At 44.5% G+C, this 273,956-nt stretch overlaps 7 protein-coding genes and 1 pseudogene across 16 annotated transcripts; 3 read left to right on the top strand and 5 right to left on the bottom strand.

Moving 5' to 3' along the window:
- Window positions 1-3,158: 3,158 nt before the first annotated feature.
- Window positions 3,159-14,994, bottom strand: LOC118936243 (CKLF-like MARVEL transmembrane domain-containing protein 7). The gene is made up of 5 exons (XM_021617848.2): window positions 14,591-14,994; window positions 9,937-10,113; window positions 9,649-9,747; window positions 4,242-4,323; window positions 3,159-3,914 (listed from the first exon to the last, which is right to left on the bottom strand). The coding sequence occupies exons 1-5, from the start codon at window positions 14,702-14,704 to the stop codon at window positions 3,901-3,903; spliced, it is 486 nt and encodes a 161-aa protein (XP_021473523.2). The 5' UTR covers window positions 14,705-14,994; the 3' UTR covers window positions 3,159-3,900.
- Window positions 14,995-16,667: 1,673 nt separating this feature from the next.
- Window positions 16,668-20,395, bottom strand: LOC110490457 (sialic acid-binding Ig-like lectin 15). The gene is made up of 8 exons (XM_036962071.1): window positions 20,292-20,395; window positions 19,342-19,737; window positions 18,885-19,238; window positions 18,723-18,791; window positions 18,119-18,163; window positions 17,931-18,029; window positions 17,785-17,823; window positions 16,668-17,621 (listed from the first exon to the last, which is right to left on the bottom strand). The coding sequence occupies exons 1-8, from the start codon at window positions 20,332-20,334 to the stop codon at window positions 17,590-17,592; spliced, it is 1,077 nt and encodes a 358-aa protein (XP_036817966.1). The 5' UTR covers window positions 20,335-20,395; the 3' UTR covers window positions 16,668-17,589.
- A 4,475-nt stretch (window positions 20,396-24,870) lies between these two features.
- On the top strand, window positions 24,871-27,134 carry LOC110533643 (sialic acid-binding Ig-like lectin 15). Its single transcript, XM_021618058.2, has 3 exons — window positions 24,871-25,167; window positions 25,582-25,977; window positions 26,169-27,134. The coding sequence occupies exons 1-3, from the start codon at window positions 25,113-25,115 to the stop codon at window positions 26,588-26,590; spliced, it is 873 nt and encodes a 290-aa protein (XP_021473733.2). The 5' UTR covers window positions 24,871-25,112; the 3' UTR covers window positions 26,591-27,134.
- A 16,531-nt stretch (window positions 27,135-43,665) lies between these two features.
- On the bottom strand, window positions 43,666-119,653 carry LOC110535510 (sodium bicarbonate cotransporter 3). Of its 3 annotated transcripts, none has more exons than XM_036961838.1 (25): window positions 119,464-119,653; window positions 95,168-95,249; window positions 88,619-88,765; window positions 88,290-88,428; window positions 88,044-88,204; window positions 87,735-87,923; window positions 82,593-82,702; window positions 78,369-78,526; window positions 78,118-78,205; window positions 77,840-77,986; window positions 77,567-77,667; window positions 76,431-76,605; window positions 76,168-76,301; window positions 67,885-68,130; window positions 59,807-59,912; window positions 59,454-59,615; window positions 59,181-59,294; window positions 52,743-52,904; window positions 48,576-48,827; window positions 48,240-48,308; window positions 47,712-47,885; window positions 47,385-47,516; window positions 47,221-47,303; window positions 46,317-46,424; window positions 43,666-45,455 (listed from the first exon to the last, which is right to left on the bottom strand). In XM_036961838.1, exons 1-25 carry the CDS (start codon window positions 119,608-119,610, stop codon window positions 45,374-45,376), a joined length of 3,468 nt encoding a protein of 1,155 aa, XP_036817733.1. In that variant the 5' UTR covers window positions 119,611-119,653; the 3' UTR covers window positions 43,666-45,373. The 3 variants fall into 3 exon arrangements, with proteins under 3 accessions (XP_036817733.1, XP_036817746.1, XP_036817738.1); XM_036961851.1 differs by lacking the exon at window positions 119,464-119,653 and adding an exon at window positions 114,415-114,567 and having other exon boundaries at window positions 45,254-45,455; XM_036961843.1 differs by lacking the exon at window positions 119,464-119,653 and adding an exon at window positions 97,614-97,835 and having other exon boundaries at window positions 45,254-45,455.
- LOC110513641 lies at window positions 68,610-69,669 on the top strand (annotated as a pseudogene).
- A 10,029-nt stretch (window positions 119,654-129,682) lies between the features above and the next one.
- LOC110513267 (collagen alpha-1(VI) chain-like) lies at window positions 129,683-250,341 on the bottom strand. 3 transcript variants are annotated; one of them, XM_036962053.1, is made up of 10 exons: window positions 147,412-147,471; window positions 146,723-146,763; window positions 146,536-146,571; window positions 139,625-139,687; window positions 139,424-139,489; window positions 139,207-139,242; window positions 131,704-131,890; window positions 131,344-131,515; window positions 131,037-131,066; window positions 129,683-130,868 (listed from the first exon to the last, which is right to left on the bottom strand). In XM_036962053.1, the coding sequence occupies exons 4-10, from the start codon at window positions 139,654-139,656 to the stop codon at window positions 130,264-130,266; spliced, it is 1,128 nt and encodes a 375-aa protein (XP_036817948.1). In that variant the 5' UTR covers window positions 139,657-139,687; window positions 146,536-146,571; window positions 146,723-146,763; window positions 147,412-147,471; the 3' UTR covers window positions 129,683-130,263. The 3 variants fall into 3 exon arrangements, with proteins under 3 accessions (XP_036817948.1, XP_036817952.1, XP_036817956.1); XM_036962057.1 differs by lacking the exons at window positions 146,723-146,763; window positions 147,412-147,471 and adding an exon at window positions 250,278-250,341; XM_036962061.1 differs by lacking the exons at window positions 139,625-139,687; window positions 146,536-146,571; window positions 146,723-146,763; window positions 147,412-147,471 and adding an exon at window positions 137,192-137,228 and having other exon boundaries at window positions 139,424-139,459.
- On the top strand, window positions 172,624-204,219 carry LOC110535417 (collagen alpha-6(VI) chain). 3 transcript variants are annotated; one of them, XM_036961795.1, is made up of 39 exons: window positions 172,624-172,768; window positions 182,853-182,980; window positions 183,290-183,898; window positions 183,982-184,569; window positions 184,831-185,394; window positions 185,516-186,133; window positions 186,253-186,813; window positions 186,960-187,517; window positions 187,625-188,200; window positions 188,316-188,900; window positions 189,111-189,460; window positions 189,584-189,662; window positions 189,784-189,929; window positions 190,576-190,668; window positions 190,841-190,894; window positions 191,070-191,141; window positions 191,883-191,909; window positions 192,116-192,214; window positions 193,174-193,236; window positions 193,538-193,603; window positions 193,826-193,879; window positions 193,991-194,026; window positions 194,165-194,227; window positions 194,360-194,422; window positions 194,545-194,607; window positions 195,260-195,322; window positions 195,456-195,506; window positions 195,901-195,936; window positions 196,067-196,129; window positions 197,905-197,967; window positions 198,165-198,200; window positions 198,303-198,339; window positions 198,492-198,503; window positions 198,838-199,331; window positions 199,441-199,540; window positions 200,923-201,588; window positions 201,766-202,023; window positions 202,747-202,794; window positions 203,219-204,219. In XM_036961795.1, the coding sequence occupies exons 2-39, from the start codon at window positions 182,905-182,907 to the stop codon at window positions 203,407-203,409; spliced, it is 8,181 nt and encodes a 2,726-aa protein (XP_036817690.1). In that variant the 5' UTR covers window positions 172,624-172,768; window positions 182,853-182,904; the 3' UTR covers window positions 203,410-204,219. The 3 variants fall into 3 exon arrangements, with proteins under 3 accessions (XP_036817690.1, XP_036817695.1, XP_036817697.1); XM_036961800.1 differs by having other exon boundaries at window positions 172,625-172,768; window positions 182,879-182,980; XM_036961802.1 differs by lacking the exon at window positions 172,624-172,768 and adding an exon at window positions 175,941-176,111 and having other exon boundaries at window positions 182,879-182,980.
- On the bottom strand, window positions 224,839-272,866 carry LOC110535435 (collagen alpha-1(VI) chain). Of its 4 annotated transcripts, XM_036961858.1 has the most exons (35): window positions 272,736-272,866; window positions 270,525-270,668; window positions 266,297-266,426; window positions 263,492-263,698; window positions 262,435-262,591; window positions 261,023-261,136; window positions 260,857-260,877; window positions 260,649-260,669; window positions 260,450-260,494; window positions 258,578-258,631; window positions 258,376-258,420; window positions 258,042-258,068; window positions 257,852-257,878; window positions 257,663-257,707; window positions 256,599-256,652; window positions 252,607-252,669; window positions 252,452-252,514; window positions 252,244-252,297; window positions 252,072-252,107; window positions 251,031-251,156; window positions 250,791-250,853; window positions 250,624-250,686; window positions 250,492-250,542; window positions 250,306-250,341; window positions 242,076-242,138; window positions 241,875-241,940; window positions 241,658-241,693; window positions 240,918-240,954; window positions 227,740-227,748; window positions 227,070-227,203; window positions 226,878-226,984; window positions 226,589-226,775; window positions 226,224-226,395; window positions 226,037-226,066; window positions 224,839-225,868 (listed from the first exon to the last, which is right to left on the bottom strand). In XM_036961858.1, the coding sequence occupies exons 2-35, from the start codon at window positions 270,619-270,621 to the stop codon at window positions 225,261-225,263; spliced, it is 3,048 nt and encodes a 1,015-aa protein (XP_036817753.1). In that variant the 5' UTR covers window positions 270,622-270,668; window positions 272,736-272,866; the 3' UTR covers window positions 224,839-225,260. The 4 variants fall into 4 exon arrangements, with proteins under 4 accessions (XP_036817753.1, XP_036817762.1, XP_036817766.1 ...); XM_036961867.1 differs by lacking the exon at window positions 227,740-227,748; XM_036961871.1 differs by lacking the exon at window positions 270,525-270,668 and having other exon boundaries at window positions 272,736-272,838.
- Between the last annotated feature and the right edge of the window lie 1,090 nt (window positions 272,867-273,956).

Below are 273,956 nucleotides of genomic sequence, written 5' to 3'. Positions count from 1 at the left end.
TGTGAGGCAGATGGAGCTATAGAACAGCATGTCAGAATAAATGCAGTTGGTGAACATGAATCTGCTACTTTGGGCTGCTGAAAGTAAACAAATGGGGACCCAGGGAGAGCAGGGCTGCTGGAGGCAGCACAGTGTGAGTAATGTTCTCCCTACTAGCCTCCCATTGCAAACCCAAACAACGTTTCCACAGACATCTCACTTCTTCCACTGCTCCCTCCCTCCCATCCGCCTTTCCTTCTCCCTTCTCAGACTGGACTAGGCTGCCTTCTCCTGACGTGTATGTAGCTGAAACCAAACAGAGCTTTCATGGAGGGTTTGATCAACAGGCCAACAATGGACACCATATTGCATGGGGGTAGTGGTACTGATATCTCTGATTCTCATACATAATGTCTCTGCTGCCATATTCCTGGCAGGTCTCTCTGTAACAGGCCTCTCTGCGCCAATAGAGTAGGTTGATATCAGATCGTCACGAGACCAAAAAAGTTTGGGCAGCAGTTTTTTTTAAATATCAAGAATATCTCCTCCATTTACATTAACACATACATAAGCCTGAAACACGGGAAGACAACATGATTTTGCCAACAACATAACTGTAATAATACCATCCAGCCTCTTTTTAAAAAAGTGTACAACCCTTTCCACAGAGGGTTCTACATGTAACCCAAAAGAGTTCTACCTGGAACCAAAAGGGGTCCTCCTATGGGGACAGCTGCAGAACCCCTTTTCTAAGAGTGTGTACTTTAAAGTGAATTCCCTTGCATCCACCAGGAATAGTGAGGAGGAGGTACTAATCAGTATTTCCCTGTGTTTAGGCCATGTCCCACCCGGCAACACAGGAATGTCTTGGACCTTTCCCAGGTCATTAATGGAAGTGTATGGACATTTTCAGATGGGGATTTTGTACACTTGAATAGGGGAAGGGGCATTGGTTATAGATACACTACTGTTCAAAAGTTTGTGGTCACTTAGAAATGCCCTTGTTTTTGAAAGAAAAGCCCCTTTTATTGTCCATTAAAATCTCATCACATTGATCAGAAATACAGTGCAGACATTGTTAATGTTGTAAATGACTATTGTAGCTGGAAACGGCTGATTTTTAATGGAATATAGGCTTACAGTGACCCATTATGAGCAACCATCACTTTATGTTCCATTGGCACATTGTGTTAGCTAATCCAAGGTTATCATTTTAAAAGGCTAATTGATCATTAGAAAACCCTTTTGCGATTATGTTAGCAGAGCTGAAAACTGTTGTTCTGATTAAAGAAGCAATAAAACTGGCCTTTAGATTATTTGAATATCTAGAGAATCAGCATTTGTGGGTTCGATTACAGGCTCAAAATGTCCAGAAACAAAGACCTTTCTTCTGAAACTCGTCAGTCTATTCTTGTTCTGAGAAATGAAGGCTATTCCATGCGAGATATTGCCAAGAAACTGAAGATCTCGTACAACACTGTCTACTACTCCCTTCACAGAACAGAGCCATCTTTACTACTCCCTTCACAGAAAAGCTCTAACCAGAATAGAAAGAGGAGTGGGAGGCCCCGGTGCATAACTGAGCAAGAGGACAAGTACATTAGATTGTCTAGTTTGAGAAACAGACGCCTCACAAGTCCTCAACTGGCAAGCTTCATTAAATAGTACCTGCAAAACACCAGTCTCAACGTCAACAGTGAAGAGGCGACTCCGGGATGCTGGCCTTCTAGGCAGAGTTGCAAAGAAAAAGCACTGCATTTTCACTGGCTGTTGTCAAATTGATCCCGTTAATGTGATTTGATCCCTAAGATTATTAAGTATCAAAAGTAAAAGTATAAATAATTTCAAATACCTTAAAGCAAACCAGACTGCATTATTTTTCATGTTTGTTTAATTTACTGATAACCAGGGGCATGCTCTAACACTCAGACATCATTTATAAATGAGGCTTGTCCGCCAGATCAGAGGCAGTAGGGATGACCAGGGATGTTCTCTTGATAAGTGTGTGAATTGGGCAGTTTTCCTGTCCTGCTAAGCATTCAAAATGTAACGAGTACTTTAGGGTGTCAGGGAAAATGTATAGAGTAAAAAGTTCAAACTTGTCTTTAGGTATGTAGTGAAGTAAAAGTTGTCAAAAATATAAATATTAAAGCACAGATACCCCCAAAAAACACTTATTAGTATTTTTACTTAAGTACTTTACACAACTGCTAGAACTAACACATTAGTAAATCTGCTACAATCATGCAGAACAGTGTACAGTTAGCAAGCAGTTTAGCAGTTACACCTGCGGGCCACAGTGGCAATAAATTAATAAAACCAAAAGCTTACCTTGACTTGGAAGAGTTCCAGTGTTGGATAGCCAGCTAGGTAACATAGCACCTCTCTCTGTTTGAGCCAGGTGTTTGAGTAGGATAAACTAGCTAGCTGCATTCGCTAGCTAAGTAAGTGAAGAAAATATGAAATATAGCTAGCTCGCTCTTGCGTCTCCTTTATTTAAGAATTGAATTTTTCAAAACTGCTCAACCATTGTCTTTCTCTTTGAGTCAACTACTCACAGCAGTGCTAGATCGCTGTAGTTTATGCTTGCAGTACTAGATTCATACTCTTATCCTTTGATTGGGTGGTCAACATGTCAGTTCATGCTGCAAGAGCTCTGATAGATTGGAGGTCTTCCTCCAGAAATTGAAATAATTTATATGTAATTCTATGGAAGGGGGTGAGAACCACGAGCCTCCTATGTTTTGTATTAAAGTCAATGTACCCAGAGGAGGATGGAAACTAGCTGTCCTCCGGCTATATCATGGTGCTACCCTACAGAATGCTGTTGAGACTACTGTAGACCTTCATTGCAAAACAGTGCGTTTTAATCCATTTTTGGGATTTATTTATTTTACCTTTATTTAACCAGGTAGGCAAGTTGAGAACAAGTTCTCATTTACAATTGCGACCTGGCCAAGATAAAGCAAAGCAGTTCGACAGATACAACGACACAGAGTTACACATGGAGTAAAACATGGATGACGTGAATATATTTATAGTTTTTATCTAAAAAGGATAACTTGATGTTTCACTATTTTTATGAAATTCACTGAGGATGGTCCTCCCCTTCCTCCTCTAAGGAGCCTCCACTGGTCTCAATATCTTATTTTCAACAAACAAGGATTCAGAGACATGGATGCTGTTGGGTTTCCCTTTTACTTCAGTCAACCAAAAGCATGTTTGAAATATAAACCCATATACAAACTCAAACACATCAGATAAAGAAGAGCTGTTTAAATACATGTGATAGTGTGAGGGCTGTATGACGGTTGACCTTTTTATGATGAGATTCTTCTCATAAGCAGCCTATAATACTGTGACAGACATACGTGAACATAAAAGCACAAAACTATCATCATAAACATTTGCTCTCGAATAAATAATGTAAACAGGGGTGGCATTGACATATCTAACTCTAAAAAGCTTCAGGGCAACACTGAAAAACAGCTTATGTCCTCTTGATTTCAAAGTATTCAAATAGCCACCATTCAAGATGGAGGGGTGGTTTGGTCTGGCTCTCAGCCTAGCCCTTAGTTTAAACACTCTGGAGGCACTTATATGAAACAACAGCTGCCTGCTCTTCAAAGCACACACAGGTGACTTCTTATCCCTAACAACTGACCGGTCATCAGGATGGTGTATCTCAAAGAAGGAGAAATTACTTTAAGCATTCTTTGTAAACTGTACAAAATAGAGTGTTTAACAAAGTTAACTGGCTAACTTGTAACTATCCTGAAGTGAAACCAGTCTCGGGCTAAGCTGAAGTTCTGATTGTTTAATGGGCCCCGGGCCAGTTGTTGGGGTAAGAAGTTACTGTCGCACAGCACACTGACAATGAAGTCATCTTGGTACTTGAGGGGAAGAAATGATAGATCCGTTTTACACAGAAGCACCTACAGTTCGAGATAGAGGAAGAGTGAAGGGGAAAGAGGAAACACTAGTTAACCAAAGTTTAGTCAACTCAGAACAAAAAGCACTTCCTAGCCCTTGTAACAGCACTACGTAATAGCCGGCAGCACAGGAAATGGAACGGAATTAACTCCTGATCTGCGCTGCAAAAGAAAGCTCCACTGTAGCAAATATGCATCTATTTCATGATATGATTACAGGTTATAATTTAATTCCTTTTCAGTTGAGCGTCTGTCTTTCAGAGGCTCGGTATATGTCGCTAGGCAATTGAAGGAAAACCCAATAAGGATTTCAAAGAATTTCAGACTTACTGGTTGGCTGGGAACCACATGTGACCTTATAGGATGTCCATATGCTGACAGCCAGTAGGAATGTGGCGATGAAGCCAAATGCCTGTAAAGGTCAACAAGAAAGATGCCTCATTATAAAAACGCTACACGTTGGTCATCTGTCAAGCATTGAGGGGACAGCTGTAAGTCCCCAAGCTGGTTACTGGGTACAAGTGTAAGAGGAAAAGACCATTTTAGGAGAATGATTATTAACTGACTTTTTAGATCTCAAAACTGTACTTGACAGAATGGGATGAACTCCTTAAAGGTGAATGGAAACACTAGGAAGTAAAGTTGAGAGATCTATTCCATCAACGAATACTAAACATGTTTAACATTCAATTGGGATTTTGATATTGAACAATGTTTATTCGAGTAGCACCATCTTGAATTGCTATAGTAACGACTGACGCCAATGCTGACACCAGGAAACGCCTTGTCTCCACTGGACCTGAAAAGTTTCTCACAACTTTGATAACTTTGTCATTGAGAGGACAAAAATATTAAGGCAAGAAACTGTATAGAATGCATTTTTATGTTGGTATTTATAACATTTACATTTTAGAGTATTTTTTTAGATTGATAAGATGAGGCTGTGAAATGACATTTATTTGATAACAAGCCGACTAGACAGTCAGCCAAGCTGAGGCAACTAGCAAGCTATTTTGTTGATTTAGCTAGCTCTTCTCTTGTCCTTTTCCGTGTTAATGTTGTGTTCACTAACTGTAAAAAATAAAATGCTCATATTGGCAATTTGAAGAACATTTGTCATTGGCATTAGCTAAGAGCTCAAATCAACTGGCTAGTGTCTGACTGAATTTGCAGCTAGCTAGCTAGACAGTGTCAAGGAAGATAGGGGCTGTAGAGACTGGACAACATGCTGCTTAGTCTATAGACAGGGCCAAGGGAGATAGGGGCTGTAGAGACTGGACAACATGCTGCTTAGTCTATAGACAGGGCCAAGGGAGATAGGGGCTGTAGAGACTGGACAACATGCTGCTTAGGCTGCAGACAGGGCCAAGGGAGATAGGGGCTGTAGAGACTGGACAACATGCTGCAGACAGGGACAAGGGAGATAGGGGCTGTAGAGACTGGACAACATGCTGCTTAGGCTGCAGACAGGGCCAAGGGAGATAGGGGCTGTAGGGACTGGACAACATGCTGCAGACAGGGACAAGGGAGATAGGGGCTGTAGAGACTGGACAACATGCTGCTTAGGCTGCAGACAGGGCCAAGGGAGATAGGGGCTGTAGAGACTGGACAACATGCTGCAGACAGGGCCAAGGGAGATAGGGGCTGTAGAGACTGGACAACATGCTGCTTAGTCTATAGACAGGGCCAAGGGAGATAGGGGCTGTAGAGACTTGACAACATGCTGCTTAGGCTGCAGACAGGGCCACGGGAGATAGGGGCTGTAGAGACTGGACAACATGCTGCAGACAGGGCCAAGGGAGATAGGGGCTGTAGAGACTGGACAACATGCTGCTTAGGCTGCAGACAGGGCCAAGGGAGATAGGGGCTGTAGAGACTGGACAACATGCTGCTTAGGCTGCAGACAGGGACAAGGGTGATAGGGGCTGTAGAGACTGGACAACATGCTGCAGACAGGGCCAAGGGAGATAGGGGCTGTAGAGACTTAACAACATGCTGCTTAGGCTGCAGACAGGGCCAAGGGAGATAGGGGCTGTAGAGACTGGACAACATGCTACAGACAGGGCCAAGGGAGATAGGGGCTGTAGAGACTGGACAACATGCTGCAGACAGGGCCAAGGGAGATAGGGGCTGTAGAGACTGGACAACATGCTGCTTAGGCTGCAGACAGGGACAAGGGAGATAGGGGCTGTAGAGACTGGACAACATGCTGCTTAGGCTGCAGACAGGGACAAGGGAGATAGGGGCTGTAGAGACTGGACAACATGCTGCAGACAGGGCCACGGGAGATAGGGGCTGTAGAGACTGGACAACATGCTGCAGACAGGGCCAAGGGAGATAGGGGCTGTAGAGACTGGACAACATGCTGCTTAGGCTGCAGACAGGGCCAAGGGAGATAGGGGCTGTAGAGACTGGACAACATGCTACAGACAGGGCCAAGGGAGATAGGGGCTGTAGAGACTGGACAACATGCTGCAGACAGGGCCAAGGGAGATAGGGGCTGTAGAGACTGGACAACATGCTGCTTAGGCTGCAGACAGGGACAAGGGAGATAGGGGCTGTAGAGACTGGACAACATGCTGCTTAGGCTGCAGACAGGGACAAGGGAGATAGGGGCTGTAGAGACTGGACAACATGCTGCAGACAGGGCCACGGGAGATAGGGGCTGTAGAGACTGGACAACATGCTGCAGACAGGGCCAAGGGAGATAGGGGCTGTAGAGACTGGACAACATGCTGCTTAGGCTGCAGACAGGGCCAAGGGAGATAGGGGCTGTAGAGACTGGACAACATGCTACAGACAGGGCCAAGGGAGATAGGGGCTGTAGAGACTGGACAACATGCTGCAGACAGGGCCAAGGGAGATAGGGGCTGTAGAGACTGGACAACATGCTGCTTAGGCTGCAGACAGGGACAAGGGAGATAGGGGCTGTAGAGACTGGACAACATGCTGCTTAGGCTGCAGACAGGGACAAGGGAGATAGGGGCTGTAGAGACTGGACAACATGCTGCAGACAGGGCCACGGGAGATAGGGGCTGTAGAGACTGGACAACATGCTGCAGACAGGGCCAAGGGAGATAGGGGCTGTAGAGACTGGACAACATGCTGCTTAGGCTGCAGACAGGGCCAAGGGAGATAGGGGCTGTAGAGACTGGACAACATGCTGCAGACAGGGCCACGGGAGATAGGGGCTGTAGAGACTGGACAACATGCTGCTTAGGCTGCAGACAGGGCCAAGGGAGATAGGGGCTGTAGAGACTGGACAACATGCTGCTTAGTCTATAGACAGGGCCAAGGGAGATAGGGGCTGTAGGGACTGGACAACATGCTGCAGACAGGGACAAGGGAGATAGGGGCTGTAGAGACTGGACAACATGCTGCTTAGGCTGCAGACAGGGCCAAGGGAGATAGGGGCTGTAGAGACTGGACAACATGCTGCAGACAGGGACAAGGGAGATAGGGGCTGTAGAGACTGGACAACATGCTGCTTAGGCTGCAGACAGGGCCAAGGGAGATAGGGGCTGTAGGGACTGGACAACATGCTGCAGACAGGGACAAGGGAGATAGGGGCTGTAGAGACTGGACAACATGCTGCTTAGGCTGCAGACAGGGCCAAGGGAGATAGGGGCTGTAGAGACTGGACAACATGCTGCAGACAGGGCCAAGGGAGATAGGGGCTGTAGAGACTGGACAACATGCTGCTTAGTCTATAGACAGGGCCAAGGGAGATAGGGGCTGTAGAGACTTGACAACATGCTGCTTAGGCTGCAGACAGGGCCACGGGAGATAGGGGCTGTAGAGACTGGACAACATGCTGCAGACAGGGCCAAGGGAGATAGGGGCTGTAGAGACTGGACAACATGCTGCTTAGGCTGCAGACAGGGCCAAGGGAGATAGGGGCTGTAGAGACTGGACAACATGCTGCTTAGGCTGCAGACAGGGACAAGGGTGATAGGGGCTGTAGAGACTGGACAACATGCTGCAGACAGGGCCAAGGGAGATAGGGGCTGTAGAGACTTAACAACATGCTGCTTAGGCTGCAGACAGGGCCAAGGGAGATAGGGGCTGTAGAGACTGGACAACATGCTGCTTAGGCTGCAGACAGGGACAAGGGAGATAGGGGCTGTAGAGACTGGACAACATGCTGCAGACAGGGCCAAGGGAGATAGGGGCTGTAGAGACTGGACAACATGCTGCTTAGGCTACAGACAGGGCCAAGGGAGATAGGGGCTGTAGAGACTGGACAACATGCTGCAGACAGGGCCAAGGGACAACCACACCCTCACAGCCTAGGTGGACTTCATTGTACTGGAGGACAACTCTAGAAATTGTTGGATTTTTTTTACAGGTAAGATAGAAAGGAGATTATGACGTGGTTTGTTTGTGTTGCACCAGAATGCAAGGGCAAGTAGTTATGCATTGTAGGGGGATCCATTATTTTAGGTTGTGGTACTCCAGTGAGTGTGACTCATTGCAGACATAGGCACTAACTAGTAAAGGGACTCCTAGTCTTCAGTGACAATCTGAACTACTGGCTGGTCATTCCACCTCTCTTGCATGTTTTTAATTTGTTCCCATTCTGACTCTTCCTGTATAAGGCTATAAGCCCAGTGGAATGTATGTGCAGAAGAAATTGAAGTTGTCAAAGCCAATTATTGTTATTATATTACTTATTCTTATCATATTTTGTAATTCCATTCGATGTGGACTTGCACTTTGTTTTCAGGCTTGAGTGAGACGATGTATTCCCCTCAGTTTTTTCAATAAAGTTCTTGATTTATTCATATTATATTACTTGTGTATGTCTTTCCTTATCATATGTAAGACTAAATGCCATTTGTAATATGTTTTGGTTCACATTTGTGTTTAATATACAATCCATATAAGAAAGTGTCTGATAACAGAACATTCCATAGAATTCTAGAAAAATACCACCATTCACTAAAACGTCTGGAACTCAATCATAGTAGAACATATTACTATTCTGATTAGCAGTTGTTTGGGGGGGAAAAAAACTGATTTTCGTATCAGATTGTTCTTAACTGATTACCATTCGATTGATGTGGTGCTAATGTATGTAATATAATTTAAGGGCTGTTTCTCAGCTTTCAAAATATGTATAAAACTTTTGGATATGGTTTGAAACCAGCACATTTTCAGACAGTTTTCAAATTCTGCCTTTTTTGGGAAATCCTGCCAGTGATGCAACAATGCCAATATGGTGATATACAGTTCCAGTTAGCTGCTGTTCTAAAGCCTAGTGTTTCCACTCCCCTTTAATAGCCATTTGGCCTGCTTTAAAGGGAAATCCTGCCAGTGATGCAACAATGCCAATATGGTGATTTACAGTTCCAGTTAGCTGCTGTTCTAAAGCCTAGTGTTTCCACTCCCCTTTAATAGCCATTTGGCCTGCTTTAAAGGGAAATCCTGCCAGTGATGCAACAATGCCAATATGGTGATTTACAGTTCCAGTTAGCTGCTGTTCTAAAGCCTAGTGTTTCCACTCCCCTTTAATAGCCATTTGGCCTGCTTTAAAGTGAAATCCCACACACTCACCACATAACAAACAGAAATAAACTATGGAGAGCTTAGATATAAGGTTTCATTTTTGCAAACAGGGCCTCTCAATTATCTTCAGCTAAATGCTGAGATACTAGGATAGATAAAAAATAATTAACATTCTTCAGCTTTGGAATGGAGCACCAGAAAACAGGAAAGCATCTGCTATGTTACTCACCGAACCAGCTTCTAGTTCAGACACACCTCCACTCTTAACAGCTGCAACAATAGAGGCAATGAAGACCAGGATGGTCCCAACGCCATAATGCAGTAACTCCTGAAACAATGAATGGTATAGATAAGTGCTGGAACGCGTGTCTGTGGAAAAAGTACAGAGAAAGTTTAAAAGATTATGCACACTACTGTAAGTCTCTCTGGATAAGAAAGTCTGCTAAATAACTAACATGTAAACAATGTAAATGTGTGTGTGTGTGTATAGGCGTGTGTCATTTGCAGGGCCACTCACCGTCATTGTCCAGTTGATACAGGGGATCTTACTCTGCAGTCTGAACACATACATGAGGTAGAAGATGAGGAAGGCTATGAGGAACCATAGCGTCACCACCTCAAAGTACCGAAAGGCTGAGTAATCAGTCCAACCTCGTGCACAGTGTACACACAGGAACGCAATCAAGAGTGCTACCTGCAAACACACAGACAAATACCAATGTGTTTCCATGTCCCAGTATGATTCCAATCATTGAGCATATTGGCACCATATCAACTCCTATGTTAAAAATGTATCTTAGTCTGCAATAGCAGACTGCAATAGCATTGAATAGTCTCCGTGATATGCAACTGTTCAGGGAAGTCAGGAACCAATACACACAGTCAGTCAGGAAAGCAAAGGCCAGCTTTTTCAAACAGAAATTTGCATCCTGTAGCTCTAACTCCAAGAGTTTTTGGGACATTGTAAAGTCCATGGAGAATAAGAGCACCTCCCCCCAGTTGCCCACTGCACTGAGGCTAGGTAACACGGTCACCACCGATAAATCCATGATAATCAAAAATTTCAATAAGCATTTCTATACTGCTGGCCATGCTTTCCTCCTGGCTATCCCAACCCCGGCCAACAGCTCCACAACCCCACAGCTACTTGCCCAAGCCTCCTCAGCTTCTCCTTCACCCAAATCCAGATAGCAGATGTTCTGAAAGAGCTGCAAAACCTGGACCCGTACAAATCAGCTGGGCTAGACAATCTGAACCCTCTCTTTCTAAAATTGACCACCGCCATTGTTGCAACCCATATTACCAGTCTGTTCAACCTCTCTTCCGTATCGTCCGTGATTCCTAAAGATTGGAAAGCTGCCGCGGTCACCCCCCTCTTCAAAGAGGGTGACACACTAGACCCAAACTGTTATAGACCTATATCCATCCTGCCCTGCCTCTCTAAAGTCTTCGAAAGCCAAGTTAATAAACAGATCACTGACCATTTCGAATCCCACTGTACCTTCTCCGCTGTGCAATCTGGTTTCCGAGCCGGTCACGGGTGCACCTCAGCCACGCTCAAGGTACTAAACGATATCATAACCGCCATCGATAAAAGACAGTACTGTGCAGCTGTCTTCATCAACCTGGCCAAGGCTTTCGACTCTGTCATTCACTGTATTCTTATCAGCAGACTCAATAGCCTTGGTTTCTCAAATGACTGCCTTGCCTGGTTCACCAACTACTTCGCAGACAGAGTTCAGTGTGTCAAATCGGAGGGCCTGTTGTCCGGACCTCTGGCAGTCTCTATGGGGGTACCACAGGGTTCAATTCTCGGGCTGACTCTTTTCTCTGTATATATCAATGATGTCGCTCTTGCTTCGGGTGATTCCCTGATCCACCTGTACGCAGACGCTGCCATTCTGAATACTTCTGGCCCTTCTTTGGACACTGTGTTAACTAACCTCTAAACAAGCTTCAATGCCATACAACACTCCTTCCATGGCCTCCAACTGCTCTTAAACGCTAGTAAAACCAAATGCATGCTTTTCAACCTTTCGCTGCCCACACCCGCCCGCCCGACTAGCATCACTACCCTGGACGGTTCTGACCTAGAATATGTGGACTACAACTACAAATACCTAGGTGTCTGGCTAGACTGTAAACTCTCATTCCAGACTCATATTAAACTTCTCCAATCCAAAATCGGCTTTCTATTTCGCAACAAAGCCTCCTTCACTAACCACCAAACGTACCCTAATAAAACTGACTACCCTACCGATCCTCAACTTCGTCGATGTCATCTACAAAATAGCTTCCAATAATCTACTCAGCAAACTGGATGTAGTCTATCACAGTGCCATCCTTGTTATTACCAAAGCCCCTTATACCTCCCACCACTACGACCTGTATGCTTTAGTTGGCTGGCCCTCGCTACATATTCGTCGCCAGACCCACTGGCTCCAGGTCATCTATAAGTGAAGCTGGAGACTTATATTTCCCTCACTAACTTTTAACATCAGCTATCTGAGTAGCTATCCGATCGCTGCAGCTGTACATAGTCCATCTGTAAATAGCCCACCCAATCTACCTACCTCATCCCCATATTGTTTTATTTATTTTTCTGCTCTTTTGCACACCAGTATCTCTACTTGCACATCATCATCTGCTCATTTATCACTCCAGTGTTAATCTGCTAAATTGTAATTACTTTGCTACCATGGCCTATTTATTGCCTACCTCCTCACACTGTATATAGACTTTCTTTTGTCTACTGTGTTATTGACTGTACGCTTTTTATTCTATGTGTAACTCTGTGTTGTTGTTTCTGTCGCACTGTTTTGCTTTATCTTGGCCAGGTTGCAGTTGTAAATGAGAACTTGTTATCATCTGGCCTACCTGGTTAAATAGAGGTGAAATAAAATAAATACAAATTCTGGTAACAGGAGGTTGGTCCAGATCCAGAATCTAGTTTTCAGCACAACCCAGCTCTCACATGGCTAATGTTCAAGGTTCACCATTTTCCCGTTCACATGCCGTTAAACATGCTTTATTGCTTCATATTGTAGGGCAGTTGCAGGTATATGGAACAACATTGACATTATTAAACCACAAGGGAGAGGCTGAAAGCCATTAGCCACTAAACACTTCTGTAAACAGGAAATAACACCCAAAACCAGCTTCCTCCATTTTTCCTCTGAAACACCACCTTCATTCCTATGATGACTATAAATAAGCAAGAATGTAACAGAAATGTAGTGAAGATTAAGATGCAAACCCACTGTATTCTACTGTGCCAAACACAGATATAAAGAGGGGAGAACAGACAACTTGTAGTTTTTATAAAGGCTATTGGTTCCCACTGGTATAGGCCTAATTCAGGTTATAAAGGCTATTGTTTCCACTGGTATAGGCCTAATTCCTGTTATAAAGGCTATTGTTTCCACTGGTATAGGCCTAATTCAGGTTATAAAGGCTATTGTTTCCACTGGTATAGGCCTAATTCCTATTATAAAGGCTATTGGTTCCCACTGGTATAGGCCTAATTCCTGTTATAAAGGCTATTGGTTCCCACTGGTATAGGCCTAATTCAGGTTGTGAAGGCTATTGGTTCCCACTGGTATAGGCCTAATTCAGGTTATAAAGGCTATTGGTTTCCACTGGTATAGGCCTAATTCAGGTTATAAAGGCTATTTGTTTCCACTAGTATAGGCCTAATTCAGGTTATAAAGGCTATTGTTTCCACTGGTATAGGCCTACTTCCTGTTATAAAGGCTATTGGTTCCCACTGGTATAGGCCTAATTCAGGTTGTGAAGGCTATTGGTTCCCACTAGTATAGGCCTAATTCAGGTTATAAAGGCTATTTGTTTCCACTGGTATAGACCTAATTCCTGTTATAAAGGCTATTGGTTCCGTCTGGTATAGGCCTAATTCCTGTTATAAAGGCTATTGGTTTCCATTGGTATAGGCCTAATTCCTGTTATAACGGCTATTGGTTTCCACTGGTATAGGCCTAATTCCTGTTATAAAGGCTATTGGTTCCGTCTGGTATAGGCCTAATTCCTGTTATAAAGGCTATTGGTTTCCACTAGTATAGGCCTAATTCCTGTTATAACGGCTATTGGTTTCCACTGGTATAGGCCTAATTCCTGTTATAAAGGCTATTGGTTTCCATTGGTATAGGCCTAATTCCTGTTATAAAGGCTATTGGTTTCCATTGGTATAGGCCTAATTCCTGTTATAACGGCTATTGGTTTCCACTGGTATAGGCCTAATTCCTGTTATAAAGGCTATTGGTTTCCACTGGTATAGGCCTAATTCATGTTTGCATGTTAATGTTTTGTAAAGTAGCCTAGTCGTAGCCTAACAGTCAGAGAAAGCCACCAAGCAGACAGTGGTGTAAAGTACTTAAGTAAAAATACTTTAAAGTAGTTTTTTGGGGTATCTGTGCTTTACTATTTATATTTTTGACAGCTTTTACTTTTACTTCACTACATTCCGAAAGAAAATAATGTACTTTTCACTCCATTCATTTTCCCTGACACCCAAAAGTACTCGTTACATTTTGAATGCTTAGCACGGCAGGAAAATGGTCTAATTCACACACTTATCAAGAGAACATCCCTGGTCATCCCCATGGCCTCTGATCTGGCGGACTTGACTCAACACATGCCTCGTTTATAGTGTTAGAGCATGCCCCTGGCTATCAGTAAATAAAGAAAACATGAAAATTATGCCGTGTGGATTGCTTAATATAAGGAATTTGAAATGATTTAGACTTTTACTTTTGATTCTTAAGTATATTTTAGCAGTTACATTTAGTTTTGATACTTAAGTATACTTTAAACCAAATACTTTTAGACTTTTACTCAAATAATATATTACTGGGTAAATTTCACTTTTTCTTGAGTCATTTTCTATTAAGGTATCTTTACTTTCACAACAATTGGGTACTTTTTCCACTACTGCTAGTAGTATACGAATGAATCAGAGTTTCTGTTACACACCTCGCTCCCCTTTATCCTACATTTTTGAGTGCATTCTCCACATTTTGGATTAAAGATCACGAAGACAGCAGACAGTAAGCAATATAAAATACAACCCAACCCCAACATTAAAAATAAAAACGTTTAAAAAATATGTATAATTCTGTGCAGAACATCAGTATAAATATCTGATCAAAAACCCTTACCACTTGGGCGATTTTCAGTAATCCTTGTACAGAGCGAGTATAGCCTAAATTCAAGAATCCTTCGCCCGAAGACGATCTCGTCGTGGTGGTGGTAGTAACAACAGTATGAGACATTTTGATATGTATAAATAAATAAAATACAGTGTAAATAGTCTAGACTACAGTGTATCGTGGCCCAAGAAACACAGTCAGCTGCTACTACTGTGCTTCGTCTACTTCATGGTCGTTACTAGTTACCACCGCCACAAAGTCATAAACCCCGCCTGTTTCTACAAATCTTCTTAAAATGTGATTTTAAACCTAATCCTAACCTTATGCCTAACCGTAACCTTAAAATAAGACCAAAAAGCACAATTGCAGGTTATTTTACGATACATTTTTTTACGATAGCCAAGTTAGACTTTGCGGCTGTGGTAACTGGTGGAAACTCTACTTCATTGAGGGTGAGATTCAGTTGGGGTGGGGTTTCCAGGAAACAGTAGCATTTTTCAACTTCAACAGTTACAATGTTGCTTTTACTCAACGGGCCAGTTCGTTTTGCATGGCCCCAGGCGAGTGGTGAATTTATTTAAGGACCAATGGAATGGACTAAAATGTGTAAGACACCGGGTAAAGAAAAACGAACTCGCCCATGGACATAAAATGACTGTCTGGAAGAGAAAGCGCCATCAAAACACGTATAGTCCGCAAATCACTCACGATTGAGTCTCATTTCTAGCCGCATGCTACTGGCAGCATTACCGCGTGTGTTATGGATGTAAATGATGAAGCATTTACAGTCTCCACCTAAATAGTGTTCACGTGATGGTTGAAGTTGATCTGTAGAAGATGATTAAGCATGTTATCAATCTGAATATGTTTGAAGTTCATCAAACGTATTCCTACTATTGTTAAAGACACTATATCAATGTAGCCGGCACCATAGACCCATACCTATTCGACCTCCGTACTATATCGACAGCTGAATTGTATTTGTCCCAGGTTAATTTAAGCATTTTTCCACCCACATTGCAAGCAAGCAAGAAGCTCACATTACTTTAAGGTCAGACCTAATGTAGGTTTTTGCATTGAATTGGTAACCATGTGGTGTCAACAGGTGTCAAACTATAGGCCCACCATCCTATCCCAATCGGACTGCACTAATGGGACTACCCCAGGCCATGCTAAAATAGTTTCAGTGTAGTGTATTATTTACATCTACATGCTTTAAACATCATCATTATGTCATTCTGCCACTGAACAAGGCAGTTAACCCACTGTTCCTAGGCACCCACAGACACTTACAAAAAATAACAAACTAAGCACAGATGTTAGGCCCATGTCAATCAAGCTACATAACAAAATGGATAGCGATGAAATAAGACTGAACCCCATCAGGAAGGAGTTTTTCATATTTTGATGCTTTGCAGCAGTAGGGTTTTGTTTCTGTCACCCCCATCCATAAACAGCTGTTACCATGGAGACGAGGGCAGGATGCTCTTCTCTGTCACCACTTCCCGGGACTGCTACAGAGCAGAATGGGAAAGAGTGCTTAGAAAACCTTACCACATAAAGGCGCGCGCACACACACACTCTGGCTGTGCATACCAGTAGGCCTAGTCTCTATATAAGCAAGTGAAGCCAGATATGGGAACCAAACCACACCCTAAAAGGACATTACCATGGCGAGCCAAACAGTCTTATGCATCAGCTGTACAAACTTAAGAACTAGATCCCCCGTGACACTTTGAGAACACCAGAAACACTGCAGCCAAAGGAAACCAATACATTTACATATACAAATGCACCACACTCTTTCTGCTTCGTGGTTCTACAGGGACGTTTAGTTTCGTTTAGTGATGCACCACATGGTAAGAACATGGACATGGACCCAAGCGACTTTGCGTCCTTGAAAAATGCTATATAAATACTATGTATTATTATGATTATTATACACCAATATTGTCACGACTTCCGCTGAAGTTGGTCCCTCTCCTTGTTCGGGCGGCGTTCTGCGGTCGAAGTCACCGACCTTCTAGCCATCGATGATCCTCTTTTCATTTTCCTTTCCATCACACCTGGTTCCAATCCCATCAATTACATGTTGTGTATTTAACCCTCTGTTCCCCCTCATGTCCTTGTCAGATTGTGTATTGTAAGTGCTTGTGCACGGCTGTCCTGGTGTGATTCGGGTTATGTACCCATTATTTGATTGTTCTGTTTTCCGGTCGTTTAATTTTTTTTTAACTGCGCCGTTTGGAAACACAGTTCTTGCTCTCCTGCGTCTGACTTCTCTGCCGCTAGTACACACCCCTTACAAATATGAGAAAACCCTTCAGTAGTTCGCTGACAGAGTTCCTTGCAGAGCTGGTGGATGACCACACTCAACCAGAGATACACTGAAGTTTTGCCCAGATAGCATCAGCTGGTTCTGTGGTGGTTGAGGCGAATGACCGCGCTGGAATTCTTCTTTGGGTTCATGTGACGTGTGTTTAAAAGGAACGCTTCACTTCTTTGAAAGGAAACCCAGAAGTATAATGATGTAATGGCGCTCAGGAACAATAACAATAGTTATTGAGTAACATTTTTGACAATTACAATAACACTACAGTTACAATAACACTATAGTTACAATAACACTACAGTTACAATAACACTACAGTTACAATAACACTACAGTTACAATAACACTACAGTTACAATAAAACTACAGTTACAATAACACTACAGTTACAATAACACTACAGTTACAATAAAACTACAGTTACAATAACACTACAGTTACAATAACACTACAGTTACAATAACACTTGTAGGGCAATTATGTAATTGCACCTCCATAAGAATAACAATATAAAAACGGAATCTACCAAGTTGCCCCAATGTTGTGAACAATTTCAATAAGATTGACTGCTAAACTCTCGTTGATTACTTTTGAAAAATGTCTGTCAGAATGAGGGAGGTCAGTTTCATTATGACAGACCTCCAGAGTTACATTCTCTCTGCTGTGCCTCGGCAGTTCACCCTAGCTTCACAATAGCATAGTGGACACCTGAAATGACAATGGACAGCATAATCAGAATAATGGAATGACAATGAAAAGGGTTGGCGTTATGTCATGTTATGTCATGTTAAGGACAGTGCTGTCTCAGCTGTATTATACAATCTTAAGACTTTCTTGTGTCACTTCAAGAAAAACACTAAAAATAATTCACCTTCATCTGGTATGGGGATACGAGAGCTTCTTTGGGGTGCTTAAAAGAAAAGAGGGCAATTTCATAAGCTTATCTGAGCTGGTTCTGGTACTTGGTGGTATACCTATGTAATTCATGGCCCAAAATTGCAATAATTGAATACTTACATTGAGTGGTGGTGTTCAGTTGAACGTCTGAGTATACCAGATTTAGCTCCATGTCGCCATCTTCTGGTGAATTATGTTTATACAATGACTGTGGGCTTTCTGTTTGTGTAGAGAACAACAGTAAGAAACTGTGTGACACATTACAGATCTGAACCATCAGCAAATCCTTCACGGTCTTGTCCACTCACCCATTTCTGAGACATTGGCGTAGATAGAGGATTCACTGACCATAGCTTTAGAAACAGGGAAGTAAAATGTACAAATGTAAACTGCTGTGACGCACAAAGTTTATGACTGAATGAGAGGACATGAAGAGCTGTGCTCAGACTCTACACTGGAGCCGATCTTTTTGCCCACTTCTACAGAGGTGTAGTTGGGACACCAGGCAGGGATTGAAGGATACGGGAGAAGAGGGTGTAGAACACAGACAATGAGTGGGCCGTAGACAAGAGAAGGTGATGGACTGGTACATAGGGAAGCATATGTGTGGAGATAGTGAATAACAGGGCAGCAGGTAGTCCAGCGGGTTAAGAGTGTTGGGCCAGTTCGAATCCCTGAGCAAACTAGGTGAAACATCTGCCGATGTGCCCTTGAGCGAGGCACTTAACCCTAATTGCTCCTGTAAGTCGCTCTGGATAGAGCGTCTGCTAAATGACAAAAATGTACTGAATAGCCTACCACTTAAACTGGCTTTCAACTCACACTCTGCCCTTTCATCTGAGGAAAAATTATTACTGATCAGAAATACTATTCAAAGACTCAGATTGTCTAGAAAAGAGTAAGACCCCTTACCTATAGCAGGATCTGTGCACAACACAGATTGCTGCTTAATCTTTTCTGAATTGCAGAATCTCAGGTATCCTTTTGGAAAAGACCAGAGATAGTATATGAATCTGTAAATACGCCAAAAATATAATAACTTAACTAGTATTTATTTTCTTAGAGATCACCTACCTCTTTTTCTCAGGTAAAATAAAGCCACGCCAAGGAGCAGCAGCAGAAGCAGGACCCCACACACAGAGAGGGCTACGGTCAGCGCAGTGGGTCCAGGGGGGAACAGTCTCTCTGCCCTCCCCAGGCTGTTCTCTGCCCTGCAGGTGTACACTTCCTGGGTGAAGTAGGGGATTGAACTGATCCACTGAAATGGGTGGGTTCCTATGGTGCTGACACCTGGGTCTATGTTGCCCTTAGAGGAGGAGAACCAGGTGATGGTGGATGGGGGGTTCCCCTCAACTACACACCTGAGGCTCCCGTTGCCTGGTCCGAGGGACGCCTCTACCCAAGACAGGCTGAGAATCTGGGCCTTAGCTAGGGACAAAGCACAAACCTTGCATAAGTATCATTGTGGTAAAGAGTTTCATATTCCTAGACCACCAGACCCTTATTGCTGACAACGTAGTGAGACCTTTACCAATGATATTGAGCTGTGTGCCGCTGGCAGTCTGCCACTTCCCATCACCCCAGTAAGGGTCCAGCTCTACTCTGCAGAAGTATACTCCATTGTCTGTGACCACCAGATCTCTGATGAGGAGAGAGAGATCCCTCTGCTTAGGGTCTCCTTTGACTGAGAAGCGTTGGTATGACTCTGGAACTGAGCATTCATTCATTCCACCCGTAGTAACATTTTTCACCTTGCATTGGAAGAAGGGCGTATCATGGAATTGTCTGGTAATCCACTGAACTGTGATGCCTTTGGAGTAGTCTTGTTGCTTGGGGTGGGTGAAGGAGCAGGGTAGGACCACATCTCCTCCTATGGTGCTGTTCACTACAGGGGGAACTGTCATGGACCATGGTTGTGAGAAGGTGCCTAGTGGGAGGAATATTAGTTCACAATTAGAGAAATTAGAGAAATCAATCATATTAAGGATATTTCATGTTTGTTTTTTCTGATGGTCTCAAGTATTTTTTAAAACTTGTATTCTAGTTGGTTCAACTGGCAATCTATAGTACTTTATCTATTGTACTCTATTGTACTTTATTTAAACACACACGTCACTACCCAAAGGATGGGGTGGCAGGGTAGCCTAGTGGTTAGAGCGTTGGACTAGTAACCGCAAGTTCATATCCCTGAGCTGACAAGGTACAAATCTGTCGTTCTGCCCCTAAACAGGCAGTTAACCCACTGTTCCTAGGCCGTCATTGAAAATAAGAATTTGTTCTTAACTGACTTGCCTAGGTAAAAAAGGATCAACAAATCATCTCTTATGATACTGTATAAACACATACTCATGAATATTACAACACTAAAAATAGGGATAATTCCTTTATTCCCAAATTATTCAAGAATGATAAAGCTTAAATAGGAATGTTTCACCAAAACTGAATCTGAATAGAAAAAGCTAAAACTGGAGTTTGGCCTACCTGTAATGACAGAGAAGAGAGAGAAGAGTTGAGCCTGCACCATCCTAAAGGTAATCAAATATATATGTATCCCTTTAGCACTGAGGAGAAAGAAAGTCAGGGAGTGGAAGTTCTACCAACACAATGCCTCAAATCAGGAAACAGTTGTGAAATGTACCACATGAGAATAGCCATTTCCTGTTTAGTGCTTACTGTGAAACAAGTGAGGGCTTGGCTGAGCATAAGTGCATTAACAATGGAAGTGTATTATTTCTTTAGGCCTATTATGTGCATTTAAGATGTGTTTCCTGAGCCTCTTTACTTGGTATCTATTATAGAAAGCATGAAGACTGGAACAATAGAGGACCTCCGTTTAGTCTAGTGAGATTTGAGCAATATAACAGTCCTACAGACCCTTCAGACAGTATTCTCACCATTTCACCTGTTCCACATTGTGTTACAGCCTGAATTTAAAATGGATTACATTGAATACACAATACTCCATGATGTCCAAGTGTTGTTTTTAGATTTTAACAAATTACACTGAACAACAAAATAAAACGCAATATATAATGTGTTGTTCCCATGTTTCATGAGACGCAATCAAAGATCCCAGAAATGTTCCATACGCACACATTTGTTTACATCCCTGTTAGTGAACAGAGTGCCCCATGGTGGTGGTGGGGTTATGGTATGGGCAGGCATAAGCTATGGACGGAGAATACAATTGTATTTTATTGATGACAATTTGAATGCACAGAGATACCGTGATGAGATCCTGAGGCTCATTGTTGTGCCATTCATAATCTGCCATCACCTCATGTTCCAGCATGATAATGCACTGCCCCATGTTGCAAGGATCTGTACACAATTCCTGGAAGCTGAACATTTCCCAGTTCTTCCATACTCACCTGACATGTCATCCATTGACCATGTTTGAGATGCTCTGGATCGACGTGTACGACAGCATGTTCCAGTTCCCGCCAATATCCAGTAACTTCTCACAGCCATGGAAGAGGAGTGGGACATCATTCCACAGGCCACAATCAACCACCTGAACAACTCTACGTGAAGGAGATGTGTCGTGCTGCATGAGGCAAGTGGTGGTCACGCCAGATACTGACTGGTTTTCTGATCCACTCCCCTACTTTTTGTTTAAGGTATCTGTGACCAACAGATGCATACAGTATCTGTATTCCCAGTCATGTGAAATCCATACATTAGGGCTTAATGAATTTATTTCAATTGACCAATTCCCTTATATGAACTGTAACTCTGTAAACTCTTTGACATTTCAGCATGTTGCATTTATATTTTTGTTCAGTATTTTTTTAAATGAAAAGCTGAAATATCTCGAGTCAATAAGTGTTCAATCCCTTTGTTATGACAAGCCTAAATCAATTCAGGAGTAAAAATGTGATTTCTGAATGACTACCTGATCTCTGTACCCCACACATACTCTGTAAGGTCACTCAGTTGAGCAGTGAATTTCAAACATAGATCCAACCACAATGACCAGGGTGGTTTTCCAATGCCTTGCAAAGAAGGGCACCTATTGGTAGATGGGTATAAATAAAAAGCATGGTGAAGTTATTAATTACACTTTGGATGGTGTACCAATACACCCAGTCACTACAAAGATACAGACGTCGTTCCTAACTCAGTCGCCAGAGAGGAAGGAAACCGCTCATGGATTTCACCATGAGGCCAATGGGGATTTTAAAACAGAGTTTACATCAAATAAAATAAAATTGTATTGGTCACATGCACATATTTAGCCAATGTTATTGTTGGTGTAGCGAAATGCTTGTGCTCCAACAGTGCAGTAGTATCTAAGAATTCACAACAATACACACAAACTGTTTTATTTTTATTTCACCAGGTAGACCAGTTGAGAACAAGTTCTCATTTACAACTACAAATCTAAAAGTAACATAATGGAATTAAGAAATATATAGATAAGATATATTAAGACGAGCAATGTCAGAGTGGCAAAGACTAAAATAGAGTAGAATAGAATACAGTATATACATGTGAAATTAGTAAAGCAGTATGTATACATTATTAAAGTGACTAGTGTTCCATTATTAAAGTGGCCCATAATTGGGAGTCTCATAGGGCGGCACAGAATTGTCCCAGCATCGTCCAGGTTTGGCCGGTGTAGGCCGTCATTGTAAATAAGAATTTGTTCTTAACGGACTTGCCTAGTTAAATAAAGGTAAACAAATAGATAATAATAAAATAGGAGAAAACTATTTGATAGGAGAAAACTGAGGATGGATCAACAACATTGTAGTTACTCCTCAATACTAACCCAATTGACAGAGTGAAAAGGAAGCCTGTACACATTAAAACTATTTCAAAAACATGCATCCTGTTTGCAGTAAGGCACTAAAGTAAAACAGCAAAAAAATGTGCCAAAGAAATTGACTTTGTCCTGAATACAAAGTATTATGTTTGGGGAAAATACAACAGAACACATTACGGAGTACCACTCCTCATATTTTCAATCATGGTGGTGGCTGCATCATGTTATGAGGACAAGGAAGTTTTTATGATAAAAAAAAAAAACGAAGAGAGTTAAACACAGGCAAAATCATTTCTAAACTCCTTTCCACCAGACACTGGGAGACAAATTCACCTTTCAGCAGGACAATAAACTCAAACAAGACTAAGTATACACTGGAGTTGCTTACCAAGACGACATTGAATGTTCCTGAGTGGCCTAGTTAAAGTTTGGACTGAAATCGGCTTGAAAATGTATGGCGACTTGAAAATGGCTGTCTAGCAATGATCAACAACCAACTTGACAGAACTTAAAGATTTTTTAAAAAATACAAAAATGTGCACATATTGTTCAATCCTGGGGTGCAAAGCTCTTAGAAAGACTCAAACCCAGAAAAACTCACAGCTGTAATAGCTTCCAAAGGTGATTCTAACATGTATTAACTCAGAGGCTTGAATACTTATCAAATCAAGATATATTAGTGTTTATTTATTTTTATGAATACATTTTTTTTCATACATTATTCTTCCACTTTGACAGAGTATGTCGTGTCTTTGGCTATGTCGGATTAAGTGATATGACATGCTATTCTATGAAATAATTTCTCCGTAATTAATATTACCTGATTGAGCTAATCATGTAAATGTAATTAACTAGAGAGTCGGAGCACCACAAAATAATATTTATAGAGCTGTTATCTTCCGAATAAACTGTTAAAGACCTAGTAATATTTTACATCAATAGCATTCAATATTAAGCGTCACCTTAATTCAGTCTCATCTGAAAGTTGTAAATTCTTGGTTATCTGCACGAACCCTGGCTAACAAGTTGAATCAGCAATACAAAATTGGGTTTAATTATTTATTTACTAAATACCTAACTAATCACACAGAATTACATATACACATAATTAATCATAACTTGATTACAAATTACGTCATAAAGGAAAACGTCCCTAGCGGGCGGAACAGATATGACAGCTGGTTACACAAAAGAAAAGGGGCTGGGTTTGAGTGAAAGAGCGGGAAGACTGAGGGACACAGGGAGAAGCTGTGCTATCGTAAATACAGTATCTTATGCATTCTAAATTACCACCCATTTGGAAAAGGAAAATGCAATAAATATTTACTCTGAGCTGAGCTTCGGTAGGTTGGTGGTAGATGGAAGGCGGCAGGGTAGCCTAGTGGTTAGAGCGTTGGACTAGTAACCGGAATGTTGCAAGTTCAAACCCCCGAGCTGACAAGGTTGTTCTGCCCCTGAACAGGCAGGCACTGTTCCTAGGCAGTCATTGAAAATAAGAATTTGTTCTTAATTGACATGCCTAGTTAAATAAAGAAAATAAAAAAGGCTGTAATAATGTCGTTGTGTGGTAGACGGGATACTCTGTCTGTTCCTTCCTTGTTTGCAGTGGCTGTTGCTAATCATTTACATGGCTTGCTGTGCAATTTCACTTCTGTAGTGAATAAGAGTTCAAAGTTCTCAACCAAGTTGGCTTCGTTCTGTAGTTATTATCTGAACAATTCTGACATCGGATCGTCATCCTCGGAACAGGAGATTACATTTTCATCAAGGTTTTATATGGGAAGGGAGAGGAGGGCGTGTTTGAAAAGTTTTATAGCCCATGTCCCTTCACAGGGGCGGGCCACTGATTGAGCCTTATGAAAACCTTACCTTATGAAAACCCAAATCTCACATTTTAGAAGCTACAATCACATTTCATCCCATCACGAATAATTTCATATTCAAACATTTAAATTGAACAACAATTCCATGTGAATCCGATAACTCTGATGTGTAGACTTTCCACGGTAGAGTTTATGTCATCTTATCATTGATGAGAATGTCTCAGATGACAACAGAACTGACATCATATTCATTAAAGTACCACCGCATATGTTCAATTGGTCGGATTACCAGAATATAGTTCATTTCCTTCCAACTTCTGATGTTCCCTCTATGTTAACCAAGGTGTTTGCAAATGTAACATCAGCAGGGTAGAGAGGAAAAGGGGGAGGGGGGGAGAGGTATTTATGACTGTCATAAACCTACCCCCAAGCCAACGTTATGACAAATATTTTGTGTCGATCGTTGACCAACAATTAAATCCATTTCAATCCCACTTTGTAACACAACAAAATTGTGAAAAAGTCAAGTGTTGTGAATACTTTGTGTGTAGGACAGTGTGTTAGATGAGGGAAATACGCTTTAGAATCTCATATGATCTGTACTGGAATGACTGGCAGACACGGGACAGTGTCTGAGAAACAGTGAGTCAGGTGAGGAGACAAACATAGAATCCTCCCTGCATACTCTATCCTTAACACAGCAGTCTCAGCATGGACACCCGGTCACTCTGCAGAATGGTGAATCTCCTATTGTGTTTCATGGAAGGTAAGTAAGCTACAGATGGACTCACGACTACACCATATGTGGATCAAATATTTGTCAGACAAACTGTGGGGTCACACTATTCAGAGATATCATTTTGCACTGCTTTTTTCAGAAGCAAATGGAAAACAGAAAGCAAAGTTAGATCAAAGTGAACTTTTTCTAAAGTCTTAATCCTTCCTCATTTTCAAAGCATGACTGATTTGGACACCACTACCAGATTGACATTTTGCTTACAGGATTACGGAACGATTCCTGTTTTCAAAATGTGTTTATATACCATAGTTGAAGTTTGATTAAACATACTTTAAATTGCAGTGATAAAGTTTGTATCACTGTGCAATTTAAAGTATCATATATCAGCTCCAGTTCTCCATCTGTCCTGAGCATTAATAGCATATATTATGACACATCCAGCCCTGGGCGCTGCTTCGAACGATGACGGCTGGTCTATGAAGGTTCAGGCGGAGGTGCGTGCCATGGAGGGCTATCCAGTGGTGCTGCCTTGCTCCTTCACCCACCCCCACCACACGCTGCACTCCTCCCTGCAGGTGGTGTGGCGGATGGGCCACGGCCAGGGCTCTACGGTGCTCTACCACTGCTCCTCTCCCACTGGGGCCAGGACCTGCCAGCCAGGCCCTCAGCAGGACCAGCGTTATCGCCTGGAAGGGAATCCCCGAGAGCACGACCTCTCCTTGCGCATCAACAGCGCCGCCCTGCAGGACAACGGACGCTACTACTGCCGTGTGGAGGTCCCCGGACACGCACATGCCAGCTACGAGGATAAGATGGGCACACGGCTTAGAGTGGAGGGTAGGGGGATTCTGTATATGATGAGTACACTGTAGAATGTAGTACTACACAGTTTGTTTTAGACCTTGAAAGCGATCTAATGTCAACTCTGTATGGGTTTGTCTCTTTGTCTAATTGTAGATGGATTTATGCGTATTTCATGGACATGATTGTAATGATTTGGGGTGTCTGTGTTTGCCTTTCATGGTTAGCTGCCCCACGAATCCTGGGCCTGTCAGTGGAGGGCAGTGAGGAAGCTGGCTACAGGGCTCAGTGTCGTGTCCAGGGCTCTCCCCTACCTGACATCCAGTGGCTGGGGCCTGACCAGCTCATGGAAGGCTCCGACATCTCTCCCCTCTCCCAGGAGTCCCTCGAGCAACATCACACCACCAGTCAGCTCCGGGATGTCCTCCCTGGGCAGCAGTACACATGTAGTGCCTCCAACCCCCTGGGGAAGGACCAGGCCACCCTGTACATGCTGCCCCCCAGGCAGGTGCAGGTCTCTGGGGAGGCCCCTCCGCTGCTGCTCCTGCTCTCCCTCTCCCTGGGGTTCAAGGTGCTCCTGCTGCTGGGGATGGTAGTCTGGCTGCCGCAGGGAGGAGGCCCAGCATGGCTCAGATGCTGGTTCAAATGATACACTGTTTGCATACGCATACACACTAATCCAAATGTTTTAACTTCTCATACATTTTTCCATTTGTCTTCAATAAATAATACATTATGGACCTATTTGCATATAATTCAATCCCACCTCATTCCCTACCAAGGGTTTATATGTAATGAATAGAGTGTAAATCATTCGTTTATTGTTTATGAATCTAACTCATTGGTTGAAATGTTGTGATGATCTAACTATTTGTCAAGCCTCAAAATGGGGGCTACACACAAAACCTCTGTCCATTTAAAGGAGAGGATGGTATATTTATTGTGGTGGTTTAAAGAATACAGCACAAGCATAGCTTGTTTTACAAATATGCCACATTTAATGTCATTTAAAGGTAATATAACGAGACGCAGCCATGTGGGGAATAGTGCTCCAGGTGTCTCGTTTCAGCAGGTTTTTATCTTGTTCTTGATACCTTGTCTTGTTGAGGCGTTTTGACTGATTTCACATCTATGCTAATATGGCTAAAATTAGCTATCTAGCTAACTAATAACTGTAACAATGTATTTGAGAGACAAGTGCTCATTGTGCAAATGTATTCATTTTTATACAAACATTGAGATTAAATATAGTTTACATGTCGTCAATAATCTAAGCCAACCAGGTGTTTCGCCCCATAATTGCGCAAGTGTCGGTTTTGCAGCTAAACAACCAACCAGTCTATAGCATTTGCAAAAGGAAAACATTTATCTAGTTAACTCCTCAGTATTTCAATTCATATGTTACACCTTATCAAAGACTTTACACAAGACTACAGTAGATAATATTTCATTGATTTGATACAATCAGGTTTGGACCTGTAATATGAATAACAAGTAAAAACAGTCTTATTTGTCAAGAAGTCCTAGATCAGAGTCATCAGAATGACTTTATCCAGATATGCCTCAACTCCAAATATGGAAAAGAAACACCAGACAGTCAATCATTCTGGATTGAGACATACAGTACAGCTGTTTAGAGAATATATCTTATGAAATGCCCTTCACAAAGGGGCTTGAATCTAGTGAGTATAATGTATGAAGGGTACTACAGAAAGGGACATGGTCATGTATAGAGCTCTACTGAAGGGGGAAGTGTAGTGGCTCTCTGTAGCAGACGGCTGGGAGAGCTTCACAGCAGCTCTGGTCGCTCCAGGTATAGTTTCCCTGGGGGTCCAGTGTCATCATGGCACACTGGCCCTGTATGGGGGTCCCTGGCTCACCCTGGGCCCAGTGACTGAAGGACACAGCAGCCTTGCTCAGCCAGTACCACTGCCCTGTCAGTGAGCTCCGACGGAGGCCTATCCACACCTGACCCTGCGTCTCCCTCAGTTTATTGGTCACTTGAAGTAGAAACTCTTCTGTGTTCAGGCTGACCAGACTGTAGCCCTGATCTTGGCAGTACTTCAGAGACTCGGGCCAGCCACCCTGCTCATCCCCAAGTGTCACAACCTCTGGCCTCAGCAAACAGCCCTTAGAATCTGTGCATACAAACGAGCATGCACACACAAGCACAAACACACACACACACACACACACACACACACACAAGCACACACACACAAGCACACACGAGAGAGCAATCAATATATTCCTATAAAAAACTGGCATACAACAGACATGAATGATATGCATAATATGCATAATTCACAGCAATACAACACTATGAAACCTCTACAACACCATACCTGGATCTGTGCTGATGCTGGCAGCCGGATTCCCAAAAACCATGCCGTTTGTCTCTCCCAAGTAGTAAGCAGCCATTTTGGAGGAACTATGCCAGATGACCTGCCTCCTGTATTCTGTTCCAAAGTCAATGAGTGCCCAGGAGTACTCGGTCCCCATCATGGGAGTCCATGTGACATCCAGGGCTGTGTTCCCCTGATGCACCCCCTCTGTCTGGGCTGTGGGGGCTACTAACAAGGCCTGGTTCCTCATGGCGTTGAGGGAGTGGAGGAGGTAGCAGGTGGAAAAGCTATGCGTTGGGATGAGGCTGAGGAGTAGGCCTGGCCTGTGGAGGGTCAGGGAGACAAGACTGGAGGTCTTGACCAGGGAGGAGCCACCAGGGAGGAAGGGATAGAACGACAGCTCGTGGGAAGACTGCAGTTGGAGGGGCTCTGTGGGGGGTTCGCTGAGTAAACTCACACTTTGGTTGGTCGTCAGCAGGAAGGTAGTTTCATTCAAAGCTCCATTCTCCAAAGAGGGGGGCACGAGGTATTCTGACCCCCAAGCTGTGACGGGGTACAAAGGGCTGAACAGAAAACTACAGGTGCAGTTAGTTGTGGCAGCACATGGGTGGCTGTACAGAACCGCCACGGGGTGGTCGGCCAACACGTGTGGCTCTGGCAGCGATCTATTGAGCCCGAGTTGAACCAGTTGGAACGGCTGGAGTGAGACAGTCTCGTTCTCACCTGCTGGCCCTGAGATGGTGACCTTGTTAGTTTCTTTATTGTTTATGATGATGAGCCTAAACAAATGGTTCCCTGGGTCTATTTGAGGTTGATCATGCTTCATCTCAGGTATAGGGGGGACATGGTACTCTGTACCCAAGCTCTCCACCGGTGGGACTACCGTGGCCTGGATGCTTTCACCTCTTTGGCTGATGGCAAGGACACTGATGTCTTTGTTGCTGGTCACATAGATTGTGTTGTTAGAGAACTTTGACCTCTTGAGTTCTGCACTTATCCAACTCGTCTGAATCACAACTTCCTGTGCTGCATTCAGGTTCCTGGTATCTGTGGAACCCAGTTCCCTCATTTTCACAATTACCGTGGTGTCACTGTGTAGTGCTGTGATTACAATTCTGTTGTAAGGCTGAGTGGGATGGTAAAAGGCGATGTTCTCCGGGAATGCAGTGATGAACTCTTTGCCAAAGCTATTAGGAAAAGAGTGTGCTGTGGACACTAAAGAGGGGTAGAAACTGCTAAAACATCCATTTTCATATGCAAACAAAACTATTCTGCTCCAGGATAAGATTATTTAATCAACAAAAATACCCAAACATGTCGACAGACTTAAGAGTCTGTGTTCCATATTGGTTAACTAATAAAGGAAATTGTATTTTAGGTGACTATGTGCTGTTGATGTTAGAGGTGGAGAACGCTCCAATACTACTAGTGTCAGACCAGCAGGGGGGGACATACTACAGGCCTGAACAGCCTGTTTTCCTTTCATTCAACACAACAGGCTCATCTCAAGAGTGTAAAGTGGCTTCCTTTCCTATTCTCCTTTCCTTCATCTTCAGTAATCTGAAAGGACAGGATAGGTGAAAGCTACAGCACCAGTCAAAGTTTGGACACACCTACTGTACTCATTCAAGGGTTTATTTTCTAATAGTGAAGACATCAAAACTATGAACTAACACATATGGAATAATGTAATAACCCCAAAAAATGTTAAAATCAAAATATATTTCATATTATTTGAGATTCTTCAAAGTAGCCACCATTTGCCTTGATGACAGCTTTGCACACTCTTGGCATTCTCTCAACCAGCTTCATGAGGCAGTCACCTGGAATGCATTTCAATTAACAGGTGTGCTTCATGGAATTTCTTTCCTTCTTAATGCGTTTTAGCCAATCAGTTGTGTTGTGACAAGGTAGGGGTGGGTATACAGACGATAGCCCTATTTGGTAAAATACCAAGTCCATATTATGGCAAGAACAGCTCAAATAAGCAAAGAGAAACAACAGTCCATCATTACTTTAAGACATGAAGGTCAGTCAATATGGAAAATGTCAATAACTTTGATAGTTTCTTCAAGTGCAGTCGCAAAAACCATCAACCGCTATGATGAAACTGGCTCTCGTGAGGACCGGCACAGGAAAGTAAGACCCAGAGTTACCTCTGCTCCAGAGGATAAGTTTATTAGAGTTTACCAGCCTCAGAAATTGCAGCCCAAATAAGCTTCACAGAGTTTGAGTAACAGACACATCTCAACATCAACTGTTCAGAGGAGACTGGAGGCCTTCACGATCGAATTGCTGCAAAGAAACCACTACTAAAGGACACCAAAAATAAGAAGAGACTTGCTTGGGGCAAGAACATGAACAATGGACATTAGACCGGTGGAAAATAAACTATATTTTGTCATATGTACCGAATACAACAGGAACTGTGAAATACTTACTTACAAGCCCTTAACCAACAATGCAGTTCAAGAAATAGTTAAGAAGATAAAAACCAAATAACCTAAAGTAAAAAATAACAAAGAAATAACAATAATGAGGCTATTTACAGGGGGTACCGGTACCAAGGGGAGTGTCAATGTAAATAGTCCGGGCGGCCATTTGATTAATTGTTCAGCAGTCTTATGGCTTGAGGGGTAGAAGCTGTTAAGGAGCCTTTTGGTCCTAGACTTGGCGCTCCGGTACCGCTTGCCGTGCGAACAGTCTGTGACTTGGGTGACTGGAGTCTGACATTTTTGGGGTCTTTCCTCTGACACCGCCTAGTATATATGTCCTGGATGGAAGGAAGCTTGGCCCCAGTGATGTACTGGGCCGTACGCAATACCCTCTGTAGCGCCTTATGGTCAAATGCCGAGCAGTTGCCATACCAGGCGGTGATGCAACTGGTCAGGATGCTCTCGATGGTGCAGCTGTAGAACGTTTTGAGGATCTGGGGACCCATGGCAAATATTTTCAGTCTCCTGAGGGGGAAAAGGTGTTGTTGTGCCCTCTTCACAACTGTCTTGGTGTGTTTGGACCATGTTAGTTTGTTGGTGATGTGGACACCAAGGAACTTAACTCTCGACCCGCTCCACTTCAGCCCCATCAATGTTAATTGGGGCCTGTTCGGCCCGCCTATTCCTGTAGTCCACGACCAGCTCCTTTGTCTTACTCACATTGAGGGAGAGGTTGTTGTCCTGGCACAACACTGCCACGTCTCTGACCTCCTCCCTATAGGCTGTCTCATTCTGTTGGTAATCAGGCCTACCACTGTTGTGTCATCAGCAAAAGTAATGGTGTTGGAGTCGTGTTTGGCCATGCAGTTGTGGGTGAACAGGGACTACAGGAGGGGACTAAGCGCGCACCCCTGAGGGGCTCCAGTGTTGAGGATCAGTGTGGCAGACGTGTTGTTGCTTACCCTTACCATCTGGGGGCGGCCCATCAGGATGTCCAGGATCCAGTTGCATAGGGAGGTGTTTAGTCCCAGGGTCCTTTGATCTGATGAGTCCAAATGTGAGATTTTTGGTTCCAACCGCTGTGTCTTTGTGAGATGCAGAGTAGGTGAACAGATGATCTCTGCATGTGTAGTTCCCACCGTGAAGCATTGAGAAGGAGGTGTGATGGTGTGGGGGTGCTTTGCTGCTGACACGGTCAGTGATTAATTTAGAATTCAAGGCACACTTAACGAGCATGGCCCTTTACTTTCAGTGCAGCAAACTCTCTCCAGAAGTTCAGTGAGGATCTCTGAATGATCCAATGTTGACCTAAATGACTAATGATGATAAATACAATCCACCTGTGTGTAATCAAGTCTCCGTATAAATGCACCTGCACTGTGATAGTCTCAGAGGTCCGTTAAAAGCGCAGAGAGCATCATGAAGAACAAGGAACACACCAGGCAGGTCCGAGATACTGTTGTGAAGAAGTTTAAAGCCGGATTTGGATACAAAAAGATTTCCCAAGCTTTAAACATCCCAAGGAGCACTGTGCAAGCGATAATATTGAAATGGAAGGAGTATCAGACCACTGCAAATCTACCAAGACCTGGCCGTCCCTCTAAACTTTCAGCTCATACAAGGAGAAGACTGATCAGAGATGCAGCCAAGAGGCCCATGATCACTCTGGATGAACTGCAGAGATCTACAGCTGAGGTGGGAGACTCTGTCCATAGGACAACAATCAGTCGTATATTGCACAAATCTGGCCTTTATGGAAGAGTGGCAAGAAGAAAGCCATTTCTTAAAGATATCCATAAAAAGTGTTGTTTAATGTTTGCCACAAGCAACCTGGGAGACACACCAAACATGTGGAAGAAGGTGCTCTGGTCAGATGAAACCAAAATTGAACTTTTTGGCAACAATGCAAAACGTTATGTTTGGCGTAAAAGCAACACAGCTGAACACACCATCCCCACTGTCAAACATGGTGGTGGCAGCATCATGGTTTGGGCCTGCTTTTCTTCAGCAGGGACAGGGAAGATGGTTAAAATTGATGGGAAGATGGATGGAGCCAAATACAGGACCATTCTGGAAGAAAACCTGATGGAGTCTGCAAAAGACCTGAGACTGGGACGGAGATTTGTCTTCCAACAAGACAATGATCCAAAACATAAAGCAAAATCTACAATGGAATGGTTCAAAAATAAACATATCCAGGTGTTAGAATGGCCAAGTCAAAGTCCAGACCTGAATCCAATCGAGAATCTGTGGAAAGAACTGAAAACTGCTGTTCACAAATGCTCTCCATCCAACCTCACTGAGCTCGAGCTGTTTTGCAAGGAGGAATGGGAAAAAAATTCAGTCTCTCGATGTGCAAAACTGATAGACACATACCCAAGCGACTTACAGCTGTAATCGCAGCAAAAGGTGGCGCTACAAAGTATTAACTTAAGGGGGCTGAATAATTTTGCACGCCCAATTTTTCAGTTTTTGATTTGTTAAAAAAGTTTGAAATATCCAATAAATGTTGTTCCACTTCATGATTGTGTCCCACTTGTTGTTGATTCTTCACCAAAAAATACAGTTTTATATCTTTATGTTTGAAGCCTGAAATGTGGCAAAAGGTCGCAAAGTTCAAGGGGGCCGAATACTTTCGCAAGGCACTGTACGTCTAAACTTTGGACTGGTACTGTATATTGACAGGATAGCTGAAAGCTATATGGTGGATGAATTTGCTTCCACCCTGTTCAGTCAGTTTTTCAAAGGAGATGATGAGATGTATTTATTGAGATGAACCCAGTTTGTATTTTCTTCAGCATTTACAGCATCTCTAATGACAGAGTAACTTTGTAAAAAGTCCTAAAACAGGTCACAGTCATGTAGAGAGATACTGTATGGGATTGGTTCACCTGAGTCAAAGGCTGCCAGGACCAGGAGAATGACTGGCACCACTCCCATGGTTGTGACGAGGGCCATGGCCGCTAAAGCCAGAAGGGAGCAGGGGTGGTGTCAGATGGGTCGTCGAGGTTTGCAGGTAACTGGGCTGTGAAGGCAAATATTAGTTAAACTTGTTACAATTTCAGAAACATAGCAAAACAGTCCTGTCATCTAATATTTATGTGGCCGTTGGTTGTGGTTGTTTAGGTAGCAGCTTTGGTTAGGCACACTGTGGGTTGTTTACATATCAACCAATTTCCCTTAGCCCAAATTTGACCATATGCTTTGGCAAAGAAAACATTGGAAACAGGAGGCCTACAGGCCAACTCCTGTTGTTGCCATGGCAGGTCTTTGAGGACATGAAGTCATTTGCATCTCTGACAGGTCCTGTCATTTGAGAAAGGTGTGTAGCCAAAGTTGATGAATAAGGCTAGGTTCAACATACAGTGGGGCAAAAAAGTATTTAGTCAGCCACCAATTGTGCAAGTTTTCCCACTTAAAAAGATGAGGCCTGTAATGTTCATCATAGGTACACTTCAACTATGACAGACAAAATGAGAAAAAAAAATCCAGAAAATCACATTGTAGGATTTTTTATGAATTTATTTGCAAATTATGGTGGAAAATAAGTATTTGGTCAATAACAAAAGTTATTTGTTGGCAATGACAGAGGTCAAACGTTTTCTGTAAGTCTTCACAAGGTTTTCACACACTGTTGCTGGTATTTTGGCCCATTCCTCCATGCAGATCTCCTCTATAGCAGTGTTTTTTGGGGGCTGTTGCTGGGCAACATGGACTTTCAACTCCCTCCAAAGATTTTCTATGGGGTTGAGATCTGGAGACTGGCTAGGCCACTCCAGGACCTTGAAATGCTTCTTACGAAGCCACTCCTTCGTTGCCCGGCGGTGTGTTTGGGATCATTGTCATGCTGAAAGACCCAGCCACGTTTCATCTTCAATGCCCTTGCTGATGGATACATGGCCCCATTCATTCTTTCCTTTACACGGATCAGTCGTCCTGGTCCCTTTGCAGAAAAACAGCCCCAAAGCATGATGTTTCCACCCCCATGCTTCACAGTAGGTATGGTGTTCTTTGGATGCAACTCAGCTATCTTTGTCCTCCAAACACGACGAGTTGAGTTTTTAACCAAAAAGTTATATTTTGGTTTCATCTGACCATATGACATTCTCCCAATCTTCTTCTGGATCATCCAAATGCTCTCTAGCAAACTTCAGACGGGCCTGGACATGTACTGGCTTAAGCAGGGGGACACGTCTGGCACTGCAGGATTTGAGTACCTGGCGGCGTAGTGTGTTACCGATGGTAGGCTTTGTTACTTTAGTCCCAGCTCTCTGCAGGTCATTCACTAGGTCCCCCCGTGTGGTTCTGGGATTTTTGCTCACCGTTCTTGTGATCATTTTGACCCCACGGGGTGAGATCTTGCGTGGAGCCCCAGATCAAGGGAGATTATCAGTGGTCTTGTATGTCTTCCATTTCCTAATAATTGCTCCCACAGTTGATTTCTTCAAACCAAGCTGCTTACCTATTGCAGATTCAGTCTTCCCAGGCTGGTGCAGGTCTACAATTTTGTTTCTGGTGTCCTTGACAGCTCTTTGGTCTTGAAAAGCATAAATACTTTGAGTGAAAACGATTGAGCCTAAATCTGTGACAAGTGAATTCCAGCCTTACTCTTTTTACTAAAGTTAATACAGTAAATACACTGTGTACAAAACATTAGGAACACCTTCCTTATATTGAGTTGCACCCCCTTTGCCCTCAGAACAGCCTCACTTCGACGGGCATGGACTCTACAAGATGTCAAAAGCATTCCACAGGGATGCTGGACTATGTTGATTACAACGCTTCCCACAGTTGTCAATTTGGCTGCATGTCCTAATACTTTTACACTGTGTATATTTGGGTGTCTCCAATTGAGCAAAATAGTTTTAGTGGCCCCCCTTTTGATGGCGGAGAGAAACATGTACGCTTTAAAGCACATTTCCTGCAATTCTTCCCATTTTACCATGGGGTGGAGATAAAATTGTTTTCAATTTTAAAGCTAATTTCATGCAATTCTACACATTTTTCCATGACTTATGCCATTTTAATGAAATCTGAGTGAGAGTGACTAACAAAATCAATGGTGGTCAGGACCCCTGAGAATGTGCCCTGCGTGCCCGGTTGGTATTCGGCCATGATTACTACAAGTTTAGATAACTGGCTAGACCAACTTTCCAATCTAAAATTGTTACCTGACACGGCTAATTGAGTGACTGTCAGTGAATGACAAAACAAGTGAAAAACTGCTGATGCACAACCAAGTTTCAAAATGTCACCTTGTGTATTCTACTATTCTAACTCTCAACAGTGAGTTGAGACCCCGACTGAGTTCGGGGCCCTTAAGCACCCGCTTATGTTGCTTATGCCTAGAGCCGGCCCTGGGGATCTCTTCAGAAATACATTTTTTCATAAACACCACTCTTGTTCATTACTTTCCATGAATTACCTTTAATTGTTTCTTTTTATTTAAGCATTATTACAGATTTATACAGAATAATTATTTAATAAGATTTGAGTTATTTAAAAAAAGCTATCAAACATTGGTATGCTACATTTGTAGAAGCTTAAAGACAGTCCGTATCCTCTTACCTTGGGTCAGAAACACTCTTCACCTTCCCTCAGTTAACTGACTCTAGTTAGACTCTGTCTTGCTTTTTCCTCCTTGGAAACACTGACACATTTGACAGTCAAACTCTTGACATTTGACAACTCTTTGCATAGAAGCAGACAGAGGCCTGGAAGACTGGGATGCGAGGGTGAAAGGTGACAAAGGAAAGTAAATGGTAAATAGCACCTGCACTATGACACATCCAATTCCATTTAATAGCTTGTTGCCATTACTACATGTCAGCACTCTGATGTTGAATTGTATATTTTTGAAAGTAATGTTGAAATTCAGTTTTAAATTATTTTAAATGACTGAGAATGAAAAGGAGTCGACCTCAGTTCTTTAAAATGTTTGTAAAACACTGTCTGCATCGTGCATGGCACAACTGTCTTTTTGGCCTCTAGTCTACCAGGTTGAAGTATATTAAAACAATGAGGCGTGAGGTGTGGTACATGGCCATTGGTTGTAATATGAAATAGAGGTCAACCGATTAATCTGCATTTTTGGATGCCGATTATGGCCGATTACATTGCATTCCACGAGGAAACTGCGTGGCAGGCTGAGCACCTGTTACGCGAGTGCAGCAAGGAGCCAAGGTAAATTGCTAGCTAGCATTAAACATACCTTATAAAAAAACAAGCAATCTTCACAATCACTAGTTAACTACACATGGTTGATGATATTACTAGGTTAACTAGTTTACTAGCTTATAATCAATACGACGCCTGTTAATTGATCATGGAATCACAGCCTACTTTACCAAACAGGTGATGTTTTAACAAAAGCGCATTCGCAAAAAAAACACAATCATTGCAGGAATGTACTTAACCATTAACATCAATGCCTTTCTTAAAATCAATACACAGAAGTATATTTTTTTAAACCTGGATATTTAGTTAACATAAATGAATGTTAGCAGGCAATATTAACTAGGGAAATTGTGTCACTTCTCTTGTGTTTATTGCATGCAGAGTCAGGATATATGCAACAGTTTGGGCTGCCTGGGTCGTTGAACTAATTTGCCATAATTCGACATAATTATGACATAACATTGAAGGTTGTGTAATGTAACAGCAATATTTAGATTTAGGGCTGCAACCCGTTCGATAAAATACGGAACAGTTCCGTATTTCACTGAAATAATAAACGTTTTGTTTTCTAAATGATAGTTTCCGGATTTGACCATATTAATGCCCAAAGGCTTGTATTTCTGTGTTTATTGTATTATAATTAAGTCTATTATTTGATAGAGCAGTCTGACTGAGCGGTGGTAGGCTGCAGCAGGCTCGTAAACGTTCATTCAAACTCACTGCGTTTGTCAGCAGCTCTTAGCAATGCTTGACAGCGCGGTGTATGACTTCAAGCCTATCAACTCCTGAGATTAGGCTGGTAATACTCAAGTGCCTATTAGAACATCCAATAGTCAAAGATATATGAAATACAAATGGACAAGAGAGAAATAGTCGACGCGTCATAATTCCTATATTAACTACAACCTAAAAAACGTCTTTACTGGGAATATTGAATATTTAAACCAAATTGAGCATGTTTTATTATTTATTTGAGACTAAATATATTTTATTTACGTGTTATATTAAGTTAAAATAAGTGTTCATACAGTATTGTTGTAATTGTCATTATTACAAATATATATATAAAAATCAGCATCGGGTTTTTTTGGTCCTCCAATAAATCGGTATCGGCGTTGAAAAATCATAATCAGTCGACCCCTAATATAAATGCTACATGGCCACGCAGAGTGCCTGGATACGGCCCTTAGCCGTGGTATATTGGATATGTACCACAAACCCCCGAGGTGCCTTATTGCTATTATTAACTGGCTACCAACGTAATTAGATGTAAAAATAAAATTGGTGTCATACCTGTGGTATACCATGGCTTTCAGACAAATCAGCATTCAGGGCTCAAACCAACCAGTTTATAATATAGGGGTTGGGGGTGATTGGGCTTTATTTTAAAGGGTTTCTTATCATCAACACCAAACGTGTGTGTGTGTGTGTACTGTGTACCAAAAACAATCACTTTGAATAGTAAATGAGCTTTCAAATCATTGTGCACACGATTTCCATAGAAGAAGCACAAACCAAACTGAATAGTCATCTGAAATATCTGAACACTTAAATCTGAGTTTGTGCAGAGAAGCCTATTTGGTATTGATAAGGGGAACCAGATGTAGTCACTAGAATAGAGGGACTCGACACCGACTGCTGCTTCCTTTTAAAGTGGCAATCTGCAGCTCCAACAATCACAAAGTGGACACCTGCCACTGAGGGGGTGGGGCTGGATAAATGTTACCACTCAAATGGAGAGAGCAATGATACCAGTACTGACCATCCTTGACATCAAAATAATACTTTTACCACGTTTTGAGGCTATAACATGGTTACATTTAAATAGTTTACTATGGAATAAAACAAGCTTTTGGGTTCTGATGGGGAACGTCAGGTTAACTAAGCTCAAAGTATTTATAAGTTACATTCTTCAAGACTCAATGGATATATTTAAAAGTAAAACATTTAAAATAATAAAATGATGAATGCCACATTCACAACAACAGGGAACTCTGGGGGTAAAAAATGGGCTCCGTCGGGGAAATATCGATTTGAAAGGTCATCCAACTCGGAAAGTAGGTCCTCTTTCTAGAGCGCCAACTTCCCGACCTGAAGATCACGGACGTCATGATTTGACCTCTTATTTTTCTGAGGCATTTATAAGTTATAGTGCATTCAGGTCTCTTAACCTTTTCCACATTTTGTTAGACTTATTCTAAAATTGGTTCAATGTTTTAATCCATAATGACAAAAGCGATAACAGTTTTGTAGACATTTTTGCAAATGTAATAAAAAATAAAAAACAAATACCTTAATTACGTAAGTATTCAAACCCTTTGCTTGGAGACTCAAAATTGAGCTGCATCCTGTTTCCATTAATCATCCTTTAGATGTTTCTACAACTTGGGAGTCCACCTGTGGTACTGTAAATTCAATGAAATGGACATGATTTGGAAAGGCACACACACCTGTCTATATAAATGTCCCACAGATGACAGTGCATGTCAGAACAAACACCAAGCCATGAGGTTGAAGAAATTGTCCCTAGAGCTTCCGAGACAGGATTGTGTCGATGCACAGATCTGGGGAAGGGTACCAAAAGATTTCTGCAGCATTGAAGGTCCCCCAATTCACAGTGGCATCTCTCATTCTTAAATGGAAGAAGTTTGGAGCCACCAAGACTCTTTCTAGAGCCAGCCGCCAGACCGAACTGAGCAATCAGGGGAGAAGGGCCTTGTTCAGGGAGGTGACCAAGAACCCAATGGTGACTCTGATAGAGCTCCAGAGTTCCTCTGTGGAGATGGGAGAACCTTCCAGAAGGACAACCATTTCTGCAGCACTCCACCAATCAGGCCCTTAAGCTAGAGTGGCCAGACAGAAGACACTTCTCAGTAAAAGGCATGACAGTCCCCTTGGAGTTTGCCAAAAGGCACCTAAAGGAGTCCGACTACGAGAAACAAGATTCTCTGGTCTAATGAGGGGTCACGTCTTAGGAAACTAGGCACCGCTCATCACCTGGCCAATACCAATCCTTACAGTGAAGCATGGTGGTGGCAGCATCATGCTGTGGGGATGCTTTTCAGCAGGAGGGACAGAGACTAGTCACAATTGAGGGAAATATGAACAGAACAAAGTACAGAGAGATCCTTGATGAAAACCTGCTCTAGAGCGCTCAGGACCTCAGAATGGGGTGAAGGTTCACCTTCCAACAAGACAACGACCCTAGGCACACAGCCAAGACAATGCAAATCAAAGTTTGTCACGTGCGCCTTACAGTGAAATGCTTACTTACAGGCTCTAACCAATAGTGCAAAAAAGGTGTTAGGTAAGTAAAGAAATAAAACAACAGTCAAAAGACAGGCTATATACAGTAGCGAGGCTATAAAAGTAGCGAGGCTACATAGACACCGGTTAGTCAGGCTGATTGAGGTAGCATGTACATGTAGATATGGTTAAAGTGACTATGCATATTTGATGAACAGAGAGTAGCAGTAGCGTAAAAGAGGGGTTGGCAGGTGGTGGGACACAATGCAGATAGCCCGGTTAGCCAATTGAGGTAGTATGTACATGAATGTATAATTAAAGTGACTATGCATATATGATAAACAGAGTAGCAGCATCGTAAAAAGAGGGTTTGGGGTGGGGGGGGCACACAATGCATAGTCCATGTAACCATTTGGTTACCTGTTCAGGAGTCTTATGGCTTGGGGGTAAAAACTGTTGAAAAGCCTTTTTGTCCTAGACTTGGCACTCTGGTACCGCTTGCCATGCGGTAGTAGAGAGAACAGTCTATGACTGGGGTCTTAGAATGTTTTTAGGGCCTTCCTCTGACACCGCCTGGCGTAGAGGTCCTAGGTGGCAGGCAGCTTTTCCCCAGTGATGCACTGGGCAGTACGCACTACCCTCTGTAGTGCCTTGCGGTCAGAGGCCGAGCAATTGCCATACCAGGCAGTGATGCAACCATGCTCTTGATGTTGCAGCTGTAGAACCTTTTGAGGATCTCAGGACCCATGCCAAATCTCTTTAGTTTCCTGAGGGTGAATAGGCTTTGTTGTGCCCTCTTCACAACTGTCTTGGTGTGCTAGGACCATTCTAGTTTGTTGTTGATGTGGACACCAAGGAACTTGAAGCTCTCAACCTGCTCCACTACAGCACTATCGATGAGAATGGGGCGTGCTCGGTCCTCCTTTTCCTGTAGTGAAGTGGCTTCAGGACAAGTCTCAAGGTCCTTGAGTGGCCCAGCCAGTGTCTGGATTTGAACCCGATCGAACATCTCTGGAGACCTGAAAATAGCTGTGCAGCAACGCTCCTCATCCAACTTGACAGAGCTTGAGAAGAATGGGAGAAACTCCCCAAATACAGGTGTGCGAAGCTTGTAGCGGCATACCCAAGAAGACTCGAGGCTGTAATCGCTGCCAAAGGTGCTTCAACAAAGTACTGAGTCAAGGGTCTAAATACTGAACTTTTGTAAAATGTGGTTAGTTTAAAAAAAATTGGTAATACATTTGCAAACGTTTCTAAACCTGTTTTTGCATTGTCATTATGGGGCATTGTGTGTAGATTGAGGGGAAAAAACATTTCATCCATTTTAGAATAAGGCTGTAATGTAACAAAATGTGGAAAAAGTCAAGGGTTCTGAATACTTTCTGAACGCACTGTATATTCTTCAAGACTCAAAGGAAATGAATTTAAAAAGTCAAAAAATGGATAAAGCAACGGCAGATTGCCCCTTTAAAATCAAAATAGTGACTTTCAGTCTGTAGTGTGAGCTGTATGTTTTGTATGTATTTTAGTGTACTAGCAGATCAGTGATACAATACTACTTCTGTTCATCACCAAGCAATGTAGCTACAACAACTTGTCAAAGATTGAGGCCAACCAACACAGCTACAATGTAGTAACCTTTATTGCTTTCCTTCAACAACTTAATTTCCATTACAAAAAAATTCAATGGTTCATCTGCGTTATCCCCGGTTCCCGCCCTCCCAACCCCATAAGAATAGTACAGATACCATTCATTGTACAGTTTAAGAACAATTCATTAAAAACTTCACTGATATCAAACCGAATGGCAACATGAGGCCAATCCAAGCCACTTTATAGGGGACTGTCTAGTCACACGGTGCTGAAAGATCGCCTGTCCTCAGTGATCGTCACCGGTTTAGGAGTTTCACATAGCAGTACTATGACAGTTTATTCTGTGTTCTATTGTTGTACAGCGTAGGTTAGATACAGAGAAAAATGCACCTTGGACTGCTCTTAATAACAAGCTCCCCAGTAGGCCACGTTTCCTAGTCCCAGCCTGCTTAAGTACTCAACTACCAAGAGTTAATGCACACCAAGGCAACGCCAATGATGGGAAAAAGTACCCAAATGTCATACTTGAGTAAAAGTAAAGTTACCTTAATAGAAAATGACTCAAGTAAAAGTCACCCAGTAAAATACTACTTGAGTAAAAGTTTACATTTTGGTTTTAAAATATACTTAAGTATCAAAAGTAAATGTAATTGCTAAAATATCCTTAAGTATCAAAGCAAAAGTAAGACTAATTTAAAATTCCTTATATTAAGTAAACCAGACGGTACAATTCTTGTTTTTTTAATTTACGGATAGCCAGGCCACACGCCAACACTCAGACATCATTTACAAATTAAGAATTTGTGTTTAGTGAGTCTGCCAGATCAGAGGCAGTAGGGATGTTCTCTTGATAAGCGTGTGAATTTAACCCTTTTCTGTTCTGCTAAGCATTCAAAATGTAGCAAGTACTTTTGGGTGTCAGGGAAAATTGTATGGAGTAAAAAGTACATTATTTTCTTTAGGAATGTAGTGAAGTAAAAGTTGTCAAAAATATAACTAGTAAAGAAAAGTACAGATACCCCAAAAAATGACTTAAGTAATATTTAAAAGTATTTTTACACCACTGGTAAGCACAAAGTCAGAAGGAACGAGAACGTAGGTCAATTTCCAACATTCATAGTATGGGGCCCATAATTGACCCAGAGGGCAAAACAGCTGCTAAAACAGATGACTGTTTGTTTTCATCAAGGTGTTCAGATGGAAGCGGTCAGTCAGTTATTGAACTTGAGGAGTCTCCTCTTTATTGAAGTCAAAACAAATTCTTGCCCCCCGTACGACTTACACCCAATGTTTCATAACCTTCATTCCATATTTGTATAACACTATAGATTTAAATAAAACTAATTCAATCACATAATTCAAACTCATGAATTAAACTCATTCACAGAGCCATGAACAGCAGACTGATGCCCTTCCCAGTAGGACTCCTGTAACAGTATACATATTGGATAATCAACCAAAAGCATTGCTATTCATTAACACTAAATCCACGGGACAAAATTAATTAAGATCTTTTTTTCTATACAAAACTGCCTACAACAGAATAGCCAATAAAAGAAGAGCACAGAGAAACCCACCTATCACAGTGTTGTCCAGTGTCAAATAGGTAAAAAGGGTTTACAGCTGAAAGGGAGGGGCAGAGAAACACACAGCAACATCTTCTAGCAACACAAGTGGATTGACAATGAGGGAGTCAGTCAGTGAGCAACAGAGTGAACGTGAGACAACACACAGAGACAACAGAGAGAGACAACACAGATGGAGAGAGAGACAACACAGATGGAGAGAGAGCGACAACACAGAGAGAGAGAACACAGAGAGAGAAAGGGAGAGAGACAACACAGAGAGAGAGAGAGAGACAACACAGAGAGAGAGAGAACACAGAGAGAGAGAGAGAAAACACAGAGAGAGAGAGAGCGAACACAGAGAAGGGGAGAGAGAGAGACAACACAGAGAGAGAGGCCGAGAGAAAGACAAAAGACACAGAAAGAGAGTGACAGGGAGAAAGGGAGAGAAAGAAAGACTGACAGAGACGGTGAGAGAGAGAGAAGGGCCTCATTGAGCCCATTGGTTCCTGAGACTGATCTAAATAGATACATGTATATAAAAAGGTACATATAGCCTGCCCACCCCTCTCGTTGTGCGGCAGGCGTATCTAAAGTGCACAGATATAAAGACAGGAAATAAAGAACATTAATTACCGGCCAGCAACAAACAACGACACTGCTCCCTCCTCCTGCCCCCCCCCCCCCCCCCCCAAACTCTGCAACGTTGACCCACTCAAAATAAATTAAATGCATTACATTTTGTAATGATAAAAAAAATATATATAGACAATTTAAAATATATACCCCATAACAGAAAATATTCCATTGGATGTAAACCGTTTAAATGGATAAAAATGGGTTTCCCCTCGTCATCATAACCAAGGGGAGGCTACAGCTCTGGTAAGACTTCCTTGGTGCAGGTGCACTACACTAGATTAAACCCAGGCTACCACAGCCATGTATAGTAACACTATTGAACAGCTTTAAACCTGCCCTAAAGAAGGCATCAGTTTTAGAACCCTCCATAGACTTACTCTATACATATTTTCTTCCTTCCATGTATGGACATGGACACTGCAGGCAATACCCTCACCATTACACCAAAATAACAAGACCGCTCAATCGAGAAATGTGAGAACATTTTGTTTTTGAAACGTTATCTTATTATAGTCCGTTTCCAATTTGGGATTGTTTAAGATTAGTAAGAGATGTTTGCCAATTAATTCACGAAATATTCTGCACACTATGGGCTATGCTGTGGTCTGTCATGTTCACTTTGACAGAACATCTTCAGTCTTTCAACCTACTGTGACTGATCATCTGAATCAACAGCACATCGTACACATGACTCTGATATTGTGAAAAGACATCTTAAGCTGCTCTTAAGTTTCTCACACACACACACAAATCTAATATGTGCTCCAAATGTATTTGGACCTTTTGTTGAGCGTCACCTGCTTTCTCAAACAGAAAGTGTCTATTGTTCAGAGTGAGCCAGATAGAGTGCTGTGAGTAGTAGCCGTCGTTGTGGTCAAGCCACCCGGGGTGCTTGGACTGCTGTTAGGCCTACTGCTTCCTATAAACCACCTGGGGACAGTCTTGACAAGTTTGAAATGCTTACAGCAACTCCTCTAATATAATGCACTAAGGGCGATAAAGGCCACTACATGCATTCATAATGCATTGCCCTCGAAGTAAGTGTTACGAGGACAGACTGTACACCATATCACAGAGACTATGGATATGTTGGTAAAAAGCCTGATGAAAGTCATTCCAAGAAGACCAAGTGGTTCCTTAAAAAAGGCACACCTGAATCTAAAGTTAATGTTTTTTCACCTTAAAACGATGATAAAATTAAAAAACAAATTTCCTTCCGACTAATTTCACAATAAGAACTAAAGAAACATGGCTAAGTAGAAGTGGTTGTGTCTTTGTGTGCCCCCTTGGCATTGGTATGGTAGCAGCTGTTAGGGCAACGGACAGGGCCATGAAGGACACTGCCCCCTGCTGTGTGGGAGGACAGGAGGACAACGCCACCTGGTGGGCTAGAGGCTGAAGTGGCACTCTCCCTGCTCCTCCCGTCCCTCCTTCATAAGGAGGTCTCAGCATCCCCATACTTCTCCCCCTGGTCATTCTCCAAGTTTATCTTCACACAGGACACCTTCGCCTGGCTGGGAACACAGAATAACACCATCATCATCACCACCAAAATTCAGTTCATTCATTCAAATGTTTTAATTATATCTAACTATAGCTGTTTAAAATTAATGAATTAAACTTGAATTTTAGTAAGTTAAATCCTCCAAACTCATTCAAAAAATGACAACCCAATACAGTGAGTATGAACCCACTCACCACCCCTTTGCCACACAACGTGCAATGTTGCAAAATGTTTAAATGCAACATTGCAAGACTGAATGTACCCCAGGTGGACCCAAATGCTCTTATCTTTGGTTTATTTGAAAATATTGGCAGTTCTAAGACATTTGCCACACATCCAGTACAATTGATTTGCAAGTTGGTGCATCATAGTATCGCGATTGTGGGTGGGAGTGTTATAATTAGCCTTTATGCTCTTAGTTCATTGAAAGGTTATTCAAAGGTTAATATACTGTCAAGCACAAAAAGGTTCAACTTCTGGACTATATAGGACAATAAGGTGGAGACAGAAACACCAGGCTGGATTCCAAAAGGGAACACTTGCTCCCTTCTCTGGCCCTCAATCTTGAGAGTAAGCCATAATAGCCTTATACAAGGTTTCATCAACATTCCCCCACACGTAAAAGCATGTGATTGAGACACATATTGACATGCATGAAATTAACGTACATTTTTAAATAGTTTCAGAATTCATTCTCGAAATATTTAAATAGAAAAGTATTTATTTATTGGTTGAAATATTTAGTCAAAATGATTATCAGGGTGTGATTTTCTGAGAGGGATGGGAGTATGCTTCTGGGTTTGGCCCCAGCAGCCAGACAGGAAGAGGAAGGATGAGCACCTGAACCATACCGAGGAGGAGTTATAGCTACCTGCCACTATGCTTCAGAGCTTTGGCACTGTCAGAGTTCATGGAGACAGACTTCCAATTGGCAGTTTTGGCCATTTCATCAGAAATGTTTACCATAGAGGGGTCCAAACTGCAGGGGAACAAACACACACCACAACACCCTAAGCTGGCGTACACAAACACACATTTTCAAGGACACCACCCCCCCCCCCCCCCAGTGTGGTTCTCATTTCTGAAACAAACTCATGAATGATCTTTGCATTGCTGCAGTCAACATACATTATTACAGAGGACCCTTAGAGAACTATCATAACCATTATAAATTGCAATACTAAGGGAAATTAGCTATTTAGTATTACTTCAAAATATAATAGCTGGAAATAGTCGCTTGTTTGCAAGGACAGTCTGTGATTGGTCGTTTTTCTGGTGGTTGTTATGGGGCTGAGGTTTCGGGGGGGTCATGTTCAACAACAAATCAAACACGAGGGCTGTATTTCATTCCACAAGGCTGTCCACTTCCATAGGCCCTTCAGAGGGGAGGAAACTGCGGTGTGGAATGAAACCGGTCCGAGGTGGTCATGGGCAGTTAATCAACCAGGTGGAAGAGCAGCTGTATGAGGAGTGCATAGTGAGACTAGAGCAGGCCTGAGACGGAGACCAACCCCTGCTCTCTCCTCTGCGTCGTGTGGCATGTCCAACTCAACACTGCTGTCACACCTGCTTTGGGAGAGATGGGTCAGTGCTTCAAAAGGGGTTACTCTTCCCTGTTACATGAATATACTAGTCCATAGTTCTCCAAAGTGCTTCCCAATGCATTACAGAACCCATGAGGAACATCACTGATGGGCTATGGTGAATGGGCCGTGACTTCCTCCAAGCATAATGGACATTGATATACTGCATCAAAATTGTCCCCAACCACTAACCTGACTTTGAGGGTCTTGAGGATGCCCGGCCCGTCGCAGGGGTGTGCTATGCCCTCTTCCACGTCCAGCATGCGCTGGGCCTCCTGTAACCATGGAAACAGAGGGAAAGTGTCAGTGGGACCGTCACAGCTCTCTGCAGTAGTCTGTGAGAAGTTGGACCACACCTCCTTGGCTTTCTTCTTCTTGTCGTCCTCCTTCTTCTTCTTGCTCTCAGGCATCAGGTCGTCCAACCAGCTCAGCTCCCTGTTGGTGAAACATAGGTCCAGCAGCTTCCGTATAAACACCAGGGCCAACACCTAGAGACACCAAAACAAAATCAGTGACTTGTACTTTTAACTCTTCATTGAAATGGCATCATCCTGACAATCCAATTCTGTGCCATCTCTTTGCTTGACGTATTCTCTGTCTTCAGTTCAGACTTCTGTTTCTGGAAGACATGGCCTGTGAAATGTCTTTCTAGCGCCATACTAACAGCATATCCATATTCTTACCATCATGGGGAAGACGACGGCGGCGGCAGACGCCTTGATGACCCACAGCAGCACCAGGCAGGTGAGCTGCACCAGGGTGAACACATGGACCTTCCACAGGGGAACGTAGCGCAGGTAGATCAGGTCCGGCTGGTGCTTAGCTGGCATGCAGAACAGCTTGATACGGTCAAAGAACTACAGGAGAGGACAACCACAACACAACCATGTTGAGACCACAGGAGGCTGCTGAGGGGAGGACGGCTCATAATAATGTCCCAAACGGAGCAAATGGAATGGCATCAAACACCTGGAAACCATGGAAACCATGTGTTTGATACCATTCCACTCCAGCCATTACCACTAGTCTGTTCTCTTTTACCCTTTATTTAACTAGGCAAGTCAGTTAAGAACAAATTCTTATATCTTTAATTAGGTGCCACCAACCTCCTGTGGTTCAGATGTACCATTGTGCAAGTGTGGGGGGGGGGCAACACTGCAGTGTAAACCTACCGCACTGACCACATGACATAACACACCACACAGACTGACCTGGATGCCTTTGAGTGAGGACACACCCATGTAGAGAAACACCCCGTAGAGGACTGGCATAGGGATGAACTAGAAAGACAACACAGGGGACAGAAGGTACTTTTTAGTCATTTAATCATAGTCCTCACCCTTTTCTAATTTATTTACCCACAAACCACTGGGGTGTGCCAAATAATACCTCCCTTTCCTCATCACGCTGGTATCAAAAATAAATTATGTTCCAAAACAGTGAAAGGATGTTGAGGATCTGATCAAGAAACCAGCCTGCAATCCTATAAGAGCGTCTCTTCTTGATTTGGAACATCATTCCAGTCTATAAAAAGAGTCTCATCTCACCTTGAGCACCGAGGTCATGAAGACAGAGCAGCCCATGAGGATGAAGATCATGAAGCTGGTGACCCTCTGCTCTCTGATCCCCAGGAACTTGGGCTGTTCCCCAGGGGCCGAGCACTCTGACTCCAGCTTCAGACTGTTGACGTGGGAGATGGAGAGCACGGTGGCCGCTACAAACCAGGGCAGGCCCATGATGGAGCACACCCCCAGCATCACAGACACCACCAGAAGATCCAGGTGGTAGCCACAGCCTTTCTGATGGGGGGGGGGGGGGGGGGGGGGAGAAAGACAGTCCATCAGGAGAGAGGCCAACCAGGGAGGGGGTGAGAGTCAGTTCAGGAGCGAGGCCAACTAGGGAGGGGGTGGGAGTCAGTCAGGAGAGAGGTCAACCAGGGAGGGGGTGGGAGTCAGTCAGGAGAGAGGCCAACCAGGGAAGGGGTGAGAGTCAGATGAGAGGCCAACCAGGGAAGGGGTGAGAGTCAGATGAGAGGCCAACCAGGGAAGGGGTGAGAGTCAGATGAGGCCAACCAGGGAAGGGGTGAGAGTCAGATGAGAGGCCAACCAGGGAAGGGGTGAGAGTCAGATGAGAGGCCAACCAGGGAAGGGGTGAGAGTCAGATGAGAGGCCAACCAGGGAAGGGGTGAGAGTCAGATGAGAGGCCAACCAGGGAAGGGGTGAGAGTCAGATGAGAGGCCAACCAGGGAAGGGGTGAGAGTCAGATGAGAGGCCAACCAGGGAAGGAGTGAGAGTCAGTCAGTAGAGAGGCCAACCAGGGAGGGGGTGGGAGTCAGTCAGGAGAGAGGCCAACCAGGGAAGGGGTGAGAGTCAGATGAGAGGCCAACCAGGGAAGGGGTGAGAGTCAGATGAGAGGCCAACCAGGGAAGGAGTGAGAGTCAGTCAGTAGAGAGGCCAACCAGGGAGGGGGTGGGAGTCAGTCAGGAGAAAGGCCAACCAGGGAAGGGGTGAGAGTCAGATGAGAGGCCAACCAGGGAAGGGGTGAGAGTCAGATGAGGCCAACCAGGGAAGGAGTGAGAGTCAGTCAGTAGAGAGGCCAACCAGGGAAGGGGTGAGAGTCAGATGAGAGGCCAACCAGGGAAGGGGTGAGAGTCAGATGAGAGGCCAACCAGGGAAGGAGTGAGAGTCAGTCAGTAGAGAGGCCAACCAGGGAGGGGGTGGGAGTCAGTCAGGAGAAAGGCCAACCAGGGAAGGGGTGAGAGTCAGATGAGAGGCCAACCAGGGAAGGGGTGAGAGTCAGATGAGGCCAACCAGGGAAGGAGTGAGAGTCAGTCAGTAGAGAGGCCAACCAGGGAGGGGGTGGGAGTCAGTCAGGAGAGAGGCCAACCAGGGAAGGGGTGAGAGTCAGATGAGAGGCCAACCAGGGAAGGGGTGAGAGTCAGATGAGAGGCCAACCAGGGAAGGAGTGAGAGTCAGTCAGTAGAGAGGCCAACCAGGGAGGGGGTGGGAGTCAGTCAGGAGAGAGGCCAACCAGGGAAGGGGTGAGAGTCAGATGAGAGGCCAACCAGGGAAGGGGTGAGAGTCAGATGAGAGGCCAACCAGGGAAGGGGTGAGAGTCAGATGAGAGGCCAACCAGGGAAGGGGTGAGAGTCAGATGAGAGGCCAACCAGGGAAGGGGTGAGAGTCAGATGAGAGACCAACCAGGGAAGGGGTGAGAGTCAGATGAGAGGCCAACCAGGGAAGGAGTGAGAGTCAGTCAGTAGAGAGGCCAACCAGGGAGGGGGTGGGAGTCAGTCAGGAGAGAGGCCAACCAGGGAAGGGGTGAGAGTCAGATGAGAGGCCAACCAGGGAAGGGGTGAGAGTCAGATGAGAGACCAACCAGGGAAGGGGTGAGAGTCAGATGAGAGGCCAACCAGGGAAGGGGTGAGTGTCAGATGAGAGGCCAACCAGGGAAGGGGTGAGAGTCAGATGAGAGGCCAACCAGGGAAGGAGTGAGAGTCAGATGAGAGGCCAACCAGGGAAGGAGTGAGAGTCAGTCAGGAGAGAGGCCAACCAGGGAAGGGTGAGAGTCAGTCAGTAGAGAGGCCAACCAGGGAGGGGGTGGGAGTCAGTCAGGAGAGAGGTCAACCAGGGAAGGAGTGAGAGTCAGTCAGTAGAGAGACCAACCAGGGAGGGGGTGAGAGTCAGATGAGAGGCCAACCAGGAAAGGGGTGAGAGTCAGTCAGGAGAGAGGCCAACCAGGGAGGTGGTGAGAGTCAGATGAGGCCAACCAGGGAAGTGGTGAGAGTCAGTCAGGAGAGAGGCCAACCAGGGAGGGGTGAGAGTCAGGTGAGAGGCCAACCAGGGAAGTGGTGAGAGTCAGGTGAGAGGCCAACCAGGGAAGTGGTGAGAGTCAGTCAGGAGAGAGGCCAACCAGGGAGGGGTGAGAGTCAGTCAGTAGAGAGGCCAACCAGGGAGGGGGTGGGAGTCAGTCAGGAGAGAGGCCAACCAGGGAAGGAGTGAGAGTCAGTCAGTAGAGAGGCCAACCAGGGAGGGGGTGAGAGTCAGATGAGAGGCCAACCAGGAAAGGGGTGAGAGTCAGTCAGGAGAGAGGTCAACCAGGGAGGTGGTGAGACTCAGATGAGGCCAACCAGGGAAGTGGTGAGAGTCAGTCAGGAGAGAGGCCAACCAGGGAGGGGTGAGAGTCAGATGAGAGGCCAACCAGGGAAGGAGTGAGAGTCAGTCAGGAGAGAGGCCAACCAGGGAAGGGTGAGAGTCAGTCAGTAGAGAGGCCAACCAGGGAGGGGGTGGGAGTCAGTCAGGAGAGAGGTCAACCAGGGAAGGAGTGAGAGTCAGTCAGTAGAGAGACCAACCAGGGAGGGGGTGAGAGTCAGATGAGAGGCCAACCAGGAAAGGGGTGAGAGTCAGTCAGGAGAGAGGCCAACCAGGGAGGTGGTGAGAGTCAGATGAGGCCAACCAGGGAAGTGGTGAGAGTCAGTCAGGAGAGAGGCCAACCAGGGAGGGGTGAGAGTCAGGTGAGAGGCCAACCAGGGAAGTGGTGAGAGTCAGGTGAGAGGCCAACCAGGGAAGTGGTGAGAGTCAGTCAGGAGAGAGGCCAACCAGGGAGGGGTGAGAGTCAGTCAGTAGAGAGGCCAACCAGGGAGGGGGTGGGAGTCAGTCAGGAGAGAGGCCAACCAGGGAAGGAGTGAGAGTCAGTCAGTAGAGAGGCCAACCAGGGAGGGGGTGAGAGTCAGATGAGAGGCCAACCAGGAAAGGGGTGAGAGTCAGTCAGGAGAGAGGTCAACCAGGGAGGTGGTGAGACTCAGATGAGGCCAACCAGGGAAGTGGTGAGAGTCAGTCAGGAGAGAGGCCAACCAGGGAGGGGTGAGAGTCAGATGAGAGGCCAACCAGGAAAGTGGTGAGAGTCAGTCAGGAGAGAGGCCAACCAGGGAGGGGTGAGAGTCAGATGAGAGGCCAACCAGGGAGGGGTGAGAGTCAGATGAGAGGCCAACCAGGATACAACAGAATAAAGATGTCCTTGATACTAGTACCTCCAAGCTCCAACTCTCTGGAAAGGCACACGTACACGTTGCAAGCAAATCATAGATTTGTATAAACCTATTGCAGTTGTTCTATAGTTATGTAAGGTAAATAGTAGATGTCTCCCTTAGTCTGGAAATCCAGAACTTGTGTACCTGGTCAGGGTTCATGTAGTGACCTGATCTAGTATTGCTACACAACATGCAAGTGCCACTTTTCTTCTTTGTCACAACCTCTCTCTATATATATATATATTATATATATCAGCCTGTCTTCCTCTGTCACAACCTCTCTATATATCAGCCTGTCTTCCTCTGTCACAACCTCTCTCTATAGCAGCCTGTCTTCCTGTCACAACCTCTCTCTATATATATATATATCAGCCTGTCTTCCTCTATGCCACAACCTCGCTCTCTATATATATCAGCCTGTCTTCCTCTAAGTCACAACCTCTCTCTCTCTCTATATCAGCCTGTCTTCCTCTGTCACAACCTATCTCTCTATATATCAGCCTGTCTTCCTCTGTCACAACCTCTCTCTATAGCAGCCTGTCTTCCTCTGTCACAACCTTTCTCTCTATATAGATCAGCCTGTCTTCCTGTAAGTCACAACCGCTATATATATATATATATCAGCCTGTCTTCCTCTGTCACAACCTCTCTCTCTAGATAATCAGTCTTCCAGTCTGTCTCTCACCTTGAGTTTGTGCTCCTTCCTGTTGATGATGACGGCGGTGATCTGCTGGTCCATGAAGATGAGGATGGTGCAGAGCAGGGCAGGGATGGCTGCAGCCAGCATGGTCCACCAGGGGTTGGTCCCCAGCGGGGAGATCACCCAGCCACGGTTCTCAGACGTGGGCTAGAGGAGCAGGCACGGTCAGGAAAGAACGTCACAACACACACAGTAAACCGGGACGTCACAACACACACAGTAAACCAGTCGGTCACAACTAGAGGTCGACCGATTAATTGGAATGGCCGATTAATTAGGGCCGATTTCAAGTTTTCATAACAATCGGAAATCGTTTTTAAAAAAAAAATTTTTACACCTTTATTTAACTAAGCAAGTCAGTTAACAACACATTCTTATTTTCAATGACGGGCTAGGAACGGTGGGTTAACTGCCCCGTTCAGGGGCAGAAAGACAGATTTTCACCTTGTCGGCCCCGGGGATCCAATCTTGCAACCTTAGTTAACTAGTCCAACGCAATAACGACCTGCCTCTCTCTCGTTGCACTCCACAAGGAGACTGCCTGTTACGCAAATGCAGTAAGCCAAGGTAAGTTGCTAGCTAGCATTAAACTTTTCTTAGAAAAAAACAATCAATCATAATCACTACTCAACTACACATGGTTGATGATATTACTAGATATTATCTAGCGTGTCCTGTGTTGCATATAATCTGACTGAGCATACAAGCTTCTAAGTATCTGATTGAGCGGTGGTAGGCAGAAGCAGGCGTGTCAACATTCATTCAAACAGCACTGTCGTGCGTTTTGCCAGCAGCTCTTCGTTGTGCGTCAAGCATTGCGCTGTTTATGACTTCAAACCTATCAACTCCCGAGATGAGGCTGGTGTGACCGAAGTGAAATGGCTGGCTAGTTAGCGCGCGCTAATAGCATTTCAAACTTCACTCGCTAAACTACCCTTGCTCTGCATGGGTAACGCTGCTTCGATGTGGTGGCTGTTGTCGTTGTGTTGCTGGTTCGAGCGAGGAGCGGGACGGAAGCTATATTGTTACACTGGCAATACTAAAGTGCCTATTAGAACATCCAATAGTCAAAGGTTAATGAAATACAAATGGTATAGAGGGAAATAGTCCTATAATAACTACAACCTAAAACTTCTTACCTGGGAATATTGAAGACTCATGTTAAAAGGAACCACCAGCTTTCATATGTTCTCATGTTCTGAGCAAGGAACTGAAATATTAGCTTTCTTACATAGCAAATATTGCACTTTTACTTTCTTCTCCAACACTTTTTTCTTGCATTATTTAAACCAAATTGAACATGTTTCATTATTTATTTGAGGCTAAATTGATTTTATTGATGTATTATATTAAGTTAAAATAAGTGTTAATTCAGTATTGTTGTAATTGTCATTATTACAAATACATTGTTTTTTAAATTTATTGTTATTATTTTATATATATATATATATATAAAATAATAATAGTAATATATATATTATGCTGTCCGGTCCTCTGGCAGTCTCTATGGGGGTGCCACAGGGTTCAATTCTCGGGCCGACTCTTTTCTCTGTATATATCAATGATGTTTCTCATGCTGCGGGCGATTCCCTGATCCACCTCTACGCAGACGACACCATTCTATATACTTCCGGCCCGTCCTTGGACACTGTGCTATCTAACCTCCAAACGAGCTTCAATGCCATACAGCACTCCTTCCGTGGCCTCCAACTGCTCTTAAACGCTAGTAAAACCAAATGCATGCTTTTCAACCGTTCGCTGCCTGCACCCGCATCACCACCCTGGATGGTTCCGACCTTGAATATGTGGACATCTATAAGTACCTAGGTGTCTGGCTAGACTCTAAACTCTCCTTCCAGACCCATATCAAACATCTCCAATCGAAAATCAAATCAAGAGTCGGCTTTCTATTCCGCAACAAAGCCTCCTTCACTCACGCCGCCAAACTTACCCTAGTAAAACTGACTATCCTACCGATCCTCGACTTCGGCGATGTCATCTACAAAATTGCTTCCAACACTCTACTCAGCAAACTGGATGCAGTTTATCACAGTGCCATCCGTTTTGTCACTAAAGCACCTTATACCACCCACCACTGCGACTTGTATGCTCTAGTCGGCTGGCCCTCGCTACATATTCGTCGCCAGACCCACTGGCTCCAGGTCATCTACAAGTCCATGCTAGGTAAAGCTCCGCCTTATCTCAGTTCACTGGTTACGATGGCAACACCCATCCGTAGCACGCGCTCCAGCAGGTGTATCTCACTGATCATCCCTAAAGCCAACACCTCATTTGGCCGCCTTTCGTTCCAGTTCTCTGCTGCCTGTGATTGGAACGAATTGCAAAAATCGCTGAAGTTGGAGACTTTTATCTCCCTCACCAACTTCAAACATCTGCTATCTGAGCAGCTAACCGATCGCTGCAGCTGTACATAGTCTATTGGTAAATAGCCCACCCATTTTCACCTACCTCATCCCCATACTGTTTTTATTTATTTATTTTTCTGCTCTTTTGCACACCAATATCTCTATCTCTACCTTTACATAACCATCTGATCATTTATCACTCCAGTGTTAATCTGCATAATTGTAATTATTTGCCTACCTTCTCATGCCTTTTGCACACAATGTATATATAGACTCCCCTTTTTTCTACTGTGTTATTGACTTGTTAATTGTTTACTCCATGTGTAACTCTGTGTTGTCTGTTCACACTGCTATGCCTTATCTTGGCCAGGTCGCAGTTGCAAATGAGAACTTGTTCTCAACTAGCCTACCTGGTTAAATAAAGGTGAAATAAAAAAAATATATATTTTTTTAAAATCGGCCGATTAATCGGTATCGGCTTTTTTGGTCCTCCAATAATCGGTATTGGCGTTGAAAAATCATAATCGGTCGACCTCTAGTCACAACACACACAGTAAACCAGTAGGTCACAACATACACAGTAAACCAGAACGTCACAACACACACAGTAAACCAGTAGGTCACAACACACACAGTAAACCAGAACGTCACAACACACACAGTAAACCAGAACGTCACAACACACACAGTAAACCAGTAGGTCACAACACACACAGTAAACCAGTAGGTCACAACACACACAGTAAACCAGTAGGTCACAACACACACAGTAAACCAGTAGGTCACAACACACACAGTAAACCAGTAGGTCACAACACACACAGTAAACCAGTAGGTCACAACACACACAGTAAACCAGTAGGTCACAACACACACAGTAAACCAGTAGGTCACAACACACACAGTAAACCAGAACGTCACAACACACACAGTAAACCAGAACGTCACAACACACACAGTAAACCAGTAGGTCACAACACACACAGTAAACCAGTAGGTCACAACACACACAGTAAACCAGAACGTCACAACACAGACAGTAAACCAGAACGTCACAACACACACAGTAAACCAGTAGGTCACAACACACACAGTAAACCAGAACGTCACAACACACACAGTAAACCAGTAGGTCACAACACACACAGTAAACCAGTAGGTCACAACACACACAGTAAACCAGAACGTCACAACACACACAGTAAACCAGTAGGTCACAACACACACAGTAAACCAGTAGGTCACAACACACACAGTAAACCAGTAGGTCACAACACACACAGTAAACCAGAACGTCACAACACACACAGTAAACCAGAACGTCACAACACACACAGTAAACCAGTAGGTCACAACACACACAGTAAACCAGAACGTCACAACACACACAGTAAACCAGTAGGTCACAACACACACAGTAAACCAGAACGTCACAACACACACAGTAAACCAGAACGTCACAACACACAGTAAACCAGTAGGTCACAACACACACAGTAAACCAGAACGTCACAACACACACAGTAAACCAGAACGTCACAACACACACAGTAAACCAGAACGTCACAACTCACACAGTAAACCAGAACGTCACAACACACACAGTAAACCAGTAGGTCACAACACACACAGTAAACCAGTAGGTCACAACACACACAGTAAACCAGTAGGTCACAACACACACAGTAAACCAGAACGTCACAACACACACAGTAAACCAGAACGTCACAACACACACAGTAAACCAGTAGGTCACAACACACACAGTAAACCAGTAGGTCACAACACACACAGTAAACCAGTAGGTCACAACACACACAGTAAACCAGAACGTCACAACACACACAGTAAACCAGTAGGTCACAACACACACAGTAAACCAGTAGGTCACAACACACACAGTAAACCAGAACGTCACAACACACACAGTAAACCAGAACGTCACAACACACACAGTAAACCAGTAGGTCACAACACACACAGTAAACCAGTAGGTCACAACACACACAGTAAACCAGTAGGTCACAACACACACAGTAAACCAGAACGTCACAACACACACAGTAAACCAGAACGTCACAACACACAGTAAACCAGTAGGTCACAACACACACAGTAAACCAGAACGTCACAACACACACAGTAAACCAGAACGTCACAACACACACAGTAAACCAGAACGTCACAACACACACAGTAAACCAGAACGTCACAACACACACAGTAAACCAGTAGGTCACAACACACACAGTAAACCAGTAGGTCACAACACACACAGTAAACCAGTAGGTCACAACACACACAGTAAACCAGAACGTCACAACACACACAGTAAACCAGTAGGTCACAACACACACAGTAAACCAGTAGGTCACAACACACACAGTAAACCAGTAGGTCACAACACACACAGTAAACCAGAACGTCACAACACACACAGTAAACCAGTAGGTCACAACACACACAGTAAACCAGTAGGTCACAACACACACAGTAAACCAGAACGTCACAACACACACAGTAAACCAGAACGTCACAACACACACAGTAAACCAGTAGGTCACAACACACACAGTAAACCAGTAGGTCACAACACACACAGAAACCAGAACGTCACAACACACACAGTAAACCAGTAGGTCACAACACACACAGTAAACCAGTAGGTCACAACACACAGTAAACCAGAACGTCACAACACACACAGTAAACCAGTGTCTCAAATAGTAGGTTGATAATACTCTAAAATAGGGCAGTGCTATCCAGGTTTCTCTCTTTATAACTGGAAGTTGACTAAATAAATGAGTTCATATTTTCCATACCCTCATACTCTCATTCAATCAAATCCATTGATAATCAGGACATGGTTCTTTATCTTATAGGACATTCTTTATCTATTCAGAGTGTCAAGGTTTGTTAGACCCAGATCAGATCAGCACAAAGACACAAACAGGCTCCTCCTGCCTGTTCTAGTTTAGTGAACTTGGCACATACCTGACAGATTCTGTTGGCAATCTGATGTACAGTATCATAGTAGGGTGTTAGGGGACTACATGAAACGTTGGTTTTAGTGTTAAACAGAACACTATTTCATGAGGATAGGACTGACCATTGCTGAGATATTTTATTTTCAAGTTATCGGAAAAGGTCAAAAACGTTGGACAGGTCGATGTTAATCCCTAGTCAAGAATGGCAACAAACCACCTGTCTGGATTCTTAGATTCAACACGTTTTGTTCAATATCTCAAGATAGGCTTGTCAAATTAACCACATTTCCATCCACGGGTTTTACGCAAGTAAAGAGTACCTCTGAAAATAATTATCATGACAGCTGCGATGGAAACAGGAAGTTTCAGTACAATGTTAGAAATGCTGACAGATCATCTGTTCGTTTGACATGGTGCAATCATTTTGTGTCTAAAATTAATTATGCAAGTAATGGTGGTGGAAACACCTTTATACACAAATATTGATATAATAACCATCATATCAAAGTAAACTTGGGAGTCTCGATGAGATGGTGTGTTATCCTCCCACTACAACTCAGGAAAACATACCGTTTATTAGGCTACAGATGAAATACATTCTGATGAACTTCAGTGATGACCTTGATGCTCCTTTCCAATAAATATTGAGGGTCTTATTCTGGCGACATGATGGTCAATCCTTGACTGCCGCTTGCAAATAAAAACGAGTTATTCTACAGAATCTATAAATGTAGACCTGCCTCCCCACACCGCCTTCCCCAACTGTATCAGAGCTGTTAGCTGGAGCGCAGGTGCCAAGACCAGAGTAAGCACATTTGCTATTTTACACAACAGTTTTTAGAGTTGACAATGCGACAATGCGATGGAAATACATTGAACTTTAGATTTTTTATTCAGTACACGAAAAAGTTCATTTCTCGCATAATGTCCATTGTTTAATAATAATAATAATAATAATAATAATAATGTATTCAGATATAATCAATTAAACGTTTTTTTTTTTACGTTAAACAATTTAAAGGCCCAAACTAAACGAAATTCAGAGTTAAGTGTTTGAAACCAATCCATACCTGAAAGCGGTCAGGCACATTCAGTTTGGGGGAGGGAATGCCCACCAGGTAGTCCACCAGGACCATGATCATGATGGTCAGGAAGACCGCAAAGTCACTGATGGTCGACCGTACCTGGAACACAGAAGGACAGAGTGAGAAGGAGTGCACAGCTGAAAAGAGGTAAAGGGTCAAGTATAGAGGATCAAACCAAGGGAGAGAGCAGAGTGGTAGGACCTAAACTCACTAGTACACAACCCTGACAGACACATCACTCCTACTCTAATGCCAAACCTTGGTGGGAAAGTAGAGCTTGGTCTTGAACTGCTTGAGGAAGGAGGAGAGGAAGAAGGTAGTGAAGAAGAGGATGACGGACCAGAAGAGGACGTCAGGGATGTAGGGACCATGGTGGCCGCAAGCTGGCCCAACAAACTCCCCACGCAGCCTAGAACACTCCTACAACACAGACCGGGGGAAGGACAGTTGAGGGTTGTCAAAATCAACTATGTCCATGCATGAAATCAATGTCATTTTACTATTGAAATGGAAAACCAGTACGAGACAGATTACAACAATAAGAAGGTACCATGGATGCCCCATAAGCACACACACGCAAGCAGACACACATAAAAACACACACAACTTACATCGACATCCAGTTGGGTCCAAGATATTGATTCTGGTGCGACCCCGCTGTGGTTCCAGACCTGCTGGATCTCAGGCGTGGCGTTAACCGGCGGAGAACATTGACATCTGAGACAGAGACTAAACATTAACCGACACCGTTCACCTACTACAACTGACCTAACTATCAGCTACTACAACTGACCTAACCAAAACACCGACTACAACTGACCTAACCAAAACAGCTACTACAACTGACCTAACCAAAACAGCTACTACAACTGACCTAACTAAAACAGCTCCTACAACTGACCTAACTATCAGCCACTACAACTGACCTAACTAAAACAGCTACTACAACTGACCTAACTATCAGCTACTACAACTGACCTAACCAAAACAGCTACTACAACTGACCTAACCAAAACAGCTACTACAACTGACCTAACCAAAACAGCTACTACAACTGACCTAACCAAAACAGCTACTACAACTGACCTAACCAAAACAGCTACTACAACTGACCTAACCAAAACAGCTACTACAACTGACCTAACCAAAACAGCTACTACAACTGACCTAACTAAAACACCTACTACAACTGACCTAACTAAAACAGCTCCTACAACTGACCTAACTAAAACAGCTCCTACAACTGACCTAACTAAAACAGCTACTACTACTGACCTAACTAAAACACCTACTACAACTGACCTAACTAAAACAGCTCCTACAACTGACCTAACTAAAACAGCTCCTACTACTGACCTAACTAAAACGCCTACTACAACTGACCTAACTAAAACAGCTCCTACAACTGACCTAACCTAAACAGCTCCTACAACTGACCTAACTAAAACAGCTACTACTACTGACCAAACTAAAACACCTACTACAACTGACCTAACCTAAACACATGAGGTAGTTTGGATGTGCAGAATACACTTCATTTAAACTACGTAGAAGGTCGTAGCTCAACGTTCTAACACGTAGAAGGTCGCAGCTCAGCGTTCTAACACGTAGAAGGTCGTAGCTCAGCGTTCTAACACGTAGAAGGTCGTAGCTCAGCGTTCTAACACGTAGAAGGTCGTAGCTCAACGTTCTAACACGTAGAAGGTCGTAGCTCAACGTTCTAACACGTAGAAGGTGAGGTCGTAGCTCGGCGTTCTAACACGTAGAAGGTGAGGTCGTAGCTCAACGTTCTAACACGTAGAAGGTCGTAGCTCAACGTTCTAACACGTAGAAGGTCGTAGCTCAGCGTTCTAACACGTAGAAGGTCGTAGCTCAGCGTTCTAACACGTAGAAGGTCGTAGCTCAACGTTCTAACACGTAGAAGGTCGTAGCTCAGCGTTCTAACACGTAGAAGGTCGTAGCTCAGCGTTCTAACACGTAGAAGGTCGTAGCTCAGCGTTCTAACACGTAGAAGGTCGTAGCTCAGCGTTCTAACACGTAGAAGGTCGTAGCTCAGCGTTCTAACACGTAGAAGGTCGTAGCTCAGCGTTCTAACACGTAGAAGGTCGTAGCTCAGCGTTCTAACACGTAGAAGGTCGTAGCTCAACGTTCTAACACGTAGAAGGTCGTAGCTCAGCGTTCTAACACGTAGAAGGTGAGGTCGTAGCTCGGCGTTCTAACACGTAGAAGGTTGTAGCTCAGCGTTCTAACACGTAGAAGGTCGTAGCTCAGCGTTCTAACACGTAGAAGGTCGTAGCTCAGCGTTCTAACACGTAGAAGGTCGTAGCTCAGCGTTCTAACACGTAGAAGGTCGTAGCTCAGCGTTCTAACACGTAGAAGGTCGTAGCTCAGCGTTCTAACACGTAGAAGGCGAGGTCGTAGCTCGGCGTTCTAACACGTAGAAGGTCGTAGCTCAGCGTTCTAACACGTAGAAGGTGAGGTCGTAGCTCGGCGTTCTAACACGTAGAAGGTCGTAGCTCAGCGTTCTAACACGTAGAAGGTCGTAGCTCAGCGTTCTAACACGTAGAAGGTCGTAGCTCAGCGTTCTAACACGTAGAAGGTCGTAGCTCAGCGTTCTAACACGTAGAAGGTCGTAGCTCAGCGTTCTAACACGTAGAAGGTCGTAGCTCAGCGTTCTAACACGTAGAAGGTCGTAGCTCGGCGTTCTAACACGTAGAAGGTCGTAGCTCGGCGTTCTAACACGTAGAAGGTGAGGTCGTAGCTCGGCGTTCTAACACGTAGAAGGTCGTAGCTCGGCGTTCTAACACGTAGAAGGTCGTAGCTCAGCGTTCTAACACGTAGAAGGTTGTAGCTCAGCGTTCTAACACGTAGAAGGTCGTAGCTCGGCGTTCTAACACGTAGAAGGTCGTAGCTCGGCGTTCTAACACGTAGAAGGTCGTAGCTCAGCGTTCTAACACGTAGAAGGTCGTAGCTCAGCGTTCTAACACGTAGAAGGTCGTAGCTCGGCGTTCTAACACGTAGAAGGTCGTAGCTCGGCGTTCTAACACGTAGAAGGTGAGGTCGTAGCTCGGCGTTCTAACATGTAGAAGGTCGTAGCTCGGCGTTCTAACACGTAGAAGGTCGTAGCTCAGCGTTCTAACACGTAGAAGGTCGTAGCTCAGCGTTCTAACACGTAGAAGGTCGTAGCTCAGCGTTCTAACATGTAGAAGGTCGTAGCTCAGCGTTCTAACACGTAGAAGGTCGTAGCTCAGCGTTCTAACACGTAGAAGGTCGTAGCTCAGCGTTCTAACACGTAGAAGGTCGTAGCTCAGCGTTCTAACATGTAGAAGGTCGTAGCTCAGCGTTCTAACATGTAGAAGGTCGTAGCTCAGCGTTCTAACATGTAGAAGGTCGTAGCTCAGCGTTCTAACATGTAGAAGGTCGTAGCTCAGCGTTCTAACATGTAGAAGGTCGTAGCTCAGCGTTCTAACACGTAGAAGGTCGTAGCTCAGCGTTCTAACATGTAGAAGGTCGTAGCTCAGCGTTCTAACACGTAGAAGGTGAGGTCGTAGCTCAGCGTTCTAACACGTAGAAGGTGAGGTCGTAGCTCAGCGTTCTAACATGTAGAAGGTCGTAGCTCAGCATTCTAACACGTAGAAGGTCGTAGCTCGGCGTTCTAACACGTAGAAGGTGAGGTCGTAGCTCGGCGTTCTAACACGTAGAAGGTCGTAGCTCAGCGTTCTAACACGTAGAAGGTGAGGTCGTAGCTCGGCGTTCTAACACGTAGAAGGTCGTAGCTCAGCGTTCTAACATGTAGAAGGTCATAGCTCAGCGTTCTAACACGTAGAAGGTCGTAGCTCAGCGTTCTAACACGTAGAAGGTCGTAGCTCAGCGTTCTAACACGTAGAAGGTCGTAGCTCAGCGTTCTAACACGTAGAAGGTCGTAGCTCGGCGTTCTAACACGTAGAAGGTCGTAGCTCGGCGTTCTAACACGTAGAAGGCGAGGTCGTAGCTCGGCGTTCTAACACGTAGAAGGTTGTAGCTCAGCGTTCTAACACGTAGAAGGTCGTAGCTCGGCGTTCTAACACGTAGAAGGTCGTAGCTCAGCGTTCTAACACGTAGAAGGTCGTAGTTCAGCGTTCTAACATGTAGAAGGTCGTAGCTCAGCGTTCTAACACGTAGAAGGTCGTAGTTCAGCGTTCTAACACGTAGAAGGTCGTAGCTCAGCGTTCTTACACGTAGAAGGTCGTAGCTCAGCGTTCTTACACGTAGAAGGTCGTAGCTCAGCGTTCTAACACGTAGAAGGTCGTAGCTCAGCGTTCTAACACGTAGAAGGTCGTAGCTCGGCGTTCTAACACGTAGAAGGTCGTAGCTCGGCGTTCTAACACGTAGAAGGTGAGGTCGTAGCTCGGCGTTCTAACATGTAGAAGGTCGTAGCTCGGCGTTCTAACACGTAGAAGGTCGTAGCTCAGCGTTCTAACACGTAGAAGGTCGTAGCTCAGCGTTCTAACACGTAGAAGGTCGTAGCTCAGCGTTCTAACATGTAGAAGGTCGTAGCTCAGCGTTCTAACACGTAGAAGGTCGTAGCTCAGCGTTCTAACACGTAGAAGGTCGTAGCTCAGCGTTCTAACACGTAGAAGGTCGTAGCTCAGCGTTCTAACACGTAGAAGGTCGTAGCTCAGCGTTCTAACATGTAGAAGGTCGTAGCTCAGCGTTCTAACATGTAGAAGGTCGTAGCTCAGCGTTCTAACACGTAGAAGGTCGTAGCTCAGCGTTCTAACACGTAGAAGGTCGTAGCTCAGCGTTCTAACACGTAGAAGGTCGTAGCTCAGCGTTCTAACACGTAGAAGGTCGTAGCTCAGCGTTCTAACATGTAGAAGGTCGTAGCTCAGCGTTCTAACATGTAGAAGGTCGTAGCTCAGCGTTCTAACATGTAGAAGGTCGTAGCTCAGCGTTCTAACATGTAGAAGGTCGTAGCTCAGCGTTCTAACACGTAGAAGGTCGTAGCTCAGCGTTCTAACATGTAGAAGGTCGTAGCTCAGCGTTCTAACACGTAGAAGGTGAGGTCGTAGCTCAGCGTTCTAACACGTAGAAGGTGAGGTCGTAGCTCAGCGTTCTAACATGTAGAAGGTCGTAGCTCAGCATTCTAACACGTAGAAGGTCGTAGCTCGGCGTTCTAACACGTAGAAGGTGAGGTCGTAGCTCGGCGTTCTAACACGTAGAAGGTCGTAGCTCAGCGTTCTAACACGTAGAAGGTGAGGTCGTAGCTCGGCGTTCTAACACGTAGAAGGTCGTAGCTCAGCGTTCTAACATGTAGAAGGTCATAGCTCAACGTTCTAACACGTAGAAGGTCGTAGCTCAGCGTTCTAACACGTAGAAGGTCGTAGCTCAGCGTTCTAACACGTAGAAGGTCGTAGCTCAGCGTTCTAACACGTAGAAGGTCGTAGCTCAGCGTTCTAACACGTAGAAGGTCGTAGCTCAGCGTTCTAACACGTAGAAGGTCGTAGCTCAGCGTTCTAACACGTAGAAGGTCGTAGCTCAGCGTTCTAACACGTAGAAGGTCGTAGCTCAACGTTCTAACACGTAGAAGGTCGTAGCTCAGCGTTCTAACACGTAGAAGGTGAGGTCGTAGCTCGGCGTTCTAACACGTAGAAGGTTGTAGCTCAGCGTTCTAACACGTAGAAGGTCGTAGCTCAGCGTTCTAACACGTAGAAGGTCGTAGCTCAGCGTTCTAACACGTAGAAGGTCGTAGCTCAGCGTTCTAACACGTAGAAGGTCGTAGCTCAGCGTTCTAACACGTAGAAGGTCGTAGCTCAGCGTTCTAACACGTAGAAGGTCGTAGCTCGGCGTTCTAACACGTAGAAGGTCGTAGCTCGGCGTTCTAACACGTAGAAGGTGAGGTCGTAGCTCGGCGTTCTAACATGTAGAAGGTCGTAGCTCGGCGTTCTAACACGTAGAAGGTCGTAGCTCAGCGTTCTAACACGTAGAAGGTCGTAGCTCAGCGTTCTAACACGTAGAAGGTCGTAGCTCAGCGTTCTAACATGTAGAAGGTCGTAGCTCAGCGTTCTAACACGTAGAAGGTCGTAGCTCAGCGTTCTAACACGTAGAAGGTCGTAGCTCAGCGTTCTAACACGTAGAAGGTCGTAGCTCAGCGTTCTAACATGTAGAAGGTCGTAGCTCAGCGTTCTAACATGTAGAAGGTCGTAGCTCAGCGTTCTAACATGTAGAAGGTCGTAGCTCAGCGTTCTAACATGTAGAAGGTCGTAGCTCAGCGTTCTAACATGTAGAAGGTCGTAGCTCAGCGTTCTAACACGTAGAAGGTCGTAGCTCAGCGTTCTAACATGTAGAAGGTCGTAGCTCAGCGTTCTAACACGTAGAAGGTGAGGTCGTAGCTCAGCGTTCTAACACGTAGAAGGTGAGGTCGTAGCTCAGCGTTCTAACATGTAGAAGGTCGTAGCTCAGCATTCTAACACGTAGAAGGTCGTAGCTCGGCGTTCTAACACGTAGAAGGTGAGGTCGTAGCTCGGCGTTCTAACACGTAGAAGGTCGTAGCTCAGCGTTCTAACACGTAGAAGGTGAGGTCGTAGCTCGGCGTTCTAACACGTAGAAGGTCGTAGCTCAGCGTTCTAACATGTAGAAGGTCATAGCTCAGCGTTCTAACACGTAGAAGGTCGTAGCTCAGCGTTCTAACACGTAGAAGGTCGTAGCTCAGCGTTCTAACACGTAGAAGGTCGTAGCTCGGCGTTCTAACACGTAGAAGGTCGTAGCTCGGCGTTCTAACACGTAGAAGGTCGTAGCTCGGCGTTCTAACACGTAGAAGGCGAGGTCGTAGCTCGGCGTTCTAACACGTAGAAGGTTGTAGCTCAGCGTTCTAACACGTAGAAGGTCGTAGCTCGGCGTTCTAACACGTAGAAGGTCGTAGCTCAGCGTTCTAACACGTAGAAGGTCGTAGTTCAGCGTTCTAACATGTAGAAGGTCGTAGCTCAGCGTTCTAACACGTAGAAGGTCGTAGTTCAGCGTTCTAACACGTAGAAGGTCGTAGCTCAGCGTTCTTACACGTAGAAGGTCGTAGCTCAGCGTTCTTACACGTAGAAGGTCGTAGCTCAGCGTTCTAACACGTAGAAGGTCGTAGCTCAGCGTTCTAACACGTAGAAGGTCGTAGCTCGGCGTTCTAACACGTAGAAGGTCGTAGCTCGGCGTTCTAACACGTAGAAGGTGAGGTCGTAGCTCGGCGTTCTAACATGTAGAAGGTCGTAGCTCGGCGTTCTAACACGTAGAAGGTCGTAGCTCAGCGTTCTAACACGTAGAAGGTCGTAGCTCAGCGTTCTAACACGTAGAAGGTCGTAGCTCAGCGTTCTAACATGTAGAAGGTCGTAGCTCAGCGTTCTAACACGTAGAAGGTCGTAGCTCAGCGTTCTAACACGTAGAAGGTCGTAGCTCAGCGTTCTAACACGTAGAAGGTCGTAGCTCAGCGTTCTAACACGTAGAAGGTCGTAGCTCAGCGTTCTAACATGTAGAAGGTCGTAGCTCAGCGTTCTAACATGTAGAAGGTCGTAGCTCAGCGTTCTAACATGTAGAAGGTCGTAGCTCAGCGTTCTAACACGTAGAAGGTCGTAGCTCAGCGTTCTAACACGTAGAAGGTCGTAGCTCAGCGTTCTAACACGTAGAAGGTCGTAGCTCAGCGTTCTAACATGTAGAAGGTCGTAGCTCAGCGTTCTAACATGTAGAAGGTCGTAGCTCAGCGTTCTAACATGTAGAAGGTCGTAGCTCAGCGTTCTAACATGTAGAAGGTCGTAGCTCAGCGTTCTAACACGTAGAAGGTCGTAGCTCAGCGTTCTAACATGTAGAAGGTCGTAGCTCAGCGTTCTAACACGTAGAAGGTGAGGTCGTAGCTCAGCGTTCTAACACGTAGAAGGTGAGGTCGTAGCTCAGCGTTCTAACATGTAGAAGGTCGTAGCTCAGCATTCTAACACGTAGAAGGTCGTAGCTCGGCGTTCTAACACGTAGAAGGTGAGGTCGTAGCTCGGCGTTCTAACACGTAGAAGGTCGTAGCTCAGCGTTCTAACACGTAGAAGGTGAGGTCGTAGCTCGGCGTTCTAACACGTAGAAGGTCGTAGCTCAGCGTTCTAACATGTAGAAGGTCATAGCTCAGCGTTCGTTCTAACACGTAGAAGGTCGTAGCTCAGCGTTCTAACACGTAGAAGGTCGTAGCTCGGCGTTCTAACACGTAGAAGGTCGTAGCTCGGCGTTCTAACACGTAGAAGGCGAGGTCGTAGCTCGGCGTTCTAACACGTAGAAGGTTGTAGCTCAGCGTTCTAACACGTAGAAGGTCGTAGCTCGGCGTTCTAACACGTAGAAGGTCGTAGCTCAGCGTTCTAACACGTAGAAGGTCGTAGTTCAGCGTTCTAACATGTAGAAGGTCGTAGCTCAGCGTTCTAACACGTAGAAGGTCGTAGTTCAGCGTTCTAACACGTAGAAGGTCGTAGCTCAGCGTTCTTACACGTAGAAGGTCGTAGCTCAGCGTTCTTACACGTAGAAGGTCGTAGCTCAGCGTTCTAACACGTAGAAGGTCGTAGTTCAGCGTTCTAACACGTAGAAGGTCGTAGTTCAGCGTTCTAACATGTAGAAGGTCGTAGCTCAGCGTTCTAACACGTAGAAGGTCGTAGCTCAGCGTTCGAACATATAGAAGGTCGTAGCTCAGCGTTCTTACACGTAGAAGGTGAGGTTGTCCAGCTTGTTGTTCATGTTGATGGGGTAGAGTTCCCCAAGGTGAACCAGCTTCTCCAGGGCCTCGTAGATGAAGATGATGCAGATGAGCGCTGCGAAGGCTTCCTCCGTGAAGCGGGTGATGTAACAGACCAGGGAGCTGGCGTCCGTGGCAACCAGGACGAGGCACAGGAAGGCCGTCCACAGGCCGATGCTGGTCCTCAAGGACAGGTAGGACAGGTCGTAGTCACTGGACAAGGGGAGATGGGGACAGAGGGTTAGGGAGACACACACACAATACTAAACGTATATGGACAACTTAAAGTACTGGCATTGGTCCTATACAACCCCGATATGTCACAAAATGAGAAATAATTTCAAGCTTACAGAAGTAGGAATCCTAAAACTGAATAAGCAACAACCCTCATCCTGAAAAGCAATACTAGATCAGGTCACCTGTTGAACCCTGACCAGGTACACAAGGTCTGGATTTCCAGACTGGGGGGGACGGGAGATACACTATTTACCTTATTGAAGACCTAGGTTCAGAAAAAGCAATGACTTCGGGAATCCCTGTTTGCTTGCAACATCTGTGTGTGTGTGTGTGGGTGTATGTATGACAGAGAGTGGGTGTCTGTCTCTATAAGAGCTAAGGAGAGTTTGAGCCGTGTTACATTCTTCCTCTTCTCTCTGCGACCCTGTTGATCACACACACAGAGGCGAGCGATAATGGCACCCTGCAGCCTTCCACTGCTGGCCCTGGCCTGCCTGTCTCTGTGGTCACAGCTCAGCCCACCTGGGGGGACCAGGACATCCCCTCCATGTTCAGACAGATCATGGACACTGTGGCAGAGCTGAAGGCCAAGTCTGACCTAACAGCCAGCGTGCTCGGTAAGATGGACCTGGAAAACATTATGCTGTGACAATTTAGGTTGTGTGTGTAAGCCTGAATTGCCACTGTGTATGTGCAGTGGAAGAGAGAGTGGGGCTGTGTATAAAGATAGATGTTACTACAGTGAAAGTGCTGTGTATTCTCCATGTTTCTAGCTATGAAAGAGAGAATGGAATCCATGGAGAAAGAGCTGCAGGCACTGAAAGGTGAGAAAGCATCATCTGTTGTGTGGAGTGTGGTAACTAATAAGAATGTGGTGAGGTTTCACACCCGCAGATGCGTAGACAATTACATGACAACCAATGGTGTGTGATCTGGAATATTGATGTGTGTTGATAAATGAATGAAATGTGCATTCCACAGACATTCCTAAGGTGGCGTTCGCAGCATCACTGGGAGGCAATGGACTCCAAAAGGCAGGAGACTTTAACAAAAAGCTGGTCTACAGAGAGGTCTTGACAAATGTTGGTGGTGCATACAACGTAGAGACAGGTAACACACACACACACACACACACACACACACACACACACACACACTTTAACCCTCTCCTCATTCTCCCCTGTTAAAAACAACCCTGTCCTCTCAGGTGAATTCACGGCTCCGGTTCGTGGAGTCTACTACATCCGGTTCACGGCCAACGCTCCTACAGACGTCACCTTGAGCTCCATGCTGTATAAGAACGGCGGCAAAGTCATTCTGGTCGCTCACGAGAGTCCGTCCGGCGAGGGCAGCCACACGGCGTCTAACGGAGCCACTCTGCTGCTGGAGGAGGGAGACAGTCTGCAAATGATGCTGTGGGCCAACACCCAGGTCTGGGACAACGCCAACCACCACAGCGGCTTCCTCCTCTTCCCCATGCCACAGCAGCTGAAGCAATAGGTCCCTCTTCCCCATCCCTCTTCCCTCTTTACATCCCTCTTCCCCATGACACAGCAACCAGAGACAGAGGTGTACATACACAGTAGCATTGTTTTCAACTGTTGTCAAATCAGACTGAATTAAAAATAACATTGAGGTGAAAGTCTGCTTATTCCATCTTTATAAATAACAATTTGTTCTTAACTGACTTGCCTAGTTAAATAAGGTTAAGCTTCTGAAGCTAAGCAGGGTTGTTCCTGGTCAGTCACTGGATGGGAGACCAGATGCTGCTGGAAGTGGTGTTGGAGGGCCAGTAGGAGGCACTCTTTCCTCTGGTCTAAAAAATATCCCAATGCCCCAGGGCAGTGATTGGACACTGCCCTGTGTAGGGTGCCGTCTTTCGGATGGGACGTTAAACGGGTGTTCTGACTCTCTGTGGTCATTAAATATCCCATGGCACTTATCGTAAGAGTAGGGGTGTTAACCCCAGTGTCCTGGCTAAATTCCCAAGCTGTCCCTCATACCATCATGACCGCCTAATCATCCCCAGCTTACAATTGGCTCCTTCATCCCCCTCCTCTCCCCTGTAACTATTCCCCAGGTCGTTGCTGTAAATGAGAACGTGTTCTCAGTCAACTTACCTGGTAAAATAACGTTAAAAAATATATAAAAAAATAAATAAAATATTCTGCATATTAGACTGGGATTTTAGCTTATACCTCTTACCTCCAGTGGGAACATCAGTGATTGTCCAGTAGATTAAAGATAATTTATCTTAACCCCTGGCATGATCTTTTCTCATTGAGTACTTGGGGCGAATACCATAATACACCACAACTTGATTACAGACGATGGTCACTTCTGTTTCAGTTGAGTGTAGGAGTCAGTCTTCTCTTTACCAGCAGATGGCGCTATAGTAACACCATTTCCAGATCTGGTTTACAGTAGTCTGGCCACCAGCCCTGTCCCTTTACAATGTGAACAGGCTTTCAAGTTGTAGGCCACCTTTAAATCTGATGTTAGTGCTGGGCTGTATAGGTTCCCATCATATTGCTCATCAAATCCTTCCAGATGAAGGAAGGAAAGGAGACAAGAGAAGGTGTTCTTAGGAGGGAAAGGAGACAAGAAAAGGAAAGGTGACAAGAGAAGGTGTTTGAGGAAGGAAAGGAGATGAGAAAGAGTCAGGGTTCACATTCTGACACATGGAATTCCATGACGTCTCCATGACTTTTAAAAGTTCCATCAACCAACAACTGGCGGCGTCTATATGTATAAGAAAATCAGTCTCTGATCCCATATACAATCTCCTGTCGTCAGCGTAATGTGGTAACACTGGGATGCTGCTCTCTGATCCCATATACAATCTCCTGTCGTCAGCGTAATGTGGCAACACTGGGAGGCTGCTCTCTGATCCCATATACAATCTCCTGTCGTCAGCGTAATGTGGTAACACTGGGAGGCTGCTCTCTGATCCCATGTACCATCTCCTGTAGTTAAGCAAGGCACTTAACTTAGCAAAAAAAGACACGTCCCCTTTTCAGGACACTGTCTTTCAAAGATAATTTGAAAAAATCCAAATAACTTCACAGATCTTCATTGTAAAGGGTTTAAACACTGTTTCGCATGCTTGATCAATGAACCATAAACAATTAACGAACATGCACCTGTGGAACGGTCGTTAAGACATTAACAGCTTACAGACAATAGGCAATTAAGGTCACAGTTATGAAAACTTAGGACACGAAAGAGGCCTTTCTACTGACTATGAAAATCACCAAAAGAAAGATCTGTGTGAATGTGCCTTAGGCATGCTACAAGGAGGCATGAGGATGTGGCCAGGGAAATAAATTGCAATGTCCGTACTGTGAGACGCCTACGACCGCGCTACAGGGAGACAGGGCAGACAGCTGATCGTCCTCGCAGTGGCAGACCACGTGTAACAACACCTGCAGAGGATCGGTATTTCCGAACATCACACCTGCGGGACAGGTGCAGGATGGCAACAACAACTGCCCGAGTTACACCAGGAACGCACAATCCCTCAATCAGTGCTCAGACTGTCCGCAATAGGCTGAGAGAGGCTGGACTGAGGGCTTGTAGGCCTGCTGTTAGGCAGGTCCTCAACAGACCTCACCGGCAACAATGTCGCCTATGGGTACAAACCCACCGTCGCTGGACCAGACAGGACTGGCAAAAAGTGCTCTTCATATGACGAGTCGCGGTTGTGTCTCACCAGGGGTGATGGTCGAATTCACGTTTATCGTCGAAGGAATAACGTTACACAGAGGACTTGGTGATTTGGAGGTGGAAGGGCCGTCATGGTCTGGGGCGGTGTGTAACAGCATCATCAGACTGAGCCTGTTGTCATTGCAGGCAATCTGCGTTACACAGAGGACTTGGTGATTTGGAGGTGGAAGGGCCGTCATGGTCTGGGGCGGTGTGTAACAGCATCATCAGACTGAGCCTGTTGTCATTGCAGGCAATCTGCGTTACACAGAGGACTTGGTGATTTGGAGGTGGAAGGGCCGTCATGGTCTGGGGCGGTGTGTAACAGCATCATCAGACTGAGCCTGTTGTCATTGCAGGCAATCTGCGTTACACAGAGGACTTGGTGATTTGGAGGTGGAAGGGCCGTCATGGTCTGGGGCGGTGTGTAACAGCATCATCAGACTGAGCCTGTTGTCATTGCAGGCAATCTGCGTTACACAGAGGACTTGGTGATTTGGAGGTGGAAGGGCCGTCATGGTCTGGGGCGGTGTGTAACAGCATCATCAGACTGAGCCTGTTGTCATTGCAGGCAATCTGCGTTACACAGAGGACTTGGTGATTTGGAGGTGGAAGGGCCGTCATGGTCTGGGGCGGTGTGTAACAGCATCATCAGACTGAGCCTGTTGTCATTGCAGGCAATCTGCGTTACACAGAGGACTTGGTGATTTGGAGGTGGAAGGGCCGTCATGGTCTGGGGCGGTGTGTAACAGCATCATCAGACTGAGCCTGTTGTCATTGCAGGCAATCTGCGTTACACAGAGGACTTGGTGATTTGGAGGTGGAAGGGCCGTCATGGTCTGGGGCGGTGTGTAACAGCATCATCAGACTGAGCCTGTTGTCATTGCAGGCAATCTGCGTTACACAGAGGACTTGGTGATTTGGAGGTGGAAGGGCCGTCATGGTCTGGGGCGGTGTGTAACAGCATCATCAGACTGAGCCTGTTGTCATTGCAGGCAATCTGCGTTACACAGAGGACTTGGTGATTTGGAGGTGGAAGGGCCGTCATGGTCTGGGGCGGTGTGTAACAGCATCATCAGACTGAGCCTGTTGTCATTGCAGGCAATCTGCGTTACACAGAGGACTTGGTGATTTGGAGGTGGAAGGGCCGTCATGGTCTGGGGCGGTGTGTAACAGCATCATCAGACTGAGCCTGTTGTCATTGCAGGCAATCTGCGTTACACAGAGGACTTGGTGATTTGGAGGTGGAAGGGCCGTCATGGTCTGGGGCGGTGTGTAACAGCATCATCAGACTGAGCCTGTTGTCATTGCAGGCAATCTGCGTTACACAGAGGACTTGGTGATTTGGAGGTGGAAGGGCCGTCATGGTCTGGGGCGGTGTGTAACAGCATCATCAGACTGAGCCTGTTGTCATTGCAGGCAATCTGCGTTACACCGAGGACTTGGTGATTTGGAGGTGGAAGGGCCGTCATGGTCTGGGGCGGTGTGTAACAGCATCATCAGACTGAGCCTGTTGTCATTGCAGGCAATCTGCGTTACACCGAGGACTTGGTGATTTGGAGGTGGAAGGGCCGTCATGGTCTGGGGCGGTGTGTAACAGCATCATCAGACTGAGCCTGTTGTCATTGCAGGCAATCTGCGTTACACCGAGGACTTGGTGATTTTGAGGTGGAAGGGCCGTCATGGTCTGGGGCGGTGTGTAACAGCATCATCAGACTGAGCCTGTTGTCATTGCAGGCAATCTGCGTTACACAGAGGACTTGGTGATTTGGAGGTGGAAGGGCCGTCATGGTCTGGGGCGGTGTGTAACAGCATCATCAGACTGAGCCTGTTGTCATTGCAGGCAATCTGCGTTACACCGAGGACTTGGTGATTTGGAGGTGGAAGGGCCGTCATGGTCTGGGGCGGTGTGTAACAGCATCATCAGACTGAGCCTGTTGTCATTGCAGGCAATCTGCGTTACACCGAGGACTTGGTGATTTGGAGGTGGAAGGGCCGTCATGGTCTGGGGCGGTGTGTAACAGCATCATCAGACTGAGCCTGTTGTCATTGCAGGCAATCTGCGTTACACAGAGGACTTGGTGATTTGGAGGTGGAAGGGCCGTCATGGTCTGGGGCGGTGTGTAACAGCATCATCAGACTGAGCCTGTTGTCATTGCAGGCAATCTGCGTTACACAGAGGACTTGGTGATTTGGAGGTGGAAGGGCCGTCATGGTCTGGGGCGGTGTGTAACAGCATCATCAGACTGAGCCTGTTGTCATTGCAGGCAATCTGCGTTACACAGAGGACTTGGTGATTTGGAGGTGGAAGGGCCGTCATGGTCTGGGGCGGTGTGTAACAGCATCATCAGACTGAGCCTGTTGTCATTGCAGGCAATCTGCGTTACACAGAGGACTTGGTGATTTGGAGGTGGAAGGGCCGTCATGGTCTGGGGCGGTGTGTAACAGCATCATCAGACTGAGCCTGTTGTCATTGCAGGCAATCTGCGTTACACAGAGGACTTGGTGATTTGGAGGTGGAAGGGCCGTCATGGTCTGGGGCGGTGTGTAACAGCATCATCAGACTGAGCCTGTTGTCATTGCAGGCAATCTGCGTTACACAGAGGACTTGGTGATTTGGAGGTGGAAGGGCCGTCATGGTCTGGGGCGGTGTGTAACAGCATCATCAGACTGAGCCTGTTGTCATTGCAGGCAATCTGCGTTACACCGAGGACTTGGTGATTTGGAGGTGGAAGGGCCGTCATGGTCTGGGGCGGTGTGTAACAGCATCATCAGACTGAGCCTGTTGTCATTGCAGGCAATCTGCGTTACACCGAGGACTTGGTGATTTGGAGGTGGAAGGGCCGTCATGGTCTGGGGCGGTGTGTAACAGCATCATCAGACTGAGCCTGTTGTCATTGCAGGCAATCTGCGTTACACAGAGGACTTGGTGATTTGGAGGTGGAAGGGCCGTCATGGTCTGGGGCGGTGTGTAACAGCATCATCAGACTGAGCCTGTTGTCATTGCAGGCAATCTGCGTTACACCGAGGACTTGGTGATTTGGAGGTGGAAGGGCCGTCATGGTCTGGGGCGGTGTGTAACAGCATCATCAGACTGAGCCTGTTGTCATTGCAGGCAATCTGCGTTACACCGAGGACTTGGTGATTTGGAGGTGGAAGGGCCGTCATGGTCTGGGGCGGTGTGTAACAGCATCATCAGACTGAGCCTGTTGTCATTGCAGGCAATCTGCGTTACACAGAGGACTTGGTGATTTGGAGGTGGAAGGGCCGTCATGGTCTGGGGCGGTGTGTAACAGCATCATCAGACTGAGCCTGTTGTCATTGCAGGCAATCTGCGTTACAGGAAAGACATCCTCCTCCCTCATGTGGTACCCTTCCTGCAGGCTCATCCTGACATGACCCTCCAGCATGACAATGCTACCAGCTATACTGGTGGCCACACCAGATACTGACTGTTAATTTTGAAATCAACAGGGGGAAAAAAGGCTACATAGAATATTTTTCCCTAAAATTAATATTCACTATTCACAAATAATTACTTTGATTCACACAATCCAATTCACCACGATTGAACCGAATCCCAACTAATACAATAGCAAAGTGAATCCTTTATTTAGCCAAACTGGAATCGTTTAAATGAATCATGAATTGTTCAAAAAAGTTAATCAACTTTGTATGGCCTTATCGGTGTAAAGTTTTTGGGGAGATAACTGTTTAGCTATTATTAGCATGTATGAATGTTAACTAGAGGATAGAAGACATGTTCTGAATTATCTACCTAGTTAATTTGTTGTATCATATTTTGATGATGCTCGCCATCACCGACACGCTAGTGTCATTCCGATCCTGGCTGATATGTACATTTTTATTTGATTGATAAAATATTTAAAAACGGTGCCTAAAAAATTACATTAACAGAAATTATTAAATGAATTTCCATGACATTTCAAAAACGTTTTGGGAATTTATCATTTCCCAACTTTTATTAGGCTCCTGAGTGGCGTAGCGGTCCAAGGCACTGCATCTCAGTGCTAGAGGCGTCACTACAGAACCTGGTTCGATTCCATGCTGTATCACAACCGGATGTGATTGGGAGTCCCACTGGCCGGCGCACAATTGGCCCAGTGTCGTCCGGGTTAGGGTTTGGCCAAGGGTAGGCCATCATTGTAAATAAGAATTTGTTCTTAACTTACTTACCTAGTTAAATAAAAGGTTAAATAAAATTCCAAGACTTTCATGACCCTACGAACCCTGAGGAGGTGTTTGGGACAGTTGGGACACGGCTCCAGCAGTAGCCTGCACACTCACCTGCAGAACTTAAAGAGGATCTTCTCAAAGACCAGGACTGGTCCGGTGCTGCCCAGAATGGTGAGTGGCTGGCCCGCAAACATGGAGAAGGCCACGCCCGTCAGAGACGCCCCGAACAACGACTCGATCGCACTCTGAGTGTGAGTGAGAGTGAGGGGAGATTAGGCAAAGGACGGTGAGCAATTAAACATTTTTATCACAAAGTCATCAATAACTCTAGACAAATACAATATCTCCCATTAGCTTCTGGTGACATCACTCACAATGTTTCCCTTGGTGGCCTCGCCCAGCAGGCCTCCGAAAGTGATGACAGGGGACATGCAGGCGCAGTAGAGGAACAGCACAGAGGCCAGGCACTGCAGGCTCAGAGCATCCCTAATATCTCCCCACAGGAACGGAGCTTTCCTCCTTACATCCATCACCAGGCCCCCAAAGATCCTGACAGAGGAGAGAGAGGGAGGGAGGGGGAGAGAGAGGGAAGACGTCAGAGAGCAGGGAAGCCAGTGAGGGAGTTTTAATAATAGTTTAATTGCTAGAGAGATGTGATATCATCTCTGCACCTTTAGTATTGGGGACAACTCTAAATCAGAGCCAACTCAAAAAACTGGACAGACTAAATGTAGTAGGCAGTTGGAATATAGCCAGCAATGGAAACCGTGCCAGCTGAGGGGACATAAATAATTGTCACACAGACACAGCTCCTGTACAGGCCACTTCAGGTCATGTTTCAGAGAGGGGTCAAGAACAGCATGTCTAAAGCCTGCATAGACACTTTAGTGATGTCACCCTTAATGCCATAGTTATTAACTAACTTCTTCACTGAGCAGAATGTCATTACTCAACATTACACAGTAACTGCTGCTCAATAATATACAACTCTACTTAGTAGGTACCATGAAATAACCTACAATTGAAGACAAGTTAGTAAAAGTAAGAAATCAATCTAGTATATTTTTGGTCTTTTTCATGAACTAGAAATACACTATGGTGTGGTTTCAGTATTATTGGAGCGTGAATGGTGTGTGGGGTACTGGTGTGTAGACGGTGTGTGTGGGGTACTGGTGTGTAGACGGTGTGTGTGGGGTACTGGTGTGTAGACGGTGTGTGTGTGGGGTACTGGTGTGTAGACGGTGTGTGTGTGGGGTACTGGTGTGTAGACGGTGTGTGTGGGGTTGTGGGGTACTGGTGAAGTGCTGCTAGATGAAAGGCTGCAGTAGACCTCTTCAGCTTCTACATCAGACTCATGAAAGACTTTCCAGACCTCTAGTGAACAGCTCTCTTCATGTTCATAATGCTTTTATAATGAGCTGCCAAGGTGACCACTCAGTCTGGCAGCTCCTTTTCATCAAAAGGGACTTAAAGAAAACCCATTGTGTGTTTGTGTGTGAGAGAGACCCACCTCCCTGTCCTCTGTAGCTCTGGTCCTGCTTGGTGCTGGTCTTCCTTGAAGGAATCATTATGGGCAGAGCCGTTGGGCAATGAGGGCATCTTCCTCTTGTCCTGTGTAGAGAGAAAAGCCCCCCACAGGCCAGGTTACTGCACAGCCCTCAACATTCTAACCATCAGTACTGTACACACACCGTGTCCACAGCAGTTCTCTTACAATATTACCCATCAGCATGTCTCACACGTTCAATAGCAGCCAACCAACATCTTCGTCCAGATCCCTCACCTGAGATGGGACACTCTTGGGGGGCTCGATTCGTATCGTAGGGTCCCACTCTCCTGGGGGTAGGACGGTCACCTGGTCCAGAAACTCATCTATCCCCGACAGCAGATCGTTCCGGTCTTTGGCCTTGTACGCTACATCATGGAAGACCTGGCACAGGACGACAACAGCAGTCTCTCAAACGACATGTCGCTGCTTCTGACGCCACAGCATGGGACCAATTGGTGATTGGCCAAGGTTGAAATTGGACCAATCCAGAGCTGTGTTGTAGTGCTCCTCACCTCGTCTGTCATCAGCGTGGCGATGGAGCGGCCGATCTCGTGGTACTGAGGACCCTTCCCAAACGGACCCAGCAGCAGGAACAGGAACCTGACCAATAGGAGAGCAGGATAGAATCAGAGTCCACCCAAGCACACCCCCCTCAACACACAATATATTTTTCAAAAATTGTTGTCTATTGCCATAACTCCTTCACAGTCAAAATGACTAAATGCCTGTCATACGATTCAGATAAGTGTGTGTACACACTTACCTGGTGGGTACGGGCACCTCAGTGAGACCAGTGAGCAGCACGGCGGGGGACAGCCTGATGAAGGCTATGATTGGTCGCTCCAGGAATTCCACCTCTCCCACCAGCACGTTGGACGCCTCCGCCCCAGGAGGGATCTTCTTCATGAAGTTCATGTCCACCTGGGAGGTTGAAGGTCACAGGGTTAAACAGGAAGTATACATGCTTGGATGTTCCTGAAGTTGAATTGTATTGGCCATGCAGGGTTCATAGACATTTAGACAGATTGAATTTCAGGACTTTAAACTAAATTCCCATGACAACAATTGGTGGTGTTTAAATTGAAGTATATATTTTTTGGCAGAAATGTGGTATCAACACTTGGAGGCTGGAGGCTGATCCCATGTAGTCTACCATCTCCTGTCATTGTACAAGGCACTTAACCCCCCCCCAAAGTAGAATCCCTGTTAGGCAACTGTATAAACACATGTGGTCAACCCTCAGACTGGAGAGCTGATGGGTGTGCAGACTTTTGATACAGCCCTGTTCAAACACGTTGCAGTCAGTTTATCAAGGTCCGGTTGAGCAACTCATTTCTAAAATGTTTTGTTAGAGGACAAAAATAAATACATGGTTGACCTCCCTGGATGATAAACATACTTGGTGGAAATGTTGCTCTGGCTTTGTCCAATAATTAGCTCATTCAATATATCAAAGATCATATAGGGGGAACGCATAGAGGAAACACTGAACAGTTAACTAGAGAGAGAGAGAACTAGCCAGGCTACAAGATTTGAATTGGCTACCTACTCTGTTCTCGATCATATTTTATAGGCCTCTCCTTGAGCAATGGCCCACTGGTACACATGCAGGTGAGGACACACAGATGCACTGAAGTTGATTTTTATGTGATTGGTAAAGAATATGTGCCCAAATAAAATACACACAAAAAAAAAAGTATTCTTTTCAGATTTGATCATTTTCTAAACGTTTCCAGGACTGGAAAACATTGTAAAATTCCAAGATTTAAGGCCGTACCAACCCTACATTATGTGCCAAATTTCTACAAAATTCTCAACTGTTATTAACTGTGGAAAATATAAGATGTGTGTTTTGGTAACATGGTCAGTTACTGAGGATGTGTGTATAGACGGGTAGTTTGAGGGTTGAACTACCCCCCCCCCCCCAAAAGAACCAGCGCGTGTACACCATTAATCACATGTACCAGGCAAGGAGACGGGGTACCTTATCGCCTACATTATGGACTCTACCCACTACCTCTACACCGCGGACGCTACCCCTACACCGCGGACGCTACCCGCTACACCGCGGACGCTACCCTTACCCACTACCCCTACACCGCGGACCCTACCCGCTACCCCTACACCGCGGACGCTACCCCTACATCGCGGACGTTACCCGCTACCCCTACACCGTGGACCATACCCACTACCCCGCGGATCCTACCCGCTACCCCTACACCGCGGACGTTACCCGCTACCCCTACACCACGGACACTACCCGCTACCCCTACACCATGGACACTACCCACTACCCCTACACAGGGGACACTACCCACTACCCCTACACCATGGACACTACCCACTACCCCTACACCATGGACACTACCCCATGCACCCTACCCCTACACCATGGACACCACCCACTTACACTGTACTATGGATGCTTCCGTCAGAAGCGATGACCTCAAACAGGACACCTAATAAATAATAAATCACATAGAATATGTGCGGTTGCTGTGCTGCTGACTGAACTGCTGCACAAAAAAAGATAATGAAAACATCAGATTCTCTGAACCACGGTCGGACCACTACATACAGATCAACACAGTCACAACACTACGGTCACACACACGGCACTGGCAGGTAACATGTCATGTACAGTCACGTCACGGAACAACACAGTCTCATGGATCAACACAACAGCACTGATTGGCCAGGGCCAGTGATTAACAGGAGAGAGGACTTACTGCAGGCCTCCTGGCACCCCCGCCCCAGGAACCACAACTACAGTGGCAAGCATGCTGAGAGCGGGACAAACAGGGGCACAACTTAATTCAGATCACACCATAAGCTCAGCTCACTCAGCTAGGGTCCAATCTGGATCCATGATGTCACCTCTTATTAGAACATCATCCTCATAATACACTGTTCTCATACCCATCAGTCTCCCAAGGAGCGGAAACCAGTCACATTGTTCAGTATCCAGCATGTGTTACTTCAAATGAGATTGAATACTTTCCGAATGCATTGTATATCTGACCCATTGACTTTTTCCACTTGTCACATTCAATTCATTATTTACCTCAATCTACACACAATACCCCATAATGACCAAGCGAAAACAGGTTTTTAGAAATTCATCTTTGAAATGTTTCTACAACTTGATTGGAGTCCACCTGTGGTAAATTCAATTGATTGGACATGATTTGGAAAGGCAGACACCTGTCTATATAAGGTCTCACAGTTGGCAGTGCATGTCAGAGCAAAAACCAAGCCATGAGGTGGAAGAAATTGTCTATAGAGCTCCGAGACAGGATTGTGTTGACACAGATCTGGGGAAGTTTACCAAATCATTTCTGCAGCATTGAAGGTCCACAAGAACACAGTGGCCTCCATCATTCTTAAATGGAAGGAGTTTGGAACCAAGACTCTTCCTAGAGCTGGCTGTCCGGCCAAAACTGAGCAATCAGGGGGGAAAGGGGCCTTGGTCAAGGTGACCAAGAACCCGATGGTCACCCTGACAGAGCTCCAGAGTTCCTCTGTGGAGATGGTTGTCCTTCTGGAAGGTTCTCCCATGTCTGCAGCACTCCACCAATCAGGCCTTTATCATAGAGTGGCCAGACAGAAGCCACTCCTCAGTAAAAGGACAAAGAGAAACAAGATTCTCTGGTCTGATGAAACCAAGATTGAACTCTTTGGCCTGAATGCCAAGTGTCACGTCTGGAAGAACCTGGAACCATCCCCTACGGTGAAGCATGGTGGTGGCAGCATCATGCTGTGGGGATGTTTTTCAGCAGCAGGGACTGGGTGACTAGTCGGGATCGAAGGAAAGAGATCTTTGATGAAAACCTGTTCCAAAGCGCTCTGGACCTTGAACTGGGGTGACGGTTCACCTTCCAACAGGACAACGACCCTAAGCACACAGCCAAGACAATGCAGGAGTGGCTTCGGGACAAGTCTCTGAATGTCCTTGAGTGGCCCACCCAGAGCCCTGATTGAACCCGATCGAACATCTCTGGAGAGACCTGAAAATTGAGCTTGAGAGGATATGCAGTGTCATAGCCAAGAAGACTTGAGGCTGTAATCAATGGCAAAAGTGCTTTAACAAAGTACAGAGTAAAGGGTCTGAATACTTAAGTAAAATGTGATTTCAGTTATTATTTTATTTCTAAAAACCTGTTTTTGCTTTGTCATTATGGGGTATTGTGTGTAGATTGAGGGATTCCAATTTTTTTTATTGTAGAATAAGGTTGTAACGTAACAAAATGTGGAAAAATTCAAGGGATCTGAAATCGTATTGAATGCACTGTATAAACCCTGGATTTCTGATGCTATGTATTGGCCAATCAGAGGCTTTGAAGCCAGCGGCTGCCATATTGACTTCTCTGAAGAGCCCTGCATGGGCATGAATTTTAAGCCCGAGCCCTACCTATGCTGTGACGCTCAGGTCCTACCCAGGCCCGATTGCTTCAACCATATTAAAGCCCCGTCCCTGACCGAAACCAAAAATAACTTCCTCCATTAGCTGCTCTGTCAGTCTCACCATGCGCGCAGCTCGCTCTGCATGTACTCTACTCATGGTGGCTCTGAGCGAGTATCCATAGCAACGGCTCTGCTAGGGCTGCTCTGCTCAATGACAAGACATGACAGAGCAGTTAACTACTTTGTCACTAACAAAACTCAAGGAACATTATTTTCTGTGAAATAATCTCTCCTGTCTTATATTTGACGAGGTTGAAGTACTTCTGACACCATGTTATGATCGTTGTCAGATATGACTATTGCGCAGCAGAGCATGAGCAAATGGCTCAGCTTCAAAATGTTTGTGATCAATTTAGTGATATACGAGCATCACCTGTTCCCTAGTTATTGATTAAAAAAAAGGCCCTACTCGGCCCTAACCCAATGTATAATGTCGGGCCCGGGTCGGGTAGCAGAGCTCTAATTGTCTGTCCTCGTGACCGTGGGTCTACACACTGCTCAGCAGTGGGAGGAGAGACGTTACCTTGCTGAAGTCCACAGTGCTGTTCTCTCTGCTTCCTCCGTTGATGCGGCTCTCACTCGGTTTACTGTTCTCCAGGTTCCCAGGAGCCGACTGGGGGGATGCCAGGAGGCCTGCCCAAGGGGAGGAAGGGGTAGAAGAAACCAGTGGTCAATTGAACAGTAAAAATGAACTGTGTGTATGGCCGATATGAATGGGGAATTGGTACAATTTGTAGACGTACACAATTATATGTGTCTGAGAAGGTGAGCGGGGGGGCTATGCATGTGTGACTCAGTGAGTTTGAGAGTTTGTTCAGACATGCAGCTGCTCTGTACATACTGGGTGAGAAACTCCACGTATCACAACAGTCATTAGAGATGGTAGAAATAACTAAACAGTGGGGGGGTCAATTAGGTAGACACTCATAGACATCCTGTGTTTACAGGACCAACCCTACGGAGGCTGGAGTTGGACAGAAAGGTTTCAGAGGGAGATTAGTGGTGGAATGTGCTCCAATGGGGCCCTGCCTGTCAATCCCCTGCTTCTTACTGAACCAGTCAGCCAAGATACACCATATGGTCCAGTTAGACAGCACATTTAAAGCTGGGAAAAACAGAACACACTCACGTGTTGGTATTTACACACACACACACACACACACACACACACACATCATGGCCTCAGCCTCTTGCTGTAAAAACATATTTTGACCTCTCACGGTCTATGAACCTTGCCAATTGAAACTAGGACTTGCTATGGAACTCTGTGTAATACTGTGCAGCGTCTGTGTGCATATGGGGGTGAAACCTGAGCAAGCCTCACATTAAACCCTGATATCATTTATTAGCCAGTGGTAATGGGGGTTATAGTGCCTGATTACAATAACATAGGGCCAACTTAATGTAAACAGTTACCAAACTTCGTATAAACTCCAAATTCAGCCTTTGCCCAAACCGCTCACATTTTCAGGTGAGAAGTTGTGGGTAGCGGGGAAATTGCTCATAAATATTAATTTTGTGGGTGGGTAAACATAGTAGTACCTGATCCCAACACTAAAGCATTCTCACCAGAAGTCCACTGGCACGTGCTGATAATAAAATTATGTGCATCTCGAGCAAATATTGCTCTGGACAGTCAGCTCTCAGTGGAAAGGTGATGAGTTCCTGACATCTACTGCAAGTGTAAATTAAAATCCGAAATGTGGCGCAATTTAAAAATAATAATTATACATTGAAATGTGGACCTACGTTTATTGCGGTATTGTGTTGGAGAAAAAAGCGAGTCGTCACCTTGATATAATGAAGATTAGGGGCTAATTTCAATCCAACCCACATTGCAGTATTCATGTTGTAGCTCTTGGTCAAATTAACTCAATAGTCTTGGGTACTGTATAAAAACCTACAACTACTACCAGGGCCACCCCTCTCACAGGCATGCGTTCACTTTTCAGAATTACAAGTGTGTGGGCACAGGATGAATACTGTAAATAAAATGGTTTTATCTATCCATCCATCCATCCATCCATAGTTGAAGTCAGATGTTTACATACACCTAAGCCAAATGCATTTAAACTCAGTTTTTCACAATTCCTGACATTTAATCATAGTAAAAATGTCCTGTCTTAGGTCAGTTAGGATCACCACTTTATTTTAAGAATGTGAAATGTCAGAATAATAGTAGAGAGAAGGATTTATTTCAGCTTTTATTTCTTTCATCACATTCCCAGTGGGTCAGAAGTTTACATATACTCAATTAGTATTTGGTAGCATTGCCATTAAATTGTTTAACTTGGGTCAAACGTTTTAGGTAGCCTTCCACAAGCTTCCCACAATAAGTTGGGTGAATTTTGGCCCATTCCTCCTGACAGAGCTGGTGTAACTGAGTCAGGTTTGTAGGCCTCCTTGCTCGCACATGCTTTTTCAGTTCTGCCCACACATCTTCTATAGGATTGAGGTCAGGGCTTTGTGATGGCTACTCCAAAACCTTGACTTTGTTGTCCTTAAGCCATTTTGCCACAACTTTGGAACTATGCTTGGGGTCATTGTCCATTTTGAAGACCCAAGCTTTAACTTCCTGACTGATATCTTGAGATGTTGCTTCAATATATCCACATAATTTACCTCCCTCATGATGCCATCTATTTTGTGAAGTGCACCAGTCCCTCCTGCAGCAAAGCACCCCCACAACATGATGCTGCCACCCCTGTGCTTCACTGTTGGGATGGTGTTCGTCGGCTTGCAAGCCTCCCCCTTTTTCCTCCAAACATAAATGGTCATTATGGCCTAACAGTCTATTTTTGTTTCATCAGACCAGAAGACATTTCTCCAAAAAGTACAATCTTTGTCCTTATGTGCTGTTGCAAACCGTAGTCTGGTTTTTCTATGGCGGTTTTGGAGCAGTGGCTTCTTCCTTGCTGAGCGACCTTTCAGGTTATGTCGATATATAACTTGTTTTACTGTGGATATAGATACTTTTGTACCTGTTTCCTCCAGCATCTTCACAAGGTCCTTTGCTGTTGTTCTGGGATTGATTTGCACTTTTAGCACCAAAGTACGTTCATCTCTAGGAGACAGAACTTCCCTTCCTTCCCGAGCAGTATGATGGCTGTGTGGTCCCATGGTGTTTATACTTGTATACTATTGTTTGTACAGATGAACGTGGTACCTTCAGGCATTTAGAAATTGCCCCCAAGGATGAACCAGACTTGTGGAGGTCTTCAATTTTTTTTCTGAGGTCTTGGCTGATTTCTTTTGATTTTCCCATGATGTCAAGCAAAGAGGCACTGAGTTTGAAAGTAGGCCTTGAAATACATCCACAGGTACACCTCCTATTGACTCAAATTATGTCAATTAGCCCATCAGATGCTTCTAAAGCCATGACATAATTTTCTGGAATTTTCCAATCTGTTTAAAGGCACAGTCAACTTAGTGCATGTAAACTTCTGACCCACTGGAATTGTGGTACAGTGAATTATAAGTGAAATAATCTGTGTTTAAACAATTGTTGGAAAAATTACTTGTGTCATGCAAAAAGGAGATGTCCTAACCGACTTGCCAAAACGATAGTTTGTTAAGAAATGTGTGGACTGGTTGAAAAACTAGTTTTAATGACTCCAACCTAAGTGTATGTAAACTTCCAACTTCAACTGTACACATCTCTGCCCCATGTGGGATTAGAACTCAAAACCATTGAACTATGAGCCATTGTCATCTATTTCTTGTAACGATGGATGTAGCTACAAATAAATGTATAATCCTCATAGCCTCCATGTTTTCTTTCTTCGTAAAAGATGCATGAAACGGTAAGCAAAAACATTGAATTTGGTCATATGCGGAAATGTGCCTTCCTGCCTTTAGAATTTTGTGTAACGCCAGTAGTCTAGTCAAGGAAGCATCATGCAAAATATATATTGGCACACTCCACTTACCAAGACCATTGCCAAATAAGGCGTGCGGTCACCTGTTTTTATAGTAAGCCACGAGGTGGTACCACCAAGCACATCCAGAAGGGAGTGCATTTCATTCCGAACCGCTCGCTTGAGATGATGTAGAGGAACCTTCTCAAGGTGTGATGTAACCGCTGGGGGGAATGAGATTAATAGTAAATCAAAATAACAAAATATAGCCCATTCGCAACCAACTGTGGAAATGAAGACCAGAATTGACGTGTTTCACTAAGTCTAAAACATCTGGTTTGTTTTGATGAAATGTACTCTTTAAGTGCTTCACAAGTCATCAAGCACACAGACAGACACATACAATGTTAAGGACTGAGAGGGGTCAGATTATGTAAGGTGAAGAAGGTGTGGAGGGAGGGTTTCATGCTATTTGCAGGATATTTAACCTGCTGGAGGTGGGGGGAGGAGCTGCACCAGACGGGCAGGGTCTGCACCCCAGACTCCTCCTTGTGGTCCTTGACTAGACCGGACCGGAGCTTCAGTTCCTCCCCATCTGGAGCATGGACCTCCACACTGGGGATACTCCAGCTCCTACCCTCACCGGTCAATCAGAGTAGGGGTGGGGGACAGGCAGGGAGGGGTGGGTCTGGGTCAGTCAGAGGGGTGGGGGGACAGGCAAGGAGGGGTGGGGGATCTGCACCTGGTTAGGGGAGGGGTGTTCTGGGGGGTGCTAAGGGGGGAGGGGGGGGTGCTGGCGTTGAGCAGGAAGCGACTGAGGAACTGAGACCCCCTCGACTCCCTTGAGGAGGGAGGGGCGGGAGGTGGATAGACTTCCTATGGAGGGGGCAAGGGTAGTTGGGAAAGCAGAGAAGACAGGATGGAAAAAGGAAAGAGGGAGAGGAAAAATACATCAAGAAGGGTAAGAATACTAAATGTGTGTAAGGGAACAATGCTCTTCATGCTGCGAAGCCCAGGCCTCGGAAGTGTCTTGTTAGTGGAAGTCAAAGACAAAGAGCAGGGGCATATTCAGTACATCCCAAAACGTCACAGGGAACATTTGCACAACGTACACGGAGCCGCAGTAAACCAGGAGAGATTAAGTCAAGATCAATTAACATCTGTCATAATGCCAACTGCCCACAAACAGCAGCGAACATGTTCAGAACACACACAAAAACGCTGTTTAGCAACCTTTTGCAACAATGTCACAAAAACACAATAAATGCTGCGGTTATATCACGCTTTAAATAAGGATATACTATAGGTCACTCAAACAGACCAATCACAAGCAAGGGGAAGCTGACCAATAACCTTCAACTGTGATTTAACTGCTACATGATGGCATGTGCACATATTTACTTTGGTTTTAAGTTATTAACTATTAGCCTATTACAACATTTCAACACAAAATCCTAATCACAAAACCATCTTTCCAGGAGAAAACACAATCCAGCACACAAAACAAACTCTCAGACTTATCACTGCAGTGTTCAAGAACAGTCATGATGGGAAAATCACATGCCAGTAAAAGGCTCATGCACCAATCAGATCTTGCCCATCGTCTTGTCACTCAGATACCTCAGCCAATTGACACCTCTTTGAAAGACCCAACCCACTTCATAAAACAACATGCGCATAGTACATACATTCAATCTGTCAAAACACAACCAAAAAGGGTGTAAATAAACCCTTATTTTGTAGAAGAGCTGAAATGAGGGGATGAAGAGCAGAAGAGGAAAAAGGAGAGGTGCAGCGAGGGCCCTCACAGTTTCTCTCAAGCAGGTGTGGGTCAGATTGTTTCTTGCCGATGTCAGCGAAGGAGCGCACCAGAGGGATGCGGTTGCTGAGCTTCTTCTCGTTCTGGTGGTGGTGTCTCTTCAACATGGCCTCCCTCACCTTCTGCCTCAACTCCTCCTCCAGCTGAGCCGACGCCACCATGCTGTCTATCACCATGTCTATGGGGGTACAGGGTAGACTGCATGCTTTATTCAACAGTTACATGCATATTTAACACATTCAACTTTCAGACTCACACACACAGTAAAATGTCTGCAGAGACATACATACACACTCACCTGCGATCTCCTCAATGGTGTTAGCTCTCATGTCCAACATGACAGTGCCGTTGAGGATGCAGCTGCGGAGCTCGAAGAGGCTGTGGAGAGACAGCGTGGCTACGTAGGGCTTACTCCAACGCTCCCCTCCATCCTCCACGTCTTCCTCAAACTTTAACCACCTAAACACACAGATGAAAGGAGCTGTTGATGTTTCCTCATCCAACCACATCCACTAGGAGTAGTGAGGAAGGGTGCGCGTCATGCCTGGCTGTCTCCCTCCACTCGTAGACGTGTCCGTCCCGGAAGAACAGCTCGTCCAGCTCAGTGAACAGGTCGTGGGGCATGTGCTCTTCATCATCATCCTCTGTCCCCAGGATGAACTGGACCCGCTGGGACGGGGTGTCTGAAACACAGGGGGTACAGGCGGAAGATGGGTAATGTAGTACAACCAAGGGGAATATTAGTGGAAAAAGGACAGTAAAAGGTTTGGTATAGGAAACAGGGCTGGAGAACGGATATATGGCAATAGAGCTGATCTGAGGACAGTGAATGAAGCAGACGTTGAGGTGGGAGAGTGAACTGGTCTTAGCTACCATAGGAAGGAGACTCTCGTCCATCTTCATGGTCCGAGCGGTCTCTCCTCTTGCGGTGGTGTCTGTGGCCGCGGTGGCTGCGGTGGTGCCTCCGTTTGGTCTCTCTGCCCAGAGGAACATGGACACCCACATAGACCGCTCTGTGACCTGGGAACAGGGTAGAGAGGCATGGTCAATCACAGTCTACCATGTATAATAGTCTTATCTGCAGTTGGGCTGGGTATATACACTGTGCATTTAATACATATGGTCTGATTTCAGCATTTTATAAATCTTTAGATCCCCTTTCTTTACAGGCCCAAAATGGCATGAGACAAATGCAGTTGTTTTCATACACTGCAGCCACCCTAGAGTTACCGTCACAGACTGTGCCACCCCCCTACACACGTCTTCCTGTCTGTTGTTTAAGTACGTCACACACAATGGTAACCCTTCCCTCTTATCCTCCTCTCAATTTCTGGCGTGTCAAGTGGCAATACCAGAAGCGTTAAATGAATGGACGAGTTACGTGCCGTTCTGACAGCAGCTAAGAACGGATAGAAAGGACGTCACTGCCCAAGACCCGCTACTCTCTACTCACTGCTCGTTGTCAGGACATGGGGAAAGGAGAGAAGGCTCAAAAGGAGAAGGACATGTAGCCTGCTCTTTGTGCTTATAAACACACTTTATCTTTTGAGAGCTGGGACCGTTAAACCGTTCTGGATGGCATACTACTGACGTCAGTCTGGACAGAGCAGATAAATGGACCAGGAGGGAGGTGAGGACTACAGCATGGTGGGTCTTCATCACGCCCCTGTCACATACATGTAATATGTCATAGCCCACTAAGCTCAATGAGGGGAAAAAAATATATTACAAATTATTTTTTATTTATTTTTTAAAATCACACCAAAAACATAGTATTTGTGAGTGGGGGCCTGTGTCTTCCAATGCTTTCCCTATTATGAGCCACGGGGAGTTTTTAGCAGTAATACATATCTGAATACTTCAGTTGTGACCTCCCTAAATGAAGTGTTCCATGCTGTGGGTGCCACCCTTAATTAAAGGTGAGCTGTGAGCCTAGCATAGGAAGCATAGCATGGAGAGAAACATTACCTACCCCCCCATCCCCAGTTCCTCTCTGGTGTCTGGATCAGCTAAAAAAGGTCTGTGATACTCAGCTGATACCCCTGCAGGGTTTCCCGTCTAAAAGTACTTAGTTCCTTCCATTTACATGGATGACAGAGACACACAACAGCCCTAATAATATAACTAAAATCGTTATTGTTCCAGGCTTCCAGCTAACATCTTTATTGCATCTCTGGGCGTTCCTATGAATAAATAACATTCAGAGGTTTTCCTCTGTGGTTTCCATTAGCACCTCTGGGTTGTCAGCTGTAATGTTCTGCGCAGTAGGAGGAGTCCCTGGGCCACACACACGCACACAGTCAGTAGATAAACAATTGTCTCCATAACACTGTCGCTGGCTGGGGTCAGGTCTCCTACAGGCTGCTAATGTCTCCACTGAGACACAGTGCACATCAATTACTATGTAGGCCTACCCCGTACCCGTGCATATCTACTCACAACTGGTGACTCTTGAATATAAAACAAGCTTTCGTTACTCATTGTGGATTTATTATTACGTATTTTACTTTTCTATTATATAGTTATAGTTCTATTATATATAATATTCTATATATATATTATCTATTATATAGGAAGGGCCTGTAATGAAACATTTCACTGTTAGTCTAAACCTGGTCTACGTAGCAGGTGACCAATACAGTTTGACGTTACCTCCCACTATAGACAACCAGTAGTTAGAGACCAAAACTCACTATTTCCAGTCTTTCACATTTCAGAAACAATCATCTGACTTGTGAGACTAGGCTCTTAGGCAGGCTCATGATCAATGTTCCCTGCCTCAAATTATTTCCGCCACTGAGCAAATTTCAGTTATGCTGAGCACAAACGTGAACGTTTTGCGTTTACTGTGAACACGGGGGCTGTACCCACTTTAAGTTAGTTTTAACCGTGGCCAAGTAGGCTACCGTGGTCATTCGATCATTATGTAGTCCTACCAGAGTGGCTGTGAGACCGGCAGTAGGATTTTACAGTGAGGAGGCAGAACATTATTTATTGCCCAGAGTGACACTTTCTATTTGCAAGTGAAGATAATAACAGCCGACGAAATGTACAAGTATTTAGAAAATAATAAACTGGATCAAATAGAGCTCTTCAAACAAAACCCAGCAACATGCTGACCTGTCCCCTGTCCTGTCCCACAAACAATGAGAGGACAGGCTTCTTATGTGGAACCTTTATTTAACTAGGCAAGTCAGTTAACACTACCCTGGCCAAACCTGGACGATGCTGGGACAATTGTGCACCACCCTATGGGACTCCCAATCACGGCCAGTTGTGATACAGCCTGTAGCACATTACCCATGATGCAACTAAAACGGGAAACCCTTACACGTATCTGGTCAATTGACATTCAGAGCACATTAAATACAGTACCATACATACACGTTCAGATAATAAACATATGTAGTTCTACCAGCACACCTCAGTAACTATGATAAACCCATGCTTTAGAGCAGTGTTGACCAATCCCGGTCCTCCAGTACCCCCAACAGTACACTTTTATTGTAACCCAGGACAAACACACCTGATTCAACTAGTCAACTAATCATCAAGCCCTCAATGAGCTGAGTGAGGCGTTTGTCCAGGGTTACAACAACATTTACTGTTGGGGGTCCTGGAGGACCTGGGCTGGGAAACACCGCTTCATAGCATAAATACTATCTGGGATATAAAAACGTACGTCCCCCGGGTTTAAGCTCCTACCGCGCCACCCGTACCATTCATTAACTATGAACAGAACCCTCTTCAAAACTAGGACATACAAGGTAATCATACACATTTCTCACCATCTACCTTCACGTTTTAATTAGTAAACAATATCACATTGCATCTAGAACTTGGTATCACCAAAATGTATGACCAGAAAGAACCTATATTAAAAAATATAAAAAATCTGGAGAAAACAAAAACCAATTCCCGGTGCGCCAAACTAAAAACTCTTGTTACTTCTCATTCACGGATGATCGACCAACAAAAAGAACATCGATGCCCAACATTATCATCAATAAATAACTGTCCTTCTCATAAACCTTGTCTGGTCCTTTATCAAAGGTTTTAGATTTATGTGACAGAGTACATAGGACCATCGTCACAGTGCCCTACGATTGTGGGGAAAATGCATCCCATTTTAACATAGAAATAGCTTTTGAAATAGTTGTTCTACGATACAGCCACTGTGTGGTGTTCTACGATACAGCCACTGTGTGGTGTTCTACGATACAGCCACTGTGTGGTGTTCTACGATACAGCCACTGTGTGGTGTTCTACGATACAGCCACTGTGTGGTGTTCTACGATACAGCCACTGTGTGGTGTTCTACGATACAGCCACTGTGTGGTGTTCTACGATACAGCCACTGTGTGGTGTTCTACGATACAGCCACTGTGTGGTGTTCTACGATACAGCCACTGTGTGGTGTTCTACGATACAGCCACTGTGTGGTGTTCTACGATACAGCCACTGTGTGGTGTTCTACGATACAGCCACTGTGTGGTGTTCTACGATACAGCCACTGTGTGGTGTTCTACGATACAGCCACTGTGTGGTGTTCTACGATACAGCCACTGTGTGGTGTTCTACGATACAGCCACTGTGTGGTGTTCTACGATACAGCCACTGTGTGGTGTTCTACGATACAGCCACTGTGTGGTGTTCTACGATACAGCCACTGTGTGGTGTTCTACAATACAGCCTACAGTAGCAGCCACTGTGTGGTGTTCTACGATACAGCCACTGTGTGGTGTTCTATGTCAGCCTACAGTAGCAGCCACTGTGTGGTGTTCTATGTCAGCCTACATTCCATGAGACTTGTGCAGCGCTGGAAATGAACCTGTTTAGCAACTTGTCCTTCAGACAAGGAGGTGACCGAAAATGTTTTATTGTGCTTTTTGATGAGGAAACCACTTTACAAATCAAAAATTATTATTTGCATACCATTATCACAGAGTCAGACAAAAAATGTATGCTACCATCTGCCTATTGACTACGTAGCTTATTCAAGCCCTTCTCAAAATACATCACTGCCCCTTTAAGATATAAAAAAAGCTCTTTACCTGACTGGCTTTTCAAAGATGGCTAGAAGTGTATATGTTTTGTGCTCTTGTAGGAAGCAATCACTTATCACTACCTATTGCTGACCAGAAATTGCTATAACTGGGCTAATAATGCACTAATTAGCAAAGGACATGAACAAATGTGCACACGTGGCTACATGCGGCTCTTCGCTTTGATCTTTGAACAATCTCAGACGGTCTTGCATAGTTCGGTTTATTTCATTATGTTGCATTTAAAAATGTTGATTTGGTCACAATTCCTACAGTAGAGGGAAACGGTGTAAACTAACAGGGAAACTAGCAGAGTGAAGTTCAATCTCGTGAGTCTCTGCGCGGGCTGGTATTTCTTCTGCAAGGCAGTCCTGGGGAGTGGAGCACCCACACACAGTTTAAGGGGAACATTGATCATGATGTATAACAAAACACAAGTAAATATGACTTTAGAGAAGTATGGAGGTTAGGAGAGAGGAGGGACAGAGAAGCGGAAGGGGAACATGGAGGTTGGGTCTGCCTCTACCAACCGTGTGATTATGTGAATGAGTGGTAGTGTTCTAGAGAGAATGAGTGAATGAGTGTGAGAAAGAATGAAGGGGGAGGGAGTGAAAGAGAAGGCTCTATTAAATTAGTGGAGGCTAGAGCTGCAGGCTAATCCTCAGTAATGCTGTTAGAGCTAGAACCAGGGTGGGAGGGGGGGGGGGAACAGCTTACACATTACATTCTCACACTTCTCTACCTCATTAACCAGGGTTCCAAATTACACTGTGCTCTAGCTCATTAACCAGGGTTACACTGTGCTCTAGCTCATTAACCAGGGTTCCAAATTACACTGTGCTCTAGCTCATTAACCAGGGTTCCAAATTACACTGTGTTCTAGCTCATTAACCAGGGTTCCAAATTACACGGTTCTCTAGCTCATTAACCAGGGTTCCAAGTTACACAGTTCTGTAGCTCATTAACCAGGGTTACACTGTGCTCTAGCTCATTAACCAGGGTTACACTGTGCTCTACCTCATTAACCAGGGTTCCAAGTTACACGGTTCTCTAGCTCATTAACCAGGGTTCCAAGTTACACTGTGCTCTAGCTCATTAACCAGGGTTCCAAATTACACTGTGTTCTAGCTCATTAACCAGGGTTCCAAATTACACTGTGCTCTAGCTCATTAACCAGGGTTCCAAATTACACTGTGCTCTAGCTCATTAACCAGGGTTCCAAATTACACTGTGCTCTAGCTCATTAACCAGGGTTCCAAATTACACTGTGCTCTAGCTCATTAACCAGGGTTCCAAATTACACTGTGCTCTAGCTCATTAACCAGGGTTCCAAGTTACACGGTTCTGTAGCTCATTAACCAGGGTTCCAAATTACACGGTTCTGTAGCTCATTAACCAGGGTTCCAAGTTACACGGTTCTGTAGCTCATTAACCAGGGTTCCAAATTACACTGTGCTCTAGCTCATTAACCAGGGTTCCAAATTACACTGTGCTCTAGCTCATTAACCAGGGTTCCAAATTACACGGTTCTGTAGCTCATTAACCAGGGTTCCAAATTACACTGTGCTCTAGCTCATTAACCAGGGTTCCAAGTTACACGGTTCTGTAGCTCATTAACCAGGGTTCCAAATTACACTGTGCTCTAGCTCATTAACCAGGGTTCCAAATTACACGGTTCTGTAGCTCATTAACCAGGGTTCCACTGTGCTCTAGCTCATTAACCAGGGTTACACTGTGCTCTACCTCATTAATCAGGGTTCCAAGTTACACGGTTCTCTAGCTCATTAACCAGGGTTCCAAGTTACACGGTTCTCTAGCTCATTAACCAGGGTTCCAAGTTACACGGTTCTCTAGCTCATTAACCAGGGTTCCAAGTTACACAGTTCTCTAGCTCATTAACCAGGGGGTTACAAGTTATTAGTGTTCAAGTTCACCTCACAAAGCCTGGTCTCCCCAAACACAGTTTCTTGGGAGGGGATGCAGCTACCGCTTGTGTGTGTGTGTGTGGAAGATAAATTGTTAAGAATTCCATTGTGGATCCTATAAAGTCTGGAAATTGTGCCAGGGCTTTTCCCCTGCAGTCAGAGCTCAGTGGAATGTGGGTGGAAGCAATGCATACCTCAATCACCAGACCAAGCCAGACAAACGTGACTGAATTTCTCACGATATTACAGCGCATGAGTAAAAACACGTGTGTGTGAGTGTGTGTGTGTGTGAGTGAGAGCATGCATTTGTAGAATCCCCTCTGTCCTATGGCCATACAATGTCATTACACATGGGCCTCCTTGATACTGCTCTGTGTATACTGTCAACATGAATAGGATCCGGGCCCATGTGATACTTTGTGTGTATATATAAACACTAAAATCAGACTTACTCTCTAGCTCCTCTTTCTCAAAGTTGGTGTGAATGGTGGAGCTAGTCTTCCCCAGGTCCACAACCGCCTCATCATCGTTCCCCTGGAGACAACAAGGAGAAATACAAATTCATTGGGCAGATTGAAACGAAACAAAGAGAACAGAATGTACATATGGTGGAGATGCAGAGAGAAAGGACATTTATTCAGTCAATAGCCTAAATCTTCATAGTTCCCAAAGAGCAATATTTTTTAAAGCTGCAATATGTAACTGTTTGAGAGCCCTGACAAAATTCACATAGAAATGTGAGTTATAGATCTGTCATTCTCACTAAAAGTATAGTCTAAGAAGCAGTAGATATGGTCTACGTGCTCCATGCCTCCCGTTCTTCAGTCATTTTTGCGTCTTTTGTTTTCAGTTTTGCACACCAGCTGCAAACAATACTTCTGGTTATGGAAAATATATATTTCACAGCAGTTTAGATGGTACAATGATTCTCTACACTATACTTGCTTGTTTTATCACAAACTGAAATTAGGCAAACTATTAGAATTTTAGAGTGATTTCTTCATAGTGCATCTTTAAGCATTGAAAGAACTGTACAACAACCTAGACACTAGTGGGTAGGAAGGAAATAAATGAGGTACTTAAAAAAAAAAATGGGCCTACGTAGTCATTCCTATTGACGACGCAGCACAGCACCAGAGATACACAATGGAAGAGAGTAATACAGGTCACATTGGGTGACAGTTGGAGCTGTGTGACGTTAACTTCCTGTTCTTGGTCTTCCACTTCCTATTAGGTTACAACTTTTAACACAGCAGTCAAATTCAATAGGACTACTTAATCTAGCCATCTCACTGAGGCCACACAGGCAATAGTATAATAGTAGAGCTTCATCTGCTTCAAGACTGGACCCAACAAAGAAATCATAGCTATATTCTGATAGGCTCTTAAACAGTCATGGGAAAGACCCTGCATTGTCCATACAACTACACCTTGTACAAGAACAACTCCAAACTGTCATGGTTCAGTTGATATGGGAGATGCCATTACCACTGCTTTTCAGGGGAAATGGAAAAAGAGCCTGTGACGAGACTTCAGCTTTTGGACATTAACAAGGTGACACTCCATCTTAACTCCTCCATATTTACTGGATTGGTTGAACAGTGCAGAAGAGAACCTCCTGACAAGACCAGTATGTAGGGGGATATAGTTTCAGGTGTTTCTCTTACGCCTACTAGGTTAGATTAATTATAAGAGACAGTGTATCCTACAGTATCGGTCTAAACAGGAGAAAGGCCTTTGAACACTATAGCCAAGGGGAATGATTCAGAGGGATGTCCCTGCTGAATAAAGCCTAGGCGGCTGGACACCACCTGCGGGGGTAAGCGCAGAGGTAAATATTTGTGTTGGGCACAAGCCAGCACGCCCCGAGTCCAAAGACAGGCTGTCTTAGCCACACAACACAGACACAGTGTTTAGATTTTAGTTACTTATACTTTACAAGTTGTGTTATCCAGCTCTCCAGCTTGCATTCCCTCTTGGTCTCTACATCACTCTGCATTCTCCTCCTAACAAGGGACAATTGTTCTGTAACAGCTATGAACCCAAGAGAAGTCCAACCTGTTGGGTTTATTAGGTTTAGTCTACTACTTATTGAACTCATTGAAGTAAACTCTAGGTCTATTTATTAGAGACCAACTCAACAGACAGATATTAAACTAAGTGGTAGTTGGCAACATTTTGCTAACTTTCTAGGCAGATCAGCCTCCTGTCACATATGATAGATGCCACTGACTGACCTGTCATTTTCATGGCTATTCTAGGCGTGGTGCACTATTTCAGGGCACTACAGCAGAGTTCAGAGTTTAAAAATGGCTGCCAAGCTTTTTTCTAGAACCAAGGTGTGCCTTGTAAATATAATTAGACACAAAGGGTTAAATAGATAGGCTACCTCCTGATGATGAAATAAGCCATGTGGTCCAGTCAGTGCTACTGCTCTAACAATCCAGTCAGTAGGAGCCTACCTAGAATACCACCACTACCTAGACGACCACTCTGAACTTCTGCCCCACGGCACTTTTACATTCATGATTTTTAAAGCTTGAATGTGCTGCATTAGAACATAAAGCAATACGTTCATGAAGTGGAAAGTTATTGATTTAGCTAGTACAGTTGCTGGGCCTGCTAGCTAAACAATATGGAAAGAACTTCTAGAGTTCTATATGGAAAGAACTTCTAGAGAACCCATTTAGCAAGTGCTGCTTCTACTGAAATAGCTAAAAGGCGATGGTTTCAAAGTAATTCAGTGGGCTTAACTTTGAGATAGTTTGCTTGTTTATTTGGGTTCCAACTCTTCCATCACTGGTACAGTAATAGACTCTCAAACTAAACTGTATTAAAAACCACACTGCTATGAAAAAAGCACATGCCTATTCCCAATACAGACCAGAACACACATACCACACATGGAGCTTGGGCTGCTGTGGTGGTCTTCAAATTGACAATATCTCCCCAGAAGTCCATGGCTGGCAGACTCCGCAGAGTGGCGGAACCTCCGCCAACTAAAGAGCACCCAAGTCCTGCTGTAATCACTGGATGGTGAATAGGTGGTTGGAGCAGACAGTCTGGGTGGGTGCCCAAATAGTCCTACAGGTCTGAGCAGACAGTCTGGGTGGGTGTCCAAATAGTCCTACAGGTCTGAGCAGACAGCCTGGGTGGGTGTCCAAATAGTCCTACAGGTCTGAGCAGACAGCCTGGGTGGGTGTCCAAATAGTCCTTGAATGTGTGTAAGTACACGTGTTCACAATTTGCATCTGCTTTCAGGAGTGTGGTCCAAATATATTTTTATTTTTAGCTGTGGGTGTGTCCTGAGAGCTGCTTTAAAAGGGTGGGGGGCACCCACACAAATTAAACAGCATGTGAGGCACGGGGGGCAGCCGGACTGGAGGTCAGATGTAAATCAGTCCACGTGCCACATTTGGGGTGCTAATAAATCAATCCATAATTATTTTACAGTTAAAAAGCTAGGCTACATGGGATTTGGAACATTAGGTTATACTAAATGTAGGCTTCTGCACCCAAAATGTAAGACATTCGTCAGGAAGATAGATTGTTGCACTTCAAGCATTTGTACATGGGATATTGTTAACTGTTTTGTACCTATCAAATCCAACGTGGAGGGATATTTAGGGTGTTTTATGCTAGTTTGCTAGACCACTAGCCAGAATCAAAAATGTGTGCACTTATGTACAGCGCATTCGGAAAGTATTCAGACACCTTGACTTAACCCACATTTTGTTACGTTAGAGCATTACTCTAAAATGGATTAAATTCCGTTTTTTTCTCAGCAATTTACACACAATACCCCATTATGACAAAGCAAAAACAGGTTTTTAGTAATAAAGGAAATATCTTATTTTACATAAGTATTAGGCCCTTTGCTATGAGACTCGAAATTGAGCTCAGGTGCATCCGGTTTTCATTAATCATCCTTGAGATATTTCTACAACTTCAGTGGCTTGGACATGATTTGGAAAGCACACGTCTGTCTATATAAAGATCCCACAGTTAGCAGTGCATGTCAAAGCAAAAACCAAGCCATGAGGTCGAAGGAATTGTCGGAAGAGCTTCGAGACAGGATTGTGTCAAGGCACAGATCTCGGGAAGGGTAACAAAATATTTCTGCAGCATTGAAGATCCAAGAAAACAGTGGCCTCCATTCTTAAATTGAAGACGTTTGGAACCATCAAGACTCTTCCTAGAGCTGGCCGCCCAGCCAAACTGAGCAATCAGGGGAGAAGGGCCTTGGTCAGGGATGTGACCAAGAACCCGATGGTCACTCTGGCAGAGCTCTAGAATTCCTCTGACGAGATGGGATTCCAGAAGGACAACCATCTCTGCAGCACTCCACCAATCAGGACTTTATGGTAGAGTGGCCAGACGGAAGCCACTCCTCAGTAAAAGGCACGACGGCCCGCTTTGAGTTTGCCAAAAGGCACCTAAAGGACTCACCATGAGAAACAAGATTCTCTGGTCTGATGAAACCAAGATTGAACTCTGTGGCCTGAATGCCAAGTGTCACGTCTGGAGGAAACCTGGTACCATCCCTACGGTGAAAGATGGTGGCAGCATCATGCTGTGGGGATGTTTTTCAGCAGCAGAGACAGAAACTAGTCAGGATCGAGATTCTATTTCAAAGTCATCAGACTGCTAAACAGTAATCCCGAACTCAGAGGCTGCTGCCTACATTGAGACCCAATCACTGGACACTTTAATAAATGGATCACTAGTCACTTTAAACAATGCCACTTTAAATAATGTTTACATTACTCATATCACATGTATATACCATATTTTATACCATCTACTGCACCTTGCCCATGCCGCTCGGCCATCGCTCATCCATATACTTATATGTACATATTCTCATTCACCCCTTCAGATGAGTGTATTAGGTAGTTGGGAAATCGTTAGATTACTTGTTAGAGATTACTGCATTGTCTGAACGAGAAGCACAAGCATTTCGCTACACTCGCATTAACATCTGCTAACCATATGTAGGTGACCAATAAAATTTGATGATTTGAGAAAGATGAACGGAGCAAAGTACAGAGAGATCCTTGATGAAAATCTGCTCCACAGAGCTCAGGACCTCGGACTGGACCTCGGACAGGACAATGACCCTAAGCACACAGCCAAGACAACGCAGGAGTGGCTTCGGAACAGGTCTCTGAATGTCCTTGAGTGGCCCAGCCAGAGCCTGAACTTGAACATCTCTGGAGAGACCTGAAAATAGCTGTGCAGGAACGCTCCCCATCCAGAAGAATGGGAGAAACTCCCAAAATACAGGTGTGCCAACTTGTAGTGTCATACCCAAGAAGACGAGGCTGTAATCACTGCCAAAGGTGCTCCAAAGTACCGAGTAAAGGGTATGAATACTTATGTAAATGTGGTTGATAAATGATAAAAAATAAACTAAAACATCTAAATACCTGTTTTTGCTTTGTCATTATGGGGTATTGTGTGTAGATTGATAAGGGAAAAAACTATTTAATCAATTTTAGAATTAGGCTGTAACATGAGAATTCCTTAGTACTCATAGCATCCTCTATAAGAATTCCTTAGTACTCATAGCATCCTCTATGAGAATTCCTTAGTACTCATAGCATCCTCTATGAGAATTCCTTAGTACTCATAGCATCCTCTGAGAATTCCTTAGTACTCATAGCATCCTCTGAGAATTCCTTAGTACTCATAGCATCCTCTATGAGAATTCCTTAGTACTCATAGCATCCTCTATAAGAATTCCTTAGTACTCATAGCATCCTCTATGAGAATTCCTTAGTACTCATAGCATCCTCTATGAGAATTCCTTAGTACTCATAGCATCCTCTATAAGAATTCCTTAGTACTCATAGCATCCTCTATGAGAATTCCTTAGTACTCATAGCATCCTCTATGAGAATTCCTTAGTACTCATAGCATTCTGGTAAGTGACGTTTTGGGTCTTTTTCTACGTACATTTTTTTAATTGCGCACCTTGTGTGCACTACCAGTAATACCATATATCCCGGGATGGCACAGGCATGGCATGAAGGTATGGACATCTGGATACCACCCAACCCTAGGAGGAAAGTGAAAGCAATAAGCTACAGTGAGCTACCGTCAGAATCCAAAGTGTCCTCAAGTGCCCTGTGACCCGACGCTGACATCTGTCATCCTCCAAACACAGAGCCGTCCAGGAGTCACTGTAGTCCCTGGTTCAAATCCAGGCTGAATCACATCCGGCTGTGATTGGGAGTTCCATAGCGCGGCACACAATTGGCCCAACGTCGTCCAGGTTTGGCCGAGGTAGGCAGTCATTGTAAATAAGAATTTGTTCTTAACTGACTTGCCTAGCTAAATGAAGGTTAAATTAAAAAAACACATTTTTATTTTATATAACACAATGTAGAAGGAAACAGATGGCTTTGATAATCAAGACAGGCGACTCTATTCATCGGTTTTAAATTTCTCTCACACAAAAAAAAACAATTTTTAGGCTCCATGGTGGCACAAAACAAACAGTCAGACAATCCATGGGAGGGCGAGGGCCCAGGAAGCAGAGCATTCTTCTGGGAATAATGTCTGGAGGGTTGACAAGTCTGGGTCTGGGTAATGCCACGGTAATAGTGACACAGACTCGGATGTTACTTTAAAAGTATGCCAAAAAAATGAAATTGATTGTAAAGTTAAACAAACCATACAACTCTATGCACAAGGACTACTTTTAACAATTTCCAATAAGGCCTGTAACGGTTCACCAAACCCATGGTTCGGTACGTATTGTGGTTTTGGGGGGTCACGGTTTGGATCGGTTTCAGTACAGCAGGAAAATGAAACGCCATTCACAATGTTCTGGGCATTGTCTCTTGTGACAGGATTGTTATGTTGGGCCTCAAGTTTCCACTGTGATGCTGCGTTTGTAACCATGTGGGAGGTAGGGAATTTATCAGTTGTGATGTAAATACCAGCTGAATGCATTCATGTCATTTGAACTGGTTGAGAAAGCTGGTTGGCTAATGGCCAACAAGCTGCGCCAACCATGAACTAAAAGTACAGCTATTATGATTGTAACCAAACTATAAAAAAATAAAAAGCAATCTACTTAACTGTCAAAAATGCTGTTAGAGGCCATTTCCTTACTGGGTGACGTCAGATGTCACCATCTGGGAGAAAAATGTATGGAGTCAACTAGTGTAAGTTGCTCTGGATAAGAGCTTCTGCTAAATGACAAAAATGTATGTAAGTGGGTGCTCCGGATTAAAGACGAGTTTCACACTAGTAATTACCAGTTGGAGGGCCATTCAAATCTAATTTTATTAGTCACATGCACCGAACAAATGCGTACTTACGAGTCCCTAACCAACAATGCAGTTTAAAAAAATAATAAGAAATAAAAGTAACAAGTAATTAAAGAGCAGCAGTAAAACAACAATAGCGAGACTATATACAGGGGGGTACCGGTACAGAGTCAATGTGCGGGGACAACGGTTAGTTGAGGTAATATGTACATGAAAGTAGAGTTATTAAAATGACTATGCATAGATGATAACAACAGAGTGTAGCAGCGGTGTAAAAGAGGGGGGAGAGGGGGCGAGGGGGCAACGCAAATAGACTTGCAAATCAAATAGCCATTTGATTAGGTGTGGAGGAGTCTTATGGCTTGGGGGTAGAAGCTGTAAAGAAGCCTCTTGGACCTAGACTTGTTGCTCCGGGACCACTTTCCGTGCTTTAGCAGATAGACTGTTCTATGACTAGGGTGGCTGGAGTCTTTGACAATTTTTAGGACCTTTCTCTGACACTGCCTGGTATATAGGTCCTGGATGGCAGGAAGCTTGGCCTCAGTGATGTACTGGGCCGTTTGCACTACCCTCTGTAGTGCGTTGTGGTCGGAGGCCGAGCAGTTGCCATACCAGGCAGTGATTGCAACTATGCTCTTGATGGTGCAGCTGTAGAACCTTTTGAGGATCTGAGGACCCATGCAAAATCTTTTCAGTCTCCTGAGGGGGAATAGGTTTTGTCGTGCCCTCTTCACGACTGTCTTGGTGTGCTTGGACCATGTTAGTTTGTTGGTGACGTGGACACCAAGGAACTTGAATCTCTCAACCTGCTCTACTGCAGCACCGTCGTTGAGAATGGGGGCGTGCTCGGTCCTCCTTTTCCTGTTGTCCACAATCATATCCTTTGTCTTGATCATGTTGAGGGAGAGGTTGTTGTTGTCCTGGCACGGCCAGGTCTCTGACCTCCTCCCTATAGGCCGTCTCATCGTTGATCAGGCCTACCACTGTTGTGTCATCGGCAAACTTAATGATGGTGTTGGAGTCGTGCAGTCATGAGTGAACAGGGAGTACAGGAGGGGACTGAGCACGCACCAGTGAGGGGCCCCTGTGTTAAGGATTAGCATGGCGGATGTGTTGTTTCCTACCCTTACCACCTGGGGGCGGCCCGTCAGGAAGTCCAGGATCGAGTTGCAGAGGGTGGTGTTTAGTCCCAGAGTCCTTAGCTTAGTGATGAGCTTTGAGGGCACTATGGTGTTGAACGCTGAGCTGCAGTCAATGAATAGCATTCTCACATAGGTGTTCCTTTTGTCCAGGTGGGAAAGGGCAGTGTGGAGTGCAATAGAGATTTAGATTGTGGTTCTGTAGGGGCGGTATGCAAATTGGAGGGGGCTTAGGGTTTCTGGGATGATGGTGTTGACGTGAGCCATGACCAGCCTTTCAAAGCACTTCATGGCTACAGATGTGAGTGCTATGGGTCGGTAGTCATTTAGGCAGGTTACCTTAGCGTTCTTGGGCACAGGCACTATGGTGGTCTGCTTAAAACATGTTGGTATTACAGACTCGGACAGGGAGAGGTTGAAAATGACAGTGAAGACACTTGCCAGTTGATCAGCGCATGCGTGCAGTACACATCCTGGTTATCCGTCTGGCCCTGCGGCCTTGTGAACGTTGACCTGTTGAAAGGTCTTCCTCACATTTATCGTCTGGTAGGCTCCTATCACCGGGCAGTGCTCGGCTGTGCCTCCCTTTGTAGTCTAATGGTTTGCAAGCTCTGCCACATCCGGCGAGCGTCAGAGCCGGTGAAGTACGAGTCGATCTTAGTCCTGTATTGACACTGCCGCTCCTTGAAAGCGGCAGCTCTAGCCTTTAGCTCAGTGTGGATGTTCCCTGTAACCCATGGCTTCTGGTATGTACTTACGGTCACTGTGGGGACAACGTCGTCGATGCACTTATTGATGAAGCCAATGACTGATGTGGTACTCAATGCCATCGGAGGAATCCCAGAACATATTCCAGTCTGTGCTAGCAAAACAGTCCTGTAGCTTAGCATCTGCTTCATCTGACTACTTTTTTATTGATCTAGTCACTGGTGCTTCCGGCTTTAATTTTTGCTTGTAAGCAGCAATCAGGATGATAGAATAATGGTCAGATTTGCCAAATGGAGAGCGAGCTTTGTCTGTGTCTGTGTCTCTGTGTCTGTAGTAAAGATGGTCCCGAGTTGTTTTCCCTCTGGTTGCACATTTAATATGCTAATAGAAATTTGGTAAAACGTATTTAAATTTCCCTGCATTAAAGTCCCCGACTACTAGGAGCGCCACGTCTGGGTGAGCTTTCTCTTGTTTGCTTATGGCGGAATACAGCTCATTCAAAGCCTCTGACTGTGGAGGTATGTCAGCTACGAAAAATACAGATTAAAAGTCTCTAGGTAGATCGTATGGTCTATAGCTTATTATGAGATGCTCGCCTGTGGTAGAGTAATAGCTTGAGACTTCCTTAGATATCGTGCACCAGCTGTTATTTACAAAAATAGTCTGTCGCCCCTGGTCTTACCAGACGCCGCTGTTCTATCCTGCAGCTTTTAACCAGACAGCTGTATGTTGATAGTGTCGTCGTTCAGCCACGACTCTGTGAAGCATAAGATATTACAGTTTTGAATGTCCCGTTGGTAGTTTAATCTTCTGCGTAGGTCATCCATTTTATTGTCCAAAGATTGCACATTTGCTAGCAGAATGGAAGGAAGTGGGGGTTTATTCGATGGCCTATGAATTCTCAGAAGGCAGCCTGCCCTCTGGCCCCTTTTTCTCTGCCTCTTCTTCATACAAATCACGGGGATCTGGGCTGTTCCCAAGAAAGCAGTATATCGTCAGACTCGTTAAAGGAAAAAAAGGATTCTGCTAGTCAGTGGTGAGTAATCGCAGTCCTGATGGCCAGAAGGTATTTTCGGTCATAGGAGACGGTAGCAGCAACATTATGTACAAAATAAGTTTTCAAAAATAAGTTAAATAAAAATAAAAATATACTTTAAAAAAAAAAAACACGTTGGGGGCATGTAAAACGTCTGCCTTCTTGTCCGGTGCCATTTAAGTATTTTTTCCCCAGTCTTATGTGGCAAATTCTCACTTCCATCTTGGTGACAAAATGCACCATGTCACTGCCTCCATTAGTGCCAGATAAGCACCCTTTCCGGGGTAATGTGATGGGCTGTCACTGTTAAGTAAGCGCAACACACGATGCATTAGCCAATTCATTGACAACTTTGGCTTGCTTATACAGAGAGGGTACTAGGCCTAGCAGTTTGCAGAAAGGCGGAAAAAAAAAAAAGAAGTTGGTCAACAAGGTTCGAGGACAAGGTGCTGAAACCCCCCATTCTCAAACACCAAGAATGGGTGCATATCCACAGCTATAAACCGAGGACAACATAAACATAGCCTAAAAGTGCTCTTCTAATTTATTTAGCCTGGTCAGTCAGCTGCCAAGGGCTGCTTGAATACAGAAGGGAAGCAATGTTGTGTTGTGGTTTATTTCCTTTTCCGTCTTGCTCTAGTGTACTGGGGTGATGTAGGCATACATTTGTCAACATATGAAGTGTTGGCAGCTAGGCTATTCTTGTTGAGCGTGGTGAGATACTGTTGACTTTATTATTTTACCTTTAACATTTACAGACAAAAATGTTCCCAAACTGGAGGATTCAGGTTTAAATTGACCCCACCACTCATCATACAGAACTAGTCCCCAGCTGCGCTTCACAAAAGGACAGTTTGAAATGCGCCAATTAAGATTAGAATTTTGATGACAACATGCATATAGGCTCTAGTTGTTTTAATGGAAGAGCCTGAAACGATTTGAGCTCAGATTTACTCAATGTACTTATTAATAAACAAAACAATGTATTAATTCGGGTTCACAGCGCGGACCGAACAGTTTGATAAGAATACCTGTACCATTACACCCCTAATCTCCACTGACAATTTGACAAAAAAACATTGAGAGAAAAAAAAAGTGCAAATGTTCGGTAACAGAATGACAGTAAAATCTTTATTTTTACCACGTTTTCCAGAAACTCACGTTAAATATCCCCTCAGAATTAATATTCAAAGATAGCTGACAGCCCATTCTTTCTGCAGACATGATGATACATTGAGTTTTAACTACAGTAAGTGAAGTGGAATAACACCCGGCAACAAGTCCCTGATTTATACTATACAGAAATGTATAATTATAAATTGCCATTCTCTTCATGGTGATGTATCCTTAATAGGTACCCAAAAGGTAGAAACATGTAGTATCCTCCTTAGCATGTTTAGGTATTACTGTACACACTGGCTATTATTCTAATAAACTCTGCCCCCAAACAAGACCAAATTTGGTTGGTCCGGCCCAAATCATAGACGGCTAAGTTTGGCCATCACACTATAGCACAGTTCAGTACAGTATACACACACCTTAGTGTACAAAACATTAAGAACACCTTCATAATATTGAGTTGCACACCCTTTTTGCCCTCAGAACAGTTCGTTGGGGAATGGACACTACGAGGTGTCCAAAGCGTTCCACAGGGATGTTGACTCCAAAGCTTCCCACAGTTGTGTCAAATTGGCTGGATGTCCTTTGGGTGGTGGACCATTGTTAATACAAACATGAAACTGTTGAGCGTGAAATACCCAGCAACCTTGCAGTTCTTGACACAAACCGGTGCGCCTGTCACCTACTACCATACCCCATTCAAAGGCACTTAAATATTTTGTCTTGGCCATCCACCCTCTCAATGGCACACATACACAAGCCACGTCTCAATTGTCTCAAGGCTTAACAAAATGATTTAAACCCGTCTCCTCCCCTTCTTCTACACTGATTGACGTAGATTTAATAAGTGACATCAATAAGGGATCATAGCTTTCACCTGGATTCACCTGGTCAGTCTCATGGAAAGAGCAGGTGTTCATAATGTTTTGTACACCGTGTAGTTCAGTACAGTAAATTGTACACTACTGTATAAACATGTAAAACAGATATGATTGATTCAGACTGACCAAATTTACTTTTTTACTTTTGGACTTTTCAACGTCCATTGACATCGGTCCGCAGTGGGTGAGACGGCTGGTTACATTGAATGAAAAGGGGGGAGGCTTATAGGTAGGAGTCAATAAGAGCTGGGAGAGGTGGCATTAACGAGAGGAAGTTAGGTTGTCCAGACTATTTTTCACACTTGTGCTTTGACCACCAAGTGACAGAAAAAAAACAGTTATGAGCTTAACATAACAGTATGCCAGTGGAAGGGAGGACAGTTGGTTTGTGACTACTATGAATTTCCATTGTAGCCTATTAAATTGCAGTCATTCCGTTAGGGCCAGATTCCGACCTGAAGTGCGCATTAAATGGAATGCAATTCCCTATTTAATGCACTTTTTTCTATGAGTATTCTGACCTTGAACTTAAGCATGACAATAGCGTGCTATTCACCTGCTATACGTTTTGGGTCAAGATCGAATAAAAAGTGAAACATTAAGTTATCCTTTTTAGATAAAACTATACTAAATGTATTCACGTCACAAAATGAGGTGAATGAAGGGCTACAGTAGCCTCAACAGCACTCTGGGGTAGTACCATGGTGTAGCCAGAGGACAGCTAGCTTCCATCCTCCTCTAGGTACATTGACTTCAATACAACACCTAGGAGGCTCATGGTTCTTGCACAGTAATTATGACAACTTCCGGAAGACGTCCTCCAACCCATCAGAGCGCTAGCAGCATGAACTGACATGTTGTTCACCCAATCTAAGGATCAGAGAAAGAATTTAGAACTGAAAGCATAGCCTACAGCTAGCAAGCATAGCAGTGCATAAAATGGAGGTGAGCAGTTGACTCAAGTAGAGATTAAGACAGTAGTTTGACATTTGAACAAATGAATGTCTTCAAAAATGAAGGAGAAGCAAGAGAGTGTAAGCTAGCTGTATTTTGTTGTATTTTCATTTTGTTAGCTAGCGAATGCAGCTAGCTAGTTTAGCCTACTCAAACAGCCGGCTCAAACAAACAAAGACGGGAGCTATGTTAGCTAGCTGGCTATCCAACAATGGAACTTTTCCAAGGTAATCTTTTGCAAGGTAAGTTTCCCTCGATCCTAACTAGTTTCCCAGATCCTAACTAGTTTCCCAGTCCCTGCCGCTGAAGTCCCTGCCGTTACCCGGACTATTTGCATTGTGTGCCACCCCCCCAGCCCCTCTTTTACGCTGCTGCTACTCTCTGTTTATCTTATATGCAGTCACTAACTATACATTCATGTACATACTACCTAATTGGCCCAACCAACCAGTGCTCCCGCACATTGGCTAACCGGGCTATCTGCATTGTGTCCCACCACCCACCAACCCCTCTTTTTACGCTTTTGCTACTCTGTCCATCATATATGCATAGTAACTTTAACAATACCTACATGTACATACTACCTCAATAAGCCTGACTAGTAGGTGTCTGTTTGATTTGAAAAACTGCCCCACAGCATGATGCTGCCACTACGCTTCACTGCAGGTGATGAAGGGTGCCTGGTTTCCTCCAGATTGAACTCTTTGGCCTGAATGCCAAGCGTCACATCTTGATTTCATCAGACCAGAGCATCTTGTTTCGCATGGTCAGAGTCCTTTAAGTGACTTTTGGCAAATTCTAGGCAGGCTTTTATGTGCCTTTTACTGAAGAGTGGCTTCCGTCTGGCCACTCTACCATAAAGTCCTGATTGGTGGAGTGCTGCAGAGATGGTTGTCCTTCTGGAAGGTTCTCTGATCCCCACAGAGGAACTCTAGAGCTCCTTCAGAGTGACCATCGGGTTCGTGGTCACCTCCCCGACCAAGGCCCTTCTCCCCAGATTGCTCAGTTTGGCTGAACGGCCAGCTCTAGGAAGAGTCTTGGTGGTTCCAAACTTCTTCCATTTAAGAATGATGGAGGCCACTGTGTTCTTGGGGACCTTCAATGCTGCAGAAATGTTTTGGTACCCTTCCTCAGATCTATGCCTCGATACAATCCTGACTCTGAGGTCTACGGACAATTCCGTCAACCCCATTGCTTAGTTTATGCTCTGACATGCGCTGTCATCTGTGGGACCTTATATAGACGTGTGTGTGCGCCGTTCCAAATCATGTCCATCCAATTGAATTTACCACAGGTGGACTCCAATGAAGTTGTAGAAACATCTCAAGGATGATCAATGGAAACAGGATGCACCCGAGCTCAATTTTGAGTCACATAGCAAAGGGTCTAAATACTTATGTAAATAAGGTATCCTTCATATTTTTAATACATTTGAAAACATTTCTAAAAACCTGTTTTCACTTGGTTATTGGGCATTGTGTATAGATTGAGGAATCTTTTTAAAGATTTAAACCATCTTAGATGGGCTGTAATGTAACAAAATCTGGCTAAAGTGAAGGGGTCTGAATATTTTCCAAATGCACTGTGTGTTCTATTTACATAGTCCAATCCCATCAACAACAGAATCAACATCAAGCTCAGCACAAGGAACTAGTGTAAGTCACCTTTGCTAAATCTTTCCATGACTCCATGATGGGAAAATAAATATACTGGAGCTAGGCATAAACATGGTCTGTGTTTTGTTGTCATAGTTGGTGTGTTAGAAGTAGGCTACATCTTCTACTGTAGTTCTCTGTATTATGGAGGATTAGTTGATTGTTAAGTCTAAATTGGAGAAAAGCAGAGTTATTAGTAAGGAGGGGTTGGTGTGGGTGACTAATGGGTGTCTGTTGGGGGTGGGTGTTTTGTGTGAAGGTTAGTCAGCATGAGCAATTGACATGTGGGGGGGATTGGTGGATATACTGTGCATTCGGAAAGTATTCAAACCCCTCGACTTTCCAAAGATTGATTGAGATATATATATATATATAATACAGGTATGATATATATATATATATATATATATATATATATATATATATATATATATATATATATACATACATACATACATACATACATACACACACACACAGCGAAAACAGGTTTTTAGAAAATTCCCAGCTATCTCCAATACAGGTATGATTGGAGAATGAAACAGGTGTTAAACATGGGCAGCGGAAAGCAGCAGTCGACAACTCCATTGTTGACACAAATTAATAGACCTATAATGAATATCTTAGAAAATACCATTTAAGGTATCATTCACTTTTAAAACAATTGAATCTATTTTATTTTATCATCATTTGGACTAGAGTGAGGTCATTTCTCCACTAGCCTATCTATAGTTCCTGCAGTGAGGAGGATACACCATCTAATGTTTCATCATTTATCTGAACATACATCTCAAAAAAGCATACCAGTATGCAAATTAGGGAGACAAATGAGCAGCGCTCTTAACAATGCAATTTGTTAGGATACTGACAAGTCACTCACTTTAAACGTCACTGCCTGGCAAGTCCTAATGGACTTCATATCGATAATAAAAACAAGATGTTTAGTTGACTTGTCCCGATGCAATACCATAGATATAGAACTATGTTATAGGATTTATAAATGGCAGGGATATACACAAGATCAACTTTAATCAGTTAATTCGCCACCTTTTATAAACTAGTCAAGCTTGCTGTTCGTCAATCAAAGCACTGTAAACAGCCATTTACCTTTTCCCTGTTGGTCAAAAATCTACTGTCCCGAACAGAATATATACTGTCCTGGACATGGTGTAGTCCAATACATTGAGGTCATGCAGGGCCTATAGGTTGGCATGTTTTCTCTATATTTCAGCTATTACTGGGCTTTTGGGGATTATTAAGACATGTATTAAAAAGCTTTGTAGTATAATTTAGCAATGCAAGTCATTACTCTATTCTTTATAATTGCATTGAAGTAATTGCATGCATTTGTTTCTGAAGTGTAATTGAGAAGATTTGAAAAAAATAGGACGCTACCCCTTTAATACAGATGTTCCAGAAGATGTCGCCACAGGTCGACAGTAGGCTAGCCAAGACGAATGCTAGGTGTCTTTTTGTAACTTCCTTTTTGCAGACTCAACAGTGGCAAGTGTATCGCTAGTATGTTCACTATTGAAGGTTTACTTTTGTAAATCACTTTCCTTAAAATAAATAAACTCAGCAAGTAGATTGATGGGCACTTCTTTTGCTCTGGAGAGCACGCATGTGCTGTGTGAAGGCATCAACTCAAATGGTATTGGTTCATACACATGGCTTGCAGATGTTATTGTGAGTGTAGAGAAATGTACTCATGTACTAGTCAAGACGCCGACTGCTCGAGAAGTTGTGACTCGCTGGAGCTTGAAATGAACAGCCAATCATATTGTTCAAATACAAATAACATGACATTTACGCATCTAGTCTTCAATGGTAGACTGCAGCAGAGCAGGTAAATGTTTAACTGGAATGTAAAAATACACTGAAAAGTCTAGCCCAGGAGACTCATCGTTACCACATTATATGGGACGAGCAAATTCACTCACATTATATGGATGTGCAAATGTATGCGCTCTCCCCTGCGTGTAAAGACATGACTGCAACCACACACACCATCAGCACAGACAGAAGGGGAAACACAGACATGTCACAGGGGCTATAAGGCTGAAGCATCCGTTAAGAACATTTCTCATCAAATGATAGTGAGAGGAAGTCCAGTTGCAGGTAGTGGGAGAGGATGGAACTAGGTGAAACTGGGCTGCCAGTATGCAGATTCTCATTGATGAAACATCCGATCACAATACCATCTTCTGTTGCCAAAACCCAAATCTGTTACAAAATGCACTAAGTTGTATAGACTTGTCGCTTTGCCAAAGTAATAAAAAAATGGCATCGTATTAGAGTGCAAGGTCGAATTGAGTCTGTGCACGCGCTTCAGAGGAGGCGCTCCCTAACGGAAATATGCAAATACATGCTACAATGGGATCATGCTAGCTCGTGCTTGGCCATGGAAACCAATTTCATGAAGCTCCTGAGGAACCATTCTTGTGCTGACGTTGCTTCCAGAGGCAGTTTGGAACTCGGTAGTGAGTGTTGCAACAGAGGACAGATTATTTTTATGCGCTACGTGCTTAAGCACTCGGCGGTCCCGTTCTGTGAGCTTGTGTGGCCTACCACGTCACGGCTGAGACATTGTTGCTCCTTTGGCGTTTCCACTTCCACTTGCCTCCAGCTCTAGCAAGGCAAACATTTAACAAACTGACTTGTTGGAAAGGTGGCATCTTATGACGGTTCCATGTTGAAAGTCAGTGAGGTCTTCAATAAGGCCATTCTACTGCCAATGTTTGTCTATGGAGAAATTAATGGCTGTGTGCTCAATTTTATACACCCGTCAGCAATAGGTGTGGCTGAAATAGCCAAATCAACTTATTTGAAGGGTTGTGTCCACATACTTCTGTCTGTGTGTGTGTGTGTATGCAAACATACCAGGTGTGTGCGCGCCTTTCCAAATCATGTCCAATCAATTGAATTTACCACAGGTGGACTCCAATCAAGTTGTAGAAACATCAAGGATGATGCCTAGTTAAATAAAGGTTAAATAACAAAATAATCAATGGAAACAGGATGGACATGAGCTCAATTTCGAGTCTCATAGCAAAGGGTCTGAATACATTTGCAAGAACTTCAAAAAACCTGTTTTTGCTTTGTCATTATGGAGTATTGTGTGTAAATTGATGATACAAATATATATATATTTAATCCATTTTAGAATAAGGCTGTAACGTAACAAAATGTGGAAAAAGTCAAGGGGTCTGAATAGTTTTTGAATGCAACACAAACACAGTATTTTAATATATTTTTAAGACTTCCTGGTAGATGTTTTCTAAGACCCATTTTCCATCTGTTTCACCAGAAATCAGATCCTTTGCCTATTCCACATTTTCAGGACGGAAAATGGTCAAACAATTAATATATACCTTAATAAATTACTCAGCTTCCACTTGACACCAAATTTGATGTGCTGCTATGAATGTCACTTTAGTGCCCATTGGTTCCCGTATGTTATGTAAAGTCCCTCGTGCTGTATGTAACGCCCTACGAATGAGAGATTATGAGTGTATGTAGCGCCCTACGAATGAGAGATTATGAGTGTATGTAACATCCTATGAATGAGATACTGGCCCCTGTAACATCCCTCTATTCTGTTTCAGTCAAGTAGTCAGGAGGACAACCCATGGGGCTTTCTTTAGCTCTGTCTCCAGGCTACAACCCACCAGTGCTGCTATTGCTGACACTTAATCCGCTCTGGGTAGGCCTGGGTGATACACGACTCATTGGCCTACACACACCCATTTCGCAATTACACTGAAGAGGCCTATACACAAAACTGTAGGTCTAAACCCCTCTGATGAAAATAACAGCAGAAGAAAACAGGAAAGTCGTTCTACTCTACTGCTACGCTGATGGTTAAGAGCGTTGGGCCAGTAACCGAAAGGTTGCTGGTTTGAATCCCCGAGCCAGCAAACTGGGAAAAAAATCTGCTGTTTTGCCCGTGAGCAAGGCAATTAACCAACAACTGCTCCCCGGGCGCTGATGACATGGGCGTTGATTAAGGCAGCCCCCCCTCACCTCTCTGATAAATGCTGAAGACACATTTCGGTTGAATGCATTCAGTTGTGCAACTGACTAGGTGTCCTTATCCCTTCCATTATCCCTTCCATTTTCTGATGACAGCCTCCTGATGCCTAATCTGAACGTTTTCTGAACGTACTGTGAACCCGCCACTTAACCTAGTTTTGATCAGGATAATGATATACAGGCATACAAAGAAAAACACCATCACCACCAAGCCATCTGAGATATCAGAATATGAACAAATGGCGAGCACAAACACACAACCTGTCATCTCTACTGTAATATCCTCAAACTCTCACATTGAACCATTCACAGTGAAACAAGTGGTGTATCACGCTAGTCAGTAAACCAACCAAGTTCCTCAAACTGCTTCTCTTGTTCTCACTCAATCCCCTGTTCCATTTTAGGACAACCAGCTGAAAAGAAATGGATACAAACACAACATGAACCCACTAAACTCCTGGCTACTTGTAGATTGCAATCTAGACCTATAAAGTAATACATTGATGCCACACACAGTTTGGTATTGCTATCCTTGTGGGGACCAAAGAATTGATTCCCATCTAAAATCATTTTTGTCCTAAATCTATGCCTAACTAACCTTTAACACTATGCCTAACCCTAAATTAGCATTTTCCCTCATAGGGACTGACAAAATGTCCTGGTTTTACTATCCTTGTGAGGGCACACACACAGAGTATAAAATGTGACATTTTAAAAAGGTAGTGAAACATTTTAACAGCTGTGAAACAGACTGTAGCATAACCTACCAAAACGCTGAATAGAAACTATTTTCCATTTCACACTACTGCCACCCACCTCTTGTTTATCTTCTCCTCTTACTTCCTGTCTCCCCCGATTGCTCTTCATCTCTCCTCACAGATGTAAACAGACTTACCGTCTGCAGCACATGCTCTCCTTCCCACTTCTCCATAACTGGGAAGAATCACCGCAGGCAGGGTAACTTCTGTTCTTACTGGAGGGGTATCCTAGGTTAAGCTTCCACAGTGCGTTTCAGAATCTATGCATCTCCAGATAGGCATGTATCTCCCAAAGACCATCCCACAAGTGCGAAGAAGAAGAAGTGGAGAAAGAGTGAGGTGCACGGAAAAAAGGGGACAGACCGATGCACACTATTAACCGGCTGCTCGCTCAGCAACCAATCCAGTCAGGCTCTATGATTTACTAATGTCCCCCGTCAACCAATCGCTGTCGGTCTTGCACACCAGAAAGAGGCAGAGATAAAGGTGGGGGTTGGCCATTAAAAAAAAGAGGTAGATGAAAAGAGGGGGGCTTTGGAAGTCAAAGGGAGAGAAAGCGCGAGAGTGAGGGGAGGGGGATGGAGTTCCTCAGGGTCCAGTCTCAATAGCTTAATTATTCAGTTCCTGATAGCAGGGACGGTCATACCGACTGGCAGACACACAGTACGTGAGGGAGATGTTCAACACGATGCAGAAAAAAAAGTCAGAAACAGCTCTTTTTGGTGTTTTGAAAGGAGCAAAAAATATCACCATGGGTGAATATGGCTGCGTTCACACAGGCAGCCCAATTCTGATATTTTATTAACGAATTGGTCTTTTGACCGATCACAGACCTTTTCAGAGCTGATCTGATTAGCCAAAAGACCAATTAGTGGGAAAAAAGGTCAGAATTAGCTGCCTGTCTAAACACTGCCAACGCATCAAAAAAAGGGATTAAAATAGAAATACTGTGAATCATCTTCTAGCAGGTTCGGTAACTTACTGATGAGTCGTACAGAAAACCATACAATTGCTACCTATCTCCCACTCTGTTCTAAGTGTTTGTATGCCGTCTGCGAGAGAGGGAAGTCAGTAAGACTCATTTGCATGACTCACTGTACTCAACAGGGAAGTGAAAACAGTCAGATGAAAAACCAAATGAGACAGATGGAGATCAGCCTCCACCGTGGGAAACATAGCCTAACCTTAATACGCCAGGCGTAACTCAATAGACCTTGAAAAGACAAACATGTCCCCTTCAGCCCTCTACTACAGTGTAATAACAGGTCAAGGGGCCTCCGATCATAGCGACATCCTGAATGAGGCATGTCTGTGAGTCAGAGAAATTCCATTAGAGCCAATTTACATCTGATAAGATAGATGTAATTGTAGAAATCATTCTGTGCATTCACTTTTCTGAAAAAGCTTTTTATTTATTTATTTTTTTACACAAATTACCTTTTAGTAGACTAACGTTTGGTTTTGATTTGTCCCAGTTAGGTTCTCTAAAGCAGGGCTCTCCAACCCTAATCTAGCGCACCTGAGATTCTAATAATTAGCTGGTTGATAAGAGGAATCAGGTTAGTTACAACTGGGGTTGGAGCAAAAACCTACAGGAGGGTAGCCCTCCAGGGTTGGAGCAAAAACCTACAGGAGAGTAGCTCTCAAGGAACAAGGTTGGAGTAAAAACCTACAGGAGGGTAGCCCTCCAGGAACAAGGTTGGAGCAAAAACCTACAGGAGGGTAGCTCTCCAGGAACAAGGTTGGAGAGCCCTGCTCTAGTGTCCTTCCTGAAAGCTCTCAGGCAGAAAAAAAAGACTGGACAAGAAATCAAAGTTCAAGAACCCCTGGCTGTCCTCACAGAAGGGGTTGGAACTTGGAAGGCTTGGAAAACAGTGTTCAAATGGTAAACAGGTGATGTCATGATCATTCCATTTCCAGACAGGACTAAGAACTCATTCACATTTCGCTAGCTCCTTGACATGGACGTGTGGACTAAGAACACAAATGCTTATCAAATGGTTCATGGCATACATTTTCAGTACAGAGGACTTGACCCCTAATATGACTTGTCTGTGACTGAGCGTGTAGCCTATGTTATGACAGTTTATGCACAAATGGTAGGCTTCTGGCTCGCTGTTCTCTCTCTCTCATGGTGACGAATAGAGCAGCTCCAGTGCAGTCAGGAGTGTAGCTGAACCAGGAGGGGGGAGGTCCTTGCTATTGTCCTGTTAGCAGCCACAAGCTGCAAGGGGAGGTCCCAGTCCCAGGGTACCAGACTGCAGTAGGCCTCAACCTGCTGAGCTCATGACTGTGTCCACCAGTCCCCAGTGTGTGGGAGTGAGTTCTGACGTTCCCAGTGTGTGCCTGTGTCAGTCAGCCGGCTTTACCCCTGCCTTTGTCTGCTCAGCCCTGCCAGCACCAGAGCTGCTGAGTCTCCAGACAGACACAATGATGCTTCCTGGTGTCAAAGCTCCCTTTAGAAAGGGCTAGACATGTGCCCACTTACCCAACCATTTACGTCAACACATTTGACCCAAAACAGAGGTGTAAAGGGTCAATTTTGTAGTATAGGATTAGCATTCACAGATTATGCCCACTACAATAAAGCAGCCTTGTGCCTGGTAATTAGCTAGTAACTAGTCAGCATATGAACAATGTCAAGAGATGGAGACTACTTCAAATCTCACAGAGTTAGTCTGATAATTCAATGTCTAGTCCAGACAGTGTCTGTAATGGAACCTTGTCTTACACGTGACAGCATTGAGCACTTCAAACTTTAAAGACCATCACAGTGATACTACATAACATGCCCTACACGCTGTCATGTTATTGTGTTTTGTTTAGAGGTCAGGGTCCACACGCAATAAGAAAGATTTGACGCTCCAGAGTCTACACAGCAAGGAAGCATCCCACAAACATTATCAGAAAGCATCACCATGAAGGCAGAACACAGTGGATTTCTATACGTATTCACCAACTAACTACCTGTACTCTACAGCATTGTTTTACTATCTATGTCTGCAATTTGTTTAATTTAACTAGGAAAGTCAGCGCCGGCTACGCTAATTATTTTGTTTACGTCCCCTTTGGGTATTTCGGAGGTTGCATGCTATCAGATAATAGCTTCTCATGTTTTCGCCGAAAAGCATTTTAAAAATCTGACATGTTGGCTAGATTCACAACGAGTGTAGCTTTAATTGCATGTGTGTTTTAATGAAAGTTTGAGTTGTATCGAGTACTATTAGTTGTCACTCTGAAATTTCCGCTGATGTTGATCCCTGTACAGGGACAGCAGCCGTAAAAGGTTGAACAAATTCTTATTTACAATGACGGCCTAGGAACAGTGGGTTAACTGCCTTGTTCAGGGGCAGAACGACAGATTTTTATTGGGAATTCAATCTAGCAACCTTTCGGTTACTAGCCCAACACTCTAACCACTAGGCTACCTGCCACCCATACAACAGCCTACTGTACCAATAGCATCCTATATTCAAACCAGGTGAATATATGCTCTAAGAAAGGTGCTGTGTCATTCACATGGCAAAGTGTTGGAAATGGAATTATAATTTCCCACCACACCCACTCAGCTAGCCTAGCATTTGGAGCGTTGGTCCCACAACCGAAAAGCTCGCTAGTTCGAATACCAGAGCCAACAAGATGAAAAATCTGTCGGATGTGCCCTTGAGCAAGGCACTTAACCTACATTTGCTCCAGGGGTGCCATACTACTATGGCTGACCCTGATAACACAATTCACTGCAATTGCACCTTGTATGTGAAAATAAAACATATTGTTTTATGTATTTTTTACTCAAGTTTTGACTATTTGTAGGTCTATAACAAGTCTGGTCCTGTTCTGCATCAGACCCTATAATCTAGGCCTAGGCTTACTTAGTACAAGTGGGGTTATGTTACCAGGTGGGCTCTTTTTTTGGGCTATAGCCCATGTGTGGCTGTACTTAGAAAAATGGTAATTGCATCTTTCTGTGGGCACTAACTCTGCCATTGGTTTGTTCAACAAAGCCTATAAGGGAATTTAAATGGCGTTTTTTGGAGGGTTTGTGGATAAACACCAAAGGGTCTGTTGCAAACACAGGTTAAGGAGATGTTATATGTGTTGTTCTATGAGAGGCTTTATGAATGTCAACATCAGTTTGTGATACAGCCAAGCAATAAACATACACAGGCTGAGCGAGAGGGAGAGGACTTAAAGGAATAGGCTAGTTCCCCGTTAGAAAACTGTAAATCTAGATAGTATTTGGTAGGTTAACTTCATGACCACACACAGACAGACAGACTCATGACAGAGTTTGGGAAATATTGAGCCTTAATATTGAGAGGACAGAAAAGGAGGGCACAGACAATGATCCATTTGAGGCTCGCATATGTGATCCAGTCAGCTCAACAAAGTTCTGGCCCGGATATGGACTACCATCTCTCCCAACTGCACAATCGTCAGGGTCTTATTCGTTAGGGCACACTAGCAAAACGTTTTTGCAACAGAAAACGATTAATGAATATGACACTGCTGAACTCGAATGTCAGGAGGAGAACAGGGAAATACCCCCGTGTGACACAATGGTAAACTGCCTTTCAAGAGAACTCAGGATCTTCAATAAAATAATTTGAGGTCAGGGATCCAATAGTGATGAAACTGTGGATTTAATCATTGAAATGTACCATTAGAAGTTTTTAGCTACAGTAAACGTCCTGTAGCTACGGTAGAGATGGGGAGACATGAGACATTGGGAGTCCACGAGGTGATACCCTCTGACCACACCGGGCGGGCGCACATGTCCTCTTAACAATAAAAGGTTTTCCTCTCAGTTTCAACACCCTCTGAATCATCGCTAGAGAGACCGACGACATATAGGCAGGCTACTTCCTGGCACACACATGGTACCCAACAACAATTACAAAGGAAAACATATGAGCCTATGTCTCACGTTTATACCACGTATTAAGTAACAGCAATGAAGTTGTTTCCTATTGTAAGTTAGCTAACTACATGTTTATTGTCACTTCCATCTCGATATGCCTTGGTAGCAAAGCATAAATGAACCCCCACCCCCATTTCGTACCCATTCCTTTCTCTAGAGAAATGCGCCCGCAAATGAACCGCTAGCCACCAAGCTAACAAGTAATTTCCAGAAACTTTAAAAAAGGTGAACAAAACAAAGAACGTGACCACGACTTGTTACTTACGGATGTCAAGAGGGGTCGCATCTGTTCACTGGCCTCTTCTTCCATTTGTCCAAATTTCTGTCCCCTATCCTCTGGGAGAATTTGAATATCGAATACCGAAATAACCTTTTTTGACGTGTCACAGACACTAACTCGACTGACTGGCATTTTCACTAACCTAACGTAGCGATTTTTACATACAGAGCATAACCCGCCCTATTTTGATTGACAGTTTATGTTCTCCTTTCATATCCAAGCAGCCGGTTTCCTTTGACCAATGATAAGAGTAGAAAATACAAATGGGCGTGTACGACACGCCTATTCCGGAGGGGCTGGTGAAAGAGCAAGGATACTGTGTTGATTGTCTGGCCATTACTTTGCGCTAAAGGTATGATGCTGTATCTGTGAATTTTCAACAGATTAATGGAATTCTGCCAGCAAATAACCACAAATGGTCTTCTTGTTTGGTCAAAAGCATTATTTTACCAAAGCCATGCCAAGGCTATTGATTTAGCTATATAGCCTATCTCTGGTTTTACTGTCAAGCCTTTTGGCCCATGAGTTTATCTGAAGGTAAGCAAAATAGTGAACTCATATTGGTTTTCTTATATACATTACAAGTAATGTCACTTTAACCATATCTACATGTACATACTACCTCAATCAGCCTGACTAACCGGTGTCTGTATGTAGCCTCGCTACTGTATATAGCCTGTATTTTTTGACTGTTGTTTTATATCTTTACCTACCTATTGTTCACCTAATACCTTTTTTGCACTGTTGGTTAGAGCCTGTAAGTAAGCATTTCACCTGTTGTATTCGGCGCACGTGACAAATAAACTTTCATTTGATTTGGTTTTCCAAGATTGACGTTGAATTTATTGTAAGTATGCATCCTAAAGCCACTCTAACAAGGTGCGTATGGTGGGAATCTGTCATCAGTAACTACATGTATGTGGTGCCTGTAAGGAGCTTATTAGAGATTAACTGATTCATATTCATGTAGAGTTTGCCCCCTGATGTTTGTGTTGGCAGCATAATTCTGACAGATTACCTCAATATTTCAAGATCATTATTGTTCCCAAGGTTTAAGTTTGAATGTATTTATTTTTTAAACTCTGTTATGAAATATCTGCTCATAGTGGCTTACAAATAAACAATCAATTGCTGTGTCACCTCAGAGTAAACACAGCTGTTCTAAGAAAGTTAAAAGGTAAGTGCATAAAATAGGCCTACACATAAAAGTCATCTGAGCATTTTTAGTCCCATGAAAAGACATGCATGTTTACTTTTGATCATCATCATCACCATCCTCATCACCATCATCATCATCATCATCGCCATCCTCATTGTCGTAGTCCTCATCATCACCATCCTCATCACCATCATCATTGTCGTCATCATCCTCATCATTGTCGTAGTCCTCATCATCATCATCACCATCCTCATCACCATCATCATCGCCATCATCATTGTCGTCATCATCATCATTGTCGTAGTCCTCATCACCCTCATCACCGTCATCCCCATCATCGTCATCATCATTGTCGTCATCCCCATCATCGTCATCATCGTCATCATCATTGTCATCATCGTCATCATCATTGTCGTCATCATCCTCATCATCGCTGTAGTCCTCATCATCATCTTCCTCTCGTGGACATTGTTAACAGAGTAGTTTAGATATTATGATATAGGGTTCCATGCCATTGCACCAGATAAGGAAAAATAATGTCATTACATTAACCACTGATACGGAACTTCAGACGTAGATGTCCGCTGCCGCATGCATTCCCAATGATCAATCAGGAGGGCAATACAAGTGTGTGTGTGTGTGATTAATAAGACTGCTGGAGGGCAACCCTCTAGGGACCAAATGTGCAGAGTCTAAACATTGTAATCCCCTTTATTTGGTCTCAGGTTATTTCTATAGCCTGTTACTGGAAGTGATGCTGTGGCATTAGAAACGCTCACTAGGGGTTGGAGGTGACTTAATACCTGCTAGCTCTCAGAACATCAAAGGTGACCTTAGTTGGATCAAAATGTATATTTCAGCCACCTGTTGACCCTAGTTAAAATAATTATTTAACATTTTAGGAAAAATCCATCATTTTAAATGTAATTTCTGAACATGTAAAAAAAAAGATATTGGACAAGTAAAAGAAGAGAAACTGCCATCCATGGCTCAGAGGACCATCCCTGGTTTAACATGTATGTTAACAGCCTATATGAGACAGCCTATAGGAGGTCAGAGACTGGGCAGAGTGGTGCCAGGATAACAACCTCTCCCTCAACGTGATCAAGACAAAGAAGATGATCGTGGACTACAAGAAAAGGAGGGCCGAGCACGCCCCATTCTCATCAACAGGGCTGTAGTGGAGCTGGTTGGGAGCTTCAAGTTCCTTGGTGTCTACATCACCAACAAACTATAATGGTCTAAACACACCAAGACAGTGGGAAGAGGGCACAACAACTCCTATTCCCTTAAGAGACTGAAAAGATTTTCCATGGGTCTTCAGATCCTCAAAAAGTTCTACATCTGCACCATCGAGAGCACTGGTTGTATGGCAACTGCTCGGCCTCCGACTGCAAGGCACTACAGAGGGTAATGCGTACGGCCAGTACATCACTGAGGCCAAGTTTCCTTCTTTCCAGGACCTCTATACCAGGTGGTGTCAGAGGAAGGGCCCTAAGAATTGCCAAAAAGTCCAGCCACCCTAGTCATAGACTGTTCTCTCTGCTACCGCACGGCAAGCGGTACCAGAGCACCAAGCCTAGGTACAAAATGCTTCTTAACAGCTTCTACCCCCAAGCCATAAGACTCCTGAACAGCTAATCAAATGGCTACCTGGACTATTTGCATTGACCCGCCTATTTTTATACTGCTGCTACCCTCTATTTATTATCACTTTACCTCTACCTACATGTACATATTACCTTAATTACCTCGACTAACCTGTGGCCCCGCACATTGACTCTGTACCAGTACCCCCTGTATATAGCCTCCACATTGACTCTGTACCAGTACCCCCTGTATATAGCCTCCACATTGACTCTGTACCAGTACCCCCTGTATATAGCCTCCACATTGACTCTGTACCAGTACCCCCTGTATATAGCCTCCACATTGACTCTGTACCAGTACCCCCTTTATATAGCCTCCACATTGACTCTGTACCAGTACCCCCTGTATATAGCCTCCACATTGACTCTGTACCAGTACCCCCTGTATATAGCCTCCACATTGACTCTGTACCAGTACCCCCTGTAAATAGCCTCGTTACTGTTTTTTTATTGTTGCTCTTTAATTATTTGATATCTTTCTATTTAATTTTGTTTTACTATTTAGTAAATACTTACTTAAGACTTATTTCTGTTAGAACTGCATTTTTGGTTAAGGGCTTATAAGTAAGCATTTCACTGTTGTATTCAGTGTGTGTGACAAATATAATTTGATTTGATTTGATTTTATGATTTTGGTTGAGCCAAATCAATGTTTTAGCGTCTATCCTATGGCTCCCCCTCCTGTCTGAATAGATTCAGTAATAATTTGAAACAAAACGTGAAACATTTAAAAACATATTTTTACCCAAATAGCATTTAAGCCTTTATTAGATTAGTTTCTGTGTATTATTTCTAAACAAGCGAGTATATTATACTGCTGTACATGTTTATAACATTGCATTAAACATTTGACAACAATAATAATACAGTCATTAAGCTCACACTTGATCCAATACAACTTACTGTTAAACAGGATATGCAATGGCTCCTTCTTGGCCTGAGCTGGAGGCAACAATATCATATGACTCTACAGACTTTCAATTATATTTCAAAAACCTAATCACATTAAAAGTTGATACTGATACAAGTGTTGTACCATGTGACTAAATTAAATAGTATGTCTGATTTTACACATCATACCTCAGAACAATAAATATGTAGAAAGCTCAAAAGTGTTGCAAAAATATTGCCTTGCATTCCACCCAGAACCATCTCACCCACATGGCTACTGGTCGCCATAGAGACTCCTGCCAAAGGTATAGGCAGTCACCATTCTTCAATCTCTCTCAGGTGAGGGAGGTCTGAGTACCTGCATGTCTTAGCCTTGACAAGTGAGCATCTTCCTGCTGACTCCTCTATCACTGATTCTTCCTACTGAATTACTGGAGCGCCACCTTGTGGATCATCAAGCCCATTGATGTTTACCATCAAATTATATTTGCAATACTTCAGGAGAAAAGTTTCAGGCCACTCTTTCTGCGCCTCTGGGTGTCACCCAATGAAAAGAGCTTCCTTAGGTGGACAAATACAAAATGTTTCACACCGGCCAGCTTGGAGGAAGATATGGCAATGAACTCTGGAGGATTGGGCCTGTGAAGAGAGAGTTTAAAGGTTTGATGCCATTTTAATGGCGGCCAAAAAAATTGTGATATTAAAGATACACTGTAAATGAGTTCTATTACATTCAACAATTCAAAATATGTGCCATTAACTCCAAACATCTGTATATTACTAGGTAATAGAGTAAGATGTTTACCTTGGAGCTCTAGGCCGATTCTTGGCCTCTCCGACAGGCCTTTGGGTGATGAGTCTTCCCCTAGCTCGCAGTGGCAGGGTTCTAGCCTGTGAACTATGCCTCCTGGTGTAACTGGGAGCCATGACGTTCCTGGATAGAGCTGCCATGGACTCCCTGTAGACAAGGCCATGTCTGGAAGATATGCTGCAGTGGTGACACGTGGCCAACTGAGAGAGAGGTAAAATAAGGGCAGAGGTCAATGTAAAAGACACTGCCATAGGGGTTAGCTATTCAACGTTACAGACACGCTGAGACAATTCCCAAAGAGATTCAAAGAAGGAAGTTGAGGAAAGTAAGTGAGTAAGGATGATAAACAAATCATTAAAACCAGGCCACGCTACTCCCTGTAATAATGAAAGTCATGTAGACCTGGTTAAAAGTAAACCAAGACCCTAGAGGCCTCTCTCCATAAAGAACACAAGGCTAAATTCAGATGTGATAACACACATGTTGGCCCTAGCCCACTGTCAATTACTTCCCTCCACCAATAGGATATCAGGACAGCTCTCTAGAGTCTGGAGAGCATCAGGCGCATCATAGCCCCACTTCTAAACCAGAACACGCTTATTTATTTTACAAGTTAATAATTTAGCAGACTCTGTCATCCAGAGTGACTTACAGATAGTACATTCATCTTAAAATAGCTAGGTGGGACAACATAGTAAGTAAATTGAATCTATTGTATGTCGCACACTTGATTAAAGGCTATCATCACATTATGTTGTCCACAAATTTTCTTATGACATTTCTATGGAGAACAGTGTTTCACTCTTTCTCTGCTTAGTTTATAAAAATAGTAGCGGCAATAACTTATGTTTTTATAATAACTATATGTTTTGGTTCTATGCATAGTATTTGTGTCACACGTAAATTAAGCAAGGATAAGCATGATACATTCAGAAACTGTTACAGTAGCCTACAGTAATATGTTGTCTCTGGAAAGAGAAAGACATCGCTAAATTATAAGACTAGCCCTAAATGATTCCCCTCTTCTATCAGACATTCCTTAAATTTACCATGGAAACGATAAAACAAAGTATACATTCTTTACCTAGCACAATTCAACAATCTGCTACCACACTCCCAAATGATCAACTCACAAACAATGTTGTATCAAAGCATTGAGAGTCAACAAAGTTGTGTAAATGCCTGGAAGAGAGGAACTCACCGAGACAAAGGCTGCCATGCTGGGCTGTTTCTGTTCTTCTTCACAAGAGTCACAATGTGTGACAGTCCCTCTAACACAAAACGCTCTGTCATCCTACATATGGGTGGAGCCAGGGGGCGATTAAATAAATGACATCTCAGCCCACTGCTTCTTAAGGATGTCACCAGTACATGATTCCTGCCTACAGCCATAATCTATACTCTAGACTGTGGATTAGGGTCTGAAACAACCCCCACACCAAACCAATAGGGTTGTGAACAGGCTGTCCTATTTTCACCTGAATAATCTTGGAAAGTAAATCAAGCTGTCAGTGTTACATCAACAACAATTGATTTGATGTTCTGTTCTGTGTTTCTGGGTTAGATAACGGAATATATCCTTTTGTGTGATTACACAACACTACAATTTCATGTCAGAAAAGGATATTACAGGGTTGATTTTCTGTCCTAAAATGTCATCTTGCCAAATGTGTTTCTGATGTGTCTTGGCTGCCTATTTATAGGTTTGTGATCCAATAATACCACTATGCAGATGGGTATCATGATAGAATATCACTATGCAGATGGGTATCATGATAGAATACCACTATGCAGATGGGTATCATGATAGAATACCACTCTGCAGATGGGTATCATGATAGAATACCACTATGCAGATGGGAATCATGATAGAATACCACTATGCAGATGGGTATCATGATAGAATACCACTATGCAGATGGGTATCATGATAGAATACCACTATGCAGATGGGTATCATGATAGAATATCACTATGCAGATGGGTATCATGATAGAATACCACTATGCAGATGGGTATCATGATAGAATATCACTATGCAGATGGGTATCATGATAGAATATCACTATGCAGATGGGTATCATGATAGAATACCACTATGCAGATGGGTATCATGATAGAATACCACTATGCAGATGGGTATCATGATAGAATATCACTATGCAGATGGGTATCATGATAGAATACCACTATGCAGATGGGTATCATGATAGAATATCACTATGCAGATGGGTATCATGATAGAATATCACTATGCAGATGGGTATCATGATAGAATACCACTATGCAGATGGGTATCATGATAGAATACCACTATGCAGATGGGTATCATGATAGAATATCACTATGCAGATGGGTATCATGATAGAATACCACTATGCAGATGGGTATCATGATAGAATACCACTATGCAGATGGGTGTCATGATAGAATACCACTATGCAGATGGGTATCATGATAGAATACCACTATGCAGATGGGTATCATGATAGAATACCACTATGCAGATGGGTATCATGATAGAATACCACTATGCAGATGGGTATCATGATAGAATACCACTATGCAGATGGGAATCATGATAGAATACCACTATGCAGATGGGTATCATGATAGAATACCACTATGCAGATAGGTTTGATGATTGAATACCACTCTGCAGATGGATAGCATAATAGAATACCACTCTGCAGATGGATAGCATGACAGAATACCACTCTGCAGATGGATAGCATGACAGAATACCACTCTGCAGATGGATCCTATGATAGAATACCACTATGCAGATGGATACCATTATACAATACCACTTTGCAGATGGATACCATTATAGAATTCCACTCTGCAGATGGATACCATTATAGAATCCCACTCTGCAGATGGTAGTCTTTCATGGTTAAGGGTTGAGGAGAAATTGACTACTTTTCTTCTAGTCTTCTTAAGAAACATTTATGTTTGTATAATATTTTTTCATATACTTCAAACAGACTTACAAACCCCACCATACTACATGCCTTTATGGTGTATCTTCACAGTATCCAAACGAAAAACAGATTTAATGCATCGCTCAGTTATGTATCAAATCAAACTGTATGGTCACATACACATACTTAGCAGATGTTATTGCGGGTGTAGCAAAAGGCTTGTATAGAGCCATGTCATGTTGGAATGCTCTGCCACCAGAGGTTACTCAGGCAAAAAGCAAGTTCAGCTTTAAAAAACAGATACAGAGAACATCTTGCATCAAAGTGCCTCTCCTCTTTCTAAAGAGATATTGTAATTTAACTATACTGTATAAGAATGAATATGGATATATAAATAGTGTGTAGATAGTATTTTTGTTGTCTCTTGGTGTCTTTCCTATATAAAACTCTTATTTTATTTGTAAACAAATATTTTGAATTTAAAGGAATTTATTATGTTGTTCTTGTCTATTTCTGTTGTGTACTTTGTAATGTATTTGTACGTTTTATGTGGACACCAGGAAAAATAGCTGCTACATGTGCAGTAGCAGGATCCTAATAAATTAAACTAAACCATTTTAATAATTATTCAGTCTCTTGATGTCAATCTACTCATGATGATTAATGATGTTGATTGTTTTTAAATTGCTTGTTTTTTGTTGTTGTTGCTTTGCATCGCTTTGAGATGTATTTATGTAATGATTAGCACTATAACAGTTAAAAACATTTTATATTATTATTACTAATCTCCAGAACCATGAATGAATTGAACTTCATCTTCATACACAAAGAGATCATTATGACATCATTGCTTTTGGAATTTGGAATTCCAATTCATTCTAGAACATATGTAAAACCACTTGACCCATTTGCTTAGCTAGGTTCTATACCATGGCTCCATGATCCATTTATTGTAAAAAATGAAGTCCTCACAAGTTTTCTTAAGAGAACCTTTTGTCACTGAAAGGCTAAGGAAGAGAACGGGTAAGTGCTCTGAAGTATTTTTGGCAAACGTAGCACTATCATGACATATTTATTTACATCCCATTTGATTTACAGTAAATATGAATCAGGATTGCCATAGCGTGACAGCAGGACCCTATTCTTTCTCTAACACCAGGTACCCAGTGGAGTCCTTTTCATGCTCAGGCATTAAGAGAAGCAGAACCCCCTAGTATACTTGGCTCCAAAACACCTCACACTCTCTGCCCTCCCCTGAAGCCAGCAGACATCTCCTACAGACACACGGCGAGGAAGGGAGGCAGTAGGTCAGTGGAGCCCAAGGAGCCGTCGTACACAGACCGCCTGGACTTCTGCTTCCTCAGAGCCTCCTCTGCCCTGGAGAAGTTCAATGGGGAACTGCTGTATAAGTGTGCCAGCTGCTTGTGGTACTACCCCAGCCTGTCCTCTCTGCAGACACACATCACCCTGGGCTTTATGGAGGGTTTCAGCTGCAGGGTCTACTACAGGAAGCTGAAGGAGCTGCGCTGCAGGAACGACATGAAGAGGATACAGGTGATCTCTCTGGAGACCACAGCCAAGAGAGTCAATCGCTTCTCAGCAGGAAATAGGGTGGCAGAGGAGCTGAGGAACAAGAGCAGTGAGGAGACAGAGAAGAAGAGCAGTGAGGAGCTGAGGAACAAGAGCAGTGAGGAGACAGAGAAGAAGAGCAGTGAGGAGCTGAGGAACAAGAGCAGTGAGGAGACAGAGAAGAAGAGCAGTGAGGAGCTGAGGAACAAGAGCAGTGAGGAGACAGAGAAGAAGAGCAGTGAGATTCAGAAGTGGCTTTCTGAGATAGAGGAACCCACTGATCATTACAGTCACTGAGATCATTATCCCTTTTTTCATTACAGATTCATTTTCACAGTAACAAAACATAGCTATATAAAATAAAACGTTTTCATGATCCCTGCTTCTTATTATTCTCAGAGTACAGTTGGAGCCAGATATACTAAATACATGCTATTTCATAAGGGAATTAATGAGTACACTGATTGGCATCTGGGATTTCAAACAGCTGAATTTCTAACTCTGTCCATGGTGCTGAAGTTGGGCACATCCAGAGGCCAGTAGCCCAACACCCTCAGATAAGTACTGGAGTACAAGGGAAAGCCTAGTGTCTTTTTGGACCGATCTGTAAAAGGTCCTTCTACAACAACTATGTCCTGCCCTGACCTGAGATATCTCTGTTTTCTTTATATTTTGGTTAGGTCAGGGTGTGACTAGGGAGGGTACGCTAGTTTTTGTATGTCTACGGTTTTTGTAGGTCTAGGTGATTTGTATGTCTATGGTGGCCTGATATGGTTCCCAGTCAGCGGCAGCTGTTTATCATTGTCTCTGATTGAGGATCATATTTAGGTAGCCATTTCCCTTTGGTGTTTGTGGGATCTTGTCTACAATTAGGTGCCTGTGTTCACTAGTAGCGGTTCGTTTGGTTATTTGTTGTTTTGTTTCGGTGAGTTTCAGGTGATTACAAATATGTGGAACTCTATTCACGCTGCGCCTTGGTCCGATCCTTATAACGAACGTGGCAAACTATCACTAATCACTATGTAGAACAGAATAGCAGTATTTTCTAAGTGTGTTAGAGCTCCTTTACTCAGCCCTCTTTTCTCAACACTCCAACACTGCCCTCTAGTGCATTTTATTGGCATGTCTGAGTAATTCTTTAACTAAATGGCCCTGCATATATTTGAAAATAATAGATTGTATTGTATTCAGAATGAGCTAGTTAGTTTGTCCAATATTTTATTTGTCAAGACCTCCAGAAAATTTGAGCAAAAGAAAACTGTTCATCTTATCACCAAACTTACAGCGTAACGTTTATTAATCTACCCAAGTGCTTCTTATGACAAACATATTCATTTTATTTCACATGAAAAGCAGGAGGCCCTCAAAGGCATAAGGAAAACACAAAAGTATAAAATGTGAACCATATCTATCTAATTTCTTAATGGCCTAATACATGGCACAACAGGACAATTCATAGACAGTTCAGTAGTAGGAGAGTAGTTTAAGAGCGTTAGAGGGCTCCAGAGAGCTTTACAGAGCTTTGGAGAGCTTCAGAGAGCTTTACGGGGCTTCAGAGAGCTTTACAGAGCTTCAGAAAGCTTTACAGAGCTTCAGAAAGCTTTAGAGAGCTTTACATAGCTTTAGAGAACTTTAGAGAACTTCAGAGAGCTTGAGATAGCTTTACAGAGCTTCAGAGTGCTTCGGAGAGCTTTAGAGAGCTTTAGAGAACTTCAGAGAGCTTGAGATAGCTTTACAGAGCTTCAGATAGCTTTAGAGAACTTCGGAGAGCTTTGGAGAGCTTCAGAGAGCTTTAGAGAGCTTTCTAGCCAGGCTCTGCATGACCACCCGTCTGGCCAGGTCACTGTACAGCGCCACTCGGTGGACACGACTATCCACGACGTGGTAATCAAACCCGTTCGCCTGTCCCATCACCAGCTGGCACACGCCCGCCTCGTCAAAGCCCTCGCCCACAGTGACGGCCAGCAGCTGTGTGTTCTCTGCCAGAGCGGCGGCGGCTCTGGGGATAGCAGCCCAGGCAGAGGCCACAGACCTGCCGTCCGTGAACACCACTACTTTCCTGGGGACAGCAGAGCGGCCCTCCCTCTGGAGGGTGGAGGTCAGGAAGGCCAGGGCAGCCGGTAAGTCGGTGGCCCCATCCATGCAGAGCGTAGCTGCTAGCCCCGTTAGCACATCCTCAACCCTAGCAGTGAAGGGCACCTCCACTCTCTGCTGCTGCCCATCGCTGTACTGCATGACGGACAGGCGGAGCAGCCCTCCCCGGTCCTGTGACAGCAGCCTGGCGGCCATGTTCTCAACAAACTCTCTGGCTCTGTAGAAGTTGGCCTGGCCCACACTGGAGGAGCCGTCCAACATGAAGACTATGTCTGTAGCTTCCTGGAAGTTGGCTGGAGGAAGAGTAGACTATTTTAGAACAGCAGTTGGGGTTCAGATACATTTACATACATTCCACTAAATCTTTAAATTGCAGTACTAGGCTGAATGCTAAAAAAAACAACGTATTGTAATGCATAGGAAACTGTGACCATAAAAACAAGGGAGAGGAGCAGTCTTACCTGGACAGGTGTAATCAGGACATTTCTTATCTGTAAACACAACCCAGACCTTAGTTGAGAGCATAGGAACATAGCATGTAGCTAGCTCCTGATATTGTAAATGAGGGCTAGCCTGTACAAAGACTACCTTGGCAGATGTAGCTAGCTCCAGATATTGTAAATTAGGGCTAGCCTGTACATAGACTACTTTGGCAGATGTAGCTAGCTCCAGATATTGTAAATTAGGGCTAGCCTGTACATAGACTACCTTAGCAGATGTAGCTAGCTCCAGATATTGTAAATTAGAGCTAGCCTGTACACAGTCTACCTTGGCAGACATAGCCAGTAACGTTGTTGAAGAAGGAGTCCTCCAGCAGTTGCACGTCGTCTGTAATCTTCAGGTAGAGTCCAGGTGAGGCTGTGCCCAGACAGGTGATCTCCTCCAGCATGGTGGCGTAGGACGCCCATCTGAAGATGTCACCTATGCCAATGCCCACCACCTGAGGAGCCAAGATGGAGGACATACTGAGGCTTTGCCACATAATGGCAGACTTGGAGGAGAGAGAGATGGTTCTCTTTATGTCTAATGAAATGAACCCTTGGTCCTGACATCATATCTTCACCCCCAACCTATACATGTCCTTCAGCCCACTCTCCCCCATTACCCAGTCCCATTGACATCCCTCACCCTTATATTGGGCACAGAGCAGAGGGAGGACAGCGGTTTGGCGTCCCGGCGGGTGTCCGACCGTCCGTCTGTCAAGACTATGGCCACCTTTCGGTCCAGCTGGGAGCTGCCGAATGCCTGCCGGGCAAAATCCAGCGCCTCTCCCGTGTACGTACCACCGGCAATCCAGCGCATGTTTCTCACCGAGCTGCAAGTATGGGACATCAAACACAACAGTTAGTCAGTCAGTGGCCGTGATCTTGCAGAGTTACTCCACCTCAAGAATTGCATTTGGTGAAAGGCTCGGAACACACATACTCATTCAAGCAAATGAGAAATAAGTGCACTCAGGCTATCCGGAAGGCCAATGTTAGTTACTTTAAGGAGCAGTTCTCTCTCTGTGGGTCTAGCCCCAAGAAGTTCTGGAGAACAGTTAAAGACCTGGAGAATAAACCCTCCTCCTCACAGCTGCCCATGTCCCTTAAAGTTGATGATATGGTTGTTACTGACAGTAAGCACATGGCTGAGCTCTTTAATCACCACTTCGTTAGGTCGGGATTCCTATTTGACTCAGCCATGCCTCCTTGCCCGTCCAACATTTCCTCATCTCCCACCCCTTATAATGTGGCTATCCCCGATGCTTCTCCCTCTTTTTCCTCTGCCCTGCAACAAAGTTTCTCCCTGCAGGCAGTCACTGAGTCAAAGGTGCTAAAGAAGCTCCTGAAACTTGACCTAAAAAAACACCTAGGTCAGATGGTTTAGACCCTTTCTTATTTAAGGTTGCTACCCCTATCATCACCAAGCCTATCTCCAACCTTTTTAACCTTTCTGTGGAGGATCCCCTTGCTTGGAAGGCAGCCACGGTTTGTTCTTTATTTAAAGGGGGAGATCAAGCTGATCCTAACTGTTATAGGCCTATTTCTATTTTGCCCTGTTTATCAAAAGTGTTGGAAAAACTTGTCAATAATCAACTGACTGACTTTCTTGATGTCTACAGTATTCTCTCTGGTATGCAATCTGGTTTCCGCTCAGGTTATGGATGTATCACTGCAACATTAAAGGTCCTCAATGATGCCACCATTGCCCTTGATTCTAAGCAATGTTGTACTGCTATTTTTATTGACTTGGCCAAAGCTTTGATATGGTAGACCATTCCATTCTTGGGAGTATTGGTGTCTCTGAGGGGTCTTTGGCCTGGTATGCTAACTATCTCTCTCAAAGAGTGCAGTGTATAAAGTCAGAAAATCTGCTGTCTCAGCCACTGTGTCACCAAGGAAGTACCCCAAGGCTCAATCCTAGGCCCCACGCTCTTCTCAATTTACATCAACAACATAGCTCAGGCAGTAGGAAGCTCTCTCATCCATTTATATGCAGATGATACAGTCTTATACTCAGCTGGCCCCTCCCCAGATTTGGTGTTAAATGCTCTACAACAAAGCTTTCTTAGTGTCCAACAAGATTTCTCCAACATTAACGTGGTTCTGAACACCTCCAAACAAAGATAATGTGGTTTGGTAAGAAGAATGCCCGTCTCCCCACAGGTGTGATTACTACCTCTGAGGGTTTAGAGCTTTAGGTAGTCACCTCATACAAGTAGTTGGGAGTATGGCTAGACGATACATTGTCCTTCTCTCAGCACATATCAAAGCTGCAGACTAAAGTTCAATCTAGACTTGGTTTCCTCTATCGTAATCGCTCCTCTTTCACCCCAGCTGCCAAACTAACCCTGACTCAGATGACCATCCTACCCATGCTAGATTATGGAGACATCATTTATAGATCGGCAGGTAAGGGTGCTCTCGAGTGGCTAGATGTTCTTTACCATTCGGCCATCAGATTTGCCACCAATGCTCCTTATAGGACACATCACTGCACTCTATACTCCTCTGTAAACAAACTGGTCATCTCTGTATACCCGTCGCAAGACCCACTGGTTGATGCTTATTTATAAAACCCTCTTAGGCCTACTGCACCCCTCATCCTCCACATACAACCCCCGTTCTGACAGTCACATTCTGTTAAAGGTTCCCAAAGCACACACATCCCTGTGTCTCTCATATTTTCAGTTCGCTTCAGCTAGCGACTGGAACGAGCTGCAACAAACACTCAAACGGGACAGTTTTATCTCAATCTCTTCATTCAAAGACTCAATCATGGACACTCTTACTGACAGTTGTGGCTGCTTTGCGTGATGTATTGTTGTCTCTACCTCCTTGCTCTTTGTGCTGTTGTCTGTGCCCAATAACATTTGTATCATGTTTTGTGCTGCTACCATGTTGTGTAGTCATGTTTTGTTGTTACCATGCTGTGTTGTCATGTGTTGCTGCCTTGCTATGTTGTTGTCTTAGGGTTCTCTTTATGTAGTGTTGTGTTGTCTCTCTTGTCGTGACGTGTTTTTTCCTATATTTCTTTTTCTTTTTTTAATCCCAGCCCCCGTCCCCGCAGGAGGCCTTTTGCCTTTTGGTTGGCCGTCATTGTAAATAAGAATTTGTTCTTAATTGACTTGCCTAGTTAAAATAAAGGTTAAATAAAAAAAATTACAAATTGAAGTGACCAAATGTCCCTCCTGGATGCAATGGATGCTGGCTGCAGAGACATCTCAGCTGAAGACTGCCAGGGGTGGATGAGGCAGGACAAGCGTTACTATCTAAGGTGCATAGCGAGAGATGACATAAGATGTGATGTGGACGAGAACATGTGTCTAAATGCTGAAGATGGTATAGATTAGAACAGGACGGGGCATTTTACTGGTTTTACCTTCTATGTCTTTTTTACTGTAATTGTGTTTTATTTTAACACATTTGGAACCAAAGGCCATGTATGTTGGATGTGTTGTTGAACCAAAGGTCATGTATGTTGGATGTGTTGTTGAACCAAAGGTCATGTATGTTGGATGTGTTGTTGAACCAAAGGCCATGTATGTTGGATGTGTTGTTGAACCAAAGGCCATGTATGTTGGATGCGTTGTTGAACCAAAGGCCATGTATGTTGGATGTGTTGTTTAACCAAAGGCCATGTGTGTTGGATGTGTTGTTGAACCAAAGGCCATGTATGTTGGATGTGTTGTTGAACCAAAGGCCATGTATGTTGGAGGTGTTGTTGAACCAAAGGCCATGTATGTTGGATGTGTTGTTGAACCAAAGGCCATGCATGTTGGAGGAGTTGTTGAACCAAAGGCCATGTTTGTTGGATGTGTTGTTGAACCAAAGGCCATGTATGTTGGAGGTGTTGTTGAACCAAAGGCCATGTATGTTGGAGGAGTTGTTGAACCAAAGGCCATGTTTGTTGGATGTGTTGTTGAACCAAAGGCCATGTATGTTGGAGGTGTTGTTGAACCAAAGGCCATGTATGTTGGATGTGTTGTTGAACCAAAGGCCATGTATGTTGGATGTGTTGTTGAACCAAAGGCCATGTATGTTGGATGTGTTGTTGAACCAAAGGCCATGTATGTTGGAGGTGTTGTTGAACCAAAGGCCATGTATGTTGGATGTGTTGTTGAACCAAAGGCCATGTATGTTGGATGTGTTGTTGAACCAAAGGCCATGTATGTTGGATGTGATGTTGAACCAAAGGCCATGTATGTTGGATGTGTTGTTGAACCAAAGGCCATGTATGTTGGATGTGTTGTTGAACCAAAGGCCATGTATGTTGGAGGTGTTGTTGAACCAAAGGCCATGTATGTTGGATGTGTTGTTGAACCAAAGGCCATGTATGTTGGAGGTGTTGTTGAACCAAAGGCCATGTATGTTGGAGGTGTTGTTGAACCAAAGGCCATGTGTGTTGGATGTGTTGTTGAACCAAAGGCTATGTGTGTTGGAGGTGTTGTTGAACCAAAGGCCATGTATGTTGGAGGTGTTGTTGAACCAAAGGCCATGTATGTTGGAGGTGTTGTTGAACCAAAGGCCATGTATGTTGGATGTGTTGTTGAACCAAAGGCCATGTATGTTGGATGTGATGTTGAACCAAAGGCCATGTATGTTGGAGGTGTTGTTGAACCAAAGGCCATGTATGTTGGAGGTGTTGTTGAACCAAAGGCCATGTATGTTGGATGTGTTGTTGAACCAAAGGCCATGTATGTTGGATGTGTTGTTGAACCAAAGGCCATGTATGTTGGATGTGTTGTTGAACCAAAGGCCATGCATGTTGGAGGAGTTGTTGAACCAAAGGCCATGTTTGTTGGATGTGTTGTTGAACCAAAGGCCATGCATGTTGGAGGTGTTGTTGAACCAAAGGCCATGTATGTTGGATGTGTTGTTGAACCAAAGGCCATGTATGTTGGATGTGTTGTTGAACCAAAGGCCATGCATGTTGGAGGTGTTGTTGAACCAAAGGCCATGTATGTTGGATGTGTTGTTGAACCAAAGGCCATGCGTGTTGGATGTGTTGTTGAACCAAAGGCCATGTTTGTTGGATGTGTTGTTGATCACTGGTAGTAATTTCATGTTGCTAATAAAGCTTTTACTGCAGCAATTCTGTCACTTACTATTTTTTTCTACTTTACATTCTATGAAGTAAAGATAACTCATTCACTTTTAGATAGTATGTTGCCAAAAATGCACACAATCGACACTCAACCAAAAAATGTAGAGTGGTTAAGAGGAAACTGAATGATAAAAACGATGGATTTCATATTGTCTAATGTCTGCAGGTAGAACTGAAACATGAAAAGTAATGCAGTTTTTGTAATGCCATTAACTGTTAGTATTTTGAAAGTCATTGTGTTCTGATTGACTATACGTTCCTCTTGGATAGAAAACATGTGTTTTGACAGAATGATTAGATACTGTATTGAGTCGGGTATGCCGTGCTTTGATAGAGTTAGTGTATGTACAGTAGAGAAAGGTTTTTTGCATTTTGAAATGTAGAGTTGGTATTTAATGTTTGTATTTGTATTTTGGTTTGAGCAGAAAATGTACTATTTGGCTAATTGTGTGATGTAGGGGTGTTGCTGTCTTAAGAGTTAATCATCTTAAGTATAAGTAAATGCTTGTTAGCAATTGTAAAAAACTTTAAAAACACTTGCATTCCAAACATACACAACAAGCACTGAACTACAGAGTTCTTACATTACATCCACAGCTGCCGCCACAATTTGTGTGTCCCTGAGTCTGTGTGCCTGCATATGTGTGTGCAAGTAAGTGTGTTCGAGAGTGTGTGTGTGCCTTCCTGCCTGCGTGTGTGTGTTTAAGTGATTGCGTGTGTGTTCGTTTGCATCTCTTTCACAAAGTTTGTCCCAAACTCAACCCAGGATAAATGATGCTTCAAATGAACTGTTTAGCTAGGAAGATAAACGGTGTATTAGTCATCTTTAAAGGAGACATGTTTAGATGACTAGTGCAGGGTACATTTCTAACAGTAGAGGTTGGGACTGTGTTCAGGCTCACTGATACATCTTCTAAATCTATGTTGAGTAAACTTATGTTTCACTAAAGGAACATATTCGGCACAGCACAATGTTCATCTGGAAAATAACCAGTATGACTGCATTTTGAGCACTCAATATACTTACAGCAGAGTTTCTGAATGACCTCCAGGATCTCACATTCCTGAGACAGGAAGATAAATGCATTACAGGGAGATTTAGGAGAATCTTGTGACTGTCCATTTCCATATACAGTGGGGAGAACAAGTATTTGATACACTGCCGATTTTGCAGGTTTTCCTACTACTTTTAGACCATGTAGAGGTCTGTAATTTTTTTATCATAGGTACACTTCAACTGTGAGAGACGGAATCTAAAACAAAAATCCAGAAAATCACATTGTATGACTTTTAAGTAATTCATTTGCATTTTATTGCATGACATAAGTATTTGATACATCAGAAAAGCAGAACTTAATATTTGGTACAGAAACCTTTGTTTGCAATTACAGAGATCATACGTTTCCTGTAGTTCTTGACCAGGTTTGCACACACTGTAGCAGGGATTTGGGCCCACTCCTCCATACAGACCTTCTCCAGATTCTTCAGCTTTCGGGGCTGTCGCTGGGCAATACAGACTTTCAGCTCCCTCCAAAGATTTTCTATTCGGTTCAGGTCTGGAGACTGGCTAGGCCACTCCAGGACCTTGAGATGCTTCTTACGGAGCCACTCCTTAGTTGCCCTGGCTGTGTGTTTCTGGTCGTTGTCAAGCTGGAAGACCCAGCTACGACCCATCTTCAATGGTCTTACTGAGGGAAGGAGGTTGTTGGCCAAGATCTCGCGATACATGGCCCCATCCATCCTCCCCTCAATACGGTGCAGTCGTCCTATCCGCTTTGCAGAAAAGCATCCCCAAAGAATGATGTTTCCACCTCCATGCTTCACGGTTGGGATGGTGTTCTTGGGGTTGTACTCATCCTTCTTCTTTCTCCAAACACGGTGAGTGGAGTTTAGACCAAAAAGCTCTATTTTTGTCTCATCAGACCACATGACCTTCTACCATTCCTCCTTTGGATCATCCAGATGGTCATTGGCAAACTTCAGATGGGCCTGGACATGCGCTGGCTTGAGCAGGGGGACCTTGCGTGCGCTGCAGGATTTTAATCCATGACGGCGTAGTGTGTTACCAATGGTTTTCTTTGAGACTGTGGTCCCAGCTCTCTTCAGGTCATTGACCAGGTCCTGCTGTGTAGTTCTGGGCTGATCCCTCACCTTCCTCATGATCATTGATGCCCCACGAGGTGAGATCTTGCATGGAGCCCCAGACCGAGGGTGATTGACTGTCATCTTGAACTTCTTCCATTTTCTAATAATTGCGCCAACAGTTGTTGCCTTCTCACCAAGCTGCTTGCCTATTATCCTGTTGCCCATCCCAGCCTTGTGCAGGTCTACAATTTTATCCCTGATGTCCTTACACAGCTCTCTGGTCTTGGCCATTGTGGAGAGGTTGGAGTCTGTTTGATTGAGTGTGTGGACAGGTGTCTTTTATACAGGTAACAAGTTCAAACAGGTGCAGTTAATACAGGTAATGAGTGGAGAACAGGAGGGCTTCTTAAAGAAAAACTAACAGGTCTGTGAGAGCCTTACTGGTTGGTAGGTGATCAAATACTTATGTCATGCAATAAAATGCAAATCCCCACTGAATCTCCCCACTGTGTGTTTGTGTGTGTGTGTGTGTGTGTGTGTGTGTGTGTGTGTGTGTGTGTGTGTGTGCGTGCATACGTACGTACGTACATGTGTGTGTGTGTGTGCGTGCATGCATGTGTGTGTGTGTCTGTGACTGTTATGTACGGGAGTGAAATATACACAGTTGTCATTCAGTGTAACCAGTGTTGACTGCTGACCTGTTTGACACAAATCACGATGACAAAGTTTAATACACACCGACTGTGACTGAGGAACAGAGGTCACTTTTTTACCTCTGACCAACCTCCTCAAACCAGCCCACCTTACACTTGCCCATCCCTACGAGCTCCAAGTCCCAACCTTCCTCAACTCTTATTCCTGCACTCCCCCATTACACACACACAGTGATGAAAAGTGTGTTGGACTTTGGCTCCTTCCCATCACCCTCAATTGCTCCATTATTTAAGAGTTACTCACGTCTGTCCCCAGATGGCCCACTGGGCCTGGTGATCCCTGTAGGGAAGGACATGAAGCCATGAGTCAGATAGCAGATTTTCGTTGGTACTTTGTAGGTACTACTTAACATATTCATACAGCATAGGTCATAATAAAAGTCGAAAAATATGTTAACTATGTATTCAGAGCTGTGGTTCTGTAATATTTACTGTGAACTCAATGTTGTTGTGGAACTTACATTCTCTCCTGTGAGACCAGGGTATCCTTTTGGCCCCTGGAGTTCTCCCCGACCTGGCTGGTCGTTCTGTGGAATCAATAAGGAAGGAGTATGAATGAGCAAACAGGTATTAGCTATGCTAGGCTAGGCAATTTATACCATACGGAGATGGCAGAGGTGGCAGTGGACAGTGCTGAACTCTTTAATCTAAGGTCAACTTACATCATCACTGCGATCACCTGGCAGGCCGACATCACCCTTCAGCCCTGTGAATCCCCTGATGCCCTATGAGAGAGAGAGAGAGAGAGAGAGAGAGAGAGAGACAGAGACGGTTAGTGGCTTGTGCTTCTAGTTCCGACCGTGCAGTAATATCTAACAAGTAATCCAACAATTTCACAATAACTACCTTATGCACACAAGTGTAAGGGAATGAATAAGAATATGTCATATAAATATATGGATGGGCGATGGCCAAACGGCATAGGCAAGATGCAGTAGATGGAATAGAGTACAGTATATACATTTGAGATGAGTAATGTAGGGTATGTAAACGTTATATAAAGTGGCAGTGTTTAAAGTGTCTAGTGATACATTTATTACATCCAATTTTTAATTATTAAAGTGGCTATAGATTTGAGTCAGTATGTTGGCAGCAGCCACGCTGTTGCGCCTTCTTCACCACGCTGTCTGTGTTGGTGGACCAATTCAGTTTGTCTGTGATGTGTACGCCGAGGAACTTAAAACTTTCCACCTTCTCCACTACTGTCCCGTCGATGTGGATAGGGGGGTGCTCCCTCTGCTGTTTCCTAAAGTCCACAATCATCTCCTTTGTTTTGTGGACGTTGAGTGTGAGGTTATTTTCCTGACACCACAATCCGAGGGCCCTCACCTCCTCCCTGTAGGCCGTCTCATCATGTTGGTAATCAAGCCTACCACTGTCGTCTGCAAACTTGATGATTGAGTCAGAGGTGTGTATGGCCACGCAGTCATGGGTGAACAGGGAATACAGGAGAGGGCTGAGAACGCACCGTTGTGGAGACCAAGTGTTGAGGATCAGCAGGGTGGAGATGTTGTTTCCTACCCTAACCACCTGGGGGAGGCTCGTCAGAAAGTTCAGGACCCAGTTGCACAGGGCGGGGTCAAGACCCAGGGTGAACAGCATTCTTACATAGGTATTCCTCTTGTCCAGATGAGTTAGGGCAGTGTGCAGTGTGATTGCGTCGTCTGTGGATCTATTGGGGTGGTAAGCAAATTGGACTGGGTCTAGGGTGTCAGGTAGGGTGGAGGTGATATGATTCTTGACTAGTCTCTCAAAGCACTTCATGATGAAGTGAGTGATAGTAATTTAATTTAGCTCAGTCACCTTCGCTTTCTTGGGAACAGGAATAATGGTGGCCCTCTTGAAGCATGTGGGAACAGCAGACTGGGATAAGGATTAATTGAATATGTCCGTAAACACACCAGCCAGCTGGTCTGCGCATGCTCTGAGGACACGGCTAGGGATGCCATCTGAGCCAGCAGCCTTGCAGGGCTTAACACGTTTAAATGTTTTACTCACATTGGCTGCGGTGAAGGAGAGCATGCAGGTTTTGGTAGCGGGGCGTGTCAGTGGCACTGTATTGTCCTCAAAGCGAGCAAAGAAGTTGTTTAGTTTATCTGGGAGCAAGACGTCGGTGTCCGCGACGGGGCTGGTTTTCTTTTTGTCATCTATGATTGACTGTAGACCCTGCCACATATGTCTCATGTCTGAGCCATTGAATTGCGACTCCACTTTGTCTCTATACTGGCGCTTAGCTTGTTTGATTGCCTTGCGGAGGGAATAGCTACACTGTTTGTGTATTTGGTCATGTTTCCGGTCGCCTTGCCATGATTAAAAGCAGTGGTTTGCGCTTTCAGTTTTGCGTGAATGCTGCCATCAATCCACGGTTTCTGGTTGGGGAAGGTTTTAATAGTCACCGTGGGTACATCATCACCGATGCACTTGCTAATAAACTCGCTCACCGAATCAGCGTATACATCAATGTTGTTGTCTGAGGCTATCCGGAACATATCCAAGTCCACATAATAAAAGCAATCTTGAAGCGTGGAATCAGCTTTCGTCGGACCAGCGTTGAACAGACCTGAGCACGGGCGTTTCCTGTTTTAGTTTATGGGCTGGGAGCAACAAAATTGAGTCGTGGTCAGACTTGCCGAAAGGAGGGCGAGGGAGAGCTTTGTATGCATCGCGGAAGTTAGAGTAGCGATAATCCAGAATTTTGCCAGCCCAGGTCGCGCATTCGATATGCTGATAAAATTTAAGGAGCCTTGTTTTCAGATTAGCCTTGTTAAAATACCCAGCTACAATAAATGCAGCCTCAGGATATGTGGTTTCCAGTTGACATAGTCCAATGAATGAGTCCAATGAAGTTCTTTCAAGGCCATTGAGGTGTCTCCTTGGGGGGGATATACACGGCTGTGATTATAATAGAAGAGAATTCTCTTGGTAGATAATGCGGTAGGCATTTGATTGTAAGGAATTCTAGGTCAGTTGAACAAAAGGACTTGAGTTCCTGTATGTTGTTATGATCACACCACGTCTCGTTAATCATAAGGCATAAACCCCCGCCCTTCTTCTTACTGGAGAGATGTTTGTTTATGTCGGCGCGATGCGTGAAGAAACCGGGTGGCTGTACTGACTCTGATAACGTATCCCGAGTGAACCATGTTTCCGTGAAACAGAGAATGTTACAATCTCTGATGTCTCTCTGGAAGGCAACCCTTGCTTGAATTTCGTCTGCCTTGTTGTCAAGAGACTGGACATTGGCAAGTAGTATACTCGGGAGCGGTGAGCAATGTGCCCATCTACGGAGCCTGACCAGAAGACCGCTCCGTTTGCCCCTTCTGCGGCGGCGTTGTTTTGGGTCGCCTACAGGGATCCGATCCATTGTCCTGGGAGGTGGTCCAAACAGAAGATCCACTTTGGGAAAGTCGTATTATTCCTAGTCGTAATGTTGGTAAGTTGGCATTGCTCTCATATCCAATAGTTATTCCCGGCTGTATGTCATAAGACTTAAGATTTCCTGGAGTAACAGTGTAAGAAAGAATACATAAAAAAACAAAATACTGCATTGTTTCCTAAGAACGCGAAGTGAGGCAACCATCTCTGTCGGCGCCATCACGATCCTGTGGTTCATTAAGTACCAGTAGGACATGATCCTGTGGTTCATTAAGTACCAGTAGGACATGATCCTGTGGTTCATTAAGTACCAGTAGGACATGATCCTGTGGTTCATTATGTACCAGTAGGACATGATCCTGTGGTTCATTAAGTACCAGTAGGACATGATCCTGTGGTTCATTAAGTACCAGTAGGACATGATCCTGTGGTTCATTAAGTACCAGTAGGACATGATCCTGTGGTTCATTAAGTACCAGTAGGACATGATCCTGTGGTTCATTAAGTACCAGTAGGACATGATTCAAGATCACTTGAATCTCTCTTTGACAGGCATGGCGCCAGGATTTTCTCTCCCATTGCTAAGGGGGAGCTTGACCAATACGTGGGGGATGCTCAGAAAATAATCGATTTTCATGACTTCAGAGTTATAAGGAAGTTCTCGTTTCTTCAATAAAAGCAGATATGGCACACAGCACATTCTATATAAATGTAGTTTAATTGAATTTGGCCAAAGAATATTAAACAAAATAGATACAAGCCTAATTAATACAAGTGACCACAAGGCAATGACAAAAACGTATTTCACGTGCAAAGGTGCAAGACTTCAGCACCAAGCACTGCATGGGCGCTGTCCGGTGCTGAAGTCTTTCAGCAATAACAACACACACAATACATCCAAAATGCGACAACAACAGGAAGTGCATTTATTCCATATGCATAATCAGACAACTGTGTGTTGGTAATAATGTTTCGGATTAAATGGCTATCAAGAAGTGCATTTACCCTATGCGTGTCAACTGTGCACACATAGTGTAAAACGAGCTGGCTATCATCACAATCTTAGCGATTATATTTAAATTGCAAAAAATACTTGTAGACCGACTGGCTGACAATATGCCTGTGTCTTCTTGTTCCATCCAGATCCAGATCAGCATGATTGAATCATGTTTCCACCACTGGACAGGCGCTCTGTCAATTAAAAGACCTTTCAGTTACTCACCAAGTGTTGTTTTATAGAAGGACAACGCGTCTGTTGTTGTGGTTTAGTGCAAGTTAGTCTATAATCTTCTGGACATACAGGGCCTGGTTGTTTCTGCGTGTATGGACAGGCAGGCAAGGTTGATGAATCGAGGGTTTGCCATTTTGTTTCTCATGTAGATTTTTACACGCAGCATGCAGGAAAAACTGCGCTCACATGACGTGGAGGTTACTGGCAGTGTGACAGATATGTGTACAAGTTTATAGATGTCCACGAAGGAGTCTTGAAGGGTTAAAGCATGGACAGGAACTCCAATGGGCTGCTAACTGTTTCGCCCGGTTCTTTTTTTCTTTCCAAGAGCCGGCGCACTTGGTGCACCTCTGCCAGCTGACTGTCCTCTCTGATTCCTCTCCTTTTGAAGGAATCTGGCATGCTTGGGGTTGAGGGCTGACTTCCCCATGAGAACTGTACCTGCTTCTGTGTAAAAGTGTTGGGTCATTTCGTTCACCAGTCGGTCAATGACATGAGAGGAGAGGACATGGATGGATGTTCGGTTTGAATTGGAGCTTCAACTATAAAGTCCTGTAGATGGCGAGGATGTTGGGATTGTCTCTTCTCTTGTGGGGCGGCGGTTGTACGGCAAGATCGACCTTTGTGCACAGGGCCTCTGCCTTGCTCCATATGGCTCTCCAAGAGTCCTCCGTGTGCTTTTCTTTTATGCTCGTGATGACGGACTGTGCGAGGTCAGTGGCAATCTCGAGCAAAAGATCAGGGGACTGTAGAGTGTCAGACAAAAAGTTTGCTGTGCGGAACAGATCCTCAAACAGGATAAGGTGGAAAATGAATTCAGAATCAACGAGTGTGAGTAGTGACCGCTCGTCAGTCGATCTGCGTGAATTGGGCTGCGACCTAATGTCCGTTAAGGTTGCAGTGATGGCTGGGAGGGGTTTTTGCACTGCCCACAGCGAGTAGTACTAGCAGGACCATCGCGTATTAGACAGTTTCTGGAGTTTAATGGGCTGCTGTGAAGGCTGAAGTTCCCTTTGCTTCATAATGAAATAGGCATGAACAAATGAGCCTGAGAAAAACAACATATTTACCTCATTGGTTGGATATTTAACAATTATTTACTTAACAAACAGTAAGATATTTCTGTCCTGCTAATGCTGTGTTTTAAAAACCAACAGCCACATTCCATTCTATGATTAGTGGTGCATATGAGACATATGTCTCCGGTCTGATTAAGCCTGCATTCCATAGACAAGATATGGTGTATGTGTAGCCGGGATAGAGAGAGCCTGGAGGAGCAGAACCAAGGCTTCAGTATTCCTAAGTATCCGGGAAACTAAGACAGGGTGGGGTTAAGACAACACCAGAGGCAGATGACCAGGAGATGAACCCAGAGTGGCTTATGATGGCCCTTAGTCTGAATGGGAAGGGTGGAGCCAGCCATGACAGCATTTTTAGGTCTACTGTATATACACACAACTCTGCATTTCTGTAAAAGTTAAGCTCTCGGCAACACAACTTAGGGTGTGCAGTCGACGGTTTCCTTATTGCAATAATGAATCGATGTTGAATAAAGATGATTGTTTGAATAATTGTCCAAGTCTCTCTCAGTACTGAAATTTCCACTACAAGCGCCATGCCTGCTCTCTGAAACTTTGACTGAAAAGTTTTCAACACAGCTTGAGTAATTGGAGAGATTTTTCACTTTATACATATGCCAGTCACTGCTTCCTCAAAGACACTTATACTGGTCTGGCTGTTGATAAAAGCCAAGGTGTTTGGATGTCAATGGCTAGTGGTGCAATCCAAGTTTATTGGTCCTGACAAGGAGTTGGAACCAGTTCATGGAAAAGAACCGAAAACATTTTCAATGAACAGAAACGGAACCAGGAGTGAAAGTGATCAATACTGTTCCAGAACAGAATGGTTATTTTAAAAGCATGGGAACCGGTTTATAACGTTATTTTACTTTCCAGGCATTTTTTTCTAGACCTACAAATGCAAAGTCCTCCCTCTGTCACTCAAAAACCTCTTCCAATGTCTACCAACAAGCTGAAAATCTTTACTAGTGTGTGTGTGTTTAGGCTATTGTAGCCCCTCCCCCCTCCAAAGCATAGGCTACTGTAGCCCTCCCCCTCCAAAGCATAGGCTACTGTAGCCCTCCCCCTCCAAAGCATAGGCTACTGTAGCCCTCCCCCCTACAAAGTATAGGCTACTGTAGCCCCTCCCCCCTGCAAAGCATAGGTTACTGTAGCCCCTCCCCCTCTAAAGCAGTACTGACATTACAAGCATGATTCAGAAGATAGGGAGAGAGATTTAATTAGCTGGAGAATAATTAACTTTTACAATACTAGTTAAGGATTCTATAGGCCGAGTTATCACATTTCACATTGGATATGTTAACTACAAAAAGGAAACGTGTTTTTAATTCAGCTGCCGCTCTGCACACACAAGCTTGTTAGCTCAAAGGACATTCAAAGTTCCTCCATAGAAGCTCCTCTTCCTAGATATAATTCTGTGGACCTAATTCAGATAACGCATGTCATAACAAGATGCCCAGCGCTTCAAGCCTCCTCCTCAACCTTCTCTCGCCCCTGCAAAATTTCAGTCACCATAGGCTACACTTGTCTGTCCATCACGTATGTAAACAACTAGTTTGCCTGCTCTATCCGCACTTATTGACAAAGTAATCTACTGAGCTAAACCGGTTCATATCTTTATTTTTCTGGACGTAACAGTGGAATGGACAGACACAGAGACAGAGACAGAGACAGAGACAGAGACAGAGACAGACAGACAGACCTTTAAACCTGCAGGTCCTCTCAGACCAGGGTATCCTGACAGACAGACAGACAGACAGAGCTTTAAACCTGCAGGTCCTCTCAGACCAGGGTATCCAGACAGACAGACAGACAGACCTTTAAACCTGCAGGTCCTCTCAGACCATGATATCCAGACAGACAGAGACAGACAGACAGACAGACAGACCTTTAAACCTGCAGGTCCTCTCAGACCAGGGTATCCCTGTAAGAAGATGAAAGAAAAATCTGAAATAGGCAAATGAGGTCCATGGACATTTTGTCCAGACAATGTTGATAAATCATACTTGTAACTAAGAATCAAAACATGAATGCCTACTTATTGCTCAGAATTTCACTGCTGAAGAAATACAGACCTGGAACCCTGGATATCCAGGTTGGCCTTCTCCTTGTGTTCCTGTTAAGGGAATTTTTATCAATGATGACTAATTATGTATACATTACAATCAGGACTGACTAATCAGAATACTATTATGTTACTGTATATGTACTAATCCGAATATTATTATGTTGCTGTAAATGTATGAGTTTTCTTTCTTGATCCCAGTACTGAATATAATGTGTGTGAATGTGGTCAAGAGTTAGAACAATGACTGTCTGTTCCTTGGTACAAATGAATCAGACTGGCTAGAATGCTTATCTACACGAGAAAACCTTGACTCGTAAATTATATTAAATTGGTAGGGAGACGGATGTGGGAAGGCTTGAGATACAGCCTTTGTACTGGAACGGAGATGGCACGGGTTGGTGCTGGAACTAATGACGTCATTTTCAGTTTATAACCTGTGGTAACCTGTATCGTGTTCAGTACTCTCGTGAATAAACTCTGCTGTATGACTTTAAGACTGGGCTCTGTCTATTATTATAGAATAAGGGTCTTACAAGTCCTTATGAATGGACAGAGTGTTTAATTTTAATTGGATATTAAAACATAGAGTAATTTAATTCCTTTACTAGTTCCATCATCACCCTGAAGAGAGAATCAAGATAATATTGTGTATTATTAGCCTCATGATAAATCAGATAAGCTCTTCAATACACTCACCCTTTTCCCAATGGGCCCTGCATCTCCCGGTGCTCCTGGAGGCCCCCTGGAGCCCTTAACATCCTGGGGGGAGAGACCCTGGTCAAAATATGCATTGTAGTTTGCATGTGTTACCACATGGTACAGCTGTGTCATCATCAAAATCATTAAATGACTGGCCATCGTACCACAGGCCTGTAAGGTCCCGGTTCTCCTCTGTAGGCTCCCGGCTCTCCTTTGAGCCCAGACACTCCACTCAGACCCTTTCAGGGGGAATAAATGAAGAGAGGGGGTGCGACAATGACTGGAGGTAAAACATCAACCTATATTTAGCAACAGCCCATGAGAGAGCTAGCCTGTTCCCCAAGAAGGTGTTGGTGGAACCATATAAGAAAGAACAAGTGATCACACAGAGTAATAGAGGACCGAGGGACACTCACCTGTGAACCCACGTCTCCAGCCTGACCTTCATGACCCTGTGCTCCAGCAGAGCCTGTGTCACCCGTCTCCCCTTGACCACCTCTTATTCCTGGAGCACCTCTTAGTCCCCTCTCTCCCCCTACACCCTTAAGAGAGACAAATAGGAAGAGAGAGGGAGAGAGAGTGTCATGTGTGCTCCCTCTCCGGCCTCTAGGTCACCAGGCTGCTCGTTAAGGCGCACACCTGTCACCATTACGCGCACCTGCGCATCGTCAGACTCATCTGGACTCCATCACTTCCTTTATTACCTGCCCTATATATGTCACTCCCTTTGGTTCCTTCCCCGGGCATCATTGTTTCTATTTCATGTCTGTGTGCTGTTTGTGTTTCTTGTTTTGTATTTAGTTGTATTTATTTATTAAAACACTCACTCCCTGAACTTGCTTCCTGACTCTCAGCACACGTCGTTACAGAGAGAGAGAGGTCACCAGCTTGGATGTGAACAGCATTGTTCAGCTAAACGGCAACTTCCCATCGGTCAACAAGGCCATTTTACCATAATGTAAACATCAAATAAAGGGTTTACAAAAGCTAAACCAACTTTTTTGATTCATTATATACTAATGTGTTTTCTTTTACAGTGATACAACTATTTAATTCAGCCATTTAGTCAATGTAGAGCAGGGATCATCAACTAGATTTCTTGAGCAGATTGTCGGGTGGACCGGAGCATAGTTACAAATAGAAAGCAAATTGACCTCAAGAAGCCCTGCTTACATTTGTATTCAATCACGTTTCTCTCTATTATGCGTGTGAATACTTGGGAACAGATTTCTTAAATTCCCTTGGAGCTGATTTCCTGTTGTCCAACAATAAAAACATAATAAGATGTCACTTATTTTTTAGAAAATTGGGGGGTCAAATAAAACCACCCCCGGGCCAAATTCGGCCCATGCGCCATCAGTTGGGGTACCCTGATGTTCAGTGATCTAGTAAGATATGTGTCTTCCTGTGTCAGATTATGTGGACAGTGTTCGTCCTGGTCCGGATGTTGTATTGATTCTAGAACTAGCTGAGTTCCAAACCTCTGTGCCTGGCGCTCCAGACGGTCCAAAGTCCCCCTGTAAAACACAGAAAGGTGGACAGGTGCCTGAGGTCATTGTCCAAATGTTATTGGTTATGGCATCATTTTTCCATTCAACTATAAAAAAATACACCGATACATTTGGGCGTTTATCACAACTGGCACAACTTTACTTCGTCTCCTTGGTCACCCTTATTTCCAGGTCCTCCGATTGGTCCAGGCTCCCCCTACAGACACAGATGAAACAATACAGCCACACAGAAAAGCTATCCTGTGTGATAGATGGATGGATGATTGAATGATTGAAATTGATGATTGAAATTATTGATTGATTAATTGATTGATTTGATTAGTTGATAAATCAATAAATTGATTGATTACCTTGGCTCCGTTGGCTCCAGACACTCCAGGAACCCCTGGCTCCCCAGGTGTTCCCATCTCTCCCTGTGGACAGGAAGGTCAAATAGAAACTTAAGTCACTCACACATTAAATAATGCAGAACAGACAATTAAGGTGCTGGGTATGACAGAGTTACCTTTTGTCCAGGTAATCCATAAGATCCTTCATCTCCTTTCTGCCCCAGAGGACCTGGCTCCCCCTATCAGAGGAAACAGTCATTACCAACATCAACCAGTCTGAACTTAAATATGAATACTTCAGATAGGAGGAAACAGTCATTACCAACATCAACCAGTCTGAACTTAAATATGAATACTTCAGATCAGAGGAAACTTAAACATGAATACTTCAGATCAGAGGAAACTTAAACATGAATACTTCAGATCAGAGGAAACAGTCATTACCAACATCAACCAGTCTGAACTTAAATATGAATACTTCAGATCAGAGGAAACTTAAACATGAATACTTCAGATCAGAGGAAACTTAAACATGAATACTTCAGATCAGAGGAAACAGTCATTACCAACATCAACCAGTCTGAATTTAAATATGAATACTTCAGATCAGAGGAAACTTAAACATGAATACTTCAGATCAGAGGAAACAGTCATTACCAACATCAACCAGTCTGAACTTATACATGAATACTTCAGATATAACTAACAGCATGAATCTACTATTTATCTAGTATTATTCTATCCAAGTGGGTGACTGGTAAAGACTCCCAAACAAATAAACTCCCACTCATACCCCAATCAGATATAAACAAACAAAAGGATTGTTCTTATCCGCCTGGCTAATTACCCCAACCATGGCAGAAAAAACACACTCAAAATAACCCTGTCTCATCTTCTGATTTTGTTTGAACTGAATTGCTTTCAACCGCAGAATGAAGCACACCTGCTTTAACAGCAAAAAGGGAATGACTATGAAGTCTGCTGAGGACAGAGTTATGGGAATAATGTGTAGTATCGTAACTCCCTGTTTGCAGTACATGTCAGTCTACTGACTAGCTCTGGCTCCTAGAGCGCTATTGGCTGCCAAGTGGTTCTTGGCTGTGGGGGGAAAATTCTGGGAAATGATGAACGCTTGGTGTAACACTCCCAGAGTTTCACTGTAACTAGTCTAGGAGGTCATGAATACAGTAAGCCGTGGTGTGTGTGTGGATGTGTGTGGTGCGTGTAGTGTGTATGTGGGTTCGTGTGGTGAGTGTGTGGGTGAGATGGTGAGTGTGGTGTGTGTGTGGGTGAGTGTGGTGCGTGTGTGGGTTCGTGTGGTGAGTGTGGTGTGTATGTAGGTTTGTGTGGTGAGTGTGGTGTGTGTGGGTGAGTGTGGTGTGTGTGTGTGTGGGTGAGTGTGGTGCGTGTGTGGGTTCGTGTGGTGCGTGTGTGGGTTTGTGTGGTGAGTGTGGTGTGTGTGTGGGTGTGGGTGTGGGTACGTGCACATGGGACGGAGTAGATGGTATTTTTTAAAGGGGGAGTGTGGAAGTGGGACTAAGGAGGGCCGGTGCTGATCAGTCTGGAAAGACTGTGAAGAAAAGGAAAAGCAGTAGGAAACAAGACAAGCAGAGTGTCATGACTTTGATTCTGGCTACATGACCTTGCATGACTCCTATAGACTTACCTCTGCCCCCTCGTCTCCTCTACAACCAGACAGGCCCATAACCCCAAAGTCCCCCTACAGAGAGAGAAAGAGAGAGGGCGACGTGGGAGTTTACTGCACATTTCAAGGAATAATACGAACATGTGTGACCTCACTGAAGGTTTCCAGAGAAACAGAACTCCCTAATGTACTTTGTAATCTGGAACTACTACACAGTTTTTTGCTCTGAAAAACATCTGCTCTGGTTTGAGAAGCATGTCAAGGGATTCAGGACCCGAGGTGGAGGTGGGGGTGGGGACTGCCTTTAAGCTAAATCTTAAATTTTAATAATGTTTTGGTAAATATTTTTTTATTATTTGACTTTATTGATTTATATATATATTTTAAATATATATATGTTTTATTTCAGAAAAAACAGTGTACAGACAAAAAGTATAGAAACAGACAATGATAACATATGCTTATTAGTGATAACATAGTTTTATTAGTGAATTTACATAGATGAATATGACATTTTTCCATTAGTGCAATTCAATTAATGAAGTAAAATAGTTTTTCTTTATCCTTTTCATAGTTAAGGAACTTCCTGTCAAATCTCCCAGGGGGGGGGGGGGGTCTAAAGGGATGTGACCATGAGGCTTTAGTGCTGAACATTTAGTCTACAAAACACCTATATGATTCATCTGGCTCATATCCACCATGCAGCACCTGGATCGGTTTTAAGATAATTTTAATTTTTTTGGCACCCTGTTATGCTCCATATAGTGCCTCACGGGGATGGACAAAAGTATTGCTCTGTACTGTATAATAGGTCCAGAGCCTATGGAAGAAGGTACAGGTGTTACAAAATACTAACAGCCTTCAGCATGGGCTGAGCCATCCTTCGTCTGTATTTCATTCTCATCTTGTTTTCGTCTCAACCCCTCTAATAATTCTGGAATATGGGTGTATATAAAGGGAGACCTGTGAGGGCGAAGCCTGCATCCCTGTTTAATTGGTCACTCACACTTTACGAGGCCTTGATAGCCTTGTTTTTCTGTTTGTTAGTTTACAGAGTGATACTCTTGTTAAACATTTAATAATGCAGGGGCTGTGTGTTGAGTAAGAGGTAGAAAACAAACAAACCACAAGGCCATCCTTCCCGTCCACTCCATCCGCTCCTTTCTCACCCTAGAAACACATGGGTCACATGACTTCATTCCCACCACTGCAACTGGTTGAATTGGTGAGTATGTGACAATGTGCATGACTGAATGGATGGATGGACACATGAATGAATGAATGAATGAATGAATGAATGATGCATAAGATCAACAACATACCTTTTGTCCAGATGGTCCTCTCGGACCCTGTAGGGCAAAATAACGTTTGAACATTTTGACAGCTGAACCTATGGCTGTTGGATGATTTGATGTGATGTATTCTTTGTTTACATTATATACGTATGTACTACAAGGTTTATAAACACTATTATAATCACTATTACTCTCCACAAAATCGATGAGAGCTTACTCTGTCACCAGTAGGACCACGGTCACCCTTTAGAGAAAGAGAGTGACGAATATCAGAGTGTAGCTTCTAAGCACTTAATACGGATCCAGACAGTTAAAATTCCTGGTGTTGGAAACACTGGAAACATATGGCATATTTCAATACAGTTAAGTGAATGCTCATGGAACATTGCATTAGCTAACCTCATACAGCCAGACAAGTATGTCTCTAAATATTGCATTTACGCCATAGCTCTAAATTCTACCAGGCAATGTTACATTATAGCTAACCAGCATGTGTTATGAATAATCTAAAACATTCAAAGTGGTACATATTTTTATTTTAGATAAATAATCACTCTGACCTTCTCTCCTCTGTGTCCTTGGGGCCCCTGGTCACCTGCAGTCCCCTAGGTGACAAAGATATGATCCACATGTGATCCACATATGATCCACATTGCCTGTAGCCATAATCTGTAGCATCAAACAGGCTACAAAGCATAATGTCTCCACAGTCTACAGTCAGCAGATAGACAAGCTCATGTTCTGTAATGTGTCATATACTACCTTTGCTCCCAAACTTTCCGGTCTCCCGGCAACCCCCTGACGTCCTGGAGTTCCCTGAAAAAAAGAATCATATCTATTTCTCATTGTCATCAGTCAACCTCTTCCAGTGTTAGTCATTCTGAAGCAGAGTCTGAGTGAAGCCGTTTGTATAAACTGTGTTAAGCTACAGGAAGCTTCTATCCCCAAGCAATACGACTGATAAATAGATGACAAAATAGCTACATGGACTTTCTGAGTTAACCTTGTATCGGTTGAGCTTCTCCATCAGAGCAACATATGACGTCCTTCCAACACCAGTTAATCTTCACCAATGGTATGGTGAAGATCCGGACTGTGCCCTCTGTTCCATGCCAGCCAACCTCAGGCACATTCTCACAGGGTGTAAAACAAGCCTCACTCAAGGACGCTACACTTGGCGTCACAACCAAGTCCTTAAAAACCTTGCGTCCACCCTGGAGGACAACCGCGAAGGGGCTAAACCACCGAAGCGCGGCTCGACACCATTAGAGCGAGACCAGCTGCGCTTGGCCCGCGACTGGAAAATGCTAGCTGACATTGGCCGGCAACTTGTGTTTCCTCCGGAGATCGCAACCACCACCCTAAGACCTGACATGGTGCTCTGGTCCCGTTCACTCAAGAAGGTCTTCATCATTGAGCTCACAGTACCCTGGGAGGACTCAGTAGATGAGGCTTATGAGCGAAAGCATCTGCGCTATGCCGATCTAGCTGCCGAAGCACGGCATCATGGCTGGAACACAGAAGTCCGACCAGTGGAGGTGGGCTGCAGAGGTTTTGTGGCAACATCTACAACCAGACTGCTTAGAGACCTTGGAATTAAGGGCCAGAGCCAGCGTTCGGCAATCAAAGCTGTATCGGAGGCGGCAGAAGGCAGCAGTCAGTGGCTCTGGATGAAGAGGAAAGACCCCAGCTGGGCCCCGAAGTGAGAGGGCCAGGAGGTATGCGGTCAACAATGCTTGACTCAGGGAGGAGGATGCCCCTGCCATGCATAGTCCCATGGGATGTTGGCTATCATCAACAAGGCAACTCCTATGACTAATTGGGAATGGGACGCAAGCGTAGGATTGATCACCCTGTCGCTGGCCGCCTTTGGGGAGGGTGTACAGTGTGAAAGGCCGAAACACCCTAGGAACCAAAGGTACACTACTGATGATGCGCTCCCCAAATTTCACCAGGCTCACTGTTCATTAACTCTTGGAAGTGCTTGCACAAAGGATAGTAACATCTCATCCTGTGTTCTTGGAATCATTTACTGAGCTTTTATTTTTATTTGTGTACTGTCTCTGTTCACACGCACAGGGCCCCCCCCCACACACACACACACACACACACACACAGTCTCTGTTCACACGCAAACACACTGTCTCTGTTCACACGCACAGGTCCCCACACAGACACACACACACACACACACACACACCCTGTCTCTGTTCACACGCACAGGGCCCTACACACACACACACTGTCACTCCATCATCTGCTCACTCAGACATAATATGCACATTCATATTGACTCTACACACAAGCACATTCACTCACATACAAGCTGCTGCTACTCTGTTTATCTTATATCCTGTTGCCTAGTCACCTTACCCTTATATATATATATATATATATATATATATTTACCTCCAACACTCCAATGTTCCTGCACATTGTAAATATGGTATTGGAACTGACCCTGTATATAGTATGCTTACTTACTTACTTATTGTTAGGTTTTGAGTTTGCAAGAAAGGCATTTCACTGTACTTGTGCATGTGACATTATACCCTTTGGCCCAAAATTCCCATTGAGACAGAGAAGAAAGTCTTGGACTTGCCAGACTGCCAGAAGTTGTGCACAGAACACGGTACTGTACAATAGAATCAATCAAACTAAGCTTTTTCAGTTCCACTACCTCCTCGTCTCCTTAATGCATTTCTTGGCTGGAACACACAAGAGCTGTGTTGACTAGCAGTGGGCTAGGCAGGCCATCTGGACGCCATGATTAGATCAGACACAGAGAAGGCCAGAGTCATTAGTCCCCATCAGGTAAACAGGGGCATGCTCAGATCACACATAGAAATGTCTGTTATAGAGTGGACATGATTCCCTATTCCACATGACTTAGAAGCATGGCTTTTCTATGTAATATATTTCTATCTCAATGTTCCATAACGCTGCACCCCATGGAATACAGTCCTGGTAAAGCAAAGATTGTCATCTCATTAGCATTCCATTGGATATTGGCGCAAAGCCACTCCCGTCCTTAAAACCTTTGGTTTGAATCCAGACCACAGCAGGGGCAGCTCTGGATCCTCTGTAGACAAGTTACTACTGAATCAAGCCTCAGTCTTTCAATTTGTCTTCCTCTCGCTCTCATCACTCTTATACACAGTCATGCACGCCTCCATCACACACACACACACTCTTTTCTCTTTCTCACATGTACATTAGCGAGTGAAACACGTCTCTTTGCCCCGACAGTAAAAGCACATGCCATGCAATCTTATTCTGTAACGGAGAACATCCCATGATACTGTAGACGACTGGCTTGAAACCCTTGACCTCCACTAGCTGAATCTCATGTTTATAGATAAGCCAGTCTATTCCATCTTTTCTTGTTTTCAATCAATATGATTACAAACCAGTATCAGTACTTTCTGTATCACTCATTCTTTCACTGTCCTGATATTGACCTTGTAATACTGTGTGATTATAAATGTCTGGCATATTTATAGTAATGTGCACAAACGCACACATGCCGACGCACACACACTCACGCACGTGTTTACATTGTGAATCCTTACTGTATATGAACTGCAGTACGTGAGCCAAATCACCAGGGTTTGAGTAACGTTCCTCAGGCCCCCTTCTCCACCCCCCCCCCCCCCCAATGCTTACTAATCCCTTACTTAGTCAAGAGTTGGAGCTAAGCAAACCATCAGTAATATGAAGTAAGTGTAAGGTAAGTATATAGAACGCAGCGATCAGCATTTTCAACATTTTCACCAATAGCTAAGGTGGGCGACAGATAGCCCAGCCGTTAAGAGTGTTGGGCCAGTAACGGAAAGGTTGCTGGTTTGAATCTGTCGATGTGCCCTTGAGCAAGGCACTCTAATAACCCTAATTGACGAGCGTCTGGTAAATCTAAATGTGGTGTTTTAACTAAAAGGAAAACAGAGAGCACCCTACCGCGCCCCCTCCTGCACCAGCAGGGCCTTGAGATCCCAGGGGAGCCTGTGAAACAAAGAACACGGATGAGAAAGACCTCTGACTCCACTGGACCCCATATTAAGACTATACTGAGATCAGATTAATCAAGACAAACAATCTGTAATGAGGTTTTCTGCGAGATCATGTTGAAAAGGGACGACAATGTGATCAGGCTTACCTTGCACTCGAACGAACAGCACTGAAAAAGAACAATAAACATAAATCAACCACAGTCATAATCACTGTTCATAAATAAGATCACAAACAACAATCATCTCACTGTATTGGTCGGGAACTATCAAATCAAATCAAATTGTATTGGTAACATACACATATTTAGCAGATGTTGTAGCGAAATGCTTGTATCAAAAAGACTGAAGAAAAAACTCACCACAGATTCAGAATCCTTGTACTACAGATCCATAAAAGAAGAGACAGACATTTGGTTAGAATAGTCTGTTTGGGCAACAACAAAAATGGCCTACAGTAAATTACATTTAGGTACAGGGCCTTGGTTTAAAAATGGCCGCTTGTATGATGGTAACTATGTAACGATGGTGTACTAACTACTCAATCAACCAATCTGTCATGCCCTGATCTGTTTCACCTGTCATTGTGATTGTCTCCACCCCTTCCAGGTGTCGCTTATTTTCCACAGTGTATTTATCCCAGTGTTTCCTGTCTCTCTGAGCCAGTTCATCTTGTATGTTTCCAAGTCAACCAGCGTGTTTCTCCCCGTGCTTTTGCTAGTCCTCCCGGTTTTGACCCCATGCCTGTTTTCTGGACTCCGTACCCGCCTGCCTGTCCAGTCTGCCTGCCCTGACCTCGAGCCTGCCTGCCACTCTGTACCTCCTGGACTCTGATCTGGTTTTGACCTTTTGCCTGTCCACGACCATTCTCTCTCTACCCTTTTAACTAATAAATATAAAATACTCAAACCATCTGCATCTGGGCCCTGAGCCCTTATACAATCAATGGACTCACCCTGTCATCAGCTGCCCTGTTGCTACGGAGATGGCACAGTCGGTGTGGGTTCCCTTGCCGATGTAGCGAATGTCCTGTATAGCTCTCTTTAGCTGAGCTCTTCCTTGGGCCTCCTTGGTGCTGGTCAGCTCCCTCATCACCTTTACCTCATCACTGTAGTGCAGCACTCCCACACTCCACGTCAGGTTACGCTCACAGCTGTAGTATCTAGATGAGTACAGGCAGAGCTATGTCACAATGGCACACAAAGAGTGACACCAAGCATGCACTACAGGGACAATTCCCCTAAATCAGCAGTATTTAATTTACTGTCTACAGATTAGAAGGCAGGGAGTTCACTCATGGGAATGATGTATTGATTCCCAGAGGGGAGAAAGTGGTACTAAAACCTGATAGAACAAATCTATTACAAGTTTGCCATCTTGTCAAGCCCCACATTTACACCCATCGTCCTCCTGCTATTTTCTCCAGTACCCAATCAAACCATCAGGCAGTTGCTATTCTGATGAAGTCAATGAAAGATACATAAATACTCAACCAACCGTGTCAAGAACCAGGAGCTGTCAATAACTAGGTGTTCTTTAGCTCTTTGAACTTTAGGCCAGTAGCATTTTGCATACTTCAGTAGGATCACATCACTAATGAATCACATCACCAAAAAATATATATACTATATCCTTTATCCTTTATCCTTTATCCTATATATATATATACTATATCCTTTATATACTACTATCCTTTATAAACATTGAGCTGATGATATTTTATTGTACAACAATGTCTTGAATCACAGGGCTTCTCCAAAACATGGGCCCCAATTCAATAAATGTCAGATAATGACAAAGCTCACTGTGTGCCTGCATGACTGAAAGTGTTGTTCTCTTATATGTGTATTTCTGATCACGTGAAGACGTCATTCATCAGGTCCTCTGAACTTCAGGAGGACAACTCCTTAGCTGTAAGGTGAGACTTCGTTAGATAGAGATAACATATCAACCTTCCTCTCAGTCAGGAATGCAGCTCAGTGCCCCAAAGGTAAACCCCAAACCTTTTCTGGGCGAATGATTTGGAATGGCTGCACTGAACAAACACTTGCTGCCTGTCTGAGCTTGTTAGTGAGTAACACGCACGCACACACACACACACACACACACACACACACACACACACACACACACACACACACACACACACACACACACACACACACACACACACACACACACACACACACACACACACACACACACAAACTGACGCACACACAGGCATTCAGTGATGAAACATATCGGTATGGGCCACAGAAAACACAGCTCAAATATTTTAACCGTAATAGTTGCACTGTTTCCGAACAGTGGAATGGCAAAAGCAAATCTATTACGATTATAATAGATAAGTTGCAGCATCTGTATAAATGCCCAATGCGTTTTGTAGTTCAACAAGATGAGCCGTCTTGGCCTCCGTAGACCGCTTTCCTTCAGTCAAAAGACCAAATCGCCCTCTAGTGGCCTCATGGATGGAATGTTATTCATATTTGTCATCATTTCATAATGAATAAACGTTTCTTTTTTTTACTCCCGAAACTCCGGTGTTTTAATGTCAAACGATTTTGTTAGAATTTTGTTAGATTTTGTTATATCTGTCACACCCGGATCTGTTTCACCTGTCTTTGTGATTGTCTCCACCCCCCTCCAGGTGTCGCCCATCTCCCCCATTATCCCCTGTGTATTTATACCTGTGTTCTCTGTTTGTCTGTTGCCAGTTTGTCAAGTCAACCAGTGTTTTTGTTCTCAGCTCTGGCTTTTCCCAGTCTCTATTTTTCTCCCCCTCCTGGTTTTGACCCTTGGCTGTCCTGACTTTGAACCCGGCTGCCTGACCACTCTGCCTGAGCCTGCCTGCCGACCAGTACCTCTGGATTATTGACCTCTGCCTACCCTGACCCTGAGCCTGCCTGCCGTCCGGTACCGTTGCCCCACCTCTGGTTTACTGACCCCTGCCTACCCTGACCCTGAGCCTGCCTGCCGTCCGGTACCGTTGCCCCATCTCTGGTTTACTGACCCCTGCCTACCCTGACCCTGAGCCTGCCTGCCGACCGGTACAGTTGCCCCACCTCTGGTTTACTGACCCCTGCCTACCCTGACCCTGAGCCTGCCTGCCGTCCACAGTACCGTTGCCCCACCTCTGGTTTACTGACCCCTGCCTACCCTGACCCTGAGCCTGCCTGCCGTCCACAGTACCGTTGCCCCACCTCTGGTTTACTGACCCCTGCCTACCCTGACCCTGAGCCTGCCTGCCGTCCGGTACCGTTGCCCCACCTCTGGTTTACTGACCCCTGCCTACCCTGACCTGTCTATTGCCTGCCCTGTTGGATTATTAAATCATTGTTAATTTGATGTGTCTGCACCTGGGTCTTACCTTCATAACTGATAATATCTGACATGGTACAGGTGTATTCTTTTTTTAAGCCCATAACCATGTGTGTGAGGTGTATACTTTTGTTTCAAGGTAGATTTGTTTAAGACTAACAAGAAACACTCTGTGTGACTCTGTTTTAGCCCACAGCAGTATGCTTGTGCTTTTCCAAGAGCATCATATTAACGCAACCCTGAGCACCATGTAAGGAGAGAAGCTGTTCTCATACACTACCTCTCAGCCCCAATTCATCACTGTAGAACCACAGTTCACTCAGAGGTCAACACACAACCGTGTTTATAAGACTGCATGTAGTGAGGCAGACCTCCTGAGATGATCATCAACAACACATTGTCAGGAGAACACTACTGCCCAGAGCAGCTATCAATGGTCATTCTGCATGTCGCTTATCAGGGTGGGTCTGAGTGTGTGGTGAATAATACTGGTACAATATGACTGTATTTTTTAATAATGATCACAGAGGGGAGTTTAAGAAATGAAACAGGAGGTATGCTGATGGAAGCCTCTGTAGGAGGATTGATATTGTTTGGTCTGCGCTAGTCTGTGGGGTGAATAAACGGTCAGGCGCGAGTTTCCCAGAAGCCTTGTCGCTAACATGACACTTGATTTCTCTTGGCAAGCTCGCCATAATCATTACTACGTAGCATTAATTACCGTTTAGTTGCCAAATGTCATGAATTGAAGTAAGGGACCTGAAAGCACCCACATCATGTTAACCACATGATTTCTTAATGAATACCAGTCATGTAGCTGAAACTGTCAGTATGGAGGTGATACACACCTAGTATTGAGCTGGTCCACAAAGTCCAGGGCAAACTGCTTGATCTGATCAACAAAGGAGCCGTAGGGCTTGGCCCTCAGTGCCACACTCTCTGAGGTGTCCAGAACAATGTACACATCTGCTTCTGCTTCTTTATAGCCAACTCAGCACATTTGGGTTTGGTTAATCAATTTGGCCATTTTCCAAAATCATATACTGTATCATCTCCAGCACGAAACAACTGTCTATTCAGAAAGTACTCAGACCCCTTGAATTTGTTACGTTACAGCCTTATTCTAAAATGTATTAAATTATTTTTTTCCCTCAACAATCTACACAAAGTGAAAAAAACTTTTAAACAATTTTGCAAATGTATAAAATATATTTTTTAAACGAAATACCTTATTTACATACATATTCAGACCCTTTACTATGAGACTTGCAAAAATGGGGAGAAGGGCCTTGGTCAGGGAGGTGACAATGAACCCGATGGTCAATCTGAAAGAGCTCCAGATTTCCTCAGTGGAGATGGGAGAACCTTCCAGAAGGACAACCAACTCTGTAGCACTCCACCAATTAGGCCTTTATGGTAGAGTGGCCAGACAGCCCACTTGGAGTTTGCCAAAAGGAACCTAAAGACTCTCAGACCAGGAGAAATAAGATTCTCTGGTCTAATGAATCCAAGATTGAACTCTTTGGCCTGAATACCAAGCCCGTCTGGAGGAAACCTGGCACCATCCCTACGGTGAAGCATGGTGGTGGTAGCATCATACTGTGGGGATATTTTTCAGTTTCAGGGACTGTGAGACTCGTCAGGATCAAGGACAAGATGAACGGAGCAAAGTACAGAGAACTCCTTGGTGAAAACCTGCTCCAGAGCGCTCAGGGCCACAGACTGGGGCGAAGGTTCACCTTCCAACATGACAGTGACCCTAAGCACACAGCCAAGACAATGCAAGAGTGGCTTCGGGACAAGTCTCTGTATGTGATTGAGTGGCCCAGCCAGAGCCCGGACTTGAACCTGATCGAACATCACTGGAGAGTCCTGAAAATAGCTGTGCAGCGACACTCCCCATCCAACCTGACAGAGCTTGAGAAGATCTGCAGAGAACAATGAGAGAAACTCCCCAAATACAGGTGCGCCAAGTTTGTAGAGTCATACCCAAGAAGACTTGAGGCTGTAATTGCCGCGAAAGGTGCTTCAACAAAGAACTGAGTAAAGGGTCTGAATACTCATGTAAGTGTGATATTTCAGTATTTTTTATTTGCAAACATTTCTAAAAACCTGTTTTTGCTTTGTCATTATGGGCTATTGTGTGTAGATTGGTGAGTTAAAAAATAATTTAATAGATTTTAGTATAAGGCTGTAACGTAACAAAATTGAGAAAAAATAAAGGGGTCTGAATACTTTCCGAATGCACTGTATGTGAAAATTGCGCATTTATATGATCTGTGGTTAACAAGATAAGAGGAAAGAAATCCAAAGAAGTGCTTCTCTGACATCACAGGAAGGATACATTTATTTTTTTAACAGTGATTTTCAAAACCTTCAACGAGTTTCTAGCCAGAGGGAGGATATTTTTCTTGATCCCCACATCACCGCCAATCTCATAGTGTTCTAAAATCACTGTTTTTAAAATGTTTATACTTTTGATGATGTCATCGGGTAGGATGTTTTCAATTTTTTTTTTTATTATACAAAAACGTGTTGGCTATGTGTTGACTATGGTACGGTGCTGGAGATGATGAAAATGAGGTTGAAATGTGATGGAGTTGCCCTTTAAAGTGCATCTAAATTAATATGTACTACCATTTCACTGGGCAACATTAAGGATTATTGTGTTTAATGCTTTGCTTTGGCAAATGTTCAACAGATATTAAGCATTGGCATAACATCTTGCTAAGTAAAAAAAGAGTGGGCAGGAGAGCAAGGCTACTCAGCTACAGCTTGGCTTGATAGCCTACCATAGAGGTCTCCTCTGTTCCTCCCATTGAGAGAGCAGGCACCGTGGACTAGCGACACCAACGAGAGAAGTAGAATAGCACCGGTCAGCTTCATCATGGGAGAGGCCTTCTGGAGACGCAGGGGAGAAGGGACTTCAGGAGAACCTAGAGGCCAAATAAAAATATTCACTAAAAAGAGAATGTTTAAACACATCCAGCTTGAGTGGTCAAAGCCTGAAACCGCTCTTCACACCCAGCCTCCATACATCCTGTTGTAGGTCTTTATAATCATCATCCAAATATAAATGCATCAGAATTTTCCTCAGTCAACATCGGTATCTACTACCTACCTTCAACAAGTCAACATCGGTATCTACTACCTACCTTCAACAAGTCAACATCGGTATCTACTACCTACCTTCAACAAGTCAACATCGGTATCTACTACCTACCTTCAACAAGTCAACATCGGTATCTACTACCTAACTTCAACAAGTCAACATCGGTATCTACTACCTACCTTCAACAAGTCAACATCGGTATCTACTACCTACCTTCAACAAGTCAACATCGGTATCTACTACCTACCTTCAACAAGTCAACATCGGTATCTACTACCTACCTTCAACAAGACAACATCGGTATCTACTACCTACCTTCAACAAGTCAACATCGGTATCTACTACCTACCTTCAACAAGTCAACATCGGTATCTACTACCTACCTTCAACAAGTCAACATCGGTATCTACTACCTACCTTCAACAAGTCAACATCGGTATCTACTACCTACCTTCAACAAGTCGACATCGGTATCTACTACCTACCTTCAACAAGTCGACATCGGTATCTACTACCTACCTTCAACAAGTCAACATCGGTATCTACTACCTACCTTCAACAAGTCAACATCGGTATCTACTACCTACCTTCAACAAGTCAACATCGGTATCTACTACCTAACTTCAACAAGTCAACATCGGTATCTACTACCTACCTTCAACAAGTCAACATCGGTATCTACTACCTACCTTCAACAAGTCGACATCGGTATCTACTACCTAACTTCAACAAGTCAACATCGGTATCTACTACCTAACTTCAACAAGTCAACATCGGTATCTACTACCTAACTTCAACAAGTCAACATCGGTATCTACTACCTACCTTCAACAAGTCAACATCGGTATCTACTACCTAACTTCAACAAGTCAACATCGGTATCTACTACCTACCTTCAACAAGTCAACATCGGTATCTACTACCTAACTTCAACAAGTCAACATCGGTATCTACTACCTACCTTCAACAAGTCAACATCGGTATCTACTACCTACCTTCAACAAGTCAACATCGGTATCTACTACCTACCTTCAACAAGTCAACATCGGTATCTACTACCTAACTTCAACAAGACAACATCGGTATCTACTACCTACCTTCAACAAGTCAACATCGGTATCTACTACCTACCTTCAACAAGTCAACATCGGTATCTACTACCTACCTTCAACAAGTCAACATCGGTATCTACTACCTACCTTCAACAAGTCAACATCGGTATCTACTACCTACCTTCAACAAGTCAACATCGGTATCTACTACCTACCTTCAACAAGTCAACATCGGTATCTACTACCTACCTTCAACAAGTCAACATCGGTATCTACTACCTACCTTCAACAAGTCAACATCGGTATCTACTACCTACCTTCAACAAGTCAACATCGGTATCTACTACCTACCTTCAACAAGTCAACATCGGTATCTACTACCTACCTTCAACAAGTCAACATCGGTATCTACTACCTACCTTCAACAAGTCAACATCGGTATCTACTACCTACCTTCAACAAGTCAACATCGGTATCTACTACCTACCTTCAACAAGTCAACATCGGTATCTACTACCTAACTTCAACAAGTCAACATCGGTATCTACTACCTAACTTCAACAAGTCAACATCGGTATCTACTACCTACCTTCAACAAGTCAACATCGGTATCTACTACCTATCTTCAACAAGTCAACATCGGTATCTACTACCTATCTTCAACAAGTCAACATCGGTATCTACTACCTACCTTCAACAAGTCAACATCGGTATCTACTACCTACCTTCAACAAGTCAACATCGGTATCTACTACCTAACTTCAACAAGTCAACATCGGTATCTACTACCTAACTTCAACAAGTCAACATCGGTATCTACTACCTACCTTCAACAAGTCAACATCGGTATCTACTACCTACCTTCAACAAGTCAACATCGGTATCTACTACCTACCTTCAACAAGTCAACATCGGTATCTACTACCTACCTTCAACAAGTCAACATCGGTATCTACTACCTACCTTCAACAAGTCAACATCGGTATCTACTACCTACCTTCAACAAGTCAACATCGGTATCTACTACCTACCTTCAACAAGTCAACATCGGTATCTACTACCTACCTTCAACAAGTCAACATCGGTATCTACTACCTACCTTCAACAAGTCAACATCGGTATCTACTACCTACCTTCAACAAGTCAACATCGGTATCTACTACCTACCTTCAACAAGTCAACATCGGTATCTACTACCTACCTTCAACAAGTCAACATCGGTATCTACTACCTACCTTCAACAAGTCAACAAGAGTAAATGCTTTTCAAAAATAAAGTACAGTGTTTAAAAAAACATGTATTGACAAATGATTTTCCAATACTGGTATTTCCAAATGCTTTAACTTCAGATCCCATTGAATCGACACTTGACAACAGAGAGGTTTCCTTACCATTCTAAAGACAAGTGGCATGGTTCTAAACTGACAAATGGATTTGTTCCAAACTCTTCTAAAGTGACCAGTGGTAGGTTCTAAGCACTTTAGAATACCTATGTGTTTAATAAAGTGGCATTTCTTTCCTTTCTCTTTTTTGCATATGTGTTAAAATGTGAATATCCCACAGGTTTGTGTTGTCCAGGTGTGTTTGCTGCTCTCTCTGCTAGCAGTCTGTGCAACAGGAGAGGATGGGGCTCTCCTGCAAAGTGTCCTCCCATCTCATACAGTTTACACCCCACACAATCCTTACTGCTACCTTACAGCAGCTTCTACTGAGGCCGATAGAGTAAATTACAGGGGATTTAATAAAGTAGGCTGCACAAATACATAGCACACAGTGCAATCTTTGTATGAAGTATCGCTGTGTGTGGCCTAAAAATATTGCCAGTAGTGAAGATTCAAGGCCCCCTGAAGGTTCAATGTCCTCTTAGAGAAGTTTCTACAGGATGCACTTCCTCACATTATAACAGTTTCACAGTCTTCACCTCAGAATGACATGGAGGTCTGACTCAGTCAACTGAACAAGACTGTGCGAAGAATGAGAACACAGTTCTTGGCTAAAGTTGTTCGATTCAAGTGTCTGCAAAGTCCAATCTAAACAATGTAATGGATCTCAAATAGCATTTGGCTCTCCCCAGATCAGACCTGAAGGAGTCCTTTCATTGCTATAAACTTGGCATTGATGGAAACATTGACGAGTCAAGCGCCCAGCTACCTTTTCTATCTCACTCTTATGCAACATTGAAGCTAAAAGCTGTGTCAAAGTGTCCTGGTAAATTGTTTTTTTAATGTACAATAGATTTCTCATTTCCTCAGACACGAGAAAAACAGAAATCTCTTGCTCTAACACAGGAGTTCGGTGGAACCTTAATTGGGGAGCTCGGGCTCGTGGAAATGACTGGAGTGGAATCAGTGGAATGGTATCAAACACATGGTTTCCATGGTTTCCAGGTGTTTGATCCCATTCCATTTGCTCCATTCCGGCCATTGTTAGCAGCCTCCATTAAGAATAAGTTCACATGCAGATAAGTACCTGCAGCATGCAATTCAAATCTGATATGGACTGGTCTTTGTCTCAGCTGGGCCTGTTTTGCCCTCAGGCTAACATAATGGAAGTCAGGAACTGCGAAGGCCAAACATGCAGATACATGCATGCAACCTGGCTGCCACCACTGACAGACCATCGTGCTCCTAAGTATGGATGGAAACGTTCAGCATGGTGGGCTGAACAACAACATGGTAGACAGGGGCAAAGATTTCCACAATCACTCAAAGTAAATTGCACATTGGTTTTCTTGTTCAACATTTAGTTGACCAATAGATGATTGTATCTCCTAACTTGGTATAGGCTCTGAGATGAAATAGGATATGAAGTCACTCTCCTATCTCATAGCAATAGGCTACTATAATATATAATACTATATATTTTAAGTAGGCTACTGGTCTATTTATTTTCGATGCTTATTGAATGAGAGACAGATCAAGGGTAGCTTAACATTTGTTGTGTAGCGGTAATAAACCAGTCATGTAAGACAATAAGAGACATGTCCTGCTGTAACGATACGCGCTGAGAGTCGGGAAGCAAGTTCAGGGAGTGAGTGTTTTAATAAAATAAACATCATGCAAAACCAGAAACACTAACAGCACACAGACATGAAACTGAAATAGAAACAGTGACACCTGGGGAAGGACCCAAAGGGAGTGACATATATAGGGAAGTAACCAAAGGGAGTAACATATATAGGGAAGGAACCAAAGGGAGTGACATATATAGGAAAGGACCCAAAGGGAGTGACATATATAGGGAAGGAACCAAAGGGAGTGACATATATAGGGAAGGACCCAAAGGGAGTGACATATAGAGGGAAGGAACCAAAGGGAGTGACATATATAGGGAAGGAACCAAAGGGAGTGACATATATAGGGAAGTAACCAAAGGGAGTGACATATATAGGGAAGGAACCAAAGGGAGTGACATATGGAGGGAAGGAACCAAAGGGAGTGACATATATAGGGAAGGAACCAAAGGGAGTGACATATATAGGGAAGGACCCAAAGGGAGTGACATATAGAGGGAAGGAACCAAAGGGAGTGACATATATAGGGAAGGAACCAAAGGGAGTGACATATATAGGGAAGTAACCAAAGGGAGTGACATATATAGGGAAGGAACCAAAGGGAGTGACATATGGAGGGAAGGAACCAAAGGGAGTGACATATATAGGGAAGGACCCAAAGGGAGTGACATATATAGGAAAGGAATCAAAGGGAGTGACATATAGAGGGAAGGAACCAAAGGGAGTGACATATATAGGGAAGGAACCAAAGGGACTGACATATATAGGGAAGGAACCAAAGGGACTGACATATATATGGAAGGAACCAAAGGGAGTGACATATATAGGGAAGGAACCAAAGGGAGTGACATATATAGGGAAGGACCCAAAGTGAGTGACATATATAGGGAAGGAACCAAAGGGAGTGACATATATAGGGAAGGACCCAAAGGGAGTGACATATAGAGGGAAGGAACCAAAGGGAGTGACATATATAGGGAAGGAACCAAAGGGACTGACATATATAGGGAAGGAACCAAAGGGACTGACATATATATGGAAGGAACCAAAGGGAGTGACATATATAGGGAAGGACCCAAAGGGAGTGACATATATAGGGAAGGTAATATGATATGATCAGGCTATGATTTAGGCCTATATACTGTGATAAAAGTAAAATAAATATTATACGACATACTATGTGAGATGGTAGACGACAATTTGTGCATAACTATGGTCTGAGCTGATTGTGGAAATATGCACACTTTCCAACTGACAAATATATAATCTACCAAGATTTAAAAATAACTGAAATTGGCACAAGATGGAGGTAATGTTGGAACAGCACTAACAAAATTACAGTTAACTAAAATGTACAGTTAATCCAGTATAAACTAATTTATAGAATTTAATACACAAGAGACAACATTCACAAATTCTACAGCACAAGGCAGAGTAATGTCTTAAATGTAAAACTAACAATTACTCAGTAATCCATGCATTCTGGGAATGCTATAAAATCCCAAAGTTATGGGCGGAGTTAGGAAGTTGGCTGTCAGAAGTATTACAATGTAAATGTACTTTTAATCCTCCTGTCTTCATATTTCAAGACGTGGCACATGAGCGTGGAGATACAACATAGATTGGACAAATCTCTGAGGATGCTGTAAGGGGCTCTCTCTGAGGATGCTGTGAGGTCTGGCTGTTTCTGAGGATGCTGTGAGGGCTGGCTGTCTCTGAGGATGCTGTAAGGGGCTCTCTCTGAGGATGCTGTGAGGTCTGGCTGTTTCTGAGGATGCTGCGAGGGCTGGCTGTCTCTGAGGATGCTGTGAGGGGCTGGCTGTCTCTCAGTATGCTGTGAGGGTCTGTCTCTGAGGATGCGGTGAAAGGCTGGCTGTCTCTGAGGATGCTGTGAGAGGCTGGCTGTCTCTGAGGATGCTGTAAGGGCTGTCTCTGAGGATGCTGTGAGGATCTGTCTGTCTCTGAGGATGCTGTAAGGGCTGTCTCTGAGGATGCTGTGAGGGTCTGTCTGTCTCTGAGGATGCTGTAAGGACTGTCTCTGAGGATGCTGTAAGGGCTGTCTCTGAGGATGCTGTGGGGGTCTGTCTGTCTCTGAGGATGCTGTAAGGGCTGTCTCTGAGGATGCTGTGAGGGTCTGTCTGTCTCTGAGGATGCTGTAAGGACTGTCTCTGAGGATGCTGTAAAGGCTGTCTGTCTCTGAGGATACTGTGAGAGGCTGGCTGTCTCTGAGGATGCTGTGAGAGGCTGGCTGTCTCTGAGGATGCTGTGAGTGGCTGGCTGTCTCTGAGGATGCTGTAAGGGCTGTCTCTGAGGATGCTGTGAGGATCTGTCTGTCTCTGAGGATGCTGTAAGGGCTGTCTCTGAGGATGCTGTGAGGGTCTGTCTGTCTCTGAGGATGCTGTAAGGACTGTCTCTGAGGATGCTGTAAGGGCTGTCTCTGAGGATGCTGTGGGGGTCTGTCTGTCTCTGAGGATGCTGTAAGGGCTGTCTCTGAGGATGCTGTGAGGGTCTGTCTGTCTCTGAGGATGCTGTAAGGACTGTCTCTGAGGATGCTGTAAAGGCTGTCTGTCTCTGAGGATACTGTGAGAGGCTGGCTGTCTCTGAGGATGCTGTGAGAGGCTGGCTGTCTCTGAGGATGCTGTGAGTGGCTGGCTGTCTCTGAGGATGCTGTGAGTGGCTGGCTGTCTCCGAGGATGCTGTAAAGGCTGTCTCTGAGGATGCTGTGAGGGTTATCTCTGAGGATGCTGTGAGGGGCTGTATCTGGATAGAGCCAGAGTGTTCAATGAATAAATGGGAGCTGAGTGAACGCAGCATGGTCCCGTAAAGCTATAGGAGGCCCTTCCCCAGGGCCAGGCCCTATGATTTATGACATGAACCAGAAATGGGAAGGGAGGGGAGTGGGACGGATGAAGAGATAGAGAGAAAGAGAAGGGAAGTCTGTCTTCAATCAGACTAGATGCCTCTGGGCCATGTTTTACTCTAGATTATAGATTCTGATAACTCAAATGGTGAACATTATTTTCACAGAGAGGGAGGATTCCTGACAGATATAAAGCATGATGTCACATTTTCAACATGCACACTTGGACGTTCCTGTCATTCCTGTCTTGCAGGAAATCACGCACAGAATGAGCAGTATGGCTTGTGGCATTGTCATGCTGGAGGGTCGTGTCTCAGGATGAGCTTATTGTTTTGTTCTGTTGTGTTTGATTAAACATTATGGACACTTACCACGCTGCGCATTGGTCCTTCGATCCTTCTCGCTACTCCTCAGAAGAGGAGGACGAGATCCGTTACATAGCTGGGGTAGCCTAGACCAGCAGTTCCCTAGTCCTCAGAAGAGGAGGACGAGATCCGTTACATAGCTGGGGTAGCCTAGCCCAGCAGTTCCCTACTCCTCAGAAGAGGAGGACGAGATCCGTTACATAGCTGGTGTAGCCTAGCCCAGCAGTTCCCAACTCCTCAGAAGAGGAGGGCGAGATCCATTACATAGCTGGGGTAGCCTAGCCCAGCAGTTCCCTACTCCTCAGAAGAGGAGGGCGAGATCCACTACATAGCTGGGGTAGCCTAGCCCAGCAGTTCCCAACTCCTCAGAAGAGGAGGGCGAGATCCATTACATAGCTGGGGTAGCCTAGCCCAGCAGTTCCCTACTCCTCAGAAGAGGAGGGCGAGATCCATTACATAGCTGGGGTAGCCTAGCCCAGCAGTTCCCAACTCCTCAGAAGAGGAGGACGAGATCCGTTACATAGCTGGGGTAGCCTAGCCCAGCAGTACCCTACTCCTCAGAAGAGGAGGGCGAGATCCATTACATAGCTGGGGTAGCCTAGCCCAGCAGTTCCCTACTCCTCAGAAGAGGAGGACGAGATCCGTTACATAGCTGGGGTAGCCTAGCCCAGCAGTTCCCTACTCCTCAGAAGAGGAGGGCGAGATCCATTACATAGCTGGGGTAGCCTAGCCCAGCAGTTCCCTACTCCTCAGAAGAGGAGGATGAGATCCGTTACATAGCTGGGGTAGCCTAGCTGGGGTAGCCTAACTAAGAAAAGCCCACCGCAAAGTATTCATCAGCCCATTATCCCGTCACATCTATGACATCTAAACATGAGTTGCCAAATACAAGTACACTGGCAGTACATTTTTTTATGTTGAGAAATAAGTCCTGTCATGTTTATTAAAAAAGATGCAGGGTTGAGCTCAATTCCTAACTCACTCAGCTATTACATTCAGGGAGTGTAGACCAAAAAGCAATGATCTGGAAACAAATGTATTTCTTTGTTCAGGAGGCAGAGTGGCGTGGGAGGCAATTCATTGAATATAAAAAATAGTTATGTAAAAAGGGTTGTGTTTGCTGCAGTTCTGTGGTGAGTTTTATAGCATGCTAAATGAGGCCATAAATGTAACTAGTTGTAGCCCAGCAGTTCCCAACTCCAGTCCTCGAGTACCCTCACAGCACACGTGTTGTAGCCCAGACAAACATACCTGATTCAACTCATTGAGGGCCTGATGATTAGTTGACAAGTTGAAGTGTGCTTGTCCGGGGCTACAATAAAACTGTGTACTGTTGGGGATACTGGAGGACCGGAGCTGGGAACCACTGGCCTAGGCTACTATATGCCAGTGTGGGGTTAGCATGGTAACTGGGCTGAGTTTAAACCTTGACAAGTGTTGCCCAAGGATAAATGTCTGCTGAGTGAAAAAGGTGTCAGAGTCAGACCTCTTGGCATCACAACTTTTTTTTATTTAACTAGGCAAGTCAGTTAAGAACAAATTCTTATTTACAATGACGGCCTACACAGGCCAAACCCAGATGATGCTGAGCCAATTGTGCGCTGCCCTATGGGACTCCCAATCACAGCCAGTTGTGATACAGCCTGGATTTGAACCAGGGTGTTTGTAGTGATGCCTCAAGCACTGAGATGCAGTTTCTTAGACTACTGCACCACTCGGGAGCCCCAACTTCTTCTGCACTGGTGTCAGAAATGGGATGGAGTTCACTGAAGGTGTGTTTTCGAGTGGGGTGTCCTAGAGCAGAGAGGTGCAGTTATATTTCACCTATCCTGCTAGGTCTGGAAAGGTAACAGCAAAATTATCAAAGGTGTTAGTAATTGTCACTGAAAGTTACAGAAAAGCAAGACAAGATTGTGAGGTTTGGCAAGGTTGTTGTAAGGTACTGGGTGTCGTGAGTGGTGAACCACGGCCACCCCACTAAACACTTGGTGCTCAAAACAAAATCCCCCAGACACGGGGAACGATACCATAAACCAACACGTTCGTCTGTATCAAACACCAGGGTTACAATAATCAATCCCGCACAAAGAAACGTGCGGGCCGGCTGACTAATAAAGCCCAAATAATTACAACAAACTCAAAACAGGTGTAATCAATAAACACATAAGGAGGGGAGAAAATAATCAGTGGCAGCTAGTAGGCCGGCGACGACGACCGCCACCCGAACGGGAAGGGGAGCCACCTTCGGTCTGAGTCGTGACAGTTGTGAGGTTTGTAAATCTCATTATACGTTGAAGAGCATATAGCACTTGGAGGCACATTCCCGCTCCTCTTGCAAAACACAATCGTAGAAAACAAACGGTCCTCAATCAGCCGTTTGAATTTCCCCAGAGGCACCAATTCATCCAAATTGAGAGAGCCTTACATAACCGATAAAGACCAACAACACTAGGCCTATATTGTAAAGGCTAATATTATAACACCAATATTTAATGGTGTTAGTCTCCTGGTACAAATAACCACTCCTGTTACATCACTTTACTATTTCTATCTGCTTCAGAATTTCCTTAGAATTCCTTCCCGCGGCTCCGAACATCACGTTTCCCGGTAAAACTAATTCAGGGGGATGTATGGGGTGTGTATGACGCACAGGTCGTGTAGACTATACCGAATAGTAGCGGGATGAATACTGTAGGCTATTCTTTGCCTAACCATTCGATGATTCGGGGCGGGGTGTGAGTAGTGGCCGGCCGCACCAATTTCTGCAGAACAAGATTGGGCTTTGGGTTCTATAAGGGAATGGGATTCCTGCCTGCGCGCACCAGATAGTGCTTCAGCCACATTGTAAGTTTATACATTTTCCATACGCTTTTTTTGTTTGTTGTGCATGCAAACCTCGTCTACATTTAAATAATACAAAAATGTTGTGATTTAACGAATTAGCTCACAATGTCTCAGTGTATATGCCTAATTATCCTTTTGAGGGACATACTTGGAAACATAATGTAGGTTTTTATAGACAAACTTTTGAATTCAATGGGTGGTTTTGAGGATGTTATTCTAAGTGCAAAGTTGTTAAGTAATTTTTTTTTAATGTAAAATAATCGTGTAGGCTAATAAAATAAATAGGCTGAAGTGAATTGATCACAAATCCCTCTAATGATGGTGTCCATTGGATAGGCCTACCTGTCGTCGCAGTTTGCGTTCATTTAAGTTCAGCAAGTGAATAGTCTACTCTGAAATGTTAAACATTTAGGGCTACAAAGATAATACAGCTACCTTGTTGATAATAGTTAGGCTATAGACAGCATGCGCAACTTGTATGTTCAACATGTTTGAAGAGTGTATTGAACAAATTAATTCGGTTCAAATTATTATGGAAAATATATCTCTTTGCCGTGGATAAATCAAAAATAAACAGTAGAATGGTATGTGTGCGTAAGTGCATGTGTTCTTGAAATTAATTGTAAGAAATTCTTGTCCATTTGCCAAAATCATGTTCTGAGAACATTTGGATAACTTTCTCAAACATTCTGTGACAGTCTTTGTTCCCAAAATTGGTGTGTTGGTTGTAGATAAATGGTGTTCACTGGTAGTGGAGCCTCCTGCCAGCTGGATGCTGTAACAGTATTTCACAGACACTCCAGACTACTGCAGATCATGCTTATCATACTACCCACCATTAATCACCATGCTGTACAGTTGCATAATAGACCATTCCCCTGTTAAAGTACGTTTGTTCACTAATGAAGTTTGTCACTGGATGACGCCTTATGATGCTGGGGTGTTAGTACCTTATGATGCTGGGATGTTAGTACCTTATGATGCTGGGTAGTTAGTACCTTATGATGCTGGGATGTTAGCACCTTATGATGCTGGGATGTTAGCACCTTATGATGCTGAGATGTTAGCACCTTATGATGCTGGGATGTTAGCACCTTATGTTGCTGGGATGTTAGTACCTTATGATGCTGCGATGTCAGCACCTTGTGATGTCTTGTTTTCTAACCGTGTATATCTAAAACCTCAAAGGGTTAATCGGCTGTCCCCATAGAATAACTATTTGAAGAACCCTTTTTGGTTCCAGGTAAAAACTATTGAAGCCAACACTTTTAGGTTCCTTGTAGAACCTTTTCTACAGAGGGTTAATTTGGGAAACCTTTTTTTCTAAGACAGTGTGATTGTTCTTTGGCCCAGATGAATGTCCACACGTTTGATTCTGGATTTTAGATGAGCGCCCCCCCCCCCCCCCCCCCCAATGCTTTATGAATAAAGGCAGCCAGCACTCACAAAGATGGTACATTATTTTGTTTCACTCCATAGTTTGACTTTCCAGGAAACCATGAATCAAGGCTTGAGGTTGAGCAGGTACAATGTTTGTGATATGCTGGTTGTAAACTCAAGACACGATGTTGAGTCTTCGTCTGACCAGATAAACACAGTCAAGCACAGTTTATAGGTGCTGCACACACACACACACACACACACACACACACACACACACACACACACACACACACACACACACACACACACACACACACACACACACACACACACACACACACACACACACACACACCACAGAGCAGAGTGAATACATCCATCAGTAGGTCCAACCCAGAGACCAGACCATCTAGTGACTGTTTATGGTTTCCTGTTTATATTGCTGTTGGGGCAAATATTTTTTTCATGTTCAGGAAATTGCTCCAGGTGTGTTTACAGGTTCTGTCACGGCTTCTTCGACACCACATGAAGGCTCCTCATCAAATCCATTCATTATAACCCACACAATAATTCACATTTCCTTTTGCTGTAGGATTCTGTCCTGTTGTGAGAAACTGGTGAAATGAAGATCCTGCATCTGTAACCATTATTCTGCCCTGCCCTCCACCTCTCTTTCCAAATAACATTTTAATTTAGATGGGATACTTTTGTTAAGACCAAGTTTGGATACTTTCTCATTATATCATTCAGTGTTGCTCTATTTCCTTTCAGGATAAACACAGTGTTCTCTTCCTGTTGTGTCAGTCTGCATCACAATGCCCATGGACGTGCACCCTTCATTTGTTGCGGGATATCATAATGGGGAATTTCCGCTTAATACACAAGACAGAGCCAATTAACGGGAAAGTGGCCTTTCAGACCATTTAGGGCAATGTGTAATTGTTTCACCCCCAAGCTCAGACTTGATCTTGCCAAAGCCACATATACGTCTGTCAAAAGTTTGCAACACAAACAATACCGTTTTTAGTCTTCAATGACATGCAAACCACAACAGCCACATCAATAAGTGCCCTGACTTAATTTCTCAGATGTACTGCATCATATCACAGCCAAATCAGAGAAGTGTGCTAAGTTTGAAGCCAATAACAGCCAAGAAATAACATCTAATCAGTGCTACTCCAACTGCTTATGGTTCAAGTAGCCTTACATACTGTTATGGTTAAGCAATCTGGTACAATGTGATCATTACAATATGAATTCAGTGTAGTGTTCTGTTCTATTGATGATCAAGGTCACACAGTACAATGTTATTAATATTGTGTAATTACTGTGGTTGTTACTGTACTGCACGGCAACACTATTGTAGCCAACACTACATTACTTAAATCTGCAACATTGGTTTGCTGAAACCTCAGCCACTGATAGATGTCAACTGCATCACTCACCAACCGCCACATTGTGAATAACAGTAAGACTGCAGAAACCACTGCTGCCAAGGTGATCTAATTCAGCTTCATGACAAATAAGAATCTATAATAACGTTTCACAGGCTTCTGAATTTTCAACATGATTGAAATGAGCTGTGATAGTGGTTGTCTGGAAAAGCTGCTGCCACTCCCCCTGTAAAAAGCCTTTTGAGAAACACTCTGGCTGTGTAAACAAACTGACTGTGTTCACATAGCTACCCGAAGAACACAATTCACATTTTTTTTTTTTTTCTTGAGTTTCCAGACTCAGTGTCCAGACATTTTACCCATATCAGATTTGCTCATTCACACAGATGTAGCCTCTGAAGTAGATGGCCGGGCGGGGTGGATGTGGAGCCAGAGAAAGCAGGGGTTCAAAGTGTAGAACACAGTTCCTACATTTGAATATAAAAATGGATTTTATCGAACACGACTATGCTACATTTTTATCTCTGGGACCCTCAGGATGACAAATCAGAGCAAGATTACTGAATGTAAGTCAATTATTTACCTTCAGAGGTGAATATATCAAACCAGTTGCTGGGATAAACGTTTTTTGCTGTTGTGCACTCTCCTCAAACTATAGCATGGTATTTTTTCACTGTAATAGCTACTGTAAATTGGACAGTATGTTAGATTATCAAGAATTTAAGATTTCTGCCCATATAAGACATGTCTATGTCCTGGAAAGTTTGCTGTTACTTACAACTGTCATGCAAATCACATTAGCGCACATTAGCTCAACCATCCCAGTATAGGGACGCCGATCATGTAGAAGTTAAAATGTTGGGGTGGTTGCCATGGTAATGGCAGGTCATGTGCAAAAAAAGGAACACTTCAGAGTAAATCAGTTCTGATTTGAGCATCTAGACTGAGGTCACATATGTAGCATCAGGATTGAGATCCACATACAGTATGGTGGTGGTATACAGTAAATCATAAGTCAAAAGATCAGATTCCATGTGTTTTTTGTTGTTGCTGTTTACACATTAGGGACAAGATTAGATAGGTATCAGATATGGAAATAATGTACAAAAGATCTGAATTGGGCTGCCTGTGTAAACACTGCCCCTGTGGTCCACAGCCAGACTAGCATGACCTGTAGTTCTGTACATTGAACAGCCAAGTTTCTTTGTTTACACCTCCTAAAGCCTCAACGCCTGTGTATAAAACACAGCCGGCACCAGCTGTAAATCCAAAGTGATAAGAAGTAAATGTTAGGCTTCTCTATTTAGAGAAAGAGGAGGGGAAGAAGGACATTGTATTGGTTATCCCATAGGTCTAGGACGTCTTGTCAGCAGAGCTAACAACAGCATACAGCTGTAGTGAAGAGCTCTGAAATAGGATCCATTCACGTCTTCGGGCTTTATGATGATGATGATGATGATGATGATGATGTGTATGTTTAATGGAACAGTCATGCAGCTAAAGCAGTTCATAACTGATGCCTACCAGAACCCCACAGTCATCAGTTCAACAGTCAACATGGATTGATAGGTAACAAACAGAAATGAAGCTTGAAATCAACCAGCCACTGAAACCCTATTGTTGATTTATATGTTATGTTAAAGAGTCAGTCTTGGATAATTGTACTGGACCGTTCTGACCATAGACAATCTTGACCTTGACTCGTCATGAAGAGGTAAACAAAATGTTGGTGGTGCAATCATTGTCCTGTAGAAAGCTTTAAAGTACTCCCTAAGTTAACAGATCCCTTGTGCCTGAATGTTCACGGTCAATCTGTGACCACAGTTTCTGAGTGGAATAGATGATTTGCCATTGAAAACAATGGGCCCCCACTTTTTTAGACCTCACTCTGTTGACTGGAAAGAAACTGCTTTGAACGATGCCTAAATAAACTGAGGTAGAGAACAGAGTGAAGGAAATGTGCATGGAGATCTGTTAGACCCAGATGTAAGTATATTCATTGGACTCTGACCTGAACAAATGAGATGTCAAGACCGCCCTTTCAATCACTGTCATTCAAATGCGATTCTTGTTTGAAATGGGAGTCTGCAAATCCTGATTACGTCCAGATGCATCCGGTTAGGATGGACCCCCGTTTCCTGAATTTCTCAACTCATTGGGATCGGGCCTCAACAAGCAATGGTATAAGACTCTTAAACAACCAGACACATACAGTACACATTAACCAGGCACAGATAATCCAGATAATCCATAGATAAAGTATTTTCAAAACGGCCTTTGTCCTAAATATGTTTATAGGCTGTTTTACATTAGCTGAATCCTGTCCTAAAGACATTTATAGGCTGTTTTACATTAGCTGAATCCTGTCCTAAACACATTTATAGTCTGTTTTACATTAGCTGAATCCTGTCCTAAAGACATTTATAGGCTGTTTTACATTAGCTGAATCCTGTCCTAAAGACATGTATAGGCTGTTTTACATCAGCTGAATCCTGTCCTAAAGACATTTATAGGCTGTGCTGTATATTAGCTGAATCTTGTCCTAAAGACATTTATAGGCTGTGCTGTACATTAGCTGAATCTTGTCCTAAAACACATTTATAAGCTGTGTTGTGCATTAGGTGAATCCTGTTCGGGAGTGAAAGAAGAACAACAATTCAGATAAGCGGCCCACTTCGACATGCTCTTGGTCTAGAATGTGGTGCACACATGCCATACTGCCAGGCAGGAAATGAACTCTTCTGTTCCCTTAACATCAAAATAGATGGCACTGGCAATGTCTCAAATGGACACAAATGTCCTAAAAGTGTGATAGAGGACCAGTGTGTGTGTGTGCACTTAGAAAAAAGGCTTTCAAAAGGGTTCTTCGGATATCCCCATAGAAGAACCCTTTTTGGTTCTATGTAGAAACCCTTTTGGTTTTTAGGTAGAACCCTTTTTCCATGTAGCACCCTCTATGGAAAGGATTCTTCATGGAACCCAAAAGGGTTCTTGAAAGGGTTCTCCTACACAGTAAATTTATCTGAGTAAATTTTACTCAAATTGAATACAATTATACTCTACAAAAGATATAATTTGGTCCCAGTCTAAATAGAGTAAAAATAACTATTGTTGCAGTTACATTTTTAGAGTTATTTCTACTCTATTCTGTGTTTATATTTAACTCTACAAACTGTAATTTACTCAATTTAGAGTAACATGGAAACAACTCTACTGCCAATTCACTCAAAATAGAATTAAATATTATCAGTCAAGAGTATGTCAATCCAGTCAATCCATCAATCCAGTGTCATCGCCCACACTTCTGAGGTACATGCACACACACACACACATGCATGTGCAATCGTGTGCAAACACACATAGACACACGCACACATTAATACAAACACGCACGCACACACACACAAGCAATCAGGGACCTTAGATGTTGTCTGATGCACTACATCTGGAACTGATTGGCTATCTATTTACAGAGCAGCAACCCAGAGAAATCCATTTCATCCAGATGCTTCATGTTTGGCCAACTGTGCTCTGAAGTCATTAAATGTTTGACCTTGATTTTACTGTAAGATACACAAATTGTCACAGTACCCTTTCCTCCACCTCCACATTGCCACAAACTATTTTAAAAAATGTAGGATCTAATTTAGGCACTGATATGTAACCAGTGTGAAATAACTAGCTAGCTAGTTAGTGATGCGCGCTAGTGGCATTTCAATCGGTGACAACACTCTCTGAGACCTTGAAGTAGTTGTTTCCCTTGCTCTGCAGTGGTCCAAGGTACTAATGTAAAGGCTTTTGTGGAGCGATAGGTAACGATGCTTCGTCTGAGGCAGTTGTTGATGTGTTCATAGGATCCCTATTTTTTAGCCCAGGTTGGGGTGAGGAGAGTGACAGGAGCAACACTGTTACACATGCATGAGCAGGGTTGGGTAGGTTACTTTCTAAATGTAATGCGTTAGTTACTAGTTACCTGTACAAAATTGTAATCAGTAATGTAACGTTTGGATTACTCAAACTCAGTAATGTAATCTGATTACATTTTGATTACACTTTTTGGTTACTTTCCCTTAAGCGGCATTAGAAGAAGCCAAAAATGTATGTTACCAATTGATCGACATCTATTGCAGGATAAATCAATGTTAAAGTTTACATAGCTGGCCATATATGGATGTTAAATTTGACTTTATGGGTTGGTTATGTAGGCTTCTTCTAACCCATCACTTTCTACTACATGTAATAATACGATTAAATTTTATTTTTACATTAAAATCTATCAGAATTCCAGTCATTCCAATAAATGTCATGCCCCTTGATCTTCAAGAATAGGATTTGGAAATATGAAAGTATAGATTAGCCAAATTGTTTTATCTGAGCATGACCCCAAAATGAAGGACTTATTAGCCAGCTCTACTCTGTTGTTTATGATTTTGTTGTCATGAAGGATTGATTGGGCTCATTGATTTGGGTTGAAAGATGAATTCTTCGCTCATGGAATGGCATGCTTTGAGCACTACTGAAAAGTGCAATTTACATGGGAAAAATGAATGCCATATGCTGCACTTGCTATAGGCCTATTGTTTACCTTTTTGTTGGTGACACTTTAATATCTTGATAATATGCAGATGTTTAAATGGCAAATCCACAGATGAAACAATAACAAAACGGTTGCCCCGCCTCTGTTTTGATAAATAGCTAAGGGATGGGCCTGGAGAAATGTAACCACTCTCAGATTAATAGACAAAGACTGGTCATCCATGATATCAAAATTATTGATTTCAAAATGACTGATCATCCATGATATCCATGTTATGAGGCTATACAGTGTTGGTTTACATTTACAATGTTTACAAACAATGGAGTAAAACATTCTTATATTTTGAGTTCTCATGTCATGTCTTTACTATCATTAAATTGAAGACTTACAGTTTTTATCAAAGATTCTCTGTAATTAGTATTACACGATCAACTGATTAATCATGTAACTGTAATTAACTAGGAAGTCGGGGCACCAAGGAAAATATTCAGATTACAAAGTTATAATTTCCTAATATAACTTTTCAGATATTTTATATCTGATCAATTAGTCTTCGAATTAATTAATTATTTACTTTACCTCACGTTAGTCTCATTTCAAACGTCGAAAATTGTTGGTTATCTGCATGAACCCAGTCTTCACTATGAGTCATACATCAATTGTCTTAAATAATTGATTTATTAACTAACCAAACAATCACAGAAGTGCATAAACAAACAAGTAAATATGTTTACAAGAAATGATAGGGGAATGTGCCCTAGCGGGCTAAACCGGCATGGCGACTTGTTAGACGAAAGGGGAGTGGGGGTCAGCTGAGAAGTCACTACAGAGTAGATAATTATAACAATTGAAATGCTAATCCTTTGCACATGAACGCTCACTCATTCGGGAACAATTACAATCAATATATATATATTTACGCTCAGTGTGTCGTCTTGATCACTGTTGAAAAGTTTGTTTCTTTCGTAGACTTGTCCGTCTCTCTCTCTCTGTCGTGGTTAGAATGGATAGTTCAGAGTGACATTCATTCATGTTTCGGCGGTTGTCGTTCTTCGCGTTCAATGATACCGAATTCCTAGCTGCAGACTAGTAATTAATATCAAAGACTTGTTCTTATTCTGTCGGTATCGATAGTCTTAAGAGTTTAACCACGTGGTATGGTTAAAAGATTCAGCAATCATCTGCAACCTTTGTCCTCTCGTGATTGAGAGAAAACATGGTCTGTTGAAAACTTCTCAAAGTTGGGGTTTTATTCGGGAGTTGCAGAAAAGGGCCTGCACCAGGATGCCCGACCCTAACTGGGCTCATGGGCGGTCCTCTGATTTAGTTAAACTCAAAAGGGAATTGGAGTGTCCTTCATTAAACAGTCCAAAATCACATTACACAATTTTACAAACAGTATCATCCTCACTCGTTCATCTTATACAACAATTAGATGTAAACCTCATATCTGAGGCTATTATATTAACAGTGTTATGGTAATGTGGCCGCACCGTCTCTCATGAGTTTTACAAACTTGTACCAAGCGGACCAGTTCATAGCTGAATTCTTCACCGATCTTTTATACCTTCTCCGGAACATAAATGTTGTTCAGACCTCAAGTTCTGTGAGGTGGAAGAAATTCGTTTGTTCTGAAAATTCACTCTGTCACTATACTGTGGCCATGAGGAGATAATCTCTTCCAGAAATTTACGACCTCTCTGACCACAGCAGTCTAGTTGTAGGAGGCAGGGAGAGGGGGATGGGGCTTGCTGTACCCAAAGAGGGCAACATCATGACAACTGTGACAGTTGAATTAAGCTCATGAGGCACATATACATACAATTTATAAGTCTAAAAATGGATGTAGCAACTACAGATTGTCCCTTGTAAGTCTATTAAAAGTGTACAAGGTTGAGCATGTGTACATTAGGCCTATGGATTTTTTTTTTGATTAGCATGAATTAGATTGAGCAATAAAAGCCCCACCTTTAGTCCATAGACTGGGATCCGCATTATGCTGATGTTGCAAGACCACATTTTTCACCGGCTGTCCACTGGTTTCAAAAACAATGATTGATAGGCAGCTTTAACTTCTTGAATTCAAACATTTATTGGGTTCAAATACACGTATAGATTTGTGAACAGCCATCCACAACAACAACAATCCATGAGGCGCAAATAGCTAAAAGAGAGAGCAGCAGTGTGATTCACATCAATGCGCTATGTAGATATCAATAATAAGTCATATCCGTATCGCCGTAGACTACACCACTGCTGTCATCCTTGCCGCCAAGCATTTATTCAAGTTGGATAATCTTTTGAAGCCGACAGCAGTCGCACCATTAGAAGACATAGCTTTGACTGTAGACTACAGAAGCCCATTCCTGCTCTTTTCCCGCAATCCATCAAACACATTTGGTGTGCCATCATATTGGTCTCTGATTTGTGGTCAGACTCGCTCAGGTAGAACAAACTTAAACTTGCTCCTTTTTTCAATGCTGATTTGAATGTCATTGAAAAAAACAGAAGTGTTAGATTTGTTTATTTCGCAAAAAAATGTCGTAATCATGTCGTTTTTCAGATGTATCTGTACATGTAATCCTACTCCCCAACCCTGAGCATGAGCATGAGTAGAGCAAAATAATCTGTTATCCTGTAAGAAACATTTATAAATGAAGGCCAGGATGTCACAGGATGCTATGTTTAAATTAGATCTAACCACATTTCAGTTGAATCTGTTGTCAACACAACTTGATCTGATAAACAGCAACTTTCTGTGTTCCAACAGTTGATCTGTCCATGTTTGTGTTCAAGGAGAGAGACTAGAGAAACGTTCCAACATGGAGGGGACACAGGGCCTCCTGGCCATCTTCACCATAGCAACATGTTTTCTGGTTAACGGAGCACAAAAAACAGGTAAGCATGTTTGTCTCCTGACATCTGAATCATTCCAGAATGCAGATCACAGTCCTGAATGGCATAAACATAGAAGCATTGAAGAAATACCACACAAATGCAAAATGATGACCAACTCTTTGGGGCTTTAGACTGCTGAGCAGTTATAAGAAATTGTTTTTTATAAAAGCACAATAAAAATAATATTTGATTAATAGATTGATTTATTGATTAATTGCTTTCATTGCTCATCCCATGCACAAAAAACCTTGTGGTTTAGACACTTGTACGGAATTCCATAGGCTGACGATTGTTTTCTACCCCTCCCAGTCTGCAAGGAAGAGGCCGTGGCCGACATCGTCTTCCTAGTGGATGGTTCATGGAGCATCGGCTCAGAGAACTTCAAACAGATTCGGCAGTTCTTGTACACGCTGGTTAACAGCTTTGAAGTGGCCCCCGACCAGGTGCGCATCGGTTTGGTCCAGTACAGCAACACACCACGCACTGAGTTCCTCCTCAACACCTTCCAGGACAAACAGGACATCCTGCAGTACATTACAAACCTGCGTTATATGGGTGGTGAAACCAACACGGGCCTGGGCCTGGACTTCCTGCTGAACGAGCTCTTTGTTGACCGCGCAGGGAGCCGGGTGAATGAGAACGTGCCCCAGATCGGTGTGGTGATCACTGACGGTGAATCAATGGACAATGTGGGGCTGCATGCCCTTAAGCTGAAGAAGCAGGGTGTCACGCTGTACGCCATCGGGATCAAAGAAGCAGACGAAGATCAGCTGAAGGAGATTGCCACTACACCTCACAACCAGCATGTGTACAGCGTGTCAGACTTTGCTGCGCTGCAGGGGATCTCCCAGAGCCTCATCCAGGTGCTATGTACTACCGTAGATGAGGCAAAGAGACCAATATCCAAAGTGGTACAAGGTACTATAACGGTGTATTTATTGTTTCCATTTGAAAAATATTCTTTATAAATAAATTACATTATTATTTTCCTTAATCTCCAGAGTGCCTCAACGCCACAGTGGCTGACATTGTGTTCCTTGTGGATGGCTCCACCAGCATCAGCCCTACAAACTTCCAGGAGGTTCGGAGGTTTCTCCACAGCTTCATCGAGGGTCTGGATATTGGAGCGGACAAGGTTCGCATAGGACTGGCCCAGTTCAGTAATGAGATCCAGAAGCAATTCCATTTGGGGGAACATACGGACCAAAGGGCCCTACTGGAGCAAGTGGACAGGCTTCCACAGCTCGGGGGAGGCACAGCCACCGGCAAAGCCATTACTGTCCTTCGGGAAGAGTTTTTCACCAAGGCAAACGGTAGCCGCGCTGATCAGAGGGTGCCTCAGATTGCTGTGGTGCTCACCGACGGGGCGTCTGCGGACAAGGTAACGCTGCCAGCCAAGGCGCTAAGGCAGCAAGGGGTCATTGTGTTTGCTATTGGAGTTGGGGCAGCCAACACCAACGAGCTGAAGGATATCGCTAACAGGCCCCATGAGCGTTTCCTGGTCAACATAGAAAGTTTCCAGGCCCTACAAACACTTTCTCAGGGTCTGTTGCAGACTGTCTGTGTCTCCATGGAGAACCAGAGGATGGGTAAGGGACTTTTATAAGGAAACATACTGTATGTTGTAACAAATTGTGAATGTTGAACTTGCAAACTATGTAATCCAAGTGACTTGTTCTACCATGGGATGCCATTCTATGTAAAAGTATGCAACCTTGAGAGGCAGACATTGGTTACGGCCGCTTGTGCCAACATTAAAGTCAACATTCAAAGGAACATTTCTAAAAATGAAAATAAAATATGACATACATTCACACTGTTGTCATAGCAATTATTATTTCTTTTTTCAGCTCTAATCCCAAAGTTCTCTGATATCTTCTTCCTGGTGGACAGCAATATGATGCAGGCAGACTTCCAGCTGGTCAGAACCCTTCTGATGCGACTGGTCAACCAACTCAACCCGAGCACTAAAACGATGCGCCTGGGTCTGGCCCAGTTTGCCCAGGACACCAAGGTGGAGTTCTTACTGAACACCCACAACACCAAGGAAGAGTACTTGGCAGCTCTTAGGAAATTCAGGCTGCCGCTGCGTCCCAACAGGTCTCGTCACCTGGGCGATGCCCTGGAATACGCCCGTGCACACTTCTTCACTACAGCGTCTGGTGGCCGTAATGAACAAGGCTACCGGCAGTTTCTAGTCACAGTGACAGGGGGGGATTCGAAGGATAACGTGATGAAGGTGGCACGTACTATCAAATCTGAAGGGACAACCATTGTGTCTATCGGGTTGGGTGAATCTACACTTCCAGAGCTAAAGTTAATGGCCACCTCGCCATTCTTTTACCAGACTACATCCATCACCTCTGTGCTAAAGACTGTCTTTGAGACTGAAGAGGTGGTCACTGTGACTGACGGTAAGGGCATTTGTGGATTTTTGCTGAATTAAGTGAATATCTGATCTCTTGTGAAATAGTTGCTCATTATACATAAAGGATAGCAGATTGCTGTTGACTAACAATTTCCTCTCTATTGCAGATTGCAGTGAAGCTTCACTGGCTGACATTGTGTTTATAGTTGATGAGTCTTCGAGCAATAGAACTGCAAACTTCCAGCTGGTTCGTGGATTCATCCACAAGATAGTAGACGGCCTAGATATAGACTTCAACAGGGTGAGGGTGGGCATCGTCCTCTATAGCAACAAGGCCTCGGCCCAGGTCTACCTCAACTCCTTCCAAGAAAAAACAAATATCCTTCAGTTCATCAAGATCCTGCCCTACCGTCGCGGTCTCACATACACTGGCGAGGCCCTGGAGTATGCCAGGGAGAAGATGTTTATCAAGGAGAGGGGCAGCCGGAAAGAACAGGGGGTGCAGCAGGTGGCGATAGTCATCACCGGAAAGTCCCAGGACAACGTAACTTCTCATGCCGCTGCACTGCGCAGAGCTGGCGTCACTGTCTATGCAGTGGGGATCAAGGATGCTGACGAGAACGAGCTGAGACAGATCGCTTCAGATCCCCCTAACAAGCACGTATTGCATGTGGACAGCTTTGCCAAGCTCAAGACCCTGGAGAAGAGCCTGAAGAAGAGTGTGTGCTACAACATCCTTAAAAAAGCAGTCAAAGACAACGCAAGGACATACACTGCCAAGCAAAGTGAGATCAAAATGACTGTAACAATGCTTCTTGTTGTTTAATTTGTAGAGGAATGTCGATACAGACATAATGTGATCTCCGAGATGACACTAGTGCTTTCTTTTCTCTTTTGATTCTAGGCTGTTTGCAGACAGATGAAGCAGACATGTTCTTCCTGATCGACCACTCAGGGAGTATTGAATATCCAGACTTTGCTGACATGAAGACATTCATTAACAAATTCATAAACACATTCCACATCGGACCGCATCATGTCCGCGTGGGTGTGGTAAAGTTCTCTGATACACCAGCTCTTGAGTTTGATCTGACAACCTACCCTGACAAACCTTCAGTGGAGAAAGCAGTGGATGGTATCATCCAACTTGGAGGCGGGACAAAGACCGGATTAGCGCTGAACTCTATGGGTCCGCACTTTGATCGGGCTAAGGCCACCCGAAGTCACAAAGTTCGCGAGTACCTCATTGTCATCACAGACGGAGAGTCTGAAGACAACGTGAAGGATCAAGCAGCAAAGCTGAGGGCGCAGGGCATCACCATATATGCCATTGGGGTGAATCTAGCTAACGATACACAGCTGCTGGAGATTGCTGGCAGCCAAGAGAAGAAGTTCTTTGTCAACAACTTTGACGCTCTGAAACCAATAAAAAATGACATCATCACAGATATCTGCTCCCCTGATAGTAAGGGCATCTCTATTGTTTTTAAGTGTTACATCTTATTTATTTTCAGTAAAAATATGAAACACCTTGTCTCTTGCCAGGGATTGATTATGAGCACACATTGAGTTATAACAACAGCTAAATTAATATTTGTTCTCTATTCATAGTTTGCAACGACATGAAGGGGGACGTCCTCTTCTTGATTGACAGCTCAGGTAGCATTAACAACCCAGACTTCCAGAAGATGAAGGTCTTCATGCAATCCATCATCAACAAATCTGACATAGGCCTGGATAAAGTGCACGTGGGCATCATACAGTTCAGCACCAGCCAACAGGTGATCTTCCCTCTCAACAAGCATAACGATAAGGAAGGCATGTTGCAGGATTTACAAACGATGCAACAGATAGGCGGGGGCACACACACCGGCAGAGCCCTGTCCTACACCTCACAGTTCTTTGACCCACCGAAAGGAGGGCGCACTAACGTGAAGCAGTTCCTGATTGTCGTAACCGATGGTGAGGCGCAGGATGAGGTCATGTCTCCTGCCAAGAAACTTCAAGACAAGGGTGTGATCATCTACGCTATTGGGGTGGTCAATGCCAACAATACACAATTACTGGAGATCAGTGGCGCACAGGAGAGGGTCTACTCCGAGAGGGACTTTGATGCACTCAAGGCTTTGGATAGCCAACTGGCATTGGCAATCTGTGATCCGGAGAGAGGTGAGTGCCACTTGTTTCATGAAACATTACTTAAAAGCAACAATGAGTTCACATTTCTTAGATTTTGACATTGATATTTTCCTCTATCTCTTCTTCTCTTCCACCAGAGTGTGTGAGGACGGAGATCGCAGACATCATTTTCTTGGTGGACGGCTCCACCAGCATCAGCTCAGATAATTTTGACATAATGAAAAACTTCATGATGTCCGTGGTCAATGAAACCTCTGTTGGGGAGAAGCAGACACGCTATGGTCTGATTGTCTTTTCAGACAACCCCGAGTCTAAATTCACACTCAACGAATACAAATCTAAGCGAGACGTCAATAGTGCCATCACAAAGCTTAGAGAGCCCAGTGGAGACACTTACACTGGAAAGGCACTCAAGTATTCCTTGGGTTATTTTGGTGCACAGTACGGCGGGCGAAAGGCCCTAAATGTTCCCCAGTGGTTGATGGTGATCACAGATGGTGAGGCTACTGACCCCTATAGCCTAGCTGGGCCAGCCAAGGAGCTACGGGACAATGGGATCATAGTCTATAGCATCGGAGTGGTTGGAGCAAATAAGCAAGAGCTTGAGCTCATGGCAGGGGACACGAATAAGGTTTTCTTTGTGGATGACTTCCATAAACTAGACACACTGCACAAAAATATTTCCTTTGAATTCTGCCAAACCAGCAAACCAGGTAAGACAGAATCCAACTGTAAAAACATCTATGCTGAAAGTACAAAGCCTTGTAGCATAAGCATTTTGAAATTAGATGGTTCAACATGATCTGACGTCTTCTCTTCTCCTCTTAGTCTGTGAAAAAACGCAGGGGGATCTGGTCCTGTTAATTGACAGCTCAGGGAGCATCAGCACCACCGACTTCACTATCATGAAGAAGTTTGCCACAGACCTTGTTTCCAGCTTCAACATTGCAGAGCAGTCCTTCCGGGTGGGAGTCGCCCAGTTCAGCAGTGATCCTAAAAAGGAGTTCTTCTTGAATGAGTATTACACAGAAGCAGAGGTGAACAACCAGATAAACAATATGATGCAGATTAGGTACACAACGAACATCGGAAAGGCCCTGAACTACGTCCGTAAAGAGTACTTCCAACCAGCTAGAGGGAGCCGTATCAATGCCAAGGTCTCTCAGAACCTGGTTGTAATCACTGACGGACGTTCAGATGATGATGTTGTTGATGCAGCAGAGAAGCTCAAGGCCATGAACATTGAGGTGTTTGCCATCGGTATCGGGAAAGACCACAAACCTGTTGAGCTTGGGCAAATCACTCTCAACCCAGAAAGGGTCTTCTCTGTGCAGGACTTTGCCAGCCTGGACAAGATCAAGAAGAAGGTGGTGGATACTATATGCTCCTCCAAGGTACCAGACACTCAAGCGGGTGAGTAAACCGTATGCACGTTTTATTTCCTCTGTCTCTCCTGACTCAATGTAAAACTCTCGTCAAAGAATGCTTGTTAGTGTTTGAAAAACAGGCTATTTTACATTGTCTCATATTATCCTTGAGTAAACCTAACACATAAAGCTTTTGAACTTGTTAAAGGGGTTCATTTGGATGATAAGTAATAATGAGTGTGTCTGTGTCCAATAGGCTGCACCATAGACATCGCCATGGGGTTCGATATTACACGCAGGGCCACCGCCCAGGGGCTCTTCGATGGCCAAGCCCAGCTACAGGCCTTCCTGCCACAGATCATCCGCTATGTGTCCAACCTGAAGGGCCTGTGCTGCGTGGCGGGAGATGGTTCCATTGAGACTAACATTGGCTTCCGCGTGGTGGAGCAGGACGGAAAGGTTCTCTACGACTACAACTTCGAGAAGTACGACGAGAAAATTGTGGAGAAGGTTATGGCCCTGCAGACCACCCAGACAACATACTTCAACTCCTTCCTCCTGCGCTCCTTCAGTGATAAGTTCCAGAAATCTAACGCTGGCGTGAAGGTGGGCCCAAACATTATGTCTCCTGTGTGGTTGATCCCAGACTCCAAAAATGTTCATTTCATAACATATTTTGTTGGTTATATCACATTGTAATAACAATGTCACAACTACTTTGTCCTTTAGGTGCTGGTGATCTTCTCAGACGGACTCGATGATGACGTGGTGAAACTGGAGCAAGAGTCGGAACTTCTCCGCACTAAAGGTTAAAGAACCAGGGGAAACCCACCGAAACGGACAAATTTAAGAACATTCATGAGACAAAAATTAACATTAAAATCGGTTATACTTTTATCTCTGTCTTCCATGTCACATTTCCGGAAAAGGTATCAACGCCCTGCTTACAGTCGCCCTAGAAGGTGTCCAAAATGCCAACCTTCTTCAGATGGTGGAGTTTGGGCGAGGATTTGGCTACAAGCAGCCGCTCAACATTGGCATGCACAATTTGGGAAACACCCTGTTGACACAAATAGTAAGTGGTTCATCATTTTGTGACAACAGAATCAGAACAACCCTTTTAGTTGTATCTCCCTGTGTTGTAGTAATACTGTATGTCACTTAGACTGGCTAAGACTCTTTGGGCTGACATGTAAGTCCTTTATGTCTCTATCTACAGTAATTCCATTTCCAGTCATATTCCCAGCTGTAGGGATAGAGAAGTATTTCTGATATGTCTGAGTATTTTGGGTCATACAGTACAATGACAAATGTTTCTGTTTAAAAAAGCGGATTACGTGACATTGTTGAAGAATGTCAGGATGTCAGAAATGACAGAAAGGATTTGTGTTCCTGTTTCGGCATGTCAGGTTGGAAGCATCAAAACTAGAACTCTGGGGTCATGGGAAATGGGATATAGTACACCACGAAATAGAGTCGTCACTTGCTAGAAATGTACTTAGCAACAGGAGCCACTGGAGACAAGAAAAACAGACCAGTGACGTGATTGGTTGTTTTTAGATTGGCTTTTGAGATGAGTGCCTCCAAAGGTGTCTCCAATTATGAGGGTGTGTCAACAAATTACATATTGGATTTAATAACACATGGTCTCATTCTCTCTCTTTCTATCCCACTCTCTCCTTCTCCCCCTCTTTCTTCCCCCTCTCCCTTTCTCTCTCGAGGACACAGTGGCTGAGAGGGAGTGCTGCAATGTGATGTGTAAGTGCACCGGACATGAGGGTATCCGTGGCAACAGAGGACGCCCAGGGACAAAGGTGAGGCCCTCTGAGCCTTCTTTATAAAATTATACAGTGTTTAAGATGTGACGTGACACAGTAATTTAACACTGTTAAAATACTGTAAAGAAGATGTGGGTCTATGTACTTCGTCAGTCCTCCCTTTGGCAGTTTCAGTTTCCTCATTTGCTTTTCGTTTCTCTCCTTACAGAGTCAGCCAGGACTGAAAGGACACCCTGGCTTCCCTGGCGAGGAGGGGGGAATTGTAAGTGTGTATTTTCAGGAAGGGAAGAATAATTCTCAGTGTGGTATTCAGACATCTGACAAATCAAAACATATGAATCGTGGATGGTGGGCAAGGTCTACAAGTCAGTTTAATAACCTGTGACCTTTGACCTTAAAACCAATGACCCTTGTCCTCTCTCTCTGATTTGCCACAGGGCGAGAGAGGTCCACCAGGTCCCACTGGCCCACAGGGACTACAGGGCTGTTCTGGGAGGAGAGGCCTCAAGGTGAGCAGATGGACTACTGACTAACCAAAAATCTATGTTTATAGACCGTCTGGTCTGGAATGTTTCCCATTAGATGTCTTCCCGACATCTGCTTTTAGATCACCTTTTACCAGCAGTTACCTGTCCAAAATAATCCCATCTAATCTGATCTCTGAACCATGACCCTGGGACCTGTCCAAAATAATCCCATCTAATCTGACCTCTGAATCATGATGCGCTAGAGTTACCTGTTTTAAATAATCCCATCTAATCTGTTCTCTGAACCATGACACGCTGGAGTTACCAGTCTAAAATAATCCCATCTGATCTCTGAACCATGATGCGCTGGAGTTACCGGTCTAAAATAATCCCATCTAATCTGATCTCTGAACCATGACGCGCTGGAGTTACCAGTCTAAAATAATCCCATCTGATCTCTGAACCATGATGCGCTGGAGTTACCAGTCTAAAATAATCCCATCTGATCTCTGAACCATGACGCGCTGGAGTTACCTGTCTAAAATAATCCCATCTGATCTCTGAACCATGATGCGCTGGAGTTACCAGTCTAAAATAATCCCATCTGATCTCTGAACCATGATGCGCTGGAGTTACCGGTCTAAAATAATCCCATTTGATCTCTGAACCATGATGCGCTGGAGTTACCAGTCTAAAATAATCCCATTTGATCTCTGAACCATGATGCGCTGGAGTTACCAGTCTAAAATAATCCCATCTAATCTGATCTCTGTTTTTTTACAGGGCTCAAGAGCCTACAGAGGGGACAGGGTAAGTGAATGAAGCTGTTGATACCACGTTCACACAGCTAAATGTAGTGTACAGTAGAAACCTTTCTATGTGCAGTATACTAGGTATTTTGTCTTAACCGATGGAAAACCAGGTTTACCATGGTGCTTTCTTTTTTTCATTGTGTGGATGTAAACGTCTGCTGTTGTTGAGTGTGTTGTGAATCAGTGTGCACATTACCATGGCAGGGTGATGACGGAGACCATGGCCTTGATGGGGTTGATGGTGAACAGGGTCTGATTGGAACAGCTGGAGCTGCAGGAGAGAGAGGAAACCCAGGAAGACCAGTAAACACATTTTCTCATATTCTACATATATTTCGCCAATATACTACTCCTAGGTCACTGATATACTACTGCTATGTCAATAATACGCTACTCCTATGTCACCAATATACTACTTCCATGTCACCAGTATACTACTTCCATGTCACCAGTATACTACTCCTATGTCATTAATATCGTTCTCCTATGTCACCAATATACTACTCCTATGTCACCAATATGCTACTTCCATGTCACCAGTATACTACTCCTATGTCATTAATATCGTTCTCCTATGTCACCAATATACTACTCCTATGTCATTAATATCGTTCTCCTATGTCACCAATATACTACTTCCATGTCACCAATATACTACTCCTATGTCACCAATATGCTACTCCTATGTCACCAATATGCTACTTCCATGTCACCAGTATAGTACTTCCATGTCACCAATATGCTACTTCCATGTCACCAATATGCTACTTCCATGTCACCAATATGCTACTCCTATGTCACCAATATGCTACTTCCATGTCACCAGTATAGTACTTCCATGTCACCAATATGCTACTTCCATGTCACCAATATGCTACTTCCATGTCACCAATATGCTACTTCCATGTCACCAGTATACTACTCCTATGTCACCAGTATACTGCTCTTATGTCACCAGTATACTGCTCTTATGTCACTAATTTCGTCCTCCTATGTCACCAATACACTACTCCTATGTCACCAATATACTACTTCCATGTCACCAGCATAGTACTCCTATGTCACCAGTTTACTTCTCCTATATCACTAATATCGTTATCATATGTCACCAATATACTACTCCTACATCACCAGTATACTACTCCTATGTCACTAATGTCATTCTCCTGTCACCAATATACTTCTCCTATGTCCCCAATATCCTACTCTTACTAGATTCTCTTCTCTAATGTCTAACCTATTGATGGTGGGTTCTCTTGCAGGGCAACAGCGGCCTCATAGGAGAGCCAGGAGTGAAGGGGCAGCGTGGACTTAGAGGTGACCCTGTAAGTCACATAAACTATGGACGCCATTTAACAGTGCAAATGATTTACGATGGTTCAAGGACCAGTATCTGCTGGTTTTAGGTTTTCCTTTCAATTAAGATCTAGATAACCAGAGGAGGGCAGTTCCTCACTAATTAGTGACCTTAATTCATCAATCAGGTACAAGGGAGGAGCAAAAACCCACAGAGACTCGGATTGAGTTTGGAATGAGTTTGACAGTTGTGGTTTAGACTGTAACAAATGCTGTGTTTCTATATCTTATTTTCTAACTGCTACTAAAAGTTAGTCTCTGGTCTTTTAGGGAGACTCTGGAGTGGACAGCATTGTCGCGGGTCCCAAAGGAGGAAGGGGAAACCCAGGACTACCGGTATGTAGCTTGTAGTTGGCCACTGTCAATGTACTGATCTAAGAATCAGAATCGCTTATTCACCAAGTTCATTTGCTAATTTGATCATTTTGACTGGCTCTTTCTAGTGAGTAAAGCAGGATTCCCTTACCGTCCTGGAGGGTGACAACACTGCTGTTATTCTCATCCTCTCTCTCCCTCAAAAACACCTTTTCTCTCTTGTCTCCCTTTCCACACCGACAGGGAGACCCAGGAGAAGAGGGCAGTCGAGCAGAAAGTGGAATCGTCGGAAACCCAGTGAGCGAAGTTTCATTTCTGCTAAGCTGTCCTTGTCCTGTTATACTGATGTTGTCTCACCTTTTTGGTCAATTGTCAAGTGATGATTATGTCCTGTGTCCTGCTTTGTAGGGTCCTCAAGGAAGAAGAGGTCTCCCTGGTCCAAATGTACAGTAGGCAGCTACTTCATGAATAACAGTCCCTAGGATTACTATCTATATTTACTGTATGTACCCATTACTGTGTTCTTTGTGTGTGTATGTGTGTTTTGTGTGTATGTTTGCCTGTGTGTGTGTGTGTGTCTAGGGAACACCAGGGGATCCAGGAGTTGTAGGCCTCCAAGGAATTCCTGGCCCTTCTGGACCACAGGTAAGTAATATATACCCATTCCCCTCATCCACAACTCCACAGTAATGCTACTACTGATGCACTTCTGTTGCATTTGGGACAGTACCCCCAATACCTACTGTTGCTGAACATGTTTCTCTCCTGTGTGCACAGGGTATAAGAGGAGACTTGGGCCAGCCTGGACCCAGGGGCCTGCAGGGTTTACCTGGACCTCAGGTCACTTTTCTTACCTTTCTACTTCCATCCCATCTGACCACATTGAGGATGCCTGATGCATAAATCCTACTGTTATGTGATGTTGACATGTAATGATGGCGTATGAATGGCTTTTCCCTCAGGGCACACCTGGAACTATGGGTGGCAAAGGTTCAACAGGAAGACGAGGGATGAATGGACAGAAGGTGCATTGCCTTTGTTAGCAATTTATGTTATTCTTCAATAACACAAACTACAAAGCAAATCAGGGGGAGAAAAATAGGTTTATTTGAGAAGGATAAATCAAGATGTTATGCTGGGAGATAGATGTTCAGATGTTCAGTCTCCCCTGTCCTCAGCTTTTCCCCACTGAACAAAGGAACAAGATACCATTTAATAACCCCCATCCTAGTTTAGGGTTGACCAATCAGAAGTCCTTGCAGAACAACTTGGCCAACGGCCAAATAAATAGTATCCTGCCCCAGACTCCATGTATAGAACGTACTACACGTCACTCTGAGTTCAGGAGTGACATTGGACAGATTCTAAACAGATGTTGAACTGAAACCCAACTCCTATTTATAATCCTCTATTGACCATTAGGACTTTTAGTACGCTCGTCCTCTCAAACCCTCAAACTCTGCATCTTCTAAATATTCCATTACCTTTGACCTACAGTTATGTAATACATTACAATACAAAACATTGGCCATCTTGGTAGGACAATTTGTTACCAGGCCTGCAGAGCAACAGAAACATATTACATATAGACACATAAAAAGTATACATTAAAACATGTCTGTAAAATAATGTTTTATAGCCCTTCTTCCAACCCAATACTGTGTGGTTTCCTCACAGGGCCAACCTGGGGACCTCGGGGTCAACGGAGCCCTTGGAACACTTGGGCCAAGAGGGATGCCGGTAAGGTGTTGCCTTGTCATTACACACTTCACCTGCAGGTACACACACACATGCTGTACACACACTGCAAGACTGTATGTGTTTGTAAGGTCATGTAAGAATGGGACGTGATGGTGTGTTTTCTTTAATACAGGGTCTTGATGGCAGTGACGGCCATGGGCCTCCCGGACCCCAGGGAATGAAGGTAAGGTACACTTACTCAGTACTCAGATCAACAGCTGCTGTCCATAGACATCCTAGTAGTTGATGAGGTTTTCCCCTTTGGAAAATATTGTTCATGTACTTAGTAGATCATAAAATAAAATCTATTTTCATCTAAATGATGGTCGACTGACCGAAAGCTCAGCTAAATGAAATAAATGTGCATCTGACTGGAAGTGTTCAGAGACTTTTTCCTACTTCTCTAGTGTCATTTTATTCCTCCAGCACCTTCACTAATCAGATCTGGTTGTGTGCTAGATTCTGCCTATTATCTTTTCATTCAAATGAAAGGATTTTAATATACAGTAGATTTGTATTCCAGACATGTTTGATGGACACTAATAAATTATTCCTTGTGTTTTGTGATTACTTTAAAGGGAGAGCCTGGTTTCCATGGTTACCCTGGATTACAGGTCAGTTATTGATATAAAATCTCCCCTTTCAGAATGGATAAGAGAACAAGGCTGGAATCCAATCATGGCACATTGCATTCTGAAGCTCACAAAAAGTAAACAATCCCCTTTTCCTGTTTGTCATCTTCAGGGTGAAAGTGGTGATTTTGGAGTCAAAGGAGGTCCAGGCCCCAAAGGAAACCGAGGCAGAGGGGTGAGACTCACACACACTATCGCTAGAAGACCCCAGAGTGTCCTGTTGCACATGCATTGCTGTAATTGTTAAGTCAATACCGCTACATTTTTAGTGCCCAGAACGGTCACACTTTATTTGGATAATCCCAGTGTACAAAACATTGACGTCTGCTTTTTCCGTGACATAGACTGACCAGGTGAATCCAGGCGAAAGCTATGATCCCATATTGATGTCACTTGTTAAATCCACTTAAATCAGTGAAAATGAAGGGGAGGAGACAGGTAGAAGAAGGATTTTTAAGCCTCGAGACATGGATTGTGCATGCGTGCCATTCAGAGGATGAATGGGCAAGACAAAATATGTAATTGCCTTTGGACAGGGTATGGTAGTATGTGCTAGGCGCACCGGTTTGTGTCAAGAACTGCAATGCTGCTGGGTTTTTCAAGCTCAACAGTTTTCTGGGTGTATCAAGAATGGTTCACTTCCCAAAGGACATCCAGCCTACTTGACACAACTGAGGGAAGCATTGGAGTCAGTATGGGGCAGCATCCCCGTGGAACGCTTTGGAGACCTTGTACTGTCCATGCCCCAACGAATGGAGGCTGTTCTGAGGGCGAAAGGGGGTGCAACTCAATAGTAGCAAGCTGTCCTTAATGTTTTGTTCACTCAGTGTAGATGCTCTACAGATGGTCATACTATTAATAAGCTATCTGTTGATAAGCAACTGCTTGTTAAGGTTACAGTTAGGGATAGGGTTAGGTTTTGATTTAGGGTTAGTTTTAGAATAAGGGTTAGGGTAAGGGTTAGTTTTAGAATAAGGGTTAGGGTTACTTTTAGAATAAGGGTTAGGGTTAGTTTTAGAATAAGGGTTAGGGTTAGTTTTAGAATAAGGGTTAGGGTAAGGGTTAGTTTTAGAATATGGGTAAGGGTTAGTTTTAGAATAAGGGTAAGGGTTAGTTTTAGAATAAGGGTAAGGGTTAGTTTTAGAATAAGGGTTAGGGTTAGTTTTAGAATAAGGGTAAGGGTTAGTTTTAGAATAAGGGTTAGGGTTAGTTTTAGAATAAGGGTTAGGGTTAGTTTTAGAATAAGGGTTAGGGTAAGGGTTAGTTTTAGAATAAGGGTTAGGGTTAGTTTTAGAATAAGGGTTAGGGTTAGTTTTAGAATAAGGGTAAGGGTTAGTTTTAGAATAAGGGTTAGGGTTAGTTTTAGAATAAGGGTAAGGGTTAGTTTTAGAATAAGGGTTAGGGTTAGTTTTAGAATAAGGGTTAGGGTTAGTTTTAGAATAAGGGTTAGGGTTAGGGTTAGTTATAGAATAAGGGTAAGGGTTAGTTTTAGAATAAGGGTAAGGGTTAGTTTTAGAATAAGGGTAAGGGTTAGTTTTAGAATAAGGGTAAGGGTTAGTTTTAGAATAAGGGTAAGGGTTAGTTTTAGAATAAGGGTAAGGGTTAGTTTTAGAATAAGGGTAAGGGTTAGTTTTAGAATAAGGGTAAGGGTTAGTTTTAGAATAAGGGTAAGGGCTAGGGTTAGTGGATAGTTAGTTGCTATGTTGTTGACAGTTATTGAACATCTACAAACTATCTTCGTGGGACTAAAGTGTCACCCTCCAGAACTGTATATACTCACACATAGAGTCTCTATGCTTGAGTCAAAGAGTGTCTAACACCACTGCTTATATTCTCAGGTGTTGTACTTCAAACCGTGTGACATTTGCTTGGGCCACAGGTACTAATATGTGTTGACATGTATAAAATCTTCTGTTAAAATTGCCATACGTTACGATGTGATTGAACCAGGGGAACTCGGGCAGATCGGGTGAGTCAGGAGATCCCGGATCCATTGGACCACCGGGACACACTGTTAGTATTTCATTTGCGTTTTTGGATCTTTTAAAGGAACTTTACAAATCTCATGTATTAGTTGTTTTATTATTGTTATTTGTTTCAAGTGAATAATAATAGTAGTTGTAGTTTTGGTTGTATTGTAAGATATAAGTATTGGTAAGATATTCACTGTTTCCATGTGGATTTCTGACTAATTCTCTATTTCTATCTAGGGCTCTAGAGGCAGACCAGGAGAGAGAGCCATGTCTGTATGTGTATTCTGTCTGATTTTTGTTCCAATTTAACTCTAAAACATTTTATGTAGAGAATCTTGAGAGCTATTTAACATGTTATTTTATTTGTCTCCCTAGGAATGCCAGCTGACCACCTATATCCGTGATAACTGTGGTAAGCTCTTGGTATTCCTACTCTATATTTTTTGTAAGAAAAGATCCACTGTGTCAATTGCTTTATTGCTGGTAAGGTCATGTTTTCATAAGCAAAGATGAATTCATTCCTAATTTTGTCTCTAAACTATGATATTTTTCTCCCCCAAACAGCATGCTCTCAAGGTATGTCTCCATTAACCCTTCATCGTCCAAATAAATGTATGTACCTGACTGAAGATTCTGGTGTAATCAAACCAGAACTCTTGGCAAAGTGATGTTATGAATGGGTGTCATTTAAAAATACCATTGCCCCCCTCACCCCCTCTCTCCCTCTCCCCATCTCTCTCTCTCTGTACCTCTCTCCCCCTCTCTCCCTCTCTCTGTACCTCTCTCCCTCTCTCTGTACCTCTCTCCCTCTCTCTGTACCTCTCTCCCTTCCTCTATCCTTCTCTCTCTGTCCCTCTCTCCCTTCCTCTCCCCTTGTCTCTCTCTGTCCCTCTCTCACTCTATCCCCCAGGCCAGGCAGCGTGCCCAGCCTACCCCACAGAGCTGGTCTTTGCTCTGGATATGTCACAGGATGTGGAGCCTGCCACGTTTGAGAGGATGCACTCCGCTCTCCTCTCCATATTGGATGACGTTGCCATCGCCGAGAGCAACTGCCCGACGGGTGCACGTGTTGCCGTGGTATCCTATAGTGCCAACACCAAGTACCTGATCCGATTCCAGGACTACCAACGCAAGCCGGAGTTGTTGGAGGCCATCCAAAACATTGCACTGGAACGAACGTCCAACCAGCGCCATCTTGGGGAGGCCATGCGCTTTGTGGGGCGCCATGTCTTCAAGCGAACCCGTAAAGCGTTGACGATGAGGAAGGTGGCAGTGTTCTTCACCAACGGGCCCTCTGTGGACAGCGCTGCCATCGTCACGGCCGCCATGGAGTTCAAGGCCTTGAACATCGCTCCTGCTGTCATCGCACTGAGGAACTCCCCCGATGTTCAACGGGCTTTTGAGGTACAATTGCTAACAGATGCTTTCTGGTTATGGGATAGTGAACAGGGCAGCGGAAAGGCTGGTGAATTGAAATGCAGCCCATGTATGTTTTTGTTTTGTTGTGGCGCAGGCTGATGACACGGGCAGCTTCATCCTTGTTCGGCTGGTGGATAGGTCACAGGACCAAAATGCTGTGCTGACAAGAATAAAAAATTGCGTCATCTGCTACGGTAAGCACACAGGGACAAAATAAAATATAGTCTTATTTGGTATCAATGTATGTCTTCGTTTTTATGGTTAATTCTGCTGTAGAACCAATATTTCCCTTGGGCATAAATAATTATCTACTACTACTACACTATTACTGAAGCTACTGTACTACTACTACTACACTACTAATGATGCTACTGTACTACACTACTACACTACTAATAATGCTACTGTACTACTACTACTACATTACTACTACTACTACTGATGTTACTGTACTATACTACTACTACTACTACTAATACACTACTACTGATGCTACTGTACTACTACTACTACTACACTACTAATGATGCTACTGTACTACTACATTACTACTACTGATGATACTGTACTACACTACAACTACTACTACACTACTAATGATGCTACTGTACTACACTACTACACTACTAATGATGCTACTGTACTACTACTACATTACTACTACTACTAATGATGTTACTGTACTATACTACAACTACTACTACTAATACACTACTACTGATGCTACTGTACTACTACTAGTGATGCTACTGTACTACTACTGCTGCTGCTACTGTACTACTACTGATGCTGCTACTGTACTACTACTACTACTGATGCTGCTACTGTACTCTTCCTCCTACTACTACTACTGATGCTACTGTACTACTACTAATACTACTACTACTACTACTACTACTACTACTACTGATTCTATTGTACTACTACAGTACTGCTACTGTACTGCTACTGATGCTACTGTACTACTACTACTACTACTGATTTTACTGTACTACTACAGTACTACTACTGATTATACTGTACTACTACTGATGCTACTGTACTACTACTAATACTACTACTACTAATACTGATGCTACTGTACTACTACTAATACTACTATTACTACTACTGATGCTACTGTACTACTACTAATACTACTACTGATGCTACTGTACTACTACAGTACTACTACTGATTATACTGTACTTCTACAGTGCTACTACTGATTATACTGTACTACTACTGATGCTACTGTACTACTACTACTACTGATGCTACTGTACTACTCCTCATACTACTACTGATGCTACTGTACTACTAATACTATTACTACTACAGTACTACTGATGCTACTGTACTACTATTACTGATGCTACTGTACTACTGCTACTGTACTACTACTGTACTACTACTACTGGTACTACTGCTACTGCACTACTACTATACTACTACTACTGATGCTACTACACTACTACTGTACGACTATTGCTGAGGCTACTGTGCTACTGTACTACTACTGTACTACTACTACTGATGCTACTGCACTACTACTGTACTACTACTGTACTACTACTACACTCTGTGTGTCCATCAGACCACTGTAAACCAGCCCAGGGGTGTGATTTTACTGACGCTCAGCGGCCCCTGGTGGTGGATATGGACCTGACCCTGGTGGTGGACGGTTCAAGGGAGATCCGGGCCGATCAGTACGCTGGCGTCCAGGAGCTTCTGGGCTCAGTGGTGAAGCAGGTAGCCTGGAGCCCCAAACCCAGCGTGGCTGACGGCCGGGCCAGAGTGGCCCTTCTCCAGACCAGTGGTTCTCTGCTCCCCCAGACTTCCCAGGCCGTCAAGGTAGAGTTTGACCTGCAGAAGTACCACAACCACATTGGTCTACAGAGACACCTGAGGAGCATGCAGCAGCAGGGAGGAGTGTCGTCTCTGGGGCAGACCCTGGAGTACGCTCTGAGCAAGGTGTTCCTCAAGGCCACCAGGCCCAGGAAGAGTAGAGTGGTGCTGGCTGTGGTGGGGGCCGAGACAGCCCACTGGGACCAGGCCAAGCTGGCCTACATTTCCCAGAAGGCCAAGTGTCAGGGCGTTTCCCTGTTTGTGATCGCGGTGGGCGACCATTACAACAGCACCCAGGTGGAGGAGTTGGCGAGCACGCCGTCAGAGCAGCACCTGCTCCATCTGTGGCACGTGAAGGAGTGGGAGAGAGGCTACGCACAGCGCTTCTTCAGAGCCTTCCTCAGGGTCCTCAGTAGTAAGGAACACTAGCATGCTTCTTCATCTGGTTGTCTCTTGAGGGAGAGATAATTATGCCAGAACAAATCATACATTTTAACATTTGCATTTGTATTTATTAGGGATCCCCATTAGCTGCTGCCAAGGCAGTGCTACTGTGTGTCCTAACTCTTTCACTTCTCCCTCACTATTTCAGAGGGAGGGAACAGCTACCCTCCTGCCCATCTCAAACTCAAGTGTGATCTGATGCTGGGACAGGAACACGGACAGGGACAAGGACAGGCAGAGTGGGATGTGTGGAAAGAGGAAGAGGAGTACACAGATGAGGAGGAGTTCCTGGAGCACACTGGTGTATTTCCGACTCAGATAGCTCTTGACCAGGTTGACACTATACATGCCTTCTCCAGGGGAGATGGAGCCACTTCACCCCCCCGGCCACAGCCAAACTCTAATGGTAATCAGTAACCCCATATTTATAACAGAACTTCTATTTCTATCTCTCCCTCACGTTCCCTCGTATCCCACTGCATGAGTAGTCTCAGTTTGCAACCTCATACTGCATATCTTCCTCCCCGTTTACAAACCTGCTTGTTCTGCTTTTAGCCCACTGTAAGTTGGATGTGGACAGTGACACTAACTGCGGGGACTATGGCCAGCGATGGCACTTTAACAAAACGCTCTGTTAATGATTGCCTTTTTGGTACGGAGGTTGTGACACTAACGCCAACCGTTTTAGCACGGAAAACTAATGCTTTGAGACCTGTGGCACTTCCAGTAAGTCCCCCCAGCCCTCTACTGAACATCATGTGGAGGTCATAGATGTAGAGCTCTGTTAGCCACAACCTGAATTACGACGACTGTTGTGATGTTTGTCAAATGCTGAATCACATAATGCTACATGAGAAGAGAACACTAGTTGTTCTATTTGCATTCTCAAATCAGGAGGCTTTCAGTTGAGATAATTCTAATGAGCTGAACCCCTAACATTAGTGACTGTAATATACCTTGTTTAAACAGTATGGCAATTGCAGGTTTGAAATGACAAAAGTTGTGATGCCATTTTTGTCAGTTGTCATGTTGTTTCATGTTGTCGTGTTGTCGTGTTGTCACGTCAGCTGCGAGGTCATCATTCACAGCACTACACCAGAGATTTTCTTCTAATGTTATGTGTTCACAGATCACACAACCCTCCTGAGGACAGAGGAAAGTACAGTTCTTAACCAGGGTAAGGACCACATCTCTCTCTAATTTTGTATGCAATAATACATGTGAAAAGACAGCAGGCTCGGGTCTGTACAATAGTGTAAAAGGCATGAGTCTCAAACTTTGGCTTTGTCCTCTCCCCTCTCTTTCCTCTCCCCTCTCTCTTTCCTCTCCCCTCTCTCTTTCCTCTCCCCTCTCTCTTTCCTCTCCCCTCTCTCTTTCCTCTCCCCTCTCTCTTTCCTCTCCTCTCTCTCTTTCCTCTCCTCTCTCTCTCTCTTTCCTCTTCTCTCTCTCTTTCCCCTCTCCTCTCTCTTTCCTCTCCTCTCTCTCTTTCCTCTCCTCTCTCTTTCCTCTCCCCCCTTTCTTTTGTTTTCTCCTGAATCCTATCCCCTTTTTTCTATCTCCCATTTCTCCCCTTTGCCCCGTTTCCTCTCCCTCTTCCCCAGATGCATGTTTCTTCAAACAGGACAAGGGAGGTTGTGAGAACTACACTCTGAAGTGGTACTTTGACACGACACAGAGCGAGTGCTCCCGTTTCTGGTATGGCGGCTGTGGCGGCAACGCTAACCGTTTCGAGACGCAGGAGACTTGTGAAGGCCTCTGTCTGAGGAGGAACTCCACACATGTAAAACCCTGATTAGAGTGAATAGAAGAAGATCACGCCAGAAAACCAGCCAAACAAATGTCTCATTCAAGGTGTAAACATCAAAAACAACACTGTCTGTGTAAATAACTCTGGCCCTTATCTTTTAGCATTTAGTTGTTCTCCTTTTGGGTACAAATGGAAATTACTGAAACAGAAGTATGAATATTTCTCTCTTTTATTCAAGTCTGTTCAAGCAGACCTAAGTAACGGATCTGACTCTCATGCAGTCATGCAACAATGCATAAGGGCACTGCTGCTTTTGTGAGAATGACTTTAAAGCAATGAAATAACCTGTGTTGTCTCTTGTGGCTATTTTCCATCATCACAGATCAACAGCTACCAAACCAAGTCAAGCACCAGGCAATGCACTGTTAACTTGGATGTTAACCGTACATGTAAATTCAGGCTGTATGTCATCCGCTCAGTGTTTTGTAAATAGGATTTGTTGCACTGTGTGTCTGTGTTTCCTCTAACTTGACCATTTTGTTTACATACCCTACATCTCATATGTATATACTGTACTCGATACCATCTACTCCATCTTGCCTATGCCGCTCTGTACCATCACTCATTCATATATCTTTATCTACATATTCTTTATCTCTTTACACTTGTGTGTGTGTATAAGGTAGTAGTTTTGGAATTGTTAGGTTAGATTACTCATTGGTTATTTCTGCATTGTCAGAACTAGAAGCAAAAGCATTTCGCTACACTCTCATTAACATCTGCTAACCATGTGTATGTGACAAATACATTTGATTTGGTGCTACATGTTGAAAATAAAACTCCACAAATTCCCTAGCGGTCAGTGTATTTTTGATGCTCTTATGACCTTATTCTACTGATATTGATTCTGAATGGATACTGGGCCGGATTAAGAAATCATAACAATAGCCCAGGCCAATGAAGAGACACACAGATACAGTGCCTTGCGAAAGTATTCGGCCCCCTTGAACTTTACGACCTTTTGCCACATTTCAGGCTTCAAACATAAAGATATAAAACTGTATTTTTTTGTGAAGAATCGACAACAAGTGGGACACAATCATGAAGTGGAACGACATTTATTGGATATTTCAAACTTTTTTAACAAATCAAAAACTGAAAAATTGGGCGTGCAAAATTATTCAGCCCCCTTAAGTTAATACTTTGTAGCGCCACCTTTTGCTGCGATAACAGCTGTAAGTCGCTTGGGGTATGTCTCTATCAGTTTTGCACCTCGAGAGACTGAACATTTTTCCCATTCCTCCTTGCAAAACAGCTCGAGCTCAGTGAGGTTGGATGGAGAGCATTTGTGAACAGCAGTTTTCAGTTCTTTCCACAGATTCTCGATTGGATTCAGGTCTGGACTTTGACTTGGCCATTCTAACACCTGGATATGTTTATTTTTGAACCATTCCATTGTAGATGTTGCTTTATGTTTTGGATCATTGTCTTGTTGGAAGACAAATCTCCGTCCCAGTCTCAGGTCTTTTGCAGACTCCATCAGGTTTTCTTCCAGAATGGTCCTGTATTTGGCTCCATCCATCTTCCCATCAATTTTAACCATCTTCCCTGTCCCTGCTGAAGAAAAGCAGGTCCAAACCATGATGCTGCCACCACCATGTTTGACAGTGGGGATGGTGTGTACAGCTGTGTTGCTTTTACGCCAAACATAACGTTTTGCATTGTTGCCAAAAAGTTCAATTTTGGTTTCATCTGACCAGAGCACCTTCTTCCACATGTTTGGTGTGTCTCCCAGGTGGCTTGTGGCAAACTTTAAACAACACTTTTTATGGATATCTTTAAGAAATGGCTTTCTTCTTGCCACTCTTCCATAAAGGCCAGATTTGTGCAATATACGACTGATTGTTGTCCTATGGACAGAGTCTCCCACCTCAGCTGTAGATCTCTGCAGTTCATCCAGAGTGATCATGGGCCTCTTGGCTGCATCTCTGATGAGTCTTCTCCTTGTATGAACTGAAAGTTTAGAGGGACGGCCAGGTCTTGGTAGATTTGCAGTGGTCTGATACTCCTTCCATTTCAATATTATCGCTTGCACAGTGCTCCTTGGGATGTTTAAAGCTTGGAAAATCTTTTTGTATCCAAATCCGGCTTTAAACTTCTTCACAACAGTATCTCGGACCTGCCTGGTGTGTTCCTTGTTCTTCATGATGCTCTCTGCGCTTTTAACGGACCTCTGAGACTATCACAGTGCAGGTGCATTTATACGGAGACTTGATTACACACAGGTGGATTGTATTTATCATCATTAGTCATTTAGGTCAACATTGGATCATTCAGAGATCCTCACTGAACTTATGGAGAGAGTTTGCTGCACTGAAAGTAAAGGGGCTGAATAATTTTGCACGCCCAATTTTTCAGTTTTTGATTTGTTAAAAAAGTTTGAAATATCCAATAAATGTTGTTCCACTTCATGATTGTGTCCCACTTGTTGTTGATTCTTCACAAAAAAATACAGTTTTATATCTTTATGTTTGAAGCCTGAAATGTGGCAAAAGGTCGCAAAGTTCAAGGGGGCCAAATACTTTCGCAAGGCACTGTAAGAGTAAAATGTGGAGTAAGTAATTATTACATTGTGGCATCAAAATGATACTGCAGTATTTACTGCATGATAATGATAACTACATGAACAGCAGCATTTACTGCATGATAATGATAACTACATGATACTGCAGTATTTACTGCATGATAATGATAACTACATGACAGAAAAAAAACAGTTATGAGCTTAACATAATAGTATGCCAGTGGAAGGGAGGACAGTTGGCAGGTGACCCACAGTTGGTTTGTGACTACTATGAATTTCCATTGTAGCCAATTCAATTGCAGTCATTCCGTTAGGGCCCGATTCCGACCTGAAGTGTGCTTAAAAGGAATGCAATTCCTTATTTAATGCACTTTTTTCTATGAAAAAAATGACGTGAATGAAGGGCTACAGTAGCCTGAACAGCACTCTGGGGTAGTACCATGGTGTAGCCAGAGGACACCTAGCTTCAATACAACACCTAGGAGGCTCATGGTTCTTGCACAGTAATTATGACAACTTCCGGAAGACGTCCTCCAACAAATCAGAGAGCTAGCAGCATGAACTGACAAGTTGTTCACCCAATCAAAGGATCAGAGTGTCAGGATTTGGCCAGGGTTGTTCCGGTTTTTGGTCACTAGATGCCCCCATTGTGCTTTTTGACCTTTTGTTTTCCCTTGATCCCCATTATTATTTGCACCTGTGCCTCGTTTCCCCTGATTGTATTTAAACCCTTAGTTTTCCTCAGTTCTTTGCTCTGTGTTTGTATGTTAGCACCCAGCCCTAGTATTCTGTGAACTCTTGTTGATCCCGGTGGACTCTCTTGTGGAATTCTGTTTTTGTTCTTGTTTATTTATTTTTGAGTATCTTTTGAGGCTTTTTATGCTATTCCTACCACCTTGTGGATTTACCTTTTTTGTCTTGGAGGATTACCTTTGTTCTTGTGGAATTCCTTTTGAGGTTGTGGAGTTACATGTTTTCCTGAAGGACTTCTCTTTTTACTTCATTAAATACACCGTCTCAAGTACTGCTGTGTCTGCCTCATCTTCTGGGTTCTGCCGACTATTCGTGGCTCAGTAGGTTAAGTGACTGTTTCTCACTCCGAAGACCCGGGTTCGTAACCGGGTCCTGACAGAAGCACAGAGCCAAAAATGAACCCAGAGGCAGCCAGTTCCCAGGACCTTGTTGCCATGCTGTCCCACCACCAGGAGACTGTCCAACGCCACGAAGCCGCCCTGGTTCAGCAAGAGGCCTTAATGGCTAGACATTCTCATCTTCTGTCGGAGATGCTGACTTCCATAAAGCAGATATCTGATCGACTTACCCCGGCAACAGTTCCCGTCCCAGTACCTCAGATTCACGTACCCATGGCAGTTAATCCCCTGGCTGAACCTCGTCTTCCACCTCCCCAACGGTTCTCAGGTGATCCAAGTGCTTGTAAAGGGTTTCTCACCCAATGTTCTCTCTCCTTTGAGCTGCAACCCTCGTCGTTCCCCACCGACCGGTCTAAGATCGCATATATCATCACCCTGCTGTCGGAAAAGGCCCTGGCCTGGGCTACTGCTGTGTGGGATGCCCATAATTCCTGCTGTGCCAGCTACTCTGCCTTTGCTGAGGAATTCAAACGAGTGTTTCAAGGCCCAAGCAGTGGTCCTGACTCAGCCAAACAGCTCCTGACTCTCCACCAAGGTCGGCGCAGCGTGACGGACTATGCCATCCAGTTCCGCACGGTAGCAGCAGCGAGTGGCTGGAACAACAAGGCGCTCACGGTGTGCTTTCTGAAAGGCCTTTCCGACACTATCCATGATGAACTGGCCACTCGGGAACCACCGGACAATCTCGAGTCCCTGATCAAGTTGGCCTCACGCATTGACCAGCGTCTGAGAGAGAGAGAACTCAACCGTAGACCTCTAGCCCCTATCAGTCCCAGCTCTGAGTCCCCACCTTTATCCTCGCTGGCTCCACCGGAACCCATGCAGATTGGACGTATCTCCCAGGCTGAGAGAGACCGCCGGATGAGGGAGCGACGCTGTCTATATTGTGGCAAACCGGGCCATTTCCGTTCCACGTGTCCCGGGCTCCAGGGAAACGCTCTGTCCCGTACAGACCGGGGGGAACTGTAACGGGAAACATAACCTCCTCCCATCCGTCCAACTCCCGTCTGCTCATTCCAGACACCCTTTCCTGGGACAACCACAAGCTTCACCTTCAAGCCTTGGTAGACTCTGGAGCCGCAGGTAACTTCATGGATGGTGTCTGGGCGAAGGAGAATGGCGTTCCCTCTGAACCTCTAAGTGACCCCATGAGGGTTACTACATTGGATGGAAGCCCTTTGGGATCTGGACTTGTCACTCATGTCACTACCTCCTTGCGACTTTCAGTTTCACAACACCAGGAATTGATGAACTTTCATTTGATCTCCTGTTCCGAGTTCCCTCTCGTCCTTGGATACCCCTGGCTTCACAGCCATAACCCTCACATCGACTGATCTGTGGGCACTATCAAGCAGTGGGGTCCTACGTGCCAAGCTACTTGTATTTTCTCGAATTCCCCGAGTTCTACTCCCGAGTCTTTAGAATCCATCGACCTGACCCGAGTTCCCGAGTGTTACCATGACCTCAAACTGGTATTTAGCAAACAGAGGGCCACCATGCTACCACCCCATAGACCTTATGATTGCCCCATCGAACTGTTTCCGGGCACTTGCCCCCCCAGGGGTCGGATCTTTTCCCTATCTCCACCCGAACGAGCTGCTATGGATACCTACATCAAGGACGCTCTGGAAGCAGGCCTCATGCGTCCATCCACCTCCCCGGCGGGAGCAGGGTTTTTCTTTGTGGCCAAGAAAGACGGTGGCTTACGTCCTTGCATCGACTACCGGGGACTCAATGCCATAACCGTCCGTAACCGTTACCCGCTACCCCTTATGGCCACAGCCTTCGAGCTGCTCCAGGAAGCAGTTGTTTTCACTAAGCTTGACCTGCGGAACGCATACCATCTTGTGCGGATCAGACCTGGTGATGAGTGGAAGACCGCTTTCAACACGCCTACTGGTCACTATGAATACTTGGTGATGCCCTTCGGCCTGACCAACGCCCCAGCGGTGTTCCAAGCGCTCATAAACGATGTGCTTAGGGATATGCTTAACATATTTGTGTTCGTTTACTTGGATGACATCCTCATCTTTTCGAGCTCTCTTCAAGAACACACAAAGCATGTCAGACAAGTACTCAAACGCCTCCTAGACAGCCATCTGTACGTTAAGCCGGAAAAATGTGAATTCCATTCATCCCGAGTACAATTCCTGGGATTTGTAGTGGAACCCGGTCGAGTCCAAATGGACCCCAGGAAGGTAGGGGCGGTAGCGGATTGGCCCACCCCCAAATCTGTTAAGGAAGTTCAGCGTTTCCTGGGCTTCACAAACTTTTACCGCAAGTTCATCAAGAACTTCAGCTTGGTGGCAGCCCCTCTCTCAGCTTTAACCAAGGGTGGCAATGCAAGGTTTTTGTGGGGAAGAGAAGCTGAGACGGCCTTCCAAGGACTCAAGCAGCGCGTCCTCTCTGCTCCCATCCTGATACTACCGACTACGGATGAACCGTTTGTGGTGGAGGTAGACGCCTCAGAGGTTGGTGTTGGAGCTGTCCTGTCTCAGAGGGGTGAAGACAAGAAGCTTCATCCGTGCGCTTTCTTCTCACACCGGCTTACCCCGGCTGAGAGGAACTACGATGTGGGGGATCGTGAACTCCTAGCAGTTAAGATGGCATTGAAGGAATGGAGACACTGGCTCGAGGGGGCTTCTCACCCGTTTCAAGTGCTCACGGACCACAAAAATCTGGAGTATATCCAGCAGGCGAAGCGGTTGAACTCTAGACAAGCTAGATGGTCTCTTTTCTTCAATCGATTCCAGTTTATCCTCACCTATCGGCCCGGGTCGAAGAATCTCAAACCGGATGCCCTGTCCCGAGTCTACGCTCCTGCCATTCGAGATGACACGGACATGCCTGTCCTTCCTGCTGCTAAGATCGTGGCTCCGATCTCGTGGCAAGTTGAGGATACCGTGAGACGAGCTCAAGCTATCGAACCGGACCCGAAAGGAGGCCCTGCCAATCGGTTGTTTGTCCCCAAGGCAGTGAGGACTCAGGTCCTTCTGTGGGGGCACTCCTCTCGCCTCACCTGTCATCCGGGCGTAGGTCGCACCTTGGAGTTCATCCAGCGTAAGTTCTGGTGGCCTACCATAAGAGAAGACGTTGCCACTTTCGTCAATGCCTGCCCTGTGTGCTGCCAGGGCAAATCTTCTCACCTCCGCCCTCAAGGACTCCTTCACCCTTTACCTGTTCCCCACAGACCCTGGTCCCATATCTCGTTGGACTTTATTACTGGCCTTCCTCCATCCCATGGCAATACTACTATCCTAGTCATAATCGACAGGTTTTCTAAGGCGGCCAGGTTCGTCCCTCTGACTAAGTTACCTTCTGCCAAGGAAACTGCTGAGTTGGTAATTAATCATGTGTTCCGAGTCTTCGGCATTCCTCAAGATATGGTTTCTGACAGAGGTCCCCAGTTCGCCTCAAGGTTTTGGAAGGCCTTCTGCCAACTCATGGGGGCTTCTGCCAGTCTATCTTCAGGGTACCATCCGGAGTCCAACGGTCAAACAGAGAGGATGAATCAAGAGCTGGAAACCACCCTCCGATGTATGACTCGTAACAACCCGTCCACATGGTCGTCCTTCATTGTTTGGGCCAAATACGCGCACAACACCTTGCGCTCCTCCTCCACTGGTATGTCCCCGCACGAGTGTCAGTTTGGCTATGCCCCTCCATTGTTCCCGGACCAGGAGGCAGAAGTCAGAGTGCCTTCAGCCTTGAAGTTCGTCAGACGCTGTCGGCTTATGTGGAGGAAGACCCGTCTTAATTTATGCGTTCCTCACAGAGGTACCAACAACAAGCCAACAGACGTCGCCGTCCCGGGCCTACCCTGCGCCCCGGCCAGAGAGTCTGGCTCTCCACAAGAGACTTACCACTACGGGTGGAGTCTCGCAAGCTGTCCCAAAAATACATCGGTCCCTTTAAGGTTGCCAGGAGAGTTAACCCAGTTTCTTATCGCCTACACTTACCCAGATCCCTTAAGATTAATCCCACGTTTCACATTTCCTTATTAAAACCTGTTTTTTCTCCCCTTGTCCCGGCAGACAGACCTCCCCCTCCGCCTCGTGTCATTGGAGGCCAGCCGGCTTATACCGTCCATCAGATACTGGATTCCCGCCGGGTGCAGCGGTCCTGGCAGTATCTGGTGGACTGGGAAGGCTACGGTCCCGAGGAGCGCTCCTGGGTTCCTGCCAAAGACATACTGGACCCTGACCTCATTCGTCGGTTCAGGGCCCTCCACCCCGAGAGAGCTGGTAGGAACGTCAGGAGCCGTTCCTAGGGGGGGGATTCTGTCAGGATTTGGCCAGGGTTGTTCCGGTTTTTGGTCACTATATGCCCCCATTGTGCTTTTTGACCTTTTGTTTTCCCTTGATCCCCATTATTATTTGCACCTGTGCCTCGTTTCCCCTGATTGTATTTAAACCCTTAGTTTTCCTCAGTTCTTTGCTCTGTGTTTGTATGTTAGCACCCAGCCCTAGTATTCTGTGAACTCTTGTTGATCCCGGTGGACTCTCTTGTGGAATTCTGTTTTTGTTCTTGTTTATTTATTTTTGAGTATCTTTTGAGGCTTTTTATGCTATTCCTACCACCTTGTGGATTTACCTTTTTGTCTTGGAGGATTACCTTTGTTCTTGTGGAATTCCTTTTGAGGTTGTGGAGTTACATGTTTTCCTGAAGGACTTCTCTTTTTACTTCATTAAATACACCGTCTCAAGTACTGCTGTGTCTGCCTCATCTTCTGGGTTCTGCCAACTATTCGTGGCTCAGTAGGTTAAGTGACTGTTTCTCACTCCGGAGACCCGGGTTCGTAACCGGGTCCTGACACAGAGAAAGAATTTAGAACTGAAAGCATAGCCTACAGCTAGCTAGCATAGCAGTGCATAAAATGGAGGTGAGCAGTTAACTCAAGTAGAGATTAAGACAGTAGTTTGACAGATTTGAACAAATGAATGTCTTCAAAAATGAAGGAGAAGCAAGAGAGAGTGTAAGCTAGCTGTATTTTGTTGTATTTTCATTTTGTTAGCTAGCGAATGCAGCTAGCTAGTTTAGCCTACTCAAACAGCCGGCTCAAACAAACAAAGACGGGAGCTATGTTAGCTAGCTGGCTATCCAACAATGGAACTCTTCCAAGGTCAGCTTTTGGTTTTATTAATGTAATGCCACTGGGGCCTGCCAGTTTAACTGCTGAATTGCACTGCATGATTGTAGTGGGTTTACTAACACGTTAGTTCTAGTAGTCATGTTGACTATGACGTTAGCTAATATGGTGATAACGATGTAGGCTGTGTGTAGCGGTTGTCGGTTATGGTATGAAGGTTTGGCTTGGAAAGGTTTTTGTCTGGTCACAGACAGCTGTTGTGTGACCAGTCCACAAGCGAAGGAAAAAGGTGAGAGGAGGAGAACGTGTAGATGCGAGAAGGAATTATACAACGAGAAAAGTGATAATGCTGTTTCTATGTAGCTGCTATGAAAGTGAACTGTTTGAAGGTGCTCATGTCGATTCTGTTGAGAATAATTTCTTAAAACAGAAGCAAACTGAACGGGAATGAACATTACTGAATTTGTCCAATAGAAACTCTTGTTTGTAACTAATGATGACACCTTAGATCTGGCAGATGTAGGCAAGAGTGTGCAAGGCATTTATTTTATTTAACTAGGCAAGTCCGTTAAGAACAAATTCTTATTTACAATGACGGCCTACCCAGACGTCGAGCAGAAGTAACGTTAGCTAGATGACTAAATACCGCAGAGGCTAACGTTCAGACCCCTTCCCTTTTCCCAATTTTGTTATGTTACAGCCTAATTCTAAAATGGATTACATTTATTTTTGTTCCATCCATCTACACACAATACCCCATAATGACAAAGTAAAAACCAGGTTTAGAATTTTTTGCAAATGTGTATATATATTTTTTAAAACTGAACAAAAACCTAAGTATTCAGACCTTTTACTCGGTACTTTGTTGAAGCACCTTTGGCAGTGATTACAGCTTAGTCTTCTTGGGTATGACGCTACAAGCTTGGCACACCTGTATTTGGGTAGTTTCTCCCATTGTTCTCTACAGATCCTCTCAAGCTCTATCAGGTTGGATGGGGAGTGTCGCTGCACAGCTATTTTCAGGTCTGTCCAGAGATGTTCGATCGGGTTCAAGTCCGGGCTCTGGCTGGGCCACTCAAGGACATTCAGAGACTTGTCCCGAAGCCACTCCTGTGTCGTCTTGGCTGTGTGCTTGGGGTCATTGTCCTGTTGGAAGGTGAACCTTCACCACAGTCCGAGGTCATCATCAAGGAGCTCTCTGTTTCCCTCGATCCTAACTAGTTTCCCAGTCCCTGCCGCTGAAGTCCCTGCCGTTACCCGGACTATTTGCATTGTGTGCCCCCCCAGCCCCTCTTTTACGCTGCTGCTACTCTCTGTTTATCTTATAGTCACTTTAACTATACATTCATGTACATACTACCTAATCGGCCCAACCAACCAGTGCTCCCGCACATTGGCTAACCGGGCTATCTGCATTGTGTCCCACCACCCGCCAACCCCTCTTTTTACGCTTCTGCTACTCTGTTCATCATATTTGCATAGTAACTTTAACAATATCTACATGTACATACTACCTCAATAAGCCTGACTAGTAGGTGTCTGTTTGATTTGAAAAACAGCCCCACAGCATGATGCTGCCACTACACTTCACCGCAGGTGATGAAGGGTGCCTGGTTTCCTCCAGATTGAACTCTTTGGCCTGAATGCCAAGCGTCACATCTTGATTTCATCAGACCAGAGAATCTTGTTTCGCATGGTCAGAGTCCTTTAAGTGACTTTTGGCAAATTCTAGGCAGGCTTTTATGTGCCTTTTACTGAAGAGTGGCTTCCGTCTGGCCACTCTACCATAAAGTCCTGATTGGTGGAGTGCTGCAGAGATGGTTGTCCTTCTGTAAGGTTCTCTGATCCCCACAGAGGAACTCTAGAGCTCCTTCAGAGTGACCATCGGGTTTGTGGTCACCTCCCCGACCAAGGCCCTTCTCCCCAGATTGCTCAGTTTGGCTGAACGGCCAGCTCTAGGAAGAGTCTTGGTGGTTCCAAACTTCTTCCATTTAAGAATGATGGAGGCCACTGTGTTCTTGGGGACCTTCAATGCTGCAGAAATGTTTTGGTACCCTTCCTCAGATCTATGCCTCGATACAATCCTGACTCGGAGGTCTACGGACAATTCCGTCAACCTCATTGCTTAGTTTATGCTCTGACATGCGCTGTCATCTGTGGGACCTTATATAGACGTGTGTGTGCGCCGTTCCAAATCATGTCCAACCAATTGAATTTACCACAGGTGGACTCCAATGAAGTTGTAGAAACATCTCAAGGATGATCAATGGAAACAGGATGCACCCGAGCTCAATTTTGAGTCACATAGCAAAGGGTCTAAATACATATGTAAATAAGGTATCCTTCATATTTTTAACACATTTGCAAACATTTCTAAAAACCTGTTTTCACTTTGTTATTATAGGGCATTGTGGATAGATTGAGGAATCTTTTTAAAGATTTAAACCAGCTTCTACCCCCAAATCTTTTTAAAGATTTAAACCAGCTTCTACCCCCAAGCCATAAGACTCCTGAACAGCTAATCAAATGGCTACCTGGACTATTTGCATTGACCCGCCTATTTGCATTGACCCCCCTATTTTTACACTGCTGCTACCCTCTATTTATTATCACTTTACCTCTACCTACATGTACATATTACCTCAATTACCTCGACTAACCTGTGGCCCCGCACATTGACTCTGTACCAGTACCCCCTGTATATAGCCTCCACATTGACACATTGACTCTGTACCGGTACCCCCTGTATATAGCCTCCACATTGACTCTGTACCGGTACCCCCTGTATATAGCCTCCACATTGACTCTGTACCGGTACCCCCTGTATATAGCCTCCACATTGACTCTGTACCAGTACCCCCTGTATATAGCCTCCACATTGACTCTGTACCGGTACCCCCTGTATATAGCCTCCACATTGACTCTGTAACAGTACCCCCTTTATATAGCCTCCACATTGACTCTGTACCAGTACCCCCTGTATATAGCCTCCACATTGACTCTGTACCGGTACCCCCTGTATATAGCCTCCACATTGACTCTGTACCAGTACCCCCTGTATATAGCCTCCACATTGACTCTGTACCAGTACCCCCTGTATATAGCCTCGTTACTGTTTTTTTATTGTTGCTCTTTAATTATTTGATATCTTTCTATTTAATTTTGTTTTACTATTTAGTAAATACTTACTTAAGACTTATTTTTGTTAGAACTGCATTTTTGGTTAAGGGCTTATAAGTAAGCATTTCACTGTTGTATTCAGTGTGTGTGACAAATATCATTTGATTTGATTTGATTTTATGATTTTGGTTGAGCCAAATCAATGTTTTAGCGTCTATCCTATGGCTCCCCCTCCTGTCAGTAATAATTTGAAACAAAACGTGAAACATTTAAAAACATATTTTTATCCAAATAGCATTTAAGCCTTTATTAGATTAGTTTCTGTGTATTATTTCTAAACAAGCAAGTATATTATACTGCTGTACATGTTTATAACATTGCATTAAACATTTGACAACAATAATAATATAGTCATTAAGCTCACACTTGATCCAATACAACTTACTGTTAAACAGGATATGCAATGGCTCCTTCTTGGCCTGAGCTGGAGGCAACAATATCATATGACTCTACAGACTTTCAATTATATTTCAAAAACCTAATCACATTAAAAGTTGATACTGATACAAGTGTTGTACCATGTGACTAAATTAAATAGTATGTCTGATTTTGCACGGCAGGGTAGCCTAGTGGTTAGCGTGTTGGACTAGTAACCGGAAGGTTGCAAGTTCAAACCCCCGAGCTGACAAGGTACAAATCTGTCGTTCTGCCCCTGAACAGGCAGTTAACCCAGGCCGTCATTGAAGATAAGAATGTGTTCTTAACTGACTTGCCTAGTTAAATAAAGGTAAAATAACACACATCATACCTCAGAACAGAACAATAAATATGTAAATATGTAGAAAGCTCAAAAGCCTTGTATTCCACCCAGAACCATCTCACCCACATGGCTACTGGTTGCCATAGAGACTCTTGCCAAAAGGTATAGGCCTGCATTCACCATTCTTCAATCTCTCAGGTGAGGGAGGTCTGAGTACTTGCATGTCTTAGCCTTGACAAGTGAGCATCTTCCTGCTGACTCCTCTATCACTGATTCTTCCTACTGAATTACTGGAGCGCCACCTTGTGGATCATCAAGCCCATTGATGTTTACCATCAAATTATATTTGCAATACTTCAGGAGAAAAGTTTCAGGCCACTCTTTCTGCGCCTCTGGGTGTCACCCAATGAAAAGAGCTTCCTTAGGTGGACAAATACAAAATGTTTCACACCGGCCAGCTTGGAGGAAGATATGGCAATGAACTCTGGAGGATTGGGCCTGTGAAGAGAGAGTTTAAAGGTTAAATGCCATTTTAATGTCGGCCAAAAAATGGTGATATTAAAGATACACTGTAAATGAGTTCTATTACATTCAACAATTCAAAATATGCGCCATTAACTCCAAACATCTGTATATTACTAGGTAATAGAGTAAGATGTTTACCTTGGAGCTCTAGGCCGATTCTTGGCCTCTCCGACAGGCCTTTGGGTGATGAGTCTTCCCCTAGCTCGCAGTGGCAGGGTTCTAGCCTGTGAACTATGCCTCCTGGTGTAACTGGGAGCCATGACGTTCCTGGATAGAGCTGCCATGTACTCCCTGTAGACAAGGCCATGTCTGGAAGATATGCTGCAGTGGTGACACGTGGCCAACTGAGAGAGAGGTAAAATAAGGGCAGAGGTCAATGTAAAAGACACTGCCATAGGGGTTAGCTATTCCACGTTACAGACATGCTGAGACAATTCCCAAAGACATTCAAAGAAGGAAGTTGAGGAAAGTAAGTGAGTAAGGATGATAAACAAATCATTAAAACCAGGCCACGCTACTCCCTGTAATACTGAAAGTCATGTAGACCTGGTTAAAACCAAGACCCTAGAGGCCTCTCTCCATAAAGAACACAAGGCTAAATTCTGATGTGATAACACACATGTTGGCCCTAGCCCACTGTCAATTACTTCCCTCCACCAATAGGATATCAGGACAGCTCTCTAGAGTCTGGAGAGCATCAGGCGCATCATAGCCCCACTTCTAAACCAGAACTATTTATTTATTTTACAAGTTAATAATTTAGCAGACTCTGTCATCCAGAGTGACTTACAGATAGTACATTCATCTTAAGATAGCTAGGTGGGACAACATAGTAAGTACATTGAATCTATTGTATGGTGCACACTGGATTAAAGGCTATCATCACATTATGTTGCCCACAAATTTTCTTATGACATTTCTATGGAGAACAGTGTTTCACTCTTTCTCTGCTTAGTTTATAAAAATAGTAGCGACAATAACTTATGTTTTTATAATAACTATATGTTTTGGTTCTATGCATAGTATTTGTGTCACACGTAAATTAAGCAAGGATAAGCATGATACATTCAGAAACTGTTACAGTAGCCTACAGTAATATGTTGTCTCTGGAAAGAGAAAAACATCGCTAAATTATAAGACTAGCCCTAAATGATTCCCCTCTTCTATCAGACATTCCTTAAATTTACCATGGAAACGATAAAACAAAGTATACATTCTTTACCTAGCACAATTCAACAATCTGCTACCACACTCCCAAATGATCAACTCACAAACAATGTTGTATCAAAGCATTGAGAGTCAACAAAGTTGTGTAAATGCCTGGAAGAGAGGAACTCACCGAGACAAAGGCTGCCATGCTGTGCTGTTTCTGTTCTTCTTCACAAGAGTCACAATGTGTGACAGTCACTCTAACACAAAACGCTCTGTCATCCTACATATGGGTGGAGCCAGGGGGCGATTAAATAAATGACATCTCAGCCCACTGCTTCTTAAGAATGTCACCAGTACATGATTCCTGCCTACAGCCATAATCTATACTCTAGACTGTGGATTAGGGTCTGAAACAACCCCCACACCAAACCAATAGGGTTGTGAACAGGCTGTCCTATTTTAACCTGAATAATCTTGGAAAGTGAACCAAGCTGTCAGTGTTACATCAACAACAATTGATTTGATGTTCTGTTCTGTGTTTCTGGGTTAGATAACGGAATATATCCTTTTGTGTGATTACACAACACTACAATTTCATGTCAGAAAAGGATATTACAGGGTTGATTTTCTGTCCTAAAATGTCATCTTGGGGCGGCAGGGTAGCCTAGTGGTTAGAGCGTTGGACTAGTAACCGGAAGGTTGCAAGTTCAAACCCCTGAGCTGACAAGGTACAAATTTGTCGTTCTGCCCCTGAACAGGCAGTTAACCCACTGTTCCTAGGACATAATTGAAAATAAGAATTTGTTCTTAACTGACTTGCCTAGTTAAATAAAGGTCAAATACAAAATCTTGACTGATGTGTCTTGCCTATTTATAGGTTTGTGATCCAAGAATACCACTATGCAGATGGGTATCATGATAGAATACCACTATGCAGATGGGAATCATGATAGAATACCACTATGCAGATGGGTATCATGATAGAATACCACTATGCAGATGGGTATCATGATAGAATACCACTATGCAGATGGGTATCATGATAGAATACCACTATGCAGATGGGTATCATGATAGAATACCACTCTGCAGATGGGTATCATGATAGAATACCACTATGCAGATGGATCCTATGATAGAATACCACTATGCAGATGGGTATCATGATAGAATACCACTCTGCAGATGGGAATCATGATAGAATATCACTATGCAGATGGGTATCATGATAGAATACCACTATGCAGATGGGTATCATGATAGAATACCACTATGCAGATGGGTATCATGATAGAATATCACTATGCAGATGGATAGCATGACAGAATACCACTCTGCAGATGGATAGCATGACAGAATACCACTCTGCAGATGGATCCTATGATAGAATACCACTATGCAGATGGGTCTCATGATAGAATATCACTATGATTGGATGGATACCATTATACAATACCACTTTGCAGATGGATACCATTATAGAATCCCACTCTGCAGACTATCTTTCATGATAGTCTTTCATGGTTAAGCGTTGAGGAGAAATGGACTACTTCTCTTCTAGTCTTCTAACAAAACATTTATGTGTTGAAAATGGCTAAGCCCTTGATTAATATTTTTTCATATACTTCAAACAGACTTACAAACCCCACCATACATGCCTTTATGGTGTATCTTCACAGTATCCAAACAAAAAACAGATGTAATGTATCAAATCAAATTGTATGGTCACTTACACATACTTAGCAGATGTTATTGCGGGTGTAGCAAAAGGCTTGTATAGAGCCATGTCATGGTGGAATGCTCTGCCACCAGAGGTTACTCAGGCAAAAAGCAAGTTCAACTTTAAAAAACAGATACAGAAAACATCTTGCATCAAAGTGCCTCTCCTATTTCTAAAGAGATATTGTAATTTAACTATACTGTATAAGAATGAATATGGATATAGTGTGTGTAGATTTTTGTTGTCTCTTGGTGTCTTTCCTATATAAAACTCTTATGTTATTTGTAAACAAATATTTTGAATTTAATGTAATATATTATGTTGTTCTTGTCTATTTCTGTTGTGTACTTTGTAATGTATTTGTATTTATGTGGACACTGTAACGGCTTTCCTCCTGGGAAGGAGAGGCGGATCAAAATGCAGCGTGGTTATAGTTCATGTTTTTTAATAAGAAAACTCAACATGAACATAATACAAAAAATAAACGTGGAAAAACCGAAACAGCCCTATCTGGTGCAACAAACACAAAGACAGGAAACAACCACCCACCAAACCCAACACAAAACAGGCTACCTAAATATGGTTCCCAATCAGAGACAATGACTAACACCTGCCTCTGATTGAGAACCATATCAGGCCCAAACACAGAAACAGACAAACTAGACATCCAACATAGAATGCCCACTCAGATCACACCCTGAGCAAACAAAACATAGAAACATGCAAAGCAAACTATGGTCAGGGTGTGACAGTACCCCCCCCCCCCCCCCCCCCCCCAAGGTGCGGACTCCGGCAGCAAAACCTGAACCTATTGGGGAGGGTCTGGGTGGGCATCTGTCCGCAGTGGCGGCTCTGGTGCTGGACGTGGCCCCCACTTCACCATAGTCTTAGTCCGCCTCATTGTCCGTCTCCGTGGCCTCCTAACCACGGCGACCCTTCTAAATGACTCCACTGGACTGAGGGGCAGCATCGGGACAGATGGGCAGCTCGGGACAGAGGGGCAGCTCGGGACTGAGGGGCAGCTCAGTGCTGAGGGGTAGCTCCGTACTGGCTGACGACTCTGGCAGATCCTGGCTGACTGACGGCTCTGGCGGATCCTGGCTGACTGGCGGCTCTGGCGGATCCTGGCTGACTGGCGGCTCTGGCGGATCCTGGCTGACTGGCGGATCCTGGCTGACTGGCGGATCCTGGCTGACTGGCGGCTCTGGCGGATCCTGGCTGACTGGCGGATCCTGGCTGACTGGCGGCTCTGGCGGATCCTGGCTGACTGGCGGCTCTGGCGGATCCTGGCTGACGGGAGACTCTGGAAGATCCTGGCTGACGGGAGACTCTGGAAGATCCTGGCTGACGGGAGACTCTGGCGGCTCATGACAGACGGGAGACTCTGGCGGCTCATGACAGACGGGAGACTCTGGCGGCTCATGACAGACGGGAGACTCTGGCGGCTCATGACAGACGGGAGACTCTGGCGGCTCATGACAGACGGGAGACTCTGGCGGCTCATGACAGACGGGAGACTCTGGCGGCTCATGACAGACGGGAGACTCTGGCGGCTCATGACAGACGGGAGACTGGCGGCTCATGACAGACGGGAGACTCTAGCGGCTCATGACAGACAGGAGACTCTGGCGGCTCATGACAGACGGGAGACTCTAGCGGCTCTGGACAGACAGGAGACTCTAGCGGCTCTGGACAGACGGGAGACTCTAGCGGCTCTGGACAGACGGGAGACTCTAGCAGCTCTGGACAGACGGGAGACTCTAGCGGCTCTGGACAGACGGGAGACTCTAGCGGCTCTGGACATACGGGAGACTCTAGCGGCTCTGGACAGACGGGAGACTCTAGCAGCTCTGGACAGACAGGAGACTCTAGCAGCGCTGGAGAGGAGGAAGGCTCTGGCAGCGCTGGACAGGCGAGGCGCACTGTAGGCCTGGGGCGTGGTGCCGGCACTGGTGGTACTGTGCCGAGGACACGCACCTCAGGGCGAGTGCGGGGAGCTGCCACCGGAGGGCTGGTGCGTGGAGGTGGTACTGGATAGACGGGACCGTGCAGGCGCACTGGAGCTCTTGAGCACCAAATCTGCCCAACCTTACCTGGTTGAATGCTCCCGGTCGCCCTGACAGTGCGGCAAGGTGGAATAGCCCGCACTGGGCTGTGCAGGCGAACCGGGGACACCATGCGCAAGGCTGGTGCCATGTACGCCGGCCCAAGGAGACGCACTGGAGACCAGATGCGTAGAGCCGGCTTCATGGCACTTGGCTTGATGCCCACTCTAGCCAGGCCGATACGAGGAGCTGGTATGTACCGCACCGGGCTATGCATCCGCACTGGGGACACCGTGCGCTGCACAGCATAACACGGTGCCTGCCCGGTCTCTCTCGCCCCCCGGTAAGCACAGGACGTTGGCGCAGGTCTCCTACCTGGCTTCGCCATACTCCCTGTGTGCCCCCACCCAAGACATTTTTGGGTCTGACTCTCGGGCTTCCATCCACGCCGCCGTGCTGCCTCCTCATACCAGCGCCTCTCCGCCTTCGCTGCCTCCAGCTCTTCTTTGGGGCGGCGATATTCTCCTGGCTGTGCCCAGGGTCGTTTACCGTCCAATTCGTCCTCCCATGTCCATTCCTCCTTGCGCTGCTCCTGCTGCCGCTTCTCCTGCTGCACGTTGGGGCGGCTACACTCCCCTGGCTTTGCCCAGGGTCCTCTCCCGTCGAGGATTTCCTCCCATGACCAAGAGTCTTGATTCTTCGGCCGCTGTTGCTGCTGCCCGTTACCACGACGCTTGGTCCTGTTGTGGTGGGTGGTTCTGTAACGGCTTTCCTCCTGGGAAGGAGAGGCGGACCAAACTCAACATGAACATAATACAAAACAATAAACGTGGCAAAACCGAAACAGCCCTATCTGGTGCAACAAACACAAAGACAGGAAACAGCCCTATCTGGTGCAACAAACACAAAGACAGGAAACAACCACCCACCAAACCCAACACAAAACAGGCTACCTAAATATGGTTCCCAATCAGAGACAATGACTAACACCTGCCTCTGATTGAGAACAGGGCCAAACACAGAAACAGACAAACTAGACATCCAACATAGAATGCCCACTCAGATCACACCCTGAGCAAACAAAACATAGAAACATACAAAGCAAACTATGGTCAGGGTGTGACAGACACCAGGAAAAATAGCTGCTACATGTGCAGTAGCTAGCTAATGGGGATCCTAATAAATTAAACTAAAGCATTTTAATAATTCTTCAGTCTCTTGATGTCAATCTACTCATGATGATTAATGATGTTGATTGTTTTTAAATGGCTTGTTTTTTGTTGTTGTTGCTTTGCATCGCTTTGAGATGTATTTATGTAATGATTAGCACTATAACAGTTAAAAACATTTTATATTATTATTACTAATCTCCAGAACCATGAATGAATTGAACTTCATCTTCATACACAAAGAGATCATTATGACATCATTGCTTTTGGAATTTGGAATTCCAATCCATTCTAGAACATATGTAAAACCACTTGACCCATTTGCTTAGCTAGGTTCTATACCATGGCTCCATGATCCATCTATTGTAAAAAATGAAGTCCTCACAAGTTTTCTTAAGAGAACCTTTTGTCACTGAAAGGCTAAGGAAGAGAACGGGTAAGCGCTCTGAAGTATTTTTGGCAAACGTAGCACTATCATGACATATTTATGGATATTCAGGATTGCCATAGCGTGACAGCAGGACCCTATTCTTTCTCTAACACCAGGTACCCAGTGGAGTCCTTTTCATGCTCAGGCATTAAGAGAAGCAGAACCCCCTAGTATACTTGGCTCCAAAACACCTCACACTCTCTGCCCTCCCCTGAAGCCAGCAGACATCTCCTACAGACACACGGCGAGGAAGGGAGGCAGTAGGTCAGTGGAGCCCAAGGAGCCGTCGTACACAGACCGCCTGGACTTCTGCTTCCTCAGAGCCTCCTCTGCCCTGGAGAAGTTCAATGGGGAACTGCTGTATAAGTGTGCCAGCTGCTTGTGGTACTACCCCAGCCTGTCCTCTCTGCAGACACACATCACCCTGGGCTTTATGGAGGGTTTCAGCTGCAGGGTCTACTACAGGAAGCTGAAGGAGCTGCACTGCAGGAACGACATGAAGAGGATACAGGTGATCTCTCTGGAGACCACAGCCAAGAGAGTCAATCGCTTCTCAGCAGGAAATAGGGTGGCAGAGGAGCTGAGGAACAAGAGCAGTGAGGAGACAGAGAAGAAGAGCAGTGAGGAGCTGAGGAACAAGAGCAGTGAGGAGACAGAGAAGAAGAGCAGTGAGGAGCTGAGGAACAAGAGCAGTGAGGAGACAGAGAAGAAGAGCAGTGAGGAGCTGAGGAACAAGAGCAGTGAGGAGACAGAGAAGAAGAGCAGTGAGATTCAGAAGTGGCTTTCTGAGATAGAGGAACCCACTGATCATTACAGTCACTGAGATCATTATCCCTTTTTTCATTACAGATTCATTTTCACAGTAACAAAACATAGCTATATTAAATAAAACGTTTTCATGATCCCTGCTTCTTATTATTCTCAGAGTATAGTTGGAGCCAGATATACTAAATACATGCTATTTCATAAGGGAATTAATGAGTACACTGATTGGCATCTGGGATTTCAAACAGCTGAATTTCTAACTCTGTCCATGGTGCTGAAGTTGGGCAAATCCAGAGGCCAGTAGCCCAACACCCTCAGATAAGTACTGGAGTACAAGGGAAAGCCTAGTGTCTTTTTGGACCGATCTGTAAAAGGTCCTTCTACAACAACTATGTCGTGCCCTGACCTGAGATATCTCTGTTTTCTTTATATTTTGGTTAGGTCAGGGTGTGACTAGGGAGGGTACCCTAGTTTTTGTATGTCTAGGGTTTTTGTAGGTCTAGGTGATTTGTATGTCTATGGTGGCCTGATATGGTTCCCAGTCAGCGGCAGCTGTTTATCATTGTCTCTGATTGAGGATCATATTTAGGTAGCCATTTCCCTTTGGTGTTTGTGGGATCTTGTCTACAATTAGGTGCCTGTGTTCACTAGTAGCGGTTCGTTTGGTTATTTGTTGTTTTGTTTCGGTGAGTTTCAGGTGATTACAAATATGTGGAACTCTATTCACGCTGCGCCTCGGTCCGATCCTTATAACGAACATGGCAAACTATCTCTAATCACTATGTAGAACAGAATAGCAGTATTTTCCAAGTGTGTGTTAGAGCTCCTCTACTCAGCCCTCTTTTCTCAACACTCCAACACTGCCCTCTAGTGCATTTTATTGGCATGTCTGGGTAATTCTTTAACTAAATGGCACTGCATATATTTGAAAATAATAGATTGTATTGTATTCAGAATGAGCTAGTTAGTTTGTCCAATATTTTATTTGTCAAGACCTCCAGAAAATTTGAGCAAAAGAAAACTGTTCATCTTATCACCAAACTTACAGCGTAACGTTTATTAATCTACCCAAGTGCTTCTTATGACAAACATATTCATTTTATTTCACATGAAAAGCAGGAGGCCCTCAAAGGCATAAGGAAAACACAAAAGTATAAAATGTGCACCATATCTATCTAATTTCTTAATACATGGCACAACAGGACAATTCATAGACAGTTCAGTAGTAGGGAGGTCTTTAGGAGCGTTAGAGGGCTCCAGAGAGCTTTACAGAGCTTCAGAGAGCTTCGGAGAGCCTTAGAGAGCTTTACAGGGCTTCAGAGGGCTTTACAGAGCTTCAGAAAGCTTTAGAGAGCTTTAGAGAACTTCTGAGAGCTTTGGAGAGCTTCAGAGAGCTTTAGAGAGCTTTCTAGCCAGGCTCTGCATGACCACCCGTCTGGCCAGGTCACTGTACAGCGCCACTCGGTGGACACGACTATCCACGACGCGGTAATCAAACCCGTTCGCCTGTCCCGTCACCAGCTGGCACACGCCCGCCTCGTCAAAGCCCTCGCCCACAGTGACGGCCAGCAGCTGTGTGTTCTCTGCCAGAGCGGCGGCGGCGGCTCTGGGGATAGCAGCCCGGGCAGAGGCCACAGACCTGCCGTCTGTGAATACCACCACTTTCCTGGGGACAGCAGAGCGGCCCTCCCTCTGGAGGGTGGAGGTCAGGAAGGCCAGGGCAGCCGGTAAGTCGGTGGCCCCGTCCATGTAGAGCGTAGCTGCTAGCCCCGTTAGCACATCCTCAACACTAGCAGTGAAGGGCACCTCCACTCTCTGCTGCTGCCCATCGCTGTACTGCATGACGGACAGGCGGAGCAGCCCTCCCCGGTCCTGTGACAGCAGCCTGGCGGCCATGTTCTCAACAAACTCTCTGGCTCTGTAGAAGTTGGCCTGGCCCACACTGGAGGAGCCGTCCAACATGAAGACTATGTCTGTAGCTTCCTGGAAGTTGGCTGGAGGAAGAGTAGACTATTTTAGAACAGCAGTTGGGGTTCAGATACATTTACATACATTCCACTAAATCTTTAAATTGCAGTACTAGGCTCAATGCTAAAAAAAATAACGTATTGTAATGTATAGGAAACTGTGACCATAAAAACAAGGGAGAGGAGCAGTCTTACCTGGACAGGTGTAATCAGGACATTTCTTATCTGTAAACACAACCCAGACCTTAGTTGAGAGCATAGGAACATAGCATGTAGCTAGCTCCTGATATTGTAAATTAGGGCTAGCCTGTACATAGACTACCTTAGCAGATGTAGCTAGCTCCAGATATTGTAAATTAGAGCTAGCCTGTACACAGTCTACCTTGGCAGATATAGCCAGTAACATTGTTGAACAAGGAGTCCTCCAGCAGTTGCACGTGGTCTGTAATCTTCAGGTAGAGTCCAGGTGAGGCTGTGCCCAGACAGGTGATCTCCTCCAGCATGGCAGCGTAGGACGCCCGTCTGAAGATGTCACCTATGCCAATGCCCACCACCTGAGGAGCCAAGATGGAGGACATACTGAGGCTTTGCCACAAAATGGCAGACTTGGAGGAGAGAGAGATGGTTCTCTTTATGTCTAATGAAATGAATCCTTGGTCCTGACATCATCTCTTCACCCCCAACCTATACATGTCCTTCAGCCCACTCTCCCCCATCCCATTGCCCAGTCCCATTGACATCCCTCACCCTTATATTGGGCACAGAGCAGAGGGAGGACAGCGGTTTGGCGTCCCGGCGGGTGTCCGACCGTCCGTCTGTCAAGACTATGGCCACCTTTCGGTCCAGCTGGGAGCTGCCGAATGCCTGCCGGGCGAAATCCAGCGCCTCTCCCGTGTACGTACCACCGGCAATCCAGCGCATGTTTCTCACCGAGCTGCAAGTATGGGACATCAAACACAACAGTTAGTCAGTCAGTCAGTCAACTGATATCAGGTAACTGCTGTACTTTGGACTTTTGACTCTTATCTGGTCGGACCTTTTGAGCTGTGCTACTGTGGTGATCTTGGGGTCCTCCATAGATACCAGCTCCTGGGTGCCGTCATGGCTGTACTGAACTACACCCACTCGTGATCCTAGCTCCTTCTGCAAACAGAAACACACACAGAGAAACAACATTTAGTTAAGGCCCCTCTCTCACCCAGGGAAGTCAGGACAAATGTTCACCCACCTTGTCTTTGCTGAACTTGGTAATCTTGTTGATGATTCGAATTATAAACTCTTTTTCCAGGGTGAAGTTCTGCAGCCCAACACTCTCTGAACTGTCCAGTACAAAGAGTAGCTTCACCGGACCACACTCACACACTGTGAATGCCAGTTACATTGTCATTATAATAATATCATGATATATTCTGAGCATCATACACCATATGAATAGTACAGATGAAGGATCTTCATTTGATCACTCTTTTGTTGCTGAAAAATGTCCTGCGCAGCAGGAAATGCAAACTTGTAGTGTGTTCGAGGTTTAAAAAAGCTTCTAAAGTTTGTAATTTACACTTTAGAATGTCAGACTTGATTTGCCCTAATGAAAAATGTATCAACTCCTACAAAAAAATCCCAGTTAACTATAATCCACATAATAATTCACATTCCCTGTTGCTGCAGGATTATTTCCTTGCTGTAGCAAACTGTCTCAAGTTAAGATCGTACATCTCTATATCTATGTGACTATTTACAATACATGCTGTGGATGTAATTTGGTGCCTCTCAGAGTCTCTCACTGGCATACAGAGTGAAATTGAATCTTGAAAATTGAAACTGAAGGTCATGCAAGGATGTAAAATAATGCCATGTGTAACTGTTAAGCGCTAAAACTTTGTATGGGTCCAGGAACTTACCACAGCATGCTACAAGAGAAAAACAAAGACATTACATCAAGATCCACCCTGATTCATATCTTAATCACAGCCCCATCATTTACAGTTTTTTTTTTTTTTACAATCGCTAACATCCTTTTGTCCAATCTGTAGTCACATTTTCAAAACTCTAAACACGATTAGCACAACATCTGTCTGTTGTGGACCATACCAATAACACAATTCATGTTGTTTTCACAGAATATTCAGTCAATTAACACGTTTCTAAAATGCTTACACTTTCTTTACATACAAGCTTACCCAATACCATAATGAGGGATCTTTCTTGTCTTATTTATAAATGCTTGCACACAGTATGCCAGAAATTAACGTCATTTATGTAGACGAGGCAGGGTTTAACCTGGGAAAAAAGTGGGGAAGAAAGGTCATCGGGAAAAGGGCCACCGTTGATGTCCCGGGTCAGAGAGGAGCAAATATCACAATGTGTCCTGCAATCTCTCTGGTTCGGTCCTGCAGAAATGCCATATTGGTCCCTACAACACTGAGCTCCTTCTTCTGTTTTTAGATGACCTCCACAAACAACTGGTGCCAGAAGCAGAAAGGGAACAGGAGGGAGGAAACACTGAGCAATTATTTTCTGCCTGGAGGTGGAAAGTGTATGATCAATGGCCACATGACCGTGATCTTGCAGAGTTACTCCACCTCAAGAATTGCATTTGGTGAACGGCTCGGAACACACATACTCATTCAAGCAAATGAGAAATAAGTGCACTCAGGCTATCCGGAAGGCCAACGTTAGTTACTTTAAGGAGCAGTTCTCTCTCTGTGGGTCTAGCCCCAAGAAGTTCTGGAAAACGGTTAAAGACCTGGAGAATAAACCCTCCTCCTCACAGCTGCCCATGTTCCTTAAAGTTGATGATATGGTTGTTACTGACAAGAAGCACATGGCTGAGCTCTTTAATCACCACTTCGTTAGGTCGGGATTCATATTTGACTCAGCCACGCCTCCTTGCCCGTCCAACATTTCCTCATCTCCCACCCCTTCTAATGTGGCTATCCCCGATGCTTCTCCCTCTTTTTCCTCTGCCCTGCAACAAAGTTTCTCCCTGCAGGCAGTCACTGAGTCAAAGGTGCTAAAGAAGCTCCTGAAACTTGACCTAAAAAAAACACCTACAGTGCCTTGCGAAAGTATTCGGCCCCCTTGAACTTTGCAACCTTTTGCCACATTTCAGGCTTCAAAAATAAACAAGTGGGACACAATCATGAAGTGGAACGACATTTATTGGATATTTCAAACTTTTTTAACAAATCAAAAACTGAAAAATTGGGCGTGCAAAATTATTCAGCCCCCTTAAGTTAATACTTTGTAGCGCCACCTTTTGCTGCGATTACAGCTGTAAGTCGCTTGGGGTATGTCTCTATCACATCGAGAGACTGACATTTTTCCCATTCCTCCTTGCAAAACAGCTCGAGCTCAGTGAGGTTGGATGGAGAGCATTTGTGAACAGCAGTTTTCAGTTCTTTCCACAGATACTCGATTGGATTCAGGTCTGGACTTTGACTTGGCCATTCTAACACCTGGATATGTTTATTTTTGAACCATTCCATTGTAGATTTTGCTTTATGTTTTGGATCATTGTCTTGTTGGAAGACAAATCTCCGTCCCAGTCTCAGGTCTTTTGCAGACTCCATCAGGTTTTCTTCCAGAATGGTCCTGTATTTGGCTCCATCCATCTTCCAATCAATTTTAACCATCTTCCCTGTCCCTGCTGAAGAAAAGCAGGCCCAAACCATGATGCTGCCACCACCATGTTTGACAGTGGTGATGGTGTGTTCAGGGTGATGAGCTGTGTTGCTTTTACGCCAAACATAACATTTTGCATTGTTGCCAAAAAGTTCAATTTTGGTTTCATCTGACCAGAGCACCTTCTTCCACATGTTTGGTGTGTCTCCCAGGTGGCTTGTGGCAAACTTTAAACAACACTTTTTATGGATATCTTTAAGAAATGGCTTTCTTCTTGCCACTCTTCCATAAAGGCCAGATTTGTGCAATATACGACTGATTGTTGTCCTATGGACAGAGTCTCCCACCTCAGCTGTAGATATCTGCAGTTCAACCAGAGTGATCATGGGCCTTTTGGCTGCATCTCTGATCAGTCTTCTCCTTGTATGAGCTGAAAGTTTAGAGGGACGGCCAGGTCTTGGTAGATTTGCAGTGGTCTGATACTCCTTCCATTTCAATATTATCGCTTGCACAGTGCTCCTTGGGATGTTTAAAGCTTGGGAAATCTTTTTGTATCCAAATCCGGCTTTAAACTTCTTCACAACAGTATCTCGGACCTGCCTGGTGTGTTCCTTGTTCTTCATGATGCTCTCTGAGCTTTTAACGGAACTCTGAGACTATCACAGTGCAGGTGCATTTATACGGAGACTTGATTACACACAGGTGGATTGTATTTATCATCATTAGTCATTTAGGTCAACATTGGATCATTCAGAGATCCCCACTGAACTTCTGGAGAGAGTTTGCTGCACTGAAAGTAAAGGGGCTGAATCATTTTGCACGCCCAATTTTTCAGTTTTTGATTTGTTAAAAAAGTTTGAAATATCCAATAAATGTTGTTCCACTTCATGATTGTGTCCCACTTGTTGTTGATTCTTCACAAAAAAATACAGTTTTATATCTTTATGTTTGAAGCCTGAAATGTGGCAAAAGGTCGCAAAGTTCAAGGGGGCCGAATACTTTCGCAAGGCACTGTAGGTCAGATGGTTTAGACCCTTTCTTATTTAAGGTTGCTACCCCTATCATCGCCAAGCCTATCTCCAACCTTTTTAACCTTTCTGGGGAGGATCCCCTTGCTTGGAAGGCAGCCATGGTTTGTTCTTTATTTAAAGGGGGAGATCAAGCTGATCCTAACTGTTATAGGCATATTTCTATTTTGCCCTGTTTATCAAAAGTGTTGGAAAAACTTGTCAATAATCAACTGACTGACTTTCTTGATGTCTATATTATTCTCTATGGTATGCAATCTGGTTTCTGCTCAGGTTATGGATGTATCACTGTAACATTAAAGGTCCTCAATGATGCCACCATTGCCCTTGATTCTAAGCAATGTTGTAATGCTATTTTTATTGACTTGGCCAAAGCTTTGATATGGTAGACCATTCCATTCTTGGGAGTATTGGTGTCTCTGTGGGGTCTTTGGCCTGGTTTACTAACTATCTCTCTCAAAGAGTGCAGTGTATAAAGTCAGAAAATCTGCTGTCTCAGCCACTGTGTCACCAAGGAAGTACCCCAAGGCTCAATCCTAGGCCCCACGCTCTTCTCAATTTACATCAACAACATAGCTCAGGCAGTAGGAAGCTCTCTCATCCATTTATATGCAGATGATATAGTCTTATACTCAGCTGGCCCCTCCCCAGATTTGGTGTTAAATGCTCTACAACAAAGCTTTCTTAGTGTCCAACAAGATTTCTCCAACATTAACCTGGTTCTGAACACCTCCAAACAAAGATAATGTGGTTTGGTAAGAAGAATGCCCGTCTCCCCACAGGTGTGATTACTACCTCTGAGGGTTTAGAGCTTGAGGTAGTTACCTCATACAAGTACTTGGGAGTATGGCTAGACGGTACATTGTCCTTCTCTCAGCACATATCAAAGCTGCAGACTAAAGTTCAATCTAGACTTGGTTTCCTCTATCGTAATCACTCATCTTTCACCCAAACTAACCCTGACTCAGATGACCATCCTACCCATGCTAGATTACGGAGACATCATTTATAGATCGGCAGGTAAGGGTGCTCTCGAGTGGCTAGATGTGCTTTACCATTCGGCCATCAGATTTGCCACCAATGCTCCTTATAGGACACATCACTGCACTCTATACTCCTCTGTAAACTGGTCATCTCTGTATACCCGTCGCAAGACCCACTGGTTGATGCTTGTTCATAAAACCCTCTTGGGCCTCACTCCCCCCTATCTGAGATATATACTGCAGCCCTCATCCTCCACATACAACCCCCGTTCTGACAGTCACATTAAGTTAAAGGTCCCCAAAGCACACACATCCCTGGGTCCCTCGTCTTTTCAGTTCGCTGCAACTAGCGACTGGAACGAGCTGCAACAAACACTCAAACGGGACAGTATCTTCATTCAAAGACTCAATCATGAACAATCTTACTGACAGTTTGTGGCTGCTTTGCGTGATGTATTGTTGTCTCTACCTCCTTGCCCTTTGTGCTGTTGTCTGTGCCCAATAACATTTTTGTTGCTGCCTTGCTATGTTGTTGTCTTAGGGCACTCTTTATGTAGTGTTGTCTCGTCGTGATGTGTTTTTTTAATCCCAGCCCCCGTCCCCGCAGGAGGCCTTTTGCCTTTTGGTTGGCCGTCATTGTAAATAATAATTTGTTCTTAACTGACTTGCCTAGTTAAATAAAGGTTAAATAAAAATATTACAAATTGAAGTGACCAAATGTCCCTCCTGGATGCAATGGATGCTGGCTGCAGAGACTTCTCAGCTGAAGACTGCCAGGGGTGGATGAAGCATGACAAGCGTTTCTATCCAAGGTACAGAGACTTCTCAGCTGAAGACTGCCAGGGGTGGATAAGGCAGGCCAAGCGTTACTATCCAAGGTACAGAGACTTCTCAGCTGAAGACTGCCAGGGGTGGATAAGGCAGGCCAAGCGTTACTATCCAAGGTACAGAGACTTCTCAGCTGAAGACTGCCAGGGGTGGATAAGGCAGGCCAAGCGTTACTATCCAAGGTGCATAGCGAGAGATGACATAAGATGTGATGTGGACGAGAACATGTGTCTAAATGCTGAAGATGGTATAGATTAGAACAGGACGGGGCATTTTACTGGTTTTACCTTCTGTGTCTTTTTTACTGTAATTGTGTTTTATTTTAACACATTTGGAACCAAAGGCCATGTATGTTGGATGTGTTGTTGAACCAAAGGCCATGTATGTTGGAGGTGTTGTTGAACCAAAGGCCATGTATGTTGGATGTGTTGTTGAACCAAAGGCCATGTATGTTGGATGTGTTGTTGAACCAAAGGCCATGTATGTTGGATGTGATGTTGAACCAAAGGCCATGTATGTTGGAGGTGTTGTTGAACCAAAGGCCATGTATGTTGGATGTGTTGTTGAACCAAAGGCCATGTATGTTGGATGTGTTATTGAACCAAAGGCCATGTATGTTGGATGTGATGTTGAACCAAAGGCCATGTATGTTGGAGGTGTTGTTGAACCAAAGGCCATGTATGTTGGATGTGTTGTTGAACCAAAGGCCATGTATGTTGGATGTGTTGTTGAACCAAAGGCCATGTATGTTGGATGTGTTGTTGAACCAAAGGCCATGTATGTTGGATGTGTTGTTGAACCAAAGGTCATGTATGTTGGAGGTGTTGTTGAACCAAAGGCCATGTATGTTGGAGGTGTTGTTGAACCAAAGGCCATGTATGTTGGAGGTGTTGTTGAACCAAAGGCCATGTATGTTGGAGGTGTTGTTGAACCAAAGACCATGCATGTTGGAGGTGTTGTTGAACCAAAGGCCATGTATGTTGGATGTGTTGTTGAACCAAAGGTCATGTATGTTGGATGTGTTGTTGAACCAAAGGCCATGTATGTTGGATGTGTTGTTGAACCAAAGGCCATGTATGTTGGATGTGTTGTTGAACCAAAGGCCATGTATGTTGGAGGTGTTGTTGAACCAAAGGCCATGTATGTTGGATGTGTTGTTGAACCAAAGGCCATGTATGTTGGATGTGTTGTTGAACCAAAGGCCATGTGTGTTGGAGGTGTTGTTGAACCAAAGGCCATGTATGTTGGATGTGATGTTGAACCAAAGGCCATGTATGTTGGATGTGTTGTTGAACCAAAGGCCATGTATGTTGGATGTGTTGTTGAACCAAAGGCCATGTATGTTGGATGTGTTGTTGAACCAAAGGCCATGTATGTTGGATGTGTTGTTGAACCAAAGGCCATGTATGTTGGATGTGTTGTTGAACCAAAGGCCATGTATGTTGGATGTGTTGTTGAACCAAAGGCCATGTATGTTGGATGTGTTGTTGAACCAAAGGCCATGTGTGTTGGATGTGTTGTTGAACCAAAGGCCATGCGTGTTGGATGTGTTGTTGAACCAAAGGCCATGTATGTTGGATGTGTTGTTGATCACTGGTAGTAATTTCATGTTGCTAATAAAGCTTTTACTGCAGCAATTCTGTCACTTACTATTTTTTTCTACTTTACATTCTATGAAGTAAAGATAACTCATTCACTTTTAGATAGTATGTTGCCAAAAATGCACACAATCGACACTCAACCAAAAAATGTAGAGTGGTTTACAATAAGAGGAAACTGAATGATAAAAACAATGGATATCATATTGTCTAATGTCTGCAGGTAGAACTGAAACATGAAAAGTAATACAGTTTTTGTAATGCCATTAACTGTTAGTATTTTGAAAGTCATTGTGTTCTGATTGACTATACGTTCCTCTTGGATAGAAAACATGTGTTTTGACAGAATGATTAGATACTGTATTGAGTCGGGTATGCCATGCTTTGATAGAGTTAGTGTATGTACAGTAGAGAAAGGTTTTTTTGCATTTTGAAATGTAGAGTTGGTATTTAATGTTTGTATTTGTATTTTGGTTTGAGCAGAAAATGTACTATTTGGCTAATTGTGTGATGTAGGGGTGTTGCTGTCTTAAGAGTTAATCATCTTAAGTATAAGTAAACGCTTGTTAGCAATTGTATTTTTTTTTTAAACACACATTCCAAACATACACAACCAACACTGAACTACAGAGTTCTTATAACATTACATCCACAGCTGCCGCCACAATTCGTGTGTCCCTGAATCTGTGTGTGTGCCTGCATATGTGTGTGTAAGTGAGTGTGTTCGAGTGTGCGTGCCTGCCTGCCTGCGCGTGTGTGTTTAAGTGATTGCATATGTGTGTGTAAGTGAGTGTGTTCGAGTGTGTGTGCGTGCCTGCGTGTGTGTGTTTAAGTGATTGCGTGTGTGTGTGTAAGTGAGTGTGTTCGAGTGTGTGTGCGTGCCTGCGTGTGTGTGTTTAAGTGATTGCGTGTGTGTGTTTAAGTGATTGCATTTGTGTGAGTAAGTGAGTGTGTTCGAGTGTGTGTGCGTGCCTGCCTGCCTGCGTGTGTGTGTTTAAGTGATTGCGTGTGTGTGTGTAAGTGAGTGTGTTCGAGTGTGTGTGCGCTCCTGCCTGCCTTTGTGTGTGTGTTTAAGTGATTGCGTGTGTGTGTTTAAGTGATTGCATATGTGTATGTAGGTGAGTGTGTTCGAGTGTGTGTGTGTGCCTTCCTGCCTGCGTGTGTGTGTTTAAGTGATTGCCTGTGTGTGTGTAGGTGAGTGTGTTCGAGAGTGTGTGTGTCCCTTCCTGCGTGTGTGTGTTTAAGTGATTGCGTGTGTGTGTGTAGGTGAGTGTGTTCGAGAGTGTGTGTGTGTGTGCCTTCCTGCCTGCGTGTGTGTGTTTAAGTGATTGCCTGTGTGTGTGTAGGTGAATGTGTTCGTGTGTGTGTGCGTGCCTTCCTGCCTGCATGTGTGTGTTTAAGTGATTGCGTGTGTGTGTTTAAGTGATTGCATATGTGTATGTAGGTGAGTGTGTTCGAGTGTGTGTGTGTGCCTTCCTGCCTGCGTGTGTGTGTTTAAGTGATTGCCTGTGTGTGTGTAGGTGAGTGTGTTCGAGAGTGTGTGTGTGCCTTCCTGCCTGCGTGTGTGTGTTTAAGTGATTGCCTGTGTGTTTGTAGGTGAGTGTGTTCGAGAGTGTGTGTGTGCCTTCCTGCCTGCGTGTGTGTGTTTAAGTGATTGCGTGTGTGTCCGTTTGCATCTCTTTCACAAAGTTTGTCCCAAACTCAACCCAGGATAAATTATGCTTCAAATGAACTGTTTAGCTAGGAAGATAAACTGTGTATTAGTCATCTTTAAAGGAGACATGTTTAGATGACTAGTGCAGGGTACATTTCTAACAGTAGAGGTTGGGTGTCATGTACTGTCATGTTGTGTCTTGTCTCTGTCCTTTCCCTTCACCCTGTCTCCCTCTGCTGGTCGTTGTTAGGTTACCTTTTCTCCCTCTCTTTCCCCCAGCTGTGCCTTGTCTCCTCCTAACCACCTCGTCACCCCTTTTCCCACCTGTTCCCTTTTTCCCTCTGATTAGTCCCCTATATCTCTCTCTGTTTTTGTTCCTGTCCTTGTCGGATTCTTGTTTGTTGTGTTTCATGCCTGAGCCAGACTATCGTCATGTTTGCTGTAACCTTGTCCTGTCCTGTCGGAATCTGCCGGTCTATCTGAGCCTACCTATGTTTGGTTATTAAAGAAGCTCTGTTTAAGTTAGTTCGCTTTTGGGTCCTCATTCACTCGCCGTAACAGAAGAATCCGACCAAGAATGGACCCAGCGACTTCGGATCCTCTCCACTCAGCCGTCGGGATCCAGGGAGCGATGCTAGGCAGACACGAGCAGGAAGTGTCTGCTGCTCGACATGCCGTTGAGACCCTGGCCACCCAAGTCTCCAACCTCACAGAACAGGTTCACCATCTCCGCCTCGATCCACCGGCCACTTCCAGGGCTTTCGAATCTCCGGAGCCCAGAATCAATAACCCGCCGTGTTACTCTGGGGAGCACCCTGAATGCCGCTCGTTCCTCACCCAGTGTGATATTGTGTTTTCTCTCCAGCCCAACACTTACTCCAGGAGCACTGCTCGTGTCTCCTACGTCATATCTCTCCTTATTGGACGGGCTCGTGAGTGGGGCACGGCAATCTGGGAGGCAAGGGCTGAGTGTACTAACCAGTATCAGGACTTTAAGGAGGAGATGATACGGGTTTTTGATCGATCTGTTTTTGGGGAGGAGGCTTCCAGGGCCCTGTCTTCCCTATGTCAAGGCAATCGATCCATAACAGACTACTCTATTGAGTTTCGCACTCTTGCTGTCTCCAGTGGCTGGAACGAGCCGGCCTTGCTCGCTCGTCTTCTGGAGGGTCTCCGCGCAGAGGTAAAGGATGAGATTCTCTCCCGGGAGGTTCCTTCCAGCGTGGATTCCTTGATTGAACTCGCTATTCGCATTGAGCGACGGGTTGATCTTCGTCACCGAGCTCGTGGAAAGGAGCTCGCACTCTCCGTCGCCCCCCTCTCCGCATCACTACCATCTTCCTCTGCCGGCTCGGGTGCTGAGCCCATGCAGCTGGGAGGTATCCGCATCTCAACTAAGGAGAGGGAACGGAGAATCACCAACCGCCTCTGTCTCTATTGCGGTTCCGCTGGTCATTTTGTCACTTCATGTCCAGTAAAAGGCCAGAGCTCGTCAGTAAGCGGAGGGCTACTGGTGAGCGCTACTACTCCTGTCTCTCCTTCAAGATCCTGCACTACCTTGTCGGTCCATCTACGCTGGACCGGTTCGTCAGCTTCCTGCAGTGCCTTAATAGACTCTGGGGCGGAGGGCTGTTTTATGGACGAGACCTGGGCTCGGGAACATGACATTCCTCTCAGACAGTTAAAGGAGCCCACGGCCTTGTTCGCCCTGGATGGTAGTCCTCTCCCCAGGATTCAGCGTGAGACGCTACCTTTAACCCTCACGGTTTCTGGTAATCATAGTGAAACCATTTCTTTTTTAATTTTTCGTTCACCTTTTACACCTGTTGTTTTGGGCCATCCCTGGCTAGTTTGTCATAATCCTTCCATTAATTGGTCTAGTAATTCTATCCTCTCCTGGAACGTCTCTTGTCATGTGAAATGTTTAATGTCTGCTATCCCTCCTGTTTCCTCTGTCTCTTCTTCACAGGAGGAGCCTGGTGATTTGACAGGGGTGCCGGAGGAATATCACGATCTGCGCACGGTGTTCAGTCGGTCCAGGGCCACCTCTCTTCCTCCACACCGGTCGTATGATTGTAGTATTGATCTCCTTCCGGGAACCACCCCCCCCCCGGGGTAGGCTATACTCTCTGTCGGCTCCCGAACGTAAGGCTCTCGAAGATTATTTGTCTGTAGCTCTTGACGCCGGTACCATAGTCCCCTCCTCCTCTCCCGCCGGAGCGGGGTTTTTTTTTGTCAAGAAGAAGGACGGGTCTCTGCGCCCCTGCATAGATTATCGAGGGCTGAATGACATAACAGTGAAGAATCGTTATCCGCTTCCTCTTATGTCTTCAGCCTTCGAGATCCTGCAGGGAGCCAGGTTTTTCACTAAGTTGGACCTTCGTAACGCTTACCATCTCGTGCGCATCAGGGAGGGGGACGAGTGGAAGACGGCGTTTAACACTCCGTTAGGGCACTTTGAATACCGGGTTCTTCCTTTCGGCCTCGCTAACGCTCCAGCTGTCTTTCAGGCATTAGTCAATGATGTCCTGAGAGACATGCTGAACATCTTTGTTTTCGTTTACCTTGACGATATCCTGATTTTTTCACCGTCACTCCAGATTCATGTTCAGCACGTTCGACGTGTCCTCCAGCGCCTTTTAGAGAATTGTCTTTTTGTGAAGGCTGAGAAGTGCACTTTTCATGCCTCCTCCGTCACATTTCTCGGTTCTGTTATTTCCGCTGAAGGCATTAAGATGGATCCCGCTAAGGTCCAAGCTGTCATTGATTGGCCCGTCCCTAAGTCACGCGTCGAGCTGCAGCGCTTTCTCGGCTTCGCGAACTTCTATCGTCGTTTCATCCGTAATTTCGGTCAGGTGGCAGCTCCTCTCACAGCCCTTACTTCTGTCAAGACGTGCTTTGAGTGGTCCGTTTCCGCCCAGGGAGCTTTTGATCTCCTCAAGAATCGTTTTACATCCGCTCCTATCCTTGTTGCACCTGACGTCTCTAGACAGTTCGTTGTCGAGGTTGACGCGTCAGAGGTGGGCGTGGGAGCCATTCTTTCTCAGCGCTCCCTCTCTGACGACAAGGTCCACCCATGCGCGTATTTTTCTCATCGCCTGTCGCCGTCGGAACGTAACTATGATGTGGGTAACCGCGAACTGCTCGCCATCCGGTTAGCCCTAGGCGAATGGCGACAGTGGTTGGAGGGGGCGACCGTTCCTTTTGTCGTTTGGACTGACCATAGGAACCTTGAGTACATCCGTTCTGCCAAACGACTTAATGCGCGTCAGGCGCGTTGGGCGCTGTTTTTCGCTCGTTTCGAGTTCGTGATTTCATATTCGTCCGGGCTCTAAGAACACCAAGCCTGATGCTTTGTCTCGTCTCTTCAGTTCTTCAGTAGCCTCCACTGACCCCGAGGGGATTCTCCCTGAGGGGCGTGTTGTCGGGTTGACTGTCTGGGGAATTGAGAGGCAGGTAAAACAAGCGCTCACTCACACTCCGTCGCCGCGCGCTTGTCCTAGGAACCTTCTTTTCGTTCCCGTTCCTACTCGTCTGGCCGTTCTTCAGTGGGCTCACTCTGCCAAGTTAGCCGGCCACCCTGGCGTTCGGGGTACGCTTGCTTCCATTCGCCAGCGTTTTTGGTGGCCCACCCGGGAGCATGACACGCGTCGTTTCGTGGCTGCTTGTTCGGTCTGCGCGCAGACTAAGTCCGGTAACTCTCCTCCTGCCGGCCGTCTCAGGCCGCTTCCTATTCCCTCTCGACCGTGGTCTCACATCGCCTTAGATTTTGTCACCGGACTGCCTTCGTCAGCGGGGAAGACTGTTATTCTTACGGTTGTCGATAGGTTCTCTAAGGCGGCTCATTTCATTCCCCTTGCTAAGCTTCCTTCTGCTAAAGAGACGGCACAAATCATCATCGAGAATGTTTTCAGAATTCATGGCCTTCCGTCAGACGTCGTTTCGGACAGAGGTCCGCAATTCACGTCTCAATTTTGGAGGGAGTTTTGCCGTTTGATTGGGGCTTCCGTCAGTCTCTCTTCCGGCTTTCACCCCCAGTCTAACGGTCAAGCAGAACGGGCCAATCAGACTATTGGTCGCATCTTACGCAGTCTTTCTTTTCGTAACCCTGCGTCTTGGTCAGAACAGCTCCCCTGGGCAGAATACGCCCACAACTCGCTTCCTTCGTCTGCGACCGGGCTATCTCCTTTTCAGAGTAGCCTCGGGTACCAGCCTCCGCTGTTCTCATCTCAGTTCGCCGAGTCCAGCGTCCCCTCCGCTCAGGCTTTTGTCCAACGTTGCGAGCGCACCTGGAAGAGGGTCAGGTCTGCACTTTGCCGTTATAGGACGCAGACTGTGAGGGCTGCTAATAAGCGTAGAACTAAGAGTCCTAGATATTGTCGCGGTCAGAGAGTTTGGCTCTCCACTCAGAACCTTCCCCTTAAGACGGCTTCTCGCAAGTTGACCCCGCGGTTCATTGGTCCGTTCCGTATTTCTCGGGTCATTAATCCTGTCGCAGTTCGACTTCTTCTTCCGCGATACCTTCGTCGCGTCCACCCGGTCTTCCATGTCTCCTGCATCAAGCCCGTCCTTCGCGCCCCCGCTCGTCTTCCCCCCCCCCCCCCATCCTTGTCGAGGGCGCACCCATCTACAGGGTCCGTAGAATTTTGGACATGCGTCCTCGGGGCCGTGGTCACCAGTACCTCGTAGATTGGGAGGGGTACGGTCCTGAGGAGAGGAGTTGGGTTCCCTCTCGGGACGTGCTGGACCGTGCGCTGATCGAGGATTTCCTCCGTTGCCGCCAGGTTTCCTTCTCGAGTGCGCCAGGAGGCACTCGGTGAGTGGGGGGGTACTGTCATGTACTGTCATGTTGTGTCTTGTCTCTGTCCTTTCCCTTCACCCTGTCTCCCTCTGCTGGTCGTTGTTAGGTTACCTTTTCTCCCTCTCTTTCCCCCAGCTGTGCCTTGTCTCCTCCTAACCACCTCGTCACCCCTTTTCCCACCTGTTCCCTTTTTCCCTCTGATTAGTCCCCTATATCTCTCTCTGTTTTTGTTCCTGTCCTTGTCGGATTCTTGTTTGTTGTGTTTCATGCCTGAGCCAGACTATCGTCATGTTTGCTGTAACCTTGTCCTGTCCTGTCGGAATCTGCCGGTCTATCTGAGCCTACCTATGTTTGGTTATTAAAGAAGCTCTGTTTAAGTTAGTTCGCTTTTGGGTCCTCATTCACTCGCCGTAACATTGGGACTGTGTTCAGGCTCACTGATACGTCTTCTAAATCTATGTTGAGTAAACTTATGTTTCACTAAAGGAACATGTTCGGCACAGCACAATGTTCATCTGGAAAATAACCAGTATGACTGAATTTTGAGCACTCGATATACTTACAGCAGAGTTTCTGAATGACCTCCAGGATCTCACATTCCTGAGACAGGAAGATAAATGCATTACAGGGAGATTTAGGAGAATCTTGTGACTGTCCATATATATATATATATATATATATATATATATATATATATATATATATATATATATATATATATATATATATATATATATATATATATATATATATATATATATATATGTATATGTGTGTGTGTGTGTGTGTGTGTGTGTGTGTGTGTGTGTGCGTGCGTGCGTGCGTGCGTACATGTGTGTGTGTGCGTGCGTGCGTACGTACATGCGTGTGTGTGTGCGTGCATACGTACGTACGTGTGTGTGTGTGTGTGTGTGTGTGTGCATACGTACGTACGTACATGTGTGTGTGTGCGTGCATACATGTGTGTGTGTGTGTCTGTGACTGTTATGTACGGGAGTGAAATATACACAGTTGTCATTCTGTGTAACCAGTGTTGACTGCTGACCTGTTTGACACAAATCACGATGACAAAGTTTAATACACTGTGACTGAGGAACAGAGGTCACTTTTTTACCTCTGACCAACCTCATCAAACCAGCCCACCCTACACTCGCCCATCCCTACGAGCTCCAAGTCCCAACCCAATCCAAGTCTCAACTCTTATTCCTGCACTCCCCCATTACACACACAGTGATGAAAAGTGTGTTGGACTTTGGCTCCTTCCCATCACCCACAATTGCTCCATTATTTAAGAGTTACTCACGTCTGCCCCAGGATTGCCCACTGGGCCTGGTGATCCCTGTAGGGAAGGACATGAAGCCATGAGTCAGATAGCAGATTTTCGTTGGTACTTAGTAGGTACTACTTAACATATTCATACAGCATAGGTCATGATAAAAGTCGAAAAATATGTTAACTATGTATTCAGAGCTGTGGTTCTGTAATATTTACTGTGAACTCAATGTTGTTGTGGAACTTACATTCTCTCCTGTGAGACCAGGGTATCCTTTTGGCCCCTGGGGTCCTCCCCGACCTGGCTGGTCGTTCTGTGGAATCAATAAGGAAGGAGTATGAATGAGCAAACAGGTATTAGCTATGCTAGGCTAGGCAACTTATACCATACGGAGATGGCAGAGGTGGCAGTGGACAGTGCTGAACTCTTTAATCTAAGGTCAACTTACATCATCACCGCGATCACCTGGCAGGCCGACATCACCCTTCAGCCCTGTGAATCCCCTGATGCCCTATGAGAGAGAGAGAGAGAGAGAGAGAGAGAGAGAGAGAGAGAGAGAGAGAGAGAGAGAGATAGAGAGAGACAGAGACAGAGAGACAGATAGACAGAGACGGTTAGTGGCTTGTGCTTCTAGTTCCGACCGTGCGGTAATATCTAACAAGTAATCCAACAATTTCACAATAACTACCTTATACACACAAGTGTAAGGGAATGAATAAGAATGTCATATAAATATGGATGGGCGATGGCCAAACGGCATAGGCAAGATGCAGTAGATGGAATAGAGTACAGTATATACATTTGAGATGAGTAATGTAGGGTATGTAAACATTATATAAAGTGGCATTGTTTAAAGTGACTAGTGATACATTTATTACATCCAATTTTTAATTATTAAAGTGGCTATAGATTTGAGTCAGTATGTTGGCAGCAGCCACGCTGTTGCGCCTTCTTCACCACGCTGTCTGTGTGGGTGGACCAATTCAGTTTGTCTGTGATGTGTACGCCAAGGAACTTAAAACTTTCCACCTTCTCCACTACTGTCCCGTCGATGTGGATAGGGGGGTGCTCCCTCTGCTGTTTCCTAAAGTCCACAATCATCTCCTTTGTTTTGTGGACGTTGAGTGTGAGGTTATTTTCCTGACACCACAATCCGAGGGCCCTCACCTCCTCCCTGTAGGCCGTCTCATCGTTGTTGATAATCAAGCCTACCACTGTCGTCTGCAAACTTGATGATTGAGTCAGAGGTGTGTATGGCCACGCAGTCATGGGTGAACAGGGAGTACAGGAGAGGGCTGAGAACGCACCGTTGTGGTTACCAAGTGTTGAGGATCAGCGGGGTGGAGATGTTGTTTCCTACTCTAACCCCTGGGGGAGGCCCGTCAGAAAGTCCAGGACCCAGTTGCACAGGGCGGGGTCGAGACCCTGTGTGAACAGCATTCTTACATAGGTATTCCTCTTGTCCAGATGGGTTAGGGCAGTGTGCAGTGTGATTGCGTCGTCTGTGGATCTATTTGGGGTGGTAAGCAAATTGGACTGGGTCTAGGGTGTCAGGTAGGGTGGAGGTGATATGATTCTTGACTAGTCTCTCAAAGCACTTCATGATGACGGAAGTGAGTGCTACGGGGCGATAGTAATTTAGCTCAGTTACCTTCACTTTCTTGGGAACAGGAATAATGGTGGCCCTCTTGAAGCATATGGGAACAGCAGACTGGGATAAGGATTGATTGAATATGTCCATAAACACACCAGCCAGCTGGTCTGCGCATGCTCTGAGGACACGGCTAGGGATGCCATCTGGGCCAGCAGCCTTGCAGGGCTTAACACGTTTAAATGCTTTACTCACATTGGCTGCGGTGAAGGAGAGCAATCAGGTATTGGTAGCGGGCCTTGTCAGTGGCACTGTATTTTCCTCAAAGCGAGCAAAGAAGTTGTTTAGTTTGTCTGGGAGCAAGACGTCGGTGTCCGGGGCTGGTTTTCTTTTTGTCATCCATGATTGACTGTAGACCCTGCCACATATGTCTCATGTCTAAGCCATTGAATTGCGACTCCACTTTGTCTCTATACTGGCGCTTAGCTTGTTTGATTGCCTTGCGGAGGGAATAGCTACACTGTTTGTATTTGGTCATGTTTCCGGTCGCCTTGCCATGATTAAAAGCAGTGGTTTGCGCTTTCAGTTTTGCGTGAATGCTACCATCAATCCACGGTTTCTGGTTGGGGAAGGTTTTAATAGTCACCGTGGGTACATCATCACCGATGCACTTGCTAATAAACTCGCTCAACGAATCAGCGTATACATCAATGTTGTTGTCTGAGGCTATCCGGAACATATCCCAATCCACATAATAAAAGCAATCTTGAAGCATGGAATCAGATTTCGTCGGACCAGCGTTGAACAGACCTGAGCATGGGCGTTTCCTTTTTTAGTTTATAGGCTGGGAGCAACAAAATTGAGTCGTGGTCAGATTTGCCGAAAGGTCCTCTCAGACCAGGGTATCCAGACAGAACATTAAACCTGCAGGTCCTCTCAGACCAGGGTATACATACATACATACAGACAGACAGACAGACAGACAGACAGACAGACAGACAGACAGACAGACAGACAGACAGACAGACAGACAGACACCTTTAAACCTGCATGTCACACCCTGACCATAGTTTGCTTTGTATGTTTCTATGTTTTGGTTGGTCAGGGTGTGATCTGAGTGGGCATTGTATGTTACATGTCTAGTTTGTCTATTTCTATGTTTGGCATGATATGGTTCTCAATCAGAGGCAGGTGTTAGTCATTGTCTCTGATTGGGAACCATATTTAGGTAGCCTGTTTGGTGTTGGGTTTTTGTGGGTGATTGTTCCTGTCTCTGTGTTTGCACCAGATAGGGCTGTTTTAGGTTTTTTCACATTTCTTGTTTTGTTAGTTTATTCATGTATAGTGTCTATATTAAAGAAGCATGAATAACCACCACACTGCGTTTTGGTCCGCCTCTCCTTCACCTCAAGAAAACCGTTACAGAATCACCCACCACAACAGGACCAAGCGGCGTGGTGACAGGCAGCGGCAGCAGGAGCTACGAAGTCTAGAGTATACGACTTGGGAGGAAATAGACAGGTGGGCGGTCGACCCAGGGAGAGTGCCGGAGCCCGCCTGGGATTCGCTGGAGCAGTGCGAAGAGGGGTATAGGAGAATGGAGTTGGAGAGACAAGCACGGCGGCGCGGATGGAAGCCCGAGAGTCAGCCCCAAAAATGTCTTGGGGGGGGGGCAAAGGGAGAGTGTGGCAGAGTCAGGAGTCAGACCTGAGCCAACTCTCCCTGTTTATCCTGAGGAGCCAAGGAGGAGCTCAGAACCAGAGCTGGTGTTGGAGGTGAGCGAAGCAGAGACTGTGAAGGAGTTAATGGGGAAATTGGAGGAGAGAGATATGAGGGAGTTGCTGGTTTGGTGCATGAGGCACGACATTCGCCCGACGGAGCGTGTCAGGGATTTAATGGCACCTGGGTCAGCTCTCCATACTCATCCTGAGGTGCGTGCTAGTTGTCTGGTGAAGACTGTGCCAGCCTCACGCACCAGGCCTCCTGTGCATCTCCCTAGCCTTGCACGTCCTGTGCCATCTCAGCACTACAGTGCTCCTAGCAGTGCTAACCGTGGCGGTGCCTGACCAGCACCACGCCCGTGTTATGCGGTGGTTCGCACGGTGTCCCCAGTACACGTGCTTAGCCCGGTGCGCTACATCCCAGCTTCCCACATCTGCCGGGCTAGGGTGAAGATCCAGCCAGGGCGGTTGGTGCCAGCCCTGCTCTCAAGATCTCCAGTACGCCTTCACGGTCCGGTCCATCCAGTGCCACCTCCACACACCAGCTCTCCGGTGGCAGCTCCCCGCACCAGGCTTCCTGTGCGTGTCCTCGGCCCTGTACCACCAGTGCCAGCACCACGTATCAGGCCTACAGTGCGCCTCGCCTCTCCAGCGCTGCCGCAGTCTCCCGCCTCTCCAGCGCAGCCGGAGTCTCCCGCCTGTTCGGCGCTGCCAGAGCTCCCGCCCCTCATTCCAGAGGCGCTAGAGCCCCTCATTCCAGAGGCGCAAGAGCTCCTCAGTCCAGCGCTGCAAGAGCCTTCCTCTCCAGCGTTACCGGAGCTTCCCGTCTGCCCAGTGCCATCTGAGCCACCCGTCTGCCCAGTGCCATCTGAGCCACCCGTCTGCCCAGTGCCATCTGAGCCACCCGTCTGCCCAGCGCCATCTGAGCCACCCGTCTGCCCAGCGCCATCTGAGCCACCCGTCTGCCCAGCGCCATCTGAGCCACCCGTCTGCCCAGCGCCGCCAGTGCCGCCAGTCTGCAAGCAGCCGCCAGTGCCGCCAGTCTGCAAGGAGCCGCCAGTGCCGCCAGTCTGCAAGGAGCCGCCAGTGCCGCCAGTCTGCAAGGAACCGCCAGTGCCGCCAGTCTGCAAGGAGCCGCCAGTGCCGCCAGTCTGCAAGGAGCCGCCAGTGCCGTCAGTCAGCCCACAGGCGCCAGAGCCCCTCAGCCCAGAGGCGCCAGAGCCCCTCAGCCCAGAGGCGCCAGAGCCCCTCTGTCCCGAGCAGCTGCCCCTCTGTCCCGAGCAGCTGCCCCTCTGTCCCAAGCAGCTGCCCCTCTGTCCCGAGCTGCCCCTCAGGCCAGTGGGGTCATTTAATAGGGTCACTGTGGTTAGGAGGCCACGGAAGCAGACAAGGTGGTGGACCAAGACTATGGTGAAGTGGGGGCCACGTCCAGCACCAGAGCCGCCACCGCGGATAGATGCCCACCCAGACCCTCCCCAATAGGTTCAGGTTTTTTTTGGGGGGGGGGGGGGGGGGGGTACTGTCACACCCTGACCATAGTTTGCTTTGTATGTTTCTATGTTTTGGTTGGTCAGGGTGTGATCTGAGTGGGCATTGTATGTTACATGTCTAGTTTGTCTATTTCTATGTTTGGCCTGATATGGTTCTCAATCAGAGGCAGGTGTTAGTCATTGTCTCTGATTGGGAACCATATTTAGGTAGCCTGTTTGGTGTTGGGTTTTTGTGGGTGATTGTTCCTGTCTCTGTGTTTGCACCAGATAGGGCTGTTTTAGGTTTTTTCACATTTCTTGTTTTGTTAGTTTATTCATGTATAGTGTCTATATTAAAGAAGCATGAATAACCACCACACTGCGTTTTGGTCCGCCTCTCCTTCACCTCAAGAAAACCGTTACAGAATCACCCACCACAACAGGACCAAGCGGCGTGGTGACAGGCAGCGGCAGCAGGAGCTACGAAGTCTAGAGTATACGACTTGGGAGGAAATAGACAGGTGGGCGGTCGACCCAGGGAGAGTGCCGGAGCCCGCCTGGGATTCGCTGGAGCAGTGCGAAGAGGGGTATAGGAGAATGGAGTTGGAGAGACAAGCACGGCGGCGCGGATGGAAGCCCGAGAGTCAGCCCCAAAAATGTCTTGGGGGGGGGGCAAAGGGAGAGTGTGGCAGAGTCAGGAGTCAGACCTGAGCCAACTCTCCCTGTTTATCCTGAGGAGCCAAGGAGGAGCTCAGAACCAGAGCTGGTGTTGGAGGTGAGCGAAGCAGAGACTGTGAAGGAGTTAATGGGGAAATTGGAGGAGAGAGATATGAGGGAGTTGCTGGTTTGGTGCATGAGGCACGACATTCGCCCGACGGAGCGTGTCAGGGATTTAATGGCACCTGGGTCAGCTCTCCATACTCATCCTGAGGTGCGTGCTAGTTGTCTGGTGAAGACTGTGCCAGCCTCACGCACCAGGCCTCCTGTGCATCTCCCTAGCCTTGCACGTCCTGTGCCATCTCAGCACTACAGTGCTCCTAGCAGTGCTAACCGTGGCGGTGCCTGACCAGCACCACGCCCGTGTTATGCGGTGGTTCGCACGGTGTCCCCAGTACACGTGCTTAGCCCGGTGCGCTACATCCCAGCTTCCCACATCTGCCGGGCTAGGGTGAAGATCCAGCCAGGGCGGTTGGTGCCAGCCCTGCTCTCAAGATCTCCAGTACGCCTTCACGGTCCGGTCCATCCAGTGCCACCTCCACACACCAGCTCTCCGGTGGCAGCTCCCCGCACCAGGCTTCCTGTGCGTGTCCTCGGCCCTGTACCACCAGTGCCAGCACCACGTATCAGGCCTACAGTGCGCCTCGCCTCTCCAGCGCTGCCGCAGTCTCCCGCCTCTCCAGCGCAGCCGGAGTCTCCCGCCTGTTCGGCGCTGCCAGAGCTCCCGCCCCTCATTCCAGAGGCGCTAGAGCCCCTCATTCCAGAGGCGCAAGAGCTCCTCAGTCCAGCGCTGCAAGAGCCTTCCTCTCCAGCGTTACCGGAGCTTCCCGTCTGCCCAGTGCCATCTGAGCCACCCGTCTGCCCAGTGCCATCTGAGCCACCCGTCTGCCCAGTGCCATCTGAGCCACCCGTCTGCCCAGCGCCATCTGAGCCACCCGTCTGCCCAGCGCCATCTGAGCCACCCGTCTGCCCAGCGCCATCTGAGCCACCCGTCTGCCCAGCGCCGCCAGTGCCGCCAGTCTGCAAGCAGCCGCCAGTGCCGCCAGTCTGCAAGGAGCCGCCAGTGCCGCCAGTCTGCAAGGAGCCGCCAGTGCCGCCAGTCTGCAAGGAACCGCCAGTGCCGCCAGTCTGCAAGGAGCCGCCAGTGCCGCCAGTCTGCAAGGAGCCGCCAGTGCCGTCAGTCAGCCCACAGGCGCCAGAGCCCCTCAGCCCAGAGGCGCCAGAGCCCCTCAGCCCAGAGGCGCCAGAGCCCCTCTGTCCCGAGCAGCTGCCCCTCTGTCCCGAGCAGCTGCCCCTCTGTCCCAAGCAGCTGCCCCTCTGTCCCGAGCTGCCCCTCAGTCCAGTGGGGTCATTTAATAGGGTCACCGTGGTTAGGAGGCCACGGAAGCAGACAAGGTGGTGGACCAAGACTATGGTGAAGTGGGGGCCACGTCCAGCACCAGAGCCGCCACCGCGGATAGATGCCCACCCAGACCCTCCCCAATAGGTTCAGGTTTTTTGGGGGGGGGGGGGGGGGGGTACTGTCACACCCTGACCATAGTTTGCTTTGTATGTTTCTATGTTTTGGTTGGTCAGGGTGTGATCTGAGTGGGCATTGTATGTTACATGTCTAGTTTGTCTATTTCTATGTTTGGCCTGATATGGTTCTCAATCAGAGGCAGGTGTTAGTCATTGTCTCTGATTGGGAACCATATTTAGGCAGCCTGTTTGGTGTTGGGTTTTTGTGGGTGATTGTTCCTGTCTCTGTGTTTGCACCAGATAGGGCTGTTTTAGGTTTTTTCACATTTCTTGTTTTGTTAGTTTATTCATGTATAGTGTCTATATTAAAGAACCATGAATAACCACCATGCTGCGTTTTGGTCCGCCTCTCCTTCACCTCAAGAAAATCGTTACACTGCAGGTCCTCTCAGACCAGGGTATCCAGACAGACAGACATTTAAACCTGCAGGTCCTCTCAGACCTGGGTAGATAGACAGACAGACAGAGCTTTAAACCTGCAGGTCCTCTCACACCAGGGTATCCAGATAGACAGACAGACAGACCTTTAAACCTGCAGGTCCTCTCAGACCAGGGTATCCAGACAGACAGACAGACCTTTAAACCTGCAGGTCCTCTCAGACCAGGGTATCCAGACAGACAGACAGACCTTTAAACCTGCAGGTCCTCTCAGATCAGGGTATCCAGACAGACAGACAGACAGACAGACCATTAAACATGCAGGTCCTCTCAGACCAGGGTATGTAGATAGAGACAGACAGACCTTTAAACCTGCAGGTCCTCTCAGACCAGGGTATCCAGACAGACAGACAGACCTTTAAACCTGCAGGTCCTCTCAGACCTAGGTATATAGATAGAGAGAGATATAGAGACAGACAGACAGACCTTTAAACCTGCAGGTCCTCTCAGACCAGGGTATCCAGGCAGACAGACAGACAGACAGACCTTTAAACCTGCAGGTCGTCTCAGACCAGGGTATATAGATAGAGAGAGATATAGAGACAGACAGACAGACACAGACCTTTAAACCTGCAGGTCCTCTCAGACCAGGGTATCCAGAGAGACAGACAGACAGACAGACAGACAGACAGACCTTTAAACCTGCAGGTCCTCTCAGACCAGGGTATCCAGACAGACAGACAGACAGACAGACCTTTAAACCTGCAGGTCCTCTCAGACCTGGGTATATAGATAGATAGACAGACAGACAGACCTTTAAACCTGCAGGTCCTCTCAGACCAGGGTATCCAGGCAGACAGACAGACAGACAGACCTTTAAAACTGCAGGTCGTCTCAGACCAGGGTATCCAGACAGACAGACAGACCTTTAAACCTGCAGGTCCTCTCAGACCAGGGTATCCAGACAGACAGACAGACAGACAGATAGACAGACAGACCTTTAAACCTGCAGGTCCTCTCAGACCAGGGTATACAGACAGACAGAAAGACAGACAGACAGACCTTTAAACCTGCAGGTCCTCTCAGACCTGGGTACATAGATAGAGAGAGACAGACAGACAGACAGACGTTTAAACCTGCAGGTCCTCTCAGACCAGGGTATCCAGACAGACAGACAGACAGACCTTTAAACCTGCAGGTCCTCTCAGACCAGGGTATCCAGACAGACAGACAGACAGACAGACAGACAGACAGACAGACAGACAGACAGACAGACAGACAGACCTTTAAACCTGCAGGTCCTCTCAGACCAGGGTATCCCTGTAAGAAGATGAAAGAAAAATCTGAAATAGGCAAATGAGGTCCATGGACATTTGTCCAGACAACGTTGATAAATCATACTTGTAACTAAGAATCAAAACATGAATGCCTACTTATTGCTCAGAAATTCACTGCTGAAGAAATACAGACCTGGAACCCTGGATATCCAGGTTGGCCTTCTCCCTGTGTTCCAGCATCACCCTGAAGAGAGAATCAAGATAATATTGTGTATTTAGAATATTAGCCTCATGATAAATCAGATAAGCTCTTCAATACACTCACCCTTTTCCCAATGGGCCCTGCATCTCCTGGTGCTCCTGGAGGCCCCCTGGGGCCCTTAACACCCTGGGGGGAGAGACCCTGGTCAAAACATGCATTGTAGTTTGCATGTGTTACCACGTGGTACAGCTGTGTCATCATCGAAATCATTAAATGACTGGCCATCGTACCGCAGGCCCGTAAGGTCCCGGCTCTCCTCTGTACCCTTTGAGCCCAGACACTCCACCCAGACCCTTTCAGGGGGAAGAAATGGAGAGAGGGGGTGCGACAATGACTGGAGGTAAAACATCAACCTATATTTAGCAATAGCCCATGAGAGAGCTAGCCTGTTCCCCAAGAAGGTGTTGGTGGAACCATATAAGAAAGAACAAGTGATCACACAGAGTAATAGAGGACCGAGGGACACTCACCTGTGAACCCACGTCTCCAGCCTGACCTTCATGACCCTGTGCTCCAGCAGAGCCTGTGTCACCCGTCTCCCCTTGACCACCTCTTATTCCTGGAGCACCTCTTAGTCCCCTCTCTCCCCCTACACCCTTAAGAGAGACAAATAGGAAGAGAGAGGGAGAGAGAGTGTCATGTGTGCTCCCTCTCCGGCCTCTAGGTCACCAGGCTGCTCGTTAAGGCGCACACCTGTCACCATTACGCGCACCTGCGCATCGTCAGACTCACCTGGACTCCATCCCTTCCTTTATTACCTGCCCTATATATGTCACTCCCTTTGGTTCCTTCCCCGGGCTTCATTGTTTCTATTTCATGTCTGTGTGCTGTTTGTGTTTCTTGTTTTGTATTTAGTTGTATTTATTTATTAAACAACAAACTCCCTGAACTTGCTTCCTGACTCTCAGCACACGTCGTTACAGAGAGAGAGAGGTCACCAGCTTGGATGTGAACAGCATTGTTCAGCTAAACAGCAACTTCCCATCGGTCAACAAGGCCATTTTACCATAATGTAAACATCAAAGTGTTTACAAAAGCTAAACCAAAGTTTTTGTTTTCTTTTACAGTGATACAACTATTTAATTCAGCCATTTAGTCAATGTAGAGCAGGGATCATCAACTAGATTTCTTGAGCAGATTGTCGGGTGGACCGGAGCATAGTTACAAATAGAAAGCAAATTGACCTCAAGAAGCCCTGCTTACATTTGTATTCAATCACGTTTCTCTCTATCATGCGTGTGAATACTTGGGAACAGATTTCTTAAATTCCCTTGGAGCTGATTTCCTGTTGTCCAACAATAAAACATAATCAGATGTCACTTATTTTTTAGAAAACTTGGGGGGTCAAATAAAACCACCCCCGGGCCAAATTCGGCCCATGCACCATCAGTTGGGGTACCCTGATGTTCAGATATCTAGTAAAATATGTGTCTTCCTGTGTCAGATTATGTGGACAGTGTTCGTCCTGGTCCGGGTGTTGTATTGATTCTAGAACTAGCTGAGTTCCAAACCTCTGTGCCTGGCGCTCCAGACGGTCCAAAGTCCCCCTGTAAAACACAGAAAGGTGGACAGGTGCCTGAGGTCATTGTCCAAATGTTATTGGTTATGGCATCATTTTTCCATTCAACTATAAAAAAATACACCGATACATTTGGCCGTTTATCACAACTGGCACAACTTTACTTCGTCTCCTTGGTCACCCTTATTTCCAGGTCCTCCGATTGGTCCAGGCTCCCCCTACAGACACAGATGAAACAATACAGCCACACAGAAAAGCTATCCTGTGTGATAGATGGATGGATGATTGAATGATCGAAATTGATAATTGAAATGATTGATTGATTAATTGATTGATTTGATTAGTTGATAAATCAATACATTGATTGATTACCTTGGCTCCGTTGGCTCCAGACACTCCAGGAACCCCTGGCTCCCCAGGTGTTCCCATCTCTCCCTGTGGACAGGAAGGTCAAATAGAAACTTAAGTCACTCACACATTAAATAACGCAGAACAGACAATTAAGGTGCTGGGTATGACAGAGTTACCTTTTGTCCAGGTAATCCATAAGATCCTTCATCTCCTTTCTGCCCCAGAGGACCTGGCTCCCCCTATCAGAGGAAACAGTCATTACCAACATCAACCAGTCTGAACTTAAATATGAATACTTCAGATCAGAGGAAACAGTCATTACCAACATCAACCAGTCTGAACTTAAATATGAATACTTCAGATCAGAGGAAACAGTCATTACCAACATCAACCAGTCTGAACTTAAATATGAATACTTCAGATCAGAGGAAACAGTCATTACCAACATCAACCAGTCTGAACTTAAATATGAATACTTCAGATCAGAGGAAACAGTCATTACCAACATCAACCAGTCTGAACTTAAATATGAATACTTCAGATCAGAGGAAACAGTCATTACCAACATCAACCAGTCTGAACTTAAATATGAATACTTCAGATCAGAGGAAACAGTCATTACCAACATCAACCAGTCTGAACTTAAATATGAATACTTCAGATCAGAGGAAACAGTCATTACCAACATCAACCAGTCTGAACTTAAATATGAATACTTTAGATCAGAGGAAACCTAAATATGAATACTTCAGATCAGAGGAAACAGTCATTACCAACATCAACCAGTCTGAACTTAAATATGAATACTTCAGATCAGAGGAAACAGTCATTACCAACATCAACCAGTCTGAACTTAAATATGAATACTTCAGATCAGAGGAAACAGTCATTACCAACATCAACCAGTCTGAACTTAAACATGAATACTTCAGATCAGAGGAAACTTAAACATGAATACTTCAGATCAGAGGAAACAGTCATTACCAACATCAACCAGTCTGAACTAAAATATGAATACCTCAGATCAGAGGAAACTTAAACATGAATACTTCAGATCAGAGGAAACAGTCATTACCAACATCAACCAGTCTGAACTAAAATATGAATACTTCAGATCAGAGGAAACTTAAACATGAATACTTCAGATCAGAGGAAACAGTCATTACCAACATCAACCAGTCTGAACTAAAATATGAATACTTCAGATCAGAGGAAACTTAAACATGAATACTTCAGATCAGAGGAAACAGTCATTACCAACATCAACCAGTCTGAACTTAATTATGAATACTTCAGATCAGAGGAAACAGTCATTACCAACATCAACCAGTCTGAACTTAAATATGAATACTTCAGATCAGAGGAAACAGTCATTACCAACATCAACCAGTCTGAACTTAAATATGAATACTTCAGATATAACTAACAGCATGAATCTACTATTTATCTAGTATTATTCTATCCAAGTGGGTGACTGGTAAAGACTCCCAAACAAATAAACTCCCACTCATACCCCAATCAGATATAAACAAACAAAAGGATTGTTCTTATCCGCCTGGCTAATTACCCCAACCATGGCAGAAAAAACACACTCAAAATAACCCTGTCTCATCTTCTGATTTTGTTTGAACTGAATTGCTTTCAACCGCAGAATGAAGCACACCTGCTTTAACAGCAAAAAAGGGAATGACTATGAAGTCTGCTGAGGACAGAGTTATGGGAATAATGTGTAGTATTGTAACTCCCTGTTTGCAGTACATGTCAGTCTCAAGTTTGCGGACGACACAACAGTGGTAGGCTTGATTACCAACAACGACGAGACGGCCTACAGGGAGGAGGTGAGGGCCCTCGGAGTGTGGTGTCAGGAAAATAACCTCACACTCAACGTCAACAAAACTAAGGAGATGATTGTGGACTTCAGGAAACAGCAGAGGGAACACCCCCCTATCCACATCGATGGAGCAGTAGTGGAGAGGGTAGCAAGTTTTAAGTTCCTCGGCATACACATCACAGACAAACTGAATTGGTCCACTCACACAGACAGCATCGTGAAGAAGGCGCAGCAGCGCCTCTTCAACCTCAGGAGGCTGAAGAAATTCGGCTTGTCACCAAAAGCACTCACAAACTTCTACAGATGCACAATCGAGAGCATCCTGGCGGGCTGTATCACCGCCTGGTATGGCAACTGCACCGCCCTCAACCGTAAGGCTCTCCAGAGGGTAGTGAGGTCTGCACAACGCATCACCGGGGGCAAACTACCTGCCCTCCAGGACACCTACACCACCCGATGTCACAGGAAGGCCATAAAGATCATCAAGGACATCAACCACCCGAGCCACTGCCTGTTCACCCCGCTATCATCCAGAAGGCGAGGTCAGTACAGGTGCATCAAAGCTGGGACCGAGAGACTGAAAAACAGCTTCTATCTCAAGGCCATCAGACTGTTAAACAGCCACCACTAACACTGAGTGGCTGCTGCCAACACACTGACACTGACTCAACTCCAGCCACTTTAATAATGGGAATTGATGGGAAATGATGTAAATATATCACTAGCCACTTTAAACAATGCTACCTTATATAATGTTACTTACCCTACATTATTCATCTCATATGCATAAGTATATACTGTACTCTATATCATCGACTGTATCCTTCTGTAATACATGTTTCACTAGCCACTTTAACTATGCCACTTTGTTTACATACTCATCTCATTTGTACATACTGTACTCGATACCATCTACTGTATCTTGCCTATGCTGCTCTGTACCATCACTCATTCATATATCCTTATGTACATATTCTTTATCCCCTTACACTGTGTACAAGACAGTAGTTTTGGAATTGTTAGTTAGATTACTTGTTATTACTGCATTGTCGGAACTAGAAGCACAAGCATTTTGCTACACTCGCATTAACATCTGCTAACCATGTGTATGTGACAAATAAAATTTGATTTGATTTGATTTTACTGACTAGCTCTGGCTCCTAGAGCGCTATTGGCTGCCAAGTGGTTCTTGGTTCGTGGGGGGAAAATTCTGGGAAATGATGAACGCTTGGTGTAACACTCCCAGAGTTTCACTGCAACTAGTCTAGGAGGTCATGAATACAGTAAGCTGTGGTGTGTGTGGGTGTGTGGTGCGTGTGGTGTGTGTGTGGGTTCGTGTGGTGAGTGTAGTGTGTGTGTGGGTTCGTGTGGTGAGTGTGTGGGTGAGATGGTGAGTGTGGTGTGTGTGTGGGTGAGTGTGGTGCGTGTGGTGTGTGTGGGTGAGTGTGGTGAGTGTGGTGTGTGTGTGGGTGAGTGTGGTGCGTGTGTGGGTGAGTGTGGTGCGTGTGTGGGTGAGTGTGGTGCGTGTGTGGGTGAGTGTGGGTGAGTGTGGTGAGTGTGGTGCGTGTGTGGGTAAGTGTGGTGCGTGTGGTGTGTGTGTGGGTGAGTGTGGTGCGTGTGGTGTGTGTGTGGGTGAGTGTGGTGCGTGTGTGGGTGAGTGTGGTGCGTGTGTGGGTGAGTGTGGTGCGTGTGTGGGTTCGTGTGGTGAGTGTGGTGTATGTGTGGGTGAGTGTGGTGCGTGTGTGGGTTCGTGTGGTGAGTGTGGTGTGTGTGTGTGTGGGTGAGTGTGGTGCGTGTGTGGGTGAGTGTGGTGAGTGTGGTGTGTATGTGGGTTTGTGTGGTGAGTGTGGTGTGTGTGTGTGTGGGTGAGTGTGGTGCGTGTGTGGGTTCGTGTGGTGCGTGTGTGGGTTCGTGTGGTGAGTGTGGTGTGTGTGTGGTGTGTGTGTGGGTGTAGTGTGTGTGTAGTGTGTGTGGTGCGTGTAGTGTGTGTGTAGTGTGTGTGTGTGGATGTGTGTGGTGCGTGTAGTGTGTGTGTGGGTGAGTGTGGTGAGTGTGGTGTGTGTGGGTTTGTGTGGTGCGTGTGTGGGTTCGTGTGGGTTCGTGTGGTGTGTGTGTGGGTGAGTGTGGTGCGTGTGTGGGTTTGTGTGGTGAGTGTGGTGAGTGTAGTGTGTGTGTGGGTTTGTGTGGTGAGTGTGGTGTGTGTGTGTGTGGGTGAGTGTGGTGCGTGTGTGGGTTTGTGTGGTGAGTGTGGTGTGTGTGTGTGGATGAGTGTGGTGCGTGTGTGGGTTCGTGTGGTGACTCTGGCTACATGACCTTGCATCACTCCTATAGACTTACCTCTGCCCCCTCGTCTCCTCTACAACCAGACAGGCCCATAACCCCAAAGTCCCCCTACAGAGAGAGAAAGAGAGAGGGCGACGTGGGAGTTTACTGCACATTTCAAGGAATAATACGAACATGTGTGACCTCACTGAAGGTTTCCAGAGAAACAGAACTCTCTAATGTACTTTGTAATCTGGAACTACTACACAGTTTTTTGCTCTGAAAAACATCTGCTCTGGTTTGAGAAGCATGTCAAGGGATTCAGGACCCGAGGTGGAGGTGGGGGTGGGGACTGCCTTTAAGCTAAATCTTAAATTTTAATAATTTTTTGGTAAATATTTTTTTATTATTTGACTTTATTGATTTATATATATATTTTAAATATATATTATTTTATTTCAGAAAAAACAGTGTACAGACAAAAAGTATAGAAACAGACAATGATAACATATGCTTATTAGTGATAACATAGTTTTATTAGTGAATTTACATAGATGAATATGACATTTTTCCATTAGTGCAATTCAATTAATGAAGTAAAATAGTTTTTCTTTATCCTTTTCCGGGGGGGGGGGTCTAAAGGGATGTGACCATGAGGCTTTAGTGCTGAACATTTAGTCTATAAATCACCTATATGAATCATCTGGCTCATATCCACCATACAGCACCTGGATCGGTTTTAAGATTATTTTTTTGGCACCCTGTTATGCTCCATATAGTGCCTCACGGGGATGGACAAAAGTATTGCTCTGTACTGTATAATAGGTCCAGAGCCTATGGAAGAAGGTACAGGTGTTACAAAATACTAACAGCCTTCAGCATGGGCTGAGCCATCCTTCGTCTGTATTTCATTCTCATCTTGTTTTTGTCTCAACCCCTCTAATCATTCTGGAATATGGGTGTATATAAAGGGAGACCTGTGAGGGCGAAGCCTGCATCCCTGTTTAATTGGTCACTCACACTTTACGAGGCCTTGATAGCCTTGTTTTTCTGTTTGTAAGTTTACAGAGTGATACTCTTGTTAAACATTTAATAATGCAGGGGCTGTGTGTTGAGTAAGAGGTAGAAAACAAACAAACCACAAGGCCATCCTTCCCGTCCACTCCATCCGCTCCTTTCTCACCCTAGAAACACATGGGTCACATGACTTCATTCCCACCACTGCAACTGGTTGAATTGGTGAGTATGTGACAATGTGCATGACTGAATGGATGGATGGACACATGAATGAATGAATGAATGAATGATGCATAAGATCAACAACATACCTTTTGTCCAGACGGTCCTCTTGGACCCTGTAGGGCAAAATAACGTTTGAACATTTTGACAGCTGAACCTATGGCTGTTGGATGATTTGATGTGATGTATTCTTTGTTTACATTATATACGTATGTACTACAAGGTTTATAAACACTATTATAATCACTATTACTCTCCACAAAATCGATGAGAGCTTACTCTGTCACCAGTAAGACCACGGTCACCCTGTAGAGAAAGAGAGTGACGAATATCAGAGTGTAGCTTCTAAGCACTTAATACGGATCCAGACAGTTAAAATTCCTGGTGTTGGAAACACTGGAAACATATGGCATATTTCAATACAGTTAAGTGAATGCTCATGGAACATTGCATTAGCTAACCTCATACAGCCAGACAAGTATGTCTCTAAATATTGCATTTACGCCATAGCTCTAAATTCTACCAGGCAATGTTACATTATAGCTAACCAGCATGTGTTATGAATAATCTAAAGTGGTACATATTTTTATTTTAGATAAATAATCACTCTGACCTTCTCTCCTCTGTGTCCTTGGGGCCCCTGGTCACCTGCATTCCCCTAGGTGACAAAGATATGATCCACATGTGATCCACATATGATCCACATTGCCTGTAGCCATAATCTGTAGCATCAAACAGGCTACAAAGCATAATGTCTCCACAGTCTACAGTCAGCAGACAGGCAAGCTCATGTTCTGTAATGTGTCATATACTACCTTTGCTCCCAAACTTCCCGGTCTCCCGGCAACCCCCTGACGTCCTGGAGTTCCCTGAAAAAAAGAATCATATCTATTTCTTATTGTCATCAGTCAACCTCTTCCAGTGTTAGTCATTCTGAAGCAGAGTCTGAGTGAAGCCGTTTGTATAAACTGTGTTAAGCTACAGGAAGCTTCTATCCCCAAGCAATACGACTGATAAATAGATGACAAAATAGCTACATGGACTATCTGAGTTCACCTTGTATCTTTACTGAGCTTTTATTTTTATTTGTGTACTGTCTCTGTTCACACACACAGGGCCCTACACACACACACACACACACACACACACACACACACACACACACACACACACACACACACACACACACACACAGTCTCTGTTCACACGCACAGGGTCCTACACACACACACACACACACACAAACACACACACACACACACACACATACACACACACACACACACACACACACACACACACACACACACACACACACAGTCTCTGTTCACACGCACAGGGCCCTACACACACACACATACACACACACACACACTGTCTCTGTTCACACGCACAGGGCCCTACACACACACACACACACACACACACACACACACACACACACACTGTCTCTGTTCACACACACAGAGCCCTACACACACACACACACACACACACACACACACTGTCTCTGTTCACACGCACAGGGCCCTACACACACACACACACACACACACACTGTCTCTGTTCACACGCACAGGGTCCTACACACACACACACACACACACACACACACACACACACACACACACACACACACACACACACTGTCTCTGTTCACACGCTCAGGGTCCTACACACACACACACACACACACACACACACACACACACACACACACACTTATATCCTGTTGCCTAGTCACCTTACCCTTATATATATATATATATATATATATTTACCTCCAACACTCCAATGTTCCTGCACATTGTAAATATGGTATTGGAACTGACCCTGTATATAGTATGCTTACTTACTTACTTATTGTTAGGTTTTGAGTTTGCAAGAAAGGCATTTCACTGTACTTGTGCATGTGACATTATACCCTTTCGCCCAAAATTCCCATTGAGACAGAGAAGAAAGTCTTGGACTTGCCAGACTGCCAGAAGTTGTGCACAGAACACGGTACTGTACAATAGAATCAATAAGCTTTTTCAGTTCCACTACCTCCTCGTCTCCTTAATGCATTTCTTAGCTGGAACACACAAGAGCTGTGTTGACTAGCAGTGGGCTAGGCAGGCCATCTGGACGCCATGATTAGATCAGACACAGAGAAGGCCAGAGTCATTTGTCCCCATCAGGTAAACAGGGGCCTGGGGGCACGCTCAGATCACACATAGAAATGTATGTTATAGAGTGGACATGATTCCCTATTCCACATGACATAGAAGCATGGCTTTGCTATGTAATATATTTCTATATATTTCTATCTGAATGTTCCATAATGCTGCACCCCCATGGAATACGGTCCTGGTAAAGCCCCTTCTCCACCCCCCCAACGCTTACTAATCCCTTACTTAGTCACTGAGAGTTGGAGCTAAACAAACCATCAGTAATTTGAGGTAAGTATAAGGTAAGGTAAGTATATCTAAGAACGCATCGATGGGCATTTTCAACATTTTCACCAATAGCTAAGGTGGGCGACAGATAGCCTAGCGGTTAAGAGCGTTGGGCCAGTGACTGAAAGGTTGCTGGTTTGAATCTGTCGATGTGCCCTTGAGCAAGGCACTCTAATAACCCTAATTGACGAGCGTCTGGTAAATCTAAATGTGGTGTTTTAACTAAAAGGAAAACAGAGAGCACCCTACCGCGCCCCCTCCTGCACCAGCAGGGCCTTGAGATCCCAGGGGAGCCTGTGAAACAAAGAACACAGATGAGAAAGACCTCTGACTCCACTGGACCCCATATTAAGACTATACTGAGATCAGACTAATCAAGACAAACAATCTGTAATGAGGTTTTCTGCGAGATCATGTTGAAAAGGGACGACAATGTGATCAGGCTTACCTTGCACTCGAACGAACAGCACTGAAAAAGAACAATAAACATAAATCAACCACAGTCATAATCACTGTTCATAAATAAGATCACAAACAACAATCATCTCACTGTATTGGTCGGGAACTATCAAATCAAATTGTATTGGTAACATACACATATTTAGCAGATGTTGTAGCGAAATGCTTGTATCAAAAAGACTGAAGAAAAAACTCACCACAGATTCAGAATCCTTGTACTACAGATCCATAAAAGAAGAGACAGACATTTGGTTAGAATAGTCTGTTTGGGCAACAACAAAAATGGCCTACAGTAAATTACATTTAGTTGGTTTAAAAATGGCCGCTTGTATGATGGTAACTATGTGACGATGGTGTACTCACCATGGTAGACACTATGGAGCTGATGGTGTTCCTAACAACCTGCAGGTCCTCACTAGTAGCAGACATGTTATGGGTGTGTTGTACATCTGTTGCTATGGAACCAAGTCTGTTGTCCTGCAGAGAGAGAGAGAGAGAGGTGGAGGGGGAGAGAGAGAGAGAGAGAGAGAGAGAGAGAGAGAGAGAGAGAGAGAGAGAGAGAGAGAGAGAGAGAGAGAGGGAGAGAGAGAGAGAGCGAGAGGGAGTGGGAGAGAGGTGGAGGGGGAGAGAGAGAGCGGGAGGGAGCGGTAGAGAGGTGGAGGGGGAGAGAGAGAGAGAGAGGGAGAGAGAGAGAGAGAGAGAGAGAGAGAGAGAGAGAGAGAGAGAGAGAGAGAGAGAGAGAGAGAGGTGGAGGGGGAGAGAGAGAGAGTGAGAGCGAGAGAGAGAGAGAGAGAGAGAGGTGGAGGGGGAGAGAGAGAGAGAGAGAGAGAGAGAGGGAGAGAGAGAGAGAGAGAGAGAGAGAGAGAGAGAGAGGTGGAGGGGGAGAGAGAGAGCGGGAGAGAGAGAGAGAGAGAGAGAGAGAGAGAGAGAGAGAGGTGGAGGGGGAGAGAGAGAGAGAGAGAGAGAGAGAGAGAGAGAGAGAGAGAGGTGGAGGGGAGAGAGAGAGCGGGAGGGAGCGGTAGAGAGGTGGAGGGGGAGAGAGAGAGAGAGAGAGAGAGAGGGAGAGAGAGAGAGGGAGAGAGAGAGAGAGAGAGAGAGAGAGAGAGAGAGAGAGAGAGAGGTGGAGGGGGAGAGAGAGAGCGGGAGGGAGCGGTAGAGAGGTGGAGGGGGAGAGAGAGAGAGAGAGGGAGAGAGAGAGAGAGAGAGAGAGAGAGAGAGAGAGAGAGAGAGGTGGAGGGGGAGAGAGAGAGAGAGAGAGAGAGAGAGAGAGAGAGGTGGAGGGGGAGAGAGAGAGAGTGAGAGCGAGCCTTAGAGACAGAGCAGAGACTGAAACACTGAAAAACTACCTCAAACTAGAAAAACTACAGTAAAAAAAGGCTATTTTAATTGTTTTGATTATTTTTTATTTTTTATTTAACTAGGAAAGTCACTTATTTACAATGATGGCCTACCCCAGCCAAACCCGGACGACGCTGGGCCAATTGTGCGCCGCCCTATGGGACTCCCAATCACGGCCGTATGTGATAAAGCTTGTATTTTGGCATACCCACACATTCTTGAGGTGCAAGAGAAGAATGCAAAGACTACATATAAATATATAATATATAAAATACAGTGGGATCCTTGAGTTAAAAAAACTCAAGAATGTCAGACTACAGCCAATCCAGTTTGTTTGAGCAGTATTAGTTATTGTATTTACATGACCACTACAGAGGGCAAAGTTCTCTGTCTACAACCTGGGCCTTCTAGCCAGAGCTCTATTCCCTCTTGATTACCAGGTGATGTGGAGTGATAGCCACGCTGAAGATGTTAATGTTCATGGCTCTGGCCTCAGACACGGTGTGTGCCACCCCGCCACACGGCTCCTTATAGCCGTCCAGCGGGTGGCCGTCTGTCACCACCACCATGTACTTGTTGCCATGGAGAGGAGAGCTGTGGGTTGAAGAAAGAGATACAACGAAGCAGAACGTGTGAGTCAAACGGGATCCTTTCTGTATAATTGTGGAGCAGACTTTATTTTGTCAGAAGCTTTGTGGAGGAACTCCATCTCCTAGGAGAGGTTTGAATGTCTATCTGTTTACCCCTGCAAAGATGCAGGAAATGTGTTTTTAACTTGCTCCTGACAAAACGTTGAACTCTGCTCCAAGGTGTAAATATCAAAGCATTTTCCTAAGGGCACTATAGAAGTGAAGGAGGAACGTATTACACTATATCAAAGTATCATGCACGGTATATTGGGATGAAACGCATGTGTTTTAAGACACTCTTTCACACACGTCACATTTGAGATGTATGCATACATGCAGACACAGACAGACAGACAGACAGACAGACAGACAGACAGACAGACAGACAGACAAGACTAACTAACTAATTAACTGACTGATCGATCAATTGACTGGTACTAACTACTCAATCAACCAATCTGTCACGCCCTGATCTGTTTCACCTGTCCTTGTGATTGTCTCCACCCCTTCCAGGTGTCGCTTATTTTCCACAGTGTATTTATCCCTGTGTTTCCTGTGTCTCTGAGCCAGTTTGTCTTGTATGTTTCCAAGTCAACCAGTGTGTTTCTCCCCGTGCTCCTGCTTTTGCTAGTCCTCCCGGTTTTGACCCCATGCCTGTTTTCTGGACTCCGTACCCGCCTGCCTGTCCAGTCTGCCTGCCCTGACCTCGAGCCTGCCTGCCACTCTGTACCTCCTGGACTCTGATCTGGTTTTGACCTTTTGCCTGTCCACGACCATTCTCTCTCTACCCTTTTAACTAATAAATATAAAATACTCAAACCATCTGCATCTGGGCCCTGAGCCCTTATACAATCAATGGACTCACCCTGTCATCAGCTGCCCTGTTGCTACGGAGATGGCACAGTCGGTGTGGGTTCCCTTGCCGATGTAGCGAATGTCCTGTATAGCTCTCTTCAGCTGAGCTCTTCCTTGGGCCTCCTTGGTGCTGGTCAACTCCCTCATCACCTTTACCTCATCACTGTAGTGCAGCACTCCCACACTCCACGTCAGGTTACGCTCACAGCTGTAGTATCTAGATGAGTACAGGAAGAGCTATGTCACAATGGCACACAAAGAGTGACACCAAGCAAGTTACCTCTGATCTACATGCACTACAGGGACAATTCCCCTAAATCAGCAGTATTTAATTTACTGTCTACAGATTAGAAGGCAGGGAGTTCGCTCATGGGAATGATGTATTGATTCCCAGAGGGGAGAAAGTGGTACTAAAACCTGATAGAACAAATCTATTACAAGTTTGCCGTCTTGTCAAGCCCCAAGCACATTTACACCCATCGTCCTCCTGCTATTTTCTCCAGTACCCAATCAAACCATCAGGCAGTTGCTATTCTGATGAAGTCAATGAAAGATACATAAATACTCAACCAACCGTGTCAAGAACCAGGAGCTGTCAATAACTAGGTGTTCTTTAGCTCTTTGAACTTTAGGTCAGTAGCATTTTGCATACTTCAGTAGGATCACATCACTAATGAATCACATCACAAAAAAATATATATACTATTTTGGCTGTTTTGCAAAGAAGTTGTGCTGAGTCAGACACATTAGAGGATACACCATGATCTTTGGCAAATGGCATACTTGGACTTTTATCCTTCCTTTATAAACATTGAGCTGATGATATTTTATTGTACAACAATGTCTTGAATCACAGGGCTTCTCCAAAACATGGGCCCCAATTCAATAAATGTCAGATAATGACAAAGCTCACTGTGTGCCTGCATGACTGAAAGTGTTGTTCTCTTATATGTGTATTTCTGATCACGTGAAGACGTCATTCATCAGGTCCTCTGAACTTCAGGAGGACAACTCCTTAGCTGTAAGGTGAGACTTCGTTAGATAGAGATAACATATCAACCTTCCTCTCAGTCAGGAATGCAGCTCAGTGCCCCAAAGGTAAACCCCAAACCTTTTCTGGGCGAATGATTTGGAATGGCTGCACTGAACAAACACACACAGTCACTCATTACACTTGCTGCCTGTCTGAGCTTGTTAGTGAGTAACATGCACACACACACACACACTGACGTACACACACACAGGCAATCAGTGATGAAGCGTATCGGTATGGGCCACAGAAAACACAGCTCAAATATTTTAACCGTAATAGTTGCACTGTTTCCCGAACAGTGGGATGGCAAAAGCAAATCTATTACGATTATAATAGATAAGTTGCAGCATCTGTATAAATGCCGCTGGTCTTAGCAAAAAGCCCAATGCGTTTTGTAGTTCAACAAGATGAGCTGTCTTGGCCTCCGTAGACCGCTTTCCTTCAGTCAAATGACCAAATCGCCCTCTAGTGGCCTCATGGATGGAATGTTATTCATATTTGTCATCATTTCATAATGAATAAACGTTTCTTTTTTTTACTCCCAAACTCCGGTGTTTTAATGTCAAACGATTTTGTTATATTTTTCTGTGATGTATATAGAGTGTAATAGTGGGATGCAAACTTAAAATGTAATAAATTTGAACTCTATATCTGTCACACCCGGATCTGTTTCACCTCTCTTTGTGATTGTCTCCACCCCCCTCCAGGTGTTGCCCATCTTCCCCATTATCCCCTGTGTATTTATACCTGTGTTCTCTGTTTGTCTGTTGCCAGTTTGTCAAGTCAACCAGTGTTTTTGTTCTCAGCTCCTGCTTTTCCCAGTCTCTATTTTTCTCCCCCTCCTGGTTTTGACCCTTGGCTGTCCTGACTTTGAACCCGGCAGCCTGACCACTCTGCCTGAGCCTGCCTGCCGACCAGTACCTCTGGATTATTGACCCCTGCCTACCCTGACCCTGAGCCTGCCTGCCGTCCGGTACCGTTGCCCCAGCCCTGGTTTACTGACCCCTGCCTACCCTGACCCTGAGCCTGCCTGCCGTCCGGTACCGTTGCCCCAGCCCTGGTTTACTGACCCCTGCCTACCCTGACCCTGAGCCTGCCCTGTTGGATTATTAAACCATTGTTAATTTGACGTGTCTGCACCTGGGTCTTACCTTACCTGCATCATATTAACGCAACCCTGAGCACCATGTAAGGAGAGAAGCTGTTCTCATACACTACCTCTCAGCCCCGATTCATCACTGTAGAACCACAGTTCACACAGAGGTCAACACACAACCGTGTTTATAAGACTGCATGTAGTGAGGCAGACCTCCTGAGATGATCATCAACAACACATTGTCAGGAGAACACTACTGCCCAGAGCAGCTATCAATGGTCATTCTGCATGTCGCTTATCAAGGTGGGTCTGAGTGTGTGGTAAATAATACTGGTACAATATGACAGTTTTTTTTAATAATGATCACAGAGGGGAGTTTAAGAAATGAAACAGGAGGTATGGCGATGGAGGCCTCTGTAGGAGGATTGATATTGTTTGGTCTGCGCTAGTCTGTGGGGTGAATAAGCGGGCAGGCGCGAGTTTCCCAGAAGCCTTGTCGCTAACATGACACTTGATTTCTCTTGGCAAGCTCGCCATAATCATTACTACGTAGCATTAATTACCGTTTAGTTGCCAAATGTCATGAATTGAAGTAAGGGACCTGAAAGCACCCATTGTTAACCACATCATTTCTTAATGAATACCAGTCATGTAGCTGAAACTGTCAGTATGGAGGTGATACACACCTAGTATTGAGCTGGTCCACAAAGTCCAGGGCAAACTGCTTGATCTGATCAACAAAGGAGCCGTAGGGCTTGGCCCTCAGTGCCACACTCTCTGAGGTGTCCAGAACAATGTACACGTCCGCTGGGCAGTCTGGGGAAACAAGAAGGGGAGGATAATGTTAGATTTGACATGGCATAAAATAAATGTACAAAATCTTTTTACAAATTGTGATACTGTGTTCAATATAGTTTAAAAAAAATGTTTATTCTGGATACTGAAACAGGCTTATTTTTTATTAAACTGACTGTTCTGGTTAAATTCAACTTCAAGACAGTTTTCAACACATATGATGAAAACGTACTCTGTTTTAGTCATTTACAAAAAGAAAGGAACTATGAAAAAAATCCATGAACAGACATTATGTGGAATTCCCACTGGTGAGCTCAATTCCCAAGAATTTCTGAAGAACTGCTTCTTTATAGCCAACTCAGCCAAGGATCATTTTCAAATGGGATGACATCTCCTTACAGAATATTTGATAGAAAATGATTCAAATAAAAGTGAAAGTCCCCCAGTAAAATATTACTTAAGTAAAAGTCTAAAAGTATCTGGTTTTAAATGTACTTAAGTACAGTGGTGGAAAACCTACTCATTGTCATACTAAAGTAAAATTACAAAGTAAATTATATACATCAAATTACTTATACTAAGCAAACCAGACGGCACAACTGTATTTTTTTAAATGTACGGCTATTCAGGGGCACACTCCAACACTCAGACATAAATGACAAAGGCAGTATTTGTGTTAAGTGAGTCCACCAGATCAGAGGCCGTAGGGATGACAACACATTATATTGATACAGTATGTGCGTGAATTGGATATTGCTGTCCTGGCTGAGCATTTTTTTTGTTCTCCGTTATTTTACCAGGTAAGTTGACTGAGAACACATTCTCATTTGCAGAAACGACTTGGGGAATAGTTACAGGGGAGAGGAAGGGGATGAATGAGCCAATTGTAAACTGGGGATTATTAGGTGACCGCGATGGTTTGAGGGCCAGATTGGGAATGCAGGACACCGGGGTTAACACTCCTACTCTTACAATAAGTGCCATGGGATCTTTAATGACCTCAGAGAGTCAGGACACCGGGGTTAACACTCCTACTCTTACAATAAGTGCCATGGGATCTTTAATGACCTCAGAGAGTCAGGACACCGGGGTTAACACTCCTACTCTTACAATAAGTGCCATGGGATCTTTAATGACCTCAGAGAGTCAGGACACCGGGGTTAAAACCCCTACTCTTACAATAAGTGCCATGGGATCTTTAATGACCTCAGAGAGTCAGGACACCGGGGTTAACACCCCTACTCTTACAATAAGTGCCATGGGATCTTTAATGACCTCAGAGAGTCAGGACACCGGGGTTAAGACCCCTACTCTTACAATAAGTGCCATGGGATCCTTAATGACTGCAGAGAGTCAGGACACCGGGGTTAACACCCCTATTCTTACAATAAGTGCCATGGGATCTTTAATGACCGCAGAGAGTCAGGACACCGGGGTTAACACCCCTACTCTTACAATAAGTGCCATGGGTTCTTTAATGACCGCAGAGAGTCAGGACACCGGGGTTAACACCCCTACTCTTACAATAAGTGCCATGGGATCTTTAATGACTGCAGAGAGTCAGGACACCAGTTTAACGTCCCATCCAAAAGATGGCACCCAATCACTGCCATTGGGATATTCTTTAGACCAGAGGAAAGAGTGCTCCCTACTGGCCCTCCAACAACACTTACAGGTAGCATCTGGTCTCCCATCCAGGGAATGACCAGGACCAACCCTGCTTAGCTTCAGAAGCAAGCCAGCAGTGGTATGCAGGGTAGTATGCTGCAGTCAGCATTTGAAATGTAATAAGTAACAAATGAAATAAGTACATTTGGGTGTCAGGGATAATTATTGGGAGTAGAATTTACATATTTTCTTTAGGAATGTAGTAGAGTAAAAGTAAAAGTAGTCAACAAAAAATATATAGATACTGAAGAAAAAAAAAGACTTAAGTAGGACTTTAAAGTATTTTTTACATAATTACTTGACACCACTGGTCGTTGCTATAACAACTAGCATAGAATGCTTTCTGAACACAAATCCAATTTGGTCACAGCGTTTGGAGAGTCAGTTTTCCAGAATGGATTTGAAAAGAAATTTGAGCATTAAGGCCTGCAGTGTGAACAAAGCTTTAGCCCTATACAGACACATAGAGAAATGGCTGGTTCAATCCAAAGATCTTAGATCAAAGGTCTTATTACACAGGTACTCCATATATCAACATGTTGTAGTAGAGAGATTACATGCAACCTCCTAACAACTGCTCAGAGGATATTGACTGACAACAAGATTTACTGACCTCCCTCTGTTTTCTATTACAGGGGTTGAGCACATTTGGGTTTGGTTAATCAATTTGGCCACTTTCCCAAATCATATACTGTATCATCTCCAGCACGAAACAACTGTCTATTCAGAAAGTACTCAGACCCCTTGAATTTGTTACGTTACAGCCTTATTCTAAAATGTATTAAATTATTTTTTTCCCTCAACAATCTACACACAGTACAAAGTGAAAACAGTTTTTTGACAATTTTGCAAATGTATAAAAGATAAAAAAACTGAAATACCTTATTTACATACGTATTCAGACCCTTTACTATGAGACTTGCAAAAATGGGGAGAAAGGCCTTGGTCAGGGAGGTGACAATGAACCTGATGGTCAATCTGAAAGAGCTCCAGATTTCCTCAGTGGAGATGGGAGAACCTTCCAGAAGGACAACCAACTCTGTAGCACTCCACCAATTAGGCCTTTATGGTAGAGTGGCCAGACAGCCCACTTGGAGTTTGCCAAAAGGAACCTAAAGACTCTCAGACCATGAGAAACAAGATTCTCTGGTCTAATGAATCCAAGATTGAACTCTTTGGCCTGAATACCAAGCGTCACGTCTGGAGGAAACCCGGCACCATCCCTACGGTGAAGCATGGTGGTGGCAGCATCATGCTGTGGGGATGTTTTTCAGCGGCAGGGACTGTGAGACCAGTCAGGATTGAGGGAAAGATGAACGGAGCAAAGTACAGAGACCTCCTTGGTGAAAACCTGCTCCAGAGTGCTCAGGGCCACAGACTGGGGCGAAGGTTCACCTTCCAACATGACAGTGACCCTAAGCACACAGCCAAGACAATGCAAAAGTGGCGTCGGGACAAGTCTGTGAATGTCCTTGAGTGGTCCAGCCAGAGCCCGGACTTGAACCCGATCGACATCACTGGAGAGTCCTGAAAATAGCTGTGCAGCAACACTCCCCATCCAACCTGACAGAGCTTGAGAAGATCTGCAGAGAACAATGAGAGAAACTCCCCAAATACCGGTGTGCCAAGCTTGTAGTGTCATACCCAAGAAGACTTGAGGCTGTAATCGCTGCCAAAGGTGCTTCAACAAAGTACTGAGTAAAGGGTCTGAATACTCATGTAAATGTGATATTTCCGTTTTTTTTATTTGCAAACATTTCTAAAAACCTGATTTTGCTTTGTCATTATGGGCTATTGTGTGTGGATTGGTGAGTTAAAAAATTATTTAATAGATTTTAGTATAAGGCTGTAACGTAACAAAATTGAGAAAAAATAAAGGGGTCTGAATACTTTACGAATGCACTGTATGTGAAAATTGCGCATTTATATGATCTGTGGTTAACAAGATAAGAGGAAAGAAATCCAAAGAAGTGCTTCTCTGACATCACAGGAAGGATACTTTTATTTTTTTTACGGTGATTATCAAAACCTTCAACGAGTTTCTAGCCAGATGGAGGATATTTTTCTTGATCCCCACGTCACCGACAATCTCATAGTGTTCTAAAATCACTGTTTTTAAAATGTTTAAACTTTCAATGATGTCATCAGGTAGGTTTTTTTATTATACAAAAAGTAGACATGTTGTTTTCACGTGTTGACTATGTGTTGACTATGGTACGGTGCTGGAGATGATGAAAATGAGGTTGAAATGTGATGGAGTTGCCCTTTAAAGTGCATCTAAATTAATATGTACTACCATTTCACTGGGCAACATTAAGGATTATTGTGTTTAATGCTTTGCTTTGGCAAATGTTCAACAGATATTAAGCATTGGCATAACATCTTGCTAAGTAAAAAAAGAGTGGGCAGGAGAGCAAGGCTACTCAGCTACAGCTTGGCTTGATAGCCTACCATAGAGGTCTCCTCTGTTCCTCCCATTGAGAGAGCAGGCACCGTGGACTAGCGACACCAAATAGAGAAGTAGAATAGCACCGGTCAGCTTCATCATGGGAGAGGCCTTCTGGAGACGCAGGGGAGAAGGGACTTCAGGAGAACCTAGAGGCCAAAGAAAAATATCCACTAAAAAGAGAATGTTTAAACACATCCAGCTTGAGTGGTCAAAGCCTGAAACCGCTCTTCACACCCAGCCTCCATACATCCTGTTGTAGGTCTTTATAATCATCATCCAAATATAAATGCATCAGAAATTTCCTCAGTCAACATCGGTATCTACTACCTACCTTCAACAAGTCAACATCGGTATCTACTACCTACCTTCAACAAGTCAACATCGGTATCTACTACCTACCTTCAACAAGTCAACATCGGTATCTACTACCTACCTTCAACAAGTCAACATCGGTATCTACTACCTACCTTCAACAAGTCAACATCGGTATCTACTACCTATCTTCAACAAGTCAACATCGGTATCTACTACCTACCTTCAACAAGTCAACATCGGTATCTACTACCTATCTTCAACAAGTCAACATCGGTATCTACTACCTACCTTCAACAAGTCAACATCGGTATCTACTACCTACCTTCAACAAGTCAACATCGGTATCTACTACCTATCTTCAACAAGTCAACATCGGTATCTACTACCTACCTTCAACAAGTCAACATCGGTATCTACTACCTACCTTCAACAAGTCAACATCGGTATCTACTACCTACCTTCAACAAGTCAACATCGGTATCTACTACCTACCTTCAACAAGTCAACATCGGTATCTACTACCTACCTTCAACAAGTCAACATCGGTATCTACTACCTACCTTCAACAAGTCAACATCGGTATCTACTACCTACCTTCAACAAGTCAACATCGGTATCTACTACCTACCTTCAACAAGTCAACATCGGTATCTACTACCTACCTTCAACAAGTCAACATCGGTATCTACTACCTACCTTCAACAAGTCAACATCGGTATCTACTACCTACCTTCAACAAGTCAACATCGGTATCTACTACCTACCTTCAACAAGTCAACATCGGTATCTACTACCTACCTTCAACAAGTCAACATCGGTATCTACTACCTACCTTCAACAAGTCAACATCGGTATCTACTACCTACCTTCAACAAGTCAACATCGGTATCTACTACCTACCTTCAACAAGTCAACATCGGTATCTACTACCTACCTTCAACAAGTCAACATCGGTATCTACTACCTACCTTCAACAAGTCAACATCGGTATCTACTACCTACCTTCAACAAGTCAACATCGGTATCTACTACCTACCTTCAACAAGTCAACATCGGTATCTACTACCTACCTTCAACAAGTCAACATCGGTATCTACTACCTACCTTCAACAAGTCAACATCGGTATCTACTACCTACCTTCAACAAGTCAACATCGGTATCTACTACCTACCTTCAACAAGTCAACATCGGTATCTACTACCTACCTTCAACAAGTCAACATCGGTATCTACTACCTACCTTCAACAAGTCAACATCGGTATCTACTACCTACCTTCAACAAGTCAACATCGGTATCTACTACCTACCTTCAACAAGTCAACATCGGTATCTACTACCTACCTTCAACAAGTCAACATCGGTATCTACTACCTACCTTCAACAAGTCAACATCGGTATCTACTACCTATCTTCAACAAGTCAACATCGGTATCTACTACCTACCTTCAACAAGTCAACATCGGTATCTACTACCTACCTTCAACAAGTCAACATCGGTATCTACTACCTACCTTCAACAAGTCAACATCGGTATCTACTACCTACCTTCAACAAGTCAACATCGGTATCTACTACCTACCTTCAACAAGTCAACATCGGTATCTACTACCTACCTTCAACAAGTCAACAAGAGTAAATGCTTTTCAAAAATAAAGTACAGTGTTTAAAAAAACATGTATTGACAAATGATTTTCCAATACTGGTATTTCCAAATGCTTTAACTTCAGATCCCATTGAATCCACACTTGACAACAGAGAGGTTTCCTTACCATTCTAAAGACAAGTGGCATGGTTCTAAACTGACAAATGGATTTGTTCCAAACTCTTCTAAAGTGACCAGTGGTAGGTTCTAAGCACTTTAGAATACCTATGTGTTTAATAAAGTGGCATTTCTTACCTTTCTCTTTTTTGCATATGTGTTAAAATGTGAATATCCCACAGGTTTGTGTTGTCCAGGTGTGTTTGCTGCTCTCTCTGCTAGCAGTCTGTGCAACAGGAGAGGGTGGGGCTCACCTGCAAAGTGTCCTCCCATCTCATACAGTTTACACCCCACACAATCCTTACTGCTACCTTACAGCAGCTTCTACTGAGGCCGATAGAGTAAATTACAGGGGATTTAATAAAGTAGGCTGCAAAAATACATAGCACACAGTGCAATCTTTGCTGTTTTCTAAACTAATTTTGGATGAAGTATCGATGTGTGTGGCCTAAAAATATTGCCAGTAGTGAAGATTCAAGGCCCTCTGAAGGTTCCATGTCCTCTTAGAGAAGTTTCTACAGGATGCACTTCCTCACATTATAACAGTTTCACAGTCTTCACCTCAGAATGACATGGAGGTCTGACTCAGTCAACTGAACAAGACTGTGCGAAGAATGAGAACACAGTTCTTGGCTAAAGTTGTTCGATTCAAGTGTCTGCAAAGTCCAATCTAAACAATGTAATGGATCTCAAATAGCATTTGGCTCTCCCCAGATCAGACCTGAAGGAGTCATTTCATTGCCATAAACTTGGCCTTAAGAATAAGTTCACATGCAGATAAGTACCTGCAGCATGCAATTCAAATCTGATATGGACTGGTCTTTGTCTCAGCTGGGCCTGTTTTGCCCTCAGGCTAACATAATGGAAGTCAGGAACTGCGAAGGCCAAACATGCAATTACATGCAACCTGGCTGCCTGGCTGCCACCACTGACAGACCATCGTGCTCCTAAGTATGGATGGAAATGTTCAGCATGGTAGACAGGGGCAAAGATTTCCACAATCACTCAAAGTAAATTGTACACTGGTTTTCTTGTTCAACATTTATTTGATCAATAGATGATTGTTTCTCCTAACTTGGTATAGGCTCTGAGATGAAATAGGCTATGAAGTCACTCTCCTATCTCATAGCAATAGGCTACTATAATATATAATACTATGTATTTTAAATAGGCTACTGGTCTATTTACTTTCGATGCTTATTGAATGAGAGACAGATCAATGGTAGCTTAACATTTGTTGTGTAACGGTAATAAACCAGTCATGTAAGACAATAAGAGACATGTCCAAAGGGAGTGACATATATAGGGAAGGAACCAAAGGGAGTGACATATATAGGGAAGGAACCAAAGGGAGTGACA

Source organism: Oncorhynchus mykiss, chromosome 2 (assembly GCF_013265735.2).
Source record: "Oncorhynchus mykiss isolate Arlee chromosome 2, USDA_OmykA_1.1, whole genome shotgun sequence".
Lineage (NCBI taxonomy): Eukaryota > Metazoa > Chordata > Actinopteri > Salmoniformes > Salmonidae > Oncorhynchus > Oncorhynchus mykiss.
The sequence above is the reverse complement of the archived record's forward strand: the minus strand, read 5'-3'. Positions and strand labels throughout refer to the sequence as shown.

Coding starts and splice junctions, on each gene's coding strand:
- LOC110535510 (XM_036961838.1), bottom strand. CDS start 119,610: ATGCCAGTCAGTCGAGTTAGTGTCTGTGACACGTCAAAAAAGGTTATT. Junction 87,924..88,043: donor CACCATTGAGGAGATCGCAG/GTGAGTGTGTAT, acceptor GTACCCCCATAG/ACATGGTGATAGACAGCATG. Junction 47,517..47,711: donor CCGTCGTCTTCCCCATGATG/GTAAGAATATGG, acceptor TGGTGTCTCTAG/GTGTTGGCCCTGGTGTTTAT.
- LOC118936243 (XM_021617848.2), bottom strand. CDS start 14,704: ATGTCTCATACTGTTGTTACTACCACCACCACGACGAGATCGTCTTCG. Junction 9,748..9,936: donor GTATCAACTGGACAATGACG/GTGAGTGGCCCT, acceptor TCATTGTTTCAG/GAGTTACTGCATTATGGCGT. Junction 4,324..9,648: donor CTGAACTAGAAGCTGGTTCG/GTGAGTAACATA, acceptor TGACCTTTACAG/GCATTTGGCTTCATCGCCAC.
- LOC110513267 (XM_036962057.1), bottom strand. CDS start 139,656: ATGTCGGCCTGCCAGGTGATCGCAGTGATGAT. Junction 131,891..139,206: donor TGGGCCATCTGGGGACAGAC/GTGAGTAACTCT, acceptor CCATACTTGCAG/CTCGGTGAGAAACATGCGCT. Junction 131,516..131,703: donor GCTCTGTGCCCAATATAAGG/GTGAGGGATGTC, acceptor TTGGCTCCTCAG/GTGGTGGGCATTGGCATAGG.
- LOC110535417 (XM_036961795.1), top strand. CDS start 182,905: ATGGAGGGGACACAGGGCCTCCTGGCCATCTTCACCATAGCAACATGT. Junction 186,814..186,959: donor AGATATCTGCTCCCCTGATA/GTAAGGGCATCT, acceptor CTCTATTCATAG/TTTGCAACGACATGAAGGGG. Junction 195,937..196,066: donor ATGGTTACCCTGGATTACAG/GTCAGTTATTGA, acceptor TGTCATCTTCAG/GGTGAAAGTGGTGATTTTGG.
- LOC110490457 (XM_036962071.1), bottom strand. CDS start 20,334: ATGGTGCAGGCTCAACTCTTCTCTCTCTTCTCTGTCATTACAG. Junction 19,738..20,291: donor TCTCTTCTCTGTCATTACAG/GTAGGCCAAACT, acceptor TCCTCCCACTAG/GCACCTTCTCACAACCATGG. Junction 18,164..18,722: donor GTGCACAGATCCTGCTATAG/GTAAGGGGTCTT, acceptor CTGTTTCTAAAG/CTATGGTCAGTGAATCCTCT.
- LOC110535435 (XM_036961858.1), bottom strand. CDS start 270,621: ATGATGAAGCTGACCGGTGCTATTCTACTTCTCTATTTGGTGTCGCTA. Junction 251,157..252,071: donor CTGGAGCGCCAGGCACAGAG/GTTTGGAACTCA, acceptor GTCTCTCTTAAG/GGTGTAGGGGGAGAGAGGGG. Junction 250,342..250,491: donor CTGGATATCCAGGGTTCCAG/GTCTGTATTTCT, acceptor ATCTTCTTACAG/GGATACCCTGGTCTGAGAGG.
- LOC110533643 (XM_021618058.2), top strand. CDS start 25,113: ATGGACACCCGGTCACTCTGCAGAATGGTGAATCTCCTATTGTGTTTC. Junction 25,168..25,581: donor CCTATTGTGTTTCATGGAAG/GTAAGTAAGCTA, acceptor TGACACATCCAG/CCCTGGGCGCTGCTTCGAAC. Junction 25,978..26,168: donor CACACGGCTTAGAGTGGAGG/GTAGGGGGATTC, acceptor TTTCATGGTTAG/CTGCCCCACGAATCCTGGGC.